This window comes from Squalius cephalus (assembly GCF_949319135.1).
Source record: "Squalius cephalus genome assembly, chromosome: 1".
In the NCBI taxonomy this organism is placed as follows: domain Eukaryota; kingdom Metazoa; phylum Chordata; class Actinopteri; order Cypriniformes; family Leuciscidae; genus Squalius; species Squalius cephalus.
In genome coordinates, this window is record NC_137122.1 from 43,409,188 (window position 1) to 43,697,545 (window position 288,358).

Below are 288,358 nucleotides of genomic sequence, written 5' to 3' on the forward strand. Positions count from 1 at the left end.
TAGCTGTGTCCCAATTCAGGGGCTGCATCCTGGTCGGACCGAGCGTTGTTAAATGGGACGGACTATAGCCTACGGAGGACTGTTCTTGTCGCGACAGGCTCTATGCCATAGACAGTAAAAGAAATGGACAAAGCGACCCCATAGACTTCAACGGAGAAAAGTGAAGTCACTTAGAAGCACTCACTTCCTGATGGCTGACCGTACTGCGCAGACTCAAACTGAACTTGACGACGTAGATGTGAAGTGAGCAACCTGTCTGACAGTTGTAAGTCTTCTAGTAGCTGTGCCAAGAGAAATCTGAATCATTCCCTTCCGAAACTTGCAGAGACGGAGAGTGTGAGTAGGAGCTGTCCATGAGCTAGGAGCAGGAGCAACTTTTGGTAAGTATTCTGATGAATTATTTTGTCATTTTTCCTCCACGTCCCCCCGATTGCCTGCGAGCTTCTCCTCCTGTCTACACGGTAATGTCTCTACTGTGCGACAGAGAGTCACATGGTTATGAGGCAATTGTTTGCCTATTTTTACAAAAACGGCTTCTACAGGGCCATAACGGAAGATACAAGGTAATGGAGCCTTTTATACATTGTCGTGTTTCTTTAGAAATAAATAATGGACAAATGGAGTCTTTAAACGCCTTAGATGTGGTTATTCGCCAAAATGAATGGGAGTCAATGGAATGCTAACAGCGGGTGATGGCTTTGTAAGGCCCGATATATTGGTCCAATCTGCCGGTCCGCCAATACACGGGGAAGGTTATCACGTGCTCTGTCCTAACTCTTGCAGAGTATTGGTTGGTTAAATTTACAATACATTTAGTTATGTATAGTTAAATTTACAATACATTTAGTTATGTATTCTCTCGTTAATTCATCTGACTCCATAAATGAAAAGGTTTTAATGATATCTGTGGATCATTAATCATGAGCGAATGTTTGACTATTCCTTTTAACCATTAAATGAACAATGTCAAAATCAGTTGGAATAATCACGTAACAATTTATTATGTCAGGTAAATGTATCATGCCAATTTCATAATCAATTCAAAGATAATCGATACAAAACATCAAATTCTCCGGAATAAAGAAAAGATGCAAACCCAACATTAAGAAATACATGAGGCTGAGAGATCTCGGTCTCTCAGCCTCACGGGCCATTTCAAGTACAGAAAAGGGCCCCGAACTCTCTGCTGTACTCCATTAAATAGTCAGACCTCTTTCACATGTAAACATGTGCTAACAATAGTCAATTTGCATTCGGAGGTACACTGTAGCACCTCTTGGGGGGGTGTGACCATTTGCTTGAGAGACCAACCCCTCCTTGTATGCTAGTTATCCATAAACCTTCAAAACCCTTATTACCTTGTGTTTTACTTATTCTGAGATGAGAGAATTGTACCAGTCGCACTGTGACATTTTAAACGATACCAAACATGAATATACTCTGTGATAATCATTCACATTAAACTATACATTTTCCTGGGTGAAATCAGGTAGTCACCTGAGCATGAGAGAGAGGGGGTGAAGAGAGAGGGAAGGAGATGTAGATTAGATGACTCGGGGGTGAGACTTTCGTCTCGATGGTGCATGAGAGCCAGTTCAAATGCTAATCTCCAGAGAGGTCCTTTTGTTCTCTCAGGGCCTGGTCACCCCCAAAACAGACTGTCTGGAATTTCCTAATCTATCAATTCTTACAGCTTGCTAGCCAATGGTTGCCCCCATGGAAGGTACGCTTTCCGGGTGCTGGCTTACCCCCTTGCTCTATACACGATCGCTTCCGCGTTTTGTCTCAACCCGCCCAGTTACATCTGGTGCTGCGTCGGGAGCCGTTTTTGCATTTGGTGGAAATAATGGCAAATTATACTCGCTGTTTACAAGAACTTCCAGCGGTTAACGTGAATGATGTTAACAATACTGTGAGGCATTTAGCTGTCACACCTAAGAGTAAGAAAGAGAAGGGCTTTCGAGCTATCGACAACTTTGAGGGTGAGTATTCTCTCATATCATGCGAAATCCTAGCCTGGCAAGCCAGACCTACATCAAGATGTTAGGTCTGGCAACTCACCATTGGCACGGCTCAATCCGAGGGGCGGGATAAACGGTTGTCTTTCAAATTCTCTCTGCACGCAGTAGGATAGCGCTACAACCAACCAGAGCGTTTTCCCACCAGCGGAGCTAGTAGATTAAACTTTTGCCATATCTGGTCGGCAAAACTACGAACACATCTTTTTTAAGAATGACTTTAGTGCCGTTCTTTGTTCTTTTCTCAAAGAAAAGCTTAACTCCAAGTCCTCCAGAGTCGCGTCCAAAGCCGATTCGAAAGACCGCTGTTCGCCCGCAGCAGCCGCCATTCTTTGTTTTCAAGTAGCAGGGAATTCACACGGAACCGTCACAACTCTGTCATCATTATGTTAAGCCCGCCCACCGACTCTATACACGATTTGATTGGCCTGGCCTGGCCTGTTTGGTTTTTCCAGCTCGAAAGTCAACGGAGAGTTGCTAGACTACCCTGGCTGCAAACATTTTTTTGCTGCCGCTAGGGTGCGTCTAGATTTCTAGGCTAGCGAAATCCGACTAGCGAATCGGTTTCTAAAATCGTTGTGTCCGTTTCTGAGAAAATGAATTTTATGAAAGTTTTGCCGCTAGTACACTTCGCTATAGAAGGCGCTATGCGGAAGTTAAGACGATGGCTGAGATTCTACCAGAAATATGTCAGCAGCGTTCGTGCATAAAGCCAAAAAAAGAGAGACTTTTTTTAAAGTTATTAAACGGTCTGAAAACAAAACAGGGTTCAACTGTCTAAATATGTTCACCATGGTTCATTTCTGTACATAATAAAGAGTATAAACTATATAAGCGCAATAAATGTCACTATTGCTTTGTCTGATACAGATCATTTGATATGTGCGCACTTTACTTTTATGATGATAGATGAATATAAGAATGAACAATGGTCATTCATAATTAGTTACACGAAACACTCTAAGTTATCCTGTCAACTATAACTGCATTAACTACAAGTTATTTGCCGATAAAAAGCTTAGGCTATGTAATGTGCATTAATGTATCAGTAGGCAAATGTTTCAACTATGTAACGAGATAAACACTTTGCAAACGTCTTTGTTTCAACACTAATATAATGTAATAAAATACAATACTACCTTACAAATCCACAATAACAAACAACTATAAATACAGATAACTAATCCTTGGTGTGTAGAGGATCGTTTTCTTCTGATTTGGGTTCAAACTCACTGATTGCCATTTTTTAGCGTCGGAAGTTGTGTAATGGTGGGGATGTTGAAATACCCAATCATAGCAGTGAGCGTTGCAGCACGCCTATCAAAACTGAGTGTTTCAAAGGACGAGGTCAAAAATAGGATAGAAAATAGCCTATTACTTCTAAATTAGGATGTTTTTTGTGTAAACATCTTGCTACCATTATAAGTGGACCTCAAAGAACATTATAAAACCTTTTTAAAAAAATGCAATTCATGACCCCTTTAAAGCACATTAATACAGCAGCTGACTCATATATGAATGGAAATTCATAACACTGGGCACCGGAGCATTTGCTTGCTGTCAATAATTGACAATAAAATTGTGAATCATTAAAGCAGCTGATTAGTAAAGCAGAGACATATGAAACCATTCAGAAAGACTCAGCTACTGGATCTAAAAAATCATGAAGACCTTGATAAACATATTCAAACATTAATATTAGAAGCAGATGCCACTGATGGGGAGCAGGTGCTGGTCCATCATGCCTACCAGGCCCGAACAGCAATAATAAAAGATGACAGTGCTGTACATCTGAAGACTGAAGGGTTCAAGCTCTTCCGTCTGTATGTGGTGTGTAGTGGTGTAGTTATTAGATGTAATCTGAATCCAACTCTCGCTACTTGTTAAAAGTAGACATCTTATGAGTAATTCAAGTCATATGGGCCTATTGTCTGCATAATTTTGCAACCTAAGCCCAGATCAGTATTTCTATTTCAATACAGTATCCGTATTTCTATTTCAATAGATACAGTATGATATAAAGGTATACTGCACATAATCTCATTGTTATTGGAGTCTCACAAAAACCCACGATGGGCTCAAATCTAATATACTGTATGTACAACATGTGTGTCCCATTTTGAAAGACACATTCTTTAACCTCAGGAACCCTATTTTAATAAATAAAATAAAAAGCTTTTGATCTGGGCAGTAACATATTTTCAGTTGGTCTTGTGTCCTAAAGAAATGGTTACCAAGTCTCAATATATCACATTCTCAGTTGTTTTTAATGCATATTTCTATAAATAATGACAATCACTTTTTAATTTTCAATTTTTATTACACTGGATTATTAACATCTTTCAAATATGATGACATTTTAAAAGAGTGATTTACACTATTGTTCAAAAGTTTGGGGTCACTAAGATTTTGTATTAATTCTCTTCTGCTCACCAATCCTGCATTTATTTGATCAAAAACACTGTAAAAACAGCAATATTGTGAAATATTATAACACTTTAAATTATAAATACTTTACTATATTTAAAAAAGCACACACCCACATTATTCCTGTAATGTCAGTGCTGTATTTCCAGCATCATTACTCCAGTCTTCAGTGTCACATGATCCTTCAGAAATCAGTCTAATATGCTGATTTTTTCCCCCTGACGTTCTTCTTTTTTTCTTTTTCATCAACGTTGAAAGCAGTTGTTCTGCTTTTTGGGGGAAACCGTGAGACTTCTTTCTGAATACATTTTTGGATGAATATCAAGTTCAAAAGAACACCATTTATTTGAAATAGAAATCTTTTGTAACATCATATAAGTCTTTACTGTCACGTTCTCTCTATATTTGGTTGTTTTTTATTAGATTTTTTGATACAGAAACATGAATAAAAACAACAAAAAAAGAAAAACCGGTGTGATAACTAGGTATGTAATTTTAACCCTGTTATTCATAATTGTGTTACAGCCTGGTGTTAAGTGTCAGTGACTCCTCATATCTGCTCTGCCTGTTGGGCAGAGACTTGAGATACTCAAGGTGGCGAATTGCATCTTCTTGGTTGTGCCTTACATAGCAAACTAAATAGGATATAACCATTGTAAACCAGCCAAACATTGTTATCAGCATAGCCACATCAGTGGTCCTCTGGATTGCTGTGCAGAAGTCAAAATCAGTCGCCACCAGAATGAAGGGCATACCTTGAGCCTCCAGCGCTTCAGGTTCAGAAGTGTTGCACACCACCTCAGTGAAGGAGGATGGATCCAAGAGCAGCTGTGGCATAGCCAGCTGCAGACGACAGTCACACAGCCAGGGGTTATGAGAGAGGTTAGTCTGGGCTCGGAGGTCGCCGAACGCCTTGGGGTCCAGGGTCTCCAGCTGGTTAGAAGAAAGATCCAGGCTGCTCAACGAGTCTGCAAGGTCTTGAAAGGCTCCAGGCTCCAGGTAGGCCAACCTGTTGTGGGAAAGATCTAATTTGAACAGTAGTGGGAGCCCTATAAAGGCATCAGATGGTATGGTAAGCAGCAGGTTGTTGTCTAGGTATAGATGCTGTGTAGTGTTCGGAAGGTCACGTGGCACTGCAATCAGGTGCATGTCACTACAACGGACCACCAGCCCGCCGTCGACACTCTCCGAGCAGACACAGCCCTCTGGGCATCCGTTTTCTGCTTGGTGGCACAGGCACACATCCAAGATGTGGAGGAGGAGGAGGGTGAAAGTGAGAGAAAGGCAGCTGGCCACAGCTTGACAGCTCATAGGCATACTGACATCAGGAGGAGGAAGAGCACATCAGCTCAAAACAAACAGGAAACAGGAAGAAAATAACAAGTCATTACAACTGATACCCTGCTATCATTATGCTTGCTGATTGTGGAGTTATTTTGAGGATGAATGGACACTTGTTAGGTTAATTACCACCAAGAAACTGCTAGTTTGTTAGGGCATAAACTTAGCTGTGTTCTTCAGATGTAGAGGAATATATATAACAGAAAACGGTTGATATAGATATAATTTATGCCTTCCCTATTTTTGGGGGGTTTCAGTTAATATTTTTTTTAAATACAGCTCATGAATGTTCACTAATCGCTCCTCAAGTCCGTTAATGTATACCTATAACAATCCAGAAAATCAATAAAAATGGTTTGGATTAGCTTGGGAACTTAATGGGGAAAACATGTAAAATAGGCTATTTACCTGAGAGAATAGATGAGAATTCGTAACTCGCGTTACGGATGTTGTTGTCTTTAGCGCATAAACACGGCGTGTTTCCCGTTTGGGGCTTATTTCTTCAAACTTTCCATTCATAATTTGCCTATCTGACTAATTTCGACTGATAGCCTCTTTCCCTCGGAATGTGAACGTCTCTTCGTCACCAAAACAACGCATGTGATGATTCCATCGGCATTATTCACAAATGAAAAGCGGATGCGAGTTCATTCCTGTCTTGAAGAGCAACTTGATCGTAGAAAAGCCTCTCTGTTCCCATCTCTCCTCAGTTCTGGTGTGTGTGTGTGGTTTTGGAATACCGAAGCTTTCCTCAAGTGAAGATAACCGACAGATGGCACTATAAGTGAACGAGGAACATCTGATGTCTGATGATGTTTGACCTTACTTGACGCAGCACATAATAGATTAGTGTCAAATCACTGCAGTTCACTTTACAAGTTATTTATTTATTAATACTATTATGAAATAAATTTTAGCCTAATAAGATCCTAAATGTTCAGTTTACTGAAATACATTTTAGCCTAATAAGATCCTAAATGTTCAGTTTACTGTTTATATTATATAATAAGTAAAATATATTCAATAAAAGTATTAATAAATAACTTGTAAAGTGAACTGCAGTGATTTGACACTAATCTATTGTGTGCTGCGTCAAGTAAGGTCAAAAATCATCGACAGATGTTCCCCGTTCACTTATAGCGCCATCTGTCGGTTATCATGTGTGAGAAAAAGAAAAAAAAATCTCTTTTAAAAACTATTAACAATTAGCCTAATAATAGCTGAATTAAAAAAAAATCTAGTATGTCTCACTATTGCTTTCATTTTATTTTAAAAGTGGTCTCAGGTCCCATTGTATGCCACGAAAGTAAGTTATAAAACACAAAAGTATTCCATGAGATTTTAATCTGCCTACTGATATTTTCATTACATAAAAAAAAAATGTAATTTTTTTTACATTTGTCTTTTGCCAGCAACTAGACAACAAAAGTTTCATGAATGAGTCAATAAATACATATCTGTGACACACTGTGACATCACCTCCTTTATTTTCTGTTTAAGTAGGCTATCACAAACTCATCTCTGCTCTAGAAATAGCATAATTTCAATGTGGAGCATCTGAGCATAAATATTTGTGTTGTTGGACAAAATAATACTTGATTTAATACATTTAAATTTAATCAGTCTGTTGTGAGGAGTTTACATCTGCTGCAGTGAAACTAGAAGTAAGTCTCAGCTGTTAGGTAGACTGTGTAATATTTCAGATATTTAGGGCAAGTCATGTCCACACACAATAGTTGTGGATTTACTGCGAAACAGACACAGGTTTATTCAAATAGGTCCCATTTTATACCGTAATCAACCCTTTTCAGTGATGATGATACACAAAGTAGTGTTTGTGTGGCATCACTGAACCAATACCCTGAGTTCACAGCAGTTTTATGATCTCTTCCACTTGTGGATATCATCAGCATCCTCCTCCAGCACTGCCTTCACATCACCCAGCGCAATCATCAGCTGTGCCAGGTAGTATGTTGTCATAATAATGTGCCTTTCATTTTCTATATCAAAGACATTGAACTTTGTCAGGGCAATTGTGAGGTCAGAAGCCATGAAGACCAGGCTCCCCAGCAGGACGAGCGGCCGCCGCGTACGAACAGCCAGTGTAGCCATGATGACAATGAGCAGCACGTAACCCCCTATGGCTGGGACGAGGACGTCAGCTTCTGGATCAAGCCGTAGGAAGGGCACCAGGTAAACATAAAGGCCACCGCCGATCAACCACAGTGGGAGGTAGAAGATATAGAATGAGAAAGACGAAGATGTTGTAGAATATCGTGATGACAGGAAGGAGAAAGAGTAAAGCAAGTGGGCCAGAGCAAAACAGCTCATTCCTGAAAAAGAAAACAGAAAGAGATTGGACTGTGAAGCAGGGTTATTATAATAATTAACTAAAACAATAATAATAATAAAAAAAAAGAATTATGTTACTTGAAGTAAAATAAATATCAATCAAAATCAAATTAAATATTTGTTGCCAAGGAAAGATTTCTAATTTTCCTTTACCTGATATAGGCTATTTAAATCATTAAAAATGAAATAAAAAATGAATAAAAGATATAGACTTATTTTTTTTAATAATAATAATAAAAAGACAAAATCACAGAACAAAATTACAAAAACTACAAAAACACAAATTCAAACCATTAATAAAAACTGATGTTAAAATAACACTGCTGTGGAGAATTGTGATTAATTCTATATTTAAATGGAAATAAATTTAAAGTAATTAAAAACATTTGTATTAAAAAATTTTGCAAGTTCCATAATTCTGAATGGTAATTCTCATTTTATTCTCATTACTGTGATTACAGTACTTACAAATACGGTGTATATATCAAGTTAAAATAAAGACTGAACAAATTAGTATCATGTTGTATTATTAGTTTACAATTTAAAAAATGTAATATTTTAGTACTATTTTGCATTGTGGTGATGACAGTTTTTATGAAGAAATTGTGCCTAACTGCCATGAAAATAATATCCGTAATATCCCAATGTATGTATGTATATATATATATATATATATATATATATATATATATATATATATATATATATATATATATATATATATATATATATATTAGGGTGAAATATGGCCTGGGCAAGTTCTTGGTAAATTTTGTGTCATTAACCCTGATAGTCTTAAGTTAAGATATGGGACAAAAAGAAATAACTTTTACCATGAATAAAAAGTTCTGGCCAAATAAGGCAACAGTCTCCGCCCGCTGAGAGCAGCAAGCCCCCAGCCACACCCATTAGACTCCGCCCCCCATTATAGCTGAACACCAGGAGGACCAACGAGAGGATGGGAGCAGCCTTAATTCCAGCAGCCAGAAGAGAGGGGGCGGAGTCTGGGATCCACAAATAGAAGTATATTGTGCAGGATGCAAAAAAAGGCAGGAGGTAGAGAAACAGTACACAGCACTGGAAAAGAATCGAAACAGTACAGGCATCAGTTATAAAAACACACAGTCTGCACATTCTACTCTAAAAAGATTTCTAACAGTCTCACTTTTTTTTTTTAATTAAACATTAAATGCAAATATCTTTGTTATGAGGAAATGAAAACATGATATGAGTGAGAAGCCATAATACTAGAACAATAATTGTGACTAAATGGGAATCTAAATATTTAAACTGGATGTTTGTGAATCCCACAAAAGCACAAAGCAGGTGTCTGTATTTGTGTGCAGGTGTGTGTGTCTGTGTGTGTATTTTTTGTGATTACCGTGTTTCTGCGTTGTCTGCGGTCAAAGGCACTTGTCTCCAGGATGTCCATCTCTCTCTTCTGGCCTAAACAGTCACACACACACACACACCGTTCTCAGATGTGGGCCACGTATTCCACAACTGGGAGATCTGTAATGTCTCTGTGAACTATGTATACCAGTGTGTTTCATTGGCTGGGGTAGGTCTGGACTTTGGACCATTATGAGGGATGTGTTATCTGTCAGATTGTTCTGTCATAGACAAAGTACACCCCTCACTCTCTCTCCTTCTTTCTGTGCCTGTCTCTCCCTCTTCTCTCTGCATTATGGCCTATTACCCTGTAGTGACATCATCAGTAAGAGCAAAGGTTTGATGATTGAGACACAAGTTCAGGAAGATCATTTTTTATTATTATTATTAGAAAATTATCTTTCTCACTTTGATTTCTGTCTTTTCAGCTTATTTTATTCATTTTATCAGCTTTTCTGTTGTGTTTGTAAATGTCAGAGTAAGGAGAAACACAAGAAACTTTTTATTTACATTTTTATATATTTAGGTTGGTATAAACAATTAACAAGTATTGTAATTATTTTAAATAATCATTGTAATTCTAATTCTTTTTCGTTATTATTATTAGCTTCTCTGATGGTAGTGGTTTTAACTGCATAGCCTAATCAAAACTCCTGGAGATATTTCAATTTTTCCACATGGTCACCCATATGAGGGCGCCACGGAGCCGCAGAGTTATTTATCTAAAAAAGAAAAAGAAAAATTATATATATATATATATAAAATGTTTTATATTTTGGGAGTCTAAGAACATTTTTGTCTTACACTTGTTAAAAAAGAAAAAGGGGAAAAAATGATATATATATATATATATATATATATATATATATATATATATATATATATATATATATATATTCTAAATAAATTAAATGTTTTATATTTTGGGAGTCTAAGAACATTTTTGTCTTACACTTGTTAAAAAAGAAAAAAGGGGGGGGGGGGAATATATAGGCTATATATATTCTAAATACATTAAATGTTTTATATTTTGAGAGTCTAAGAACATTTTTGTCTTACACTTGTTAATAAGGTGTTTTAAGACCTGTAGATATCCTATAGACAGATGGCATGGCAACTTAATGAAGTTTCTTCGGTTTGGGTTCAGGATCCCCTTTTCTACCATAAATAATATTACAGTGCTCCTTTAAAATATCCAAACGCCAATGGATTCACACACTAAGTCTAATCATTAACATGAACTTTAACCAGCTCTATCCAGCAATCTCTCAAGTTTAAACAGCGAAACAAAAGAGATACACGAACACCGAGAAGAAAGAGAGAGTGAAAATAGAGAAAAGGTAAGGATTAAGCAGGTAAGTGAAGGTTGAGAGGAGCGATTGAGATCAGTGTGTTAGAGATAAAGGAGAATATAGTTGGACGGTGACATTGGAGAAAATGAAAAGGGGGAGGGGCCAAAGTTTTAATCAAGAGCATGTGTGGGGAATATACATGCAATATAAGCAAATCTTCTTGGCCTACATGCTGTTTCCATGTTTCAGAAGTTACAAAATAGACTACACTGTTGTTATACAGTTGTGGGTAATAATTAGCTCCCTTAAACGACGTTAAGCAGACAAACCCTGGAGATTAAACATATAGAAATGCTATTATGGTTCTGAATCTCTTTTCTCACTTTGTAGATATGGCTGATAGATCCTTAAAGGTTGGAATTGTGGGATATGGACATTTAGGTGAGTTCTCCAGTGAAAACTTCTGTGTCAACTTTCCCTACAGTGTATTACACATTGATTTATTTAATTTGCACTTAAAATATTGCATATTACCTGACAAAATAAACATTTTTATAGTCTATACTTCCTTTTATATTTTTAAATATACCATTTTCTCAGTTAATCAGCATATAACCATATATTTTGTCATCGAAAAGTATATCAGACTTTTGATTCATTTGTGAATCTGTCCATACCACAAACCACTAAAATATCATGATATTGGTCAAGAAGTGTGGAAGAGCTGCGATTACTCATGTTCAATATCAGTTGATGTTCTGTCAAACCATGAAGGTTGTATTTCATCTTTCTCTCTACATTCAGGACAGTTTCTTGTTGAGAAGATCCAAAGGGAAGGGCCTAAAGTGGGGCTGCAATTAGCATTCGTTTGGAACCGAAATCCAGACAAACTTAAAGATTCATTGCCCAAAGAGCTCATTCTACATGATCTCTCAGATTTCACACGCAGGTAAACATTGCAAATATGTTTGTATGCACGTGTATGTTGCATAGGGGCACTTTTCCCCAGTCATATCAATGGCAAAAAGTGTCCCAATCGACCTGAATTCACCTTATTTGTTTAAATGTAAACGGGAGAGCAAAACATAGCACTTATAAGTGTTTTTGTGTGTGTTTGGTTTGTTTCAGAGTAACTGATGTAATAGTGGAGGTGTGCCATCCACAGATAGTTAAAGAGTTTGGGGTCAGATTTCTGTCACACGCTCATTTCCTGGTAACTTTACTGTTTACCTCTATATTATCACCTGAAATCTTGCTTTCCATATTATTTACATGTATTTCATGATGATTACAAGCTGTGTTGGTTATGTAATTGTTCCCTGATCAAGTTTTTCCCTCCCTCAGGTGGGCAGCCCTTCGGCCCTCTCCGACACCCAGCTTGAGCACGAGCTCCGCACTGCTGCAAAACAACATGGGAAAACACTTTATGTGCCCAGTGGTGCATTATGGGGTGGCCAAGATATTCAAAAAATGAACGACAACGGAACATTGCGGGTGAGGCCATTTTATTATAATTATTTACTGTACAAATTTGAATATGATTGCTCATAAAAAAAATAGTTATATTCAACAGGTGGTGAGCAAAGTTAACAGCTAAAGTTCAACTTAAGTTTTATTGTCCCTCCCACATAAAAAAATATATTAAGTAGTTTTCAAATGTCTCTCTCGTAGGCTCTTTCCATCCGAATGTCTAAACATCCCTCTTGCTTTCGACTGACTGGTGGCCTGCTCTCTGATTGGACGGAGGGAGAGGGGAGGCGGGTCTTGTACCATGGCTCAGTAGCAGAGCTCTGCCCCATAGCCCCCAACAATGTGAACACGATGGCAGCTGCGGCCATAGCCGCATCAAAGTTGGGCTTCCATGGGGTTACTGGAGAAATTGTTTCAGACACCGCGTGAGTTGCCAACTGGTCCTCAAAATGTTTCATTCCTCATAAAACACAATAAAACTGCATCCATACCTAGACTTTTCAGCATGTTGCTAAGTAGTTGTCCACTGGCAAAAGTAAAAAAACAAAACACTATACTTCAGGTTTGGGTTTTGTTCAAATCCCTAAACTTGAGTATGAGCTTCTCTTCTTGCCCTTCTCTCCAGATTAGCAGACTACCATATTGTGGAGGTTGAGGTAATAGGTCCAGATGGGTTCTCAGTGAAAACGGTAAGACAGAACCCCGCCAAACTGGGAGCTGTAACAGGAAATGCCACATACAATTCCTTCTGGAGCAGCTTACTGGGTATGTTTGCATAAGAAAGACAGATGGAGTGTATATAGCCAAAAACCACAGTATGTTCTGAAGATCCTGAGCCAAATCTGGTTTACACAGATAATATAGCCATTAAAAACAATTCCATCATAAACTTTTGCATTCTTTTGTAACCATCTTTTCTTTCTGTCCAGCTTAAGTTTGAAAATGAATGAAAAGATACATTAATATAACATCTCTTATCTCATATTTCTGTTATTATCTCTTGTCTTATTATATATTACATTATATCTGAATTATGTTGTCTTTTTTTCCAGTCTGCAAGGGTCATGGAGGGAGGGTATATCTGTGTTGACAACAGTGGATTACTGCAGAAAGTGTACAAGTTTATCGAAGAATAACAGTTGCACATGATGAAATAAATAAAAAAAACTGTCGTCATGTCAATAATGTTGTAGACTTTAATCTCAGTTGTACAGCCGTGACAGACATGACAAATTTAAACAGTGCTCGTGTGTATTTGTATTACAGTATCAATGATCTTCCAGTGCATTCGTTTGGCAGGTTAGCTTTTGCCACATTACTTGCTTGTGATTCTTTAATATGTTCTTTAATAATAATAATGATAATGATAATAGCTGGATACTCACTATGTTTTTGAGAGTACATAATACTGCAAAGGGAAATCTGGCCGTGAGTAAAGAATTGCAAGAATGTTTTCGGATAACGGTACATTGTCATAATTTACTCAAACTCAAGTCTTCTGAAACATGTATGAATTTCTTGCTTTCATGAAACACAAATGGAGAAGTTTAACTCTTTGAAATTATCACAATGAAAGTGAATAGTAATAATGACTGTCAAAGCATGATTTTCAGTAAATAACAGATTCAATTTGGGTCTTTTCTTAATACAAAGATCTTGTATGACTTTAGAAGACAGTGAGCCATATGGACTATATTTATGTTTATATATTGAACCTTGACTCGTTCATTTTCTATATAAAAGAGCAGCGTGAACATTCTTCATTTGTGGTCCACAGAAGAAAGTCGTACAGGTTTGGAACAGTGTATAAATAATGCATTTTTTTAACCTTTCCTTTAAAGAATTGATGAGGCTCTCATTACTTATAAAGGTCTCTTTAAAATAAATGCTTGTAACAAATATGTTCTTCATTTCAATTAGTTTATCATGGGAAGACGACTCATCTTCTTAACTTTTCACAGTGGCCATTAGAATGTCCGTTTAAAGGGTTAGTTCACACAAAAATGAAAATTACCCCACGATTTACTCACCCTCGAGTCATCTTGGTGTATATGACATTCTTCTTTCAGACGAACACAATCTGAGTTATATAAAAAAAAAATACTGGCTCTTCCAAGCTTTATAATGGCAGTGAATGGCCGTTTATGTTTTGAAGTCCATAAATGTGCATCTATCCATCATAAAAGTGCTCCAAATCGCTGAGGTGAAGCAATGTGTTCGTGTCAGAAAAATATCCATATTTAAAACTTTATCGACTAAAATAACTAGCTTCCGGCAGACAGCCGTACGCATCGATTTACGGTGGAAGACTAACCGACTTGCGTAGTTTTTTTTGGGTGAACTATCCCTTTAAGACCGGCATCACAGACACACAGCTGGAGGTCAGTTTGGTATGAATCCATAGGAATTGTCATCTGAATAACTCTAGCTCCTACTAAATCTTTGCTCACAGTTGTTTTTCTAATAGGCCTTGTATAAAAGACACCAGTGAAATCTTCACAAACTATGGCTCACCATATACTTAAATATCATATTTATTTCTCTTCAGAAAACCAACATGCAAAAACACTGTTTGCAGGCATTACGTTCACTTTTAGGGGAGTGTTATTGTGTTTAAAGTGTGTGTGTGTGTTTGTGTGTGTGTGTGTGTGTTTATATATATAAATATATATAAGTGCCTCACAGTATAAGCTACAGTTTGTGTATGTATGCATGTAGGGCTGTGTTTTAGTTTTTCTCAGGGAGACCGACTGTATGATTCTTGTTTCGGTTCGGTACGTTAAGCGGTTGGCGGATGTTGACCCGGTCTTTCTCTGCTTCTAGATCTTCGTCATACGGTTCCTCCTCATCCTCACCCTCACTGTGATGAGGAGACGAGTGAAGCGAGTGGGCAGGAGAAGGGGGCACAGAGGCAGGTCGCGGGTAACGGAACCCTGTGGCCTGGATTACGTGAATAAAAGAATAAATGTCAACAAATATTTACGTCTTAGCTCATAGACATTAACCAGATCTGTCTAGAGCAGTCAGTGGTTTTCAACCTTTTTGACTCCAAGGCCCCCATTGTCCACAACAGTATTCAAAAGCCCCATGACTTGTCTAGTTGTTTGTGACTAGCTTGAAAAGCATTATAAAAAATATTTTTTACACTCAATTTCTGCCAAAGTCCCCCTTGGACGTCTGCTGAGGTTGAGACGTCCGGGTTGAGAGTTCAGGTTGAGAACCACTAGTCTAGATAATTAAATTTAAGACTTATAAACTTAAATCATTGTTTTAACTTACTGAAGTGGGTTCTTGAGGCTCATACATGTATGTGTCCGGGAAAGCTTTCGCTAAAGCCATATGACGGGCAGAAATGTAATACTAAGAAATAAAAACATATTATATTAGTTCAAGAACAATAACCTGTTAGCTTTATTGTTTTGATGCATATACAGTTATTTGGACACATCTTGTGGCTGACAGTCCTGGGTGGTATGAACTTGGGAAAAGCAATTCATTGAGTGCACGTGTGTGCGTGTGTGTGTGTGTGTGTGTGTGTGGGTGGTGTCTTACCCTGCCCAGATATCTCCAGTCTAGCAGGTCACTGAGGCGCTCGGTTCGGTTCCTTTGAATGATCCTCTGCCTGCGGCTCTGCTGACAGAACTGAAACAGGAAAGACGTCAGCTGATTACAGGACTCATCCACCCCACGATACCGCCGATCCAGAATATAGATACCTGAGAGAAAGGGAATTAAGAACCAAATAAAACTGATTCAAACAAAAATGAGACTTTGAAAGAAAAAATGAAGATCTTGTAGCTGCTGTTTATCTTTTCCACCATAAATGTACAGCTCTCACCATAAGCTGATGGGTCAGCAATGTGCTCTTCCATGAAACAGCCAAACCCAGACAGATTAGTGGAGATCGATGGGATACCCATCACTGTACACTCAGCTGGGAGAGAGATGTGTTCAGTGTTGAGTGGCAGTTATTAATACACATTTAATTAGTTCATACACTACCGTTAAAATGATTGGGGTCAATGAGATTTTTTCATGTTTTTGAAAGAAGTCTCTTTTCCTTACCAAGGCTGCATTTATTTGATCAAAAATAGAGTAAAAACAATAATACAGTGAAATATTATTTTATTTAAAATGTTGATTTTTAAAATTCATTCTAATATGCTGATCTGCTGTTCAAGAAACATTTCTTTACCATTTTTTTTTTGTAAAGTAACACTTTTTCAGGATTCTTTGATGAATAAAAAGATCAAAAGAACAGCATTTATTTGAAAAAAAGTATTTTGTAAAATTCTAAAAATGTCCTCAGTATCACTTTAGATCATATCGAGGGCTTGGAGCCAGAGGGGCGTAAGTGGCTTTTGACAAACTTTACAGGAGAGACAAAACAAAATTTTGACCACACTTCAATCAACTGTATTATTGACCTTAAACCACAAACATAGCAACCACAGGCATACTTACATGAATAAGTATTTAAGTAATAAACGTATGGCATATTAACACAATGAACATGTTCTAAAACATTTTAAAATCTAAAAAATATGGCAATAACGTCAGATACGCCTTTTTGGCACCAAACATTTCCAAGTCTTCTACGGACATATTGGGCGTATCTGCTGAACAATGCAGAAAATAATTGGTCAAAAGGGGAATTGATTGAATAATTAACACTTGAACAATTAATTAATTTTCATTTAACTCATTCATTCAATTTTTGTTGTTAATTTTTTTCTCATTTCACTTTTCCATTCTGGGCATCTGCTGAACAGTACAGACTGTAATAAAAGTCACTGAATTTGCTAAACACACTTCTGATTGGCAATTCATGAGTTGTTCAATTTATTTCATTACATTCTTTCAATACTCTATAGTCTATACAATTGACAGTTATCTTGTGTTCTTTTTACTCATTTCACTTTTCTTTTTTGTTCAACCATTTCAATTACTCTGAGTCTATTCATTGACCACATCCAAAGAATCATGTCGCGTCTTATATGCTTTTCTGTTCACTAGTTTGTTTAGTTTTACTCACTGTACTCACTGTTCTACTCAAGAACTCTGCGTATCTTGAGAGGAAATGCATTCAAAAACAACTCTGACTCATCTTCAACTTCTTCAATATAGGATTCATCAGTTTGTTTCATAATATTCATCAAAATCTTTTCTGCCTCAGACAGTTCCATGTGTGCAGTTGTGTCAGCCATTTTGAAAGCTGTTTTAGGGCACCAACTACACTTACGCCCTTCTGGCTCTGAACAAAAATGTGGGTCTTACATGTATTTTTCAGAGCCAGAAGGGCGTAAGTGGACTTATGCCCTTCTGGCTCCAAACATTACTCACACTTTTGTGTTAGGTCTTTATTGTTTTGTTGCTTTATTCAATACAGTTTGATCTCAGATAGGTCTTTTTGGCACCATTGGATAGAGCTCATCGAGACCTTTATTTTGATATTAAGAACTCATATTCGTCCATAATGCCACTTTCGCCCCTCTGGCTCCAAGCCCTCGTTATTAAAGTATTAATTTATTTCAAAAAATAAAATGTTGACCCCAAACCTTTGACCAGTAGTGTACATATAGGAGTGTGTAGTTATACCTGGTGTGTATCCCCAGGGCTCATAGTAAGATGGAAATACTCCAAGGTGGCAGCCTCTCACAAACTCCTCGTAGTCCATCGGCAGGAGAGGAGAAGTTGAGGAGAGAAACTCTGGATGGAAAATCACCTAGCAGAAGAATAGGAGTCTTTAAAAGTGTATTCAGTATTTTTCCCACAGAAAAACAAATCAATTAGTGAGCCTTTAATTATATACAGTGTGTCTGTGTACCTTGACTCGGTCCTGAGAGGTGTTGAAGAGGCCAATGCGGCGGATGCAGTTGAGGATGGGGTCACTGCTGTCCTCCAGCATGTTGTGAGTGCAGACGGGGGGCAGACACTGTCGTTGGGTGGCGAAGATGGCCCGCTTCATTATGGTGAAGTCCTCTTTATCTAACATCTTAGACACATCAGGCAACTGCCCTCTGAGAACAAAAAAGAGAGCAATGTCACTCCGAAGAAGAGATTCGCACACATTTTTGATGCAGTCGAAGAGGCAACTCACACTAAAAGTGATTCGTAGAGTTTCTTCCCAAAGCGCTCCTTCACAGTTTGTGCAGTGTCCCTAACAATACAACAAAGATGCAATATCACAACAAAATCCATTCACCGTTCCAACAGACCCCCCGAGTCCCTGAAATTAAGGGTGCTTTCACACTAGCACTTTTGGTGCGCACCCGTGTTCGATTGACGTCAGAGTTCAGTTCGTGTTCGATTGACGTCAGAGTTCAGTTCGTTTGGACGATGCGAACACTGTTTTCCGTGAACTGTACCTGAATCCGCATTAAAAAAAGTTGGTCGGTGGTACACAATTCTGGAAGTGAACCGCTATTGATGACGTATGACCCGATAAATCTGTGTTTGTGTGGGTTTCACTCACCTTCCTGACAAGCTGATGCACTGCAAGCAGAGAAAATGTACATTTAATTTCTGTTCGCCTTCTGCAGTAAAGGACTCCCGCCTTCTTTAGAACATTTGCGGCAAGTGTTATGTGCTGATGCTTTGAAAATGTAACCAAAGGTACAAAAAACAAAATATAAAAGTGAGGTGAGCAACGCTATGCATGTTGCCGCTATCTCCTGTGTCGTCGTCATCAAGCAATAGGGGTAAACAGCTGCTGCTTTGATGTCGCAAACGCATTGCGGTTCAGACACAAATAATAGAATTATTTGTATAGTCAGGGGAAGGGGGAGAGGACCAGGCAATCGAAACAAGCGTGAAAGCACCTTAAAACGCCGAGAGAGAAAAAAAACTGTATATGCGTTTTTGAGCAAAATGATAACGAGTAAATAATTATATATATGTAAAATAATTAATTTGAACTATTCCTTTCAATTAGGTGACATTATGACTGCATTTAGTTATTCTTAAAATAAACAGTAATTCTTTCTACATCATCATACATCCTTCACTGCAGAATGGCAGCTGTGTTGGGACGCTCTAGACCAGTATTGCGATTGTTAACTAAAACTATTTTTTTTAAAAAATGAAATTAAGCTGAAATAAAATTAAAAATAAATATTAGATGAAAATTTTAAACCAAGGAAAATTTAAATGTTGCATTAGCAACTTACTGATGTAAAAGTTTAAGTATTAAAACTGCTAAAATTAAAACTGAAATAAACTATAGATAAATAGAAATAAAAACAAACTTATAAAAAAAACAAAAGCAAATAACAAAATTACTAAAACTAAAATGAAAATTGAAAATATAAAAACAAAAGCGAATTCAAAATACAGTATAAATAATATTACATTAGCACTGCTTTCAGGACATTCTAGGCGATCTTGGGAGTTTATATGAAGTAAGTAGGTTGAGCTACACAGTGTCATTCACAATAGTAGTCCTCACAGTGCAGCTGTCATGGTTACCAGAGCTGTTTCCGTACGGCTTGGCCCTTCAGGGTCTCCACGTTGAAGTTGTTGGTACGAGCAGGCATGATGAAGAATGCTATTACAGTCACCTCACTGTGATTCACCTAGAACCACAAGAATAATGTTTAAAATCAAGGTCACATTTAAATCTTTCCAAACAAAGATTCTTCATCCTTATAACATTTTATGTGTTTGTACTATGACATATAAAATGCACATAGTGTACACTAATGATACGCGGATCGCGCTTATATCCACAGGTTGGGTGGGCCAAGTAATACAAAATAACATTCCAATTAATTGTGGGTGAATGAGATAAATCATTATATTGTGTTGATTTTATTAAAGACGCAGAACTCACATTTCACGGTAAAACGCAATGAACGCACAGCACTCTTTTACTTTTGTTTTCAACAACAACGTGCATTTCTTCAGGGAAAACCAATCAAGGAAAAAATATGCCTAGAGCATCTTCTTAGTGGTCATTATATAAAACACAAAAGAAAAAACTTACATGAGATATCGCTTAATAACTTGACAGTTTTAACTAATATACACAAGCTTAAAGGGGTGGTATAATGCCCCTTTTTACAATCTGTAAAATAAGTTTCTGATGTCCCCAAAGTGTGTTTTAGCTCAAAATACCCCACAGATAATTTTATACAGCATGTTAAAACTGTCACTTTTTGAGGGTCAGTAAAAACACGTCATTTCATGTGCAGATATTATATATGCCAACACTACTGCCTCTTGTCTACACTCTCTTGACTTGTCTACACTCTCTTGATGTGGTATACAACAGCCTGTGCCGTTTTGTTCTACGCTGCCCCTATAGGACACATCATTGTGTGATGTATGAACAGCTGTCCTGGCTTGCACCCTCAGCCAGAAGACAATATCATTGGCTTCAGCTCATTTTTAAATGTATTTACTTTCAATATCCATATTATTTATCACAATATTTAGTGCCTTACAGTTCACATTATAGCCTTCGTCACAACGAACAGATCTTCTTTACTGTCCCTAGAGTTAAGAGAGAAATTGGGAAATATGCTTTCTGTTTTAGAGCCCCTCGTGACTGGAACAGCCTTCCTGCATCCATTCGTTCGCTTACTTCTTTTCCTATGTTCCGAACTGCTTTGTTAACACATCTTCAGAATATTTGTCTATGTTTCTAGCATTTCAGATTTAGCATTGATATTGTCATGTTATGTATGTTTTTATTCAGTATATGAATGTCTATCTGTGATGGGTGGGGATAGTGAGAGCTTGTGTGTGTGTGAGTGCGGGCGGGCGTGTGTGTCCGTGTGGTGCGTGTGAAAGTGTGTGAGTGCGTGTGTTTATTTATTTATTTATTTTATTTATTTTTATTGTTGTATTATTATTTTATTATTGTTATGACTTTTTTGTCTTATTTGATTGTATCTACTCTGTTGTTTTGCTGTTTTTTGTTGTTTGGACATGATCCTGAGGACCCCCATGAAAACGAGATGTTTCATCTCATGGGGTTGATCCTCTAATAAATGTACATAAATAAATAAATAAATGTGCGTCCCTTTAAATGCAAATGAGCTGCTGCTCCCAGCACAGACGGCGCAGCTTCAAGAGCTTGTGTGTCAATTTTGACAAAGAACAACTTTTATTTTAAAATTAATGTTCATTTAAAAGCAGCCTACTTCATTGTAATATGTTACCATAACATCACGCTTAACACAGAGAATTAGAATAGGCTAATTCCTAATGTGACGATCGGGTGCAGGTCAGGTGATGATATCTGAATCAGAGAAAAATTCATAGGTATGGGTGGGTGGCGGGTGAATTATTTATTTTTAACAGCGGATTCAGGTTACGTTAGAGCTGATCCGCGCATCTCTAGTGTACACCCTAAAAAACAAATACTTGCCCTCAGAAGGTAATTAAGTCTGGCCAATGCTTCAAGAAAGATATCAGCTCCTTTATTTGAGAATTCATAGCGTCCAGCAATAAAAAGAAACACTGTCTTGTCAAGGTTAAAATCTAAATGCCTGCAGGGAACACAAAACAACAAGAAAACATATGTATCACAGAGTGTTATCGTATACGGACATGTGAATATGATTGTGTGCATTATGAACCCTGACCCATAGAAATGGCCTCTGACAAACTCCTGGATGCGCGCTTTACTCTGAGCGTGGAGGTTCTGGAACTCATGCATGGCTGAGAACTTCTTCACATTCAAACCGTTAGGAGTCACAATATCTGACAGAGTAAAGTGAAAGTTGATATCGTAAGCAAATGGTTAAAAATAGGTTAACAAAACAGCAGCTTCCTAGACAAAATTCCATTTCTGAACTAAATCAAGAAGCCTCCTGAATGAAAATGAGGTCAGAATCTCTTCTAATACCAGATCAATCTGCCCATAATGGCATTTTTAAATGGTATCATCTGACAGTGCCATTACACCGTTAGAAATGTAGTGTAACAGTCTAAAAAACTAAAGTCACCTGGTTTCCGCTTTAGTAAGTACTCGGCCTCAATGGCGGTGATCTGAGAGACGGTGGTGAAAACGTGAGTACAGCGGGCTGCTGCACGCTCCAGACAGTACCGGTGATAGATCTGCCTGTCACCTGCCTCTTTATCCACATTAAACTACACATGGAGAAATAACGAGAGACACTTCAGAACACTTTCTTAAAAGGTAAAGAATTTCTTTTTACGTTAAAATACTTTCTCTTAATCCAGTTTTTTGTTTACTGACTAGTATTAGTATGCTATTCATGGGTTTATCTCACCAAAAAGTGTCAACACTGAGCCTCCCAGGCACCATCAAAACACTTACACCCAGTGCAGATACATTGGATGGGTATATTAAAAAGTATATTAAAGACGCTCGCGTTTGCTCTAGACAAAGTGTTAATCTACTCAATTGCTTACTCATGACACATTGCAACACAGCTAAAAGTATTCCTAATAAGTTTGATCTTTTATTGAAAGTACGCTACTTTTAATTTTACCTTTTGAGACATGCCTACAAGCAGCCGTAACAGCTGTTTGGGTTTGGGGAGGCATGACACACAAAGGGACATTTGCAAGGTTGTTTGAAAATATGCTTAACTTTTGTAATTCCCCTAGGTGCCACTAGTCTCACAGAAACTATGCATTTCACCTTTATTAAATTAGGGATACTAGCTGAATTACAGTTGCTGTTTTTGATTCCAGAAAATATTCTTGGTGTCAAACTGTTATTTGCTTGAAACAGGGAATGTTTTCTTAAGAAAACCGAATCTATCTGGAGTTAGATTAATAATTATTAACAGTATTATTAATTATTAACAGTAATGGGGAAGTATCACATATTCACAAATACACAATCTCTTGCACAAACGAACCTCTGCAAGGTTGTTGTAGAAGTCGACGCTCCCGGCACACAGGTATCGGCCGAGCAGAGTGGCGTGTGTGGTGAAGATTGTTGCTATGGGTAACTGGCGCTGCCTGCATAAGACAAGCCCCAAACCTGCCAGCCACTCGTGAAAATGTGCCACGATGTGAGGAGGGTCGTCACACTGAGCTGCGTACTGAAACACACATAACCATAATCATAATAAATGAGAATTAAACATCTTTTTTTATGTACATGTTCCAAATAAAAAGATAAGATGATGTATCTTTTACAAATATATTTTTAATTCACTGGGTTACCAAAAACTATAGGTTATTTAATATCTTAAATAATATTTTGTTGAATTTCCTGACCAAAAAAAAAAAAAAAAAGTACTTTACACTAACAAAATTAATATTCATATAGATATTGTAAAAAAGGAATGACACACACCAGTGTAGTTAGTTAACTAAAACTATTAAAATATAATAATACAATAATACAATATAAATGATTAAATACTGAAATTAAAAACTTAAATGAAAGTTAAAAAATTTCCTAAAACTGAATTAAAAATAAGTTAAAGCTAAATAGAAACTTAATAAATGACAAAAGCAAAATTTCTAAAACTTAAACTGAAAATACAAAATAAAAGCTACCAGTAATTAAAAATATTAATAAATACACAAAAACACCACTGCACACCTCTCCCAGCAGCCATGCGGTGAGGAAGCCAAAGAGAACAGCGTCGTTGGCCTCTCTGTCGAACCAGGGCACACCAATACCACATTTCTCCCACAATTCACTCTTCCAGCGGTCCAGAGACCAGGCCGTGAAGCCCACGTCAAGCAGAATCACATAAGGAGAGCCTTCAATCAGCCATCGACCAAAATATACCTAGAGAAAGCGGCAGAGGAAGGAATGAAGTCAAAAACTTTGTCACTTTGCTAAAGATTTGAAACGATTCATTAAAACATTCATGGAAACAGTATTTTGATAACAAAGATTACCACACTTGCTGATATTGTCTTCATACAGTTTTGCCAAATTTATTCAAAGATCACAATTTTTAGTTAATACTTTCTCTGAGAAACCTGGATGATAGTAAACTGACCTAGCAATAATACTAGTAACCAATTCACAACCAAGTCTCTCTCAGGGGGAAATTTTCTCAAAGAACTGAAATAGACCTTAGTCTGGCTGTAGGACACAGATATAGCCTTTTAACCTTTAAAACACACACACACACACACACACACACACACACACACACACAAACACTTTCCAGAATGAAGGTTTAGGGTTTCACTGAGGATAAGAGCAGATTAAAATGGGCTGTGTGATGTGCGCACATATTAGTGTGGCTAAACAGGAGGTGAACAAACCCAGAGCTAGAAATTGTCTTTTTTTTTTTCTATGTATTACGTCATCTAGCCAGCAAGGATGTGTGTGCATTTGTATACCTTGCACCCACTGCTGTTCATTTTATCAATGGTTCTTCTGAGTGCTGCATTACAGGGTTCGATCAGCTCCACTTGCGTCCTGACATTCGACTCCATATACGGGCCAACTAGAAAGTAGTTCTCACCCCATTCCTCGCAGGTCAGACGCGCCTTGGTCTGGATCACCGTGTAAATGCCACCAACTGCCACAAAACGAGAGTGGTTAGATAACCTTCAACAGATGTTTAGGTCCAGCAAAGAGAAGGCCACCCAACCCTTTAAACTTGACGTTGTCGACGGCTATCGCAATGTCTCCTTGACCTTTATCTAATCTAGCGGTCAATAGTATATGATATTCACAGAGTGCAGAAAATACCAACACTAGAGTCACATGATGGTATGTGGATGGATACAGTGTCTGTGAACGCTTGGCGCTTGAGTCATGTGGCATATAGGTTTTTGTGGTGTGACAACAACAACAGTATCTGGTTTCTCCTTTTCAAAACTGTAGATTATTGTAGACTACCTAATAACTCTCTTCAAAACAATTGGTTATTGGTTAATTCATTGTATTGTATGGCATCAAAATCCTCTTTGTGTTAACCAAATATATTGACACTTTCTATGGAAAATGCAATAGGCTATGTAAAGTACAGTATGATTTGTTTACCAGTCCAGCTCTGGTTAATGGAGATTAAAAACCTTTATTCAGTTTATCTTTTATTAAGGTTACACTCAAATATTACAGAATTTTGGGGTATTTTTTTTTTTTTAAAGTAATTTATAATTGTATTCAGAAGGATGCATTAAATTGTTCAAAAGTGACAGTAAAGACACATCATATTATAATGTTACAAAAGATTATTTTCAAAGAAACCTGAAAAATAAATCAGTTTTATTTTCAACACTGGTAATATTAATCAGAAGACTTTGTTTCTTGAGCACCAAATCATCATATTAGAATGATTTCTGAAGGATCATGTGACACTGAAGTTTGGAGTAACGATGCTGCAATATTTCACAATATTACTGTTTTACTGTATTTTTGATAAAAAAAATGCAGCCTTGGTGAGTTCTTTCAAAAACATTAAATCTACTGACCACAAACTTAAATGGAAGTGTACATTTATGAGGATATGATTTGAAATGTCTAATGATGATACATTAGCAACGAAACATCATATCCAAGAAAAGAAACATGCACACCTTTATTAGAGACCTCCCATGCGATCTCGAACAGAACTGCATCCTCCCGATCAAACTCTTCGTCCCAGTCCTCCAGGCCAGACAGGGAGGTGACCGACAAACTGCGCGACAGTGGCATGCTGGGTAATGGAAAACAATGAAAATATCAATCCAATTATCCATGTTTTTAGTCTCATCTACATTGAACTCCTGACATTTAAACTAATGCGTCACTTATATCCATCATACAGTGACACATATAGCCTTATGTGACACACAAGAGCTGTCTACATCAGTATATGACCTTCAAGCATGCACCACACACACTTCCTCACTTTCCCCAAATTACAACAATTTATATCCACAGCATTTCATTATATTAATGACTCATCTTCCAGCATGGCTCACTGGCTCTTCCTCTCTCAGATTTGCACATGGAAACACATTTGAAAAAGCCTCTTATGAGCAAGAACTATGAGCAAGTGCATGTTCAGATCAGGAGAGAGGTCTACAAATACACTGTGACATTATGCCTTCATCTCAAGTCTAGGCATGATCTTTCATACATCACAACACTATGTAATACCGGGACAGTCAATCACACCATCACTTACACACCCTCTAATTACAACATACATTGAGCAATATGAGGCCTGTTTTACGAGAAGGACAGAAAGTAATTGAGAGAAGTCCCTATAAACCCAGCCAGGATTCATTAATTAAATAACGGTACTTAAAGGTCCTCCAAACATCATAAACACACCTTCACGCAATGGCTACTTGGATTATGAAACCCCAATATAGTATATTGAAGTGTTGGTGAAGTGTCATTTATGACTGGGATTTTACCACCGAGTCTCTTTCGGATGCATATGGTTTGAGTGCGTGCGCGCGCGCCCTGACATAGTACGTGCGCTTTGACCACACAGGAACAGTCAAACGCAGAACGTCACTGTCACCATAAGAAAACAACGTATAAAGTGTTTCGTGGGCATAAAAGTGAGAATGCATAGAATAAACAGGTGGACACGATCAAAAAAGTCGCAAGTTGCGGAATTTCGTCTTGCACATTAGAGGAAGGACAGACTGGCCAGGCGAGAGCAGGCTGCAAAAGTGGGTTAGACACGGGTAAACGAAGAGCACTGCGCGTGACAGTAATCACGGGCTTTGCAGATAGAAGATAATTTCCCTCTTCGGGTTTTAAAACGCACGGACATTTAATTTCAAACTGATAACACACAAAAGCTGTTATGCACTCACCCTGCGGTAGCGTCTTTTCCTCGCTCAGCGGCGCAAGCTTCGCATCTGCTGAAATCAATCACCAGGAGGATGATTTGACAGTGGGCGGAGTCTCCTGCGCAAATTCACCTTGTCTGTTGGACAATTTGGCTGTCCGTCAGCGTGACAGCCCGCACGCAACCAGTCACGTCATAGAAATGTGGGCGTGTCTTATCTGACGCCGTCTCCGCCTCCTTGATGCCTGGGTGAATGAAGAGAACTAGGCGTTTACCTGAATGATCATTTTGATTGGCTAAACAATTTCCTTAGACAACTCATAAGGAAGTTAAGCTGTTGAGTTTTTATGTTTTTTTGTGCGCATTTTCAGAAACATCCTCAGAAACCAACTACTGCCTTGATCAATATAATCAAAGACCCATGTACATAAATGACAAAAAATATAATAAAATAGTATTAAAAAAGGTGTAATAAATATGTATACGGACATATATATATATATATATATATATATATATATATATATATGTATATATATATATATATATGTATATATATATATATATGTATATATATATATATATATGTATATATATATATATATATATATATGTATATATATATATATGTGTGTGTGTGTGTGTGTGTGTGTGTGTGTGTGTGTGTGTGTGTGTGTGTGTGTGTGTGTGTGTGTGAGTGAGTGTGTATACATGTTATTGTAATATTGTATCCTTTACTTGTCATTACTTGTTTTGTGTATAATGCTTTGGCAATATTGTATTTAAACACAATCATACCAATAAAGTGCTTAAAAGCTGAAACTGAAAGGGCAGTGTAGTTCTTAACAGCAAGGATGTTGCAGATAATGCAACACTAGATCACAAATACACACAACACCGGCAGTCCTGTTTTTGTAGAGGACTTGCCACAAATATAACTGTTCATAAAATAAATATTTGTATTATTATTATATTTTATGTTTTTGTTGTTATTATTTTTATTAACATGACTGTGATACCCCCCTTTTTTTTTTCTTTTTTTTTTTGTGACTGCTTTTAATGCTTTTAATTCGTATTGATGCTTTGGCAAAATTGTATTTAAAACAATCATGCCAAATTAAGCCCTTTGGCTCCGTGATCTCTATCTATCTATCTATCTATCTATCTATCTATCTATCTATCTATCTATCTATCTATCTATCTAAACTGTTTTTAATCACTTTTCTTAATCCCGACCCTCTCAACATGGCAGTTATCGTCGTCCATGAAGGCGAATCACTTCCTTCTCTTTGACCAATTGCAGTCCTCCGTGGACCCTACGCAATTATACCGGGAAAACGGATGTTGCTCATGTCCGGTGGAAACTGACATTCAACACTGAAGTGGCGGGAGATTTATCTAGTGCATATATGGAGTAATACAGCTCGAGCTGGAATAAAAGGTGAAAGATTATTGTATTTGTTTCGTGGCTAGAGTTCACCTCTATGTCTGATGTAGCTCATTTTGCGATGTTGCATGAATTAGCTGACTCTCTTTATTGTTTGTATATTGCTAACATGTTTTGCTATGTTTCTTGTTTGTCCAGGTCGCCTAGTATATTATTTAAAACGCAATAATACGCCATGTGAAAATAAACAGCATGAGCCTGAATCATGTTTATACGATCTTATTGTTGCTGTATAAGTATGTTTCTTTTGATTGCTGAATTACCAGTTTCGATTAATTATAGGTAAAATAATAAGCGTGTGAAAAAGTTATACAATGGGCCTATAACTTGCGTACAATGCTTGGTAAACCCCTGTGAAAATATGTTTATGCACATTGATTTTCAGTAACTATGTTGACTCAACCTAAAGACCCTCAGATCATCAGAAATTGGTTCTAAATGTTTTATAAGTAACGATAACATGTCTGTCTAACTCTCGAACCGCATGAACAAACACATAGTAAGCAGGTTGTTGAATTACTGTCATCTTCACAAGTTTGTGCGTCTGTTTCATTAGCCCCGCCCCTTTTATGTAAATGATGTAGTCAGGCGCTCCATTTTAATGTTATTGTTCTACGTTTTGATGTTATTCTTTAGCTTTGAGAAGTTGAGCTAAGACGTTTAATTATGTAGCGTGTACTTTATCTTTATTATAATCCTTTATACTCTATAAATAATTTGTTATAGCCTACATATTCTATATTCCGTTTACAAGATCGAATAGAAGTGATCGTTTGTAAGTGTTTTGTTGTTGTTGCTTTTTTTGGTTTCAACTAGTTGAAAACATTTGAAAGATTCATCTCAGGACGTTCATAAGTGTTTTTGAGTGTTTAATTTGCTCATCAAGAGTTGAAATTGTTTTTGCAAGGCTGCTTCAGAATGGACTTTAAAAGGCGCAATGGAGGTCCTGGAATGGGCGGGGCTTCACAGGCCAAGAAGGGGAAAATTAGCACAGAATGGGAGGATAGTCCCTCCCAGTTTGAAGAGGAACTGGCTCTATTCGATGAAATGGAAATGGAGGTGGAGTCAGGGGAGGGTCAAGCTGGCCATGATGTCATTCCAGTGGGTAAGTGTTTTGTCTGTTTTTTTTTAATGAATTAAATGTAATTAATTCTTATCTACAAAATATTCAAAACAACATACCAACCGATGCATACAATTACAGTAAAACCAAAAAGCCAATTCCATAATACTAATCTTAGAACAGTAAATGCATGAACTATATATATATATATATCTATATCTATATATATATATATATATATATATATATATATATATATATATATATATTTGAGGTGTAATGATACCCTCATGTCACGATTTGATACATATCACGATACTGAATTCACGATACGGTATTATTGCGATACGATACTCCAAGTCATATGGTAAAAACCAGGTTAACAAAAAAATGTACTGTTGATTAAAATGCTACATTTGTATTACGTTGGGAGTGGAAATGAATAGGCTTGGACTTGGTGCTGGTTCTGAAGCTGAAAATACAGAATTATTTTAGACGAATATGCTTGCTCTCTGTCACTGACTAGATATATTTAAAATAATGTAGGCCACTTTTTACTAGTAACATGAGACATTTGGCATTATCAGGACCCACAAATATTCCCCCATTGCATTATTATACATTATATTCAACATTATACATAGTTTAATGTACAGTAGTCCTGACACTAAAACTCTAAACTTAAAATTTTTCCTCAAAGAAATTTTCATTTTGGGTGATCTATACACAATTCAGATTGTCTCTATCGACGATACATATTGTTGCACTATTGTATTGTGATATATTGTGACACCCCTATATATATATTCATAAACTAATTAACAAAACAAAAAAATATATTTAATTAATTTTCGCGCAAGGTTCCCACATCTCGTTAAAAGCTTCTACTCATAGTATTGCACCTTGGATCATATGGTTAGATTATATGGTTAATTTCCTTATATTTCCAGTTTTGGAGAATAATTCTTTTCACAGACTGTTTTTGTCTTATTTATTAAATTTTGTTTTTTATATGCAAGGACAAACATTACTCTAACTTTGTGACCCTTGACCTTGACATGATCTACCCTCTTTTACTCAGGTGAGTTATTCTCTGCTGATCTTAATCCACGTTGGAAACGACCTCATGCATCGCCTCTTCAACCAAACTCAGACACACTCATTTTTCAGCAGATAGACTTGGATTACTACCTGGGTGAGACACACATGCTCTCTCACAGATGCGCACACACAAATTCATGATTTCATCCAGACCTCTCCCTCAATGTGCTGTCGTCTGGTGTTTAGGATCTGCGGTAGCAGGTATGCCTGGGCAGGTACAGGGCAAAGTGCCCATAGTACGCATGTTTGGCGTGACGGACAGTGGAAATAGCGTGTGCTGCCACATTCATGGATTCGCCCCGTATTTCTATGTTCCTGCCCCCAACGGTGAGCCGCCAATTACAGGATGCTGCTCAGTGTCATTGCGATGTTGTAAGCACATCGTTCATGATTTCTCACTGTGTCTGTGTCTCTCTCAGGTTTTACAAATGCACACTTGGCTGAGTTTCAGAGAGAGCTGAATTCTGCTGTATTGAAGGACATGCGCTCCAATAAAGACAACATAGCTGTCACTGTGCTGGCAGTGGACATCACCACAAAAGAAAGTAAGTCATTTTAATGTAAATGTGGTGTATATACACTACAATTCAAATGTTTTTTTTTTATATTTTTAAAATGTTTTTCAGAGAAGTCTTTTCTGCTCACCAGTGCTGCATTTATTTGATCAAAATACAGGAACATAGTAATATTGTGAAATATTATGACAATTTAAAGTAACTTTTTTCTGTTTTTTATATATTTTCAAAGTGTAATTTATTCCTGTGATGGTAAAGCTGAATTTTTAGCATAATTGCTCCAGTCTTTAGTGTCACATGATCCTTCAGAAATCATTCTAATATGATGATTTGCTGCTTAGAAAACAATATATTATTATTATTATTATATGTTGTAACAGTAATATTTATGTGCAAACCATGGTGCATTTTGTCATTCTTAACTGTCACTTTTGATCAATTTAACGTGTCCTTGCTGAATAAAAGTATTGTTTTTTTTCTTTTTTTCAAAAAAAAAAGTCCCCCCAAACATTTAAAGGTAGTGTAAATGGAAAATGGAAGTGTTTGTTTGACTTGTTTGTAGCTGACTGACTTTTCCATATTTGCACTAAGGTATGTATCATTACCATGGAAACCGACCTCATGACTTTCTGCGCATTACCATGGCGATGCCACGTCTGGTTGCCCCAGCGAAGCGTCTCCTGGAGCAGGGCTTTAAATTTGCCAGTTTTGCCACCCAGAGCTACCAGGCTTTTGAAGCCAACATTGACTTTGAGATCAGGTGTGTGTTTGTGTGTACTTGAAAGTTTATGAAACTGGTGATTAGAGCTGCCCAATTAATCCTCAAAAGATCGCAATCTCGATTCAAACACCCATGCAATCTTATTCCTTAATGACAACAATTCGGCCTTTGACAAGTACGATCGCAGCAAACATTGAAACCTGCGTTGGCGCAGCCGTTGACCCAGAGAGAACAGTTGTATTGTAGGCTATAGGTATTAAACAGCTTCACAAGGCCATGTTCACACAGCAGCAGAATACGGTTGTCAGTCCTGTATTCGAGTCCTTAATACGGTTACGTTCACACACAGTTCAGTTATTAGCGGGAGCGACGACTGCATTCTAGAACCAAACTCGCAAACCTAAATTTTCAGGACTCACAACCACATTCTCAGAAAACATGCGCTGTTTGAACGGAACAAGACTGGACTAATAGTCTGCCACGTCATACAGTGCGAGAGAGCCACTTTGTCATTGAATAAAAAAAAAATGGTTTAATTCAAATTAGTAAATAATACTTTAATAGACTGCAGCAATTAATGCTTTGTCAGAACCTCAAGTACAATTTTTTTTTTTTATTTAGTTGTCTGTTCAAAATCGTAGGACACGATCTCTATTTTAAATAAAAAATCGTAATTCTCAATTTATCCACGATTGTGCGGCTCTACTGGTGATGTGTGGTTGACATGGATTGCTTGACCTGATAAAACACGTAAGGTCTGATGTATGTGCATGTGACGGCAGGTTCATGGTGGACAGTGATGTTGTCGGTTGCTGCTGGATTGAGCTTCCAAAAGGGAAGTACAGGGTGAGGGAAGAGAGAAGTGAAGGACAGACCGATTCAAAATATCCAGGAAAGGTAAAAAGAAAAACAACAACTACAGTCACTTAAGGTATTAGAGTGATCCATTGAATTGTCTTTAACTGATTTCTCTCTCAGGTTTCCCTGTGTCAGTATGAGGTGGATGTGGCATGGAATGATCTGGTCAGTCATCCAGCTGAAGGAGAATGGCAGAGGATCGCTCCACTCAGAGTCCTGAGCTTTGATATTGAGTGTGCTGGCAGAAAAGGTGTTTGTTTAGGCATTATACCTTCTGTTTAAGCTTAGCTTATTCTAATTTAGCTGCATTGGATTGTTTGACTTCCCATAAAACCATTTGGTAGAAAGTTGTGATTTGCCACACTGATAGCAATATTTCATTTGGAAATTTTGGGATCAATCAAACTCTTTAGCGCCCCCACAAGTTAAACTTTTCATTGTTTTTAGTTAATATATATATAATATATATATATATATAATAACTAACTGAACTGTTTGTGTGTGTGTGACAGGTGTGTTTCCAGAGCCGGAGATCGACCCTGTGATTCAGATCGCCTCTATGGTGCAGCGTCAGGGAGAGAAGGAGCCGTTCATCCGGACAGTCTTCACCTTACAGAGCTGTGCCAGTATAGTGGGTTCCCAGATTCTCTGCTTTACTCAGGAGAGGCAGCTACTGCAGGTACGTCCTCTCAGATTCTCCAACTATACTTAAATGGAAATGTTTACATGTGTATTTTCTCTAAAAATGTAAATGTACATTGTGCCACTTCAGGGCTGCCCCCTAAAAGTCGACTAAATTTTAATCAGTCGGTTAGTCGCAGAAAAAAAAAAAAACTGGTCCTTGCGGTAATATGTCGGGTAGAAAATCCAAAGTGTGGCAACATTTTGAGATGGACCACAAAAAGGTGACATGCGACCTTAAACATGACAAAACATACATAGCAGCCTAACGTTAGCCACTTTACATTATACTTTACATGGCCGCTCACTCTGTTGTTAACGTTATTGTTAACCTACAATTGTGCTCTAATTTTTGGCACGGCAAATGGAGCTCACTTTATTTTCCCCTACATCATTGTCAAACTTGTATTTGACCTTTTTCTTAAAATGCTAAGAAATTGCAACTGTGAGTCAGGTATAGCCTAATTGGCCACATTGTTGTAGCGTTTCAGTTACGTGTTTTTATGTAATGCCTATTTATTTTGTTTGTGTTCGGACCTTTTCATTCAATGTTAAAGCTGCTTGTGCTTCGGCCTGATTTTGTTTGGACTCTTAAGTGTTTTGGTTTTCTGTATATTTATTTACTTGGTTAGAATTATAATTATGTCTTACATTTTGTAAAAAAAAAAAAATATATATATATATATTAGTGCTGCACGATTAATCGTATCGCAATCGCAATCGCGATGTCAAGCCTACGCGATTATATGACGCAAAATGCTGCGATTTTATATTAAATAAACAAATTAGCGCTGTCAACGCACTTATTAATGCAAATGCTTTTAAACCATTCATGCGCGATAAGACATAAAAGAACGAGCCGCCTGTGAATGTCCTCCTGACACACACACACACACACACACACACACACACACAGATGCGCGCCAGTATCAAGTTCTCTTTCGCGGTAGAACGAACAACACACATGTATGCCAAAATGAACGCGCTGCCTGTGAATGTCCTGACTCAGACAGAAAGACTCGCGCTAATATCGTGCGTGCGCACAAAACAGCATGACAGAATACAGTTCTCTTTCGAGCTTGAACGAACAATAACACACATAATTATGCCAAAATGTCTTTTTGTCGAGTGTCTTCATAACATAAGAGCAGTCTTATGATGAACACGAAGAGTTGTGATGACTCGTGAAAGAATGAGGCGCGTGTGAGATCCGCGTCTCTGACAGCGGCTGGTCTTAAAGGGACAGTACACAGGTCGCTAAAGTTATTCTTTTTTTCATTTTTTTTTTTCAATTTTTTTATTATTATTATTTTTCTTTACCCCTGACATGTATGGTTATATGTACTCTTGTATGTAAATTATGTTTTGTTCTTGTTAAAATGCAAAAAAAAAAAAAAAATCTGTCGCTAAAGTTAATCAAAGAACAAAGGGAACAGAGAAAAACACTCACTGCTCTTGACTAAAGAACTTTTTTCTTTAGGCTGATTATCACTAATCTGTGTGTGCATTTATTTTCCTTGAGAACCAAGCAAGTTGACTCATGAAACCATTTGTTTATTATATCGCAATCGTAATCGCAATATTGACCTCAATTATCGCAATATGACATTTTCCCCAAATCGTGCAGCCCTAATATATATATATATATACACTCACCTAAAGGATTATTAGGAACACCTGTTCAATTTCTCATTAATGCAATTATCTAATCAATCAATCACATGGCAGTTGCTTCAATGCATTTAGGGGTGTGGTCCTGGTCAAGACAATCTCCTGAACTCCAAACTGAATGTCAGAATGGGAAAGAAAGGTGATTTAAGCAATTTTGAGCGTGGCATGGTTGTTGGTGCCAGACGGGCCGGGCTGAGTATTTCACAATCTGCTCAGTTACTGGGATTTTCACGCACAACCATTTCTAGGGTTTACAAAGAATGGTGTGAAAAGGGAAAAACATCCAGTATGCGGCAGTCCTGTGGGCGAAAATGCCTTGTTGATGCTAGAGGTCAGAGGAGAATGGGCCGACTGATTCAAGCTGATAGAAGAGCAACTTTGACTGAAATAACCACTCGTTACAACCGAGGTATGCAGCAAAGCATTTGTGAAGCCACAACACACACAACCTTGAGGCGGATGGGCTACAACAGCAGAAGACCCCACCGGGTACCACTCATCTCCACTACAAATAGGAAAAAGAGGCTACAATTTGCACAAGCTCACCAAAATTGGACAGTTGAAGACTGGAAAAATGTTGCCTGGTCTGATGAGTCTCGATTTCTGTTGAGACATTCAGATGGTAGAGTCAGCATTTGGCGTAAACAGAACATGGATCCATCATGCCTTGTTACCACTGTGCAGGCTGGTGGTGGTGGTGTAATGGTGTGGGGGATGTTTTCTTGGCACACTTTAGGCCCCTTAGTGCCAATTGGGCATCGTTTAAATGCCACGGCCTACCTGAGCATTGTTTCTGACCATGTCCATCCCTTTATGACCACCATGAACCCATCCTCTGATGGCTACTTCCAGCAGGATAATGCACCATGTCACAAAGCTCGAATCATTTCAGATTGGTTTCTTGAACATGACAATGAGTTCACTGTACTAAAACGGCCCCCACAGTCACCAGATCTCAACCCAATAGAGCATCTTTGGGATGTGGTGGAACGGGAGCTTCGTGCCCTGGATGTGCATCCCACAAATCTCCATTAACTGCAAGATGCTATCCTATCAATATGGGCCAACATTTCTAAAGAATGCTTTCAGCACCTTGTTGAATCAATGCCACGTAGAATTAAGGCAGTTCTGAAGGCGAAAGGGGGTCAAACACAGTATTAGTATGGTGTTCCTAATAATCCTTTAGGTGAGTGTATATTATACACCCACATATACTCACAAATATGTAAATAAATGTATATGTGTGATTATATCAGAGTTGGGGTGAGTTTATGAGGACAGTGGATCCTGACATCATCACTGGCTACAATATCCAGAACTTTGACTTTCCGTACCTCCTCAACAGAGCTGCCACCTTAAAGGTACAGTGTTTTTATATGTTTTAAAACAAAAAAAAAATTTTTTTTAATTTGTTTTGGTGGAAAGTGAACAAACCTAGTAATGGCACATGTCAGAAAGGCTTTTTATTATAATTCAGGCAGGGGATGATGATTTGAGTCACTTGTCTTTCTGTCTCCGTAGGTGAATATGTTCCCATATCTGGGTCGTGTGTGGGGCATCAAATCAGTTCTGAAAGACTCCAACTTCCAGAGCAAACAGATGGGTCGCAGAGAGAACAAAACTGTGAATATGGAAGGACGTGTGCAGCTTGATTTATTACAGGTATGCACACTTAAACTCACTCTCACATTGTTCCATCAGATTGATTCATGCTGTGACTCACCAAGTTTTTTTTCTCTGTTCTAGGTGTTGCTGAGAGATTATAAACTGCGCTCTTACACACTAAACGCCGTCAGTTTCCATTTTCTGCAGGAGCAGAAGGAGGATGTGCAGCATTCTATCATCACAGATCTACAGGTGCAGCCAATCAGATCTCTGTTATACTCTTATAGCCAATCAGATCCCTCAACACCATCTAAGACAACCCTCAGAAAACTTGTCTTTCCTCTCTCCTTATTTTTGATTAGAATGGGAATGAGCAGACCCGCAGGCGTTTGGCTGTATACTGTCTGAAGGATGCGTATCTGCCCCTTCGTTTGCTGCAGAAGTTGATGTGCGTCATTAATTACATGGAAATGGCCAGAGTAACAGGGGTGCCCCTGACTTACCTGCTCTCTCGCGGACAGCAGATTAAAGTGGTTTCGCAGCTGCTCAGACAGGTCTGCGCATGTCTATCTGTAAAATATATTAATGTAACAAACCTAGCCAACATGTAATGTGTATGTCTTTATGATGTTTTATTGTGTAGGCTATGAAGCAGGATCTGGTGATGCCAGTGGTGAGGGCAGAGGGAGGGGAGGACTACACTGGAGCCACTGTCATAGAACCAGAGAAAGGGTTTGTATTCTCATTACATATATATGTATACCAACTTCTCATTCTCAAATCAGAGTATAAGTAAATTGCATATCTTGAGTTCTATAAAAAAAAAAAAAGAAGCAATCATCAAAAAGTACTTAAACACGCTTCTGTTCACAAGTTTGGGGTCAGCAAGAGTTTTGTTGAGAAACTTTCATTCAGCGAGGATGTATTAAATAGATCAAACGTTACAGACAAAAAAAGAAATTTATACTGTTACAAAAGATTTCTATTTGAAATAAATGCTGCTCTTTTAAACTTTCTATTCATCAAAGAATCCCGAACATTTGTATTATGTTTCCACAAACATTGAGCAGCATAACTGTTTTCAACATTGATAATGGTAAGAAATGTTTCTGGAGCATCAAATCATCATATTATAATGATTTCTGAAGGATCATGTGACACTGAAGACTGGAGTAATGATGCTGAAAAACATCACAGGAATATATTACATAAAAAAATATTAAAACAGATATATTAAATTGTACACAATACTTCAAATTATTAAATTTTTACTGTAATTTTTATCAAATAAATGCAGCCTTGGTGAACATAAGAGACTACTTTCAAAAACATTTGAAAAATCTTACTAACTTTTTAATAGTAGTGTAAATAAATAAATGTACTTAATAAAGAGCTTTATTTATTAAAAAAAACTTTCTATTGAATGACAACAGATTCTTGCCGTTTTTTCTTCTTCTGATAGTTAAAAACAAATTTGACATTAACTCGGATGTTAGTACTATGTAATGTTGTTAATTTGAAGCAACATTTAGGTTTTGTAGATGATTCACAAATGCAAAAGCTGTATGTGTTTACAGGTATTACAGTGTTCCTATAACAACTCTGGATTTCTCCTCACTGTATCCCTCCATCATGATGGCTCACAATTTATGTTACACTACTCTCCTGCAGAAGGGCCAGGTGGACAAACTGGGGTGAGAGGAGTGTGTTTGTGTGTATCATGTGATTTTTCTTTGATTTGCATGAATTTTAATTGTGTTGTTCTCCATTTTGTGACTAATTGAAGCTATACTACTATTTTGTGTGGATACGTTTTTAGTCTGGCTCCAGAGGATTTCATCAAGACCCCCACTGGTGATATGTTCGTGAAGAGCTCTGTGAGGAAGGGCCTTCTCCCTGAGATCCTGGAAAACCTGCTGGGCGCCAGGAAAAGGTGATCATTTCAAAAACAAAAAAATGAAGATTAAATAAACGTCTTATATTCAATACCCAAATAGTTCAGTGTAATAAAAAATTTGTGCTGTCAGTTGATTAAAAAAATGAACTACTTAATTGCAAATTATTCTGTAATTAAGCGTGATCAATCGCATCTAACATTAAAGTTTTTATATATATTTTTTTATATTGTAATAATTTCAAATGCCTATATTTTAAATATTTGTTTAATGGCATCTTTTTATGAAAGAAGGCCAGTATCACTGATACCAATACTGCTTCTGATGTCTCTATGAAATGTTTTGTTTTTTTTTACTCAATTTTAGCCGTAATAGCCATTCAGCATTACAGTAAAATGAAAAGCTATCAATTTTAACATTTAAAAAAAAAATATATAACAACATTTAATTTAAGTGAACTTAAAACAACCTTCACATAAACCCATGAACTTATATGAGTTCACATGAACTTATGCTGTGTTAATTGCGTTAAATATTTTTAATGCGTTAAACTGAAAAAATGACAGCCCTATTAAAAGGTATTGTTGTACCCATTATTTGTTGTGCCTCTAGGGCAAAGGCAGAGCTGAAGAAAGAGACGGACCCCTTTAAAAAGCAGGTGCTGGACGGAAGGCAGTTGGCTTTGAAGATCAGTGCGAACTCAGTATACGGGTTCACTGGGGCTCAGGTGGGCAAACTGCCCTGTTTGGAAATCTCACAGGTCAGTTTCAGCACTCACACATGGGTAAATACTGTCAGCTTTAGACAGAGATGCTTTAAGTTCCTCTCTTTCATCTGTAGAGCGTCACAGGCTTTGGTAGGCAGATGATTGAACAGACCAAACAGCTTGTGGAATCAAGATACACAGTCTCTAATGGTTACCAGGCAGATGCGAAGGTATTTAATGGCATAAATGTTGTTGTTTTTTTGCCTTTGTTTCAATGCACTGAAAATATGTAGTGATGCAAATCTAATGTGTTTCAGGTTATCTACGGAGACACAGACTCTGTGATGGTGAAACTAGGTGTGGCCACTGTGCAGGAAGCAATGAATCTGGGAAAGGATGCAGCTGAATGGGTCTCCTCCCACTTCGTTCCACCAATCAAATTAGAGTTTGAAAAGGTACAGGAAGCAGGCCAAGATTTCGTAACAGATGCCATCTAATGTTATTATGGTAACACTTTATAATAAGGTTCCATTAGTTAACTACATCTGTTAAAGGTGGGGTAAGCGATATTTCAAAAACGCTGCTGGACATTGTTGATATTTGAAATCAATCTAAACAAACACACCCCTCTCTTCATTGCTCCGCCTCCAAAACTCACACTCCAATCCTAACCGCCCTGCTTCGAGTCAGTCTCGAATCCCGATCCCCCGGGATGCCAGGCGGGTACACTAACAATAACGCTAAACACAGTATTCTTGAGCAGTCGTCAGTGTGACTCTAGTCTCAGCCTCGGACATAACGCCCACGGACCGTTGGCTGAACGTCTGATGCATATGGCACACTTTTCTGGAAACACTTCAGGAGTTTCGAAGTCGCGACCTGATTGGTTGAATTCTACAGGATGTCCGCGAGACGTGTGTGTCGCGTTCTATAACGGTCCGTCTGGAAACAAATGCCGTGACGCCAAAACCCCTCGTGGAAGAAGAAAGCCGTTGTGTTTACAACTGAGACAAATGAGCGCTTACCAGGATCAACTAAACGCTGGATTTTCAAAAGTATGTGAAGTTTGCGGCTCCATTGTTGCAGTAAACTTGCACAACGTTCTTGAATGAATAATTTATTAGATGCACGCCGGTCTGTTATTGTAGGGACATCGACATTATATTGGCACGTCCTTAAACATGAACCGGAACAAAACGAACTGTGATTGGTTGCGTTATATGTCAGCCAAACGTCCTCTTGGCCAAGAAAAGCTGCGATAGAGTCCAGACCTTCTGCCGTCAGTCTGAAGGTCTGGCTACGCGAGACTAGCACAAAAAAATAGTAATTACAAACGAGAGTTGGTTGTTAGTTGCCAACAGCACAGCAGCTCCAGACAAAGATACTTAAACCCAGTGTTACCCACGTGTGGAGCCGAATCAAAGCAACATCCGTGTTTGTTTTCAGGCCTTTCCACTTAGCTCTCTAGACAGCGTTTCTAATATCAACGTGGGTCCTAAAGCTCTTGCCCAGACATGACCCTTTATTTTCCAGTGATTTCTTCTGAGTTTTTCTCTTTTTGTATTGTCTCATCTCTCTTTCTGCAGTCTTTCTTCAAATCTCCCTCTTGCCCGTTCTCTCTCCTGCACCATCATACGCCCCCTAATGCTGATTGGCTACACGTTTGTTGTCGTTTGTTCGTGTGTCGGTCTGACTAATTACCAAACACTGTTTTTCATATATCGCTAACCCCACCTTTAACATGAGCTAACTATGAAAAATGCAATTATTAATCTTAGTTAATGTTAAGTTCAGTATTTACTAAAACAGTATTAAAATCTGAAGTTGTATCTGTTAGTATTATTTTATGTACCTGAGCTAACATGAACTAACAATGAACAGTTGTATTTTTATCAACGATTAAATACTGTAACATGCATTGCTCGTTGTTAATCAATGCTAGTTAATGCATTAACTAATGGGACCTTATTGTAAAGTTAATTATTCTTAATAACTTCTGTCTCATTCACATTTTTCAGGTTTATTACCCATATCTGTTGATCAATAAAAAGAGGTATGCCGGGCTGTATTTCTCTTCGGATGCTGAACATCATGATAAGATGGATTGCAAAGGAATAGAGACTGTCAGACGAGACAACTGCCCTCTAGTGGCCAACCTTATCAATACATGTCTCCAAAACATCCTCATTGACAGGTACAAACATTGCCACACTCAGAAAACCACCATGCGCTCGTATACGCAACAGTGACGCACATACTAGCATGCGTAATAGTGAAGACATGACTCTACAAGCCTTACTACAAGCCTTTTTTGTTAGTGTTCAATGGGCAACACCATTCATATACCAACATGCACATTAATTCACAAGAATAATAATGTGTGTTGTGTTTCAGAGACCCCGATGGAGCAGTAGCCCATGCTAAAGAGGTGATCTCTGACCTTCTGTGTAACCGCATTGACATCAGTCAGCTGGTCATAACCAAAGAGCTGACACGCACCGCACAGGAGTATGCCGGCAGACAGGCCCACGTCGAACTAGCTGAGAGGTGTGTGTTCTTAATATCTTGACTGTTAATTCATACCTGCAATTCATATAAAATTAGCCATTCTGACATTGAAATAGGCTATTCTCATGATACATGTTTGTATTTGGTGTGGGGGAGGGTGATATGAATGTATATCTGAACGGGACTGTCTTCAGAAAATTTTTGATGGCTTTTTTTTCATCGTGCCTCTGTATGATGCTTTATAAAGTAGTGTTTATAAGCGAAGCACTGTTTTGTTTCTGCTTTTCCATAAGCACCACCTACATTCAGAGAGTGAATTTGCATTTTCATTCAGCCTGTTTTTGTTCAAACCAATTATACATAACATACAGGGGCGCCTTCAGATAACCAGAATTAATGCGCATTTAACCAATTTCCACCAACATGGGTTTTAGGATGCGGAAGCGTGATGCCGGTAGCGCTCCAAACCTCGGAGATCGAGTTCCGTACGTCATCACCAAAGCAGCAAAGGGAGTGGCGGCGTATATGAAATCAGAGGTCAGTATTGTGTATTGTCGGTTTTGATGTGGCTGATTTTCTGTACTGTAGTTATAACTGCTGAGTTCTGTATCTCAGGACCCCATCTATGTGCTGGAGAACAACATCCCTATAGACACGCAGTACTACCTGGAGCAGCAGCTTTCCAAGCCTTTACTGCGCATCTTTGAGCCCATACTGGGAGAGAGCAAAGCTGAGAGTGTGTTACTGAGTGAGTATCATCTAGTAAGCCTACAAAACCTGGATGTTTAAAGTCGCTTCGAAATGAAAATGATTTGCGAAACTACTGTTTTTAGTGCAGTCAGACATTTCTATTGTTTTGTGGTATATAGCATTTTTATCTCATCACATTCAAATAAAACTGCAAACTGGTAAAATTTTGCTGTTGTTTCAGAGGGAGATCACACGCGCTGTAAGACGGTCTTGACATCCAGGGTCGGCGGTCTCATGGCTTTCGCTCAGAAAAGAAGCACTTGCATTGGCTGCAGAGCTGTGCTCAAAACTGATGGTATGTATCAAGTGTGTGTGTTAGGCTAAACTGGAGCTTCAGTAGTACCACAAATCACAAAACTCTACATCTGATGGTTTTCCTCTTCAGCGGCCGTATGCGACTTCTGCAAAAAGAGAGAGTCTGAGCTTTATCAGAAAGAGGTGTGTTTTGGTTTTTTATATATACAAATCCTGGCAAAATTATCTTCGTACGTGGGGCAAAAGATGTTCTTACTGTTGCTGAAGATTGTCCATGTGTGTCTTTTAGATTGCTCATCTGTCAACACTAGAGGAGAAATTCTCTCGCCTGTGGACTCAGTGTCAACGCTGTCAGGGTTCACTCCATGAAGACGTGCTTTGTACCAGGTGTTTACACATGTGCACGTTAGGCCTACGCAATATATTGAATGTTCACTATATATTTTGTAGGTACAGTTGATATACCAGTGGTTCTAAATAATAAATTCTCTCTTTTTCAGTCGAGACTGCCCCATCTTTTACATGAGAAAGAAAGTGCAGAAAGATTTAGACGATCAGGAGAAGCTCGTTTCCCGTTTTGGCTGGTGATGGACGGGGATTTTTTTTCTTTTTGCCTTCAGCTTTCTCAACATTCATTCATCCTCTTACCTCAGTGAAGGAGTCTGTCACACTCCAGATTGTAAAGAATCTTCATTTTTTTTAGTGGTTGAATAAATAAAATGCATTTTTGTAAAATTGTTTTCTTTTGTCTGATTCAACATTATACTTACAAGATGTAATTCAAATTCAGATTTTAAATGTCATAGTTATAAAAAAAACTAATTAAAATCATAATATCACTTCAAGTCATGGACATTTCTATTGTCAATATTATTCTTTATAATGCTTTGCTCTAAAATATTTCATCAGATAGAATAGTGATCCTTTACCATGAAGCTACTATTGTAAAGAAAAAAACTACAAACAGAGCAGAGAACAAAAAATGTAAATATCCCTAGCCAATATTTAATATAGCATTCATGCATGTTTGGGTTTTAGTCATTATAAGTCTAAGATATATTAAGGGTAACATACAAGTCTTTGAAATATCACACAGATCATACCAGAACAAAAATCTTTCTCAGGCAACCTAGATCATATGGATAAATTAAATTAGGAATTAAAAGACAAAAAAAATAAATAAAAGGATATTTCTTGCTCACAGTTCCTTGTTGTTTTAACTTCACGTCATACCAGGGCAGTTGCATCAGCTTTTCTGAATATTCTCAGAAATGCTGATGCAACGGCCCTTGTATGACCACAATAGTTGTAACACGACATACCTGTTGTAACACTTTGCAAATATAATAACTGAGAAGTTATAATTTCTACTACAATTGGATGTTTGAATATTAAGGAAATCACACTGTCATCTAGCCAAAAGTCTCTTTATTCACAAAACATATAACTACAGATGTCAATGTGGCAAAGGGAATGCATCAATCACAAGTTTTGGTCGCATGTTTAATCTGAACCAAAACTATTACTGTTTCCTGTCAAACTAAAGAAATGTGAGAAACGGGGGGGGGAAACCTTTCTCACCTTCCTCAACCAAGCCTCTTCACTGGTGGGAACATCTCTGGCATTTTACACACTTCATCATAATACATGAAATGGTAATGTCCAATATAATGCCAGTATGTGTAATGAAAAACAAAATCAAAACTTTTACAAAAATACAGAACTTTACCATGAAATACTGCTGGTAAAAAAAAAAAAAAATTAAAGAAGAGAGCTTGATTTATTTGAATTTCATAATTATAGAAGGGCTACATTAAGTGAAGGACAGCTAAGTTTTAGTCCAAGCCATGACAACAACAAAAACCTGGGGGGAAATGGATTCTGGGAAGGTGATGAATGTATGAAATGTAAACTCCCCAAAAGGACAAAGCAAAAACTATGGAAATCCCCTTTTGATGATGAAATTACAGCAAGTACTGAAGATTTTTGCTGGATAAACCCCACAATGCGTGAGGTGGAAACACTTTTTAAGGTGTGCAATACATTATGCTAGTGGTTTTGAATGTGGCGACCACTTGCTCTAATGTGCTTTCCCACAGGCCACAGAAACTTTAGGGGACTTCTTAGCTTCCTCATTCCCGACCACCGCTAACAAAAGCACGCGGCTTACACAGTTGGAGATGAGACATAAGGCTTACTTAAAAATAGTTACCCATTACCGACTTAAAGTATATCCCTTCACCACCTTATTCATTTGTTATAAGGGTCAAAGTTCCTTGCTGTCGTGGTTCTAAAGTACGACTGTAAAACTACGACATACGTCAGATCTTTTTAGCACAGAAGAGGAAGCAGCAGCGCAAGGTTGTCGAGTCCACTTAAGACTGAATTATCCAGCCGAATATGATAATGCGAGGTCAATATATGTCTTTTCCAAAACAATTCCACAGTTGCATGGTTCTCATTGAGGTCTCATGCGCACATACATACATACATACAAACAAACACATACAGCAGCCAATCAGGTTCCTATTCCTCAAAGGCTGGTTGGTGTAAGACACAGGGAGTGGTAAGAAAAGGAAATAGGATGTGTGTGTGTGTGTGTGTGTGTATGTGTGATGCTACAGTAGTGTATGCGTGTATGTGAGTATGTGTGACCTTGAGTGCATTGCTATCACAGGGGGGTGCAGTGCGAGGCTGTGCGCGTGTATCGCTATAAAAGAGTGCAACGTCTCTGTGTGTGCTTTTTGCTCTTCTTATTGCTGCGGTTCGTCTCCTTGTATCTTCGGATCTCCCGCACAAGAGAGTAAAATGCCTCCTCAACTCCCTGTAAAAAAGAAAACCAGATAGATTTCGAATTAATGGCGCTTTATAGCAACAAGCTGATTCATGTCGATCAGTCTGAGAAGAAATCACAAAAGTGTTGGTTTTATGTCAAAAAGTTTGTTGCACGAGTACTCAGGTACTCAAGTACTTGGACGTGACAGCGACGATAGATAATGAAAAACGATTTCTGGTTGGTTATTGCGGCATTTTGGGCGGTTCCTGAGGTCTGATTGGTTAACGTTAGACAGCATGCCGTCCATGAAAGCACACAGTAATGGCCTGGAATCACTCTGATCATGAAAATACAGTTACAGTAAGTGCAAGATGTGCAGCGCCAATCTGCCATATACGTAACATTATAATGTGAATACTATAGAATGTTGTGAATTCCTTGTGCTTTAGTTGCCCAACGGGAGTAGTTCTGGCTAGCATGTCACTTATTTCAAGTTCACTTGCGTTTGCGTTCTTTTGTGGAGATACAAGCTGTAATGCTACATTTATATTGTGTATCTTGTATACATTGGATGTGTCATACAGAACAGGCTTCAGTTTACTGGTGTCCATTTAGCTTCACCTCTTGTTGCTATTCTATTTATATTGATGTTTCTTTTTCGAAAACACTGATGCATTATTGATAATCTAGCAGTGTTATTTTTCTAGTCATATTTTCATGTTTTGATAGACATATTTTTATTTGTCAACATAAATTTTCGCAACAGTGTTTTAACTAAAATTTTTCATCACCACCATGACGGACACAGCCCGCCCCCCAAGTACTCGTTTTTTTTAAAAACCCATTAGTATTAGTAACACTAGTCCTGTCATCACTATCATTGTGTGACTTCAGGTTTGCTGACATATTTCTGGTGGGTTGGGTTATGGTGAGCCTTTTATAACCTCTAAATTTAACTAACTGCTGTGAATTATTGTGCTTGATTAGTGTGCCATATTTCTCCACCACTAATAACTAATGCAGCATTCATTCATTCATTCATTCATTCAACCGTACTGCTTTTCCATTATTTTTCTAAATAAAATGCACTACACGGATGTGTTTGTATGTTGTGCTCACATCTTTTGCAGTGTCTCGCGCATAAAGTGTTATAAAAATGTGGTAAAACAGGGTAGTTCAACTTTGTCAGTAATTACTCACCCTCATGTTGTTCCAACCCCGTAAGACATTCGTTCATCTTCGGAACACAAATTAAGATATTTTTGATTAAATCTGAGAGTTGTCTAACTCCTCCATAGGCTTCTAGGGGACTGAAACTTGCTGGCCAAGAAAATGTATTAAAGACATCGTTAATATAGTCCAAGTGACTCCAGTGGCTCAATCTTAAGTTTATAAAGCGACGAGAATACTTTTTGTGCGCAAAAACAAACAAAAATAACGACTTTATTCCACTTTTCATTTCCTTCTCTCTGGGCCTCGGGTCTTTTCACGTAGTGTTTAAGCGTAGCGCGTCTGTGTTGCACGTCACCACGTAGGCTCACTATTGGCCGACGCTGGTCATGTGTGATACGTGGTGACGTGCAACACAGACGCGCTACGCTTAAACACTACGTGAAAAGACCCGAGGCCCAGAGAGAAGGAAATGAAAAGTGGAATAAAGTCATTATTTTTGTTTGTTTTTGCGCACAAAAAGTATTCTCGTCGCTTTATAAACTTAAGATTGAGCCACTGGAGTCACTTGGACTATATTAACGATGTCTTTAATACATTTTCTGGGCCAGCAAGTTTCAGTCCCTTAGAAGCCTATGGAGGAGTTAGACAACTCTCAGATTTAATCAAAAATATCTTAATTTGTGTTCCGAAGATGAACGAATGTCTTACGGGGTTGGAACAACATGAGGGTGAGTAATTACTGACAGAATTTTCATTTTTGGGTGAACTATCCCTTTAAAAAAACAAAAAAGCGTCTCTAGGTTTTTGCGTTCGGTGTGAATCCCTCATAATATTGCTGTTGTTCTGAATGATATGATGGTGTTCAGATCAACAGCACGTTCCGTGAGTGTGATATTGATTTTATACACCAGTTCAATAAACAAAAGTTAATACTGAGTAACTTATAAAGGCACACTATTGGCAGTGATCTCATTTTAGCTCCGACGACAAAAGCACACATCCATCAAAAATGTCTGTCTTGCACATGATTGCATATAAGAACAGTGGAAAAGCAGCGCAGTGGAATGCATTTAAACGTCCCTTGAACTTTAAAATCGGCTTCACCCACCTGTCGCGTCTTTGCGGACGTTTCAACAAACGGGACCCCGTAACTTCTGGCGAGCTCTTGAGCTTGACGTGACTCTACAGTACGTGAAGCCAGGTCACTTTTGTTCCCCACCAGCACCATTGGGACATTGTCGCTGTCTTTGACACGGTTTATTTGCTCCCTGCACAGACAACACAAAACAAGGTTAATATTTTTTTTTCACACAGCCTGATTTTTGAAACTAGGCCCTTCTCTAATGCCACACTGGTTTCCTTACTCAACTTCAAGGGACAAAAAAGGAAGTCAGTACATTAATGCAGTGTAGTGACTTCCTGCTGAATCGACATCTCTGACCTGGAATTTTTAGCTCAAAAATCAGTCGTGCAACTTTTCCATTTGATCATATTTTAAGTTTTCAGGAAGCAAGAAGCTTTATTGGTAGTTAGATGACACAGACCCACCCAATTCCTCTTGAGCATGCGGTCCACAAATCTCAAATATAATATGAGAGAGTATTAAGTCTGAAAGACTATTTGATGGTAACCGATATACTTGATGTTAATTAGTTTGTCCATATGTGTTTGACTATGTACCTGTAAAGGTGTACGTCCTCAAAGGACTTGGCGTTGTTGATGGCAAAAACACAGAGAAAGCCCTCTCCTGTCCTCATATACTGGTCTCTCATGGCACTGTACTCCTCCTGACCTGCAGTGTCCAGGATGTCCAGCAAACACGTCTCCCCGTCAATCACAACCTGCTTTCTGTATGAATCCTGCATGGAATAGATTATGGCCCAATGAAATCCGTTTTATTTTATCTCAAATTCCATTTGAATTTTTCTGCACTCTGATTCAGTGGTCAAATTAAACGTTAGTAATAGAAAAATTCATGAAACGTACACAATTTTTTAAAAGGTTTATAAAAAAATATATTTTAGGGTCCTATGAAATACGTTTTATTTTTTCTCAAATTCCATTTTATTTTCCCCAAATTCAATGTTATCTGTTTTAATTTTCCTGGATTCCATTGTAATGGTTTAAATATTTTTTTTAATAATCAAAAAAGGTTCTAATCAACTAATCAATTTAATTCAAAAAACGTTATACAAATTTATATTATTGTTATTATTTAATTTTTTTTACAAAAATAGGACCATATGAAATGCTTTATTTTATTTCAGAAATTCTGTGTTGTGCGTTGTTTTATTATATAATTTATTATTAAAAACATTTAGTAATCAAATGAAGGCATACAATATTACCAATTTATGTAATCAACTGAAAATTAAGCAATTCCTTTTATTTTTGGCAAACAAAGTGCTGCACAACAACAGAGGTTTACTGTTAAAATTAGAACAAATATTGTGTGATTATTCCTTAAAGGTTTCATAATTGTATTATTATTACATAGGTACATTCTACTGTACAATAGTATCAATATGTGTCAATTTCTTTTTGCCCAAAAAAAGAGATAATCTTAAAGAAGGTGAACTCTTACCTCAATAGTGGGGTCATACTCATCTACAAAGTGATTCTGAATGAGCTGGATGGTCAGTGCACTTTTCCCAACGCCACCAGCACCGACAACTACCAGCTTGTATTCTGTCATTCTGGATGGAAGAGAGAGAAGGTGAATGGGAAGGGGGTTAGAAACTGGGGGGTACAAAAAAATATTCTGACTGGATTTATTCAGCAGCAGCTTGTGAAAAGCATAACCTTTAGTGATACAAGCTAACTACTCTGACTGGTACACTTATATACATCATGGCAGAGTTAAAGGGCTGAACACAAAAGAAGATCTGCCACTATTCACTTTCATTGTATGGAAAACAACTGCAGTGAAAGTGAATGGGGACTTAGGCTGTCATTCTTCCTTTTGTGTTCCACGGAAGAAAGAAAAGTCATACTGGTTTGGATCAACATGAGGGTGGGTAAATGATGACACAATTTTCATTTCTGGGTGAACTGTCCCTTTAAAAAGCGGAAAAGAACATACATACACATTACATAAGATGGTTAACTGAGATTTTGAAGTCGGTGCATTATGTCAACAAATCATATTCAAAAATATTTAAGACTGAGGTTGAAGATAACGTTTACTCAGTTCTTATCTAATTTACTTAGCCGGCAAGTAGCAGCCTGAAACAACAGCAGTTTTTACCTTTATCTCAAGTGCTATCAACAGGTAAGAAGTTATTTATCGGCTTATTTGTGTATTTTACCTCGCGTGTGGTTGTTAGATCAGTTCGGCTCGCCCAAACGAAGCGCTTCGAGATGAATTAGTATTGAATGAAGTCCAAGGATTAGCCCCTGAGCCTCATTACGATCGACCAGACAAACTAAACTCTCCCGAGAGTCGAAGACAGGACGGAATTATTCGGGCTGATGGCACTTCAACCGTGAAAAAAAAACCCTATGAAGCTTCGTATTTTAACTATGTTTCTCCACTCTAATCAAATTTTACGATAACCCAAATAAATCCGCCCGTAGAGTCATTAGCTCCTCTCGGCTAAGACTCTCCCAGATTCATTGAGGGCGAGGAGCGAGGTGGGATCAGCGGAGGAGATGACCAATGAGATTTACCCGGCCCGTAGGGTTTTTAAATCCTATTGGCCGAGAAATAAACGGAAGTAAGGATTGACCAATGTCAGTGCAATGCCTCTTTCCAATTTCTCCATCATGTCCCGCCCCGTAAGTATGGACCAATCAGGTTCGTTTAATATATTAAAAGGCCAGAGATGAACGTCAAACCATCAAAGGCCTCAGTAATCTATATGGATCCGTTAATACAGTTACAATGTTATCGCTGAACGTTTCACTTAGCTCTTAAAAGAACATACAATATATAGTTAGTGCTATTTTTGACTGTCAATGCATTTATAAATAATGCATTTCACAAATAATAAAAATTGTATTATCTTTTAGTTGTTACTCAATGCCTTCCTCAATGATTAAGGTATTAACCACCAAGGGTTAACGTAGTCAATTTGTAAAATCTAATAAATAATAAAAAAATAATCTAAGTAAAAAAAAATCATTGTGTACAGTAATAAAACAAATCATTGTATACTGTTTTTCTGTGTATGTCCCTTTTATTGTTATATCATCGAACTTTTTTTAATGTGTATAAATGTGTGTATGTCTGTAACTATGCTTTGGCGATGTAAAGCCTTTTGCCAACAATTAAGCTACTTGAATCTGAATCTGATAAAATCTAAAGCTCTCTTATTTATCTAGAGTTGACTCATTCTAACCGCTAGATGTCACTGTCAACACGACACGAATCCCTCTTGTGCTTCCTATCGGAATGACAGATGGATAGAGGGATTATCTTGGTGATTTTAGACAAAGATTAGAGGACAGCAGATGCCCTCTGTGGATGGAGAAGAGCATGAGGGGAGAAAGGAGAGATGAATAAAGGTATAAGCAGAAAACCTGATGAGTGTGTTTGTGGGCAAGTAATCAGAGTGGTGCTGATGGAAGAAAAAAATAAGGAATTTTCATATTTTACAAAGCAGTTTTATACAAATTGCCCAGTCTGCTGTCTAGAGCAGTGTGTTGTATCTTTTTGGATCAGTTATTAGTGCAATGAAAAAAATAGTACAGTTTATACATTTAATTAGTTTTATTGTACACAGGGAATTTTCACATATACAATTTGTACACATTTTTTTACAATTATATATATTTTTCTAACATTTTTTTCTTTTTGTTGTTTGATGACAAGTCAAGTAACATTTAGGCAGACAAAATAAGAGAGAAACAAATCAAATGTTAAGGAAAGAAGCGCAAAAACAAAATACAAACACAGGAAGTAAAATAACATCCGATTATGTGTCAGATTCAGAGAGTCACTAATTTACCATCATCCTCTCTCCATTCCCTAATGCTGTTCTCTGATTGGTTCCCTAAGCTCATACTGCACTCTGATTGAATAGCCTCTAAATGGATATACATGATGAGGAAAAATCTGCACATGCTGAGATTACATCTCCATTCATTTCTCACACAGATCTAGAAACTCAGAAATTCGGCACTCTCACCTTGAAATTCACCTGACATTTTGTGTATTTCTGGGTTTGTGCGTGTCTATATATTTGGACTCTTGGCATTCCTGTAGCTGAAACAGCAGAACATGACAACAGCAATGCCAAAATCATGGGTTCCCATGTGTACATCTTGGATAAAAGCGTCTGCCAAATGCATAAATGTAAATGTAATGTATAAATGATATCCTGGCAGTTATACAAGTAAACCTTCAACGTGCAAAAAACAGACTCATCCACAGATTTATTGAAAGTGTGTGTGCATGTAAGCTTGTGAAAATGTGTGTATGTGAGTAATATAGTACGCAAGAGGACAAAATCACTTGTGCACTGACCCATTGATGAGGATCTGGGTCGTTTAAACTCGCACACACATTCAGTCAGGGTTTAAAGGAACAGCTCACCCTGAAATTGTATATATAGGCCTATATAGAAACAACATATAAAACACATGACATGTGAAAGAGTAATTAATGACAGAATTCACATTTTTTGGGTGACTGTCCCTTTAAGAATATTGTGTATTTGTGCACAAACCAAAGATCAAATAAATGTCTACACATCCATAGATTTGCTTGAACCCTTTTACCATATTTAAAGCACTGGATAAAACAAAAGGAAGTGAGCACAGTAAGGAAACACACATACACACTCACCATGAGCACACACACAGAAGCTGATTTACTCTTACACGACAACCATGAACATGTCTAATATCGCTGTGTCATTTTAAGTGCATTACAGTGATTTTGGCAGGAAGCCTAAAATACTGAACATATAATTAACAGAGCACCACTGTATTCTCAATCTGACTCACAAAAAACTTACATCTACATACACACTTTAGTGTGTATGTTTATAGAACAATCATCACATAGTCTTATTATCAGTTTGGAAACGCATTTGTTCTTTTACTCACTTGTTCACTCACTCACTCACTCACTCACTCACTCACTCACTCATTTACTCACTCACACACACACACACACTCACTCACTCACTCACTCACTCACTCACTCACTCAATCACTCAATCACTCAATCACTCACTCACTCACTCACTCACTCACTCACTCACTCACTCACTCACTCACAAACACACACACACACTCACTCACTCGCTTACACACACACTCACTCACACACGCTCACCCACACACACGCTCACTCACCCACTCACTCGCTCACTCTCACACACACACACACACACACGCACACACACACACACGCTCACACACACTCGCTCACTCACTCGCTTTATTTATTCTGTATTGATATTTATTCCATCAACTCTTATATGTCTTCCCACTATGTGAGCTCTCTCTCTCCCTCTCCACCATATAAATAACTATTTGTCCCAACCGGTTGAACATATTCTTCTGTTTTATCCCAATCCGATACCCATCCTGCCCCAGCGCCAGCTCCTCCCCCATTCGGACCACCAGCATGCGGATTGTTTATCGCTCCGTACTGCCCGCCAGTCCTGTACAGCTCTTCCGTTTCATTGGCCAGCTCGTCCTCTCCCAGAATGCCACACTTCTCCTCACTAGTATTCTCAGCATCCGCCCATGGCTGCTTCTCACCTGATGCAAAGATCCCTGGGAACATGTTCAAATGAACTATGCGTCATTTTATGAAAGATATGACAAAAGTCATTTAGAATATCCATTATTTGTGAACTGAAAAAGAGATATTGACTTGTTTGCATTATGTAACTTTAATTGAACACAACATACCATAAAATATCACACCCCCATAATGCACCAGTGATGCAATGAGGAAGACATATTGCCACTCGTCACGTGTCTACAGGCAAATAAACAATGAATAAAAAATGAATAAATTCAACAGTACAAATCGTTTTTTGGCATGTGAAGGTTGTGTGATATTATTTGTATGTACCTTATGTTTGGTCATTGCTCCAACTATGAGAGGACACACCATTCCTGACAAAGTTCCCACTCCATTGGAGATTCCCATCAGGATACTGGCGTAACGTGGAGCAATGTCAAGATGATTCACGTTAAACCCTGAGACGGAAAGAATGTATTTGTCATACATCTATCTTAACAAGTTTTTAAAATTGTGAATTTATATCTTACAATTGCAACTTGATTTCTCATAATTGCGACTTTGTATATTTCAATGTAACTTTCTTTCTTGTAATATAACTTTAAATTTTGTAAATGTGACTTTATATCTCATAATGTGGCTTTTATTTTTGTTAACTTCTTACAATTGCCTTTTTACTTTTTTAAGTCAGGCAGAAAAAGGCTACCATAAGATCCCCGACACCTAGGGTTCAAGTTTGGCCTCAATGGATGTGGCACAAAAATAGAAAAGAAAAAAGAAATGAATACTTTTATTCAACAAGGATGTATTAAATTGATCAAAATGGAAAGTAAAGACATCTATGTTACAAAATAATTATATTTAAATAAATATTAAATATTCCTATTACTGTAATAAAAGAATCCTGAAAAAATATATATCAAGAATCCTACAAAAATAATAAGCAGCACAAATGTTTTCAACATTGACACAAATAATAAGAAATGTTTCTTGAGCAGCGAATCAGCCTATTTCGATTTCTGAAGGATCACTGAAGACTGGAGTAATGATGCTGAAAATTCAGCTCTGTCATCACAGGAATAAGATACATTTAAAATGTACTACAATAGTTATTTTAAACTGTAATATTATTGCACAATATGACTGTTTTTACTGTACATTTAATTGAATAAATGCAGCCTTGGTGAGCATAAGAGACTTCTTTCAAAAAAAAAATTAAAAATCGTACTGAGCCCAAACTTCTGAACGAATTATTTTGTTTGGTTTGTCTTTGTTCTTTTCTGTTACTAACCTGAAATTGCAAATCCACTGAAGCCAACAGCCAATACAAGGAAAGTAATGGCAATCACTTTGGTATGTGAGAAACCAACAACCAGGAGTAGAGTGGCTTCCATGCCAAACCCTAAAACACACAGACACACACAACAGTTTTGTCTACTGAATAAGGAAGCGTCTCTCTGTCATTTAAAGAGAACATGCGCGGTCTACTGTGGCTCATGGTCTACCTGTGTATACCTGAGCTCGGGATGCTGTAGTGCATCTGTCCCTGTGTGTTTATATGTTGTTGTAACGGTCACCGGCTGGAGTGTCCAATGAGAGCCACCAGAGGGCACTCCACATCAGACTATTGTCATTCCCTCACAAACTACATTTCCCATAACTCACTGCCCGGACTCTTCATCCATTATCACATTCACCTGTCTCTCATTATCTTGTTTCCTGGTTTTCTCATTCATTATCTGCGAAGTCTTGTTTAGTGTTGCACTGCAATTCGCGTTCTCCCTGGTTTCATGTCTCTTGGGTTTGGATTTCTTGCCTGTTCCGCGGATTACTCTTTTGCCCGTGTTCCCTGCTTTGTTGTGTTTGTATGGACTGCCTGCCTGTGTTTGACCTTGCCTGTGCTTTGGATTATGTCTTTGGATTACCCTGTTCAATAAATACTGCATTTGGATCCTCAACCTTCTTGTCTCGGAGCAGTTCGTGACAGTTGTGTGTACAGATGATTGTGAGAGAGTGAGTGTGTCATGCATTGATGCCTCATTGATTATTGGCCCAGCTGCCATTGCTGGACCAGACAGAGCAAAATAGGCAACTCACACACAAATAGTTTCTACTTTGTGTAGCAAACCTACTTTGTATATATTTTTGTCCTTTTATAAAGGGGAAGTTTACTAAAAAATATAAATTCTAAAATTCAAATAATAGAAAATAATAGAAAATATGGGTATTTATTCAGGGTCGTGTCATGCTGTTATGCGGCCCTATAATACTGCTAAAAAAACTGCAGGTTTGGGACAACATGAAGTTGAGTAAACAATTTAATGTTTGAGTGAAATTTAATTTGTTGTTATTATTGTCTTTATCATTTTGCCTATATCTTACCTCCACAGTTCATGAGTTTACGGACATTTGTTGTGGTCATTAAATTATGTGTTCTCAGGTAATCAGCCAGCTGTCCTCCGATTGGCACAATAATGGTCATCACTAAATGAGGAAGTGCAGACACCATCCCCACCTGAGCCACAGAAGGAACAAAGAGTAGCTATTGAACAAAACATTTTAATCCAGATGCGTCACACTGCATAGTATCTGTGTGTACTTAAATTTCCCCTGTTCTTGAGCAGTGTTTTTATTATTTGTTACTTGTCTTTCAAAACCAAACAGTTACTCTGTTTCAATAGTCCACTTTAGATATTCTACTCACTATAAGTAACTTTGCAACTTAAAGGGATAGTTCAGGATTTTAGACATGAATCTCTATAGCTTCCCCATAAGCAGTGTGGTGCATTGACCATGACTTACCCCCGACAGCGTCCTGTGAGCCGAGCTCCGGTCCAGTTTTGGTCAAGATGAAATTAGTCCGGCAAGATTGCTGGGGTCACGGCAATAAAGCTTTTTTCTTCTCAAATCAATATGTGTTCAAAAGAGTGATATATTTGCGTCACTAAAACGTTGTCTATGGAGAGGTCAGACCTCGTAATGGCTTGGCACTATTTTCTCCCCTGTCATATCACTGCGCGCTGCCGCTACCTACAGCCAGCTGCGAGCTGCGCAGGCGCACACCACTTTTTCAGTTGTTCGGCAGTGTTTACAGCAGTGTTTACGTGCTCAGAACAGCTACACAAACGAGCTAACATAGCTACTCACCAAGAGCGATCAGTTTGTACAAGCTTTGTAGAAAATGGTGCGGACTTGTCGAAGTAATGTTGTCATCGTCGCTGCTGTAGTCAGACATGTTATCGTTCTCTTTACGAGCTGTAAACAAAGTGACACGTGCGCGGCTCCCAGCTGGCTGTAGGTAGCGGCAGCGCGCAGTGATATGACGGGGAAGAAAATAGTGCCAAGCCATTACGAGGTCTGACCTCTCCATAGACAGCGGTTTTGTGCTGCAAATATATCACTCTTTTGAACACATATTGATTTGAGAAGAAAAAAGCTTTATTGCCGTGACCCCAGCAAACTTGCCGGACTAATTTCATCTTGACCAAAACTGGACCGGAGCTCGGCTCACAGGACGCTGTCGGGGGTAAGTCATGGTCAATGCACCACACTGCTTATGGGGAAGCTATAGAGATTCATGTCTAAAATCCTGAACTATCCCTTTAATGTCAACTTAGAGTATTAGTAGACTGTTAGGTTAGGGTTAGAATAAGTTGACATTTACTTGCAAAGTTGAGGGACCATCAAAGTGAAGTGTTAGCAGATATTAAAGGAACACTCCACCGTTTTTTCATATTAAACTATGTTATTCCCTTAACTAAGACGAGTTGAAGTCGAAGTGCTCCAGTCCTATTCCGCCATACATTATAGTTATCCTTTTTACCCGCTTAGAAAAGCGCCACGTTTTATTTTGTGTCACCATACTTGGTCGTGTAACTACTCGAGTAAGTGTATTTAAATAGGGAAAACGTGGAGGTGTTTGGTCGCTTCTAGCTTCATCTCTGTTTGGTACCATTGAATGAACTGGGCTAAGCTAAGTGCTATCAAAGTGTCGCCGCGCCAGAGCGATTGAGTGCACGCACTGAGACGAGAGAGGTATGTATCAACTCGTCTTAGTTAAGGGAATAACATAGTTTAATAGTCTACTAATACTCTAATGACTGCTAGTTGACATGTTCTGTAGTTGCAAAGTTACTTATAGTTTGTAGAATATCTGTTGAGGGACCATCAAAATAGTGTTACCGATCAGACATTGAAATCCATTAATATTACCTGCATGGGTCCAACAATACGCTAAATTATCAACATGACAATTCAACCATTCTACAGTTTTGGCTTCTAAATTTCTCAACAGCACAAACGCATGGTTGGCAAAAACCATTTCAACCTTTATTTAGTGTAGTCTAGGTTGTTTTCTTATATATTTATTGATTATATTTGGCATTATTTTTTCCTGTTTTCCGCAAGTCTTCAGAACAGATCTGATTTATTTTGTGGTTGCAACCTGTCAGTTGATTCATTAATTTGAGTGTGTGTGTTTCACCTTGCTGATTTCAAAGCCGAACACCTCCTCGAAGTAAGCAGGCTGGCTGATGAGGAGCAGGTAGAAGGTCCAGCTTCTGCAGAAGTTAGCCACGATGATGGCATACACTGGCATGGAGGTAAAGAAGTGCCGCCAGGGAGTCTTAAATTTCTGCAGGGTAGTGAAAAACCAGAGGTCGAACATATCCAGAAAAGAGCAGCACGCAGCAGTCAGAGATGAGAAATGAGAGCGGATTTAGAGTGTCTGTGTATGAAGGAAGGGAAGGGGAGGGGTGGACGAGTGATTAAGAGAGAAAAATAATGTCCGTGTTCGTACCTGCAGGGGGTTGACCAGGCCGGCGCTTTCCCCAATGGCATCCTCAATGTACTTCCTCTCCTCTGGTGTGATGGTTGGGTGAGCAGCTGGACTCTCATAGGACACTAAAATCCAGAAGAGATACCAGAATATCCCAACACTTCCTGTGAGATGAAGAGAATTATTAAGAATTCTTATGAATAAGAATTATTATATAGTACAATGAAAATTATATATACACACTATACTGTTCAAAGGTTCGGTGTCGGTATGTTTTTGAAAAAAGCTTCTGAAAGTCATTATGCTCACCAAGGCTGTATTTGTTTGATCGAAAATAAAGTACAAACAGTAATATTGTGATATATGTAGTGTCTGGACCAATCAGACACACAATTATTCATTATATTTAATGAATAATCCAGCAAGCCCCCTCACCTAACCACAAAACAAGGTGCCAAGGTGTCTGCGAAAACCAATCAAAAGGATAGAACAAGCCCCTGGTTACCATGGCAGCAAAGGCACGCCAGCGAGATAAGACTGGTTTACAACCAAAAGAAATGTGGAAAGTTAACTCTCACTCCATTTCCCTAATAAAAATCCATAATGCCCATAAAGAAGGATTCTCCCCCATTCATTCATAGAAAACCTTCTATGAATGAACATGCATATCTCCAGGACATTGTGTGTATGATTATTACAGTCCTGTAGTGTCTTTTGTATTGCATACTGTTTTATGCATGCTTTATGATAGAACCACTAACCTCACCTATACCATTTTTGGTGTCTATTTGTATTTGATCATCTAAATGATCATTTTGATACCTATGCAACATATTAGTTTTACAAGAATCTTTAATAGTTTCTGCATCAACACCAATCCAGTTACATATGCAAAATACCATGCTCGAAGACAAAGGGTCGTAAACTTTCCCTCCAAAAGTTTAAGTTACCATTGGCTCACTGACCTCCACAGAAGTTGAAGACCACTGTCCCGGCTCAAGCCATGTGTAACCTCCCCGGCCTGGAGAGAGGACTCTCCCAACAGAAACAGTCAGACTAACATCCCTGAAGTTTCGAAAATCCTTCTCTCAACCCGGGAAGAATTGCAACTTCTTCACCATCGAACCATTAAAAGCTATCAAGACTTTCTCCTGAGATTATGCGGAAGCTTGTTCAACAGCTAAGGCAGTGCAAGTACTGTACATTTAACTAACTAAACAGAGGTTTAGTATAAGCTGTAGACCACTCTTGTGTAACCAAAGTGCAGAACTAAGAAAACTGATGGTTATTTTAGGATGGTTAAACTGACATTTCTTCCCGTTTCCCTTTGGTTTCATTCAGTCATTTTCACTTTTCCATTTCCCATGAATGCATGATTTGTGTGTATGTGTTTGTTTGGACTAGTTATGTGTTTGTGAGTGATTTAGTTAAATAAAACTTTTGCGTACATTCATTGAGTTTTGATTCACTGCTTGCAGACAAAGTCCCTTTAAGGATGCTATCACCGCTACACGTTAAGAAAGACTTATTTTACACTTGGTTTATTAAATAAACAAAAATTGTATATTAAATAGTATTATATATAATTAAAATGGCATGTGTATGCTACTTACCGTACACATAAAACACTGAGGACCACCCGGTGTACTGGACCAAGACTCCAGCCAAAGGCATTGCAACAACAGCACCAGCATATGAACCTAGAACATACAGACATCAACATACAGTTCTTATGCATCTTCTTATTAGCACTATTCATTAACATTAACATTAATCTCAGCTTTTTCCACAGTCCTCAATAATCCTCAAATAATCACAAACTAAATTCTACTGATAATATCAGAAGATATATTTCATGGATTCAAATGACTGACATCTCACCACAGAACGCTGTTGTTGCCAATCGACTTCTTTCAAGGGGCGGAGCCCATTTGGCCCAGATCCCGTGACATGCGGGATATGACACGCCCTTTCAGTAGAGAAATAAGATGAATTAATGGCTGCATCCGAAAACTTGAAACAGGCGTTAGACGGCTGACTTGTTGCCTCGCTGCCTTATAGGCAGCTTTGCGCATGAAGGCACCTCACGAAATGTTTTTATTAACAAATTTCGGGAGGAGCACGTTCAGATAATTAACACGAGTGGAGAGCACTCAGCAGTCAACAATAAGAGATCTCGGAGCCCTCCCCCCGGACAGCACGCCAAATAGGCCTACGCATTAAACTTTGTAAGTGTAAATGTAAGTGTGAACTCATGAAACTGATTTCGGATAGACTTCTGAGGTAATGTAACAGTTTAATGATCTACAGCAAAATAGAGAGTACATTGGTAAGAACCAAACAAATATTTAATTACTACAATAGTAATTTCTCGCTAGAGGTGACGTACATTTACACACAAACTGACCACCAACTGCAACTTTCAGATGCCATCTTTCTTTTTCTAGCTCAACTGACACCGAATGGAATGCACAGGATTGTGGGTTATCAAAGGCAATGAAGGATCCATCTATGCTGCCTTCAAAAATCATTCAGATGAAGGTATCTCAGGAGACAGGAAGTGATGCTAACATTGGATTCGGACGTGCCTTGATGCCTTCATACCTTAAAAATGCGTCCTCCGATGCATTTTTTAGTTTTCGGATGCAGCCAATATGTATGTAACCATAATGGTAACAAAACCTTCCTTAGCATGATGCAATGCTTTTAGATAAATAATACACTAATATTACAGACTACATCAGATTCACACAAATCCATGCATGCACACAGATGGCATACCTCCACAAGGCCCTGGCAGATCCTGACCATGATAACACACCCGTAGTGAACTCTAGCTGCTGATGGGATCAGCATATTCAGTGTCGACGTGGCCACAATGGCGAAGCCAAACACCCTGAGACCAAACACACATGCAACACAATAAAATATCATGCTAAAATCTCAGTGGACCAGTCACTTGTCATTCCACTGAATATTTCTCAGAGTTTTTTTTTTTTTTTTTTAAAGTCAATCTCTGTATATACCATAAGTTAAAATCTTTACTACAAAATAGCTTTTAATAATTTACACCAGGGTCAAAACAAAATTCATTTTCGAATTTCAATTAACACAAACTGGTCTTTTGCCAATATATATGGGAAAAGATGTCACAACAGTCAATGTAAGAGACAACTCACAATTGTGTAACTGGACTTTTGACTCAAACCCCTCAAAGCCAATTGTGACAATCTGACTCCTCCCACCAAAATAGCACAATTTTCATTCATAAAACTCCAGAACGCTTGAAAAAAACATGTCAATTCGCTGATCACATTACCGGTTAGCAGCAAACTTTTGACAGATGAATCCTCCGGGGATTTGCGTGACAATGTAACCCCAGAAGAACGAGCCGTGAATCATCCCAACTGTCTCTGGGTCCCATGTGAACTGAGCAGCCTGGGAGGAAAAAGAGAAAGTCAAACTCCTCTCATCCAACGTTCATTCGACAGCATTCTGTGCAAAAAGCTGAGAATATTGCAGTCAAAGTGCACTGCTTGTATATTAGAAAATGATTACACATCATTCTTTAAGGCATCGCATAACCTGAACCATCTCTTTTTCTGTGTTACATTTGCAAAAACAAGTATGTAGGGAATGTGAGAAAGGAGAGAAATAAGTAATAAAGTAGTAAAATCAATCACTAAAAGTAAAAGATAAAGTAGCCTAATATAATAAAATAAAAATATTTTATAATAATAATAGTAAAAAAAATAATTGATCATAAAATAATTAATAATTATTATTTCACAGACAAAGCTTAAGCCTAGTCCCAGATTAAAATACAAGTTTGAGAAGTTTTAACTGAAAGCAACTTGCACTGGCATATCTTAAAATATGTCAGTATCATTGTTTTTTCTCAAGATGCACACCAATAATGTTTGTTTTTTTTCTAAGGGAAGTTTATAAAAGCTACTTAAATGCCCTATTGAACTAAGGCCTAATCCTGGCTTAATCTAAGCCTTGTCTGTGAAACCGGAAATCTCTGTGCAGTTTCTGAAACAAATCCCTGTGTGGGGGTAAATTGCTTGAATTGCTTTGCTGGGTGAATCCCTGCACTATCTGATGAAATACTACAGGGAATTAAGCAAAGTGGATCCCCTCTCACAATGCAAACTGGGTTAAGATGCAAAACTAACTGGCTAATGATGGTAAACTGGAATTTGAGGGGGCCCAACTGATATGAATTTAGTTATGTATGAATGTATTTAGATATTGACATTATACTTTCTATTCTAAAAGCTAGAAATCTTTCATCGCATTATCAAACTAGCTGTAGGCTATTTGTGACCCTGGACCACAAAACCAGTCACAAGGGTAAATTTTTTGAAATTGATAAGCTTTCCATTGATAAATCAACTTTCCATTGATGTATGGTTTGTTAGGATAGGGCAATGTTTGGCCGAGAAGATACAACCATTTAGAAATCTGGAAACTGAGGGTGCAAAAAAATCGAAACATTGAGAAAATCTCCTTTAAAGTTCTACATTCATGTTCGCGATTGTGCTGCATTCACTCACAAAAATATTTTTTATATATATTTACGGTAGGAAATTTACAAAATATCTTCATGGAACATGGTCTTTACTTAATATCCTAATGATTTTTGGCATAAAAGAAAAATCGATAATTTTGACCCATACAATGTATTGTTGGCTATTGCCACAAATATACCCGTGCAACTTGTGACTGGTTTTGTGGTCCAGGGTCAAATTTGTTGTTTTTCTTATAAATCTGTGTTGTATTTATCCATGCTAAATGCACCTTATTTGTATGCTAAATAAAACAACAACATAAAATGCCTAAAATATGAACAATGAATAAACCCCAAAGATTTCGTCATTCGGATTTCAAATAATGTCTAACTCCTGCCCTCTCTTCATGTAAATTTTCTTATACTCGAGTGGATGCTCTTTATTTGTTAAGTTGAATTCCAGCACTGATACGGACCACTATGACAGGTTTCTTTCCGGAGTAAATCGTGTGGTCGTTGACCATGCTGACGATGGCTACACCCAGGTTACAGCGGATGCCGAATGAGATGCAGAAGCCCAGGCCTGACAGGATGGCGATGATGTAACGGCGAGGTAACCCAAAACACGTGCAGTCCACGACGGGAAGCTCCTTCTCCTCCACCAGCTCCGGGCGACCTTCTGCTGACAGCTCGATCGTCTCGCCATTCTGCTGACGTTTCTCGAGGAGTCTGGATGTGGATACAGAAAGTATAAGGCCAATATAAGTTGAGTAAAAGTAACAGTGTGCAAAGATTTTCTCGATTTATATAAAAACATTAAAAAACATATTCAAATTAACTGTCTCTGATTAGTGATAATATTTATACCCCTGATTTCACAGATCAGGCTTTAACCCTTTATCTGCTTGCTCGACCAAATGGTTGAGCACATTTTGAGTCACTATATTTTATTGAGAGGAGTACCTAACTTAACTCAAGCTGATTGAGCCATCTCTACCATCTGGTTGAGGTATGTTATTCCAAAAAAAAATCCTCTAGATGTCACAGTGTCAATCAACAGCACTTGTCACAACACTTCCTCAAACATGGATTTCAGAAACAAAAAAATCACTCCTGCCATGTGAACTGTTTTTGGTGAAATTTTTAAACTTTAAGAGCGCTAACTTTACAAAATTATGTTACTTGGTGTCATGAAAAAACTTTAGCATGTTTTTAATAATTGTTCAAAAATATGCTCAACCAAATTGGTTGATTTTTCACATAATGGTTAACTGTCACCCCCCATTTTGAGAATGGACATTAAAATGCACTATAACAACATCTGTAAAGTTACAACGCTCAAAATTCAATGCAGAGGGAGATATTTTCTTTTACAGAAATAGCTTTTTAAGGACTACAACAAACGGTTGGTAGGGACTACAACGAGCTTCGTCCTGGGTTGGGGACATCACAAACCCTAAAAATGTACATTAACCCCGCTCCAGGGAACACACAACAAAGGGGGTGAGGCCATGATGGGCTGCTTTAGAGAAGAGGAAGAGTTGTTGTCTCTGTTTTTTACACCCCAGAAAAAGTTTGTCCTAAGGCTGACGAATGTTTTTAACACTGTTCCTGAACATTATAACTTCAACGTATGTCTGTGCGCTGCACATTTTACGGATAACAGCTTCCAGAAGATAGTACAATGCAGGCTATACGCACAAAAGCTTCTCCTGAAAGACGTAGCCATTCCCATTTTATCGGGACAATCTGTTGTTTATGGATCCCAACTTGTAAGTATGTCTTATTATTTGTAGTTGTGTTTTCTATTAACAGTTCCAATTATAAGCTTTATATGATAGCTATGATATTAATGAAGGGCAAAGCTTTGCCTCCGCTAGCCTGCTAACTTACATTACAGTATTGATGTAGTGTTTACTTTAGCTTTTGTAAGCTCTTGCTTTTGTAACCCTGTTCACCGCCCCTTAGGAAAATTATCCATGATTTTGTGATCGATTACTGTTAGTATTACCATAGTTTTCCAACAAATATGATTAAATGGTTGATAACATCGTATCTATAAGAAAAGTACAAAAAAAAAACACACCACTCTGAAACGTCCTGTGAAATCCGTGCTTGTAAAGTCCATGCTTGAAATCTGTTCAGCACAATCCTCTTGTTCATTAACATTGTCAGGGTCTGAATCGGGCTCAAATTGATTTGAAATTGACGCCATTGTTCATATTTACATTTGAGTAGAGCTTGTGATTATGAAGGGGTGTGACATTTCCCAAACACGCGCTAGGCGTTTCCAGTCACAACACACTGGCCCAGCTAACCAATCACAGCACATTTTGTATTTTGGAAAGAGGGGCTTCATCGAAAACGATGTATTTAAACATACTGGGGAGGATGTAAAATATGTGAAAAATATTGTGTTTTTTGAACAATCAAGCATGAAAACATATTCTAGTACAGACCAAAAACAAAATCAAGACTTCGTAAAAGGGCATAATAGTACCCCTTTCAGCTAGTCTCAGACTTAAATGCATATTTGATCTTTTTGACTGAAAGAAACTTGCACTGACATATATCTTAAAATACCGGGCCTTAGAGGGCCAAAAGGTCAAAAATGCTTTTATCCAAAGCAACTTTCAGGCCACATATTACGAGGAGTCTTGTATTAATCTGAGGTTAAGTGTCTTACTCAAGGACACAATGATAATAGTTCATGTCTCTTTAAAGGGTCAAACCAGGTCCTGAGCTCTACCCACTACAGCTCAAGCCAAAAGATACTGATAGGGAAAATGTCATCTACTGCAGCTGTTTAAAGGGGTCATTGGATGCCCATTTTCCACAAGTTGGTATGATTCTTTAGGGTCTTCATGTAAAGTGTGTAACATACTTTGGTTAAAATTCCTCAATGGTTGTGTAAAACAACACCCTTTTTACCTCCTCAAAAACAGCTCTGTTCACAGCGACCCGTTTCGGTGCATGTCTCTTTAAATGATAATGAGCAACTGCTCACCCCACCCCCCTCTTCCATGGGGCATATCAACACAAGACAAGAAAAGTGCTGCCTTGGCAGACAGAATACAAATGGCTAAGGGCAGAAATATGCGAATACGGGACAGTCCGTCAGCGGTCGTGGGCGGAGCATGAGCAATATGATATCATATTGCTCAGAAAATTCCCAACGGCTTGATTATTGAGAGTGTTTAGGCTTTTTGAGGATTAAAAAAAAAAAGGAGTAAATTGATTTTTTTCATTATATGGTGGTTGTGTCCACACACTGCAAAGACACATTTATATGCAAACAGCATATAAAAGTGAATTTTGCATCCGATGACCCCTTTAAGTGTTAAGACACCATATTATTGACTTTCGACTTTTGAATATTAAAATATTTTATAAGCCAGATCAGAACTGTATGTTTTATTACACTCAAAGTCACCATAAAATCAAAATCGACGATTCTTGCAGTTTGCATTTATTCTAAATTTTTATTTTTATTTTTTAATTCATGTGCCCTCATAATCTTTAATCAAAATCACTTCAGCGACATCTCTTCTCTTCTCTTCTCTTCTCTGGTGAAGTGTTTACTGGCACGGGGGCGATACAACCTGTTACTTACAACAAAGCAAACAACAACCATCCAATCATTTCCCAAATGCCCTGCATTTTTCTTCTTTGAGAAGTTGTTTCACCCGTATAATAGGGAATAGGGAAGAAAAGACTATCGTAACTTCCGTTTCATGCCAACTTTAAAAGGCATGAGCTAGGATATGAAGTCACATACACTAGGGAACCCTCATAGGTCACAAAACTACATCACATACACACCTGAAACCAGGTGGGATGCAGAGGGAAGACACAGAGGGAGAGAGGACATGGAACAAGAATGAAGTATCTCACTGGATAGCAGTACATGGGAGTCCAGCAGAGACCATCTGCGTATGCAACCTGTCTGCAATGTCTACAGCCAGTAAAAACACGCATACATACAAGCACACAAGCAAACACTTTCACAGACATATGCTCTGAAACTTACAATAAATATATGAATTTAATGTGCAGATAAAATGAATGCAAGATTATCTGATGCTCACCATTAAATCTGTCCTTTACATAGACACTCAGTGTGGCTGTATTTAATGTGCAAATATGTAATTCTCACAAATCATGCCAAGAAAAATTATATATTTATATATGTGTGTGTGTATGTATAAAAAATACTATGTACTATTACTATTTACTATCAAATGTATCAGAGTTTCCAACATAATAAGTAGATGTTTCTTGAGTCACAAATCAGTTATTTCTAAAGGTTCATGTGTGACTGAAGACTGGAGTAATGAAGCTGAAGATTCAGCTTTGCCATCATCACAGGAAATAATAACATTGGTCTGCTTTATCAGTACATTGTCATCATCAGTACTGATTTGTTTAAATAAATGCAGCCTTAGTAAGCAAAATATACTTCTTTCAAAAAAAAAAAAGTTTTTCTGACCCACCCCACACTTTTGAATGGTACCGGTATATACACTCACTGGCCACTTTATAAGGTACACGTACACCTTGCTAGTACTTAGCTGGACCTTTCTTGAGCATGCCACGAAGAATTAAGGCAGTTCTGAAACTTTTGCCTTCGAACTGCCTTCATTTTTCATGGCATTCAACAAGGTGCTAGAAACATTCCTCAGATATTTTGGTCCATATTGACATGATCGCATCAGACAGTTGCTGCAGGTTTGTGGGATGCACATCCATGATGCAAATCTCCATTCCACCACATCCCCAAAGGTGCTCTATTGGATTGAGATCTGGTGACTGTGGAGACCATTTGAGTATAGTGATCTCATTGGCATGTTCAAGAAACCAGTTTGAGATGACTTGAGCTTTGGAACATGGCGTATTATCCTGCAAGTAGCCATCAGATGATGTGTACACTGTGGTCAAAGGGATGGATATGATCAGCAACAATACTCAGGTAGGTGTTTAAACGATGCTCAATTGGTATTAGGGACCCAAAGTGTGCCAAGAAATATCCCTCCCACATTACACCAGCACCAGTCTGAACCGTTGTAACAAGGCAGGATGGATCCATGCTGTCATGTTGTTTACGCCAAATTCTGACACTACCATCTGAATGTTGCAGTAGAAATCAAGACTCATCAGACCAGGCAATGTTTTTCCAATCCTCTATTGTCTAATTTTGGTGAGACAAATTTTAGCCTCAGTTTCCTATTCTTAGCTGACACAGGAGTGCGTCTTCTGCTGCTGCTTCTTCTGCTTCGAGGTTTGCTGTGTATGCATTCACAGACGCTCTTCTGCAGATCTCGGTTGTAATGAGTGGTTATTTGAGTTACTGTTGCCTTTCTATCAACTGGAATCAGTCTGGCCATTCTCCTCTGACCTCTGCCATCAACAAGGCATCATTTGCACTCACAGATCTGTCGCTCACTGGATATTTTCTCTTTTTCAGACCGTTCTCTGTGAACCCTGATGGTTGCGCGTGAAAATCCCAGCAGATCAGCAGTTTCTGAAACACTCAGGCCAGCCCATCTGGCACCAACAACCACGCAACACTCAAAGTTTGAACTTCAGCAGATCGTCTTGACCAATGGTGCCTAAACGCATTAAGTTGCTACCATGTGATTAGTTGATAGATATTTGTGTTAACGAGCAGTTGAACAGATGTACCTATAAAGTAAAGTTTATATAATATCTATCTATCTATCTATCTATCTATCTATCTATCTATCTATCTATCTATCTATCTATCTATCTATCTATCTATCTATATCTTTTTTTTAAACCCACAACAGTTGTATAAAATTAAATAGCACAGAGAACTATTTCTGAGATCCACAAATCTCATACACGTATCACAATATTAATCTCTGTCTCTCTCCCTCTGTACGTCTTTCTCTCTATTTCACTCATTCTGTCACTGTTCCTACAAAAGCAGATCCCTTATAATCCCCTCAACCTCAAACAACATACAATCAGAAAGTGAAGTGAAATGAGTGGGAGATGACTGCATATGTCTGTTTACATGTTAGGGAGCAGATTCATTCTGCAGCCATATAATGTGTTTTAATGTGAAACTAAAAAGGGTGTCTCATGGATAATAGGAATGTGTTTCAATTATAACTAAAACCTCTCACACCCGTGACTCATGGACGTCCCTCCCCTTCAATTGCCCCCTTCCATCTCTTAGCCACTGATAATCTGTAGCCCCACCCTCAGATTAGGATTACAGAAATTATAGACTTCCGGAGATAAATATGAGCAAGAAAAAAAAAGAGTGACTGAGTGGAACGAGAAAGAGAGTTGGAAAAAGAGAAAGAGAGGGGAGGAGTGTGTTTGTCCACATTTAATGCACACACATTCACTCAGGAAGATGTGTAATTAAGGTTAAACCTAGTTAAAAACAGATTGCTGCCAACAGCGGCACATATGCTACCTACTAATGAGAATGACTGTTGGCTGTAATTAATATTTATTTCACGGTGTATTTGAGCTCTTTCTCTTTATCTGCATCTTACCATGTGACCATTGCACATAAAAAAAACAGGATTACAGATCATGCACTCCTCTGCATCTTGTTCCACGGTTCATGACACACCAGCTGACCTGTATGTGTGTGTGTGTGTGTGTGTGCGTGCGTGTGTGTGTGTGTTTGCGTGCGTGTGTTTAGGCCATCTAAGAGACAGGTGTACCGCAGAAGGGGGTGTACAAGGACTTTGCTAAACACTTTATATGGGTAAAACACAAACACGCACACAGAATCCTGTCCAGTAGAATTTACTTCTATGTCAGCATAAATATCTTACATGGGTGCCAACTACCAAGTTTTATCATAACCTCTAAAACATACACATTTGCATACCCATCATAACAGCACAATCTCAGCAAATGTTAAATAGTTTTTATTGATCTCATATCCATATTATACACCTAACCTCTCCACATAAATGACTTTATCAAGGTCATCATGCTCTGATTCTCTGAGTATACACACATCACGTTCACTTTCAGCACTGCCGCTTACACGTTTTTTTTATTTGATTTTACTTTTTGATCGTTTATAAAGTATATTCTATCCAGAGGTTTTATAATTAATTAAAACTAAAATTAAAACCATTAAAAAAGCATTTTTGTTACTTGAAATAAACGTTAACCAAAATCAAATTAAATATGAAAAACCTTAAACTTATTTTATTTCAGCTAGTTGCCAATTAAGTCAGCATTTCTCATTCAACTTAAAGTAGGCTACTAAAATTACTAAAACTAAAAACTAACAAAATTACTCTAACTAAAATTAAAATGAAAATATAAAATATAAAGATAAAATCTAATAAAAATAAAAAAATAAAAAAAAGCTGAATACAACAACTCACCTGTGGCCTCCTTAAAATGACCTTCAGAATCTTGGCGAAAGTAGTTGAAAAACAGTAGGCTATATGAAAAGAGTATGTATTCATATAAAACAGTAGGCGAAAAGTCCCCGGATAAGAAAAGTTATTACTTCCGACGAGATTCTGAAGTGCTGATGGACACTTTGCTATCCCATGAGGCCACAGGAGAGAAGTTTTGAGTTTTGACAAGATTCATGATGAATGTACATCTAGACTATACATTCATTCTACACGCAAACATGGAGCATACTGTTTTAACGGCCACAAAGTGCTTATTCAAAATGAGTAACGATATCAGACTAGCCTGAATACTGATTTAAACATTTCTTTGTTAAATATTTTAAATTATATCACATGTAATAATCTTAATGGGTTACCTATAATTATAATTATTTAAATAAATATTTTAATGATTTTTTTAATATATATATTTAAAAAATCTTAAAATAAAAATTATTTAAAAAATAGAAATCAAATTAAAGTTTTATTTTGACGTAAAACAGACTTTCATATTTAACTTTTTTGCAGCATGTACACCTTTCAACAATGTCGCAGGACAGCAATATCATTATTTACGATGAATGTGACGATGAATCACAGACTTAAAAATTAAAATTAAAAATCATGCACTCGTACCATGGTGCAAGTTTACATTCCAAGAGTTCATTACAGTTGCAAATTTGTATTTAAGTTCAGAGGTGAGATGTGTGGATTTCTGCTGACACTAAACGCACACAAACATACATTGACATACATGCACTTTTCCCATTTAATCTTGCTGTAAGAGGATAAAGGCACAACAGTTAAAAAAAATTACATAATCCTACCCAGTTCTCTCTAGCACCCTCCCTCTCTCTCCTTCTCTCTCTTCTATGTTCTGTTCATCCTTTTAACATCTTGGCTCACTATTCTACTGGCGTTTCATGTATGGAGAGGTGTTCTGAATCTAGTTGCCTCTCTGATCTTTGGTTAATTTTATGAAAAATTCAGATGACATTGTACAAAAGGTAACAGATTAAAACTGATCCACAAATCTCCTCCCCTCCCCCTCTTCACATTTGTTTCTGTTCTACCATCAGTGTGTTGTTATATGATTTTTATGCCAAATTCCTCTGACCCTCCCCTGCGTCTATTGAACAGATTGGGTCTCTGTGGGACCGTGTCACCTGGGGAGATACTTCCCCCCTCCTGACACACACACACACACACACACACACATACTTATACATCCTAGCAGCCTGACCTTCACATGATTTCAGATAAGCAGCCTAGTGAACATGCAAAATACAAACGACAAACAAGAATAAAAATCTGTGAGTGAAAAAATGGTACAGGAGAAATTACCACACCACCATTAGCTGAACACGTCATATTTTTGTTAAGTTTTACCTAAATGTTTCTCTTGGAATCAGAATGAGCCAGAAATCCCAATAGAAATATTAACAATGTCCAACAGCAAATATATATAGCCTACCGGCTGTTGAACATTGCTCATGGGCAAGTAAACAGTGAGATGTGTGTTTTAATAGAATTTACTTTATAAAAAATAAAAATTCCACAGGGCTGAAATAGCATCTTTTCTTCAGTGAGCAGAATGAGAAGAGTTGAGGTGGAGAGATGGAGTAGGGATGACAGAGGGAAAACTGCAGGTGTGAGGTGTATTGCTTGCTGGCCTGTGAGGCTGAAACTGTCACAGTGTCTGGTTTATGTTCCTTGGGTCACCACTAGATGTCCTCCTTCCTCACGGTGTCCAGCACACTCTTGCACTACATTCCCCATGATCCTTGTCTGTTCATTGCACTCAGCTGTCCCTCATCACTGATCATTGCACTCAGCCTGTTTCCCATTATCATTGTCATTTCCCTGTGTATAAATACCCTGCCTGTTTTGTGTTTGTTACGGATTCCTTGTTTTTCATCACGCCACTTGTGAGGTCTGTTCTACTTGTTGTTCCTGTTTATTGTTTTATGTTTTGGACTGCCTTTTGTATTATTGACCCCTGCCTGGACTTGTTTCTGATTTCTGATTTCCCTATTAAATATCCCATTTTGCACTATTGGATCTTTTTGTGTTTCCCTGAGTGTGGATCGTGACAGAAGGAATCCGTCACTTATAAAGATCCAGCAGTATGGGGTTTCGTATCCTTCCCCCCAAGTCGGGGAGTGAGAGGAGGGGAAGGGTCCAAAACTTAATGGACCTACGCCAGCAGGGCCAGCCGGTGGGATGTCTGGCCCAAATGTTTTGGACCCTCTCTAGAGGGTTGGGATACAACGACTCGGCGTTAAAGGATTTCTTCAATGGCTGTCTGGATGACCCATTGCCTGGGTGGGAGATGAAGGGGCTAGAGGTCCTGGACTTTTGGGGTTTCACCAATTACCTCAGTCATCGGAGCCAGTGGGACACACCAGTCACGCCAACCATCAAGTCAGCCACCGGATCTGTCTATTGCTGTCCAGGACTGGTTTCCAGCGTGGCCGATTCTCCGCTGATGTCAGCGCGTGTTGCCAGGAGGGCCATCGTGTCCAAGTCTCGTCCCACCAAGACCATCCTGCCTGAGTATCTTCCCACCGAGCCTGCACTTCACGTCACGTCTGACCAGCCAGAGACTGTTCACGTCACGTCTGCCCAGCCAGAGTCTGTTCACGTCACGTCTGCCCAGCCAGAGACTGTTCACGTCACGTCTGCTGAGCCGGTGTCTTCGGACAAGATGGCCGCCGCCAAGAGTGTTTCCTTCACGTCTGCCGAGCCTGTGTCTTCGGACAAGATGGCCGCCGCCGAGAGTGTTCCCGTCACGTCTGCCGAGCCTGTGTCTTCGGACAAGATGGCCGCCGCCGAACCTGTTCACGTCACGCCTGCCGAGCCTGTGTCTTCGGACAAGATGGCCACTGCCGAGCTTGGGTCTTTGGACAAGATGGCCGCTGCCGAGCCGGAGCCAGTGTCGGTTCCTGAGCCGGAGCCAGTGTCGGTTCCTGAGCCGGAGCCAGTGTCTGTTCCTGAGCCGGAGCCAGTGTCTGTTCCTGAGCCGGAGCCAGTGTCTGTTCCTGAGCCGGAGCCAGTGTCTGTTCCTGAGCCGGAGCCAGTGTCTGTTCCTGAGCCGGAGCCAGTGTCTGTTCCTGAGCCGGAGCCAGTGTCTGTTCCTGAGCCGGAGCCAGTGTCTGTTCCTGAGCCGGAGCCAGTGTCTGTTCCTGAGCCGGAGCCAGTGTCTGTTCCTGAGCCGGAGCCAGTGTCTGTTCCTGAGCCGGAGCCAGTGTCTGTTCCTGAGCCGGAGCCAGTGTCTGTTCCTGAGCCGGAGCCAGTGTCTGTTCCTGAGCCGGAGCCAGTGTCTGTTCCTGAGCCGGAGCCAGTGTCTGTTCCTGAGCCGGAGCCAGTGTCTGTTCCTGAGCCGGAGCCAGTGTCTGTTCCTGAGCCGGAGCCAGTGTCTGTTCCTGAGCCGGAGCCAGTGTCTGTTCCTGAGCCGGAGCCAGTGTCTGTTCCTGAGCCGGAGCCAGTGTCTGTTCCTGAGCCGGAGCCAGTGTCTGTTCCTGAGCCGGAGCCAGTGTCTGTTCCTGAGCCGGAGCCAGTGTCTGTTCCTGAGCCGGAGCCAGTGTCTGTTCCTGAGCCGGAGCCAGTGTCTGTTCCTGAGCCGGAGCCAGTGTCTGTTCCTGAGCCGGAGCCAGTGTCTGTTCCTGAGCCGGAGCCAGTGTCTGTTCCTGAGCCGGAGCCAGTGTCTGTTCCTGAGCCGGAGCCAGTGTCTGTTCCTGAGCCGGAGCCAGTGTCTGTTCCTGAGCCGGAGCCAGTGTCTGTTCCTGAGCCGGAGCCAGTGTCTGTTCCTGAGCCGGAGCCAGTGTCTGTTCCTGAGCCGGAGCCAGTGTCTGTTCCTGAGCCGGAGCCAGTGTCTGTTCCTGAGCCGGAGCCAGTGTCTGTTCCTGAGCCGGAGCCAGTGTCTGTTCCTGAGCCGGAGCCAGTGTCTGTTCCTGAGCCGGAGCCAGTGTCTGTTCCTGAGCCGGAGCCAGTGTCTGTTCCTGAGCCGGAGCCAGTGTCTGTTCCTGAGCCGGAGCCAGTGTCTGTTCCTGAGCCGGAGCCAGTGTCTGTTCCTGTGTCTGTTCCTGTACCTATGTCTGTTCCTGAGCCGGTGACTGAGTCGGTGGTGCAAGTTCCAGTGCCTGAGCCGGTGGTGCCAGTTCCAGTGCCTGAGCCGGTGGTGCCAGTTCCAGTGGTGCCAGTTCCAGTGCCTGAGCCGGTGGTGCCAGTTCCAGTGCCTGAGCCGGTGGTGCCAGTTCCAGTGCCTGAGCCGGTGGTGCCAGTTCCAGTGCCTGAGCCGGTGGTGCCAGTTCCAGTGCCTGAGCCGGTGGTGCCAGTTCCAGTGCCTGAGCCGGTGGTGCCAGTTCCTGGGCCTGAGCCCTGGCCGCCCGAGGGGTCGTCTCCGCCCTGGCCGCCCGAGGGGTCGTCTCCGCCCTGGCCGCCCGAGGGGTCGTCTCCGCCCTGGCCGCCCGAGGGGTCGTCTCCGCCCTGGCCGCCCGAGGGGTCGTCTCCGCCCTGGCCGCCCGAGGGGTCGTCTCCGCCCTGGCCGCCCGAGGGGTCTTCTCCGCCCTGGCCGCCCGAGGGGTCTTCTCCGCCCTGGCCGCCCGAGGGGTCTTCTCCGCCCTGGCCGCCCGAGGGGTCTTCTCCGCCCTGGCCGCCCGAGGGAGAGTCTCCGCCCTGGCCGCCCGAGGGAGAGTCTCCGCCCTGGCCGCCCGAGGGAGAGTCTCCGTCCTGGCCGCCCGATGGACTCTCTGCTCCGCCCTGGCCGCCCGATGGACTCTCTGCTCCGCCCTGGCCGCCCGATGGACTCTCTGCTCCGCCCTGGCCGCCCGATGGACTGTCGTCCCCGTCCTGGCCGCCAGATGAACTGTCACCCCCTGTTTCTGTTCCCCTCCATGGACCTGGCCCCCCATCCCTCCCCCTGATCCTCCACCGTTCCACCTCCCGCCTGGACTCTTGTTTTGTTTGTTTCTATGTCTTGGAGCGTCTGGTAGCCGCTCCGTAGAGGGGGGGTCATGTCACAGTGTCTGGTTTATGTTCCTTGGGTCACCACTAGATGTCCTCCTTCCTCACGGTGTCCAGCACACTCTTGCACTACATTCCCCATGATCCTTGTCTGTTCATTGCACTCAGCTGTCCCTCATCACTGATCATTGCACTCAGCCTGTTTCCCATTATCATTGTCATTTCCCTGTGTATAAATACCCTGCCTGTTTTGTGTTTGTTACGGATTCCTTGTTTTTCATCACGCCACTTGTGAGGTCTGTTCTACTTGTTGTTCCTGTTTATTGTTTTATGTTTTGGACTGCCTTTTGTATTATTGACCCCTGCCTGGACTTGTTTCTGATTTCTGATTTCCCTATTAAATATCCCATTTTGCACTATTGGATCTTTTTGTGTTTCCCTGAGTGTGGATCGTGACAGAAACAGTAGGAGAAGTAGATGCATTGCTGAGCTTTAAATGATTAATCAGCTGCTGATGCTCTCTCTAAAATATTATCAGGGACACAGCCTCACAACTAAAGTAGAGAGTCAGAAATCCAAATCAGCAGTTTACTTTTAACACTAACTTTTGCACAAAAACCATACCTTTAGTTTCACACTACACTTAAAGGAATGGATTATTTTAAAATAAAAAAGCATGTTGTATTCAAAAAGTTCCATTAAATTCACCTCCAGAGGGAAATTACCTCGCACATGCAGCATCGCGAAAAAAGTCGGGAGTCGCGTGCTGCCCTTCATTTAATCCCGCGATCTCGCGCGCTGAGGACGGACAGAGCTGACTGGTGAGCGCGAGAGACGAGGAAGTGATGGGAGGGGGCGTTCAGGGATTTGTTGGGCCGACAGCTGTGTGTGGGTGTGTATATATGTGTGTGTTTCTGATGGGCTATTTCGGAGCTGGGTTTTAATGTTTAGTTGCAACCTAAAATCTCATGAAAGAGTATGCGTTAACACTAAACTAAACATGAAACTTTAACACTAAAACTTATTTCACCAGTGAATGACTGTGTTTACATCGCAAAGAATCTAGGCTACAAAATATGCTATTTATTTTATAGAATATAAAACCTTTAAAAAATACATCCAATCCAAATTTTCAGAAGGCTATTAGTAAACGCTGATGTTATAGTGGTTACCAAACATTTTTCCAAGAAGACAAACTTGTTTGAAAGGGATGTACTTTGACCTTTGGGAGAGTCCATCCTGTCTGAATTTGGGCCTAAGACAGATATCGAATTAACAAGATTTAACAAGGTATTTAAAATGCTCCACCGCCAGCAAAATGTGTTCAACAACAAATCTGCCATGACAAAATAGGCTACTTCCTGTCTTAATTAGGTTTAAAATAATACATTTCAGTTGTTAAAATAAATTCAACTTTATTATTAAATAAATTCAACTTTATGTTTAAATGTAATTTATTTTTATTTTTTTACAGTGCAGGCTATTCAATTTAAATTTATTTTTTTACAATTTAGTTGAATAATTCAATAACCGATGACAGACAAAGCAGAATCCAGTAAAAGAGAAAAGAGATTTATCTGAAAGGTAAAATTATTCTATGACTTATATAGCCCAAAGGCATATGAATATTTACATATTGAATAATTGACCATAGCCTATTTTAATTGAAGATATGTCATAATATATTGGAAAACGATATGAATGCAAATTAAATGATTTCACTCAACAAACATGTAGGTTTTAATGAAAGCGAAGATGTCTGAAATGTAGCCTATAGCCTACATCTGAAAAGTCATCTTATCCCGACTTGCCATATAGCCTATTGTTCTTTTTTGTATGGAACTTTTGTATCGAATACGCTTAGCCTACGAAGTAGTACTCATGGCGTATATGAAGACCAAATTTGGTCAACGATTCCTGTTCTCTGAGCGCGGTCCGCTTTATCAACTAGGGCGTGGAATCAGAACTTGTGTGTGTCCCGGGACGCGCGAGCTGTGCAGTGATGCGCGCGACTACCTGACGCTCAGGTGGAAGAATGACTGAACTCGCTCACGCGCACAGACACTAAAGTGAGAGAGAAAGCGACCAACGCCACGCGTCGGACGTCTGTGGCACCGGGTTAGCCGCGAACTAATCTGATCCATCTGGACAATCTTCTCAATCGTACAGAGTGGATGCATTACGTGCAAACCGATTACATAAGAACACATTTGACTCAGATTCAGTCACGACAAGGGTTTGCACCTGACATCTTGAAGAAGGATAGGCTACACACGCACAGAGAAGGGGAACACAATCACTTCTTGGCTATACTCTCCACTAGCAATTTTTTCCTCACTAAACGTGTCAGATGCAATCACAGACATAAACTTTACGCACTTTAATTCTCATGTTTTTCAACACCTCAGCTTCTACAAAAATCACCTCTGGGCAATATTTATTATTTATTAACCAAGAGAGAAATGTAAAACAAGTAACGGAAAAGTTCTTTTTACAAACGCTACTTTGAGGATAATAAGATGGTACCTCACCTGTGTATTTTCCCCAAAGTTTTTCCAGCCTGAGCCTTAAAGCGGTCCGGACGGATCTCCATCCTCGCGACTTCCGAGTCCGACCGGTGTGCTCCTGTCCCGTGTGCCTGCCTGACTCTCTCTCTCTCTCTCTCTCTCTCTCTCTCTCTCTCTCTCTCTCTCTCTCTCTCTCACACTCTCTCTCTCTCTCTCTATCTATCTGGTTATCCCTCTAGCATCCCCCTCCCTGCTCTTTCTTTCTCTCTCTGTCCATGGTCCTGATGAATATATAGGATATAATCATTTAAATGAAATAACCTTGATGGTTTTTGTAATACAATTTATTGTGAATAGACCATTACACAATTCATTTCACACAACTACACATTACAGAAAATAAGTAAAATAAATCAAACTATAGCCTATGAGTCTGGTCTATTGACATATTTGTACATAATCAATAAAATATATTCATAGCTTAGCCTATAGTATAGCCTACACTGATCATGTAACTAATGTTTTACACCTGTAAATCAAAGTAGTTTCTCATCATGAAAGTTTATGAGCAGTCTATCGCCACCTTGCGTTTACTACGAGATGTTTGCAAATTTGAGTAGTGTAAATGTTTTACCAGATAGCTTCATATAGCCTACCAGCCAAATCAACCAGTTTTATTCAAGTCGAATTCTTATTTTCATAATAACAACATACTAACACACTGAATCAGACTTTCTATGTGGTCTGTAAGGTTACACCAACAAACGTAATTTTTTGGATAAGATTAAGGATTATATCAGGTAAAAATAGCTCAGCTGCACGGTTTCACTTTGTACAGGTGAGTTATATATATATATATATATATATATATATATATATATATATATATATATATATATATATATATATATATATATATATATTCCACATATTACATATTTCACATTGGCTATTGAGTCCAAGGAAAATGTTAGAGCTGTCGCAGTTTATACATTTTCCCCTTAACATTGTTTATGGTTGTTCTTAGAAACACTGATCTGAGACCAGTTCTCTGTATATTGTTCCATTGGATCAACGTTTACTGTGAAAACTGTTGAAAAGTATTTGAATTGAACTTAAAACTTTATCTTCAATTTTATACTCTATTATTATATGCTGTCAAACTAAATCAATATAATAATGTGCTTTCACATCTATGACCAAAGAACTTTTTATTTGGCATAGAATAGATATACAGTGATTCTTCAGCATGGCACAATTGCAATGGTAATTACAAAATCTTTGTTCTCTCTCTCTCTCTCTCACACACTCTCTCTCTCACACACATAATCCAAACTGTACTGTATATACTGTCATATCACAACAGAAGTGAACACACAGAGAATACTCACAAAGGAAGTGAACATGCAAACATCCCTTGCTGTATATCCAAGCATCAACAGCATAACAGTTTGTTTTTATTTTAAAAAAGCTGTAGTCTAATGAGTAAAACCTCTCTTGTGGATCAGTCTAAAATATAGACTAAAATCTTTCTGGTCAGCATGAAACAGACCAAATGTATTCTGAGCTTTCCCACCAAAAAAAAAAAAAAATTTCAAAGGAACATGAAATGAAGCTGCCTTCTATATTTGTGTTCACACTACTGATTTAACCTGAGGCTACATATAACAGTCATTTATTTTTATCTGTTCTACATTGATCTTCTAATATCACAGTACAATTCAATGTTATTGAATATGAATGCAAACCCCTGTGCAGTCATAGTTTGGCATTGTAGAGTCATGGCTAAAATTGCATGTATTGAGTGTTATGTTTTAAATTGCAGCATGTGTGGCAGTAATTTAGCAAATGTCTCATTCCTTATCTTAAAGACACAATCGTTTTTTACTATTTATGTGGTGATGGACTAGTTTACCTGCTGGGTAAAAACCTAAAAAAAATGAAACCGTAAATATTTGGAGCCAATGGTTGGATGATGCTGAATTGTGCTTCCTCCTTGACAAAGTAGCTTTAACCAATATTTGTGCAATCTGCGGCATTTGATAGTCAGTTTGTTTATGCTATGACGTGGATTTACAAAAAAAAAAAAAAAAAATATATATATGACATTTTACTGTCACTGAATACAAGAATCATTCATTTACCTAATTCGTGTCAGAAATAATTTGACATTTACCAATAGAGACAACTCTAACAATATACAATACGATTTTCTTTTGATATTATAACCAATTTCCGGCTAAAAGTAACTTATTAATAAGGTTAATGGCTAACAGTTTCATACTCAAAGAAACATTTTTAACCTCTATGTACCATTTCTTTGGAGAAAATTATTTAAAAATATTAGTATTCTAGTAATAGGGATAATAGTGATATTTTTTAAAACATCTAACAGTCTTCCACCATTTATTTTTAGTAACACTTTACAATAAGGTTTCATTTGTTAACATTAGGTAACTACATTAGTTAACATGAACTACTAATGAACAATACATCTACAGCATTTACTAATCTTAGTTAATGTTAATCTCAACATATACTAAGATCAAATGTTGCATCTGTTAACATTAGTTAATGCACTGTGAGGTAGCATAAATATAAACAGTTCACTTTTGAAGTGGAACTTCAACACTGCATCTTGGATTGGCGCTATCGGAACGGCATCAGCGTAACCTGCGTCTGAAGCACGTCCATGACGTCATTAGCGGAGCACCCGTGAGTATAAGAGCCCGACTGTAATACTTGGCTTTCAGCTTAAGTCGTGGGGATCGCAGGCCGAGCTGGCTGAGGTATGGCCCTTTCGCATTCTTCAGTCACAGGTTCGAGCAGTCTGTTAGATCAAGATGTGCTATCTATAACATCATCTGATCCAGCAGATAGCATGTTGCTGGCACCATCCAGCCAGAAAGAGACAGATGTGGTTGAGGAGGGTGAGGAAAGTTTTTTGTATTGAGCCCTCTTACGCTGCCAGTCCCGCATAAGGGTTGCATTCTCCCCCCAGAAGTCGTGGTAATACCCAAGGTAGTATTTGGGAAAATATTCTCCCTTGGCGAATACTCCCTAGGGGCTGTGGCAAGCAAAAAGAGGCTGTCATAGATGAGCCATTTTTGGGGCTGAATTGGCCTGCGAGGGAGGGAGGAAGGTTGTAAAGGCCGGGACTTCCCTTGTTATAAAAGCACAGAAGCATGGATATCTTCTATTATTGGGAGATAGTGGGTTAGGGAGTGGTACCACTAGACAGTCTATGTGAGTCTTTGGTGAGCACGCCCTTGATTGATGCTATAACTCTGGCTAAGTAATCCACTGAGTCAATTTATGCTATGCCCATTCCCTCAAAATGGCAGAGTGGGTATTTGTTCCCCATAGCATCATCCAAGACACAGTGTTGAAGTTCCATTTCGAAAGGGAATTATACTGTCTTATACTACGCCCTAAAAGTATGTACTCTTTTTGTGAAGGAAAAGTACATACTTTTGAGTGTGTAGCAAAAGGCAAGCTTTGGGACATACTACTTGGTCATCTTAACGGGCAGATCTGTCGCGTGCATCCTGTCACGTAAACTGCCCTGTCAATCATCTTGTCACAGTTAAAATCCTCCATTCAATCTAATTTAATTTCCAACTGTTTCGGAAAGAAATGTAGTTGCACGTTCATCTGCCAGTCGTGGGTCTTTCATGCGGAGCTCTACTCATGTGTTTGCAATTTGAATATAATGATGCATTTAAAAGATAATGGCTAAACGTATCTTTACAAAAGTTCACAATGCTGCTGCAGATGCAATATAATGTTGTAGACAACATTGAATAAATACATTTTCGTCAGGTTAGATACTGATAATTAATCACTCAAACCCCTTTATCTAAACCTCTCTACATAACCACCAGACTCACGGGTCCTCCATGTCTGTAGTTATTTAATACTTTTCACTCGTATTTGTAGTTCTAACCGAATCCTTGTCCAAAGCGCGATGGGTTGTGGGCAATATTAGCCGTTAAAGTGTGCATCGATCTCCACTTCGGATTCTGACCGGAAATAGTAGACCATCCGGGTGTCTTTGGAACACTCATTTCAACATACTACGATTCACGGTGTACTAATTATATTTTCGAATACTATTTAGGACAGATAGTATGCGAATTGGGACGCACCGAATGTCTCAGGTTACAACTGTAACCATGGTTCCCTGAGAAAGGGAACGAGACACTGCGCCTCATTGTCATGCCTTGGGCTTGCCTACATCTCTTCTTCAGACAAAAAAGTTGATGACTTGTATTACGGTACCTTCTTATATTCACGGGCTCTCCACTAATGATGTAAGGGACTTTGGTTGGCCAATGAAATTTGGTGTGTGTTCACCAGTTATGCTGATGATGTCCCCATAGCGTCAATCCAAGATGCAGTGCCTCGTTCCCCTTCTCAGAGAACCATTGTTACAGTCGCAACCTAAAACATTTTATTAACTAACATTAACAAAGGATAATAAATGCTGTAAAAATATATTGCTCATTGTAAATGTTATCTGAGGCATTAACTAATGTTAACAAATTGGACCTTATTGTAAAGTGCCAACCTATTTTACTTAAGAAACTGTAGTAAAAACAAATGTTTTATTCTAGATGACGAATGTAATTGCTGTGTTTTGGAGAAAATGTGATCTTATAATTAAGTATAATTAATTAATATAATTAAGTGTGGATATTCATTATATTCAGGCACTTATGGTACAGGCCACTTCACTTAGGCTAAGTACATGTAGGGATTCAAGAACAAAGTAATTCAATGATTGGTACACTCGCAAAAAGTATCCCTCTTAAATAGTGCCGCAGTTGACAAATATTTTTCATTGAATGTTCATTAGCATAATGAGAATAAATGGAGTCGGTCTCCCTCCACTCCATTAAAGAACTCCAACACCGATGAATAAATAGTCTTGTCGTTTTCTGCTCAAACACCCGTTTATCTCCATTTTTTCCCTTACACCTCAGTGTCTTCTTCTTCCTCTACATCTTCCTGTTGCGAGAGTAACCTGTAGTGTTCAGCACCCAGTGGAAGGAAGGTGGACCGGGGTCGATTCCTGTCTTCGTCCACTGAGGAGTGATGGTTATTTGGCTCTGGCTCATCAGAATTGCATTTGGAGTATCGCTCTCTCGGAGGCTCAACTTCACCCTCCTCCACTGGTAGGCTCCGCCCCCCTCTGAGGAAGGAGAGCACATAGCCAATGGGCACCGGGAGAGATGCTGTGATGATCAGCAAGGACAGCATGATCAGAGCCCATCCAGGATACTCGAGGCTAGCTTCAGAACCCTGACAGAGAGAAATACTTTATTTTTTTTCAGTAAAGACACATTACATTGATCAAAAGTGGCAGTAAAGACATTTATAATGCTACCAAAAAATTCTTCTTCAAATAAAATGCTGTTCTTTTGAACTTTCTATTCATCAAAGAATCCTGAAAAAAAAAAGATCAAGAGTTCCACTAAAACATTAAACTGTTTTCAACATTAATAAGGATAAATGTCTCCTGAGCAGCAAATCATCATATTAGAATGATTTCTGAAGGATCATGTGACACTGAAGACTGGAGAAATGGCTGCTGAAAATTCATTTTAGAATATATTCAAATAAAAACATTTGAATAATATTTCACAATATTACTGTTTCTACTGTATAATTGATTAAATAAATGCAGCATTGATGAGCATGTGAGACGAGACTTCTTTAAAAAGCATGAAAAAAACACCAAGACATTTTTAAAAATATGTAGTCATAGTCATACAGGTTTTTAACGACAAGAGTAAATGATGACAGAACTTTTTTTGCATGTTTGTGCCTACTATCCCTTTAAGTTATCTACAGTCATCATTCTTTTTTTTACACACAAGTTAGTTCATATCATCCAAACTTATTTTGCACTCAGTTTGTATAATACCGTGGTGTGGTTCCAGGCTGTGTAAGTGGGCCGTTTGAAGACCATGCGGAGAAGACTAGCAGCCAGCAGTCCCACCATGCCGAGCAGGCATACATACTTCCACAAATAGCGATAAACCACCGGAGGGCGCCAGTGTAGCATCACCTCCACATCATCCAAGAAACTGCAGAACAGCAAATACAATGAGGATAAAAAAAAACTACACACAGCTGATCCCACAACTTAATCAGCATATAAATAAATGATTTCACACGTCATCTCACCGATCAGCACCGTAAACCCATGCCACGCTGAAAGTTTCAAAGATGACCACGACAATCAATGGCAATGTTGCAGAATAATCGTCAAACATGGTCACAAAATAGTTGCCACTTCTTTGAGTGAAGAGCAGGCCAAAGAGGAAGCCCAGGATACAGCAACACACTGCATGTTATACAATGATACAGCCAAGTTACGTAACAGCTAGGGCACAATATCCTTTAGTATTAGCACGTCTATTTGAGTGTACCCGTCAATATGGTCTTGTGGCGCCCCAGCACTCTGAAGTTGTCCATGAGTGGGGTAAGAATCCCCTGCATGGTGCCAAACATGGTGGAGAGGCCCAAATTCAGCAGCATGAGAAAGAACAAAGTTGACCAAAATGGACTTGCAGGAAACAACGACATCGCTTCTGTAAATGCTATAAATGCCAAACCTGTGCCCTCCACTCCCTGAGAGAAAGAGAAACAGCATAGATGGATGGATGGACTCTCACAACCAGAAATAATTTCACTATGACAGTGAGATACATTTAACTAATGTGATAGAATATACACTGGAGCGCACACATATATGTTAACCCTACCTTGCTCATTTCTCTTTCCAGGTCACAGTCAGTGATATTTGACCCTAGCAGGCTTCCATAGTGGCTGTACCATTCTCTGTAGTCATGAAGAGACACTGATTTGGGGTCAGAAATGTTGAACCATGGCCACCAATGCTGCGATGAACCTGTTGTTGCCATTTCTGCCATCCTGGCCACATTACTGCAAAGTGACATTAATTGAAATACAAATATAAAGAAATTATAAAAATGTTAGTTTGATACAGAATAATTCATAGTAACATTTAGATGGATTTATTATATGCAGTTTAGTTTGAGAGGACAATTGTTTTCAACATTGATTATAATAATAAATGTTTCTTGAGCACTAATCATCATTTTAGAACTGAAGACTGGAGTAATGATGCTGAAAATTCAGCTTTGACATCACAGGAATAAGTTACATTTCAAAACATATACAAAAATAAAAATAAAATATTTTAAATTGTAATATTTCACCTTTTTACTGTATTTTTGATCAAAGAAAGGCAGCCTTGGTGAGCATAAGAGAAAATACAATACAATCGTATTTCAAGCAAAAACAAAAGAAAGCGAACACAGATTCTTACTTACGATGCAACACATTCCAGAGCAATGTTCTTGGCTCTGAAACCAAGGACCACAAAGACAACCAGAGAGGCCAATACTGAGGTCATGAAGTTGATGGCAGAGACCATGATGGCGTCCCGGTGGCAGTTGTTATGCACAGGGTTGTAGGATGAATAAGCGATCACAGAGCCGTAACCCAGACCCAGTGCAAAAAACACCTGTGTGGCAGCCTGACGCCACACCTGCACTTCCCCCCAAATCTCCAGCTAATCCAAACAGAGAAATACCGTATGATTACAAAATTTTAATATAGCATGATTTCACATGCCTTTAAATTGCACTTTATGGGAGTCGTGTGAGCTCTTGTTGTCACCTTAGGATAAAACATATATTTGATGCCATCTAAAGCCCCGTCCAACATGAGCCCTCTGATGAGAAAACAGATCAGCACAACGTAAGGGAACACGGAGGAGAAATACATCACCTGGAGAAAAGAAATAGACAGATCATAAATTGGAAGAACTTTTTTTTTAATTTATTGATTTCACTAAGAACATCTGTTGATTCATTTTTTTAAAAAAACATTTTGGAAACAATTTTATGTCCCTTAAAGAATTGTAAAACCTCACAAGGATAGTGAAACTAGCGGAAAATGGCTTAATAAACGATAAAAATATTTATTTTTGACTATGTAGAAATGCTAAAAGTTTTGTGAGTGTTAGGGGATGGAAAACATCATTAGCTCAGTAACAAACATAGATGTACCAGAAACATCTCTACCATGATTGAAAAACAAACGTGTTTGTATTTTGTACCTTGGCAGAAGACTTGATGCCCTTGATCATTGCGAGACACACTATAGCCCAGGCGGCAAGGAGGCAACCGGTCATGATAGGGTTAAACTCTCCTGACTCATCTATGGAGTCTGAGATATCCAGAGCCTTTCTGAACCAGAAATAGGAGGTAGGAGAGCTTGCAGCACATTCCTTCACTAAGACAGGAAGATTAGATCAAAACAACTCTACATACTGTAAATCTCAAAGACACAAAATATGCAAAGCGTGTAATAATTAGGGATGTGCGTGAGTAACTGACTAGTGGACTGCTCATTCTGAACTATTTATATGACACTAGTAAAAAACATTTTGAAAAGAAGGATCATTTTCCTTTCTGCATCTGTCTGACTTAAGCAACAACTAAATGTTCTCTTCCATTGAATCCCTCACCTAACGTTTGAATGCAACGGGTTTTACTGTTGTTTTTAAAGCTTGATGTTTTCATTAATGTATTTTGTTCCTTTAATAAAAAAAAAAATTTCGTTCAAAAGTTTGGGGTCGTTAAGATTTATTTATGTTTTTAAAAGAACCATTAACAAGGCTACATTTATTTGATCAAAGTAAAAACAGTAATACTGTGAAATATTATTACAATTTAAAATAATTGTTTTTTATTTGAATATAGTTTTAAAGTAATATAGTCCTGTGATATTAAAGCTGAATTTTCAGCATCATTACTCTAATCTTCAGTGTCACATGATCCTTCAGAAATCATTCTGATATGATGATTTGCTGCTCAAGAAATATTTCTTATTATTATAAATGTTGATGATAGTTGTGCTGCTTCATATTTTTGTGGAAATCTTGGTGAATAAAAGTATTCATTTCTTTACCAAATTGATTTTGTGTATGTAAACAACATACCTGTTTGGTTTGAGATCATATCTACAGGACAATGTTCCCATGGCAATGGATACTGGAATGAATTCCCCATATAGAACAGAGACCAGGCAATGATCACATTATAGTACAGGGCCACAAAGAAACAAACCTGAGAGAGAAAAAGAGTACAATGACATCTCATGTCTGTATACTATAGGTGTATGATTAAAAACCAAAAAGAGAGAAAGCCTAAAAATACACACTGTTAAGATCTTTGATTGCTCCATTACTGTGTAAAGCAATAAATATATAAATAAATCCTCTCATATTGTGTAAGATGCCAACAACATTATAGAACTTCTGCTATCTGATCTTACTGACGAGCTGATAATGTTATCATACAAGCACACACATACGAATGCTCACAGGAAATCATCTTATACTCAAACAGAGAGGAACTACTCGTCCTTACATACAAACACAGAATATACGTGTACATGTATGTATGGATTGTAGCCATTTTTCAAACACTTCTCACAACAGTCTGGCTGCATTCTTTAAGGCAGTCTCAGAATAAAACTGACGCTTCTGTTTTGACAACTCTAACCAGCATGATACAAATATTTTCTCAAAAAATTCAAATTTTATTACGAGTCAGCCACAAAATATTTGTGGCTTTTTTTGCCTATGGCATTACAGAAGCTGAAGCTCATAAATCCCGTGCTATGTAACCACCAGACGAAACATGATACCTTTCAGCTCATTTTAAATATAAACTCACCAATAATATCTCTGAAAAAATGTTAACACACTATTTTTGTCCATCTTTGTTATAATGTCTAGTATATGCACCAGAAGAAAAAAACAAACGGGCAATAAAAATAACGATGTGAGCCAGGTTTACACCTCATAATGCTACTTCATAATGTTAAATTATGTCTGATATGCTGAATAATGATTCATTGTAAAACAAATATACTGAACTGTCATCAATTAGTATTTTTTACTATATAAATTCAGTTAAATTACCTTGAAGACTGACATATACTTTCTTCACTAACAAACTCGAAACATTAATATTTTTTATAAATAGATTCTTTGATGAATAAAAAGTTTTTAAAAAAAGAACAGCATTTATTTAAAATAAAAATCTTTTGAAACAATATACACTACCGTTCAAAAGATTGGGGTCAGTAATTTCATTTATTACTTTTATTGAAAGAAATTAATACTTTTATTCAGCAAGAACGTATTAAATTGATAAAAAGTGATAGTAAAGATATATATTGTTAGAATTTCTATTTTGAATAAATGATGTTCTTATTCAAAGAACAGTTAAGTTTTTTAACAATTAAGTTTTTATTCATCAATGAATCCTAAAGAAAGTATCACAGGTTCCAGCAAAAATATGCTGTTTCCAACATTGATAATAAATCAGCATATTAGACTGATTTCTGAAGGATCATGTGACACTGAAGACTGGAGTAATGATGCTGGAAAATAAGCTTTGCATCACAGAAATAAATGATATTTGAAAGTACATTAAAATAGAAAATCATTCATTTTAATTGTAATAATATTTTACCACAATGTTACTGTTTTTTTCTGTATTTTTTATCAAATAAATACAGGCTTGGGGAGCATAAGAGACTTTCAAAAAACATAAAAAATAGAGAGTGTATATGTGTGTTGTACCATGCAGCTGGAGTAGCCGATGCCTGCGAGGCGAGGTGAGATGTGTTTCCAGACCCCGATGCTGCCCTGACGGATGCTCTGGCCAGCGGCCAGCTCCATAAAGAACAGAGGAACCCCGATAATGAGCAACAGCATCACGTACAATAACATAAAGGCACCTGAAGAAAGAGAGTGTGTGATTACATTACAAATCATTCAGTTTCACAAACACACACACATACAATGTTTAGTTTAGTTTAGTTTTTTATAAAGCACATTTCTACTGCCTCAAGGGCAGCTTAAAGTGCTGTACAAAGCAATCAAGGAAACCAAACAAAGAAAATACAAACACAACAACATAAAATTAATATTTAGTTCTCTCCTGGGTCAGAGTCAGATGTCAAGATATAAAAGTGCTTCTCCAAAGCCGTTTTAAAAGCACTCAAAGTGGGGACAGAGCGGATGGCAAGCGGTAAGTTATTCCATAACCTAGGACTGGTTATCGAAAAGGCACGGTTGTTGTAGTGGAGCACATATGTGAGTCTACTCAAGCTCTCACATCCGTCTTTTCACATTTATTGCAATACAGTTGGCTACGTAACAAAAAGGCAATAGCATGCCACTCTGTAGGCATCTTACAACAGTTCCCACACAAGGGATTTTATTGGTTATCATGACAGAATGCTAATCAATGACTTGAAGATAGATAACTCCACGTCAGCTACATAAATTCATCAACTATTCAGAAACGTCCTGTTGCATTCTACATGTTGTCACTTGTCTTGAGTCTCTCCATTGTCCAACTCCGGTTTAAACATAAAAGGCATTTTACTGTGTGTCTGTGTGAGGTAATCTGAGCTGCTAATACACACACACACACACACACACACACACAAGCTCTTGAAGCTCCGCCCTCTGTGCAGGGAGCAGCAGCTCATTTGTATTTAAAGGGACACACACAAAACAATGCGTTTTTGCTCACCCTCAAAAACTGACAATTTTAACATGCTATAAAACAAGTAATAAAAACTCAGTGAGTGTTTTAGCGCAATTTTCTGACGTCATGGGATCACAACACTAAGAGATAGTAAATCTTTTCCTGGATTTTTTTTGTGCGTTCCCGAGATTAGACCTTCCTTAACATAATGCCGAAAACCCGAAGTCTCTAGGTGGTCTGGTTGAGGAGGAGATAGAAGTGCAAGATTGGTGCGCACAGACAGAACAGAAATCATGAGTTAACAATCGCAATTTTGTCCGGTGGAAAATTGCGCTAAAAATATGTGTGGGGTATTTTGAGCTAAATCTTCATATACACACTCTGGGGACTGTAAAAAGGGGCATTATACCACCCCTTTAATATCAATGTTACATACTGAAAGGCCAGAAGATAGAACAAGATCAATGGTATGTCAGTGTTCTGCTGATTAATAGGACCATTAATATGTTGAAGGAGGTCAAATGAGTCAATGAGTTGTAAAAGTTCCTGGATTAGTTCACCCTGCATTAGTAATTTATCCACAGTAGGGACTATATTAGACAGAAGAGTCCCGAATTCATGAATAAAGTTCTTATTATATTTTGGTGGTCTATAAATAAGGGCACAAGTCACTGGGCTGGATAGTTGAATTGTCAATAATTGCAACTCAAATGTACGGTATTGAGTGGAAGGCAAGAGTCTACATTTATAAAGTTTTTAAAAACTGTAAATGAATAATAAAAGTACCCACCTCCTCCATTTTGGTGGCAGAGGTAGGGAAACCTCCAGACATTTCCCAGGCCAACGCTAAAGCCCACCTGGGCGAGCACATACTGTAGTTTACTGTCCCAAGCTGGCCTGTCGTCCTCCTGCCCAGCAGCACCTGCAGACCCGACTTCATCATCTGCCGACACCAAAGCCATGTCTGATCGGCTCTCGGCCAACACACTCCCGTTCTCATTGGTCAATGGTGGCTTCTCCATCTAGAAAGGGCACAATATTTGTCCAGTTTTCGTTTTAATTTTAGCTTAAGTTAATAGTAATTTTGCAATGTGATTGTCATTTTTATTAGTTTTTTATTTTTCTATTTATTTTTATTCCAGTTTTAGTATTTTAGTACTTAAACTTATTTTATTTCAGTTCGTTTTCAAGGCAACATTTCTCATTTTTAAGTTTAAATCTGATATTTATATTTTATTTCAGATTTAACAACACTGCTTCCACTAGCGCCTTGTTTTATCCATCATGGGTAAATGGTGAATCGATTCATTTTTAGAACTTTTCTTTACAGGTTCTCAGCAATTATTATGTCAACATAAGATCTAAAACAGTGACATACAATAGAAAAGTACCTGTGTTCAACATGTTTCGGAGTTAACAACGTGCACAGTGTGTGAAGACACTTTCTTGGACAAGTACACCCATTTCACAGAAAACCACGGGGATCCACTAACCCCTTATCTAGCTCTTCGCTTCCCTGTATTTACTTCTCTCGTTTCCCTCTAACTCTCTCCGTCTTCCCTGGAGAGAAGTGAATAGTTTCATTGTGTTCTTTATGTAAGTTGGAGCTAGTAAAGTCAATAAGTCAAGTACACCTTGCCATCTCCCTCCTTCATTCCAGCTATCACTTTTCTTCTCACTTCAATGTAAACAGAAGATTGTGGTGTAGAATGTACAACACGGAGAGCAGAAAAGTGAAGAGAATGTAGATAAATAAATGAGCTGTCATATATTATTACCATGTATAAGTCCACATACTTTTTTTATCCAACATCAAGATGTTACAGTAGGTAAAAATAAAAATCTAAATCTGTTTTACTTATTTTTCTTTGCATTTTTAAAAACTTTTTAATTAACATATTGTCTTTTATTAGTATAAAACAAGTTATTTTAGAATTTATGTTTTATTTAATTTTTTGTGCAAACTTTCACTCCTTATTTGTCACTGAACTGTACAGTAAATCTAAATCTCTTTATCTTAGAAATAATCCAGACATTCACCAGTGGAGATAAAAAGCTCAGCTGAACACAGACAAAAGACAAACATGGAAGTGTGCATTTCAAAATCGGTCTTGTTAATTTAGCTTTAGCAAATAATAAATGTTTGCAAATTTGCACACAGTTCAAGACAAATATTTAACAGCAAACAGAGGGCAACCACAACTACAGCACCAGAGTCCCATTGGTTCAAAACTAATTTTGATTCTAATTTTTTCAACATACAGAGGATCTCCTTATGATTGTGAAACACAACCAGGCCAGTACAAGAATCTTTAGGCCATTGCTGGAAATTAACAGACATGTCTTTATAATTCAATGCTTTACACAAAAAGTATAATGGGTCTGTATACATGAAAATATATAGGTGCCTTTATTTCATGAAAGGGGATAATCTTATTTGCAAGTATTAAAAGGCTAAAAGGTTGAAAACCCCTGAATTGTGGCATGAAATAAAGTCATGTGTCTGCATTTAGTTTCACAGCTATAGTCCAGTCATTTTAAGCCAAAATGGGGGTCAATTTCATAAAATGACTGGACTACTAAAAAGGCCGTGTGGGTAAATGCAGACTTGAAACATTCGGGTCCAGCAGTATTTGCCCACCATCTGAGGAAGGGCCCAGCTCAGGGGTCTATGTGCTCTCCACTGTAAGAGTGGAAAAGTACAGAAGTCCAGAGCCCTCTCTAGCAAAAAAAGAGAGTGAGAGAGCATGTGAGAGAAGGAGAAAGAGGTGTGTTACTGCGTCAGAGCTGGAGCGGCTAGTCATTCTTAGTTGCCTGACAGGCGGACATTGTGAGGTGGAAAGTTTCCAAGGTATCCGATGCCTCTATGACGATCTTGTGACAGGTGAAAAATAAACATGTTTCTTATCTCTCTCATCTCTGTGCCCTCTCATGTCTAGGAAGTTGTTTATAACGGCAATATACTGTCAAATTACACAAAGACAAAAAGCCAACTGAAAGTAGTGGGTGGAGTGAACAGATTTTCTTTGCCTCTGTTATTCTACAAATGCCTTTTCTACGAGTGCCAATGACCTTCCCACTCAACCTGTTATTTGATTGGCTGTGCTATTTCTCTATATCAGTCCCATTTGATTTCACTTGTGCCACACTAAGCATGAGAACACATGACTATAGGCCTACATGCAGACAGAATCTAGTGTCAAAGCCACTGATTATTTCATTGAAATATCTCTCTCGCTTTCCTTGGCCCGGAGTGGCCATAAGGAGAATCGCGAGTATTCCCGGTGGGCCGCTCATAAATTGGGCCGGTAGTAGTCCTACCACCTCAACATAAAGGTAGTTTCAACTGCGAAGCATCTAATTTGTAAACAAAATGATTTACGCACTAAATCCAGCATAAACCGGCACAATTTGCATATTTTCATACTCTCAAGACAGACGTCACATCCTGAAGCTCACAGCAATTGGCTGCCGACCTCGTTTTTCTCTTGATATTTGCATAATAGAGATAGATTATTTGCAGAATAATCACATGACGTCTGTCTTGATAGTTTAAAAATATGCTAATTTTCCAGAGTTGGTCTTGGCCATTAAAATCCCGGGCTGAAAATTGGTCCCACTCCGGCCCTTAAGCTATAGCCTATTCATGTCACCTTGAAAGAAGCAGAGGTTTACTTGTGTTTCATATCTCTAACTTACCCTGAAACACTTTACTACATATTCCCAAACTACACAAGTACAATGTTATGATAAAACAAAATGTTGAAATATAATGCATTATGTTTGTTGCTCATTATCTATCTATCTATCTATCTATCTATCTATCTATCTATATATATATATAATATATATAGATAGATATAATATATATATATATATATATATATATATATATATATATATATAGTGCTATATAAATAGGTTTTGACACTTTATTACGTTTAATACGTTTTGACACTTGATTGTTTGACAATGTAACAAGCTTTAATTGTAAACTAATACCCAGCGAATATTTTTGGCTGAAATTTATGCAACATCACCCGCTTGGTGTAAATTTGGCAGCTGACGGTATTTTAGGAACATGCCATGCCAATCAACAATGGATATATTTCACACACCACCACATGTATTTACATTCATTGATCCAACTGTAAATAAACAGTAAAACCTGATTAAACTAAAGGAAATTGATCAGATAAACAAACATGTGGCCAATTGATTAAGGACAAAATGCATTGACCAATTTAAAACTTTTATGCCAAGGCAAGTATAAACTGCAATAGGACAGAATTTGCTAGTTTATTGTTGTTGTTGTTGTTTTCTGATAGAAACAAACCAGAACCTCTAAAGCTCGTGCATTATGTAAAAGTAACTCCTGAAACTCAGTTGAAAAGTTTTCGGTTGCAGCTCAAGAGAGAAGAAAACTTTCAGCCAGCAACAAATTCTTCGAGTCTTACCTTGGCAGCCCGTTTCAGGGGGGAGTTGCCCTGTTGTAGTTTTGTGTTTAAACCGTTAATCTTAAACTGACAGGCTCTGCGTTATCGGTTCTGCTATTATTCCAGTCATTCAGACCCACTGCAATATGTATCGCACTCTTCGGGTGGTTAGAAGATCGCCACGTTGGAGGGCTCCGAGTGCACAACTTTGGTAAAAAGGCAAATGTAACGCCAGACCCTGCAGTTAAGCGCGCTGTCATTGGAGACCAACTCTCGAGCTCTTTTACCAAAGCGTGAACGAGGCCCCTCCCCCTTCTTGACAGCTCTTTGACACATTACAGAACACGCGGAGCTCTCCTTTTGGGGTCTCTGCACTCGTCCCTTTAATATCTGGTTTATAAAATAATTATTGATGTGTATAAAGCCTCCTAAACTATTATTATATCACGTAGGGAGCTTATCTGGGCAGCAAAACGAGAGTTATGGTGATGCATTACTCTGCTAGGCTCCTCCTCGCGCCCCGCCTCCTGTTTATATTTTGCGAAAGCGCACTGCTCTTCACGTGCGTTGAGAGCTCACTGGCCTATAGAAAAGGCTGTGGGTAAGTAAATATAGTGCATTTGCTACAATAGTAGAAGAGCAATGACAAATGGTTCTAGACATGACAGTTACATAACATGACTCATTTCTGTCAAGAAGACCCATTGCACTCTCTTAACACACGAGGGCGCCATCGCCTGAGGACCATAATGTCATTTTGATCATCAGTGTAATAGCATATAATATTGCTAAAGGCATTGTTATTTGGTGCTGAAGAAATTCCTTTGTCAGAAAATAAAAGGAAACATTTCCATAATAAACTTTTTGGAGCCAATGGGATTCCTATCGAAATTGTCTTATAAGACAAGACATATCCTGTAGGACCACTTCTGCAGGACTTGAATGGGATCCATTTGGGTTCTTATTCAGGTCTAAGGGAATTGAATGTGATATTTTTAAGAATAATAAATGTGCACTTCTCCACTGTATTTCTTCCACTAAACAATAAAATGTCCTTTACTAAAGTACTTTTTGATTGTGTCTTGCAGTTTGCTGAAACTAACCTCAATGTACACATCGATCAGAAAATATCAACTTGTGTTGCGTACTGGCCAACTAGTCAGGGGGGCAATTCTGAAAAGGGCTTCTGTTAAGACTTTTGCGGACATGTTTTGGTACAAGCTGTCACCCTATTTTTTTAGTTAGAAGACACCCATAGGTATATTAGGGTGGTTGTCAAGCTGAAATTTTTTTTTTGTGACTTGTACAAGCAATTTCAGGCCAATTTTTTGGTTTCCTGCTCAACACGACATGCCAACAGTAAATGTTGAATATCTCCACAACCACAAGTACCATATTCATAATAATGGTATCAAATGAAAGCCAACAATCATGGGATGTCTGCTGAAGTGTCAGAATGAACATTTATTGTACAGTGTAAGAGACAACAGAACTAGAACATGAAAAAAACAATCTCTGCCTAAAGAGAACCAGTTTTCAAAGTGAATATCAGCTTGGAAACATAGTATCCCAAAACCTCTATCAATCAGTACCCATATCTATGGGAATGAGTCAAGCCAAGTTTAAAGCTTGTAGGGAGAGACAGTGCAATGCTGCACAAGTTATAATACTTTAATGTCAAGGCGGAAATTTAGAACTGTAGATGATGGTCTATGGTGCTATTTGACTTAATTAGTGTACCAGGTTGTAACACAAATTATATTTAATTCACACATCACTATAGTTATTAATTCCATCCTAACAAAACTGCTCTCTCACTTCTTTAGGGTTAGGGGTTAGTAACTAGTTAGTAGTAATAACTATGTAATAGTCGTATGGCAAAGGTATGTTTTTCCCCATCAAAGCAGTGGCTCTCAGGTTGGCAGAGGTTGGCTCTCAGGTTGTCAGTCTCATCCCTTTGAGACTGAATGGATTGAATAAGCAAGGTCAAGCTAAGCGCAATGCAAATAATGGTGTGTGTCTATTATATTGCAAAAATATTGCACAATATTATAGTACAATAATCTCCAGAAAGAGCACAAAGACACCACTTCCTGAAAAATCACTTCAATCAAAGGGCTTTATCTTGGCTGTATTTTCCATATTTGTCTTGACAAATGAAACATTTTTCCCAATCAACATCTCTTCCTATTTGTTTTTCTTTGGACGCTAGGCTTACAGCTCCCTCTGGATCCATGTTATCTCATCTGAAGGCAAAGAAATTTTTCACTACACTAGTCTGATTGGTTTCTGAGTGGATCACTACAATGTCCTCTGACATAAGCTGAGGGCTTTGCTATCTAACAAACTTATTAACACTTTTAGCTATAGCAGACTGTAAAATAGGCTGCTGTGCAGCAAATAAATTAAAAACATAATATTTCCATTACACATCTGCACAAAACTTAATTTACCTATTAGTAAGTAAGCTAGTAATTATGAAAGTAAATTAGCCTAGCTATACACTCACCTAAAGGATTATTAGGAACACCTGTTCAATTTCTTATTAATGCAATAATCTTGAGGTAAATGTTTGTGTAGACAAATAGATCAAGTTAATCTGTTGTGTGATTGTGTGATTCACTCCTTTATAAAGTTTTGTTCAGACTGTACTGTTGACACCTGCTGTGATCATCTTCTCTGGATCTGCTGCCTCAATCTGCTGCCAAATCACAGCTGTGCTGACACAACAGTGCCCCTTGTGGTGTGATACTCTTGTGGTATTTATTGATTATTATTTTTTAATGATCATGCTTGCACATAAGTTGGATTATATTGCACATTTGCCCAAAATTACAATAGGTAACATGGAAGAAAATGGAAGAACTTTGGGAAAAAAATCCGCTTTTACCACTTTTAAGAATATAGTGTTAAAATGGACAAAAAAACATTTTCTAAGCTGACAACCTGCACTGTAAAAAATCCAACTTGCAAATTGTTAACTCAGTTTAAAATTTTAAGTTGAGTGGGCAAATTTTTGACTGCAATGTTGAGTTTACTTATAAAATCTATTTAACTGCAAGTGTACTACTATTTTGTCCAATGAACACAAACAATTAAGTTGAGAAAACTTAATATTTTGATTTCATAGTCCGAACGTTTAACTTCCCGTCATCGCGCATGCGCAGTCTGTCTCGCTGTACGTTACTCGGGGTTTCCTCCTTCAACCACGCTATCGAAGGGACTGGATTTCATCTGATTGCGGTAAGTTTTCTTTAAGCTTTATGAATGAAAATAGGCTATAAAGTGCACACATATGTTGATAAAATATAGTATTATGTTAAAAGATATATTTCGTGGTGACGATAAGTTTCTATTGTTAGAGATTATCCACGTAGCACATTGCTAACTTACTTAACGTGCTAACTTTACCCAGACTAACGTTAGAGTGAGGAAACATGCTTGAATGAGAAAAGAAGGACAAGGACGTGCATGGTGTTTAAAATATGTTAAAAATGTTAAGCAGTAAGTCGTGAATAAAGACTTAAATGCGGTGCTTGCGCTGATTGAGAGACAGAAAGCTGCTTCTCTCGGACTCGGACAGACAGAATCTGAGTGCGAATTCTGCTCTTTCGTGGCGTATTGCGATTTAATAGTGACATACATACAATTATGTCAATAACAAAAAACAAAACAAAAAAAGTATTCAAGTAAACACAGTCGGCAATGTCTTAAGTGAACATAACCAATTTGGTGAAACCTAGATGTTTCAGTATTAGATCCATGAGCTCTTAAAGTGACCGCAGTCCGTTCAATTTAATTTCAAGTTTATTTGTCACGCAAGTTATACAAATTTCAGTTACAATTTGTACATGCTTAGGTTGAGGCTCAGTCATTCTACAGTAGTGCAATATAATTAAATACAATACAATTTAGAGGAAAAATGTAATAATATTGGCCTATATATGCAAAACTAATGTGTTATGTTAAAAATATGTATGTTAGCTTTGCATATTAAATAATAGAATGGGTAGTATGTGTGCGGTATGTTTTAAAGTGAATAGGATAAAAAATATTGTGTATCCTTAAATATTAGGCTAAATACTTAATGTTAATAAATTAACAAAAGACAAAATTACAAAAAAGACTTTTGTATCTTTAATATCTGTAATATTTAATAAATACAGTGAAAACTATGCATTGATTCTTTTTCACATTTGATTATTCAATTTCTGTATTTTACTACATGTTAAATTAACCTACTGTAACTGATTTTTTTTGTTGTTGTTTTGTTTAATAACATTATGTATCTTTGTTCTGTTGTATTTGTCCTTTTTAGACTAAAGAACATCAGTACAGTGACAAGATCCTTGGATGTGCTAAAACAGTGGCCTTTATTTTTTTAAAGATCAGGTGAGTTGAACTGAATTTACTTGTGTTGGTCTACACTTAATTCTTACTGTTTCAACAATGTTTTATTGTTTTTCAGGGTCTCTGCTGAGTATTACAGGATCACACAAACTGATCCGAAGAGCACCTTTTTCTCTTAGTTAGATGAATACACATCTAGTTGTACAGAGCAAGTGGTGGAGCGTATGGAGATGAGATGAAGATCCTCCTAGACCAACTTGATCATCAAGTAATTATTTTGCATGTGATCATATCTCTCTGGTTAAAGGCTGAATGGTGCCATCTCTTTTTCAAGGTAATTCCCATGCTTCTCTTTGGATATAACTTGTTCCGTATTTGTTTTTCTGTCTTTCAGACACAGAAACTCCAATGTGCTTCCTCAAAGAAAGTCTACAACTCTTAAAGATATACAAAACTTATTTATTTACTCTTTGATATACAAAACTTATCATCAACAGACAAAGTCATGGTAAAAATTACTATATTAAATAATCGTAGTTGAAACTTTCTCAGTGATCAGTTTGACTTCACCTGATAGCACAAATTCAACAAGTTGTTATTTTACCAAAGCAAAGACAGTGGAAAATTACTGCTTCACAACACTGTCCGGAGACATTCCCTCTGATATCTAACCTGTTAAAACAATACAGTGCACAATCATAAGGTTAAACAGTAATGTAGCAATAGCAGAGTAAATAAAATTAATATAATATGAAAGAATATGAATATAGGAGATATAAACAAGAAAAGGCAGCATGAAAGTAATCCATGTGACTCTAGTGATTTAAACCAATCTTCACTGATGCAATATAACCAGTTTTGGGTGACGAAAAGAATGTGTGCCTTAATACATGTACGATTTTGGGTGACCTAAAATAAAAAGCATTAAATCAGAATGGCCGTGGAATCTGCTGTGGACGAGTGCCACAGGCAGTCACATCAATGCTGATATGGCATTGTTTGTAGTTGGGAAATGTTTTCCGTTTATCAGTTTTAGCTCTATGGCTGAATTTGAACATGCTTAAAAAACATGACCACCTTTACTTTTCAAGTGAAGTTACATGAGCAGACCTTTAGGAACACTCTGTGGTCTAACATAATTCAATAAAATAAAAAAAATGACCCTAATTTTATGCTGATTTATTTTCTACTGCAGGACTCAGAGCCAGAAGACATTCACAAGGGGAGAAGATGAGGATCTTAACTATCGTTGAAGATGATGTTGCCACTATCCACACAAACCCAAATATAAGGTGCCTCTCTGTAGTACTATAAGAGCAGATTGGGCCAGATAATGTGCAAGATCTTTGCCACAGTTGTTACTCTCCTCTTTGGCTTGATTTATGGCCCCAATGTTAACTATTCTAAAGTATTAAAATACACCAGTAGTAACTGAAAAAATTTGTAAGAAAAATTTTTAGTTTGTTTAGAAAAATAAACGTTTATTTATCTTTACCTAAAGTGCTCCGCAAGGCTGATTTATTTTGCATAGTCCTTCAAAAGATTGTCCAAGTAGCTGCAATCCATATGGATAATTGTATGGTTGAGCATTTATTTATTCCAGTTTGTACTCTAATTTTGTGCATAGTCTTTTTTTATAAATAAATTTTGAAGAGTGGAATAGAACTTCATCACCTTAAAATATGTGTACCTAATGCAAATAGAAAATGTGTTGTTTTGCAGAATATTTGTCAATAAATAAGTTCTGTAATGATAGCAATGTCTTTTGTATTGTGTTGTATTTACAGTATGGTTTACTCCCTGCATTTGGATTCTTAATGTGAAGGCTATACAAGTATCTGGGTGAGATATTTGAAAAAGTTGAATCAACTTAAAAAAGTAAAAAAGTTGAATCAACTTAAAAAAGTAAAGCAACCAGCTGCAAAGCTTTTTTGAGTTTACTGAACTTCAGGACCTCTGTAGTTGTGCTTACTCGTTTCTTTGAGTTGGACTGGTAGTTGGATGAACTTCGACCACTGAAGTTGAGTAAACTCAAAAATGCTTTGCAGCTGGTTGCTTTATTTTTTTAAGTTTACTCAACTTTTTATTTTTTACAGTGTGGCTAGAACACATGTTGAGGGGTTAAATATTAATACTGGATAGGTTGTATACTTGTACCAAAAAGTGTCCAACAAAGTTTTAATATCAGTTTTGGCCCCTGACTAAACCTTCAGTAACATTAAACAACTAGGCTGCTCTAGAACTGGTGGGGGAAACAGAAAAATTACTCATATTTTGAACACAGCATTAGTGCGCCACTTGCTAAGACACTGTAATGGACTGATGAAAAAAATGGGAGATGGGAGAGAGTGGTTTAAATCTAGACATGGGATTAAATTGAGAAGGGTGACAGTGTTGGAGATTTTAATTGAATCCAGTGAGTCAAATCTTTTGAACCCTTCACTGAATCGTTCAGTAACATTTTCTGCAGGCATTGCATTTGCACTGACTTCCATTCATTTGCAATCGTGTGCGGCAGGATCCGGGAGACAAAAAATGCAAGCTCATATGGTTCGTTTGGTTAAGTTGTATGCAGTCTCATTACAATTAGTTACTCTATACTTTTTTGTTAATAAAAAGTTTGATGAATCCTGACCTGCAAATTTATATGAAGAGAAGACGATGTCACAGATTGACTGATTTAAAGCTTAATTTATAGAACACAAACAAAGATGCAGGTTTGCAGTGTTGTTGAAAATGGTAGATGGAAGACTAAATATATTTGCACAATCTGGATTTATGAATTTGCTCTCTATTTATTATTAAAACTAAAAGGCATAGAGCTTAACATTACATCCTCACTTCAGAGCCAAATGACGTCCAGCTCCCCCTCTCTGGGCGTAATGGGTGGAGTTATGGGTGGGGTCAGGGTGTGGTTGGACCTCTCGCTGGATGTAATGAGTAAAGCTAGACGTCAAACTCCACCCATTGGCTTGGCAGTCAGCAGCCTCATGAATTTTGCATATGACTGTGGTAGGTGGTGACAAGCGAGTCTTTTAGAGTGAATCATTGAATCATCTACTTAACCTGTTCGCTAAACACACAAGTCGTTCACGAACGAAACATCTTATTTTACTTTATTAAAGGTTGCGTGAATAAAAAAATTATTCGTTCGCTTAAAATATTAAGATAGTGTACCTTTGTGAATGAGAGGAAAAAGAAATGCAATTACTGTAGGTGTCACGTGAAATTTGATTCACAGTTCCTGGAAGGATGAACAGTATTTGTGCTCTTCTTGGCAAGGTGTACAAGGCAATAGACAGAATCCTTATCAAAATAACACAATCACTGCAAGTGAGAGGTTACGTAAGTGTGGGAAGTGTATGAAATTCTTCCCAACTAATGATAGCTGTTTCCTGATTATGTTTAACTGAAATAATAAATTGATAGTTTTGCAGAATTTACAACAATTGAACAAGCCACATTTACAGAATTTCAGAAGTATAACAAATATTTCATAACATAGAAAGTTTCTTTTTTTGAAAAGCAAAACAACAACACCATTACATCAGTAATACAAACTGTGCAGCAAGTACTTTGTTGTGAGATATTATCGGTAATTGTATTGGGTGATGACAGCACACACTGCACTACCGATAAAGACAGACAAAAATATATGGCAAACACTGAGGTAACAGCATTTCTACCAGAAAGACTCGGAATGCGAGATGATATAACAATGACATTTATTAATCCAAAATATTGGATGGTAAAGTTCTTTGGCGCAGGGCGTCAACGGGGCGTTCGAAGTTTACATTCGGAGGGTAGCGGACTCTGAATATCCTGAAGATGAAGGCAGCGCAGCCGACCTCCTGGGAGGTATGGACAGGGGCCATTCTGGTGGTGGTGGGGAGGATGGAGGTGAATGTTTGCGACATCATCTGCAAACTCAAACAAGTGTAAGTAACGATATTTTATACTCCAGGTATTAGATAGTGATTGGATAGGCCAGAAAGTAATGAGTGACGTAACATTGAGTCTTCCTGGCAGAGCTTTACACTAAAGCTTTCATTTCTTAACACCTGTATGTGACAGAGGAACATTGGACTAGGAAGAAAAAAAAAAGAGAGATAGGCAGGGTGAGAGGAGAATGACAGATCTAGACAAACAAGCCTAGCCTGAACACTCTGAACTGAAGCAGCAACAACGCAGTTCTTCACCAAAGACAGTTTGTGGCACTGTGAGTATTAACTAATATTTTTCACTTGTCTTTATGTGTGAATACATGTGCTACTTTTAATATTTTCCTATTTTATAATCTATTTTGGGCCCATCAATGTTTCTTATTAAACTCTCATAAAAATCTATCTGAAGATATTGCGTTTACTGCCTCTCAGAGGAATGCAGTCACCGGAATGCAGAACACAGTTCCACCTAGATTTCTATGTTCTTCATATCCTGAAACTCAGGCGAGAGAAAGAGCGAAAGAGAGAGAGAGAGAGACGAAGTCCAGATTTTCTTCAAGTTAAACAGATAAACTAGTTTTTCTTGTTCTTGCATTTCTCTATTAGGTGTAAACAGAATATGTGACAGAAGGAGGTGTACACATTCAACACACGGTAAGACTGTTTTAAACCAAACATTTAAAGAAATTGAGATTTTACATTAATATTAGCAATTAGGCAACTATATTAACTATATTATATTAGCTAGTTGTGATGCACATTGGTCATAAATCAATGCTTTCCCTCAAGGATTAAAAGCGATTCACTGAACTACAGCAAAGTTCAGTGTGCTGTAATCTCCTATCTTGTTGTATTTTGTGTCTGGTTCCTAATATTTGGCGATACAATGACATGACAGTGTGAATGCAAACAAATTGCAAACAAATTAGAATTTTTGAATGCAAAAAAATAGATCTCTGCTAATAATAGCAGCTGTGTTAGAAATCCTGATGCTGCCACACCTCCTAAACAGCAGAAGAGTGTTCAGTCAATGCAGTGATTTTGACATAGTGATTGTGTTGGGCTTTTAATGGAGTTCTTGAAGTTTTCAGGAATACAGTGGAGGTTCAAATTTGAAATATAAACTAAGCCTTGAAATAAAAAGGAAGGTGTATGATTTTGAGATGTTTTAAACAAAGAATTATAACATTAAATGGGAGAACAACTGTTTTAGATTCTGCACTAGGTCACTAATCAAATAAGTACATTTGTAAAATTGGTCATGTGAACTCTTTTGTACAGACAGTAAGATGTTCTTGCTTCCACTGAAGCACAAGATGCTCATTAGATCATTTCAAATCATGCTGGAGAACAGGATCATTTATTTTTGCACAAACTGGTGAAGACTCAAATTGTTATGTGGTCTAGTGGCTATATCATTTAATTAGATTTTTTCCCAATCATCCATACATTTTTGTATGCTTGTCCTAGGGCTGCAGGGATGCTGAAGGAAACAGAAAAATACACAAGACAACAACATTTTTACGAGTCCCCTCAGACATTTAAATCCAGCTGTAAAAGTTATAATGAAAAACGTTTTGGAAATCGTTCCTTGTAAACTGTGATAATGTATTTTTTAACAGTTTCCTCAGAAAAAGAGTTTTTTTTTTTTTACTTTATTACATTAGTTACAGGACTAAACATGATATTTTATCATAAAAAGAAATGTCCAGTGACTCTGTAAAAGCCCACGACCAAAAAGCTCATTGATCACAAAGATCTGAGAATCTTTTATGGCTTCCTGTTAGTCAGATGCCATGTGACTGAATGAGAAGTTAATGTGGACTAATGTGTTGATTATGTGTGGAATGTCAACCCTCTTTATCCCAGAGTATTAAACAATGAATGAGTGAAACTCTCAAGCAATCTTGCCAAGACCAGATTTACAAAAAAAGCCATTCATTCTGTTTGTTTGGCAAAAAAAAAGAAAAAAATCTGAACAGACGTGTTTTAATTATAGGGAGTTGCGGTATCTTCAAGAGTTGGGAGTCCAAGTCTTAAGGATTATTTTATTAAACCATATAAAGAGATTCTCTCAAGCTTCTTGCCACTTCTTCTCGCTTTGTGTCTACTTGCCAGCTCAACTGAATGAAATTCTGTCTTCAGCGTCTAATGTTTTCTTTCCAATAGTCCATTGCCTAATAATCCTCTTTGATATGGGCCATGTAATGCTGTTTGACTAAAAGTTTGACGTTTTGTCTCACATAAAGTGACCAAGGAACTGGAGATATCATTTAATTAGATAAAAAAAAGATTTGTTCTCATTTGTGTTAGCAGGTGACTAGGAAAAGCTTTGAATTGGATGACAGATACAGTACTTTAAATACTTTCTATATAACCTTCGTTTATCTTTTTTCCCATTCTTTCAATCTCTAAGATGGCTGCTCCTCAAATTATTCCCAGGAGATTGTCAAAGTCGATCAAAGTACCAAACGACACAGCTTCTAACCCCGGTCCCACAGGTATATATGCAAGTGTATATGTTTATGCATTTATATCTGTATTTCTGTTTGATTAAAAATCTACAGCAATACTTTTGACAATATATGTACATTTTATATATATTTCATTGCTCATTTTAGTAAACGGAGGAGTGAAAACGGATATACATCTGATCCACGCACAGAGAGAAGTTGTAAGTTTGACTGTTGCATAAATCATTGCCTGTTTGATAGACCCCAAAAATCCATCAGTATTTTAGTTTTGTTTAACAGAGACCCTTACTATAGTTGTCAGACTTTTTGCTGAATATTTCTAAGGATTATTTATTTATTTAATCATTCAGTCATTTATTTAAAAAAGAGTTTCTGTATAAACTTACTTTCACCACTGCCCAGAAAAAAGTACAGTTCATTTAACGCACGTTGTAACAAACCCTGTTATTTTTGGGGTATTTATGGGGTAAGCTGTCACTATGGATGCTACCATTAAACATCCTATTATAGGTCTTTTTTTAGCAAAACAACACATATAAAAAGATAAGACAATTCAGGAAAATATGTAAAAGATATCATACAAAAATATGATACTATTTTGAACAGCAAAATTATGGTTAATAAACTGTATGAAATCACAATCTGTAAAACACATGACAACTTACCTCAATAAAAATTGTGACAAGTTGCCCCAACCTGAAAAATATGATGTTACTTGGATTTTAGTTTTAGAAGGAAGAGTAATGAAAGTGGAAAACATAGAAAGCCACTGTATTTGTGTAAGTGTATTTATCGCTTAAAACCTTACAGCTTACTCCTTTTTATCTCCCTTCTGTTAGGAGTTGGTGAATCACTGTTTTGCTGATGTGGAGCGTTTCATGGCCCGTCTGCAGGTGATAGCAGTGGCTAAGAATGATCTGGAGCAACAGAGCATGAAAAAGAGTCGCAAAAAGAACAGCAAGAAGAATAAAAAGCAGGATGGTGAGAGAGCTCCATAATTCACAAGCCTATCCAAGACCTTCAGAAACATCATAAATCAGAAATATTAAACATCTATGTTTTTAGATGGCCTTCTCACGCAAACAGCGACCCCGCCATCAGAACAGGAGTTTGTGGATATTTTTCAGAAGATTAAATATTCTTTCTGTCTATTGGTAAGAGAACATATTGATAAATCGTTTTAAATCCTGCTTTTTTTGTGTGTTTGCGTGTGTATGCAATGTTTGGCTAATTGTGCAGAAATCACAGCTTTAAGAACTTAAAGAACTACGCTTGCGCGATGCGTATATCTGTGTGTTTGTTGTAGGACCGCCTAAAGACGAAAATCTCAGAGCCAACCTCAGAAGAACTCTTGCACCACGTCTTCATCCCTTTGCACTTGGTAATAGAATTACACACACAGCAGACATACAGAGACACACAAACACTAAAATTCACATGCTTAATTCAAAAACTACAGCTAACATATGTGACCCTGGATCACAAAACCAGTCACAAGTCGCACGGGTATATTTGTGGCAATAGCCAACATTAAAAGGGTCAAAATTATTTTCTTTCATGCCAAAAATAGGCTATTAAGTGAAGATCATGTTCCATGAAGATATTTTGTAAATTTCCTACCATAAATATATAAAACATTTATTTTTGTGAGTGAATGCAGCACAATCGCGAACATAAATGGACAACTTTAAAGGCGATTTTCTCAATGTTTCGATTTTTTGCAGCTTCAGTTTTCAGATTTTCAAATAGTATATCTCGGACAAATATTGTCCTATCTTAACAAACCATACATCGATGGAAAGCTTATTTAGTCAGCTTTCATATTATGTATACATCTTAATTTAAAAAAAATACCCATGTGACTGGTTTTGTGGTCCAGGGTCACATATGAAGTTTTTCCACAAAATAAGGAAAGGATTTGTAATCACCATATTATATGGTATATATTATATGGTTTGTTGTTATATGTTCACCAGATGGCGAAGACCACAGGTGGTCCTAAGTTGGCAGCAACGGTCTCCAGCCCCGCTCTGACCAGTGGAGCGATCTCTCTCCTACAGAAGAATCTAAATGAGCAAGAGAAACAACTGTGGATGTCACTCGGGCCAAACTGGACCCTGCCAATGTCTGTAACAAAACTGTAGAATTTAAACTTGAATGGGAATAATACCACTAGAATTTCTGCTTTGAGTTTGAACCCCGCTTAAATGGATAGTTCACCCAAAAATGTTCATTCTTGGACACTGCGTTCATTCAATGTTCATTGTTTACTCACCCTCATGTTGTTCCACTACCTTTATAACTTTCTTTCTTCTGTGGAACATAAAAGAACAACAAATAAGTGCTAGTTGCTACATTGAATGTATGATTTTACATTTAATGAATGAGGATGGTAGTGTTTGACCTTCAAAAAAGGCATAAAACCACATCATAAAAGGGTAAATTCTCCCTTAGTTAAGATTGGTTGACCATCTCCAATGTGTGTTTGTCAGCTCTCAACTCAGTGAGACTGTGTCTCCATACAAACCTGTCTTTCTGGATGGTTGGCAGCCTATGGTCATAGACGCGCATGGACAACCAATTGAGGACCCCATAGAGTCCCAGCACAAACATGAAGCTCTTATGCAGACTCAGCAGGTATGAGACCTTACACTCCCTGATATAAGCACAACCACAATATGAACCACATTCATCACCTTCCCTTCTCTTTCCACAGGCACGTCTACCTGCACACCAGGAACATGATGGGTTAGTATGGACCAGTCAGCTGTGTGTGTGTGGTGTCTTTGTAGTGGCACTTTGTCTTACTGTGTGTATGATTATGGTCTAGGATGGAAGACTCTCTGCCTCCTAATGAAGAAAGGATGTATCGCTGCAGTTATGACTTTGTGGCACGAAACAGTAGTGAGCTCTCAGTCTTACCGGGAGATACTCTGGAGGTACCTTGCATAGACATACACAACAGCAATGCTTCCTACAACTTCCATTTCCATTTATATTTTTTGACAATTTATATTCCTATACACTATATTGCACTACCGTCCAAAAGTTTGGGTTCAGTACGATTTTCTTTTAAAGAAATTAATACTTTTATTAAGCAAGGATGGATTAAATTTTTACAAAAAGTAAAAATGTCTATTTCAAATAAATGCTGGTCTTTCGAACTTTCTATTCATGTAAATGTAAAAAAAAAAACATGTAACGGTTTCCACAAAAATATTAAGCAGCACAACTATTTTCAACATTGGTAATGATAAGGAATGTTTTTTTGAGCAGCAAATCATCATATTAGAATGATTTCTGAAGAATCATGTGACACTAAAGACTGGAGTAATGTTTTCTTTTCTTTTTTTTATAATAGTAATTGTAAATATTATAATGTTAAATAATCTTACCCAAACTTTGGGTAAAAACTGTATTTTTTATTACATATATTTTATAATATAAAATTCGTATTATATATTATATAAAATATAACAGCTAAAGTATATCATATATAAAAAGAAAAGTTTCAAACAACATGATGGTGGGTTTTTATCCACCTTACATTTTTTATGTATTTTATTATATACAATTATGTATTAGGCTATATTATGTAAAATATCAATTATATAAAATATCAATTTATCTCTTGCATATCTTTTGCCTACTAGCATTTAAAATAGTCCTGAGTTTGGTTAATTATTTCCGTAATTGCTGACCAAAATTATTTTTATTATTTTTATTTTAAAAGAGTTCTTAGCACACATTTTACCTAGATGATCTGTATAGCAATCTGTGCTTCCTCTTGGAAATCACCACTGACACATGCTCCCAGTTCACTCCGTTTCCCCTCATTTTCAATCACTTTGTCTCTCTGTCTCTCTTATCTTCTCTGTCTCAGGTGTTAGAGTCATCAAAGCGATGGTGGAAATGTAAGAATGATTACGGTCAGATTGGCTTTGTTCCACACAATATCCTCGAGCCGATCAATCACGCAGAAGTTGACACTTCAAACGTAGTAATGCGCAACCAGTCCATGGTAAAGGAATCATGCACGCACGCAGACAAGCAATCAGCAACGCATAACACACTCACATGCTCAGTCACAAACTAATTCCTATCATATTTTTATAGAAAGCTCCTATCTCTCCACCGAGAGCAACCTCTTTTTACGCTGCACCCCATTTCTCAGGCGAAAAAGCAGTCCGCCCTGATCTACGCCCCCAAAGTATGCCACCAATTGGAGGCGACGGAGAGAAAGGTAATGTCTCTTACCACAGTATACTTGGAAATTAGTCACTTCTAACCAGTCACTACAGTCTCACGAATGCCTTTTTCTCAAAGTAGGCCTATGATTTAAAAAGTGAAATACTTTGAGGTTATAGAGGATGGTCAAGTCATTATCTCTCAGTATTGCAAACAAGAAAATGAACAAACCTGCTTTGTGTCATTTAAAATTCATTTTATTCATAAAATAGTTCACAACTCTCAGGAATACTTGATTCTGATAAGTCAATCGTTACATTCTTCAATCAAAAATGTTTGTATAATGGCCGCTAAACTGTATGATTGGTCATTTTCTTTGGCAGCAGTGTTTCATGAAGCACTCTGGGGTTTCTTTTTTCCTCACATAATTAAATAATAATTCAATTCAAATCAGTGTTGATTATATTAATTATTGTATTCATTTATTTGGTTAGTTGTTTTACAAGCTGGATAAGTAGAGTAATGGTCAGTATCACAAAATAAACCCCCTTCAGAATAATATAAATATTTTTTTGTATTATTTATATACTATTCGTTGTTAGTTATATATTATTAATAATATTATTACATTTTAGTTTAATTTAATTTTATATTTAATTTGATGTGCTTCTGTTATTTATATTAGTTTTTTATTTATATTATTTCTATCTTTAATAATTTTTTATTCCAGTTTGAGTCATTTTAGTAGGGTTAGGGTTAGACTTCAACATAAACTTATTAATTTCAGTTAGGTAACTTTTTAAAATCAAGTTTAAGTTTCATCTAATATATGGTTTCTTTTATTTCAGCTTTATCTCAATTAATTTATTTTTAATAGCTTTAGTTTTAGTTAACAGTAACAGCACACTGAATGATACAAGATTTCTCCTGATGACACTCTCTGCGATTTCTTTATATTGACCGACTGACTTTACATTGCCCCCTACGTTATATTCATCAGAGAATTTCATAAATTTCCAAATATCACAAATGTATATTTATTTTATTTTATTTCTTACTGTAATATTTATATGTGTTAACAGCAATGTTGATGAATGATGAGCTCTTGCAGCGACTGGCCAATGGTAGAGCAGCATCAGTACGGCCAGTGGTAATCAATAAAGCGAATGACACAACAGCACCGCTGGACTATCACTCTCCCACAGCTGAGGTTCAGGAGTGGCTCAAGGCCAAAGGCTTCAAAGATTAGTGAGTAAAACACACACATCTGGACATGATGATCTAGAGCTAAAACTGGTCTAAGACCTCTGAAATTCTCATGTTGTGATCTCTATCTCTGTCTCAGCACTGTACGGAGTCTGGGTGTCCTAACGGGAGCCCAGCTCTTCTCTCTGAATAAGGAGGAGCTGCGTCACGTTTGTCCAGAAGAGGGCATCAGAGTCTACAGCCAGATCATGGTGCAGAAAGCACTGCTGGAGGTACATCGCTCACTCCCAGAGGCATTCTCACAGAATACCTCTCATACCTTCTAATGTTTCCCTTTGGCAGTTTCAGAAAAAAAAAGAAAAAAAAAACACTTCCCCTCCCTCTAGCAACAACTTCTCTTTTCTGAAGATGTGTTGTTCACTGATGCGAGATCAAGACAACTTGTCACCTACATAAGATCACAGCAATAGCAAATCACAACCATCCAATTATTTCCAGATGGACAAAATCAAGTCCCACCCTACAGTCCTGGGCAAAATAAAATGGGCCAAGCCCAAAAGGGGCCGAACACTATAAGCTTTTAATTGACTTAACCACAAATGAATGGTCAGGAAAGTAGCCAAATTTAAGCAAATGCACTACTTAAAAAGCCATTGCTGTCTCAGAAAAACATCAGAGACAGAATGAAGTTTTTGGCAGAATATGGGAAGTTGTGTGGGGAGTGATGAATCACAATGAAACACCAGATGCATGGTGATGCTCCAGAACGGTGTCTTCAAAAATCTGCTGAGAAATATAATGAAAAATATATCTCGACCTCAGGGAAGTATGGAGGAAGAGACTGTGTCATTGTGTGGGGAGCCTTTTTAGCTGCTGGTACTGGGGAGCTACTTCACGGTGAAAAGTCATTTAATGCTTTGGAGCACAGTTAAAAGTTTTACTTGTTATCTAAAGTGGAATGATCAGATGTTATCTTTCAACAAGACAATGCTCGAACGAACTGGGAGACTTTTTCAACTACTTATGAACTGTTTGAAGCCATCAACATTGAGTGGAACAACACTGACTCTTCTTCCTGTAAAAAGATGACTGCAGGTTTAAAGAAAACAAAGGGGAAGGCTATTCCGTGCTGAGTTACTTTATCTACAGTAATTTCCTGACCAGTGATTTGTGATTAAAATGGTTAAGATCATTCAAATACCACTAAATATTGTGCCATTTTTGGCTTGGCCCATTTTTTTCCCAGGAGTGTACATTTCCTCTCATTCGAGAAGCTGTTTCACTCGGATATATGTCACAATAGGGGAGATAGACTATCACAGCTTTCATTTCATGCTGACTTTAAACAAAGAAACATTAAACAACGTAAATAAATATTCAATTTAAATTAAATATTTAACTAGGTAATTCGACCAAAAGCAAAATGTAGTGAAATAGCATTTTCACTAGTATAAAAGTTGAATAGTCTTTAGTATAAAGTAATTTGTCAGAACTTCTCAATCTTGATTTCTCTCAGTGAATGTTTAAAGTGTCTGGAAATAAACCGAACAAACCAAAAAAGAGAGAGAAATTATAAGAATTGAAAGATGATTATCCTCATATCTGTATCACTCGTTTGCAGGATGTGCGGAAGGCTACTGAGTTGGAGGCCATAATGAAGAAACAGAAGATGAAAGTTGATCTGAAAGCAGAGGATGGAGAATTTTAATGGATATCACTTTCACTCACACATTCAGACAAGCATTTATGCCAATGCTTTAACAGACAAGTGTGGCATGAATCAAGATCTAGGCTATTTAACCATAATGATCTCTGTTATTTTTATGTTATATATATTTCACCATTACTGCTTAACTCAACATATATAAATTCAACCCTGTATATTCATTTAAATATTGTATATTAATGATAAATAAAATGAATGAAAAAAGAAAGTATTCTTCTTCTCTTTTTTTTTTTTTTAAATCATATTCATTTTTGACAACAATGTGCAGTATACAACCAGAGCACACTGCACTGGGTATTGTATTCCAGAATGCAATGTACCCAACTTGACCTTTCCATCGCTAGTTTAATGAATTGAAAGATGTACAAATTCAGGGTATTTTACTCAAAATTAGGAAAAAAATTAATAAAAGTTTTAATTTGAAACCGATAGTTGGATGTCACTTGCTGTATTAAATATAGTGACGTCATATGCACATGTAGCAGTATTCAACACTGTAAAAATTTAAACCATTAAAAACCTTCCCCTAAATCTGGCTTGAACCCCCATAGGACGTCCAAGTTGAAAAAAAAAAAAGTACACTTAGGCTATAAGTAGGCCTATACCTACATATTATTTTGACATAAAAGTATGTGTTTCTTAAACTTATACACAAAATTTAGAATTACAGTTTTTACAATCTGCAGAAATTGTCAGTATGGGGCTTCCACAGGTCCGTGAATGAATGTAAATAAATCTTTCTGGTGAACGAAGTCAAAAGATTCGAATCATTGGGATGACTCAATATCCCCGCCTCTGAATCTGAAGGATAACAGCTGTGACTTTGTCGCTGTTTGGCGGTGAAAGCTGTCTCTAGGTTGCGAGCGACATTATCAGCAACCACGCTTGTGTTGTGGTTTGTTTGAGCTTCTAATGTAAGTTCTGTGGATCAAAACGTTTCTAGAAGAGTTGAACTCTCCACCCAATGTTTATATTGGGTTTACATCGGTGTATCACTGTGGTATCAATCCACAAATTATCAGTTAAGTGACTGAAAGGCCTTTTGCTCGTGGGGCAGGAAGACAAAACATGATCGACACCATTAATAAATGAAGACAACGTGAACCCCTTACTTGCTTTAAATAAAAGAAAATCCACCGTCGTCACTTTAGTTTAGTAACCTCATTAGTTTTTTCCCCTGTGATTTTACTTTTATAAAAAAGTACATTTTGTCGTCACCTGCAAAACGCGATGTTTTCACGCGAGAATCGGTGTCATCGCTTTCAGGCCAACATCTTTAATAAAAGTAAATGTCAAAACTGCTTTAAAACCGTGGATTCGCACAAACTCAGCGAAGCAGATCTGTATCAGGTGAGGATATACTTTACTTTTTTTAAATGCTGGAGAAATTAAACTATCTTTTTATGTTATTTTATTAAAAGAATAAATGATAAAGCCTCTCTCTCTCTCTCCCTCTCCCCATACTAAGCCTGTTCATGTGGGGTGGCTCCTCTTGGCCCCAGAGGACACTGACTTCAGTAGTTCTGTCCACAGGAAACATCAGGTGATGGCACTGGCAGTTCTAGAGATTACTTCCATCAGATACAGGCCCTTTATATTTATATATCGTTATGTTGTAAGTGTAGCATTGCTCTTTCTTGCCCGTTTCTGTTATAGAAATGGCAGAGGAGATATTTTGTGCTTTACGAGCATGGGCTTCTACGCTACTCTCTGGATGAGATGGTGAGGTTTAACTTGTTTTTCATCCAGTGTTTTCAAACTGTTTATCTTATTTTCCCCACTATATCAAGCTTATGAAACCCCTGATACCAGACCAGAAATGTTCATTTTGATGTTATACATACTGATGTTATACATAGCCTACTGAATGCCATTTAGCATTATCTTTAATAGAGAGCTGTGGTGATGTATTTTTGTAGGCCAACCTGGAAGTTAGCATCACCCTGGTTCCCTCGACAAAAACCCAATAGGCTTTTTTCCACTGGCTTTTGGCTTATTGCAGAAAATAGGTTCTGTGCCCCCAACAAATGGTGGGGTGTAACAATATATCAGGTCACAATATATCGCAATATAAAAATGCAACAATATGTATCGTGGATAGTGACTATATATTGTGTATAGTTCACCCAAAATGAAAATAACTGTGAGAAAAAGTTTTAGTGTCAGTAGATTAAACTACTATAATGTTGAATATAACGGATAATAATGCAATAGGGGAATATTTGTGGGTCCTGATAATGCCAAATATCTTATGTTACAAGCAAAAAGTGGCCTACATTATTTTAAATAAATCTAGTCAGTGAAAGAGTGCAAGCACATTCATTTAAAATAATTCTGGATTTTAAGCTTGAGTATCATGGAATTTTTTTATTCTAGTGTCACCATTGTCTGGTGCATTGGGTTACGAGCACTAAGTCCAAGCCTATTCCTTTACACCCCCAATGTAATACCATATTTTACATTTTAATCAACAGTACATTTTTTGTTAACCTTTTACCATGTCTTGGATGGTGTATCGCAATAATATCGTATCGTGAGTTCAGTATCGTGAGATATATATATATATATCGAATCGTGACTTGAGGGTAACGTTACACCCCTAACTTTCATGAATTTTGAAACCTAAATGCAATCACCAGAAGTAAAAAGCTATTTATCACATTAGTAAAAATAAAAGCTCAACATTTATGAAAATCACCTTCTAGCAAATAACACAGTCATTGTCTTTAACAAGAAGATAAGGCTTACAATTGTCCCAAAAAAATAAAGTTAGTATGAAACTGATGAAGCACTAGTCTTTTCTTTCCTATTGTATATCAAAGTGTAACGGACGGTTTCTCGAACAAGAAAAAATGGGACTTGATTTTGCCCATTGGAAATTGATTGGATAGTTGTGGTTTGCTATTGCTGTGATCTCATGTGAGTGACAGGTTGTCTCGCCCTCGTGCCAGTAAACACGTCATCAGAGAAGAGAAGAGAAGGGATGTTTCTGCAAGAGGGAGGGAAAGTTATTTTGAGTAAATATTATAAGGGTGCATGAATAAAAAAAAAAGAATGATGTGCACAGATAAATAAACATTTATAATAAATAAAGTAAAATTCCATAAAAAGCAAGAATTGTCCAATTTCATGGTGACTTTAAAATGTTTCCTGCAATGCTTTATCTAGCCAGGTACATTGCCTCAAGGAAGTGTGAATATGATCCAGTGTTGTGAGATTCTTGACGCTTCATCTCAAACTGGCTTCCAGAACTGTCTGAGGTTGTGCTTCACTGACACAGACTACTACATCCGAACAGAGAACACAGACAGCTTGGGCATTAGTAGGTAATACACTCACTGGCCTGTAGTGGGAACTAAGCCGCACGTAACAGTTACTTTGTCATTAGTTAATTTTGATCCCACTTGATATATACATCCATTAACATTTATGGTATGCAATCATATATGTTGTGATGTAATGGAACAAAAGACGCTAAAGAAGTCAGGCTGTTAAATATCCTGTTTTTGTGTCACAATCTCAGCTCTGTTCACTAGTTCAATTGAAAGCATCTCTCTCTTTCTGTCTGATCCCTCTGTTTCTGCTTAAGTGTTATAAGTCAGTAAATCTCAGCCAGGCTGACCTAATCCCTTAAGAGTGTAAAAGAAGGTGTCAAGGAGTCTCGGATTAGAGTGTGTGCATGTGTTTCTGTGTTGAGAACACCAGCTTTAGAACTGTTTCTTTTGGGATTGTTCAGGCTTGTTCTTTTATTGCTCGTAATTCTCTACTTCTTTGCAACCGGAGGTTTTTAGTCTAGAAGAGTGATGTCCAAAAAGCAGAAGTAAGAGAAATCGGAATGCTTGTTTGAGTTTGCATATTAGTGTGATTTCCAGTCTGGGTCCTTTTTTGGGGTCTGTCCTGTATATGAATTTGACAGTATTTGTTTTATTTAGGTGGCAGGAAAATCTGTTTGTTTATCCCAAAGCTGCTAAATCAAATCAGAGGAAGAAGGGGAAGGATAAAGTCCACCCACCACAAGTGAGTCTTGTTCATATTTCATAAAAACATGTTATGTGACATGCAATGCATGTATCATATCTAATATCTTTTCAATATACCATCTAGTTATTTGCTTTGGTAAAATATGAAAATGACCAGAAACATTCAATGGCGGGTATTTAAAAAAATAAAAATGCGCACTGAAATTTATTTGACTGTTTTTAGATGTTTTAGTTTTGTCAACAAATTTCCAGTTATTTTGTTGTTGTTGTTGTTTTCTATACCTTGTCAGCATTTCATTTGAGATCTACATGGTGTAGCAGGATTTAGTACTGTTGTTCAGTTTTTTTATAAATATTCAGAAAGTAATTACAAACCAAATTCTTCTTAAACTAGAGGTGGATTAGATATCCAGATGATTATAATATCTGAAATCACACTTAAAGGCATTTTAAGTCATTGTAATTGACATTGTTCTATAAAAATGGACTTTAAAATATTTTTAACAGATCAAGAGATGACACAGATTCCATGTTTTGTATACCTTGAAGCTCATTCCATGCATGATTGGAAAAGGCAGATGTGCCAAAATGGTATCTTGAGTAAATGTTTTTCTGTTACAGTACAGTAAAGTCCACTCTATTTCATCTAAATTATAAGTGTGTATGGACACTTGCACCATTATTTGTTACACCAGATAAGTACACTTCAATAAGTGTAAAAGGGATATTCAAGTGCTCCTGGAACAGGTTTGTTTTTAGATGATCACAGTAATGTTGATAGAATAATGCTGTTTTGGAGTACTGCTCCTTTAAATGCCCTCCTCCTCTGTTCTTTACTTTAATTACATTTCTAAGTGCTGTGCCCGTCTTTCTGTCCAGTTGATTTACTAATCCCTCTCTACCTTCTGCATATCCTTTCTGCTGACAGCAGACCAAATTGATCTAGTGTGTGAAAGTGCCATTCCACCGTGCTGCAACAATTAACAGCATGTAGTTGAAATGCTGTGTTCCTGTATTTTGTGTGTGTGTGCTTTTTGTTTTTGTGTAATTTGAAGCGCTAGTCAGATGGAAGTTTAATAGAATTAACTTAAGTGATCTGGACAGGATTATTGAGCATCACCCCGGGGAGGGTAAAGAGTTTGCAAAGTGGGAGCAGAGAGCAAAAGACGTGTGTGCTTGTTTATCAAGCAGGTTGTATATAGAAAGAGAGGCTTTTCCTTCACCATCCATGCCAATTGGATTTTGCTGTCCGAGCGCTTGTGTGCAACCTGTCAGTCTCTGATTTACTCAACTATATTCTTTGTCTCTGTCTTTCTCTCTCAGCAGACAGCAGAAAACAAAACCTCTAGCAGTTGCAGTGGTGGTGCTAAAAAAACTTGCACTTCTGGAAGTAGTTTCACCAGCAGCATTAATAGGCAAGGCAGCATCACTTCTAGTAATAATAGTGGTGGTAAAGTGTCCATCAGTGACAATGCTGGCACGAGTACGAGCAGTGCCACTAATGGCAGCAGCAGAAATGGCAGTAATAAAGGGGCCACCAAAAAAGACAGAACAACTAGCATGTTGAGCACGGTGGAGGAGGTCTCGTTGCTTTCATCGGAGAAAGAGCTGGAGGAGGAGTCACTCAATGGTAGAGTTGGGGTTCCTTCCAGCAGTGGTAATGCTTCTTCACTCAATACCAATCTTGGCTCCTGTCTCACCTCGTCACTCGATCAGCTCTCGAGCTGCTCCGGCGCAGACGGTACGACCTCTCTTTTGTGTGTGGGCTTATGACATTAACTGGATGTACTTGTTTATGGTTTTAGTGCTTACTGATTTGTCGGCTTAAGAAATAAAGGTGGGTAGTAGGGATGGGACGATTACCGGTTTCACTATAAACCACGATAAATGTACTGACGGTTAGTATTATCGTTTAAAATTAAATTATCATTAAAACCGTGTTTGATTATCGCGATTTTAATAACTCACTGTAAATCCTGTCCAGCCAGCAACAGTCTGATGCAGGCGCAACGCGTGATGTTGTTGTTTTTTTATTCGAGAAGGAATGGCGGAAGGCAGATTAATGTTTTAAATCTTACATGATCACAAAAATATTATCAAACTCAGTAAACAATAAATCAACTCTGATTTAATTTTCAATACAATCGAAAACGGAGACGCAAGATGGCAAGTTGTATTTGAATGAAACGCGAGAGCGCGCGCGCGCGTCCGTTGTCGTGATACATGTGCGCTGTGTTATAATGCGTTGTTATTGACAACGGTCATTTTAAGAAAGGAAATGCCACAGAATATAATCTTGCTTTAAAAAGTGCATAGAGCTGCTTGTTTCATTTGTTGTTTGTTGATTTTCAAATATAAAACTTGTTGAAGTGTTTTCAGTGTGAGCATCAGTTATTTTTGAACACTTTCATCTCGTTTTAACAAAACCGTGATAATATTGATAATCGCGATAATTTTGGTCACTATTATCGTGATATGAAATTTTCATACCGTCCCATCCCTAGTGGGTAGTAGCTAAAACCATTGTTAATTTTTCTAGTAAAGAATTTGAATAGTTTGCAGAAAAATGTTACTTTGGTTTGGACCACTTTTATGATAATTTTGTGGTACTTTTCTGTCCTTTTTTAAACTTGAAGGCTCCAGTATTTATTATTCATTGTAATTGCATGCATCTTATCTGAATTGAATATTCTTTAGAAACTCTGCTTTTGTGTTCCATGGAAGAAAGAAAGCCATACAGGTTTGGAAAGACATGAGGGTGAATGATTTATGCCAGATTTAAATTTTTGGGTGAACTATGAAACTAATGGTACTTTTATCTGCCATGATACAAATATGGTACTCTTCAAGTTTTTATTCCTTGTAAACTCATGTCAGTGCACTGGCTAAGTAAGAATTGGAAATACAGATTAGTTCTGGACTGAGTTTGCTTCGCTTTCATTTGCTCTCTCAGGTACTAAGAGTCGATTGGGCACTGAAAGCGGCTATTCCTCTCTGGAGAAGACAAGTCCTCGTGTTGCAGATGAACAAACACACACTGACTCCAGGTGTGACTGTGATTCTGTTTGTTCACCTGCCTCACATCCTTGTATGTTTCCTACCTTAAAGCCCCTTAGCCCCTGCCCCTTTCCTCCACCAACCAATCACAGTTCACAGGGGGCTTGTGAGGGTGATCCTGAAGATGTGGTTGGTTGCTCTTGGGAGAAAAGTTTGGAGTCCAATGGGAAGAGAATATCACACACATCCACGACACACACACTCAGACATGAAGCACATCAAGCACCCAGCCCAAGAAGAAAAGCACACCGGCTGTTTGGAAATCGGAGGAGGTAAGACTGTGCATTTCACTCTTGATTCCCTCATTACACCAACTGCACAGAGTTGGTTTTTATGTATAATGTTTGTGGCTCCCTCTAGTGTTCATCATTTTATTGCAATTCTTTCAAAAGCATTTTTCTGTTTATCTTTCAGGAGACCTCATCCCATCTCCATCAGTCAAATCAAACCAGATCTGCTTGCTTTCCCATTTGCCATTTTACTACAAACATATTCTTCAAGCCACAATTCTCAATGTGTTTAAATGTTAAATCGCTTTGCAGCACTGCGTTGCTGTTCCTCAAACTTTCTGCTTTTGCTTTTTGATTTCCTCAACAAATGTCTGCAGTTTGTTCAAATTGTTGTCATTTCAGTTTTAGGTGTTCATTGTATTTTCTATGTACATTTACATTACATTTACATTTATTCATTTAGCTGACGCTTTTATCCAAAGCGACTTACAATTGCTATATATGTCAGAGGTCGCACGCCTCTGGAGCAACTAGGGGTTAAGTGTCTTGCTCAGGGACACATTGGTGTCTCACAGTGGATTCGAACCCGGGTCTCTCACACCAAAGGCATGTGTCTTATCCATTGCGCCACACCACCCCTATGTATATCTTAACTTTAATGTTACCATTATAATATGTACATACTGAATTCCAGTTGGTCTATACTACAAATTACAATCCATCTCTGTTTTGTCTTCTCAATGTCTATTTTTTTTGTATATTAGGCTCAGAATATTTTTTTTGAGAATTTGTATAGCTTAAAGTCGAATATGAAATTGATATCCACTGTTTTAGAATATCTTTTATATGTTTGCATGTTTGCTTCTAGGAGATATCAGGATGCTGATCAACAGGAGGGTTCATTTCTAGATAACGAACTTCCCCCATCAACCTTCACTTCCTCATCTTCTGCACAAAATGACCATAAGACAACTGTCAGTACATCTCAGGTGAAAACTCATTCTGGATTAATTGAACCAAGTACACTAAAAATCAAAAGTTTGAGGTTTGTAAGAATTTTTAAGTCACTTGTTGCATTCAGTGCACTTAGTAGTGGGTTTTTAATATGCTGATTTGGAGCTCAAGAAACATTTCTTATTGTTATCAATGTTGAAAACAGTTGTGCTGCTTAATATTTTTGTGAAAAACCTTGATTATATTCATCAAAGAACCCTGAAAATAATTAAGTAGAAATACCTAAATAGAAATAATAATTAAATAGAATTATGTTGTAACATCATGCCTTTACTGTGACAATCAATTTAATGCATCCTTGTTGAATAAAAGTAAAATTACTGTCCCCAAACTTTTGAATGGTAGTCTAAATGGATCATTATTGAAATAAGGTAAAATTACATTTAATAGTAATACTCTTTAATGTGAATTTTTTTCTCATTCTGTTTTGGCTCTAAGTAGGATTCCTCCCCTAATGATGACATTCCTGATCACTCGCGACCCTTCACATCATGCAGCTTCCGTTCCAAATCGCTGGAAAGCAGACATCTTGATCCCACGCCCACAGTAAGTACAACCAATCAGAATGACCCTAATGTGTATTTTTATTATGCCAGTAAATAAATTTAAGCAAATGACTTATGGGATGTAGCGACTAATTGATCTAGTTAATCATAATTAACCATGCATTATCACATATGACATTGCTAATGCTCTTTTCCTCTCAGCCTGACCTCCTTAATTTCAAAAAGGGATGGATGTCTAGATTGGGAGAAGACGGAAAGGTGATTTTGAAGTTTTTAGTGTCTCAGGGCACATATATTTGAATGATGTCAATCGATTTGTTAATGTTTTTACTACGTAAAGTGGTCTGATGTTCTCTTTTGTCTAGTGGAAGAAACATTGGTTTGTTCTTACTAACCAGACTCTGAGATTCTACCGTGACTCTGTAGCAGAAGAGGTAAATTGATTTATAAAGAATCATCATAATAACTGATTTGCCTTTTGCAGTTAAGAGAAATGAACTGGTCTTTCTCTGTTTTGTCATCTAGGCAGCTGATGTGGATGGTGAGATCAATTTGTCTACTTGTTACGATGTTACAGATTTCCCTGTACAAAGAAACTATGGCTTTCAGATTCACGTGAGTGTATATTAGCTATATTTAAGCTTATGTGTTAGTGTCTATTTCATTGAATTTTTTTCATCCCTCTTTTCATACAGACAAAGGAGGGGGTCTTCACCCTCTGTGCAATGACTTATGGGATACGACGGAACTGGGTCCAGGCAGTAATGAAAAATGTTCATCCCAGCACTGCCCCTGATGTCACATGGTAACAGCTTGAAAGCTAGCTGCATCTCTCAGGAGTGCATTAATCCAGTTGTTACAAATATTTTGTCAAAACCCTGCTCTATTTTGCTCACAAAACAATCCCATGTTAGGGGATTGACTTTACAATCAGCCATTTTTCTTTTTCTCCAATGCTATACAAGGAAAAATCATACTATAAAATCCAGGTTTGAATGTGTTTTTGCTGTAACCATAAGTGTTTTTTCATTTAAATAAAGTGTATATATGGTAAACGCATAAAAATATATTTTAATTGAAATAACTAAATCATAGTTTGCTACATCTTTTCTTTCCTCAGTTCTATTCCTCAAAAGGTGCCATTGACTGGTGCACAGGCTCGTACAGGCTCCTCCCAATACAATACAGTTCCCCAGGAGGAGGAGAAAAAGAGTCGCATCCGTGAGCGCCGTAGAGAGGGACGTTACAGAACCTTTGATTGGGCAGAATTAAGTTGTAAATCGCACAAGGAGGAGTTGTCAAATGATCTGTCAGGAAGGCAATGGAACTATAACAGTGAGCGCTCGGTGCCTCCTGCCCCTGCATCATCCCCTGAAGAGGCGATCATACGTTCTGTCTCTGAGGCATCAGAGAGCGAATATCTTCAGAAGACCAGACTCTTTCAAGGGCGAAGCTTGAACATCATGTCTGCTGATATACCATCACACTTATCACTGATGACAGTGTCACGTCGCACCTCCCCAGAATCAATCAGCCCAGACAGCTTAGAGGTTGATGCAGGGGCAGTACGTGTCCACTGTGACAGCCCTGGTGAACTACTCAAAGATAAACCCAAAGAAGAAAAGCAGGTAACGTAACAAGCAAATATGATTGTATCCAGGGTTTGAAATTAACACCCACCAACCCGGCAAATTCAGGTGAAAATCCACTGTGGCGGGTAACGCTTATCAACACTAGCCAATTTGGCTGGTTATGATTCACAAATTATGTTCTATCACTTTGCATGGCATCACTATCAGAGCCCCTCCCATAAAAGGAGCCTCAAACATTAGCAAAACAACACGTAAAGAGAGAGATTGTTTTCTATGACCGTAGTACGCACACCTGTGACGCCCAACTACGACTTCGGCTGTTCAAAATCATGTTGCACCACAGCGTCACTCACATTAAAAATACATAGATTTAGGACAAATATATGTATGTACAATTAAGAGGCCACTTTTTCCAACCCCTTCTCATAAATGCTGCATGTCTAAGACTTTTGGGCAAAAAGTGCCCAAGCGTCTATATTTAATGGTAGGCCTTTCTGCAAACAGTGGATGAATGTCATAAAGCTGAAAGCAATACAGTAATTCAGAATCAGATTTAATAATAATTATATTTAAATCTAAGATGTGACTTTGATAATCTGGTTTATTTCTGATATTTTAGTTTTGGCTGAACTTAACTTTTAACTTTTTTAGTAGCCAAATTGGCTGATGAGTGAAAAGGTTCATTTCAAACCCTGGTTGTATCATTACATATAATTTGTCATAGTTGAAATAAAGTCTTGCAATTCATTACAGGTTGATCGCTCCACTTCTCCATTGCCAGTCACCTTTTCTTCATCCTCAACCCAGACAGAATGGCAGTGGGATGTGGAGCTTCAAAGCCTGCGCAGAGAGTTGAAGGCTGAGCATGAGAAGAATCAGACTCAAGAAAGGGAGTTACGACATACTGAGGCCCGACTACAAGCTGAGCTTAACGATAGCCAGGGATGTCTTCAGAGGGCAGAATTAAAGATTCAAGAGGCAGAAACTTTTCTGAAGGAACGCGAGGAGGTGCTGGAGAGTCTGCATGGACGGTTAGAGGAGGTAACGGGCCGTCTAAAAGCAACCGAAGAAGCGCAAGCCTTAAAGGAGGTCCGGCTACAGAGGCACCTGCGCCTCCTGCAAGAGAGCCAGGAACGAGAAAGGAGGAGCTTCAGTGACAGCCTCGACCAATCGGAACAGCGATCGAAGGAACTAGAGGAGCATTTAAGGCAGAAAGAGGCTGAGCTGCAGAAGAAGCCAACAGGTGAAGTTAATGATGACCTTGTACGAAGGTGCCAGGAGCTACAAAACCAGCTGGAGGAGTCCGACAGTGAGGTCAGTCGTCTGCAGGCACGCCTCCAAAATGAAGAGACTCTTTATTACGACATGGAGCATGATTATGAAAGAGCATGTGAGGAAATACAGAGTTTGCGAGGTGCTCTGCTGGACTGTGAGAGAGTAAGTGAGGAGCGCTTCCAAACCCAGCTGATGGAGCAACAGCAAGAGCTGCACAGGAAGGAACGTGAACTCCAGGAAGTGCTTGTTAAGATGGCAGTCTTGGGCAGTAGTCTAGAGGAGACTGAATTAAGGCTCAAGGAAGCCCAAAACCATCCTTATGAAACTAATATTTTATGTGAGACACTGATTGAGCCGCAACAAAACAGACAGAAAGGGAAAAAATATTTGGAAACACAACCTACTACTCAGGCAGATGAGTCACACAGAGTGATCTCTGTGATCCAGGCACTAGAGCGCAAGTTGTGTGACACCGAAGAGCGACTCCGGGAGCTTACCATGCATCTTCAACAACAACAACAACTCAACACTGGACCACACACACTCAATGATTCTTGGTGCTCCCACAGATCCCTCCATAATCCAGAAGGCCGACTCTCCATGGATGCTCTGCCGAGTTATACTGGAACTTTGCATAGCCTGCAGGGAACCACTTTAGACAGAACTTCGGACAAAGCTAATATCTCCCTTTTTGATGATGGAAGTCCAGGGAGAAGTCAAGCTCTGGACATGGCCAGCAGAGTGTTGTCGCTGGAGGCTCTGGTTGTCCAAAGGATTGCCTCTGCACTTGAGAATCCCAGTACAAAGTTGCTTAATAGATTGTCAGAGGTGCATATCCAAGTGCTTAGGATGGCTAAAGGAGGCAGTCATAATGGGGCTGTGAAACCTAGTTACTCTCAGATCTTCTTGGACCCTCTCGAACAAGATCTGCTAGACAATACGCTGAGTGAAAATGTGATCCATAGACTGTGTGTAAGAGCAGAGATGGCATACCTCCTACATAGTCTGTCTACTCATCCCTCAAAGGAACAACAGGAATTGAAGCCCTTTTATGTGTTGCCTTGGCCAGTATCTGACAGTTCCTCGTCTGGAACCAAAATGGAAAACGGTTCCAAGCAGGGGTCCAAACTTGCTGACATTAGCCCACCAGAACTTGCACCTTACAGTGAACAGATGGAGGACGAGCTGGCGACTGATGTACTCCTTGAGGACTCTGAGGTACAGCTTGCTTGCAGAAAGAGTCTGGTAGTAGAGCTCCGAGCTCAGGCCAAGTCACTGCACAACCTCTCAACACAGCTACAGTCTGAGTATAGAGAGACTGACCTTCCTGGTGAAACTCCTACTGCCATCCTGAGGGCTGCAATGTGTCAGGCCACTTTGGCATACATGGCTTGTCGTCTGCGTTCGGCCCTGCAGCAAGAGATGAGTGCCCTACGCAAGCAGAGAGAGCAGACTCAGTGTGAGTGTCGTGCCATGTGTCGTAGTATGGAGACTCTTTTCCAGGAACAGACGGATTGTTATGAAGAGAGGCTGCGTGAGGAGCGCATTGTTGTCAAAAAGGCAGAACAGGAACGTGTTTCAGCTGAGACCAATGCTCAATTGAAGACAGAAGAAGCAGAAAGATTGCAGGTGGAGTTTGATGAGAAGCTGCAGGTGCTCCAGAAAATCCACGAGGAGGAGATGAGCCGACTTCATGAATACTACATTCAGAACGTGTCAAAGCCAAAAGCTGCAACCCCTTCCGAATTAGACGAGAGTGACAAGACTGATCAGGTTTCTGTGACTTCTCTGCAAGACCGAATCAGAGAGCTTGAGACTGAGGTCACTTGTTTAAGGGCAGACCTCAGCAACAAGGATGTCAAAGCCTTCCAGCTTGACCTGGAAACCATCAAGGTGCCCACAGCCTTCTTGTTACAGCATGAGATTAACATGTAATTATACCTAAAATTAAGGTACACTATATTTTTGTCTTAGGCCACATATGAGCATGGTTTCAGCATTATGGAGGATAGCCATCAGCGAGTGATTGAGGAGATGCAGAGGCAGCATCAGAGAGAGGTGGAAAGGCTGACAGAGGAAAGAGAAAGAGTGCTGCAGGAAGAGACGAACGCCACCATTGCAGGTGCTCCTCTCAGCATTAGCTCTTATTCATTCAGCTCACATAACGTAACACAGGGCTGTCCAGTCCTGCTCCTGGAGGGCCACTGTCCTGCAGATTTTAGCTCCCCACCCCAATTAAACACCTGAATCAGCTAATAAAGGTCTTACAAGGCATACTGGAAACTTCAAGGCAGATGTGTTAAAGCAAGTTGGAGCCAAACTCTGCAGGACAGTGGCCCTCCAGTAGCAGGTTTGGACTCCCCTGTCATAACAACAGACCAGACAAGTACTTTTGGCTTACAGCAAAGACTACAATACAGTACATAGCACTATGCACTAAGCTGAACAGAGTTAAAGGCATAGTTTACCTAAAAATTGAATGTCTGTCATTTACTATTCCTCATTTCATTGCAAATAGGGCTGTGCCGGTAAACTTGACAACCGCACCACCGCGGTTGTAAAGCGCCACCGCGGTGGCTGAGTAGTACCGGCGGTTGTTCGCCTAAAAAGAAATTTTGTATATGAATGCTGTTTTACATTAATATTATGACACACAAAGCTTTGTTTACAAAATAAATAATAGGTTAGCAATTAAATGTTATATCGCAGCCATGGAAAAGTTTTAATTCATGACGAATGAGAGAGTTGTACGTGAGCCCGTAAACTTAAGCTTTGTCGGCTTTGAATTCTGGTTTGCGATCTGGTCACCCGATTATCATCGAATTAAAAAATATTCCATTAGTTATTCCTTATAGAAAGCTTGAATTGTCTACTTTTAAACAAAACAATTCAAAATGGAAAATAAACCGACTAGCATATGCTTCTATTCCGTATTGAAGTGTGCATTTCTCTCTCGCGTTCACTGCGAAGAGTGAGCATCGTCATCTTTGCAGCCCGACACTGACACACACACACACACACACACACACACACACACACACACACACACACACACACACACACACACACACAAAACACTTTATTAATAAACAATTCAAATGTCTCCTTGCTATATTTGACACGTTCATAATCATTACTTTTGCCGGTTCTTTGTGACAGCTGTTATGTGCGTTATTGGCAGCGTCACCCTCCGGTTACGAACGCGTCACCGCCGCATCAGCACCAGAACATGGAGATTTTATTTTAGAGAATGATCGCACAACAGACATTAGAACATTAGATATTCTATAATTAAATCAACTAATCGAATATTCAAAAATCGCGACTCATCCCTGCATGGAATCTCTTTTTTCTTTTTCACTCGCGTCTCACCCAAAGACGCGTTAAACGTTTCTTCCTTCGCTTTTAGGTCGATTATTTTCGTATTCTTTTCTGTGGTAAAGTAGCCTAGAAAAACGCTGTAGGTCAGATAGCCTACATTTTTACTTGTACGTCAAATTCTTTTTAACACAGTTTGTGCTTGTTATTAGACATATGGTAAAACGCAGGGAATTTTAGTTTTGCTTTCTCTGGCAGCGCGCAAACAGCCTAAATGCCTTGCCCTTGTAGAAGATAAATTCGCTCTTCACACCTTTTACAAGTAGAAAACATGAAGATATCAGAAAAGAGATCGATGGTATCTTTCCTGCTCGTGTCCCACATCCCTCTCAAAGCGCAGAGCGGTAGGCTTTATCACGCGCCTTTGTGTGGAAATATTAAACGAAATTAAAAAAAATAAAAATAGATTCAACTTTATTATATTATGTAAGTTACCAGTATTTACTGATATTTATTTCAATGCTTTACAGCAGGGTTCACCAATCTCGGTCCTGGAGGGCCGCTGTCCCTGCAGAGTTTAGCTCCAACCAGCTCCAACACACCTGTTTGAAAGTTTCTAGTATGCCTAATGAGACCTTGATTAGCTGGTTCAGGTGTGTTTAATTGGGGTTGGAGCTAAACTCTGCAGGACAGCGGCCCTCCAGGACCGAGATTGGTGAACCCTGCTTTACAGGCTTTAGTGTGTTGTTTCTTTCTTTCTTTTTTTTTCTTCAAAACACCCCCCCCCCCCCCCAAACACCGCAACACCGCCGGTATTTGGGTCCATTACTACCGCGGTGGTAAAAAACTGCCACCGTCACAGCCCTAATTGCAAACCTTCATAATGTTCACTCTGCTCTTTTGCAATACTGTGAAATTGGATGGGAAACAGCTGGTGTCACCATCGACTTTTATTGTGAGAAAAAGAGCAACTTGGACATTCTGCTAAATAACTCATTTTGTGTTTCTTGTAAGAAAGTAAGTCAAAACAAATTTGAAACATAAGTTTGAGACCATTTTCATTTTTGGGTGAACTGTCCCTTTTAACACTCATGCACAATACAAAAAAAAAAAAGAGCAGAAACATGCATAAGGAAACTACAGAGCTAAATACATGGGGTTTGTTCTAAATTTGTACTACTCTCTTGTATTTAAAGCTGCAGTCCGTAACTTTTGGCGCTCTAGCGGTTAATAAACAGAACTGTATGCATCTTGCAGAAGAACATTGTAGCTGGAGCTACTTCTCTGTTCTCTGTTTATGGCCATGACAAGTCACGCTGGTACTGGGCTACTCTACGACCCATACCAGTCTAAAATAGTCAGAATATAAACACTTATTATAGGTGTACCGTAGTGATTCAGGATAAGACAAAAACACGGTTTGGAAAATGGATTTGTGATGTTCTCGCTTATGTAAATTTTGAACACAAAAAAAAGTTACGGACTGCAACTTTACCTATGGACAAAAGCATGTGTTAAATGAATAAATGTACATTTGTGCTCTGCATGCTTAGAAATACAAAGCGTGATCTAGCATCTATGCTGCTTTGTCTCTGTTCTGTTCTGTTCTGTTCTGCTCTGTCTGACTTTTTTTTTATAATATTTGTTATTGTTCAGCCATTGAGGCCATGAGGAAAGCTCATAAAGAGGAAATGGACAAGACTCAGAAAGCCCTGCAAAATGGAGCCAATGTGGACATCCGCCAGCTTCGTGCACAATATAAGTGCGTGTGTGATGTCTATTATTAATCTGACAACTGTCAGCCACACCATCAAATGTTAATTTAGGGTTGCAGAACTATATAATAACCATATGCCTTATCCACTCATTATTGGGATAATTGCTTTTTTTTCTGTCCACTGAGAAGTGCATGTGTCTTGGTGCATTTTCTGCAGTGAGGAGCTAGAAACGTTGCACAGGGAGCTGGAGGTGTTGTCAGAGCAGTATTCTCAGAAATGTCTGGAAAATACTCATTTGACCCGGACTATAGAAACAGAAAGAGAGGCATTGAGTTCAACACACAGAGAGAACCAGGAGCTTCGCACTCACAACCAGGTAAATGCTCATGCACACAAAAAAAATGCATATTTATACAGTCATTACTTTGCTGCTTGCCTCACATATGTTTTTTTTAAGGAATTAAATGAGTGTTTGGCTGCTGAATTATCCCTAATGCATTCACGCATGAATGGGGAGGTGAAGCACTCCCAGTCTTCTCAGGAGATAGACATGTATCAGTTGGAGGTACAACTTGACACCCTTCACGTTGCGAAGTGCACAAATTTCACAGATTTGCAGTGACTTGTACTACTAAAATTAGCAGGGGATGGTTGACTGAACACCGATTAAAATTGCACTCTGAGTTCACTACATTTAATCGGCTTCCATAAAATAATCCTTCATGGGTTATATTACCACTCAGATGAGATTATGTTAGAGAATATTCCATCAAAGGTGCTATGAAGTCTATATGTGTAAAAACAGATGTGCTCTGTCTCGTTCTTTGACGCTGTAGGTAAACCTCAGAGTGAAGGAATCAGAGATTAAGTGTCTGAAACAGGAGATCAACTCACTTAAATTGGAACTGCTGGCAGGAAATATGGTAACATCTGTTTAATTTAAAACATATAAATAGTTTTGGGTTATTATACTATATTATACTATACTAGGACATTATACTGGGCATGAATATTGAGTACGTTTTTAGGCAAGCAACACAAACACATGATTATGACACATTTGTGAAAGTTATTTTGTTTTATTCGCAGTTTTTACCCATAACAGTTTCCTAATAAGATAACTTTTAAATAGGTAAGCACATTTTAAATAGTGTTTTCTCTGTTTTTATTTACTCTGTGTTTCTATTTTATGTTTTTTAAGCATTTTAAAGAGCTAGACTCTGAGTTGAGCCTTTTAGAAGTCAAAACTCAAAGTGACTTCAATGAACTGAGGATGGTGCCAGCTCAACAGCAGTGTTTAAAATATGGTAAGCAAATCTTCAATAACGGACATGTTACTGTGAAGGCATACAGATAAGTGCATAAATATGCACTTATTCACAATTTGTAAATGCTTGTTGCAGATCTGATGAAATCCAGAAGCAACCCAGACTTCGTGAAGGACTGTTCAACACTAACACAGCCGGCCAGATCCAAGGTGGGATTATCTGTGCACTTACATGGTACAAAATACTGATGTTCCCTAAAAATGAAACATTCTCTCTTATTTTCTTCTCAGAGTATTAAGGATGGACTCACTGTTCTGGAGAGGATGAAGCTCTTTGAATTAACTAGCACGCAAAAGATCTGAGAGAGAGTGAAAGAGAATGTGTGTGTGTGTGTGTGTGTGAGAGAGAGAGGCATTTTAGTATATTATGTGGGTTAAATTATTAAATTAATTGTATATCTTTATTACACAATGAATTATAACTATACCTTTAGTCACAGGTGTGTGTGTACATCAGTCATTTTAATTTTTGTTTCGTTACTACTTTAGACAATATAACACATTTTTGAGGATGAGGATGTCTCTCTAAATCTTAAACTGTTTATATTTACATGTTTATGCCTGATTGAGCATCGTTTGATTTTCTTTATCTCTAATTATAAATAAAGTCAAGTTTTCCTGTCTTGAACTTCTTGTTTAAGTATTGTGAACTTTTCGGCTCATAGGTGCAGATATTGTGTAGAAAATACTGCAAAGGATAAGCTATTTTATCATTATTTTTATTTCAGATTATTGTTGTTAATCTTTAAGCTTTCTGATAAACAGTCCTCCTCATACTGTAAATGTCACGGTGTCTTCCTTTACCAAACGTTGATGTTTTAAGCGAAAGATAAGGTTAACTATTCATGGCATATAGTTTTAATAAGGTCATACTTTGTTTTTTGTTTTTTCTCAGTCTGACTTAAAAGTGCTAATATTACTTTGGGATTGCTTTAATTTCAGTCACGACTCTCGGTAATATCTTTTTCAACCACTAGATGTCGTGCTTTGCCTGGATTTTGGAAAACTTTAGCACAAGTCAGGGCAAAGATCCTTTACTTGCTAACTGAATGTTAATAGTCAAATCCCTTTGTTTGTATTTTAGCATGTATTGTCGGAGATGTCAAAAGTCACTTGTGACCCAGGTATTTGATGTGTTTCATAATACTGAGTGCGAGCGTGAAAGCATTTAGCCAAAAACCAATTAACCGATAGTATCTGAACATGCGGTCGGGGCCTCGGGCTGCTCTATTTCCCTCATTTAATACGAATAGGCCTACGCTTGATATCGTTTCACATCACTTATGGGTCTTCATTTTTTGCTTGCTTATAAGTCTCAGCAAAGCTGTGTTTTCATGTCTGTTGTAAAGCTGTACAGAGAGGAAGAGAGAGGAGCGCGGCAGGTGTGTGCGCTTTCTAATTAAATTTCTGACTGCTTCTTTGTCAGTAATTACTTATGAATAATGCATGTTGCTTTGAAACGATGATCTCTTCATTATGTTACATTTTCACAACACTGATTAATTTTAAAATGGCAATCCCTTAAATCTCTCTATCTTTTCTCTCTAACCAAAAGTGTGTACAAAACGTCCATGATCCTATTCAGCTCGTTTTTGCATGTCACTCACCGACTGCCTCTTCAAGTTTCTCTGTCTCAGCACCTCCACCTGAAATATTTTTATAGTTTTACAGGAATGGTGAGTAAAGTTCAGTTTTTGTAACCGGTAAATTGACATTTTAATTTAAATTTTAAACACGGTCTACATCTCTCTGACAAAATCGTCTATTAAGCTCATGTTATGGATGCAAAGCTTATAGCCTACCTTTGAGGCTTAGCCTATATTCTGTGCATTTTGTTTGTGAAACCACTTCAATTTTGTCTAGACCAGATCTTGGGTTAAAGAAAGAAAGAAAACAGGTTTAAAACTGACTGACAGCTTCTCAGCCGGAGAGGCCAGCACTTTAAAAGTAGTTAGTGGGTAATTATCTTATTATTGTCTGGCTATTAGAAAATATACAGTTGGCCATTACAAACATAACATGCATTCAACTTTGTAGAGAATGAATATATGCAGTAAAATACTAGTGTATCTGGTCATGTAATATCACAATGCAGTATCAGAATATATCCACCAGCCTACAGTACAGGGAACACCACTTAATATGCATACTAAAGCAGGTGTTTCTCAATCAGGGGCCCATGGCCCTCTAGATGGCCTCAGCAATCTCTTAAATTATTGATTTAAATTATATAAAAATAATCTAATGCTAAAGAAAACAAAATCAAGGTGTACTTTTTTTATTTAAAACTATTTGATTTTAGTTTATCAATATAAACTATATTAGTTTATATTTGTATAGTTTATCAAGTATTAATATTAGCAAATATTTAACAGCTTTATCATAGTTAAAACCAATCTTCTATGCGGGCCCTATGAATATTGTGTTGGACATTGGGGGGCCTTCATGTCAAAAAGGTTGAGAACCACTAAATCATGTCTTTAATGTAAATGTAAAAAATAGGAGGGAGAATTGTACAGTGGAGAATTTGGTTTATCTATCAGTAACACGGCAGTAAACGTCACATGACACGTGTACACACAGAAAGAGAGAGAGTACTGGAATCACAATTTAATACTTCATGCAGTTGAAGGTGAGATTTGATACAGATTTAATGGACCCGTTTTCCTAGTATCCTCATCTTTTGCACTCTCTTACATCCAGCTACACAAAGTGACATCATACTCAGGTTTAATACTTTTTCCTCTTTAATTGTAGAATATAAACTCCCTGATTGTGCAGTTCCGATTCATTAAGGTACACTTCTGGATCCTATTGCTGAGATGAAATCTTGTCAATGTCATGGCGTGCTGTTTTGCTGTAATAAGCATTGATTGATTGTTTTGTCTTTCCAAAAGTCTTGAGCTCAATATCAAAACGTAATGTTCACATTAAATTGTTTTAAAATGTTAATGTTGAGCCTTCAGTACTCTGATCTATATTTTAAGTCCTAGCATCGTTGGCATTTTTATGAATTATGTAAGGAGTGCTTGCGTAGACGTGCGGTTTCTCTCCTGGCTTTGTGTTATATTTGGCGTTAATTACCCGCCTTCTCAGAAGGCAAATGTACATGATCTCTTTGACCTTTGTATGTGACAAGTATTCTCAAAGCTTTTAGGCTTGAACCTATAGGGCACACATGCTTCTAGTTCCCATAGTTATTATGTACTGAATGAGAGATGGCAATTAGAGACATTAGAGACAGAGTATGTAGCCCATATGTTGTCTTAATTAATTCTCAGATTTTAAAGTTACAATCCATTCTTATTTTGTTATGCTTAGAATTAGAATAATTACAGATTTGAAAAACTTTGATTGTCAAGTGGCAATGGAAGTTTTTTAAATCTGTAATCTGAACGTTGCATTATAATTAATAAACGGTGGATTTGAAAGGTGCGTGGTGGTGCAACAGTGGAACAAGAAAGAAACAAATCTATAGATAGTCCTATACATCCAATAATTATATATAGACTGTTACCATGGTTACATTTGTCACCATGGCTATCTGTGTTATGATTCTCTTCTGATGACAGACAGCGGGATGCTCATATAGCGCTTAGATTTGTTATATAACAGCATTTGAATAATTTACAATAGTTGCAAAGTGATAGATGAACTTCTCCTATTACGCAAATTAAGTTTCAGTCTTATTTCTTTCTTTATTTTGTGCTTAAATAAGTTACATTAGAGTGCCGAGTGTGGATAGATAATAATCAGTGAACCCACAATTCACTCCCTCGTATTGCAATGACATTTGTTTCATGCTAGATTGCACTGCTTCTGACAGAAAATGATTCACCTATTTGTTATGTGCTTAATCAGTTTAATCAGTTATATCCTCATGTCATGGCAGTGTTGAATCTGTTTGAATGATGTCATTTAATAACTTTTGACATTTGATGCAGATTTAATGGGAATAAAATGCATCTTTTTAGGAACTCATTGGTGTAAATATCCTCTGCTTGCTTTCAATCTCATGTCACCTCCAGCTGCCCAAAGTTACACATCATCACTCAGGCTATACTTATTTCTGTTTAATATTAGAATGCAAATCCTGTATTTTATGCACGTAGTTCTGATTCATTAAAGGAACACGCTGACTTTTTGGGACTTAAGCTTATTCACTTTATCCCCCAGAGTTAGATAAGTCCATACATACCCTTTTCATCTCTATGTGTGCCATAACTCTGTCTGACGCACCCACCGCTAGCCTAGCTTAGCACAAAGACTGGAGGTAAACGGCTCCAGCTAGCATACTGCTCCCAATAAGTGACAAAATAACAGCAACATTTTCCTATTTACATGTTGTGATTTGTATAGTCATAGCGTGTACAAATAACAAGATCACATGAGACACAATCTTCTAACCGTATACATACTGGGAACTATATTCTCAGAAGGCGAAGCACTGCTACTTCTGCGGAGTGATTTGCTCGCAGCTCCTGAGAAGCCCCGTGGCGAGTAGCAGAGAGTTCGCTCTGAGTTGGAGTAAATCACTCCGCAGAAGTAGCAGTGCTTCGCCTTCTGAGTATATAGTTCCCAGTATGTATACGATCAGAAGATGGCTGTCTCTCATGTGACCATATTTATGTTATTTTGTCACTTATTGGGAGCAGTATGCTAGCTGGAGCTGTTTACCACCAGTCTTTGTGCTAAGCTAGGCTAGCGGTGGGTGCGTCAGACAGAGTTACGGCACGCACGGAGATGAAAAGGGAATGTATGGACTCAGGGCCTGAAGTTAACTTTTTTGACCACCAGCCACTGTGGCAGGTGGATTTAAAAATCCACCCGCCACAGTGACTTTTTACCAGCCAGTTTTTTTTGTTTTTGTTTTTTTGCCTCATAAAAGGTGAAAAAAAATTAACTGCACAAACATTTGTTCTTTAACTTGTAAGAATACACATTTAAGTGCTGTCAAGTTATTAACGTGATCCATACAAGTAATAATAACTTAGAATACAGATATAGACCTAGTGCAGCTCGTAAACAAATCACACGCGGCTGTGTTGATCGCTGGACAGCTGTTAGTTACAGCGTTCAGGAACCGTTATGGTGCGTTCACACCGCGGACGCGAATAGCGCGTCAGGCGCGAATTTAGACGTAGGCTATATTCGCGTTTGGTGCGTTATGGCTGACTTCGTTTAAATGTCAAAGAACAAAAAAAAACAAAAAAAAAACGCAAAGACCCAGCCGCTTTAGTTACTGTTGCTATGTCCGACAAGCTACACCGCGCTCACGCCAAACCATGATCTCACGCAATGAAAAACACATCGCGCAGCAGAGAGGACACTGACAACACGCTGGCAGACAAGACAGTCCAGGTTACTTTTGATTTTAAACAAAGTATCAACGTTAAAATTTGGTCATTTTTAAAGAAATTTAGACAATACCGTTTTGTGGCTCTGTATGTGTCTTGACAGATCGCTGTGGTGCCTCAGTTAAAGCTGCTCGTGAACCGATCATCTCTTCCTTCTATAGTTAATTTATAGCATCAAATAAACATGAATGAACATAAGAAGGAATGAAGTTATAACTGCGGAAAGATGTCAGTAGGTCTACTCAGTACACTCCTTTTTTTCAAGTTCAAATCATCCAACGTTGAACTCTCCTGACTGCTTTGTCGGACAAAAAAAAAAAAGGCGGATTCGGCGGATTATGATTGGCCAGATCGCCGTCAATCAAACTCCCCGCGAAGGGTCGATTCTCATTGGCTACCTGCCAATGTGGCAGGTACATTGACAGTGTTACCCGCCAATGCAATTGCAGAATTCACCCGCATTTGGCGTGTGGTCGGGTGTTAATTTCAGGCCCTGTATGGACTTATCCAACTCTGGGGGATACGGTGAATAAGCTAAAGTCCCAAAAAGTCGGCGTGTTCCTTTAAGGTACACTTCTGGATCTTATTGCTGGGAAGACATTTGTATTGCGTATTTCTGTGTTGTCTTTAGTTGTATCCCTGCTTATTTTCTCTCTCTCTGTTGGAAAATCCATATATGGTCAGGTATATGGATGGTTTTACATGGTTGTGGGTCCAAGGTGATCATTAATGGTCTTTAAGCTGGTTGGTTGAACAGCTGGAAGACCTGCTGGTAGACTTGGTTTTGACCTGTAGACCAAATTGGTTAAGCAGGAGGTTAGAGCTGGTATACATTTTTGTTCCAGACAAAAAAATCAGCTTGAGCTGGTATGACCTGTTTTTTCCTTGCTAAGTACATCACTATTTTATATCTATCTTGCCTTCATTTCTGAAGAGCTGATATCAGCATCAGCATCACTTTCACTCTCAGAAAGCCAACTGAAGAGGTTATGAGGACGTGACCTGAAATCAGCCAAGCTGCTGCATAACATAGTGTGAATAATGACTCCATTTTCTTTTCATGACCAAACAGCATTTTAAAAACAATCAACTTTGAGGGTTTGGGTTATATGATGGTTTCATGACGTAGTATAGTGTAATACTGTATTTTTGGAGAGTGAATGATGTTGAGGGGATCATCTCTTTTTCCTCTCTTCCTCTGGGAGAGTGGATGACTTTGGCTATAATCTAACTTGATGAAACGTTTAATTTATTTAAATCATTTAAATCATCTTATTTTATGCCTTCTTTATTTAATCAGGTACTCTTATTTGCCCCCACAGAGCAAAGTGATGGATGAGGTGAGTGGGTGAACGCTCTCTCTTTTGTTCCTTTTTTGTCTCCGGCTCTCGTTCTCACCTCTCCAATTCTCTTTGCTCTGATTTTGAAAAAGAGAGAGAATGTCGTGATCTCTAATTATCATGTAAGATATACCCAAGGTGGGTGGTTAGTGTTCGTCTGTTGACAGTTTTTTGTTGAAATTCATTTTGACCTCTTAGATTAGTTTGTGAGTTGAAATCTACTTGAGTAATTAAATGGACTTCTTGTATTATGCTGAATGTTGACAATTTAGTTTCACCCTGAAATATTGCATGGCATTGCAACCTAAATTGCAAAATCATTTTATTAATCAGTTTTTTTTGTTTATTTATATTTATTTTTAAGCAAAATTGTACAAGATATAAGGTCTTTTAGATATAAAAATTATTTATCTTATATTTAAATCAACAGAAAGCAATTCACCAATTGGGTAAGCAAATGAAACTTTGGAATTGTTTTAAGGGTCAACAAGTTTTTTTCTGGAAAGCAAGTTTTTTTGCTGTGTGCCTTTAATCCGATACTGACTTTTTATTCTTTAGCATCTACCATAGAAGTAGCTTTTAGTATTGATCATTTCCTTTCACATTTGCAAGTGGGCAGCTGTTTTGATACTGAGGACAAAAACTCAATAAAGAAAGGTCATATTGAAGGTCATAGCTCATAAAACACACACTAGCTAAATGTAGCTGTTGCTATAGCAAAACATGTAACGTTGTAAATATCCTGTTTTATAGCTTCAAAATTTGTGAAAGGCTACAACACAAAACCAGGACTTGTGGGTTTAATATATCACTAAACATTAAACCTGTTGTTCCTCTGGCTGTCATTGTGAGTAAGTGGTTTTATACAAGGGTGTTTGTCCTGAGCATGAATGTAAATGGTGGTATGTTGCGGGAAAAAAAGCGTTTAACTGTATCCCATCTTTCACTCATCCGCTCACATACTTGTATATTTATCTACTCACTTTCTAATACTGAATAAATAGTTTTGTGTCTTTGCTGTTTGCTAGCCTGGGAGCCATTATAGTCATTGTCAGTTAGCAGTGTCTATTTAGGTGTTAATTATCTTCCACACACCTCTATAGTAGTACCTCATTACATGGTAAAAATAAAGCTATCTGACAATACAGTCTTTGCTCTGACGTAGTGGGGGAAAAAATCAGTAGAATATGGAGAGCATGGATAAAGTCTTCAAGTCACTTTATTGCTGTAAATCACACCAAACAAGAGTTTATCAGGTTCTACTCAATATCCAAGCAAACACACTAGTGGTTAACATCCTATTTTGTGCAAATTGTGTGTACAAGAGAAAGATTTAGTCAAAATGGCACCCAGGCTAGCTTAGTATTGCATAATGATACTACTTAAAGCTATCACTTCAAACTACAGTATAGAAACAGATAATCAGATTTCAAGTTTTCCTACAGGAAGGCCTCACATTTCCGACAACTACAAAAAGCACTTTCTTTTCCTGACCTGCCCTCGACTACAGCATGGCTCTAGGACAGTGGGTCAAGGTTTCATATGGCACTTGCATTGCTCTGTATCTGTTCGTTACAACCGACACTAAAAGAATAGGCTGATTCTACAATAAAGCAAAGTCTTTGAAGGTGACAATCAGTGGTCAGATTTCAGATTCTTTGTGATACGACCTCTGATCGAAGTTTAGATTGACTGAAAGGGTCTCTAGCTCAGTCCCCCTCTCACCCCTGTCCTCCTCCTGCTCCTCTTCATCCCTACTAATGAAGGCTAACTCATTTTCATAGCAGAAGTTGGCGCCAGATTCCAAGGATTTGTTCTCCTCCATGTCTTTGGCGCTGCAACGAGGCGTTGAGGGAACCTCGTAGGTCTTATGAAAGTGCGAGTAGTCCACCTTATACTGGTTGCGTTCCTCAAACACCACAGGCTCAAAGCGATGGCCCCATAAGATCTCGCTGGCCAGGTATGAGCTGCGCACTTGAGCCGTCATTGCAGTCGCCTCGACCATCCCTTCCAGTATGACCACTATCTCAAAATCTGATGTTTCCAGCTCCTGCTTGCTGATTCCAAACAACGGACTCTCCTCGCTTATCTCATGTAGGATGGTGAGGGGAGCAACCAGGAAGATGCGGTCAAGACCTTGGTCGTAACCCACATTGATGTCGATCTGGTCGAGAGGTATGTACTCCCCCTCCTCTGTGATTCGGGGCTTAATTAGCTGCGCCCGTACGTGAGCCTCAACAATGTGACTTTTCCTCAAGTTCCCGACCCGCCACATGAGGCACAGCTTCCCGTCACGCATAGCGATGACAGCGTTTTGCGAGAACAGTATCGTTTCTGCCCGTTTCTTAGGCCGTGCCATTTTGGCCATGATGGCACCGATCATGAAAGAGTCAATGATGCAGCCCACAATGGACTGGAAGACGACCATGAACACCGCTAAAGGACACTCCTCAGTCACGCAGCGGAATCCGTAGCCAATCGTCGTTTGCGTCTCAACCGAGAACAAGAATGCTGCGACAAAGCTGTTCACCTGCATGACGCACGGTGTGAAGTCGTCTTGAGAGGGCCGGTCTAAGTCACCATGGACAAGAGCAATAAGCCAGAAGGCGAACCCGAATGCGAGCCAGGACAGGACAAATGCAAGGGAGAAAAGGACGAACATCCACCGCCAGCGAATGTCCACACAGGTGGTAAAGATGTCGGCGAGGTAGCGCTGGGATTGCTCGTCCATATGAGAGAAACTGACGTTGCACTGGCCTGTCTTGTTTACAAAGCGACTTCGCACCTTCCGGCGTGTCTGGATCTTGCCATTACCAAAGCCATTGCCGAGGGCGGGCATGTTGCCGTGGCGGAACACGTCCTCCTCCTCCGATGACACGATGTTGTAGCGGTGGGGCTTGCCCACACTCATGCCACTCTGCCTGGCCAGAACTAATCCGTAAGTGGGAGAGAGTACCAAAGCAGCTCTCGATCAGTTTGTGTTGCCTGAAGATGAAGCAATAAAATGATATCAGTTATGTAGTCTTTGTTCATTGTACATTGTTTGTCTCATACAGTTGTGCTCATACATTAACAAACTCCTTGTAAAATGTTTAGCACACAAATTAAAAGACAAACATATTTTCACAAATTATCCTGTTCAAAAGTTTCCACACCATTTGTTCTCAATATTGTGTGTGATTGTAACCTTTTGTGTTTGTGATAGTGACAAACCTGTATCTCAACAACATAAAGCTACTGTGAAGAAGTATTCAGATGTGCAGGGCATGCTGGGATTCTGAAGAACTTACCTGGAGGAAATTTGTCAAGAACAGTCACAAAGGCGAACAGTCAATGATTCTCAGGGAGGTAACACGCAATATTGAACCAAAGGTATGTAAACTTTTAAACAGTATAACTTGTGTAAATTGAGTTATTTTGTTTTGGCCTATATTGTTGATATGCACTACCATTCATTTGGGATCAGTACTTTTATAATAGTACTGTACAGTTATAATACATTATAATTTGTATCTATTCACTGTTACACCTTTATAATCTATAATGCATTAAAACACATGACAGACAACCAATTTCAGACATAACTGGCAATCTGCGAATATTATAATGCATTTTACAATAATTTATTAAAAGATATAAGGAATTATGACGTACATTATTAATACTTTTATAATACATTATACATATGTTACCCAACAAACTTTTTTCAACATTGATAATAAGAAATGTTTCTTGATTTCTGAAGATCATGTGACACTGAAGACTGCTAAAATATACTAAAATAGAAAACCGTTATTAGGGGCCAAGCACCGAAGGAGCAAATTTGGAGTCTCTTACTCAATCCCTCTAGTGCCACCAACTGTCCAAAGTTTCACTCACATTTATGCTATAATAACTTTTGAACCATAAGGGCCAAAAAAACAAAATGATTTTTCCTCTGATTCCTTAGCTCAAGCCGATTCGATTGCATTTTCAAATTTGTACGCCATTTTGAATTCTCTGAAAAACCTACTTTTTCAAACTCGTCCTAGGCGGTTGCTCTGATTTTCATGAAAATGTAACCAGACCATCTTCAGACCATGCCGACAAAAAGTTATGGAATTCATGTCGATTGGTCAAACCGTTCTCGAATACCGCGCAAACTAGTTTTACGTAGCGCTTGTGAAAACAGACGTAAAGCTTTACGTATAAATGTATTCAGACCAAACTTGGTAGATGTCATCACAAGCATGACCTAAGGCTACATGCAGCATTTCGGCGCAACGCCACCTACTGGTCTGGAGATATGAAAAATGGCTATTTTTGTTTTATAACTTCTGAACTGTTTGTCCAAAAATCATAAAAGTCTCATTAAATTCAGGGCATCATGCCGAGTCGACTGATATCCAATTGTTCCATATCGACCATTTTAGACGTTGGCCTAAATGCTGTATTTTATGAACGTATCGTTACGAAACTCGGTATGGGTCATCAGTAGTGTAATTTAGCGCTTAAAAGACATTTGCCAATATCTTCGACACTGGTCGAGATGAAACCACCGTGGGAAGTTCGGAAACATAGGTTGTTGGCTAAATGCTTATGCCCAAATGTCAAAATATTAATAGAAAGTGGCAAGAAAATGCAAACAAATTCAGGTGTGGGTCATTTTTAATGTGTTTATACGTATAAATGTATATAACTCCAAAACAAAATGAGATATTTTCACCAAATTTGACAGACACATGTATGGGCTCACTCTGAGGACACATTAAAAAAAAAAGTGGGATTGTGCCTCGTGTTGGAGCTATAACAGAACAAAACATGAAATTGCAATTGACTTCAATACAGTATTGTGATATAAAATGCTATACTTTATGAAAATATTAGCGTATCGTTATGAAACTCGGTATGAGTCACCGGCACCATGCCTTGAAGATACTCAAAAAGTTTTGGGGCAGCGCCACCTTGTGGTAAAAAGTTATAAGAAGATTTCCAAAAATGCTAATAACTTTTGAATAAATTTTTTCATTTGCCTATTGTAATAACACTGGTCTTGATAGATTCCTTGGGTTATGCCGAAAACATAGGTACTAGTTTTGCCATAGTCAGCCAAACTTCCTGTCCGCCATCTTTATTTTCTTTTAAAACCTACTTTTTCCGAACTTCTCCTAGATCGTTTGTCCGATTTTCACCAAAATTTAATCGTATCATCCCCAGACCGTACCAACAAAATGTTATGGAATTTCATATACCGCAGCAGCAAAGTTGAGGCATGATGCCAAAATGACATTCAGGCTTTATCTCTGCAATGCCTTGACATATTGACACCTAACTTTGTATGTTTCATTGTCACCTCACTCTGACCACACCACATCAATTTAGTAAATGCGCCAAGTCAAAAGTGACAAACCATTCAATCATATTATTAATGACTGTATATATGATTTTTTTTTTCACCCATTTTGTGTAAAATCATCTTAAATTATCTTTAATTGCTCTTTGTTGCAGTTGGTCTGATACTCCCAGACATGTTGGCATGGTTTGTTTTTGTCTTTGCGCTTGGCCCTGATAATGGCTGCTTGCAGCTATATTTGTGATAGATTTGTAATACTATTTTACAATATTACTGTTTTACTGTATTTTTTTTATAAATGCACCCTTGGTGAGCATAAGAAACGTCTTTCAAAAACATTTAAAAAATTTACATACTGCAGTATGTATGAGCATAACCATGCAATTATTTAATAAATTATTTAATAAACTAAAGCAATATGACAGGCAGTTAGACGCAAAGCCACTTAAACATGGTAAAATCACAGTAACACATAGCCTCTATTGGCTTAATACTTTTAGAAAATGGTAACAGCAGTATGATAAAAATAATAAAATGTTAACAAATATCTGGATTTATTAAAAAGTCCAAACTATTAATTATATATATATATATATATATATATATATATATACAGTATATATATATACAGTATATATATATATACAGTATATATATATACAGTATATATATATATAGTATTAGAATACTGAAAATGTCAATGAAAGGTAAACCTGTGTGATGCAGGCCAAAGTAGTCCCAAAATGAATCTTATGAGTCTTCATTGCAGCTAAAAAAGTGTGTTACTCCTCTGTGAGAGTGTGTGTGTGAAAGTGCTGTTCTGTGAGTGTGAGTAAGGAGAGAGCAGATGAGCAGAACTGTCGTCTGGTTGTTTCACAGCAGATGTAGCTAATTAAAGTAATTTCGCACTTTTCCTGTGAAACTCCGCACATTCGTACAGTGAAGTGCTGAAGTGCGCACACCTCAGAGCCTGAGAGGAGCTGGAGTGCGGTCCTTATTCTTATCGTTATCATCATCATTATCATTATTCAGATTTTCTCACTACTGTTTTTTTTTTTTTTGACAGAGCTCTGAGCCGGGAGCTGCCGGTGGGGTCCAGATTTAGGCGTCTAGCCAGTGCCTGAGTCAAGTGATCTGTCTTTCTAATAATAGATGCCTGTCTCAGTCAGGCTACTGCATGCACGCACACACTTGCAAGAATCTGCGCTCCAAGACATACTGTACTGACAGAGAGACATGAAAACACACAGACTCCACATGTGTGCACACACACACACACTCACACACTGGGGGCTGGGTAGTGTCAGGTGCTATATTGGTGAGTGCGAATAGCTAAGAAGCCTCAGATTCGGCGAGAGTGATAATGAGAAAAACATATAATTTCCTTCATGTGTACCCATTAAAGCAAAGAAATGCAGCATAGTTCTTACAATTCTCAAAAATAAAAGAATCACAAAAAAAACTAGAGGGATATAGAGGTTTCCATGGAAACCTGTCTGGTAGAAATTTTGCGTGTGTGTGTGTGTAGGTGTGTGTGTTTGTTTGAGGGGCGACTGTCGGCTTCATGCGGTGTTATTTTAGTCATCATCCAGGTGGCCAATCACTCAAAACTGAGAGAAGAGACGTGAAACGAGAGAGACAGTTGAGCACTTAATAAGTTTTTCAATGATAGCCGTGAGAATACAAAGTAGATTTCCAGTTGAGGGGAGACAGTGGGGTCAGTATCTTCACTGCGTCCTGATGTGATGTCAGATAATTCCTTTCTAAATGTCAGCAGATCCTCTGATCATGTAGTGGTTACATAGTGGCGCTATGATGAGTAAAGATAAGCTAATCAATGTTCTGTGGTAGCTAAATTTATATAACATATAATATAAAATATAAAGTGATATAAGAGATATAAGTGTTGTGCAGTAAAATAAAATAAAAAATTGTTTTTAAATGATCTCTGCTTTGATCTCTCAAATATGCACTGCATGTTTTGCACTAAAATAAGATTAAATAAAACTATAAATTAGGTTTCTTTAAACCAAAAAACATGATTGGGAAAAGGTTTTGCACTGAGGCAGTTCTTAGTAGCATTAAGAAAGAATTGTGGGAGAAGATAATCTCGGTTATGAGAGTCTGACGTAAATACCTGCACCCTATGGTGGTTGGTCGATGGAAACTTAGTCTGCAGAGAACATTCTGTGTCCTTTTTTGCTTTTCATGCACACTTAGAATCAAACCAGACAGCTGTCATTTTAAATTCTCAGACATAATTAACATTCTACCCATCCAACAGCTCCTCCAGTCCCAAAATGGCAAATATGATGAGAAATTAACGTGATGGCAGTTTGTGAGGACTTTGACAGACAGTTGACAGACTTCAGATATTACTCCACAATGCTCCTCCCAACAAACATTTCCAATACAGCCCAGAGCTGCATCGGTCTCCTTTAACAAACTTTACGAACTTAGACTCGTATCACCCTCGCCATTTGTGCAGTGCCGAAAAGGATCCGCAGAGTTGCATATCTGATGACTTTTCTTTTTGCCAATGACATTCAGCCTGGTTTTCAAAAACCATAAATTTTTTATGATTTTGTCATGATATATTAATCCAAACAGGTGTCTGAGTGTTGAACGTACAGCGTTTACACAATCCCGATTTGGATTACATCTGACCAAATCTAAATTTAGACTTCATTTGAATTTACATTTCAGATGTTTTAGATGATGCTCATAGATTTTTAAAAACAAAGATATTCTCAACATATATATCTGTCATTGTGGGAATGCTGTATTGGGTGTGACAGCCCCCTCATTGATTTGATAACACACAGTGAAGGTACAGGACATGCAGTGTTGATGACCATCACCTACTCTATATGACTCTATTCATGTGCGGCACATTAAAGGCACCAAAACACTCGCAGACATCAAAAACGCAAACCGCCTACAGGTTGCAGAAAATACCTGTAGACTGTCCATGTGAGTGAGACAGAGCCGATAGAAGCTGAAGGAATATGTGCAGTCAACAGGCACTTAAAATATCAACAAAACATATTCTGCTTACCTTTTTTCTTCCCTTTGTGTGCATGGAAATATGTAAGAGAGAGATCTGAAGTTGAGCTAAAGCATGATTCCATTGAATTTCTTACAGTTCCCCTACAGGAAAAAACACCCTTTTAAAGAAAAAAAGGGATCCTGACTGTTCAACGAGGTCCTCATCTTTAGCGTCACCTACACAGAAGGAAACTCGCACACATGTACGCATGTATTCGAAGGAGGTTCTTATCTAAAGCCTGCAGATTATATGCTAACAACCTCAGAATGTTCCATCAACGAGTGTTGTTCTGACGTTTCAGTAATCTTCAGCACTGCCGCGGTCATCCTCACGTGTCCAGAGATTCCCTAATGTTCCAGTGCGCCACCTCGTCTCTTTGAACATTTAAAAAACTGCTCTCTCTTTCTCTCTCCTTTTTTTCCCCTCTCTCTCACCCTTGTCTGCTATCTGATCTTTGCTGCAGTTTTTCACACCCTCTCTCTCTCTCTCATTTGCTCCCTCTCTCTCTGAAGTTGGCATTTGCAGGGACCACAGTCTCACCGATGCTCTTGAAAAGCAGCCTGGTGGTCATGCACAAAACCAAAATAAGAACATTTTACTGCCCTCTACGTTGGCTGAATAGATTACAGACTGACAAATGTGTTCCCGTGAGTCTGTGAAATTAGCAAATCCTAAAGATCTTTTTGTTTGAATGGTTTTGTGCTGTTTTCTCTTAGTTGTGAACTGGGATTTGTGGACACTGTTTTTCATAAGTGTTTGCATAAGGTTAGTGTGTGTGCGTGTGAGTGTGAGAACATGTTCTCAGATGAATAATCGTTTTAAAGAGGCTGGCTCTTTGATTTGGGTTGCACACACAAGGATGATGACAGAACCAGGACATTTGCCTCTACAAATAAGCACAAATGAACACATATATGCTCATCTGTCATGCATGGTCATGCTGACTAATTAATCTGACTCCTACCTGTGTGTGTGTGTGTGTGTGTGTGTGTGTGTGTGTGTGTGTGTGTGTGTGTGTGTGTGTGTGTGTGTGTGTGTGTGTGTGTGTGTGTGTGTGTGTGTGTGTGTGGTGGTAGAAGTGTATGTGTGACCGTTTCGATAGATAGATAGATAGATAGATAGATAGACCTCTCATTGTAAACATACTAAGGCGCTCGCTGTGATTGGGTTGCAGTGGCTTGACCTGATACTGTTTCATGTTGTGCATTGCTTGCTATGTTTGGAACTGATCTACAAGGACTGCTATTGATCTGCTATTGAACGAAGGGCTGAGAAGTTTACTGTAAACAACAAATGGTTCAAGTGAATCCATGTTGATTTATCAATGGAATGTAAAGAAACTATTTTAAGCCATGCTTTATACACTACTGTTCAAAAGTTTGGGGTCGGTTAGATTTTGTTTAACATGTTTTTGAAAGAAGTCTCTTGCTCACCAAGGGTTTGTTTTAGAATTAAAAACCAAAGGAATATTATATATTGTGTTGTATTATTACAATTTAAAATAACTTATTGTTTGAATATTATTGGAACATTATTTGATATTATAACAAGAGTTTTGCAAACACAAAGGTTCTGACAAAAATGTATCTGTCTGATTTAACCAGCCAATCAGGTCTAATATTCTGTGATCGTACTATTTGCATGCTGCCTAATTGAGTCTAAGTACCATTTGTTTAGAGTATCTGCCTCTTAATTACTTCTTTACGTTTAATTGAATCCTTAATCATAACTAATGGTCCTCCTGTTCCCCAAACACCAATTAACACACTAGAATTGTTTTTTAATTTTTTTTTATCTTTTATCAGACTTTGGCTCAGAGTTTCTCACGTTTGGCTTAGAGCATGTGTGATTAATGAGAAATAGTGTCATTGTTTACTCATCCTTGTGTCGTTCTTAACCCATGAAACTGTCTTTCTTCTGTGGAACACAAAAGTTAAATAGAGGAATATCTAGGCTGCTCTTTTTCTAAACAATAAAAGGTAATGACGACTGAAGATATCACACTTCAAAATAGCATCATAAAAGTATTATAAAAATTGTTCTAACATCCTGTGCACTATAATCGAAGTCATTAAAATTTACACAACCAGACTTTTAAATGGCTGTCAAAGAAAAAGCTCTCATAGAGAATGAATTATAAATGCAAATGTATTACAGCACACCGAATTAGGACTAATTCAGCCATTACATAATTGCTCATTTATTCTGCACAAAGCTATGAAGACTTTTGTCATTCCAGGGTGTCAAGTGTTTGTGTGCATGTGATTTTGTTGTAATATTTATTAGGAAATATGTCTGTGTTGGCCCTGAGGCAGAGGAACAGATGTCTGTTGTGGAAATTCAAGGGTCCATATGGACTAGAGTTAAATTATTACTGTAGAGACTCTCTCTCTCTCTCACACACACATACACAAACACACACACACACTTAGACTCAATTATGTCATTGTGCCCTTTTTATCAATGAAGTAACAGTGTGAATGTTTTCTCCACTGAAGACAATCTTGGCTCTCTGCAGATATAGAGGAAGTTCCACTTTTATATGCTGTCCTCCTTAAGCTCTGTGCAACGTAACACTGACAGATTATTAATCGAAGTGAGTGAGTGTGTGTGTGTGAACGTGCGTGCACGTGTGTCCCTTTTTCTAACTTCACGCCATATGGAGCATGAAAATAACATGAGTAGAAAATAGGCTGTTTGAAAGAGTAGAGCGATATGAGCAAAAGTGACAGTAAGTACAAAAGTACATTTATGGATTCAGTAAAACTATACAAATGATATTGCACTAAGCCCTGCCTCTTTTATAATGTAAATCTATAAGTTCTTTGTGTTTGGATAGTTTTAAAGGCATAGTTCATCCAAAAATGAAAAATTATTTCACTCATGTCGTTCCAAACCCCGTAAGACTTTTGTTCATCTTCGGACCACAAATTAAGATCTTTTTTTATTAAATAGGAGAGATTTCTGTCCCTCCATTGACAGCTATGCAATGCTTTGATGTTTCAAAAAGTTCATAAAGAGATCGTAAAACTGATCTATATAAATTGAGCAAATGTTTAGTCCAAATGTTCTGAAGAGATTCGATTGCTTTATATGATGAACAGATTTAATTTAGGCTTTCTTTCACATATAAGCGTGCCCATCTCGGGACTTGGCTGTGTGGCCAGTGCTGTAGCAGTCTCCTATGCATCAATCTGAGCAGCATGACAGCAGCTGCCGATACAATATGCCCCTGGAGCCTCTGAAATTGTTTCAGTGGAACCGCTGTCTTCCCCCTGAACATATTCAGGCAGTTCAGCACTGACTGTGTGCGCTCATTCATGAGACGTCATGTTGACCGAGTCCAACTCCATACCAAGAAAAGAGATGATCTGCATGGGGGAGAGCTTGCTTTTTTTCAGTTGACCTGAAGCCCCAGCTGGGTGAGGTGCCTGAGCACCAGGTCCCTGTGTTACACAACAGATCTCGAGAGAGAGCGCTAGAATGAGCCAGTCTTCGATATAGAATGTGAATGCCCACTTCCCTTAGCGGGGCAAGGGCAGCTTCTGTGACTTAAGTAAAAATACAGGGAGACGGGGACAGCCAAGGGGAGGATCTTGTAGAATTTTTAAATGCGTTTCTGCATCAGCTTCTTGAATGGGAGCTTGTGAAGGGCCCAATTCAAGATTCGCAGATCCAAGATCTGCCGTAACCCTCCGCCTTTCTTAGGTACGATGAAGTAAAAGCTGTAAAACCCCTGAGCTCATCTCAGCTTGAGGGACAGGCTCCATTGCATCCTTCACCAGTAGGACCGCAATCTCTGCGTGCAGTACAGGGGCTTCTTTGCCTGCCACCGAGGTAAAAAGGACTCAGCTTAACCTGGGGGGATGCCTGGCGAACTGAATCTCGTAGCCAAGTCTGATTGTCCGCAAGAGCCAGCAGGATGGGCTGGGAAGCGCTAGCCAGGCTCCGTACAAGTTGCACCAAGGGGACAACCAATGTACCCACGGAAGAGCGCTGGCTGGGGCCCAACCTGGGAAGTGTAGCATCCCAAAGTATAGGCAGTGAATGTAGCGTGACACTTACCTGTCTCCAAGGATCCTGCAAAGGGGGTGGCCAGAGATGCGTGAAAAGTCAACGTGTCCTTGAAGCGCGACCTCGTGGCAAATGTGGAAAGGGGGGATGGAAATGAGGAAGAAAAGCAAAGCATCGCTCACTGCCAGACTGTGCCCTTTATGGCCCAGAGATTGAGGAAACTGCTCTCTTATTGAAAAAGTGGGTACCACCATTGAGCCAGCAGTGGAACAGAAATAAACTCTTTTAAAGGAAACAAAGGATTCTCCATCTGGAGAGGAGCGGTGCCTTAACCCCCTCCTGACGCAGAGCTGCTCTCTTCATCTCTGGGCTATATCAGGGCCACTTTGATGGGCGTTTGGAGGGTTTAGTGGCAGCCTGAGGGACGGGTTGCGTCGCCTTCCTGTGGGGAGCTCGAGTTTGCAGCCGAGTTGTTGCCTGGTGGTGGAGGTATCTCACCGGGGCAGGATGTGCTTAATGGCCTCCGTCTGCTTCTGGACTTCAGAGAACTGAAGAGGCCACCTTGCAAGATGGGGGTGTCGAGAAAGTGTACTTTGTCGACATTCCACGTCTCAGCAAGGTTTAGACAGAGATGGAGTTCCTGGGCCTCCAAGATGGACATCGTCTGGCTGAGGCATCAACCCCGGCTCAGAACTAACCTTGTGCAGTTCTTTTCAGTGCTTTGGCCTGGTGTACTTGCAGGATGGCATGCATCACATGCAAGGCGGAGGCAGCTGCCGTCGTCTTACAGGCCTTGGACGGGATATGTGTACGCTTCCGCTAGGTGGCGGCACTTTGTGGGCACTGCAATTGCATGCTCCACCTGGGGAATCTTCACGAGCCCCCTGGCGGCCCCACCATCAAGGGTAGTGAGATTGGAGGAGGCTGCGAAGAGGCTTTAGTCAGTAAAAGGTGCCTTCCATGACTTCTGAACCTCCTCATGCACTTCTGAGAAGAAAGGCACTGGGGCAGAATGGATGCCCACAGTGGCCCAGACAAGCATGGCCGTCAATTCTGAATCCGACTCATGAATCTGGCATGAGTGACCACGCCCGAAAGGGGAAGCTCAGCCTCATCTTCCTCTCCAGAGGACAATAGCCCACTCTCTCCGATGCAGCTATCGACATCTAATCCAGGAGTTCAGAAGGACACGCTGGGTCACCCATGAGAAGGACCCACACCATCCGGCAGCTCAAGAGCACACGACACCACAGAGGAGGTGCCCACTGAAACGCTCCCACTGTAACCCTCAGGTCTCCCAGAGTGTTAACCATATGGCTCTGCTTTGTGCAGAGGCAGCGGGCTGGGTAACATCAAACGGGACTCTAGCCTTCACAAGAAAGGCGAGTCACGACTGCAGTGTCGACATGGTCATGTTCTCGCAGTGAGGACATGAACCATCCACGAACGCCGCATGTGAGACAGCAATGGCGGCCGTCAGATGAAGACAGGAAACAAAGGCATCCAGAAACACACTTTAAAAAGATGCTCGACGTCCGTTTTGCTCTTTTAGGGAAATTCTCTTTTATACTGAAGCGCCCAGTGGGAATCGCTGCACTTATCCGCTGGTGAAACACCGCTGAATTCGCCTTAGATCTTCCATCCATGAGAGATCCATTCTTCAACTCTTTTAGTAGGTGATTGGAAAGAGTGATTGCTGTGTGCAACCACTCAGCTCTGAAGCAAAAATCTGAATGAGTGGATGCCTGCTGCCAACTTATATACCTGTATGTACAGGGGAGTGGCTCAGCATGCAAATTCCACTCACCAATTCCATTAGCCATTGTTATAAAACTCAAAGGTAATTGGGGCTTCCAACTTTGACCATATTTGACCAACATAACGTTGTAGTGACTGACAGATGGGGGAGGTTCTTTATTGTAGAAAAGGGTTCTTTAGGTTATTAAAAGGTTCTTCAAGAAAAAATGGTTATTTTAAGAACTTTTCACTGAAAGATTCTTTTGGGAACCAAAAATGGTTATTCTATGACATCACTGCAAAAACAAAATTTTGGAAACTTTAGTTTTTAAGAGTGATACAGACATGTTGATTTTTCCATTTGATTCCCACATGCATCAATACAAATTCACATAGGACAAAAAATGTCATGTTTGGTATTTAGGCCACAGGCTCTCTTATGTGTTGCCACTTAGGCTAATTTTTGTTTGCTGTGTGTTTAATCACTGCAACCCTGTTTGAAAAGTTCTCACACGTTTCTTTTTAAAGATAAATGGTGTACAGTAGGCATGCATCACACAGGGGATGATACCAAATTTAAAGAGCACACAGACCCATTTATACAATGTGAGTTTGATAAATATCACACACACACACACACATGCTCACACACACAGTGGCACACTGAGCATGATCTACTTAGAGTAGAGAAGTGTGTGACCCCAAATGTGCTGTGCTGTTTCTCTACCTTCTTATAAACTAGTTTCTCACCTTGTTTGCCATGCATCTTTCTCTCCATCTTTCTGACAGACCTGCATTCATCCTGCTTAATCAGAAGTAAAAAAAATTCACCTGCAGGAATAACAACCAAAAATGTGCAACATAAACATAAAGTGCAACAAAGTATCTAACTGTATTTGTTTCTGTCTCTTTTTCTCTACTAAAAGTGAAGGTCATTGTTTTATTGCTACTGTTTTAATACATGTATACACTGGTGTTCAAAAGTTTGGGCTCACCAAGGCTACATTTATTGTGAAATATTATTGCGATGTTTAATCATTTTAATATATTTTAAAATGTAATTTTATTCCTGTAATGGCAAAGCTGAATTTTCAGCATCATTAATCCATTCTGCAGGGTCACTTCAGAAATAATTATAATATGCTGAATTCTAAAATGTGAATTAATATGTATTCTAATAGCCTATGTACTATATAGGCCTGTATAGTAATATTTAGTAATTTGTGTGCTAGTTACAAAGAAAAAAAGCTAAAATATCAAGATACACAAAATAGCTTTACGTAACACCTCAGTTTCACAAAAGATTTTAATTACGAGCATTAATTGAGCCTCTTGTTGTGTTTCCATTATGTAAATGGGGTTGATGAGCTCTTCTGCTATTTTCACTGTAGACAATCAAGAGTCTCATCAACTACATCACAAGGACCAACTGCTGATTAACAGGTGTGTGCGTGTCCAGTAATGGAGTAGAGTCAAGATACAGCACAGACACAAGTAATCAATCAGGATACAGCAGATGTAGTGAGACCTAATTATAGCCTATATGCATAATGTTAGAGATGAGACTGTATCAACAACACAGACAGAAGCAACAGAAAATGAACATGCGGCTGTAATGGAACAGACATTATTTGATACAGAAAAGAAGAGAGGGATTGTACATGGGGGAAAGTGTGTCATTTATTTTCACCGCTGCCCAGGTGTGCTGATCAAAATGAGTAATGAGAGAGTTAGTGGAGCAGCACCTTAGAGAATACACTCACACACCATGCACATGCAATCACAAAAAGAGAATTATGGAACAAAATACAAGCATTCTACTCAGAAGGAAAGAGCATTCAAGAGTACATGCAAGATACTTTGCATGTTTCATGGGAATTGAACCATGCTGTTGGAGCACCATGCTCTACAAGTTGATCTATGGTAACCCCGTTTGTCCGCTACAGTATTTCTACAGTGCAAAACATTTTCTTCTTTATGCCAGAGTATTTACACTCATGGTACATGGTGTGTGCATTTGGCAGCGTCCTGTTTGAGTTTGTGACATTTGGCATCAAGCCCCTGGAAAACAGATCTCTCACACCCAAGAGGTCTTGAGGTCTCCTCGCCATTTCCTCAGATAGATTTTAGATGGTACACATAAGCCCTGCAGCAAACAAACAGGGAAGCTCCCTTTCTTACACACGTTCCTGTACCGTCCCGTTCCAGCACCTCTGCACGAACAGATCGGGATGGTGGAAAACATCATCTGTTATTTCACCCGTGCCCTCAGAATGATTTATTTCAACTAGGGATCTATTTGTGATAATATGAGGATTTACATGCAATCACGTAGACACAATATTATATTGCATATATGATGTCATCACATAACAATAGCTTTATTAAATACACTTTTGATGTGCAGTTGTTTTTAAAGGGATACTCCACCGTATTTCGTATTAAACTATGTTATTAGTAGATATATACATGTCTCAGTGTGTGCACTCAATCGCTCTGGCGCGCGGCGACACTTTGATAGCACTTAGCTTAGCCCAGTTCATTCATTAGGATCCAAACAGAGATGAAGTTAGAAGCGACCAAACACCTCCACGTTTTCCCTATTTAAATACAGTTACACAAGTAGTTATACGACCAAGTATGGTGACACAAAATAAAACGTGGCGCTTTTCTAAGCGGGTTAAAAAGGATAACTATAATGTATGGCGGAATAGCACTTTTGGGAGCACTTCGACTCGGCGCAGTAAAAAGTCACGCCTGAAAAATCCTCTCCCTCTCACTTCTGTCATTAGAAGTAGAACCAACGTGACTTTTTACTGCGCCGAGTCGAACTACTCCCAAAAGTGCTATTAATGTTAATTCAGCCAGCGCACATACCTGTATTTACTTCCTGTTTTCGGTCATTGTCCAGTTCACGCGCGTGATCATAGGTAACTAAACCTATGCGCGTGAACTCGACAATCGACTACTATGGACTTCGACCGAAAACAGGAAGAAAATACAGGTATGTGCGCTGGCTGAATTAACATCACTTTTATTAATATCTTTCACATCTACTGCAGTCAGATTCACCCATGTTAACTCTAAAGGAATCACTCACATGGCTGGGCACTTGTAATGACACATCAAGGATGTTAAGAGGCAAAAAGCAGGTTTAAAACTTGCCCCATTGAAGTCAACAGGGTGCAGATTTTAAAAAGAGGATAACAAGGTGTAGGCAACACCGATTTTTGTTGTTGTTCTCTGTACTGACAGCACTCCAGATTTACAAAAAAATGAGCTCAATGTTGAATATTCTGAGAATAGCGATGACTAGTGTAAAAACATTTATGCATATTTAACATGTTGTGTCGCGTAATGTTGATGACTACACATTATTACAAGGTCTGTTAGATGCATTAGTTGCTGCACATGCTGATTCATAAAGACACTACAGAAGTATGTTCAGTTAATTCCTTTTTTCTTTGTGGCTTTTTGTAAGTGAGGCAACAAGTTGGATGAGATGATGTTCAGTTTGATCTCATAGAAAACAACAACATGGACCGTAAGGTATTTTATACCTCACTGAGACGAGACCAACTGCTATCATTAGAAACACGTTGGGCCTCATTCATGAAACACGAGCAGAACTCATTTCTGTGTAGGCTTCTCTCTCTCTCTCTCTCTCCTCTCTCTCTCTCTCTCTCTCTCTCTCTCTCTCTCTCTCTCATTTATTTGATGCAAAATACAATTATTACAATCTTAAATAACCTTTTTCAATTTTGATATGTTTATATGTTAATGTCTTTTTCTCTGATTATCCTCATCTCATTCCTCTTCTTCTTCATTTTATTAACTAAATAAATTAAACTCTATTGATATAAAGTTCTTCTCGGCAATTGTTTAATTGTTTGCTTTGCAGGATCATGTTTGACTTCCCTTTTGTTTTTCTTTCTTCCGCCATGTTCTCTTTGGTTTTTTCTCTTGCACACATGAAAGATCACATTAAATTTTCTTTCAAGGAAAGATTATCATGACTGTTGATATTATGATTGGACAGATCAATAAAATTCTCTTCTCCTCAAAGAGCTTTTGAGGCAACCATTCCAAAAGCACAGGCATGTGTGTGTGTGTGTGTGTGTGTGTGTGTGTGTGTACTTCCCCATCGTCTTGTCAGACCTTTGAATATAAAGTGTTAGCAGTGTGATTATGACACTATTGTGTATTTCAGTTGTATTAAATTGGACATTAATGTTTACCTGTATCTGGTCTGGTGTATTTTTTGTGTGTTTTTTTTTTACAATTGGAAAGTCACAGACCTCTGCAGTCCTGCCAATGTTGAAGTGTCATTTGAGATCCCTGCATTAGCAAATAGAACTTTGTTAATACTTTGTCTACTTGACATCGTAAAGTATGTGGGACTGAAAATATCAGAGATACCCAATGAGTGAAACCCATAAAAGACCTAAGAAATTCTGTTCACAGATGCGTACCTGTGATATGGTGCCATCTTCTGTCAGTAGGCTACATTTTATTATTTGACATGTTGGATAGTCTTGAGGGGATATTGTCTTAATTGCGAAGATAATTATGAAGGGTTTTTGTTTATTTGTTTTTGCTGTTTTTGTTCTTTGTTTTGTTTTTTTTAAAGACAAATAGGCTATTTAGTTGTCTTTACTGTTAAAATACTGTTGAAATTTTTTTTAAAAAACGTCTCTAATACAATAACTTAAGTTGGGATTTGTATTAGTTAATTTGCAAATATACAAACGAAATTTAATCAAAATTATGATGTAAATTAAATTAGTTCATTATTTTTTTTTTTGCTCAAAATTAAGGTGGGTATTGAACGCTGAATATTCTAATTAATTTCTGTATTTCAACCCAGGATTTCAACATGTAAAAAGAGTGAATTTAATGATAAAATAAATGGTTCAGAATACTAACTTGTGCGACGCAAGCCGTGTTTTTCAAACGGGCAATGTGTATGGCGACTGTTGATGACGTCACCAACGTACGACGTACGTTGGACTGTGTGAGGACCTCGCGGTGCATGGTTTGGAAACAGTACGAGGATTTCTTTGAAACAACAATAAAATCACCACAGGCATAAAGACTCGTATACAGGTAAAACACTATTATACATTGTGCATTTACATGCGATAGACAGAAATGAAATATTAATTAAATGAGCAATCCCTTCATTTGTTGTCTTAGGGTTGTTGCGCGTTCAATTGCGTTAACAGCTTCTTTTAAGTCTGTTCTCAACTTTTTGATATACTGTGACTGTCAGTAAATTACTAAATTGTTTTATTGTCTTACACATGCATAATGCATGTTTAATATACACTAATATGACCAGATTTCTCTAATGGAAACCGGGGACATTTCCTAGTTCAGTGTTCAAAATCCCATTGAAATCTCACTTGTGATTATCTATGAATTTAACAACAGGGACAATACATTTTTGTGAAAATTATTACTAATTATTATTCTAATTAATAATTATTATGATGCCTGTAAGAAAACCGTTAATGGTTTTAATACAATTCACCAAAAATCACATTATGAAAAACCATAAGTTTACGTTAGTTAGTTTAACCATAAGTTCATAAACCATTCAAATGTTATTTTATGTTTGTGCTTTAGGAAATTGATCTTTGCTATCCCTAATTACGGTTATCATTTTGAATTTTTGGCTCATTTTCAGCAGAAAGTATGTGAATTCTGCAAATATAATTGTTGCAAGTGTAATTGTTTAGTTGATCATTGTTTTATTATTTGTACATCGGGGTATACTTTCACACATGTGGTATAGTTAAGATGTGTGTGTGGGAATTACCTCGGAGTGTGTTGTGATTATGAAACTTTCGGATAAGTTTACAATGGTGTGTAAAACAATCCTTCACACTGTTTAGATCCTGTTATATAGTGCCTACACAATAGTTTTACTTTAATTTAGCATGAATAAGTTAGCATGAGACTACTTTGAATGTTGTTTGTCAGCTCTAGTCAAGGACAAGACACCAAAAACAGGGAAAATATTTGTAAAGGAGTAACTTCAAGCCTATGAAACAACATAAAATAGAATTATAGAAATAAAATTGTTTTGCTTTTATATTTATGCATCTTGAAAGTAGCCACAGGTTTCCTAGATTACAGCTGTGTACATTTTTCATGAGCAGTATTGAGTTCCCATGCATGCTGAATAGTTCTCTGCACAACTGTAGTACGGGTGGTTGGAAAATGCCATTCCAATCTGTTATGTCCCATCAGCGCTCGTCAGCATGGAGACGGATCTTTATGATGAGTTCGGAAACTATATAGGACCGGAGCTGGACTCTGATGAAGATGAGGAACTAGATGCAGAGGACCGGGAGGCTGATGAGGTGTGTCTAAACTACTTAAAATCCACAAAAACAACTGCCAAAAATGATGTTTTATGTGTTAGTTGCAAGACAGTGTATGGTGGGATATAAGAATCGTTTTTCTTATTACAGGCAGATGAGGAGGATGATGATGAAGACCAGGCTGAGGTTGATGAGGAGGGTGGTGGTATGGAGGTGGTTTTGCATGAGGATAAAAAGTATTATCCCACAGCTGAGGAGGTTTATGGTCCTGAGGTGGAGACCATCGTCCAAGAAGAAGATACACAACCATTGACAGGTAACAGGCATGCTGATGGAGTTTATGCACTACATGCACACCCAGTGCAAAATCCAATTTCTCTGATTTGATTTTCTCCTCAGAGCCCATCATAAAACCTGTAAAGTTGAAGCAGTTTACTCTGATGGAGCAGGAGCTTCCAGCCACAGTCTATGACATGGAGTGAGTTCAGTATTGTGTTGATTCTCTCTCTCCCCCATATGTTTGAATTGCATATTCTTACATGCGTGTCTGTCCGCAGGTTCCTTGCTGATTTAATGGACAGCTCAGAACTGATTCGAAATGTCACTTTGTGTGGACACTTACACCATGGCAAGGTAAAAGACAATTATCATGCTTATTAGACAAAAGTGACAGATCTAATGTTCATTATGATGATTTCGTTCATTTTTTTCAAAATGCATTTATCTCCTCATCCCAGACATGCTTTGTGGACTGCCTCATTGAACAGACTCATCCTGAAATCCGCAAGAGAGATGACTCTGATGTAAGTATATAGATAATGAATATAAATGTTTTGGTAACACTTTACAATGTTCATTAGTTAACATTAGTTAATGTATTAACTAACATGAACTAACCATGAGCAATACGTTTGTTAATCTTTGTTAACGTTAGTTAATAAAAAATACAGCTGTTCATGTTAGTTCACGGTGCATTTACTAATGTTAACAAGATTTTAATATTGAAATTAACATTAACAAAGATTATTAAATGCTAACTAATGTAGTTAACTAATGAACCTTATTGTAAAGTGTTACCAATGTTTCTTTGCACATGCAGACAGAGGCGTCCTGTTTTTAAGATGGCATGCCATATTTGTTTAGCACTACAGTCATGCAAAGGATATACTGAAATATTTATCTTTTATTTTTTGCAGCTACGATACACAGATATCCTCTTCACAGAGCAAGAGGTAAGAAATGACTTGTAATAAGATTACAAGCAAGCATTTATCTTGTGTTCTCATGGTATTCATAGTTTCATTAAATCATCTTTTTGTGTTTCCTCATAGAGGGGAGTTGGCATCAAGAGTGCTCCTGTAACCATGGTTCTACCTGACTCACGGGGCAAATCCTACCTCTTCAACATCATGGACACGCCAGGTACTTCCTGCCCTCTCTCCCTCTTCCCTGTGAAGTAGCTAACATCCACAGAGGTGTAAAGAGTACCCGAAAACCATACTTAATTAAAAGTAGAGATACCTCACAGCGAAAATGACTACATTACAAGCTACAAATCACCAATACTACTAGTAAAAGTATTTGAGTATCTGATTTTACAATACTTAAGTATTTTACTTGTACTGAATGTAGGCTTAAAGATGCACTAGTCAACACCTAAGGCTTGGCATACACTGTACGATTTTCGTCCGATTTTGAGCTGAACTTCGGCAATCGGATGGTCTGATGAATTTCTGGCATGCCAGAAATTTTGGTCGCCCCTCTTGAGGGTATCGCACAGTTGAAGCAGAGCTACAAACCGATTGCCCTAAACTCTGTGTTTTTCCCTCACTGCGCCTGCGCAACAATAGAAATTAAATCATTTCATCTTTAATTCTGCAAGAAAGAAAGTGAAAAGAGGGAGACCTTTAAGTTCTGTAGCTATCAAACTAGCTGCAATTTAGCAAACTGTTGCTTACCTTCAGTTCGTGTTGCAAAATGGATAAACCATATTACCCACGTCTTCCTAGCCACCTGCGTGGACACATACACCGGCGCCTTGACATGATTAATGATTTACATGATCATTAATTTACTTGTTTCACTTTCACTTTATTTACTAATTTATTTAATATTTACTTAATTTTATTATCACAGGAAATCTGAACCGTTTGTCCATCATTTGGCAATTGGTGATAAAAAAAAAGTGTCACATCGCAATATTGGAATTTTTTCCATTTTAAACCATGAAGGCGAGTCAGCGCATATCACACAAGCAATGTGCAAACTTTACGCGAAAGTTATGCAGGTGAAGAAATCTCAAACCCCAGTCAATTATTCACTACAGAAAATAAAATAATTTCTCTCAGAGACAACAAGATATAAATCCTAGATCAAAATGCTGATAACATTATATTACTAGGCCTATCTTAATAACATTTCTCTTGTGGCCCATATACATAGTGAAAAAATCAGAAGAGAAGTATTTCGTGTTAAGTTGTTTTTGAAATAAAGCTGCTCTTAATTTTCATTGATGACTGAATATTGCAGTGTTTGGACATATAATATACTGTTAATAATTTTAATTATAGGCCTCTAATTCATTGTATAATAGACCTAAATGTTTTTAAATCATTTTCAATGAGGAGTAAGCTAATCTGTCTGATCTTTTTTTACTGCGCGTCATTTATGATGTGATGCGCGACAAATTAATTGTAATATCAATTTAATAATAAATGTAGGCCTATACTCTAATTATAATATTTATAATTAAATAGGCCTACATAAATTGAAAATGCTATATCCTCTTTATATCGATAGCTAATGCTTTTGACTATATCTCTGGATACATATCTATACATATAGGCCTATGGTCTGTCTGCGCTACCCGGCACGGGGGGTTATCATGCATATTTCACACGTATAGTGTGACCAGACAACTCGCAGCTCGACGATCGGACCGTTTAGTGTGAGCACATAAATCTTGAGCTTTGGCTTTACATCCCATGAGATCTACTAAATTGTGAGTTGGTAACCTTGCTGAAATTGCACAGAAATCACACCGTGTATGCCCGCCTTAAGAGACATGCCATTGAAAAACAAGCAATAGCTGGACGTGCTGGTTTTAGCCTCATCACTGGCTACAGCCACATCCTCATCTCATATATGAAAAACTGCGATACACAATTACCTGCTAATGTGCTCACATTCGTGTAAAGTAGACTTGAAATGCACAAGATATAGTACCTTCATTGCTTTGTAGATGGCGGTATCGCTTCTTTTGTAACAAAGTGCTGCAGAAAAAGTTAGGTGCCTTGCAAAATGTAATGAGTAGTTGCATTACTCATTACAAATGTATTGGAGTAAAGAGTAAAAGTTGTTAATGTCTTTGATACTCAATGTACCGTAAAGTACAGTAACTAATTACATTATCTCTTTACGCCACTGCTTATCTGTTTAAAATTCCACTTAGTACACTTAAAGGAGAAGTTCACTTTTAAAATGAAAATTCTGTCATCATATACTCACCCTCATGTTGTTTCAAACCTGTATGAATTTCTTTCTTCTGCTGAACAGAAAGGAAGATATTTAGAAGAATGTCAGTAACCAGACAGATTTTGGGTCCCATTGACTTCCGTAGTAGGAAAAAAATATACTATGAAAGTCAATGGGACCCAAAAACTGTCTGGTTACTGATATTCTTATAAATATCTTCCTTTCTGTTCAGCAGAAGAAAGAAATTCATACAGCTTTGAAACAACATGAGGGTGAGTATATGATGACAGAATTTTCATTTTAAAAGTGAACTTCTCCTTTAAGTACACAATATATTTGCACACTACTGTGCAAAAGCAAGTGACTTATATCTTATACGCCTCTTCAGGTCATGTGAATTTCTCTGATGAAGTGACATCTGCAGTCAGACTGTCCGACGGCATTGTGCTTTTTATCGATGCTGCCGAGGGGGTGAGTTCACATACATGGTTTACTGCTGATGTCAAGATTTTCACTTCAAGACTGTCATTAGTTTGTCTTTGTTATTGAAATTCAAGAAATAAATCATTTTCTAGGCTTAATATTATATTGTATTTTTCAAATGAAACTAGCTGTTATAAAAAGTATAAACTTTTTAGTGTGTTTTTAACAGTCTGTTTGCATGTGTTCAGGTGATGCTGAACACTGAGCGACTGATCAAGCACGCAGTGCAGGAGAGGTTGGCCATCACTATCTGTATTAATAAAGTAGATCGTCTGATCGTGGAGCTCAAGCTGCCCCCTACTGATGCCTACTACAAACTTCGCCACATTGTGGATGAGGTCAACGGCTTGCTGAGGTACTCTACAATACTTAAAAGAAAAAAAAATTGTAGATAAGACATGCTGTTTGAGACCAATCCTAGAGCTAGAAGCCTAGAACTATTTGTATTTCATCTGCTCATATTTTAGCTTATAGCTGTTGAGCCTCATGAGTTGAATTTTTTTAGCGAGCAGTTTTGTCTGAAATACTAGAGATTATATCTCTGTTTCTCTCTTTGGCAGCACATACTCCACAGATGAATCGGTGATTGTGTCTCCCCTGTTGGGAAACGTGTGTTTCGCTTCCTCGCAATACAGCATCTGCTTCACTCTTGGCTCCTTCGCCAAAATCTATTCAGACACCTACGGTGAGACATACAGAAACTTATAGTTCAAATGCATACTTAATGATTTTGTCTGAAAACATAAACTTTTTTTTACTCTTTTGTTTTACAGGTGATATCAATTACATGGAGTTTTCTAAAAGGCTGTGGGGAGACATTTACTTCAACCCTAAAACGTGAGACAAAAAAGACATTTTGAGTAATGGCAGCATTTTTTTTTTTTTGTCTTTCTTTTTTTTTTTTTTTAACTGGTTGTGTTCTATGCCTATCAGGAGGAAATTCACAAAGAAAGCCCCCAACAGCAACTCTCAGCGCAGCTTTGTTGAGTTTGTGCTGGAGCCGCTGTACAAGATTCTTTCTCAGGTAAGATGTACACTCAAATTTATTCATGCATCTTTAACTTGGGCAATATTTCTACACATTCAGACAGATGCAGTCAAACACGCACACATATCCAGGCTCTGCAACTGTGTTGTGTCTGTAGGTGGTGGGGGATGTGGATACGTCTCTCCCTCGTGTCTTGGATGAGCTTGGCATTCATCTGACCAAAGAGGAGTTAAAGCTCAACATTAGACCTCTGCTACGTCTCGTCTGTAACCGCTTCTTTGGAGAGTTTACAGGTGAGAGTCATTTTGTGCTGCTGTGCTATTGCGTTGAATTATAGTACTTGACCATGTGGGGTGTGTTCGGTCTATTAATGTGTGCAAATTCAACAGGCTTTGTGGACATGTGTGTGCAACACATACCTTCTCCTCAGGGGGGAGCCAAAGCCAAGATAGAGCACAGCTACACAGGGGGACTGGATTCAGACCTCGGAGAGACAATGTCTGAGTGTGACCCTGATGTAAGTGTGGGATCTACAGAGGTTGTTATCAGTGTTTTGATGTTGAACTTGTAAGAGTTTCCATCCCTTGTGTTTAAGACCACAAAATCATCCCGTTATATACTACTGTTCAAAAGTTTGGGCTTGTAAGATTTTTGTAATGTTTTTTAAAGAAGCCTCTTATGCTCAACAAGGCTGCATTTATTTGATCAGAAATACAGGAAGAACAATAATATTGCAAAATATTATTAAAACTTTTAAATGTTTTCTGTTTTTATATTTTAAAGTGTAATTTATTCCTGTGATGTCAAAGCTGAATTTTCAGCATCATTACTCCATTCATCAGTGTCACATGATCCTTCAGAAATCATTATAATATACCAGTTTGAAGCTCAAAAAGCATTTCTTAAAATGATCAATGTTGAGAACAGTTGTGCTGGTTCCCCCCTTTTTTTCAGGATTATTTGAATAGAAAGTTCAAAAGAACATAATTTATTTTGAAATAGAAATAGAAAATCTTTTGTAACTTTGTAAACTTCTTTACTTTAATTTTTAACAATTTACTGCATCCTTGCTGAATAAAAGTAACAATCATACTGCCCCCAAACTTTTGATTGGTAGTGTATGTGAATATGAATTAGCACAAAATATAAATGGAAATGGAAGTCATTGCTTTTAGGGAAGCAACTATAGATCTTCTATTAGATAAATAATAAATAGCTTGTGGTTTAGAGCACACAGACAAAACGCTGTGGCTGATGCTTTATGTCTAGGAGCGACAGCTTGTCAGGCAGTTCTGGAGTAACCAATCATTTTGATGACAAGCTAAGGCTCCAGCATTTCAGAATGACCAGTCCAAAATGTTGTATTTTCTTCTCTGAGTCAATTACTCAGTCACATGACTTTTTTTGATGGCCGTTTCTTGAATTTTATCCAGTAAATGTACTTAACGCATATATCATCTTACTGAATAAAAAATAAAAATGTATCCACCTCAAGCAAGCCTACAAAAAAATCACTAAGTACTAAGTCAAACTTGTTTTCCTCTCTAAGGGTCCACTGATGTGCCACACCACTAAGATGTTCAGCACAGACGACGGCGTTCAGTTCCACGCCTTTGGTCGAGTCCTGAGTGGAACCCTGCAGGCGGGCCAGCCGGTGAAGGTTCTGGGAGAAAACTACAGCCTGGAGGATGAGGAGGACTCACAGATCTGCACTATTGGACGGCTTTGGATTTCTGTCGCTAGGTGACTGTCACACTCGGACATTCTGATAATAAGCTCATTTTTTGCTCGCATCATTATACAGCAGTGATTCTCAATGCTTTTTGACTCCATGTCCACAACAATATTTGAAGGCTCTATGACCTTTCCAGTTGTTAATTATTTACTGGATAAGTATTAAGGATAAGGATTTTTTTTAAAATATTTGCGCTCAATTTCTACCCCATAAATTATTTTAGAGCTTGGCATAACTAGAAAAATGTACATTCATTCTAAAAATGCCCTTGCGGTTGTATGATTTTATGAATTTACATGACATATCCAGGTCTAGAAATCGCACTTTAAAAATTAGGCTTCTCCTTATATTCAGGTTTTTCAAGACAAGGTTTTTGTTGACAGAGGTGAATTAAATTAGGAAATATCTTGATTTTTAGTTTTGGCTTGTTTTAAATATTTTAAGTCATCTTGAGGCCCCCGGTTGAGAAACGCTGTTATATACACTGTAAAAAAAAAAATTACGAAGTTCTGATTAAAACAAAGATTACTGTAACTGTTTCTTGTTTTACAAGAAAATACTATCAGTCTTTCACATTTAATTCATTGTGTTATCTGCCGTTCCTTTGTGAATGTTGTTTCAAAGTTTGGGAATATTGTTGACTTGACTCAAAGTAAATTCTACACCAAAAGTAATGTTTGTAAATGTTATGTTTAATGTGTTTATGCAAGGTACCAGATTGAAGTGAATCGTGTTCCTGCTGGTAACTGGGTGCTGATCGAGGGCTGCGACCAGCCTATCGTTAAAACGGCCACAATCACAGAGCCCCGTGGAAATGAAGAGGTGGGAGAGAGAGAGAGAGATATCTATTTGAATCTAAGCAGTGATAATTTATGAGGGATTGGATGTTGAATGTGCTTTGCATTGTGAATAGGCTCAGATCTTCAGGCCGTTGAAGTTTAACACTGCGTCAGTGATAAAAATAGCTGTGGAACCAGTCAATCCCTCAGAACTGCCCAAGATGTTGGATGGACTCAGAAAAGTCAACAAGAGTTATCCTTCACTTACAACAAAGGTAACACACTTTAGAACAACTCACGCTACCAATATTGTTTTAAAGCCATGTTTCTTTCATGTGTTAAACCTTGAGACAAACTAGATGCCGCATATACTTGAGTGGCAATGAGCAGGGTTACTTGATAACATTTCGGCTCTTTGTTTAGTGTACAGAGATGTATTGCAACCGTTTTACTGACTTGTTTCGTATTAATCTGTGCTGGTTTCTTTGTGTGTTCAGGTGGAAGAGTCAGGTGAACACGTGATTCTTGGCACAGGTGAGCTGTACCTGGACTGTGTAATGCACGACCTGCGGAAGATGTACTCTGAGATTGATATCAAGGTGCTTTTTTGCTCTCATACAATCTTCCTTTTACTCTCATCCCTTCTTGCCCTCTTCACTTCATTTACATGTGATTTATCTTTGACTTCTCAATAGGTAGCTGACCCTGTGGTGACTTTCTGCGAGACTGTGGTGGAGACATCCTCCCTGAAGTGTTTTGCTGAAACACCCAATAAAAAGTGAGGAACAAACTTTCTGTATCTCAACACCACCTTTTAGAAATCCAGTTTTGTTGAAATGTGACCTGTAAAAGTTTTGCCAGGATAACAAATTGGTTCAGATATGTTTGTCTCATTTGTTTCTCTGTGTGTGTGTGTGTGATTGTCAGGAATAAGATCACCATGATTGCCGAGCCGTTGGAGAAGGGTCTAGCCGAAGACATTGAGAACGAGGTGGTGCAGATCACATGGAACAGGTAGAATAACATCTCAGAACTATAGAAAACGTATTGGTTATATATAACACAAATGTGTCTCTCTTAGCCAAGTACAAAAAAGTTGGAATTTAATGTGAACATTTTTATTTGCCTATCATGCAAACATCATGTTTGTATTGCTCTGGTGTGAGGCCCTTAAGGGTTAAAGGGTTAGTTCACCCAAAAATAAAAAATTCTGTCATTAATTACTCACCCTCCTGTCTGTTCATCGTATAAAGCAGTCGTGTCTCTTCAGACATTTTGAACTAAACTGGATCATATGGATTAGTTTTACGATCAACCTTTTTGAAGTGTCAGTTGTGTAGCTATCAATGGAGGGACAGAAAGCTCTAAGATTTCATCAAAAAGATCTTCATTTGTGTTTCGAAGATGAACGAAAGGCTTACAGGTTTGAAATGACATGATGTTGAGTAAATGATGAAAGAATGTTAATTTTTGGGTGAACTAACCATTTAAAATTCCAAAATTAACTACCATTCAAAATGTTGTGGTCGGTAAGATTTCGGTTTCAGACAAATGCTGTTCTTCTGAACTTTCTGTTCATAAAAAAATCCTGAAAAATCACAGTTTCCACAAAAATATTGAGCAACTGTTTTTAACATAAAATATATTAAAGTATTTAAAATTGTAATAATGTTTCACAATATTACTGTTTATACTGTATTTTTGATCAAATAAATTCAGCCTTGGTAAGCATAAGAGACTTCTTTCAAAAACATTTAGTTAAAAACATTACCAATCCCAAACTTTTGAATGGTAGTGTATGTGGTGCTGTTTCACCTATAATCTGTTAACCAACTTAAAACATACCCCTCTTTCTCCCTATAGGAAAAAGTTGGGAGAGTTTTTCCAGACCAAGTATGACTGGGATTTGCTAGCAGCTCGTTCCATTTGGGCTTTTGGACCTGACACGACTGGTCCCAACATATTAGTAGATGATACTTTGCCCTCTGAGGTAATTTACACATCAGCTGACACTAATTGTGTTTGGCAAGGTTCATTTATTTTTCATTGACTCAATGATACAATTCTACTGTAATTGGATTGCAAATTAATGAAATTTAGGATAGATTTAACGTCATATCGCCGACGACGACTGTATTGACGTATACTTAGAAATAGTGCCTTTGGCCATTTGAATTTGCATATCTGTTGAATTCTTTTGGCATGGATGTGTTGGTGTTATTATCTGGTGTTTGTTTTGTCAGGCAAGCAGAGGGTGTGAAACATATTGTCGTGTGTGATTGCATGTGACACCATCTATCTATTTTTGTGAGAGGTCATGCAAGTTGTTGACCGTTGAATGACTCTAAATGATCTGTTCTCTTTTTCTGTGCGTGTTGTAGGTAGATAAAGCTCTCCTCGGCTCAGTGAAGGACAGCATTGTACAGGGCTTCCAGTGGGGCACACGTGAGGGTCCTTTATGTGATGAACGTAAGACATTGTAAAACACTTTATATGAGAGTTCTCTGTGATTTTGAAGGCAAAATAGGCGTAAAAAAAAACACCATGCTGTCAATAAAATACTCTTGAATGGCAAATGAATATTTAAATGCATATCTACTATATTTCATTAATGGTTGATTTTTCACTTATATCGGTCAGTACTGGACATTGCGCATGATCATTTTCCTTGCTTTAACGTTTAGATTAAACTTAATCTTTAAAAACACCAATGTAAAAACTAGGGATGCTCATAATTAACTTAACTGACAGTAAGAATTTTTTTCTGATTAATACGGTTTAAAAGGTAATTTAAAGTGTTTTTTCAGTGTGTTTTAAAAATGTTTGCTGCATGTTTAAAAAAAATGCTACACATGTCAAATTGTGTTTTTGAAGGGGGAAAAAATGTTATTCAGAATTCAGACTTATCAGAATGTTAATTCATATATATATATATATATATATATATATATATATATATATATATATATATATATATATATAATAGTCTATAACAAATATGTCTCTTTGACAATCCATATATATATATATATATATATATATATAATAGTCTATAACAAATATGTCTCTTTGACAATCCATATATATATATATATATATATATATATATATAACAAATATGTCTCTTTGTCAATCCTTGCATTCAGCAATCCGCAACGTGAAGTTTAAGATCCTAGATGCCGTGATTGCACAGGAACCGCTGCACAGAGGAGGAGGACAGGTCATCCCTACAGCTCGCAGAGTCGTCTACTCTGCCTTTCTCATGGTAATCTATCCTTTAATAGGTCTGTTTAGTCACCTCTCTTTCTTCCCATCTTCCTCTGTTTCCTTTTCTACTTAATCATTGTTTCCATTAGTCTTATTGGATGTTTCATTTAATTACGTGATCCATTAACTCGGTTCAGTAGATTAAGTTGATTATCGTAATTGGTTTCTCACTCACTCACCCTCTTTTTTTCCCTTACTTTGTGATTGGTTGTTTTCTGCAGGCCACGCCCAGGCTGATGGAGCCTTATTACTTTGTGGAGGTTCAGGCTCCTGCTGACTGCGTTTCTGCCGTGTACACGGTGCTGGCACGCAGGAGGTAAAATACACACACAGAATGAGGACATTGCTGACTTGTCAGTAAACACACACTCGCATTAAGCAGATTGTTGCTCAAGGCAGCAAAAGTCAGCAAGTCTCTAATAAAGACGGTCTCCTTTTAGAATGAGCCTCTGACTGATCTCTTGTCTCTGTGTCCCGTAGAGGTCATGTGACGCAGGATGCCCCAATCCCTGGCTCTCCTCTCTACACCATCAAGGCTTTCATACCAGCTATTGACTCGTTTGGTTTTGAAACCGATCTCCGCACGCACACGCAGGGCCAAGCATTTGCGCTCAGTGTGTTCCACCACTGGCAGGTACAATCGCACCAACGTTTTTTCCTTCTCTCTCTCTTTTGCGTGCGTTTTAATGAGTACAAGAGGGATTGTGTGTATGTAAAAAAAATCCTGTCAAAAACACACCCATTTCACCCAACAATGAAAATAAATCCTGGTTAAATTTTATAATATGAGAAATAAATTTAAATTGATCTTTGATAAATGATGATTTTTTGTTTTTTTGCGCTAATAGATTCATTGTACTATTGTTAAATTATTTAGCAGCTGCTGTTTTTTTTTTATTACACATTGTATTACAGTATTTTTACTACAAGAACCTAATGAGATTTACCATTTGAAATTAGTAATAGAAACTTTTTGATGCATTACTTTAATGAAAATTTGGAAGGAAATGTAGAAATATTTAAGAAACGGTAGTTTTTTTTTGTATGCTGATGTAAAAGTTTTATCACAGTACTTTAAACCGAGATAATTTAATTAGAACCGCTTTTAAGAATATTGGAAATGACAAAAAATATAGTAATGAGAATTTTTGAAAAATATGCAAAAAGTAGTCATTTAAAAAATTGTCTTAATTTTCTTTACGCAAAATACGATTTCTTTCCTTTTCATTTTGGGGTAAAATGTGACTTGGACATGTTTGCATAGGATTCTCCTGTGTGTGCGTGGGTCTGGTCTGTGTGTGTGAGTTGATGTGCTCTGATGTGTTTGATGTTGAGTAGCAGAAGTTCGAGTCAGCAGCAGCTTATCTCAGACTCCCTTTGCCTTTAACACTGTTTCTGTGTGTGTGTTTGTCACATGGTATTAGATTTTCATGACTGTCCTGAGTAATTATTGTCTCTGCCCCTCACTCTAGATTGTTCCCGGTGATCCTCTGGATAAGAGCATTGTGATTCGTCCTCTAGAGCCTCAGCCGGCCCCTCATCTAGCCAGAGAGTTTATGATCAAAACCCGCAGGCGCAAAGTAAGAAATGTTTGACGTCTCTGAAGTTTCAATCAACTTGTTTAGTTAGAATATGCATCATATATCATCATATATCAACATCATCTCTCTTCTTCCTCCAGGGTTTGAGTGAGGACGTTAGTATCAGCAAGTTCTTCGATGACCCTATGTTGTTGGAGCTGGCCAAACAGGATGTGGTGCTCAACTACCCGATGTGATGAGACAAATGAACTTAACTTATCCCATCATTCCCCTTCAGCTTCACCGGACTTGCCCCTATTACGAATCAATCCAGTTCTGTATGATGGAATATAAAAACAGTTTTTTTTATATGCAAAGTGCTAGAAACATCAACACTGATTTCTGTTGCTGTTACCCCAGACTCCCCTAAATTAACCTGTGACCTCCATGTGCATCCTTACAGTCTTGCCCTGTTTATTTTTATATTTGACAAGTGTTTTTGTAGTATAAGATGATGCGAGGACAGGCAAGTCTTTTTGGAATGTGTCTGAAATCTCTGTAAAATCTTACATAATTTTTGTAAGTGTGATTAAAAGGATTTGGCCTGTGGATCTGTGTTTGAGTTCATTATGGATGTATTCTTTATGATATCCATGAAGGTGATAGCCATTGTACTTCTCAAGGCTTGCAGACACTTTGATGTGAAGGAAAGGTGGTTTTGATATGCAGTATGAAAGCATGCTCAAACTTTGCAGGAGAATATTCAACACTGGAGATACTTGGAGATCATTCAGTGAATACAGAATAAAAGTGAAGTACATACAAAGGGCAGGAGATGTACATCTGCATACATACGTGTAAAAACAGATTGGTTTGTGTCTGTCACACTGCCAGATGCAGAAGCAGAACTGAGGAAGGTCGACATGAGTGAAGGCCATTCGACAGACCGAAGTCTGACATTTAAGTGAATGTCACAGATGTCTTTCTGTTTTTCATGATTACTCTGAGTTGTGAGAGTTGGTTATTTGCATTTATATTAAATGAAACTCAGTTCAGTTCTGCATTTAAACTAACCTAAACCAGAAACTAATAAAGCTATGAATAAAGCTTAAACAGGAAAATCATACAGAATGACATGAGAGTGAGTGAATGATTTAATTTACATGTTTTAGTACTATCCCGGTTACACTATAATAAGGTCTCATTTGTTAGCATTAGTTTACATTAACTAACAATGAAAAATACTTTCATTTATTAATCTTAGTGTTAATTTCAACATTTACTAGTACATTATTGAAATCAAAATTTGTATCGATTAATATTATTTAATGGACCTGAGTCAACATGAATTAACAATTAACAGTTGTATTTTTAATAACTAACCTTAACTAAGATTAATAAATACTGTAACAAATGTATTGCTCATTGTTAGTTATTGCATTAACCATAATGAATGAACCTTATAAAGTGTTATCGTTATCCCTATAAAAATAAAATAAAAAGTATATAAAGTTCAATTGAAAAGTTAATGAAAAGTAAGTAAACAGTATGTTAATATTTTGAACTTTACTGCCATATTTTTGGACATTCATCTAATCAGTCTGGCTGAAGAGAAGTTTCTGAATGTCAGAGGGAATCATAGATTTAATTCAGAGATGGCGAGTTTCAATGCATGTGTCATTGGGTAATATGATGATGAATAATCAGTTCGGACTACGTTGCTGCTGCCTTCATGAATGATGTGTGTTTGTGTGTGTGATGTAAATATGTGAGATGGTTCTGGCAGCATGAGTGACAGACTTTATAAGAGGCTCTCTCATGCACTGCACATACCACTTGCATAATAAAATATCTGTCAACACTTAAAGCCTTATAGTTGCCAGAAACATGTCAGAGAACACAGTGTTTCTTGATCTCACCACAAAGAAATACACAATGTTCCTGTGGAAAGTTTAAGGTTTTGATACTCCAGCCAGCAGTGAGGTGGTTTCATTAACACAGTTAACTTGCATGTCAAGGGGAAAAGATAAAGAGAGAAAAGGGAGAAAGGATTGAATACCAGGATCACTTTCTCACAAGATGAATGGTGAAATGAAATTCTGATTGAGTGTCTTCTCCTAAGGTTTTGGCTTACTGGTGTATTTTCTCTATATTTAGAAGCGATTTTCAAATTGTGCTCAAAGGTTCTGTGTGAATGTGAGCTTTGGCACGTTTCACATTCACTGCCATCAGAGCAGATGCCCTGGGCTCCACACAGTCACAATGCATGTACACACACATATTCTACCCCAGAGTCAGTAAACTGTCATAATACTTTCACAAACTTGTTAGACACACTTCATGATTGACACAACACAGAAATATGTACGGTTCATTTCTAAGTTCTAAGTCAAATATTTGCTTTATAGATTCATTCATTCACGTTGCTTTCAGTATAAGCTTTTGTATTTAAGGATGTTTACCTTTATCTCTGGCATCTTACCTTGTATCTCCAGACTTTTTCTTCCATCCAATGACATATACTTCCTCCATTCTATCTCAGCCAATCAAAAAAGATGGTGTTGTCAGTCTGGTATTGTTTCATAGTGCTTTGACAGGGCTTTGGTTCAATGTTCATGAATGAATGTTTCTATTTATTAGACTTTTATATCTTTAATATCCAAACATGAATGATTATACTGTATGACCTGTAGTGCAGTAGTTATATGGGCTAAATGTTATTGAACTTTTTATGTGATTTTATTTTTTTTGTCATTTTTGGAGCTTCAAAGACACTGGTCAACATTTAACTTTAATGAACATTAACTTTCTGCCTAATTCCTCCTTTCATGGTCAAGAAAATCATACAGGTTTGGAACAACGTAAATTATTGTTTTTGAGGGAACTAGGCTTTTAAGCCATGCCTCCCTGCATGGCCAGTTAAATTACTACTGCTTTTTTCTCCTCTATTTCTTTCAGGTCTCTTCTCCACTCACACCTTAACCTCTTCATGACCCTCTGTCATAAGAACTGCAGAGAACCCAGTCATGACACCACATGAGGGCAGCGTTTCTTACAGCAATATGAAAGACATATACAGCGCATAGGCTTTGTTTGGAATGCAACATATTTCTAACTGCATACTGCATTGTATACATATGCCTACTATTTTAACATTTACATTTAATCATTTATCAGATGCTTTTAACCAAAGCAACTTCCAATTGAGAAGGACAACAGAAGCAATCAAATCAACAGCATAGATAAAATAGAAATAGAATAGAAAGTGTTAATATTAATGGGTCAAGTGTTGACAAAAAGATGCTATTCTATTTCTTGAAAATGGCTAAGGACTCAGCAGCTCAGATTGAGTTAATTAGGTCATTCCACCAGCAGGGAACAGTCCAGGTGAAGGTCTGTGAAAGTGATTTTGTGCCTCTTTGAGATGGCACCACAATGCGCTGTTCACTTGCAGAACGCAAGCTTCTGGAGGGCACATAAGTCTGAAGTAGTGAATTTAGGAATGGGTATGCAGAGCCAGTGGTCGTTCTGTAGGCAAACATCTGTGCCTTGAATTTGATGCGAGCAGCAATTGGCTACCAGTGTAAATTGATGAATAGAGGTGTGACGTGCGCTCTCTTCAGCTCATTTAAGACCACTCTTGCTGCTACATTTTGAATCAGTTGCAGAGGTTTAACATTACATGCTGGAAGGCCTGCCAAGAGAGCATTACTATAGTCCAGTCTGGATAAAACAAGAGCTTGGACAAGGAATTGTGTAGCATGCTCCAATAGGAAGGGCCTGATCTTCTTGTATAAGGCAAATCTGCAGCACTGGGCCATTCAAGCAATGTGGTCTGTGAAGTTTAACTGATTATCAATCACAACTCTGAGGTTTCTGGCTGTCCTGGATGGAGTTATGGTTGACAAACCCAGCTGAATGGAAGTTGTGATGAAATGTTGGGTTGGCAGAGATCACAAGCCGCTCTGTCTTTGCAAGGTTGAGTTGAAGGTGGTGTTCCTTCATCCAGTCCGAAAATGTCTGTCACACTGAGATGCGAGGAGCTACGGTCGTATTATTTGGCTGGATTGAGAGGTTGAGTTGTGTGATATCAGCATAGCAGTGATAGGAAAAACCATGTTTCTGAATGACAGATCCTAATGATGACATGTAGATGGAGAAGAGAAGTGGTCCAAGCACTGAGCCCTGAGGCACCCCAGATATTGCAACTTAGACACCTCACCCCTCCAAGACAGCCTGAAGGGGTATGCAGCAGCCAGTGTGCAACAATAAACTCTTCAAATAGTAGCTCACAGTACTCATGAAACCTCATTAGTTTAATTGTTTAATTCAGCAAGTGGTGCCCATTTATCATCTGAATAACAATTTTGTATTTTTGATCCAGTTTTGTATAAAATTGGAATATTTCTTTGGATACAATTTTTGGTCAATATTTGCATAAAATCTTATTGTTACAGTCCATGTTAGTGACATTAATGTTTAACAGAAATGATGAAGAAAGGAAAAGTCAATCCTAAATACAGTGGAAAGGAATTGCTAAACTTTATGAATTGCTAGCAATAGGTCTGATGAACAGTAGTGGACACAAGTGATGTCCGGTATTTGCACAATACTTGCTATTAAGGACACTTCATGTTCAATTAAACAATCAGAATATGAGGAATATGTTGAGAAGAAGAATACACTAAACTTGGTTAAGATATTAAGGGGAGACACTATACAGGCAAAAACAGTGTTTTTTCATGCATCTGTCAATTTTGAGATTATGGGCTTTTTGGCTTCTGAGTGTTTTTTTTCAGACTTGTGGACAAAAAACATCCAAAATACAGTTTCAACTGTATCTTTTAGAGCACTTTATCTATTTGCATCTGTAGATTTCAATTACAGTATATATCTTTAAAGGCCGTTTTCGCAAAATGAGTTTTTCCTCCTACACTGAGCCAGAAATCTCCACTTCAGTAACGCTTACACACACCAAATTTGAGTTTTATTCTTATATCAATATTATGAAGGTTTTTAAGGGGTTTGTTCATATATAATTTTCCTGATTTTATACAACATTTTATTCCTAAAAAATGCGAAAATTTTATTCTTTTTGGCTGTTGACAGTATTTGTTCTGATTTGTGGAGTGATACATAGAGATATCCTAAATCCCCTCTGTAAAAACGTTGGCTCTAATATATCAAATAAATGAAACAATCATTTTTAAACTGACTTCATCCAATGTTCAGATTTTTGTTCTAGAAATGTATGCAATTTAGTGCATATTTAATTAGACAATGCCTCATTTGCATATTTAAACATAACATTTCAGAAAACTTGTAATACAAATTTTTTTTTTTTTGTTGTTGCTATTATTAATGTAATCAATCAACCGGTGAAGTATGGTGATATTTATTAGTTTTTTTTTTCCCCTACCTGAGGTGTCTCGCCTTAAAATGACAAAAATCTGGATTTTATTGTATTATGCAAAAAAAAAAAAAAAAAAAAAAAAAAAAAGCATAAAAAAAAAAGCTTACAAAATAAAGAATACATTGACTACAATGTAATCAGTTATTAATATTTTGTTGTTTCTCCCTTGTTTTTGATTACAGCAGCCATTCTCCTGGACATTGACTCACTAAACTTTGTACATGTTTCATGCTTAACTTCTTTCCAATCTTCCATAAGTTCTTCTCAAATCTGAGCTTCATTTAAAGACCTGCATGGCTTATCACATGGCTTATTTAAAAATTCCCAAAGGTTTTCAATGGCTCTAGGTCAGGGGACTAAGGAGGCCACTTAAGACTTCAAAATACTAAGCATGAACACTTTTATTGAGCACAGCTTTGTTGCATGCGCTGTGTTTTTGGGATCGTTATCATGTTGAAAAATACACATTTGATTTCAAAACAGATCCTCCACACTTGGTTACATTGTGTTCAACAGGATTCCCATGTATTGGTCCATTTTCAAAGCGCCAGCAGTTTTGTCATTTGGCATGTTTCATTGCATAACAAATGATACAATTGAAACATGGAATGCATACATTAGTTTTACACTCCAGGCACAGCACAACATGCATACAAAATATTTATTTAATTCATATTTCATAAAAAAGTATAAATATAATAAATATGTAATAAAGTGTCACTATACTGTATGTTGAGGCATTACAAGAAAATGTGATGCTGTCAAAATATGAGTTATGATGACTGTAATGTCATGATAATTAATGGAATTTCAATGTGAATATTCTAAAATTATATTTTAGTGGTTGAAGAAAGTTTTGGAACAAACTCTGGCATTTCGACTTTACACAATGGTAGAAAAATACAACTCTGAAATGAGCTGTGGTTGTCTGATCATTTGTTCAATCACATTGAGTGACAGATTAATGGAGTGATTTGATGTGACAGTGTCACCATCTTGATCCAACGTCTCAGTGATGCCTCTACTACTCTTCTCCTTTCCCACAAGTCAGAGTGGGAGATTCATGTTAAACAGGGCGCCAGGGAATTTCTGGCAGACACCACAAGATAATGTGACAAAGAGATGTACTGGAGCCCTCCGTGTCACTTCAGGCTGTTTTTGAGCACCATATGCCGAAAACCCTTCTGTTCATCAAAACCACCCAGAGTACACAAACTTTTGGAAGCCTGATTTCACCCTACCTCCCAGTCACAACTATGTGAACAGTTTGATCATATCTATGCCATCCTAGCATCAATAATTATTTCATGCCCTGGACTCTTACCAACCTAAGCCCTGCCATCATTTGACAAGTGAGAAAGAGAGAGAGACAGAACACAAAGAAAACAGAGGGAGAGAGAGATGCCTCTGGTTTGGAGGAAACCCCATTTCCAATGTCACCGTCTGTATAAGATGTCAGCCAATGCACCTGAACCAGTCAGCCTGTCAAAGTTCCTGTCAGAGTGCCTGAATGTCAGAGAAGCAGATGGAGAGGTTACAAAGGCTCGTTTAGACTTGAGACTGATGGAACACGGTTTCAGGGTAAGAACTATCAACTCAAATTCTGACTGAGGATATAGGGCTGGGCAGGTTTTAGAAGTCTAAATTAAGCTGAAGAAATGGACTAAGAGTACAATAACAGTATGTTAGTAGGAATCATAAAAAGAGAAAATTATATTTTTCTGTTTAAAAGTTAAAAAACCTATCCAATGTTCCAGGTTTTGCTTTATTTTCTCTGATAATTTACAATAGAACAAATTATTAAATGTATTAAAACAATTTATTACAAATGTCTAACATTTATAGTCTAATTTGTATCGAAACAGATAACAAAATAATTGAATAAACAGCTTAAATTGAAGTTAAAACACACTGGCTTTTTATGTCAAAAGGAAATCATGCATGAAAGCGGGCGCGCGCATCGTGCTTGCGCGCAAGTCAATCATCCTTCGACTTTTGTGAACGTCAGAAATGCCTCTCGTCAGTGTGCAACCATCCGTCATGCTTCCCCTTCAGTTTTATACGCCGTAGCATCCCTCAGACAAGGTCGTGCACTTTTGCCTTTCCCTGCGAGAAACATCCGAAAAAGTGGCGTGGGTAAAATCCGTGCAAGCAGTCATTGTGTCCCAGCCTCCCCGCGAGGACGGAGAGGAGATGCGGACACCGCTTGAAATCGTAGTCATTTATTTTTGACAGTTAGTAGGATGGATAGGTCGCACGTGTGCAATGAAGTGAGTGACTTTAGGCGCGCGATTAAAAATGACACTTCAAGTGCGAGAGAATAATTCGCCAGGTAAATACGGGCACGAGCTCTCGCTAGACGCGCGAAAATGAACTCAACGGTGAGCGAGTATCGGCTGTGATTTCTTCGAAATGACTGAATTCATCCAACTGAATTTATGAACAGAACGACAGATGGCAAATGAATATTAACAACACTCACAATACGTCGTAAAATAGCGCTTGTTACCGAACAGCATGTTAAAATCGGGTAATTTCAGTCACGCTCTGAGGTCGCGTGAAGGGTTCAACGGTGACAAGACACAAGCGAAGGCGAGTTCAACAACGGAGGACTTGGGCAGCGATTAAAATACTGGGACCTTCCGTCATTTCGGCATCCTTCTCCATAAAATAATCATCACAGACTCGCAGAGCGGTAAGAATCATATTTCAGCCATATTTGAATTTTAATAGCAAGATAATGTGTGTGGAGAAACAGCACGTGCGCGTGAATGCGCTTCAGTTCTGTGACAGAACTGAAGCGCGTTACTACATTTTGACGAGGTTATGATGAATATCAATACTATATACTTTAATGAAGGACAATTAAAAATGTACTTTTGTGTGAAACGCAGCGCATTGATAGTGTGGTTACCACTGTAAAAAAAAAAAAAAAAATCGCCAATAATGACACTATTACCCACGGGTTTGGTTTAAGGTTTTGTTGCTGACAGAATCAAAACGGCATTACAGACTTCACAGTTTCTGTTTTGCACTGGTTTTGCTTGGTCTTAAGAGAGTGAAAGCTGAAATTGTGGATTTAGTTGAGATTTTAGTAGGCTAAATGTTTTATCTGGTGCCGTTGTGCACAGTAAAGTGTAGGCTACGCGAGGAGATGGTCATGTTTCTACTTTATATAGCCTTCATAATTTATGTATTTAATATGTAGCCTATTGATGACTGAGCTTAAAGTAGTTAAACTCTTATACTAACTTGTTAATGAGACAACAACATCATATATTTTCTCTTCTACCTTTCTCTTGTTCATTATTTTTGTTTTTTATTCCTTTAATAAACAAGCACAACAAAAGCTGAATTAAAAATAAAAGAAGTTATGATTGAAGAAAGAGGAAGATACTTGTTAAAGTTACCCTCAATAAAGCAGAGATTTCCAGGAAAGTCCCTCCCTCATGTCTGTGCTTTTCAGAATATATTTTGGGAATAAAAACATCTTTGGGTCACACTTTAGTTTAGGGTCTAATTCTCTATTAACTATTAACTATTAACAACGACTTTTGCCTCAAATAAACCCCTAATTACTGCAAATAAATATTTAGTAAGATAGTTAAGTTTAGGCATTGGGTAGGATTTAAGGATGTTGATTATGGTCATGCAGAATAAGGCATTAATATTTGCTTATTAGTTCTAATAAACAGCCAATATAGTGAGGATTGGACCCTAACCTAAAGTGTTATCCGTCTTTGTTTTGGAGAGGATTGCATTTTTTTTAGTGACCAGCTAGTTTTATTCATTGTTTGGTCCGGGTCTGTCTGTTTAACGTCTTTAAGAGGACACCATGTTTTTCAGTTAAATGTTCACTGTACAGTGCTGTTGCTCCACAGCAACAAGCCTTGCAGGTATTTGTCACAGTTATGCACCAAAACATCTGATTAAAGCAATTAGCTGATATTAGAGCATGAAAAGTATTTAATTAGCAGAGGTGGAGTGGTGGTGCGTAAAGTCACAAAATACCTCTAGCATTTATTTAATATAATTTTTCTACTATATTATTTTAAAACAGCTGTTAATAGTATTTAGTGCAGCTGTTTATTCAATTGTATAAATTCACATCAGGCAGATTGTAATGTGTCATAGACAATCCATCTTTAACTGTCGGTCATCTTAAAACCATCAAAAACACATGTTTTTATCTGATACTGAAGTAGCCAATATAGATAGGTGATTTTTAATCATTCACTTCACTCTAAAATTGCCTCCCTCTCTCTCTCTCTCTCTCTCTCTCTCTCTCTCTCTCTCTCTCTCTCTCTTTCTCTCTCTCTCTCTCTTTCTTTGCATTTCAAGTTGCTTTGTTTTTGTAGGCACCTTATACGTCTGGATTGCTCACACATTTTATTTCAAATTACAATGACCACTTGCTTAAACAGTCGTGAGTTGTGAGAAGCTGGACAAGTTGATTTGCCCAGTGATGGATTTATGGCTCTGAAAAGCTTGCATACTTTGATAATGCCGTGTTAAAGGTGTCCGTGAGTTTTGAAAAATCATATCCAAAAATAATATATTTATATATTCTTATTTTAAATTTTTTAATTGATAAAGGTCAGATTCAAATGAAACTCTTTTTACCATGCCTTAAATTAATAATTTATGTTTGTTACTTTAAAATATCTTTTATGTATAGATTTTACTTTCCACCTGTAACAGACCTACATTTTTAATCTTAAACAATGAAAATCTCTCATAAAAATACTTTAATTGCAAGATTAAAACTAATCAAAGAGTGCTATAAACAAACAATTTTGCTCCTAATAACAAAAAAAGTGCCAATAGTTTAAGAAACGCCTGTTTATTAAATATATTGTATAAGATTTCCATTTAAAGATTGTATCTAATAAATAATATAGCCTAATGAATAATTAGCATTTTTAAATTCAAACATTTCTGCATTTTTGTGTGTTCTGCGTACAGACACAATGCCTTTATGCCATGTCAAGACACCCTCTCCCACGTACACACCCATCATATTTTATGTTCTTTGTTTTCTATTTTTCTCTTTTTCATCCCAAGTCTACCAGGATGACCTGGGTGTGAGACAACCGTGTTTCTATGTGACTTATTACACGCATACACAGAGTAGACGTTTGAACTTTATTGTAGAAAGAAAAATAGTAAAGAAAGGGATGGAAATTGCACTTTGCCTGGGTAAAAGAGTGATGAGGAGCACATTCTGTCTGGCATGCAATTACACACACGCTCATGCACACTCTAGTCCAGGAGTCTGATCTGAGGAACCTGGCCTGTGTACAGCTTTCTAATGTGAACATACACACGCATAAAGAGACAAAACAGACTGCTTCGTTCCGGCTGGTCAAGGCCAGTTTTGACCACCCAGATCGAGGCGGCATCAGATATATGGGGAGGCTCTGAAGCCTCTCAGCAAGTCTGTTACAAAGTCAGTGTCAATCTATCATCCATATGGAGATTAAAATGAACGATGGCGAACCGATAAGTAGTATGGTTATCAGGCCCTCTTCTTGTAACATTTGATCACCACAGTCTAAGCAAAACCTGACCCATCCACACACTATAAAGAAAATCTGTAATGTATTATGTGAGTTTTTGTGTGCACACTGTTTTCTACATAGGAGTGCTGTACTTATCATCATGGTGATTCATAATGACTCCATCATTCTGTCTGATGCACACACACACCATAGACGCAGAATGTTTTTTTGTGTGTGTGTGTAGTTATAGATCCTCTGTGACATTCCCAGTGGGAAGGAGTCTCATGTGATTCTTTTCTTCCACTCAGCTCAGTGCCGAAGTGAACCTTTGCCATCCAAAACACACACAGACACACACGTGAGTGTGCATTCTCAGCTTCTGTGGCTGAGTGAGTAAATCTGCAGTCAGTATTAATGCTATGTGACAGCAAGGGATGACTGCAAAGACAGGACACACTGAGACAACCGAGGCCACGTAAAACACACACACACACACACACACACACACAAACACAAGCCATCCTGATTTACAGCTTTCCCTCCCATGGCCTGCCCAATATCATCTCTTTCAAATCTTTCTCTTTCTCATACACAAGTCTCTGTGGTGACACAACCTGTTTCAAAGACAAGTACATGTGCTCTGTTGACCCAGCCAGGTCTGGGTCCTGTCAAAAAGAGATTGTAGAAAAAAGTAAGAAGTAAGAAAAAGCATACTGAACCAGTGTTAAATTTTTTCACTGACTTATTAAACATAAATAAACAAAAACTATGATGAAAATCTAGTGACATTTTTGTCAACTAATAAAAATGAGGCAATAATGTTAGGGAGGGACGATTTGGGAAGTGATCCAGTCAGAACTGATGTCCTGCGTTGTAGATGCGCACATTTGAATTGTAAACCCATGTACTCAGCGGGACATAAGTTGGCATACACTCAAAAATGTAAACGTCTGGGAGAAAGAGAAGAGCAGACATATGGATAAATCTGAAAAAGCGTGATGATGTGACAGAAAGCCGCCTCTCAGCGCACGAGTTTACAATTGAGCTCTCGTTCGCGTCTTTTCACGCTTGAACAGACAAATACGCAGAAAATGATGTCAAAATGTCTATTTTGGCGAGTATTCACTTAAACGCAGTCGGTTATGTCTTAAGGAAACGTGAACATCAGATATGTATCAGTGTATTGGATCCTTGCATTCAGCCTTAAAGCAGTCTAATAAACCTGCTGCTGTCATTGATGTTAATCAAATAACAAAAGAAAAAGAAAAGGATTAATCTATATTTAATTTATATAAATAAACATGTACTACTAAATAAATATCTTCTTTAAAGAATAAACTATTTTGTATGCAAGTTGTTATAAAGAATGCATATATCATTAGTAATTGAAAAGACAAATTAATACATTTTAAGATAAATAAAGTCATGTTATATGCCAGCAGTTAAATCTATGTCTGCATTGCATGTTCAAACCTTAATATCGTTCATATTAGATGTTTTCTCCAGTAGTAGCCTATATCATGAGTTTGGACATTTTAGAGAAATGCTTAATTGATGCATAGCAGTTTAACTAAACCCTTTAGAATTTAGTCAACTAAATCTACTGTAGATTTAGTTGACTAAAATCATGTGATATTTAGTCAACTAAAATTAGACTAAAACAATTCAGATGGCTATAAAATGACTAAAACTAAAAAGCATTTTAGTCAAAAGACCATGACTAAAACTAAATCAAAATTTCCTGTCAAAATTAACACTGTACTTAAGAAATATAATAGGTTGCAGACTCTTTTCTCCATTTCTTCCTCTCTGTCTCTCTTGCTTGGGTGATATAAGTGTAGAGCAGAGGCGTAGATCACATGTCCAACTGGAGAAGAAACAACCAGGACATTTTACGATACTGACAGTTATAGTGAGTTTGATATATTCCCAAAATGTTCCCCCAGGATATGCACCCTATTAGTGAGTTATTTAAATTCCATCTGAAGTGTTTGCAGTGCTTCTGTAAGTACAGTACCATAGTGAATTCATTTATTTAAAAATTACAGTTATTTAATGTATTTATTTATCTATTTATTGTTATAATAATTAAAACAATGTTTGAGAGTTTGTCATCTGATTTGAATGTGATGGGGAAAATGTTCCATTCGAAAAAGTACATAAGGACTTGACAAGAAGGATGGGTGCTATTTAAAAAAATAATAATAATTTACATGCATTTAATTTATTTAAAAAAAAAAACTAAATAGTAAAATATTAATTAATTGTTAATATCATACTCATATAAAATGTGAAGTTTAATATTAGAAATGCAAATCTAAAATTATACTCTTTTTGTTGGGTTGTCTTTGCTGGCTGCAAGTAACAACAAAAAAAAGAAGAAAAACATGAGGAGTGTATCCGATTCATGTTTAAATGACTTGTTTGTTCTGGTCCTGTTGCTAAATCAGACAAAAAATCACAGTCATTGACTCAAATCAGTCAAACAAATTACTTGCTGAATCCGTCAGTTGAATCAACATCCGACTCTGACTGGATGTTTATGACAACATATTAAAGGTACACATTCATTTGAACAAAAAATAAATATAAAAAGCCTTATGTTTAAAATAATAATATTGTTTTTAGTATGTACTTAACTGGGGCTGTATCACTCAGTTAAGCAAATATAATGTGGGTAGTGCCAAAATGAAGATACACGTGGATGTCTGGCTCTTCTAAGTGAATACTTCCTTAGAAGTGTTATGATAGTTGTGCTTTTACAACAGGAGTAAATTAACAAGGAAGTACAAGGAAGAAAAACAAGGCGTTCTTGCACTTTTTATTTCTTTTTATTTCATTTCCATGTGATCTGTTTCTCCTCTCTGTTCACCTCTAACTCCCCCTCAGTGATCCTGCCATGAGCACAGTGACAGACCCCTTGGTTGCATAATCAACATAAAACATGAGTCCTCCAACACAGGTCAAAAAGTATTAGACAGGGTGTGTATGTGTGTGCGAAAGAGTGATGTCCTTGTTTCCTGTCTTTTCCCCAAGTCATGTTCAGAGGGGGTATCGTTCACCCATGGCTGGGTTTCCATGGCCACAAGGCCCGAGCCAATCAGAGCGCAGGGCCACCATGTGCTCCAGACGAGGAAAAAGCCCGGCGGCGACACATATGCTAGCGTGCTAACGCTAACCCAGCATCTTTGCATTTGCTCTGCGGCTCTTCCTCCCTGGCCTTCTCGCTCATTTTGATCCCCTGTCCTTGAACCTTAAATCTCTCTTTAGTTTTAAATAGCTTGATGTATTTATAACAGTTATGGGTAGAAGTAGAGGTAAGGGGAAGGAGAGACAAGTGCCCCTCAGATAAACAAGCTTTAAATCAACCTTTAAAAATAGAAAAGGAGGTGAGATGCATTCCATGGAGTTTCTCCTACTTACAAACTTTGTTGATTTATATTGTCTGACGGGGTGTTTATACTGTAATGGTGCGTAAGGTAGAGAGGAAAGAGAGAAAAAGAAAACATTTGCTGGAGGATTTATTGCAACGTAGAGGGCAATTCTGAAAATATTTTTCTTGAGGCCGACAACTGAATTTTCCTATGGTTTAATGCACTCTAAACTGTAATGGAATTTCATTGTTTGACTTTGGAAATGATTGTGTCCATGGAAATGGAATTCCATTGTTAGAGTCTAATCTCCGTTTTTATGCAGCATGCTTTTCATTTATTATGGAATCATCTGCAGGTATGGGATTATGAGTCGTCAATGGAGGAACACATTGCTGCTGCTGCTGCTGCTGCTCTCTCTCTCTCTCTCTCTAAAAACGCACACACAGACACACATTCTCGCACATACCTTGATCAAAGGCCTAAAGCTCAGATTTTGGAGAAATCCCCTCTATGGCAAGTCATCGTTTCCATGGAGACTGAAATATTTCCTATACTCATTCTAAGCTGTGCCTCGCTTCATGGTACTATTGTGTGTTTCTTCTCTTCCTTTCACTGCCAAAAAAGGATTTTCTTACTCAGTATTTTTTTCTTGTTTTACAGTACAAATATCTAAACATTCTTAATCAAGATACATTTACTTGAGAAGCAAAATTACTTATTTGATCAGAAATCAATACTTAATATCTTATCAAATGAGTTTATGCTTAAAACAGTAACTAAAAAAAAAATTATGCCATATGAGGTAAGAAAAACTGGCTTTCCCTTAGACTTAAGTTGCCTCTTTCCTCATGGACAGAAACATGTTTAGATTTTTGTACTGAAAAACCAGACAAAATACAGAGTAAGATTTTTTTTGCAGTCTTCTTGGAAGCTTTTACATCTTCAAAGAAAAAAATCTGACAGGTCAAAACAAGGTTCAAAAATGGATTATAAAAATGGATTTAAGCCATCCAAATATCACACACAGGTGAGAGATATTTTAGCATAAGAAGCTAAAAGTTTTAGGACACAATTATGGAGGCATAGAGAAAGGTACGGTAAAGCACACGCAGAATCATTAATATGTCACAAAAGCAGATGCAGCACTAATATGCTTCAGCTGTGGATTTGATTTAGCAGTCAAGGTGCATGATGGCACACTAAGTATATACATAATTCATGTTATTAAGAGTCAAACCTGTGAATGCTGGAGCCTATGAATTTGGGATTTGATGCGCTCTCATCTTTTACCTCCCAAAAGTGCAAAGAATAGTTTGAGACCTGAATTGCAGGTGTTATATTATGCAGTAAGTACAACGGTGGAAAGTAGCTGTAAATATTTTTGTCCTACTTCAACAGCTCCCAGTTAGCGTTCATGGCTTTGTGTTCAGTGGCATTCCACGTACTAGAAGATGATGACACCAGTAATGGTTCAGTGATTTCGAACAGTGACTACAGCTTGAGGTGAAGACAACAGCTAGTGTAGCTCCACTGTTTACAACTGTGTTAAAGATGTTCTAGGGCCAAGCTGTGTATATATATATATATTAATGTCGACGTGCGAGGGAAAGTATTTCCAACAATGTGTCTAGAATATCGGGTTTTTGACCATATGGCCTACCGGAGAATTTTTGTGTGTTGTGTGTGTGTATTTGTTTTTATTTTGTTTTTTATCTGCAGGGGAGAATTTGATGTCAAACCCAGTGCAGTCTTGCTGAATTTGCCTTCAAAGGAAAACCGTGATTGTGAACCTTCACTAAATCTTTATTTCACTGTGAAATGGCGAACACAACCCTGTTTATAGCTGTAGTGCCAATGTCAACATAGCACGTAATGCAATCATTGCTTCAAAAATGTTTTGTACTTAACTAGCTAGGTACAGCTGAACACAAATTTTGATGTATTAATCAAAGACACATTTGAGATTCATGGTGTTTCAAGTGTAAGTGATATCTTCCCACTTGTGATCTGATCAACTGAGACAGATGTTAATACCAGGAACCATAGAAAACAAGAAAGATCAGAATGAAGAAATGCATGGGTGATAAGTAGAGGTCAGACCAAGAAAGAAGAGAGGGAGCGAGTCCATAAGGAGAGTAAAAGAGAGATAATGAGGTGAGCTGAGGTAATGTTGACAGTTCCCCTGAGTTATTTTACTCACTGATGAATTATGTGTGTATGTGTGTGTACAGCATTGTTTTCTGCATCGCTGTTTAGCGGCAGTGCTGCTTCACAACAGCGAAAATATATTACCAAGGTTGTTTGTTTGCAGTTGAATGTGATGAAATTTTAAGACTAGCTGAAGAAAAAATTATGCCAAGACAATAAGTAAACAACACTTCCTCATGTCTTTACTGGCTGCACACAAAAATACAGTGCTCAAACACAGTCTGATTCACACACGAATTACTCTTATCAGCCTTTTCTTTTACTGAATCATTCAAAAAGACCAATGACATGTTGGTTTGTCAATCAGTCAAATGAATTACTTATACAATTGTAAAAGACTAGTAGTATTATTTTCTCTGCTGTTCACGCATGGTTTTATTGTTACATTTGAAATTATATAGAAATAGTATAACAAATATATAATGACTTGAGTAACTTGTTGATTGACTACAACAGCAACATTTTTTTTCTCCATTCTGTCTCATCAGCCTCGTTGGTCAAAAATTCACGGAGTGACAGAAATGGCTTCTCAGGTCAGTAGCCATTGTACAGTGCAGTTCTTGATAAACTTCCTCATTTATACTTGCAAATCAAAAGCTCAATTTGTTTTTACGGATCATTTGTTTACGTCATTCTGTATGCAAAATATAAAGGCATAATGTTGTAATCCAAAAAAACAGCTAATGATCTCATCATTTGAGAGAACACTGAGCTGTAGGGATTTAATCCTGTGGCTCTGAGCATAGATATTTGGTCATTATAACAAGCAATTTAAACTAAATCTGTTATTAGGAGGTGATGGATCTTAAACAATGTCTAATGCTTGCTTGTGTATCATTACAAGAAGATTATATTCTATTAATTATTATATTTATCATATTAGTACCTTCAGACAACAACGTGGTTTCCACATTCTAGCTTGTGTGTGTATGTAAGTGTGTTTGTGTAACCGGTAACGATTATCGCTTTGATTCTCATCAATTTAACAGCAGTCTAATAAAGACAAGAGCTCCAGAAATGACAGAAATCAATACCATAATCTCTCTAAGTGTTTGTGTGTCTGTGTGTATATTTTGATATTGCACAGTCATGACTCATGAGGCATTTTTACTTTTCTTTTTAGCAGCGTATACTCCACCACATCATTAGCAGGACCTGTGTGTTAGTGTAAGCATTTAATGAGTACATGCATGTTTTAGAATTAATATTACATTCCACACATAATGAACCAATTTTTACATTGCAGGGCAAGCTAACACTGTCAGAGTCTCATAGACTCATAAGAGTACACTACCTGTCTATGGTGGCTGAATAATGATCAGAGAGGCAGAATGGAGGTCAGGGTGAAGCAGCAGATGATAATGGACATCTAGTGAGATAGGGATGATGAAGGCAAAGGACGTGAGCAGAGTGACAAATGCAGGTAAAAATTGTCTTTGGCAATGAAGTACAATAGTGACTTTTCACCTCAGCAGGCTCCAATCATAAATTTACATGGTGGAGGTCATATTGTAAGAATCATAAGAATTACAAGTGTCAGTTAAGACATTTATGATGTTACGAAAGATTTGTATTTTTTTTTTTTTTTTAAAGCCGTTCTTTTGAACTTTCTATTCATCGAAAAATCCTAAAAAGTTGTTTTTTTCATGGTTTCCACAAAACATTAATCAGCACAACTGTTTTCAATATTGATAATAATAAGAAATGTTTCTTGAGCATAAAATCAGCATATTAATGAAGGGCCGTGTGTAATGTCTACTGAATATTCAGCTTTGCCAAAACAAGAATAAATTATATTTTAAAATATATTCAAATGGAAAATAGTTATTTTAAACAGCAATATTGTTAAATATTATTACAGTTTCATCAACTTAATGTAGCCTTGTTGAGCGTAAGAGACTTCAGAAACATTAAAATACCTTTCCGACCCCAAACTTTTGAACGTTAGTGTTTATAAACCTGCCAATGATAAATGAATTATGTTTCACCGGGTGTAAAGGGGTGTGCGATTTTGAGTAGATTTTGTCTGAACTTTTGTTTTGCTGCACATCTCAGCTCTTTTTTTATTCATTTCATTCATCAATTCATTTTTTTTTGCTGAACTGCACACCTTCTTGAGATGTGCTTACACTGGTCATTCACTGTATCATCAATAGGTGCCTGTCATGAAACTGGAAAAAGTGGGTGAAGGGCTCTTTATCAGAGTTTTGGAGAAAGTGTGTCTAATTTGATTTACACAGTTCTGCTGTGAAGTTACCAATCCTGCAAACATGCTTTGCATAACCCCAAAAAATCCTCTTAGATGGAAAAGATGGTGAAGGCGAGAGGAAGAGGATGGATGAAGTTAACAGTGACACACAGGCGCAGATGAACAGATGAATAAGGGACGAGGGAGAGCTGAGAGAAAGAAGAGATTGGGGGAAGGGTTGCTGGGGAGATTAATCCCGTTCACCCTTTTACATAGACACATACAGTACATACAGTCTGTGATCCATTTTTCTAACAGTTCTCTTTTAAGATGAAGCATAAATGTGTGCATGCATGGTGCACATGTGTGTGTGTGAGGATTATAGATGTAAAATAATGGCCTTTTCTGTGAAACGTACATGAATGTGAGCAGTATTGTGCATGTAAATGGCTGTAGCGTGTGTCTATTCAGAGCAGTCTGTCTCTCTTCCCCCAAGTCATTTACAATTTCTGCATGGTTTGATGAATAAGCTCCAGTGTTTGTGTGGACGTGTGTGTTTATATAGATAGATGAGAGAGAGAGAGAGCTTTGGGTTGACCTCTGTTTTAAATATACACCGTTATCTTCAACCATGCTCTGTCCTCTCTGTGTTTAAAAATGACATCTCTGCAGGCCACTTTTTTTTTTTTCATCACAGTACATTACCATTCATAGAAATGCTGGGCAATATTATTATTGCATTCATTTATAAAATGCTTCTCTGGAGCACTTGTGCTGGCATTCTCTTCTTGCCTCTGGATTCCCTCTGTCACCTCACTGCTGTCTTACAAATGGACTCAGCTGAAGGAGAGAGCTACAAAAACTGCCTGGATGCATTGTGTGTGTGTGTGTGTGTGTGTGTGTGTGTGTGTGTGTGTGTGTGTGTGTTTTCTGTTAAATAATGTGAATTATGCCATTTAAATCTTCTGCCTGAAGGAGCTCAACTGTAAAGAGCACACTGCCTTAGCTAGGCTTTCCAAAAACACACTTATTCACACACATCACACGTGTACACACTTGCACTTTCTAGTGTAATAGTTGTGAAGCTTGTTATTTTGAACCACAAGCCCAGTACTGCTCTCATTGCTTTGCTGTACAGATTTGTTGTTGGATTGTTGTGGTTCCCAATGGACCCATTGCTTTGAGACAGGAAGTACTGTGGAAAAAAATGGACCCTTTGCTGTGTGAGAAAAGTAAATACACGACCGTTCAAAATAATGTTTTGTAATAATTTAGTTTGTTAATGTTTTGAAAAAATATATCATCTATGTTTAAAACAGTTGTGTGGCTTAATATTTTTGTGAAAACCTGATTTGATTTGATGAATTACTGCCACTTTTTAATTGAATGCATCCTTGCTGAATAAAATAATTTCTTCTGACTCAAACATTTTAACAGTAGTTTAGGTCAAATTTAAAATGACAAACTGAAATAGGAAAATATTTATGTATGTCACATTTTTATTGTTACTTTTTGAAAGAAACAGTCCTAATTTTAAGTTAGATATAATATCTCGTGCACTGAGTGAGTCAGCTGTCAACTCACTGAGTTAATTATGATTCAGACCAGTGAGACTCTTGAGTTTAGATTCAGGCAAATTTCTTACGAAGAACCGGCCTCAAATCACTATGCACTCGTATGTTTATTTATCTTGCACTTAGCCAGAACAAAGTGATAGAAGGATGTGTTGATTTCTTTTTATTACTTTGTGGCTCCTTCTTTCTCTGATGTCACATCCTGTCTCTGCAAATTCTCAGCACAGCTTTATGCCCCATGTGTGATTTTCATCTAGCATCTCTTTCCAGGTAACGGCACTCCATTCACATAGTTGTGCAATGATACATTATACACTTCCAGCTTCCCCCAGAGCTTCAGCAGGACATGCCAGTCTGTCTGTTTAATTAACAGTGTCTCTGAGGGGATTCAGCATATTAGACATACAGCAGTTGAACACAAACGCACCAGAAATGTGTAAACGCTGGTGTGTGTGTGACTCCCGTAGGGGATCACTAATCACTTTACCCTAACATTAGCTAAAACTGAGCAGATGTTCCCCCAACAAAAGATCTTGAGTTATCCTTAATGAGAGCATCCACTGCAACACCTCTCACTTCTTATCTGCGTCCCTCTCTTTAATGAAAAAATTTACAGATAGTCGCAAATGAACATCTTCACCCAAACAGGCAGATTAATGAGTCACTAAATTTATAGATATAGGTATATTTTCTTCAAGTGTGACTCTAAATTTGGACCACACAGCCTCAAGCATCACAGAATCTCTATCTTCCTCGACATGCGTTCTTCTACATCTTTTTTCTCTTCATTTAGTGCATTGTACCCTCCTGCCAGTTCTCTTTATCTCACCTTTTCAGCCTGCCTACCCCTCCCTTCACACTTGTGCTCAATATATCTCTCCTTTCATTCTCTCACTCCCTCTCCCGATAACACCTTTATAATTTCATCTCCTATATGTATATTTTTTGCCTAAAAGCCTATCAGTAATCAAAGTTGTCAGGGTGTCAGTATGAAAAACATACTTTAAAAAAACACATTTAGCTGACTCAAATTTTGCCATTTATGAGATGTTTTCATGATGTAATCAACAGCTATTTTTCCCCTTAAGGTGTTTTGATTAATCTTCTTCCTGCTATAGCAGGGTTCTCAAGTTTTATCAAAATCTTGGAGTGAGATCACATGCGGTTGGGGGAGGAGCCCTAATGGAGCCCCGCCCCCCAATTTTACCCATTGTTCATAATTAACCAGCACAAATTGAAATTATAACAATTGGTAAATCTGATAAATGACAGAGCAATTAATCACATCAAATATACTCTTTAATGTTATATTTCAAAATTACAATTAAGTTACAAAAATTACAAAAATATAACAAATTGCTCCAAACAGTTTGGAAAAACAAATATTTTTGCATTTTGAATGTGTCTAGTCGAAATGGTATAATGATTTATTGTGTGGTGGGACATTGAGAACAAATGACATATTAGAGTATTATTAAGGTATGTGTGTGTGTTTGTGTGTGTGTGTGTGTGTGTGTGTGTGTGTGTGTGTGTGTGTGTGTGTGTGTGTGTGTACACAAGAGTACACACTCCAGCTTATGAAATGTGTTTTGTGTTGCAAGTGTTTGAAAAATACAAATGCAATGGCAATCAATGATTAATGTAACATTATGTTTTGACAGGATATAAAATATTACCCAGAGCACTCTGCTTTAATACGTATGTAGCCTTAATGTAACTAGAAATACTATTAATACAGTATAATATATTGTATAATTTAAAATAAAATAAATACATTTAATTTATTTAAAATAAAATGAAGAAATACATCTTCATTCCTTCCCATACCCACTAGCATTTCCCTTAGTTTCAGATAACGTAAGCTAGCCAAACTGAGCCAAAGCTTCTGGCCTGGTTGCAAAGTAGTTGTAGAGTTTTTGACTGCATCAATAATAATGTATATGATGGGCTATATATTAAATGTTCTAGCCTTAAAATGTTAGACGAGCTTTCTTCCAACTTACCTTCTCCATCATCACGACTGTGTTCGCGCGATGTTGTTGGTTACCTAGTAACAAACGTACGGTGGCCGAGAATGTTCCGTCAACTTCCGTGTGTTCGCGCATCTATGTTGCCTATTAACGAACACAATCTGGCCGAGATACGTGCTGGCGGCAGGAAACTTCACTTTTTGTGCCCGCGCCTCATATACAACGTTATATATAAAGCTTGTAGGACAACTTGGTTGGCATTGCCTTTTCAGCGTGAGAAATACACGGTGTGGCGTGTGAGCGTGTGAATTGGTTGAATTGCGTGTGTCTCACGGCAAATGCGTGAGACTTGAGAACCCTGTTATAGTCAACATGTACCTAATATCTCACCTCATTTCATATTGGTAGGGAAGGCAATTTTCAGAGCGTCTAGCAATAGCAAGTTAGCTTTGAAAGCATGAGATCCCACCCTCCCTTCAGAGTGTCTCCAAAGCAACGCCTTCTTCAAAACACATGAACGCACACAGCAGAGTCTGCAAAGCGTCACGAGACGAGAGACGCTAATTAAACTTCCTCATGTCTCAAAGCACATAACATTACAATAATAATGAACATAACTTAAAGAGCACTGACCTGTACCACCTGACTGCTGCAGATTCATTTCGGCATTGATAGTGTTGACATAGAAACGCATAAATTCGAGTCACGAACCGCTTCAGGTACAGTATAACGTTATGGGTTTCCATCTCTTCCAAATTACAGTAGTGAATGCAGTCACTACTGCGTTGAGGAGGAATCTGACTGGTTCAAGAGGAACCTGACTGGTTGCAGTGTTCTTCTTCTGACCCCAATATATGGATCGCAAAGCCAGGAGAAACATTTGCAGAAAGACGCTGTAGTCCGCCATTGTAATTGTTATGCTTGAAGTTGGCGCAAGCGTTTCTGGGAAAGCTAAGATGTATGGCAATGTACACAGTGACGTAACGACGCCGTTCGCTGGGCTCTCTAGTCAATGGAAAAATAAACAGGTTCTGAGAAGGTTCGCAAGTTGAACCAACTTTGAACCAGCACCAGTTCTGAACCAGTTCTTTTTTTGGTGGAAAAGGGGTAAGCATGAAACGCGATGGCGACGTGAGATGTCTGCGCGAGCAGGGTGTGCGGAGGTATGAAAATTCATATGTTGACTGGCAGGTAGGACATTGTACCATTGCATTCAGACTGAATGCAATGATTGGACGAACATTTTATGGTTCTACGCCTTCCACAGACGATATATATATATATATATATATAGATATAAATACATTTAGACCACTTAACTTTGTAATTGCGATCAGGATGTGAAGAGACCAGTATAACAAAAATGTTTCTGGAACAAATTAACTTTTTTACCATTTACTTCTTTTGAATTCATAAATAAATGTTGAGATGGCATGGCATCTTTGGCTTTTTAGAGTCATTTTTTGATGAGTTTCTACAGGTTTAAAGATGACTGTGGTATATGACAAAGATTACTGCTTGCAACTGTGTGTTAGAGAGAGACCAAGAAAGGAAGCTAGAGAGAATGTGTCTGTGACTGTGTTTACTCTCGAGTTAAGGCCCTGATATACTTAGTCAATGATTTATACATGCAAATCTTTGTAATCCGTGTAATCTTTAATCAAAATAAGTTCCATTTCTATAACGGCATCTCTTCACTTTTCTGACATGTTCACCAGTGTGAGGGCGGTACAACCTGTCACTCACGTGAGTTCACAGCAATAGTAAACCGCAACAAAATCAAGTCCCAGACTACAATTTCTAAAAGAGTCTTGAAATTCAAAGTTTTTAAATCTTGGGGATTAATCATTTGTGAATGCAACTCAACATAACAATGTGGGCCCTTGAAGAAATGAATGGGAGTTTTTTTTTTTTTTTGTGAATGCGTTGAAAAAATTTGAGTTAGTGGGAAGAATCAAAGAGCCCATGTTAATGCCTCAAAAAAGGAATATAAAATAAATAATGGAAAGATGAATCGCCTCTTGCAGATATAAAAGAGAAAGTCTGTAGTGTGTTTTTGCATCTTGTTACTAAACTTGAATGTTTTAATTAAATTAATATGTGATGATTTAATACACTGATGGCCTATAATTAACCGCTAAAGTTTGATTAAGGGCTGTGTGCTGTTGGTTTTATCAGGGATTATAGACATAATAGGTAGTGCATTGTAATGAACTCCAGCAATAAACTCCAGCTAGTTTTTATGTCCCTTAATAAACATACCACGCTAGCAAGCAAGCACACCAAATGTTGGTAAATATTTGCTGCTGTTTGTGCAAAATTTGTGGGAAAATTTGTGTAAAACTCACCGCAACCACCCCAAGATGAGTTTTACATTGAAGGTATGACACGACATTAAGATGTAAACGTTTTTTTTACATTTTATTCATGTTTTGCCTCTGTAGGAAGTATATAAGGCTTTCCTTCAGAATACTTCCATGAAAAACTATAATCCCAAAATAGATGCCGCATTTATCTCATATCGTAACAGCAAAAATTTTAATCCTACACACCTCCCAATTTGTTCTTCACAGCGCTGTCTGCCTTCTTAACACTAATTAAATATCTGGCCTCCCACCACTAATTAAAAAGTGTTAGGTACACAGGCGGGTGCTGGGATGCCTGGGGAGGTGGAGGTATGACAACCTTTCTCTCTCTCTCTTAGTTATGTATTTAGCAGGGTTTATGTGTGAGTAACTGTGTATTCATGACGCTTACAAACGCCTCAAGCTGTGCTCCAACACATTATGTTTACACTCCAGTACACCTCCCCTCTATACATACGGAATCATATACAAAGTATTTCCTAAGTGTAGAATTGGCCTATACTGATCACCGATACGATCACCAAAATAAATAATACTACATGATAAAAGAAGGCTTCGAATAGACCCACTGGGGTTATTTAGATACTCTTAACAACAATGAACTTTAAGTATAAAAAACATGTGCAACATAGCATTCCTGTGAAATAAATAGTAAAAATAAAAAACAGAGAAGTCTTCTTTATCAACATAAAGTTATCAAATGTAAAATCAGTGCATATAGGGATGGGTATTGTTCAAAAATTTTCGTTATCGAGACCTATACGATACCTTGATTTTTCGATACCGGTTCCTGAATGATACTTTTTTCTAAACTATTTATGAAATACGTTTTAACAAGATTATATTATACATTACGTCAAAAAAACGGTGGTTTTATTTTTTCAGTTTGTTGACTTTTTTACAGACTTGGGGGGGGCGGAATATATGCCTCGCGCTCAAGCACACGCATAAAGCTTGCCGCAAAGCACTTGCAAAAGTAACCTAATGATTATGAATGTGTGGGGAAAAAATAGCAAGGAGACATTTTGATTGTTTATTAATAAACTAGTGTTTTCTGAGTCGGTGTTGGCTGCAAAGATGTTGACGATGCTGACTCGTCATCTCTGCAGTCTAATGAACACACACGCACCTATAGAGAGAAATTAACATTTAATTTGTATTACATAATCAGAGAGTATTTGTTTTCGATTCGAATTGGTTAGTTTAAAAGTAGACATTTCAAGCTTTCTATAGGCCTGTCTTGTCTGTGAGGCAAGTAGTTCTACGGCAAGTTAATTTATGTGACGCGCTCCAGTTCTTCTTGAAGTCGAAGACGGAGCAACTTTCTGCTCTTAAGTTTATTCCGTGCACTGTCAAGTGCTTCATCAGATTTGTCGTGTCTTGGCAGCAATTATCTTGTCGCAGATATTGCATTGCACGCTGTTGGCATCGAGCCTGCGTGTGAGCCACGTCTCTGGGTGTAACTGGCATAAACTAGTGTTTTTCCTTGATGCCTAGCCACAGCCAATCATGCAGCATGCTTTTTCGCTCACTGACGTTAACGAGATTTGGTACCGAACGACAAGACATTTTTGATACTCTATGGTATTGAGGCAATTCGATCAGTGCCTAAATAGTATTAAACTCGATACCCAGCACTAACTGCATAGTCTTCACTCTATAAATTAAATATAGATTAAACTATATTTATACACAGATTTATTAGGCTGCTGTCACTTTAAGAGCTAATACATGGATACAATATACCGTTTCCACATGCAACTTATTTCCAAACTGTTTATGTTCACTTAAGACATAACCAAGCTTGGCATTTTCAGATATTTCTGTGTGTATTTGACCGTTTAGGTGCGAAGCTCAAAGAACACTTTGCTTGTCCGTGTTCCACTCCGCCTTGTACTGCTCTCACACAGAATGGCACTTGGGGAACAGTATCTCTTTCATGGTTTGATGCAGTTTTAAGAACTCTTTTTATAAACATGCAAGTACTGCAGTTTATCAACAGAAGACTGCATTTTACGACAATCGCTGTTCTACAGTTGTGGTAAGAATTAATGGCACCCCTGGTAAATATGATCAAAAATGGCTGTAAAAAATAAATCTGCATTGTTTATCCTTTTGATCTTTCATTCAAAAAAGTCCATTTCATTTAAGTAAAATAATTGAAAGTGGGGGGGAATCACATTATGAAATAAATCTCCAAAACACGTTGGCCACAATTATTGGCACACCTAGAATTTTTTACGAGTAAAATATCTCTGAAGTATATTCCCATTAATATTTACCTTTTTTTTAGCACACCAGGGTGACTAGGAACATGAAATTGTCTAGCTATGACTTCTTGTTTCACAGTAGTTTAAATATGAGGAAACACAAAGGCCAAATTCCCTTAATCATCCATCACAATGAGTAAAACCAAAGAATACACTTCTGATGTGCATCAAAAGATTGTTGAGCATCACAAAATAGAAAGTGGCTGTAAGAAAATAGCTAAAGAACTGGAGGTCCTGGACTTTTTGTTCAGAGAATCTTCAGAGAATTTGTATCATGGATTCTAGCAAATACCAATAGATAAAAATTCAAAACTTTACGGCCTCTGCTAGAAATCTTATAATGGGCCATTGTTGGACAACAATCCAAAACAAACTTCAAAATCAACACAAAAATGTGTTACGGAGCACAAAATGAAGCTTCTGCCTTGACCGTTTCTGACCTGATGAGTGGAGTGAACTGAAGAGAAGAAGCACCAACATGGATCTGGGAATCTGAAGGATCTGGAGAGATTCTGTATGGAGGAATGGTCTCTGATCTCTTGTCAGGTGTTCTCCATGCTCATTAGGCATTACAGGAGAAAACTCAGAGCTGTTATCTTGGCAAAAGGAGATTGCAAAAAGTATTTAATAAAAGGGTGCCAATATTTTTGGCCAGCGTGTTTTGGAGAAAAAACATTTATTTAATAATGTGATTCCCCCCGTGCTTTCAATTATTTTACTTCAATGAAAGGTTAGATTTTTGCACATTTTTTTTAATGAAAGATCAAAAGGATAAACAATGCAGATTTATTTTTTACAGCCATGTTTGATCATATTTACCAGGGGTGCCATTAATTCTGACCACAACTGTAGCTGATTTGGACATTAAGTTTAGGCTTTTAGGGAGGAATGAAAGTGCCCTGCTGTTAAGGAAAGAGTTTCTTGCTGTCATTGCTAGTTGTTGTCTTTGCAATGTCCCCGCTCTCCACAAAGACATTTAACGATCAGCGCCTGATCACACACTACAAGATATTCTTAAGTTTATTGTGCCAGATTTAGCACCTCACGTGATCTCACGGGGAAGATGATGTAACCAAAATGGATAATGTGTATCAGTACATTGCTGTAGTGTGATGAAATAACAGGAGGATGCAAATTGCAAGTAAAACTCAGTTTATTAAGATGGTCAGAAAAAGACACAGGCCGGGGACAAACACTCAGGTGGTGATGAAGCAGGGACGAGATGGCGATCCGGTGGTGGTGCGGTGAACTGCGTGCTCGAGTGAAGACAACCAGGAACCGTGGAACATCAAACGACACGAAGAACTGACGAAATCCAGAACGAAGAATCTTAGCAGACGAGGCACAGGAACAGGACACACACCGAGGAACAACCACAACGATCTGACAACATGAGAGGGAAATTACTGGGCATATAAAGGGAACTGAGATTGATGACAGCTGGAGACACTAATCAACACAACGAGTAACCACACCCACACAATTACATTCACACAGACACATCAGCATGAGACAGCCGATTCATGAACCGTGACAGTACCCCCTCTCCTAGGAACGCCGCCTGGCGTTCCCAGACACCCTTACCTGTCGATTGTAATCATCGATAAGGGAGTGATCCAGAATGTCTCTAGCAGGTACCCAACTTCTCTCCTCCGGACCGTAACCCTCCCAGTCCACCAAGTACTGAAATCCGCGTCCCCTCCGTCTCGAGTCCAGAATGCGATGTACCGAATAAGTTGGTTCCCCATCTACGAGTCGCGGCGGGGGGGGAACCGGGGCAGGCGGATTAAAGTGAGAATAAAACACAGGCTTGATTTTGGATACATGGAAGGCGGGATGAATTCTCCTGTACGCAGGAGGGAGTTTGAGTCGGACTGTCACCGGACTAATAATTTTGGTGACAGGAAACGGGCCAATGAATTTGGGAGCTAACTTGTTAGACACGGAGCGGAGCGGAATATTCTTTGTAGAAAGCCACACTTTTTGACCCACGACGTAAACGGGAGGCTTTGACCGGTGGCGATCGGCCTTGGCCTTCATGCGCCCCCCTGCTTGGAGTAGAGTCTCACGGGCTCTAGTCCAAGTATGGCGACACCTCTGGACGAATGCGTGAGCGGAGGGGACCGCGACCTCGGATTCCAGACTAGGAAAAATTGGTGGCTGGTAACCTAAACTACACTTAAAAGGCGAGAGGCCCGTGGATGACACTGGTAACGAATTGTGGGCGTACTCCACCATAGAAAGCTGTTGGCTCCAGGACGACGGATTCTTGGCAACCAAACATCGCAACATTCTCTCGAGGTCCTGGTTGGCTCGTTCAGACTGACCATTGCTCTGGGGGTGATAGCCCGAGGACAGACTGACCGTGGCCCCCAGTAACTTACAAAATTCTCGCCAAAATTTGGATACGAATTGGGAACCTCTGTCAGAGACCACGTCCATCGGGAGGCCATGTAACCGAAAGACGTGATCTATGACTGTGACCGCTGTCTCCTTGGCTGAAGGTAATTTGGGCAAGGGGATGAAATGTGCCGCCTTCGAGAACCGGTCCACTACGGTTAAAACAACCGTCATGCCCTTGGAGGGCGGGAGGGCGGTGACAAAATCTAGAGCGATATGGGACCAGGGTCTTGAAGGGACAGACAGAGGTCGAAGTAGCCCATCTGGGGGTTGGTTAGATGTCTTACCAGTGGCACAGACTGAACAAGCCAATACAAAATCGTGAATGTCGCGAGCCATTAATGGCCACCAGAATCGTTGTTTAACTAAAAAACTGGTTCGCGTCACTCCTGGATGACAAGCCACGTTGGAGCAATGACCCCATCGAATAACGTCGGACCGTAACCCCTCCGGAACAAACAAACGACCCGGTGGGCAACCAGGCGGAGGCGTTACCCCTTCTAGGGCTGTCTTGACCCTCGATTCGACCTCCCATACTAGAGTGGAGACGACAATCTTCTCAGGTAAAATACACTCGGGAGTCACCGGGCGTTCGGAAGGATCAAAAATACGAGATAAAGAATCGGGTTTGATGTTTTTGGAACCCGGGCGGTACGAGAGAACAAAATCAAAACGTCCGAAAAAAAGAGCCCACCGAGCCTGCCTGGAGTTGAGTCTTTTAGCAGATCTGATGTATTCAAGATTCTTATGATCGGTCCAAACGATAAAGGGTACCCCCGAACCCTCTAACCAATGACGCCACTCCTCCAACGCTAACTTGACCGCCAACAACTCTCTGTTACCAATGTCATAATTACGTTCGGCAGGCGACAGTCGATGAGAAAAAAACGCGCAGGGATGCATCTTGTCGTCTGAGGAAGCGCGTTGTGAAAGAACTGCTCCTACTCCCACCTCTGACGCGTCGACCTCCACCACGAACTGACGTGTGGGATCAGGGGTGACAAGAATGGGAGCCGAAACGAAGCGACTCTTAAGTTTGGTGAACACTGCCTCGGCAGTGTTCGACCACCTGAACGTCGTTCGGGGGGAGGTCAAGGCGGTCAGAGGTGCGACTAGTTGGCTGAAATTGCGAATAAAACGCCGGTAAAAATTGGCGAATCCCAGAAACCGCTGTAGGGCCTTACGGGAATCTGGACTTGGCCAATCTACCACAGCCTTAACCTTGTCAGGATCCATGCGCACTCCCTCAGAAGAGATGATGTACCCTAGGAAGGGAACAGACTGTGCATGAAACGCGCATTTCTCCGCCTTGACAAAAAGCCCATTCTCTAACAATCTCTGGAGCACTCGTCTGACGTGTTGAACGTGTTCCTGGAGAGACGAAGAAAAAATCAATATGTCATCCAGGTAAACATATATGAACCGATCAACCATGTCTCTCAACACGTCATTAACGAGTGCCTGGAAAACCGCTGGACTGTTGGAAAGCCCGAAAGGCATAACCAAATATTCAAAGTGTCCTCTAGGGGTATTAAAAGCGGTTTTCCATTCATCCCCCTTCCTGATGCGAACCAAATGATATGCATTACGTAAGTCCAGTTTCGTGAAAATAGATGCTCCCTGCAACCTCTCAAAAGCTGAAGACATCAACGGCAAAGGATAAGAATTCTTTACCGTGATGTTGTTCAGCTCTCGGTAATCAATGCAAGGTCGCAGAGAACCATCCTTCTTCCCAACGAAAAAGAACCCCGCCCCCGCAGGAGAAGAGGAAGGTTGGATGAACCCAGAGGCTAGAGAATCAGAAATATATTTCTCCATGGCCTCCCTCTCGGGAACAGAAAGAGAGTAAAGTTTGCCCTTAGGCGGAGATTTACCTGGCAGTAGATCTATCGCACAGTCATAGGAACGATGCGGAGGAAGAGAAGCAGCACGAGACTTACTGAACACCTCCTTCAGGTCGAGGTACTCCGCGGGCACGTTTGACAAATCCGCTGCCTCACTCTGAAACACAGAACCAGACACAGAAGGACAGGCAGACAGTAAACAAGACTCATGACAGTGGTTACTCCAAGTGGAAACAGTGTTAGTGCTCCAGTCGACACGGGGATTGTGTTTGGACAGCCACGGGTGTCCCAAAACCACTGGTGCAAGTGGTGAGTCCATGAGGTGAAATGAAATGAGTTCCGTATGATTGCCCGAAGTGATGAGGGTGATGTCTTCAGTAGAATGAGTAATCCGGGGGAGTTCTTGACCATTGAGTGCGTTGACAGTAATGTGACGTGAGAGAGGAGTGATGGGAATCTGAAGCTTCAGTGCAAGTTTAAAGTCCATGAAATTACCCTCTGCTCCCGAATCCAGTAGTGCGCTGGTGCTGTGCGTCGATGTTCGCCATCTCAGTCTTACCGGGAGGAGGGTCGATGATGGTGATGAGGTCTTCTCGGCGGAGATCCCACCCGATAGTAGCCTCATACTTACTATCGGGCTTGCCCTTTTACCGGGCAGGCATGGATGTAATGGCCCGCCCGGCCACAGTAAAGACAGAGTCCTTGGGATCTCCGCCTTTCCCTCTCCTCCCGGGAAAGCCGAGCTCTCCCCACCTGCATGGGCTCATGGTCGAATGTGGGGCTGACCGCGCTCGCGCCGCCGGGTTGATGGTCCTCCGTGCTGGGCTGTGGGCGACTGGTACGCGTTAATCTGGTCACACGATTCAGACGAGCGTCAACTCTTAAAGCCAGTTCCACCAATCCATTGAGGGTCTCGGGTAAGTCCAGGGCATAAATCTCCTGTTGAACGCGGTCAGCCAGCCCATGCAGGAACATATCCCACTGCGCCTCCTCGTTCCAACGGCACTCTGCGGCCAGGGTGCGGAACCGGATAGAAAAGTCCGCCACCGAGCCTTCTCCCTGTCGCAGTTCGGCGAGTAATCTGGCCGCCTCCTTACCCGCCACTGCACGATCGAATACTCTCCTCATCTCCTCGGAGAGTGCCAGGAACGAGGTGCAGCAGTTGTCTCCGTTCTCCCACACCGCCGTTCCCCAAAGCGCTGCTCTCCCTGACAGCAGGGTCAACACAAATGCCACCTTAGCCTGTTCGCTCCGGAACGTCCGTGGCTGTAGAGCGAAATGCATGGAACATCTCGTGAGGAACGCTCTGCAAAATTCCGGCTCGCCGGAATAACCCTCGGGTGTGGGTAGGCGTGGCTCTGGGCTGTCTGCTGCAGCAGGCGCTGGTGGTGGGGGAACGGACGGCGTGGGGGGCGCAGTGGGAGTCCGTAGAAGTTGTACCTGTTGGGTGAGCTCGGACACCTGCTTCACGAGTGCTTGCACCGCCCGACCTGTGCCCGAGATGCTCTCCTCTTGCTGGTCCATACGTGAGATACTGTGAGCGATGAAATCGTTGATCTGGGACGGGCTTGCTGCATCCATGATCTGGTCAGATCGTTCTGTGATGAAATAACAGGAGGATGCAAATTGCAAGTAAAACTCAGTTTATTAAGATGGTCAGAAAAAGACACAGGCCGGGGACAAACACTCAGGTGGTGATGAAGCAGGGACGAGATGGCGATCCGGTGGTGGTGCGGTGAACTGCGTGCTCGAGTGAAGACAACCAGGAACCGTGGAACATCAAACGACACGAAGAACTGACGAAATCCAGAACGAAGAATCTTAGCAGACGAGGCACAGGAACAGGACACACACCGAGGAACAACCACAACGATCTGACAACATGAGAGGGAAATTACTGGGCATATAAAGGGAACTGAGATTGATGACAGCTGGAGACACTAATCAACACAACGAGTAACCACACCCACACAATTACATTCACACAGACACATCAGCATGAGACAGCCGATTCATGAACCGTGACATGTAGACATTATATGAGGACACATTATTCGTCCTTCAGGTCGATCGCTGCAAACCAATCTCGGGGACGGATGCATTCGAAGATGCGTTTCTGCATGAGCATTTTGAACGGTAGCTTGTGGAGACTCGCAGGTCCAATATCGGTCGTAACCCACCACTTTTCTTGGGTACAATGAAGTAGGGGCTGTAAAACCCTAACCTCATATCAGCTGGAGGGACCGGTTCTACTGCGTCCTTCACCAGTAAGACTGCGATCTCCGCTGGCAAGACATGGGCATCAGCTGCTCTCACTGAAGTGGAGTGGATGGCCCGAAACTTGGGGGGACGCCAGGCGAACTGAATCGCATAGCCGGGCCTGAAGGTCGCAAGACGGACTGGGGAGCACTAGTCATATAGGTTCTTCCACAAAACATTCGTAGAGCCATCAAAATCTTGTTTTATTGACTGCAAAATTCATTATAATGTACTGGTTACAAAACGGTGCAAAAGAAGAGAAAAAAAAAAAAGAACTAATGAATGGGAATCCAGGAAATTACTTTTTACTTTTTATATACATATATAATCACTGAAAAGACACTGTTTTAACACGGTTCTATGTTTGTTTTAAATTTTAATCTTAGCAAATGAATTTAAAGTCTTTTTGCAGTCTTTTTGTTTTTAGGAACTTCTTGTTGGTGATTTAAATGGATAATTCACCCAAAAAGTTAAAAGCACAGAACAAGGGTCTATAGAGCAAAATATAAAATCTTTATTGTGCGGCCATTATCAGATTCTGTCATGAATTAATCACATTTCATGTTGTCTGAGAAGTCTTTCGTATTGATTCCCGAGCCAAAATCTACAACAAACGTCTTCCATAACAAATCATAATTACTGGGGAAATGTTTTCATTAAACATTCCAACGCAGGAACGCCTCACTGTCTACAAACTAATGTACTCACATTAAATGACTGTTTCCTTATCACACTTGGGGAATGTGTCGAATTTTAATGAGATTTTTCCCACTAACTGTCTGTGGAAGTAGCTGTGAAATCCTACGATTGTAATCTCGCCTCACTCTTTACTGTGAGAGAAACGCATAAAGAGAGAGTGGGAGAGATAAGAACGAGGGGGAAAACAGGGTTTGGATAAGAATGCGAGCGCTGGAGATCGCTGGAAGCTCTAATTTAAGCCATGACCAAAGATGGTCAGATGAATAGAAGAGCAAGCATTAAGAAGTTCCCTTCCTTCCAGCAGTGTGCTGTGAAAGTGCTAGAGAGAGAGAGAGAGGTTTTAGAGAGGAAGAAGAGGGGGTAGATGATAAGGTTATGGGAGAGATATTGCTTACTCGCTTATCTGTGACAAGTGTGCATGTCTTTGTGTTTGTGTGTGTAGAGGAAGGAGGTTGCAGCAATCTTGGTTTCTTGTTACAGGCTGAACATCACCCTTGATTTTGGCTTTCTTCTCTTGTTCTCCCCTCATCATTGTCTGTTCCCCTGCCGTCAGGGATATTAACCCACCCAGCCTCCCACATCAAAACCATAACACTCCCCCCTCAAACCACAACCCTCTCTGACCCAGTTTTTTGGGGTAAAGGGCTATTGTGCACTTTTGAGAGTCTCCCCCTCGCGCATTCTTCATTGCGACACATGCTCGTGTACACGCATACAGTATGTGTGTGTAGGTCTCTTGTGTTGCTGTAAGGTCAGTTGTCTCTGATCTCCAAGACTGCTCTTCAAAAAAGAAGCATGCAGAAATGAGAAGAGGGAAAGCAGACAAGGAAAGGCACGAAAGACAGAATGTCGAGTATGTGTGAGTACAACTTTCACAGCGTGTGCTTGTGTGACTTAACAGACGAATACATCAGTGCTGTTTGACCTGACTTGACTTGAAGTCAGTATTTCTGTGAACAGGATGGGACTTTTGCCTTGTGTCTCTCAGTAGATATGGCATGTGTTCTATTATGTGCCACTGCTGTGAACCAGGGAATCCCAACCCCCTATTCATTTAGCCTTTACAAATTAATAAAACAATATTATTAAAATGACAGTTTTAATAATATTAGAGCTATCAAAGCGTTTTTCTCTATTCATTTATATATTTATGAATGAATGAATGAATGAACTATTCCTGTAAAAATACTAATGAAAACGCTAAATAATATCCACTATATTATGAGGTAGGAGCATATTTCTGGTGTAATGTTTGGGATTCATTTTGCTTTGCTAAACCTATCAAACAATGTTATTAAAAGTATAGTTTAAATAATATTAGGACTGTGTGTGTCAACAAATAAAAAAACGTTTTTTTATTTATTTAATTGTTTTTTTGTTTTTGTTTATTCGTTTATTTATATGATCTGTATGTGCAATAATACTAATACAATGCTAAATGATATCCACTATATTATAAGGTAGGAGCACATAGTTTAATTTTTGTTAAGGGGGTAATGCAGCTCTGGGGGTACATAAGACAAAAAAGGACACAGTCTGTAAATGAGATGGCAGACTGTGAGGCGGGGGGAGTGTGGATGGATGGATGAAGGGTATAGATTGGCTTTGACATGGGCACAGGGGCATTTTGCTGAATCTGAACACTGTCTGTCCCTGCCAAGGGGCAGGGCATGAGAACTGTGTGTGTGTGTGTGTGTGTGTGTGTGTGTGTGTGTGTGTGTGTGTGTGTGTGTGTGTGTGTGTGTGTGTGTGTGTGGATATAGAGACCCGCAAGAGCAGCAGGGGACTCAGGAGCAAGTCTCATATGCTCATCAATTGATCATCAATTTGGTCATTTAGTTGATCAAAAAATACAGTAAAAACAGTCATTTTGTAAAATAGTATTACAAATTAAAATGACTGTTTTCTATTGTAATTTTTTTAATAGCAAAGCTGAATTTCCATCAGCCATTACTCAAGTTTTCAGTTTTACACGAGCCATCAGAAATCATCCTAAGCTGATTTGCTGAATCATTTCTTATTATTATCAATGTTCAAAACAGTTGTTCTGCTAGCGGCTTAATGCCATGATACTCTTTGATGAATAGAAAGTTCAAAGTGACAGCATTTGTTTGCAATTTTAACGATTCAAAAGTCTTTGTCACTTTTGATTTAATGCATCCTTGATGAATAAAAGTAAATCAAGTTAAGTAAGTTAATTTCTTACTGAGCCAAACTTTTGAATGTTTTGAATGTTGTATATGGAAAATTATGAAAGGAGGATATCACAAAACTATTAGTTATGAGATATCCTATCTCAATGATGTTGTTAATTGTTTTGTTGTTGTTGTTTTAAATTAAATAACTCTTATCTCTCATTAAGTAATTTTATTATCATCACAAACAGATGCATGGCAAACAGATTCAATTATTTTTTAACTTGGCATGAAACCATAGAGGATGTCTTGTCCCTTGACATAAATATAACACAATACTAATGCTGAGTCACAATTTATTTTGTACGAGCATGTCTAATACTGACACAGGAAGTAATTGTATATTATTTAATTGTTGTTAGTTGTCTCCCTGTGACTCCACAGCCTTTGTGTGAGCGAGCGTGTGTGTGCCTGTTTGTGCTCAACAGTCACAGATACAAAACAAAGTCCTTTATTCCCTTTGGGAGTGAGGGCTATTTCAACCTTGTTTGTGTGTGCCTACATATGAGCCACATTCTAAGTCTATGTTCCTTACCCCTAGTGCCTCTACCAGCATAGTGAGATGCAGATTAAAGGTGAAGGGCTTGTACACATCAGCGCATGCCCTCCGCTAAGGTCCGGTCCTCTTCTGGGCAGGAGGAACAGGAAAGGCCTGGACCCTCTGGTTCTGTTGAACCATGTCAGGTCCTGTTTTCAAAGTGACCTGTGAAAAGAAATAAATTAGTCTATTCTCTTTTCTCTCTGTCTCTTTCTCTTTCTCAAACATATACTGTATACTATATACTTGGATTTATACTAAGATATTTTCTGAGATATTATAATATTACATGTCTCCCTTGTGTTTGACTGCTCAGATGCAACCTTATATGGTCATAACAATCAATACCTCATATGCTTTATTGGATGGAGAAATCCAAACATTCATTAAAAAAAAAAGCAAAACAAGAACATGCAGAGACAAACCAGAGAGGTCACACACTCACCCGCTCACCACAGCTGTTCTCCCTCAGGGAAGATTTGTGTGGTTCAGGCTCACTGCTCAAGGTAATTGTGTCTGCGTATGTGTGTGTGAAAGAGAGTTCCGTTCATTGAGTCTATTAACACTAGGTTGACCTTTTATCAAGCAATATATCTAGCAGAATCCACAATGAACTATATATGGATGAACTATGCATTGGTACAATATTGGTTATTGCCTGTTGTCGTTTTTATTTTTTCAGTTTTTATTAAATTATTGGATATTTAATAGTGCTAATTTCCTCAATTTTTTTATTTAGATTAAATTTTCCTTCATCTAACATTCACTAGAAATTAATTTACTTATAAAAACACTTATAATTTAATAACACTGTTAAATATAATCTATTAAATATAACAAATATCTTAAAACAATTTTTTTAGACAAATAGTATAATTGTAGTAAAGGCCTTTTTTTTTTGGTTTTCAGCCATAACATGAAAATAATTATAGCCACATCCATGACATAAGTGCTGTTCGATTTCACATATTATAATGAAGTTTGCATAAAACTTTATACTTAGTCTAAAACTTAGACTGTATTTAGTTATTTTTTTTATTTTTACTTTGATTTACAGTATTTCTAATTATGCAAATATAATTATCTACTTCAATAATGAAAGACCTGAATATCCAAAACACTGTCAATAACATCATATCATGAATAAAATATGACAATGGTTGTATCATTTTGCGTTCATAGCGCGTATAACACTAAATAACCCTGCTTTTTTGGTCTTGTTTCTGTTGTAAAAAAAAAAATTCACTTTTCATTATTATGCACTTATATTTGAAACTCTCTGTGTTTGTTCACAGAGTCTGTGAGCTGTGCAGTGTGGGACGCTGTCTGCCCCGTTGTCATCAGACGTCATGAGCTGGAGCTTCCTGACGCGTCTGCTGGAGGAGATCCAGCACCACTCCACGTCGGTGGGGAAACTCTGGCTCACTACGCTAGTTGTCTTCCGCATTGTGCTGACTGCAGTGGGCGGCGAATCCATATACTACGATGAGCAAAGCAAGTTTGTCTGTAACTCGGGCCAGCCGGGATGTGAGAATGTCTGCTACGATGCTTTCGCACCACTCTCGCATGTGCGATTCTGGGTTTTTCAGATCATCCTGTCCGCCATGCCCTCTCTGCTCTACATGGGCTACGCTGCCAATAAGATTTCCCACAACGAGAACTTGCGGGGTGGCACAGGGGCCGGTGATCCAGCTGCAGGTGACTCGGCAGGGAGCGGATACACCCAGCGTAGACCAAGAAAGATGTACTTTGGGGCACGGCAGCATCGACCAGGACACGAGGATGGGGAAGAACAACGTGAAGACGACCCCATGATTTACGAAGTGCCTGAGATAAGCAACACACGTCGGGAGTTGGTGCCACCACGACCCAAACCCAAAGTGCGTCACGACGGGCGTCGGCGTATCCGAGATGATGGCCTGATGCGAGTATATGTGTTACAGCTTCTGACGCGTTCCGCACTGGAGGCTGGCTTTCTGGCGGGACAGTACCTGTTGTACGGTTTTCGTGTGGAACCGATCTTTGTGTGCTCGGATAAGCCCTGCCCGCACCATGTGGACTGCTTCATCTCACGCCCCACCGAAAAGACCATCTTCCTACGAATCATGTACGGCGTCAGCTGCCTTTGCCTGCTGCTAAACCTGTGGGAAATGATTCATCTCGGAGTTGGAACCATCGGCGATGTACTGCACAAGCGAAACGCAGCATCCACTGATGATGAGTACCAGCTTGGCCTGCTTGCGACGGGTGGCGTGTCCGTCGGAGTAGGCGGGCCTTCGCTCAGCGAGGGGGAACCAGGAGGTGGGGTTGGGGTTGGTGCTAGAGAAGCGGACTATGTTGGTTATCCCTTTTCCTGGAACACTCCTTCTGCACCACCAGGCTACAACATTGTGGTGAAGCCCGAGACGATGCCGTACACAGACCTGAGCAATGCCAAGATGGCGTGCAAGCAGAACCGTGCCAACATTGCACAGGAAGAGCAGCAGCAGTACGGCTCCAATGAGGACAACTTTCCATCTGCAGGTGAGGCGCGGCCGCCACCCATCAACAAAGACGTGATACAGTTAGAGGCGGCGATTCAAGCCTATACCTTGCAGCACAATGCTAGCAATAACCACGACGAGCTCAACGACACTAATGACATCGATGAGAAGCCTCAGAGTAACATCACCACAGTACCTCAGAAGGAGCGAAAGCAACGGTCCAAGCATGGGAAATCTGGGAGCGCTGGGAGCAGCAGCAGCAGCAAGTCAGGAGAAGGCAAACCATCTGTCTGGATCTGACATTTGCACGCACACCTGAACATTACACTCAGTGGGCAACCTCTTATCCATTTCTACACATTCTAGACACAAAATATTGTGTGTATCCCACAGATTACAAAGACTGCGCATTCGCAATTGGAAAATATGCTGTATATATATTTTTAAATGCTTTCAGTGCCTTAAAGGAACTTGATCTTCCTAAAATAATCTTGTGTTCTCAAGATTATGTTAAGCTCTAAGAACATTCCCTCATAATCCTGAAAAAAAACTCATCCGTTTTCAAAATTTGGAACTATTCATTGAGGTACTCAGTGAGAGAAAGTCTTCCTATCGGATCCCTTTGGCAGAGTGATGACACTACAATCCGATTCCAAGCCAGCTGTCTTCTTATTTCCAGTGTTAAACAATAACTTTTACATTACAATGCTATAACAATGCAATGATGCACCAATGTAGTGGTGGTACTCTGTGGTCTTCAAGACCCAACAAAACAGTCCTGTGAAATAAGCTGATAAACTGTAATCTACATAAACAAACACACAAACACATTCAGTGCAATTTTTGGTTACACTCAGAGCTATGAGTGTTAGAAGCATCAGTGCAATACCTTTTAGTTCTTGAAATTCTAGATCTCTGTAGCCACCAAGACTTGGGATATTTAGTTGATGGATCCTTATCCTACTCTGTTCTTGTACTATCCCCTACTGGTGAAGAAAGCAGTTGCAGTCTAATCTTATCAGCCATATAAATATATACAGGGTTCCCACAGTCTTAGAAACCTGGAAATAACAAGTTATTTTAAAAGTGTGATTTCCAGACCTGAAAAAAATTCATGGAAATTATTTTTTAAAACTTAAAAGGAATAGAAAATTATTATTATTATTATTATTTAAATCTGTATGCAGTAATTGAATATTGAATGGAAAAGTTAAGGGAAAATATCATGGATATTCATTGGTTATAAAGTGTGGGAACCCTGTACATTTAGTTGCATATGAAAATTATTTTTCATTAAGATTGACTTGACAGAAGCTCACTGTGTATTGTTGCTATTGCTCCAGTGAACATGTATTTGTGGGAACATCCACTGGCTCTAAGAGACTTGATATAGCAGATCCAAGTAGCAGGTCTAACTTGGTCCAAATGGAGGTTGAGAGTTTAACAGTGCAATGTAGATATCCAAGATACACACAAAAACATTCACATGCACACTGTGTTGAGTCTTCCATTTTCTCTCTTACTGCCACATTCCAACTTGCGAGACTTTTGCCTTTATGTGGGATGTTTCAATTTGTGACAATTGCCATGGGAGACCAAATACTGTTTGTCACAATAAAGACATCAAGCTACTATGCAGTCATGCGGACTGAGGAAAACACGCCATAGAACACCATTGTGTGTGCCTGCGTGTGCGCGCTTGCGTGTAGCTGAGGATGAGAAGGTGGGGGAGTGATTGCATGAGTGCATGTGAGAAATTTTTGATTAACGATTAAAAAAATAAAAGATAATCCCTTTACATATCAGCATTTCAGCAGTATTTATTGATGCTGAAGATTGTGGCATTAGATTTGTGGTTTCTATAAGCGAGACTTGACTTGTTTGTATTTTTAAACATCAATTAGGTTTCTTTTTTTATTAGCTTTTTTAATACATGGAACTCAGCAGTGCCCATATGATTTGATTATTACAAAATACGTTTTGTAGGATTTTTTTTATAATTTTGTTGCCTTTACTTGTAGCAAAAACAAAACAACTTGATGTATGTACTTTGTAGTCAGCCAGTTTGCTCCGTGAATCCTTTTTCCATAGTCATAATCGATCCCTTCAAATATGATTTTGCATGGGAGGGAAAATAGGAATGTTTTTGGGGAAATTCCACAGTACTCTTTTCAGTGGAAAACTCTACACAAAAAGGATTCTTCAGTTTAACTACTTTGACCTTTTATGTGTGGAGTTGAGTAGCTGTATATTCGAGCGCTCCAGATGGAGTGAGTATAAGAGACCCCTCTGTCCCACATCTGAGCACCACTGCGTGTGTTTACGTTTGTGTTTTTTAATACGGGAGTGTGAGTGGAGTTTGAGTTAGCCGAGGTAATCCTCAAGAAAAACCTCTCTCGTACTTTTGTCAGCTGTCTGAGAAAGAGAAACTGAAGTCGTAAGCTATTTTACTTCAGAGTTTGACACATCGCTTTGAAAGCAAGTCTTCTCAGCTGCTCCAAATGAAGTATGATGGCATTCTTCTTACAGATGAGTATGTGTGAGTGTGAAAGCATGCGTTTCAATTTATTGTCTTTTCCTGGTTATCATCAAGCCAGTAATGTGTTTGATAAGACCTTTGTTTGTCCTGACTGGTATGTGATTCAATAAATGTTGTCACTGTGTTTGAAAATGAGGGAGAAAAAATGCATTTAATGTGCCAAGCTGGATTGTTCAGCGATTTCCAATTTTTGAAAACCCTCTCTTTGGATTTTGAAATGCATGTTCAGAGCTATTTTGTTAATAAAATGAAATGAATGGGAATTGTGTGCGTGTCTGAGAGCGAATATGCATTTGGCATTAAAGGCACCCGTGTCAATGGAATATTTTTTATGGTTCGTGAAGGGGTCAGCCTATTATTCATCCCTATCTTTGACAGATGATGTATTTGTGCGGGGGCGAGCCACGTTTGTCGCTCTAACTCATGTCCAGAACATCAACTGTTTCTCCATATTTGTCAAAGCAGGTTTCTCTCAGAATGGATTCCATAAGGCATCAGATTGGCCTGTGAACCATTAACAGATCATGGGGTTGGGGGGGGGGGGGGGGGGGGGGGTGGCACAGAAGTGTCAAATGAGGTTCCCAATGGGAATGTCTTTCCCTTAAAAGGGTGTAACACAGATGCAGAAAAATCCTCTCGCTAGGCCAACATGAGCGGAATCCCCTGAGTGTGTGTGGAACAGCTTGCGGAACATTTAGAACAACAAAAGTGTACTCCCCGGCCATCCATCCATCCATTCCACAAACCACTGTCCTCTGTAGGGTCGCGGGACTCCCCAGCCAACTGACTGCAAATTGAAAATACGGACAACAGAGCAAGCGTCAGGAAGAGAGATAATATTGGAAGGAGGAAGGAGACAGATCTTACCCTTGCCCTAACAGTAACATTTACACACCAGATGTACAGAAGCAGGTTTTCCATAGTTTCCATAGACATACATTCATGGCAGCGCTGCTCAGTGAGAGGTCTTGAGGGGTCAGGACACAGATCCAAATATTAAAGGGATAGTTTTCCCAAAAATGACTTTCTTCTGTGAAACATAAAAAGTTTAAAAAGTGTTGTTTTGGACTCACAGAATAAAGAATGTCATACAGGTTTGGAAAGACGAGGGGAAGTATAACAATATTTTAATTTTCAGATGAACTATCACTTTAAACATTTTGTTAATGATTATTTTTGATAGTTTTGTGCATAATGTACATTTGCATGTATTCATTTAACAAATAAGGAAAACCAAGAGATTTATCAGCAGCCAACAGTATATGGTACTGATTGTTTTCATGAAAACATATAGTTCATTGTCTTTTGAGTCAGCCACTCTCATTTCCTTCAAAAACAGATGTAGATAACTAACAGTACCAACCTTTTCAAGAGAATGGACTTTGTAGTTTGTACAATTATAGGGGCCCATCTGGCAACACCTACTTTTTATTCACATGCAGAGGAATTTCAGAAGGAACAAATTGCCAAGCTGTCCTATCAGAAGAAGCTCCAGTGAGAACAAGTCTTTCTACTGGCCAACTCACTGTCATCAGACTGCCCCTGAATGGAGTTTGAAGTCAGCAGGAGTTTACTTTGTACTATAATTTGACTGAAGCCAATAAAAACTAAACCAAATGAACTGACTCTAATAAATCTGCATTTGAAAGGTGTCTGTGCTAAAGAAGTTCACCTAAAAATGTACTCATGTCTGAACTCTTTTTGATAATGTACTGGTTGCTTCTTTCCTTGTAATTACAATGCCTCTTCTGAGCGTCCTGTTGTATGGCGTTGAATGCTGGAATACCTACAGGCATCAAGGGAGTCGGCTAAGTGCCTTCCATAGATGCCTCAGGTTTATAATCGGTATAAGATCTGTTCAAAGTGACCAAAAGTAAACCACTGTCTTCCACCTAAAATTCATTCGTCTCAGATGGGCTGGGCATGTCACCAGAATGCACCCCTGTCGCATACCCCATGCAATTGACCTATCGGTAAGCCCTGTCCGCCTTATGCCCTATTCGCACAGGATAAGTATTACCTGTTGACCTCTAGTAATTTGTAATAATTGCAGAGGTTGTCTGTGATCTTAATCCCGTGCGAATCGGCCATGTCTGTAATTTGTAAAGTAAAAATTCCCCCGCAAATGACCTACCATATTTCGTTGAACACCGAGGTCCTGTGATAATATTAGTCCCATGCGAATCGGCATCTCTGTGATTTGGCGTGGTTGTTTATAATTTTTTCAAGGTTTTTGTTTCCTGTGCGCTTTTTTATCCATCTTTCGCGAAGAATGGAGGCTGTGTTGGAGTGTTTTGATAGTATTTTGGGTGCTGGGTCATATACACCATGATACGATACAACTATACAATTTGCAGAAAGAGAAAGCTGAAAACAATCAGAAGAGCAAAAACAAAAAGAATGATTAGATGTAGATGGATGATATGTATAGCAGCATGTGGTAAGGAACATTCTTCTGTTTATGATATATCATACAGCTAGACCTAATAACAACAAGACATTTCCGAGCAATAGCCTATTGACATCATATCCGGGAGATAAGTCAGTAAATTCGAGTAAAATCACAGGCTTCGCTTATCCCATGCGAATGCGCCACAACGAAATTCAGATGTGGGTGGGTAATTTCTAAATCATACGAGGTCCCCAGATAATACTAATCCAGTGCGAATAGGGCTTTAGTTACTGTTGCTAACTCGGACAAACAAACAGAGTTGCTAACTGTCTTACAATGACAGCCGTCAGTGTGAAAACCTTGTCCCAAGATGTTTTTGATAAATTCTGGACATAGAAGGACATCCTCTCACCGAGGAGCATTCAAGTGGGACTTAAATATGCCAAGGAGGGATATATAAATGATTTAAAAATAAATGTGGTGGGTAACAAGATTAATTTGGAAGCGAGGGTTTACAGATCACAATGCAAGCGGGAGAAGCCTCATGTTACGGTCGTCACGATCGCAGGTGACAACATTCAGGATCAACACTGTTCATGTACTGCAGGGTAATTAATTTACATTTAACCAGTTTAATATGGAGAGGCACTGAAATGTAGACCTTCGTTTATGTGTTTTTGACCTACACTGTGCATGATGTGAGAACAGTTAACTATATGGTTTGAATGGACTCACTAACTTTAATTGTAACTTAAAAAATGAATTTAATTGTAACTTCTAAAAAACTTTTTCCAAAATTTGTTTAAACTGTCTTTATATACCAATACATAATTAAAATGTAAGTACTCTGAAAAGGAGAGTATAAAAATCGAGTGTCTGTAGTCCTCTCAGGGCTGCAATATACACAGCTACTTATTTCCATTCGGAACGAATGAAATGATTAGCTGGGCGACTGTCATTCTCCCTCGCTACCATGGCTGCTGCTACAGGAGCTGCCCACATGAGCGCACCTGTTTGACTCGAGGAGGCGAAGGGGCACGGAAGCTAGGAAGAATCACAATTATGGCAGAGAAAGAGCAGTCAAAATTCCCAGTACCTGCATATACAGTCAGCGAAGGCAAACAACAAAAAAAGGAAGACAGTATTCAAAAAGGCTATGACCAAAAAGTCTTTGGATAAAGCAAGAAGTCAGACAAGAGTCAATATCGGCCAACAGTGCTTTCATAGTGGAAGCTCTTACATGCAAAACATCGTATATGTTATGAATCTTACACGAAATTCACCTTCATCACAGTGTAACTGATGGTAATGGGAAAACGTGTATCAGTGCAACCTGTTTTTAGCTTTGCCTTATGTTTCTAGCTCGTTACCGAATCAAACTCACCAATTTTAACCTTTACCAGTATCGATATGCTAGCTTGATAGTGAGTACTAACAGCCATGTTAGTTGTTTATATTCATAATGATAAAGTTAGGTATTTTATTACATGTGATTCTGACATGATGTCACTACATGCAATGCGCTCCTCTCCGCTCAGCGCCGGCAAACGCGTCCTCCAGCTGAAGATAGGTTGAGCAGTCGGCATCGCGCGTTCATGTGTTTTGGGGGCGTGGCTTTGGAAGGCGCCCAGAAGGGAGGGGGTGGGAGTGAATGGAATAAGTAGCTGTGTTTATTGCAGTCCTGAGAGGAGACACTCGATTTTTATACTCTCTTTTTCAGAGTACTTACATTTTAATTATGTATTGGTATATAAAGACAGTTTAAACAAATTTGGGAAAAGGTTTTTTAGAAAAAACCTGCCTACCCTGCCTTTAATGTATGACAACCAGAAAATGAACATTTTTGTCTTCATTGGGATTGGGGTTGAATCCTAGGGAACCAGGTTACTGCGCCTACATCAAATGATAAATTGATAAATAAAACGGGCTTCAGTCGAAATGCGAAAATAATTGGTCCGTTCGCACAAATCTTATCACACCTTTAAAACGCGCTGGTGAACGCACAGTACGGTGATTCAATACATGAATACCCATGCCCACACAGTATGGTGATTTAATACATGAATACCCATGCCGATCCTCTCAGGATACCTGGAATCAGTGTTACAAGTACCCCATGTACATAATTTTACCATTTTTGTAGCATACACACCATCAAACCGATGAGAGCTTCGAATCTTCCAATGTTTCTTAATGGCGCTGAAACCTAAAGTTGTCCGAGTCCTGGTCCTCATGCAACTGATACTTAACTGCCACTGGCTCATCTGCGTTCGGGGGGAGGGGCTTACCAATTCAGCATAGTGTGCTCAAGGAGGGTGCTTCTAACTCCTGGACCAAGGCAGTACAAAACCGAGCTGAATGGAGGGCTGATCTATAGAGGTAAGGCTAAAGACCATACCAACAACCTCCAGGGGCTAAAAGAACGTAGGCTGGAATCCAACCAACAAACATGAACTTTATGCTAGCAAATATATGTCTATGGTCTATTGTTATCTGGATTGTCTTTTGCAACAGAAGCATGTCAAACATTGTTGCTTGTGACAGAAGCTCATGCACCAGCCTATATGTTGTTCTTGTAAGACATAGCTTTGAGTGACAAACAGACATTTAAGCTGTTCACTTAAACTTTTCTCACCAGTGAGCTTTTAAAGGGACTGCTGGCAAAATGCGCTTTAAATAAAACTTGGCTGCCTATACAGTAGAAAGGTGATTTTTTTTTTATCTTGCTGTACCTGACTAGAGAAAACAGAGAAAAGAGGCTGTTGTCTTCCCTTTTGCCAAATAGGTAGGCCTATAGGAAAACTTCAAAACCCATAATGCACTAGGCATGTTGCCATCCAAGGCCTCTCCCACCAGTTATGCTATGGATACGCTTAGAGTCAAACACTGCCTTGCTTTAGTAGGAAATACTATTTAGCAAACTTTTAGTCAAAATAATGTCGACTACAAGTTTTATGCCGAATGTCACATGAACAAACAGGAAAACAAGTCTCATTGTATCTGCTTGTCAGAGAAAGTGTTTACAGCAGTATGAACTGATGGTGATATCAATGGAATTTTGAGGTAATCAGCTAACTGCTATATAACTCGGCACCATATAAAGAACCAGCATTTAGTCCCGCAATGAACACCGGTGCAGGCACTACTGCAGCACAAGGTTATACAATCGAGCAAAGGTGTTTTGTGAAGACCATCCTGCTGCTAAACAAATGTCCTAAATATGCATACCTTTAGACCAAGCCCAAGACACAGCCAATCCCCTTATGGAGTGGGCATGAGCATCTATAGGACAGTCCACTTCCTGGGAGACATAAGCCAGGCATATCGCTTCCACTGTCCAGTGTGAAAGCTTCTGCTCCAAAGCCTTCAAAGTAGACGAACAGCTTCTTTGACAGGCAAAAATGGCTGGTTCTGTCCACATAAGCATGCAGCGCACGAACAGGGCACAGCAAACTCTTGTCAGATCCTTCGCCAAAGGTCATTTCGGGAGAATCAAATGCTTGAAGTGTTATCACCTGAGCTCTGAACGGTGTTGAGAGCAATTTAAGTGCATAACCACGTCTAGGTGTGAGTCTTACTATACAGTCGTTTGCCCTGAACTCCATGCAAGCAGCGTAAATAGAAATGCTATTCCCACATGCTAACATGAGCAGCAGCACCGTCTTAGACGAGAGCACTCTTAACTCACTCACATGAAGCTGCTCGAAGGCCGGGCTTGACAGCACTCTGAGTAAGTCCCAGACTGACCTCAAATGAGGGTGGGGAGGATTCAATCATCTCACGCCCATAGAAAGCCCGTTATTAAGGTGTGCTTGCCAACCATGCGCCCCTCAATAGCGGTATGAAAAGTAGCTATAGCAGCTACATATACCTTCAATGTAGAGGGTGAACTTCCAGCATCCAACCGGTCCTGCAGAAATGCCAGGATCACAGATTAAGCACAGGCCTCTGGGTTCTCATTCCTGGCTGCACACCAGGCTAAGAACACATTCCACTTGAGAGCGAACAAACGCCTCATTGAAGGAGCCCTCGGCTCTGCTATCGTGTTCAGCACTCGCTGCAAAACATCTAGCGAGTATTCAGCATGCTGACCTGCCACACATGCAAGTCCCACAGCTCTGGCACTAGCGGCATTATCTTCACCAGAAGGAAAGCCTATTTTCTCCTCCTGGGCCAGCGGCTCGACAGCGCATCCCCGGCCAAGCGTCAACCTGTCCTGCCCTGCACATGAATTGCCCGCATCGAGAGAAATCGCTCAGCCGCCCATAGGAGGAAGCGTTCTGTCAGCCTCTACAACACGCGTGAACGCACACCTCCCTGGCGATTGGTGTACGCCACCACCACCGTATTGTCTGTTCGAATGAGAACATGCCCTTGATAAGGCTATGCTATATGCTATCTAAATCGTTATCGCTAGCACAACACGGTAGTATCTCGCTAGCCTGTTAACCTGTCATCCGTGCTTGCCGTCTTTTTTTTCTTTCTTTTTTTACAAGTCTATCAAACAACTGTGGTAAGTAGGATCAGTCAACAAACACGGTGAGTAATGTCTTCTCCTGTTATTGTCACTTACACTTCGTGTCACATGTATAGCATAGCCTTCTCTGTCAGCACAGAGGGCTTTTCATGTGATAAATGCAGAGAGATAGTCAGGCTGACGGTGAAGATTTCAGAACTAGAGACACGCATCCAAACTTTAATCGAGGATAGTAAGAATGCAAGGGCTTTAGATACTGCTTTGGATGCGACTAGATTAGTGAACTCTGTACATTGTTTGGTTCCGGCTGTAGAGCCCGTGCAGCAGGGCAACTGGGTGGCCGTGAGACACTGTAGTAGCGGGACAAAACGCGCTCTTCCGTTCCGATTACCATAACATTCTCCTCACTCAGTGAAACACCCACTGAGAATCCTGTTGAAAGTGTCCTGCTCTTTACTTACAAGATTGATAATATCAAGGAGAAAATTATAACTATGCAACTGTCTACTACAGTATCGCATCAGGGAGTGCTTTGTAGTCTCCCTGAGGAAAAATTAGATTCATTCATTGCTATAGGAGAGGAAGAAATTTCTAAACTCGTTAAATCATCTAAATCAACAACATGTATGTTAGACCCTATACCGACTAAGCTACTGAAAGAGATGGTTCCAGAGGTCATAGATCCTCTTCTTAATATCATTAATTCATCTTCGTCATTAGGATACATACCAAAAACTTTTAAGCTGGCTATGATTAAACCGCTTGTCAAAAAAACGCAACTTGATCCTACAGAATTAGTCAATTACAGGCTGATCTCGACCTTTTCTGTCTGAAAAGGCAGTATCTTCACAACTATGTTTCTTTTTAGAAAGAAATTATATCTATGAGGATTTTCAGTCAGGATTTAGACCGTACCATAGTACTGAGACTGCTCTCATTAGAGTCACAAATGATTTGCTCTTATCATCCGATCATGGTTGTATCTCGCTATTAGTGTTACTCGATCTTAGTGCTGCATTTGATACTATTGACCACAACATTCTTTTAAATAGACTCGAAAATTATGTTGGCATTAGTGGAATTGCATTAGCATGGTTTAAATCATACTTATCTGACCGTTATCAGTTTGTAGCAGTAAATGAAGAGATGTCTTATCGATCACAAGTTCAGTATGGAGTACCACAAGGCTCAGTACTAGGACCGTTGCTGTTCACTCTGTACATGCAACCCTTGGGAGATATCATTAGGAAGCATGGCATTAGTTTTCACTGTTATGCTGATGATACAAAGCTCTATATTTCTTCACGCCCTGACGAAATTTACCAATTCACAAAATTAACGGAATGTATAGCTGATATAAAAATATTGATGACTAGTAATTTCCTACTACTTAACTCTGAAAAAAAATATTACTTTCCTACTACTTAACTCTGAGATTCTAATTATTGGACAAAAAACTTCCACACGTAATAATCTAGAATACTGTCGTCTAATTCTTGATGGCTGCTCTGTCAAGTCTTCGTCGTCGGGTTAGGAACCTGGGTGTGCTCTTTGATACCAATCTTTCATTTGAAAGTCACATTTCTAGTATCTGTAAAAACGCATTCTTCCATCTTAAAAATATATCTAAATTACGTTGTATGCTCTCAATGAAAAATGCAGAACAGTTAGTTCATGCGTTCATGACATCAAGGCTAGATTATTGTAATGCTATTATGGGTGGTTGCCCTGCACGCTTAATAAATAAACTACAGCTGGTCCAAAACGCAGCAGCTAGAGTTCTTACTAGAACCAGGAAATATGACCATATTAGCCAGGTTCTATCAACACTGCATTGGCTCCCCCTATTAAACATCGTATACATTTTTAAATATTGTTGATTACTTACAAAGAACTAAATGGTTTAGCTCCCCAGTACTTGAGCAAGCTCTTAACACATTATAGTCCTTCATGTCTTTTGCGATCTCAAAATTCCGGCCAGTTGATATTACCCCTAATTAATATTAAATCAAATGTCAAGGAGGAAAAATTTGTTTTCTCAACAGTGGGCTAGGGCTAGGGCTAGGGCCGGGCTGGGCGCGTTCGGTATGCCATGAGAGTATCGGGTGGGTGGTATATCACGTTTTTTTGGTTCAGTTTGAATATCGTTTCACCCCTACATAAAAGAAACAGTGAAATCAAATTAAATGATTTCACTCAATTAACCTATATGTTTTAATGAAAGCAAAGATGTCTGAAATGTACATCTAATTCATGGAAAGTTTACATTAATTTTAAATTTTAAATTAATTACAATATGTATTACATTTAAAAATGTAATAACACAAGTCACAATATGTCACTTGGGTCCTTCTGTGCCAATTCTGGGGGGGGGGGGGGGGGTATTCAATAATACGATGTCATAGAAAGCGTCAAAATTGTTAAAATAGCATAGCCATTCATTAAAAGTGCTGAGATGAGATTTTGTGCCATCTATGGTCAGGAAAAAAAATTAAAGTGGGGGTAAAATTAAAAATTTAAATTAAATTTTACCCCATGTTACCCTACACTTTAACTGCTGAAAATTAATCAGTGAGTTTGTGAGATAAACATGTGAACTGAATCAGTTTGATTTATGAATGATTCAAACAGTTTTGTGAACTGGATCAACTGGCTGACTGACAAAACAATTTTAGAATCTAGAATCTAACTAAAAATTATAATTCGTTCATAAATTAGATATTTTCACATTTCTCATGAATCCATCAAGACGAGTTTTCAGTGAACAAAAAGAACATTTGTGGTCTGTAATTCACACAAACCTACAGGCTGAAATAATTCTGAGATAAGGGTTTTAAAGCGGGGCTCAGTAACTTCGGGATTTCTTCGCTGTATTCTCGCTTTTTGCTCGCAGGTTTCTCTCTAGAGCTCCCCCCACAGCTTCGGAATAGATATTTGACAACACTGTTGTAAAAACTCGTAGGCGATTCTCGGACACCAGAGGCTAGTAGATCAACGACATCAAAGCAGATGGGACATTCTTTAAAACGTCTTCTTCATTCGGGTTCGAACAGCGTGAGGGAGCGCAATAATGACAGCATTTTAGCAGATTTCTTTTGGCCGTAAAGCAATTGTTTACATCGCGAGACCTGATATCACGCGAGACTTCCTGACGCGGCGGCCGGTGGCCCGCCGGCTCAAAGTTGCAAGTGCGTATTTTCCGCTCACGGGCACCAGGGGGGTGCGAAACGACCACCATTCAACCCGAAATAAGTAATATAACCATTCCAATGACTCTGAAGCTGTTCAGTTAAGGTAAAAAAAGTTACTTAGTTCAAAGAAAGGAAAGAAAATCACACAAGTTTTGAACATGAGGGTGAGTAAAAAAAAACACTTCATTTTAGGCAAACAATCCTTTTAATTACTGATGGTTACTTTCTCATTTGTCAATTAAATAATTCATAGAAACAGATCAATCTTATGTCTACGCATAAACTGCACCAATAATTTGCATTTGAACTGAAATTGACATTTTTAATTAATTATTTATTTACATTACAGTGATTGCTGTAAGAGTAATGTCATACTCAGATGGGGCATTTAGAATTGGCACATTGAAATTTGCCCCTATTTTCAGCTTTTACACCTCTAGTTTCTTACTCTGAGTTACACTAACCACATCCATGCTTCTTATTGTTTCACACTTTGATAGTGACATGACATCATCCTTCCAAACAACCAGACATTTCTGCAATCTCTTAGCTGAGATCTTAGTCCTGGAATCAAAGTCTAGAGTCAAATACAGAGCTGCTTTTACAGCTATTTCTCCACACCTGAGATCAAATTCACATTCACTGTTAATAAATGCTAAAGAGGAAAGACTGGCACTTGTGATGAATGCAACAGAGCTGGAGAAGCACCGATAGCGAGCACATTAAAGGCTGAATAAGGCAAGACCACTTAAGGAGTGTTTAGGGGTGCTGCTGTAGGAGTCATTTTCCTAATTCAGTTCTTTCACAGTATACCAAGGCTAATCAGTACATTCGTTTTCAGCTATTTTTGTGTGCAAGATTATCTCAAATTAACTTAAAAAAAAATGAATTTGTTGTGTCATGGCTTCTTCTTTGAGCAAGTGCACACAGCATTATAAGCAATATGATTCAGTGCACAATTACATTCACAGCTGTGTCTTTCCAGACACTCATCCAGGTGGCCTGTTGTAGTTCTTAATCAAATGGAGAAGTATTCTGTAGGGGTTTACACCAATACACCAATGTACATTACAGGCAAGGCCTTAGTGCAGCCAGTCTCGTGTTTTACCTGTGTGTGGGTTGACAATCCCCCAGGTGTATGCGAACCACACCTTGCTTGTGGAGTTTCAATAAATGTTCGAACTCGGCCGGCATGGAATGTACATTCTTCTTGCTCTGCCGATCATCATAGTAATGGTTGGTGATCCGTCGACTGTCATCTGGATGTTTACTGGAAGGCCAAAAACCGTACAAATGGACGTTAGCACAGATTTCTAGTGCTAAGCTGGCCATGATTAGTCCTGTGCTGGGACGAACCGAGTTAAGGCCTCGCTCATGCCAAAACTTTGACAAACTTCTCAAATATTCTGGATTCAGGAAAGCAGGCAGCGGGCCATTGCTGCCAAAGTCCTCCAGTGTGTAAAAGGCACGCAGGGATACAGCCGTGTTGTGAGTGTAGGAGAACGCTGGCAGCAGCATTAAGGCTTGTCCATAAGGACGAAGGCTTTCAACAAATGGACGACGACGCTCCATCAGACCACTGTACCTGTAACAGATGAGGATAAAGAAAAGCCTGAGTGTGTTTCACTTAAATATTCCACTCAATAATACCACTTCCATTAGCAATACTTTTAGTATTTTTCTAGAATAAATATTTGTGGGGGAAAAAATGCATTCCACTGAAAAATTATAAAACAATTTCAATAATAGGCCTAAATACTTTTTGAATTATTCTTGCAAAATGTTTTTTACAGAGATTTTTAACTACTTTCTCAGTCTTTCTGGAGGCAACATAAATTCAATCTGATAATTGGCCTTTACTATATCACAACCACACTAAACAAGCAATCCCGGCTGTCATGATCCTGGTTTTGTGTCTTGTGTTTTTGTAAGGACTTTAATGTTGAAGTGTATACTCAGATCCCACTGTTTCCTTGCTCCCTTCCTGTGTTTGGTTCCTGTTTCCCTTGTTGTCTTGCCAGCCTTGTTTGTCACCATAGTCACCCTCATTAGTTCCCATGACTAATCCCCGAAACCTGTCCCTCGTCAGCCCCTTTTTAACAAGTCTATTTGAACCTCTGTGCTTCAGTTGTTGTTTGTCAGTTGTTGCTCTTGCATGTGTGTTCCTGTTTTTGCTCTCCTTTCTTTGCTGTGTGGATTATACTCTTGTTCTTGGATTATTCTGCATTTACCTGTATGTTTCTCTAATAAACTTGTGCTTGCATCTGAAGTTCCTCTCTCTCTCTGCCTCGTCCCTGCTCCCACGTTACATCAGTGAACTATGTGGGCCCCACATTGGATTTATCTGAGTTATATGGGCATCATCTGGGCATGAGGTCAGAGTGGGCACTTTGAGGGGCTCAATGTGGGCAAGTTAGGATGCCCATGTTGGGGAAAGGTTCTTTTAAAAGAAATGTGTAACAATATTGCATCACTCGCTAAAAAAGTAACTAATTATGTTAGTTATGTTTTTTGGAAAGAAATGTATGTAATGAAAGTAATTACATTACTTTTGCGGTACTTTTCTCACCAGTAACACTGATCTCAAAGTTGTAGTCTGTGTTTGACTGACTAATGAAAACCAACTAATTTGAGTCATTTGTCCGACTACATTCGAACACATTTGTAAATTACTTTCCTTGAACCCATTGTGCGAGTTCACTTTAATACCGCGTGCTTTATATACATGTTGCTGCTGATTGGACTGCAGTTCTGACACACCCACCAAACAAGAGAAAACGTATCTCAAACCCCGTTGCACACCGGTACACGCCGTTTCCAGGAAACATGACGTTCAACCCGGAAACCGTAGCAAAACGTTGCGCACCGTTTTGAACTTGAACGTGCCCCAGGTAAAACCAGAGAATGTCTAATAGGAAGAGAATTGGCACTCTCTGCTTACTTCCGGTTTCTGGACTGGCTGCAGTAACACGTCTCTGTCCATGCGGGGGCACTCGCAGGCGAGTGCAGAATGAATGGAGGTCTATGGCGAAATACCCATCAAAATCCACTTTTCTCAGGATATAATTTTTTGTCTAGTAATTTGAATATTGTATTCGAAAGGAGATGCAAAGAAATTACACACTGCTGGGTGTTAGATCCTTCAGTCGCTTTGGTGCTTTCGCGCTCTGCACTTTCTTTTCTCTCGAGGCATCGACAACACAGCTGACACAGGTAAACAGACGTGCTAGAAGAGTTTTTGTTCTGTTTGTTTCTGGTCCCGCTTCGGATACCACGATGCCATTAAGCGGTATCTCTGGTCGTAATCAGTCCTTCACTGACCAATCAGCGTTCATTAGCAGAATGCTAGCGTGTTATGGGCAACAACAACTCAACCTGTAAGAAATCGAAAGGACATAAGTACTCGTTCATTCAACTTTCGACCTATAACCCATGTTGAACTTGCAAAACCTACAATAAAATCTGAGATTTCTCAACGGCAATCGGGTGAAAGAGACACATTTAGCCGTCTAGCCCCATAGACTCCCATTCAGTCTGCACTCGCCCGCGATCACCTCCAGTGGAATTATAATGGAACTGCAACCAAGATTGATACAATGGGGCTAATAGGAAGTGCCAAGGCTCTCCGTAGACGGGCTCTGGTAAAACCCACAGACACTTGTTCATTGGTTCTCAGTGACTCCTCATGATTCATGGGTTGACAGAGCTCATCGCCCCCAGTGGTGAACCATTTAAATTTCGAAGTGTTTTGAGTGTTTTGAAACAGTTATGACGTAATGAAGCCTCGTTAACTGAAATCCCATGTCTCTGGCAGTTGGATACACGCTCCGAACCACTGATTCAGAACAAAAGATTCGTAACGGCTTTGAAGCTTCATGAAACAGTGTTTTGAAATTGCCATTACTAATAGAGACGGCTCCTCATGCTTTTGAATCGCCCTCGCGGTACTTTGATGTCATAAACCGATCGGTCTGTGCAGCACCGGTGTTGTGCCGAATTTCAACCCCTGCCAAATTATTACCCCCCTAGTATTGGTAGGGTTAGTTGTGGGGGAGGGGTTAGGATTAGGCAATCAGGTACTGACTTCAACGAGGGGGGTAATAATTAGGCAGGGGGTCGAAATTCGGCAAAACACCTGTTCAAGTCGAACAAGCCTATTGTGTATATGTAGCCCCCATGTTTCCATTGTCTCTTGTGTAGTTTTGTTCCCAGTACTGCAAGTTTATATTTAGTTCATGTTTATTGTCAATCCAAGTCATTGTTAATTGGTTCGTGTTTATTTTGAATAAAGCTGCACGTGGGTTCCTAAAAACTTGCCTGCAATGGACATTTATAACTCACTTCTCATGGAGGATGCTGGGATTTGCAGTCACCAGGTTGGTTTTGTTGCCTACATCTTTCTCATATCTGTTATCCAGTGGTGGAAGGTTGCATCTATAATACAGGGGTGGACAGAGGTTAATTAGGCCATTGTTCTGATAGGAAATAAAAGTTTTGGCCTACATCAAATACAGTGTTAAGGCTACACTTAGGAGCTTAAAAAGCATAGATAGCCTAATTATTGTTCCACCAACATTACAGACTGATGCGAATGTGGATTGAGATTCTGATAATTTTGTTAATCTTGAAAATTCATTTTGATAATTAATTAATCTAGGCAATAGGTCACATGATTTGATCTGATACAGACCTAATGACAAACTGGGCAGAATTAATTTCTTTTCCACAGCTGCTATTGGTCAAAATACCACCATTCCCCACCACGGCACATGACTCCCATGTAGCATTTCCAAAGGGCTGCTCCTACAAACAGACCCGCACACAATGTAACTGCAAAATCATCAGAGAAACTGTAATTCACCCAATGTTTGAATGCTTATACACTACCTTAGCCAAGATGTTGAACAGGGCTTGTGTCACCTGTATTGGCTTTCTCTTCTCTCCATCATAGATAACATTTGACCCAAGTGGGGTGTTATTCTGTGTGACAACAGCCTTTGACACAGCATGGCATTTGCCACTCAGCAATGACCTGGAAGGAAAAAGACACTGAGTCTGATGTAAAACATAAAATCTAACCCTAAAGGAATAGATCCTTTGTTAATAGTTCATTTTTAAGTGAACTATATGCCTTGAAGTAAGCATTTTTTGTAGTGTATTTGTTTATTTAAAAACTGGTTTATATATGATCCATAATCAACAGAACAGTACTTTTATTTTCATCCAATAACAATAAGCTTTGCCACAGATGTCTAAGTTTAACCTTTATGAGAACAGCTCATGGTCTGCTCTGGGCTACTGTTTTACCTGAATCTTTTAAAGTTTTCCTCATGTTTTTTCCATCTGTTAGAGTAGCTCCCCAGTGCTTTGGAAATGAATACATTCTCTCTGAAAATTAAATACACATACAAACATCTTAAAATATATTATCTGGTTTAATTTAAGTATGGAACATATAAACATGAACAGTCAATAAATATGAAATTATAAAATATTAAAATAAAAATGATAAAACATGAAAGATCTCATTTGAAGGTGTTTACTTTTGGTGGTTGCCATGTAAAAAGATGTTATGTGCTGTAATGTGTAATAAACAGGTTTGCATACTTACTTGCATCCCTTGCAAGACTGTGTATCTGAGACTTTTTGAGGAATCTTAGATGAAGATTTAGGGTTTACATTACTGCGAAAAAAATAGCAGAAAATTGGCTCATTAAAAGCAGAAAATTAACAAACAAAACCACTGAAATATTTAAGTGGGAATTCAAAGTATTGTCGTATAATAATAACCGCAAATGTCACTCATAATTGGAATTGCAGGAATACATTTACATACATGTAGGCATGCTTGCAGCTCACAAAACAGCAGATAAAATGCCAAATACTATTGGCTTTATTGGGAGAGTATTAACCATACATCAGTTAGTTCTTGTGTCCTCGATATTTGGGATTTTCAGTGACTCTTTCTGCATGATGCATCATTTAGCCAGTTGGTGGCGTTTATGAGTTTGTCATTCATTCATTCACTGAACTGGGGTGCGTTTCCCCAAAAACATCAAACTATGGCCACAAGTTCCGTCGTTATCTAAGTTTTTATTAGTGGTCGACCCCAAAAAACGAGTGTTTAAGGACACAAAAGAGGATACAGGCAATTGAGACCGAGCGCAACGTGTCATATTGAATTACGCCCACTGGAGGGGAACGCAATCGGCGATAGGAATAGCTTAGTTTACAGAAATGTATCTAATATATATAACTGACATTTTGATATTTGACTAACCAGTGACAATGTTTACTGCACATGTAATGTATTTTTAATGCAAACTGTGTGTCTGAGTATCAGGATCCCACAATTTACCCATTCTTCCTGTTGGTGCTTCAGATCTTATTGCCTGAATCCACTTGTGTCTCCTCAAAGGCTGGTTTTTACGTTTCGGTAGCTTATATAAACTTAGTTCTGGGTTTTTTAGCTCATTTGCAGTACACCCTGTCGCATAGGAGCTTTCAGACACCGTTTTAGACACGGTGTGGGCATGGCCTAAATGCGCCCTGTCTCTGAATCTGGAAAAAAACTGAGAAAAATGAGAATGAATCCTCAGTTGCCATGTCCGTAATTTTCAGCAAAAAGTCTAGCATTAATTCGATCTCAAACGATTTATTAAAAGAAGTTATTCCAAGTTCATGATCGAAGTTCATTAACCAACATGGTTGAATGACAAAGTTTCGACAATATGGTTTCGGAAAACAGTCGTGGTTGATTTCTTCAACGATGCATCGTAGCCTACTATGGTCACAGAAAGCAGTTGTACAATATCTGAAAAATATAGGGATATATAATAGGATTTAGTTGTTGTCGTTTTTTTTTTTTTTTTTTTTTTTTTTTTATATAAAGTAGTCCCACGGACATAGCTCATGTTACATACTCTGATACAGTATGCACCTTCAAGTCATGGTTGCAATCTGCCATAAATCGAAAAAGAAGAAGAAGAAACCTACTATGGTAGTTATTTAAGCAGCGAGTTACATCGTTGTACTGGAAACGCACCCGTGATTAGTTCAAAAACACTTATTTAATTAAGAACAAAACAATAGGCTACTGGATTCATGCCTACCCCTTCAATTTAAGCTATTGAATTCTTGTACAATACATTATTACTGCCATCTTCAGTTGTTTTCATTTTGCAGGCAAGTTGAAACAACTCATCAGCAAACTAAAGCAGTTTGTTAGCTAACAATCTACCCTTCCTTATGATAATGTTCATCACTGTATGAACCCCTGTACAAATTAGGTTAGTAAAATTCAATTTTATAAAACATCAACTGCTAACAGTTCATGATACCCTTATGGCTCACTGGGAGCATTTTGTCTTCTTTTGCTGCATCTTCCCATTTATTAGCCTTGCATTGTTATGGTTACACACAATGTCAAATTTGTAACTAATACACAGCAGTCAACCAAGACATGTTGTACCACAGGTGTGTAAAAACACCACTGTAAAAAAAAAAAAAAAAAATAGAATTAGTAAATAAAACCAATATTATTAGAGTACATTTTACACAAATACTGTCAGTGTTTCTACTTAAGAATTTCACATTGCTGCTTTCCATTTCTTTGTAATTCTTTGTTAAATTTACTAGCAATTTCTGAGTAAAAATTGTAGTACAAATGTACAATATTTACATTTAATTTAATTTAATTATCAGTGTAGGCCTACTGTAAACAGACAATCAATCTAAAAAAAAAAAAAAGAAAACAAGTCATCTGTTCATTAACGTTACAAAAAGAAGGCCTGTATCTTTCCTGTTTCTTTCCCTCCCTATCTGTCTTACTATATATTTCTCCCTCTGTCTCCCTATCACTCTCTGTCCCTCCCTTCTTGTCTGTTACTCCATTTCATCCACGCCCACACTATCGGTCTCCCTTATGCATTGTTTGCTAAATAGAGCGAGACCAGACGTCTTTGAGAATAAATAAACTAGACTAAAATAAGTGAATTAAATTCACTTAAAAGACACTATTGGTATCGGATTATTTGCCAGCATGGATAAGTGAAAAGTGGTAATTTTCATTTATTTTAGTAGCGTAGTAAGGTTAATTTATTTGAATGAATTAGAAGGAATTAACAAGAGAGAGAGAGGTTTACTTCTGTGTGTCTGAATGTAATAGTGAAGCTCGTTAGTTTATTTACAATAACAGCGAAGTTATGACCTCATTGCTGAGAAATAGCCTATAGCTTTCAGTAGTGAAGATGTTTTATTAAAAAAATTCACGGGGCAGAGGTTGAAAACCAGTTTCTATGTTTCTGGATGTTTCTGTGTGTGTGGAATTTAACTATAAAAGTTTCCACTTCAGTAAAAAAAACAAAGCTGTGAGGTTTAGTGCAAGCGCATAGGCTACAGGCACGTCTGCTTTATAATACGACATTAAAAGCTTTGTGGCCAAACATGTTGCCAAGCCTTGTGGTGGTTTGGAATTCCAAGGGAAATCGGATATATGTGTTTAGACGTAGGTCAGATGTCCAGATATCGGATATGTATCTGATTTAAAACCACATTTGGAAGTGGCTCAGAATGGATTTTTTTTTTGTGCCAGTGTAAACGCAGCCTGGCGTAAAGGTACTGTGAAAAGGTACAAATGAAAGGTATCTTTCATTTGTTTAAAGTTCTCAATTTTTCAAGCAAGGTGTTGTAATGTTAATGTTAAATTTAATGATAGATAGGTTACTGTTCCTCTGAGCAGTTCACACATGGATCAAAACCAAAGGCCCATTTCTAAACTTCAACCAGAGCTGATTTCCCCTAGATGAGCAATTATACAAACAGCCTTGGTGAAACAAAGCTTAAAATGATCTTTATACTACTGTGAGATATTTGTAGGCCACACAAGTGACCTTTGACCTTCCAAACTCTGGCTAGAGTCTATTTGTAGGTTTACTCTTTTTGAGGCACATGTAGCAATGTAGAAAGTTACAGATGTGATTCACTTTAATCATTAAACTTATCTTCAAGTAAATATTAAAGACTTAAGTTTGTTTCCTGTAATTTGGCATCTAAATAGAAACCTAATTCACATTACCTATGGTGGAGCACAGCACCCAGTGATTCTGTGTCACTGTGAAGTTCTCAGGGAGTTTAATCTCCCACATGCCTTGTTGTGATTAAAGGCTGCTGTTGCCAGTGAAACAGCACATAATAAGGGAAAGGTCACAGCCATGGCAGCAAACACCCAACATTATTAATGCAATCAATGGCTAAACATTTGTATATTTCCTCTTGATTTCAGTAATGCACACAATTATAAAGCATGCAATATAACTGGCGATGAATACAGTTTACAAAAACAAATAGACACACACAATTTAATACAACACTAGAAACCACATTTTAAAATGTCATTTCAATTTGACTGTCAAATATATTTGTGCTATACATATTATATACAGTAAATGTACAACTATAATATTAGACACGTGGCGGTATTCTGCAAGATGAAAGTCGGTAATTATCACCATAATTAATATGCATGATATTATTACCGTTGACACTTCACAATTCAGTAAATAATTCCATATAACACATTAACATATTTTGTTGACATTTGTCTGAATACACAGTATCGTCTCAGTTACGTATGGTAACCCTCGGAGGCATACGTTGTGACCGACGAATAGGAATCTCGCTAGAGAGGCCAATCTACTTCGAGTGAAACTAAACGAGCCAATGCACATTGGCAAGCAATCATTTGCATTAGCTGTTCAGCCACGCAGCGCGGGTATATAATGAGCAGAAGGTGCGATTGCACTTTTTTTTTTTTGCTGAGGAGCCGAGCCGATTAGCTGGCTGCCCTGGCGGGTCGCAGGAGATGTGGCGACAGGACGTACGTCTCCGTTCCCTCCTTCAGGGAACGAGGGTTACCATACGTAACCGAGACATTCCCTATCAGTCAGTCACTCTCTACGTACGTCGTGACCGACGAATAGGAATCCCTACCAACGTGCCACAGCTGCTGACCCCATCCAGTGCCCTGTGCGAGCCTCTTGCCCCTTCTTGCCTGGAAGGAGGATAGGAGAGGGCTTGCACAGAGTGTATCTGTCACTGTTGTTCCGTGATAACCCATTCAGTGAGATTATTGGATAACACTGGGAAAGCGTGCCCTTTCTGTAGGAAGGAGAACACTGCGGAACCCACATTCTTCCCCAAAGGAGTTATGTGGAGATATACATATGGACTAACCCGAAGGTTGTACTGCATATGAAATACTAGGTGACTTAGCCCAAGGGAAAGACACAGGCTTCCGTTTAGGAGCAGCCGTAGAAGAAATACACATATGGGATCCCCGCATGGTCACACATATGGGACCCAGCCTAGACCCGGTTCTCAAGGATTCAACGGATAAAGGCCTGGGGCCGGACACTCCGCCACGTCCGGGCCGAGGGTGTTGGAGGACTCAACAGGTTTTTCACTCTGGAGCAATAAGGGTGCACAGTAGGGTGCAGCAAGCCGACAGAGCTGGGCCTCTTAGTGCTTCTACCCATTTAGGGTGAGAACACGGGAGGAGGCCGGCTCTACACGCAGGCTAATATCTAGCGAACGTGTTAGGTGTCACCCAGCCCGCAGCTCTACAGATATCTGTTAGCGAGGAGCCACGTGCCAGTAGGGTGCAACACCTCTCGTGGAGTGAGCATGCAACCTGAGCGGGCAGGGTACGTTTTGTGCTTGGTAAGCCAAGGCGATGGCATCCACTATCCAGTGGGCCATCCTCTGCTTGGAGACAGCCTTTCCCTTCTGCTGGCCTCCGTAACAGACAAAGAGCTGGTCTGAGGTCCTGAGACTTTGGGTTCTGTCCATGTACAAACGCAGAGCACGGACGGGACAGAGCAAAGCCAGGGCTGGGTCTGCCTCCTCCAGGGGCAGCGCTTGCAGGTTCACCACCTGGTCCCTGAAGGGAGTGGTAGGAACCTTGGGCACATAGCCAGGCCGGGGTCTCAGTACAACATGGTTGTCACCCAGCCTAAACTCTAGGCACGATTCATCGACCGAAAATGCCTGATAGATAGAGAAACCCTCTTGATAGAGGCCAGTGCATCCAGCAGCAAAGTCTTCATGGAGAGAAGCTTTAAGTCTGCTGACTGCAAAGGCTCAAAGGTAGCATCCTGGAGTGCTCGAAGCACCAGGGAAAGGTCCCAAGAGGGTATGGAGGGGGGTTGAGGAGGGTTTAACCGTCTCGCCCCCCTAAGGAACCTGACGACCAGGTCGTGATTTCCTACTGTTATGCCATCTATGTGGTCGTGATAAGCTGAAATAGCGGAAGCATGTACTTTGAGGGTGGAGGGATACAGCCTTCGCTTCAATCCTTGCTGCAAAAAGGAAAGCACGGACCCTATCGAGCATCTTCGGGGGTCCTCTCTGCGAGAAGAACACCACTCAACGAACAGGTTCCACTTCAATGCGTACGCACGTCTCGTAAATGGCGCCCGTGCTGAAGTGATGGTGTTAAGTACCTCTGGTGGTAAGTCACCTAGAACCTCCAAATCCCATCCAGGGACCACACATGGAGTTTCCAGAGGTCCAGACGCGGGTGCCATAGGGTGCCCTGTCTCTGAGTCAGACGGTCCTTCCTCAGAGGAATGGGCCAGGGAGGGACTGTTATGAGGAGCATGAGTTCTGGGAACCAAGTCCGGGTGGGCCAATAGGGAGACACCAGAAGGACCTGCTCATTGTTCTCCCTGACTTTGCACAGGGTCTGTGCAAATAGGCTCACTGGGGGAAATATATATTTGCGGAGGCCCCGGGGCCAGCTGTGTGCCAGTGCGTCCGTGCTGAGTGTTCCCTCAGTCAGGGAGTAAAACAGCTGGCAGTGGGAGGTCTCTGAGGAGGCAAACAGGTCTACCTGAGCCTCCCTGAACTCTCTTCAGATCAGCTGAACCGCCTGGGGGTGGAGTCACCATTCTCCCAGGAGCACAGCTCGTGATAGCTCGTCGGCCACACGGTTGAGCACACCGGGGACATACATGGCGCGAAGCGACCTCAGATGCTTCTGACTCCAGAGGAGATGGCGGGCGAGTTGCGACATGCAACGGGAGCGTAGACCACCTTGTCGGTTGATGTACGCAACGGTCGCAGTGTTGTCCGTAAGGACCAGTACGTCCCTGCCCTGTAGCGGCCTTTGTAAGCGGCTCAAAGAGAGACGTACTGCTAACAGCTCGAGGCACTTGATGTGCCAATGCAGTTGGGGGCCCGTCTACACCCCTGAGACTGCAAGTCTGTTGTACGTGGCACCCCAGCCAGTGGCAGAGGCACCACGGGCTGAAGGTCTGGCAGCATGCTGGTGTGATTGTCACCCGGTGAGTGCCGTGATGCCATTCCCATCTCGGGACTCGGCCGTGAAGCCAGTGCTAAAGCGGTTTCATATGGAGCAGCCCTGCTGCTGCTGCCATATGCCCCAGGAACGTGTTCAAGCAGTTCAGCACCGACTGAGGCACGCTGTCTATGCGACTGAATCCAACTCCATACCGAGAAAAGACATCCTCTGCACGGGGAAGAGTTTGCTCTTTTCCCAGTTGACCTGAAGACCCAACTGGCTAAGGTGCATGAGTACGAGGTCCCTGTGTTCGCATAACTGATCTCGAGAGTGTGCTAGAATGAGCCAGTTGTCGAGATAGTTGAGGATGCGAACGCCCTGTTCTCTCATGGGAACAAGGTGGCAACATGACTTTCGTGAAGACACGGGGAGACAGGGACAGCCCGGAGGGCAGGACCTTGTACTGATATGATCGACCCTCAAACGCAAAGTGCAGAAATGGCCTGTGTCGACGAAGAATCGAGACATGAAAGTACGCGTCCTTCAGGTCGATCGCTGCAAACCAATCTCAGGGACGGAAGCATTCGAAAATGCGTTTCTGCGTGAGAATTTTGAACGGTAGCTTGTGGAGACTCCGATTCAAAACTCGCAGGTCCAAGATCGGTCGTAACCCACCGCCTTTCTTGGGTACAATGAAGTAGGGACTGTAGTACCCTGACCTCATATCGGCTGGAGGGACCGGCTCTATCGCGTCCTTCGCCAGTAGGACTCCGATCTCCGCCTGCAAGACATGGGCATCGACTGCTCTCACTGTAGTGGAGTGGATGGCCCAAAACTTGGGAGGATGACGGGTGAACTGAATCACATAGCCGAGCCTGATGTTCCAAATGAGCCAGCGAGGCGGACTGGGGAGCGCTAACCAGGCTCACAGAGACCGTACAAGTGGGACCAAAGGGACCGTAGGCGTACCCGCAGTGGAGCAGCATGGTGGAACGCAAGGACGCAGCTCTGGACGCTCTCTCTGGGAGGCGACCATAGACAGACGATACAGCGCTCATGACCATCCCGTGAACCCAGGTAACGACCGCATCCAGAAACACACAGGTAGATTGACATCTTTAAAAAGACGTGCTCTACCCATGTAAGCTCTTTTAGGGACTGCTCTCCTTGGTGCAGGAACGGTCACAGCGAACACAGACAGGATCGTGCATTGTCTTTCTCGCTGGCGATCTTACGAGCTGTAAGAACAGCCTTTCAGCACTCTCAAGGCGCACCTTACCAGCTGTAAAAACAGCTTTTTTGTTTTGCTCAAATTTGAAAACAAAAAAGACAGAAAAGTGAGAGAGAGAGAGAGATCGCCCATGCTGCCGTGCTGTATCGCCCACACCAGACTGGAGAGGTCCCGTTGAAAGCTTGCTCGTAACACTCTTAGTAGAAAAAACAGCATTGAAGTGCTCGGCTCCGAAGCAAAAACCTGAAGTGCACTCGCACATGTTGCTTATTATATACCCGCGCTGCGTGGCTGAACAGCTGATGCAAATGATTGCACGCCAATCTGCGGCTATGTAGGGAAAAAATTATGATGAAAGTGCATTGTGTAATTTGATAATCTAATATGATGACTGTGATAAGAGGCCGTCTCAGAGTATGCATAGCCACAACAAATGTGAAGCATGGAAGATTGAGGAAACAAGTACTTTAAATTAAGAAATATCCTGATGACTTTGAATTTCTGCTTTATCTAAAAATGTGTGTGTTAAAGGAATAGTTCACCCAAAAATGAAAATTACTCCATAATTCACTCACCCTCAAGCCATCCTAAGTGTATATGGCTTTCTTCTTTCAGCCAAACACAATCTGAGTTATATTAAATAATATCCTGGATCTTTACAACTTTGTAATGGCACAAAATCATTTTTGAAGCTCCAAAAAGTGCATCCATCCATCATAAAAGTAATTCATATGAATCCAGTGGGTTAAAAAATGCCTTCTAAGCTAAGCAATGTGCCATCAGAGAGTTCTGAATATGTAAATTTTATTGCTGCGTCAGGCAAGGCTGCTTTTCTCCATATACGATGAAAAGAGGAAATTGGCTCTGTTCCTCTAAGTTAACTGCTTAAAAAGAAGATAGATTTCTGCATAAGTCAGTCCATCATTTGGACTCAGACCTGGCTCTTTTGCAACCTGTCTTTTCAAAGAGAGATCTCTCAACAACTTTATTTTCCTTTAGGTAAGAATATTATACTCAGAGTGTGACTTATATTTTATTCAGAAATATTAGAAGGGATTTTAAATGTTCATGTTATGTTTCCTTATTAAATGTTTAACCCTGATTATGATGAAATAATATTATTTCTCATTTATTATTTGATCATCTGCTTCTAATAAATAAAAATAGATTTTATCATCTGACTGGATCTCCTCCTTGCATCATTGAAGTTATTCCTCTCTTGCCGATTGAAAGAGTTTGTTTAATCCATAATTCCAGCTTCAAAAGTCAATTTGTTGTCAAGTGACAGATGACAAATGCGACTTTGCCATTTTGGGAGAAAAAAGGTATTTTAACTTATATGTTTAATATAGCCTACTAGTATTTAACCGAAGCTATAGATTGTGAAATTAAACATTTCTCGTTGTTAGTGTGTTTTTTATAATAAATAAAAAACATATTTGAGCTTCTCGACTGAGGACTCGATTGTTCACCACACCGGTTCAAGTCGAACAAGCCTAAAGTAAGAAAGTGCAACCAGAGAATGTCTGGTGCAACGCGCGGTTTGGCGGAATAAGTCCCGCCTTCTGAATAAAAGAGCCAATCGTCAATTGGTAAAGTCACCGTGTCGAAACGACTCTGATCACCGGCGGGTGTTCTCCTATCGACTCCGAAATTAGGCTACACACTCTGGCTGCATCTGAAAACGTAGGCAGTTGACTTGTTGCCTCGCTGCCCTATCAGGCAATGACTTTGCAGGCAGCGTTTGCGCACGAAGGTTCCTCACAAAACTGATTTCGGACAGACTTCTGAGGCAGCGTAATGGTTTAATAATCTACAGCAAAATAGAGCGAGCTTCGATGAAAACTAATTGAATTAATGACTACAATAGTGATTTCTCACTAGAAATGACATCATAAGTGGAAAACATTGAACAAAAATGTACATTTACACACCAATTGATGACCAGCCGCAACTTTCAGACACCATCTTTATTTTTGTAGCTCAACTGTCACAGAATGGAAAGCATAGGATTGTGGGTTATCAAAGGCAGCAAAGGATACATGTATGCTTCAAAAATCATTCAGATGAAGGTATCTCAGGAGACAGGAAGTGAAGCTACATTGCATTCGGACCTGTCTTGATCATACTGTCTATGGTCTTGATGCCTTCCGACCTTGGAATGCGTCCTCCGAAGGCAGCATTTATCAGTTTTCGGACGCAGCCAATGTTAAACAGACCTGTATAAATTGGGACCTGACCCGGCCGAACATTTAAAATAAAGCCGAACCCGTACGGGTCTCGGGTCCTCTGTGAAGACCTCTAATTGAGTGCGAGTGAATTATGGGATCATTTCTGGGTGAACTATTCCCTTAGGTTAATTTTTGCTATGTAAGATTGAAATGTGTAATCAGCAGGTTACTGTCACAGAATAAACCCTATACAGGATGCAACAATATTACATTAATATTAATATTGAACTGAAGTTTTCTGATAGCCTAGATCTTTTTTTCAGTGCAATCAATAAATGAAAAGATGCCGGCAATGAATGAATTAATTAATGACTAAATGCAGATTGACAATTTAGAATCACATTTTTATAGAGAACCATGTAGGCCTAATAAATGCCATTTGGTATTTAAGCATTGTGCTTAATATGAAGTTTTTTTATTCCCCTACAATATAGACTTAATTTGTATTTTAATCAGTTTATGTTCTGTCAAATGAAAGTTAATATATATTGTCACCTATATTCTACAAATCATAGTGATTTAGATTCATTCATTTAGTTTCTAAAATGTTTTAAAGGTCAGTTGGTGTTTAAAAAGATAACTAAAACATCACTGAAAAAAAACTTTTATAAAAAAAATTATAAATTTGCATCAAAAGGCATTCATCACATGACTGCATTACATATGCTATAATATTGATACATTATGCAATATGAGTGAATATTATTTGTCTATATAGGCTACAAAGGATGGATGGATGGATGGATGTCTCTGCCTGAAATAATTAATAAAGCTTTTTTGTAGAGCTATCTATCTTTTTGCTTTAAAATGTAAAAAGTTTACTGACATCATAATCATTTGAATGTAAGAGATAAGCGTTCAAACAAAAAAATAAAACTTTCAATTATTTACTAATGTGAAATGTGATACGAAACTTTACTGAAACAAAGCAAACAATGAACTTCTAAAGTCCATCGTTAGACCTTTCAGGATTTTTAAACATTGAACCATTTTCCAAAATGTGAGAATCATCTTCTTGTTTTGCTTCAATGAAAATTCCTCTGTAATGATGTAATACTCTTTTACGAATCAGATGTCTGTGGGGAAACCGTTATTTGACAGTGCAAAGATTAGAGAGGTTTTTTACTTACAAAAATGTATTGCTAACTTGACAGAAACAAAGACTTAATTTCAGTCTAGGCTGCCAGCAAACCGGAACGATATTTTTTAACACTCAGGTCTTTTAAAGTTCACTCTCCAAATAGAAGGATAGACACACACAGGCTGAAACTGATATACTCACTTGTTAGAAAGGAATATCCAGAAGGCCAAACTGCAGAAGGAGCACAGAAGGATAACAGGAAGGATCCAGAGCATAAGAGTCTTCATAACGTGCATCCACTCTCACACACGAGCGCACACATAGCCGCTGACATGCATGTGTTCTCGTAAACTCTCTTTCAAAAGCAGATGCTGCTGCTTCCAACGACTTCCTCTCTCGCTCTGCTGTCCTCTCCTTATTTTATTCCTGTGCTTTTTCTTGACAACTACACCCTTTTCTTTACTCTCTCTCTCCTCTCAGTCTGTTAATTTCTTCAGTCTCCCTCCCTCCTCTAAATGTAACTGCCCCTTTCTCTCTTTTTCTCTCTCTTTCTCTTTTCTCCTCTGACAGGCCTGGCTTTTTGTCACTGCTCGGCTGCTTTGCTTTTCCCCTTAATCCATCAGCCCACTTTCTTCTCATATGTCTTCTTGGCTCACACAAGAAAACATTCCTCCGCTCCTCTCTTGTCCCCTATGTTCTGTGTTGAGGCATCTTTCCCTTTTTCCTCATACTTCTCCACCTCATCCTGTTTCCTCAGTGCTTTCTTGTCTTAGAATCTGCTCAGACTTTCCTTCCGTCCGCTTCCCTAGAAATCTGTTGCTTCTCCTGCATTCTCAAGCCCTCCCCCTCTCCCTCACCCTAGGCACAACTTGCTTGCCCCTCCCTCCTTATCTCACTCAACACACACAGTCACTCTCTCTCTCTCTCTCTCTCTCTCTCTCTCTCTCTCGTTCTCCCAGGGTAACACGAGTGTCGAGTACAGAATTAGCCCATGGCAGCACCTCATGACTGGGAGGAAGGGTTATGTGAGCTAGAGAAGGGGTTTTCCCATTCATTTCAGTAGCCAATGATGGTCAAAGAATGCAAAAGGCAGCAGCCAATCAAATGCTCATCTGATGTGACCCCCTCTCATCCACCCCAGTTTCTCCTGGTAGTTTGAGAAGGGGAACATGCAGTAGTTGTGAGTGTATACATGTGCCGTTTTCTAGTAAGTGAAACTGTATAAATAACACACAAAGGGATAGACCACCCATAAATTAAAATTGTGTCTTCATTTACTTACCTCATTCCAAACATGTATTATTAGAATATAATTTGGAGAACTTTTTCTCCCATAAAGTCAATGGGGTCCAAAACAACACTGGACCTCTTTGACTAACATTTTCAGCCTGACAATATAGATAGCTAAATGTCTTAATGAAAAATTAAGAATGAATATAAATAAAATTCTTTATATTCTGAGCCACAGTGTCTTTCTCTCCATTACTCTAGTCTTCACTTGTATGCATGTGCTGAAGAAGATCTCATGAAACACTGTGAGACACTACTGCTCTTCCTGATCTTCATGTGATCCTGACTGATGATAATATGTAAAAGAAAACAAACCATTACAGTACAAACATTGTACTGCAACATATTTTGCTGAAGTTGAGTTGTTGACATTTTAAGCAGTGTAAAACGCTTAACTAAATCTAAAACTATTTTCTTGTATAGTTTCTATACATGTCTTGATTATAAACATTGTTTTTATTATACAATATATTTAAAATACATGCCATCCTGCTACATCATTTAAGTACATTTAAATGTAACCTAAAATCTTAATGTTAATCTTAACTATCTGTCAACTGCTCAGTTACTGTTTACCACATTCAGACTTCATTCAAACAGTTACTGATTTGTAGTCTGGTTAAAAGCCAACTGTTGCATCACAATACAAATATTATGCAATCCTCATTGTGATTCCAAACTATGTTCCTATTATATGAAACATCACTAAATATTTTAAGTGCTTTAAATTTAGCTTGACGACACCTATTATAGTCTTTCCAAGCTGTTTGCTACTGATGTGATCTTGATCTAGGTTATAGTACTGTGGCAAGCAGTATGGATCTGAGAGCCACGAGAATGGCAATAATAACCAACTGCAGAACTGCAGTGTCTCAGAACGGTGTTTGGCATTAGAGCTTATAGTTACAGTGAAGAGTTGGGTTACTGGTTGAGGGGTGATACACAATCGTCATCACCACATTCTGGTCTGAGCCTGCTGGCCTGGTATGGCAGGCTGAATTTACATATAGAACGATGGTTTGACTATCCATAAATGCATTTTAGATTGTCACAATTGTATTTCGACTAGTCTCAGTTATATTTTGAGATATCTGCAATTATAATTGCACTAGTTAGAAATTGAATTTGAGATATCTCTAAACACGTTTTGACTATTCTATTTAATATATCTGTAATGACGTCATATATATCTTCAATCACACATATATAAAGGTAATTAGAGATATCTCTAATACAATTTCAACTTTAATTGATCTTTAAAGATATCTAAAATACATTTTTAGATACCTGAAAGTAATGTAATTGAAGATAACTTAAATTTGAATTATGACTATAGTCGAACACCATTTCGAGATATCTTGAATGATGGTTTTTACTTGTGGTAATTCAATTAGAGATATCTCAAATTTAATTATCACTAGTATTTGTAATTTGAGAAATCTCTAATTAGAATTATGCCTGGTACAAAATCAATTATAGACATTTTTAATTACAATTTCTACCAGTCAAAACTCATATGTAGATATTAGAAAATATTTTCCAAAAGAAGTCAATGGGAGAATATGACTATAGTCAAAATAGCATTTTAGATATCTTCAATGCATATTATGAATAGTCATAATCACTGTCACAGTTTGTTTTCATTAGTCACATGTTTTCCTTTGTTCAGTTTTCCCGCCACTGCTTTGTTACCATGGTCACCATCATTATGAGTTAATTTGGTTCTGCTGTGTTTCATTAATCATCCTCATTTGTGTTTGCTATATTAAGATGGTCCCTCACATCCATTCTCTGTCTGATCACTGTTATGGTAAGTGTGTGTGGATCAACCTGTTTGCCGGTCTTCTAGATTGTCATTAAAACTTTGTATTTGAAATTATCGTCTTCGTCTGCCTTCCTGCAACCCACCATGACAGATGATCGGACCGCCCAATATGGACGAACGGGCAAAGTTTATAGTCCTGGCTCAGGAGAGCCATAATTTCTTTTCTTTTTTCAAAGATTTTGTTTGTTTGGCTGTCACCAGCTCCCTGGATGACGAGACCCTAAAGAACCTGTTCTGGATCAGGGCGAACTTCCACAACACCATTAGCATTCTAGACACCACCGGACTGAGTTGGAGGGAAGCTGTTGTGAGGTGTCTGGAGAACGTTGCGCCCCGATCCAGAGCACTGCCAGATCCAGAGCCCGTTTTACCACCATCAACCACGGAGAAGTCATGTGAGCCCCCCGCAGACCGAGCAGCACCACCCGTAACGAGTGAGACAGAGCCCGAGGATAAGAGGACAGAGCTTGCCATCACCCCGGAAGCAGTGCCCCAGCGTGGATCTGACCAGGAGTGTGAGCCCGAGACACCAGTGGCCGATGGAACTGAGACGGAGGACTGGCTGATAGACTTCGATGGGGTAATGTCAACTCCCACCCTATCCCACCCGCTATCTGAATCAGCTATATTACTCAAAGAGAGCATTGAGAACTGGGAACTTTTTTTTTTGCTCCATCCTGTGTGAACTGTCATGATTACCTTTGTCATCTCAAGTCTCATTTTATCACCACCACTACAGAGCTCAGCCAGTTCTCCAATCCCATCGCTGCAGGATGCTTGCAGCCCTGCGCCGTCTCTGGGGAGTCCCTGCATTGACGTTGAGCAACCACCAGCAGCGCCTATGCAGGAGGATCCTTCAGCTCCGCTTCCGGCCTCGGATCTCTTCGCTCCATCTCGGCCCATAGACCTGTCGGCTCCGTCTTGGCTGCTCCCACTTTCGGCTCCACCTGAGACCCTCAGTCTACTGGCTCCTCCGGATTCCCTCGTCCCACCGGCTCCCCCTTGGTCAGTCGTCTTACCACTTCCGCCACAGACTTTCTGGCCATCCACTGCGCTCCGTCCCTCTACCCCTTCAGCTGCAGCAGGTTCCGTCGCCATCGCCTCTGTCCTTGCTCACACCATCGGGTACTCTGGCTCCACCTCAACGCTCGTCACCACGACATCGCCTGGGTCTCCTGCACCAGCAATGTCACTCAGCTCCCTCAAATCCACCGGCTCTGTCTCCGTCGGTCATCCCCCAGTTGCCATCAGCCTTGTCACCATCTGGACTCGCTCTCTTGACTCCGCCGTGGTCTGTCGGCACTGGGGAGCTCTGGGTCTGTGCTTGCAGACCATCTCCATCACCGCCAAGGGATCGTCGTCCTGCCATCACCTGCACTTCTCCAGCTCCTCACCCACCTCAAACCTCCTCCCTCATCTGTTTATGTTCTTATGGCATGAGGTCATATACGTAATACGTAATACGTAAATTCTGCCATACGTTCCTTTTCAAGAAAATGAAGTAGCAGTTTGCTAGCTGGCTAGTTCACCCCTACGACGCTAGCCTAGGCTACTGTGTGACTGAACAAACAATCTAAAAAAAGATATTAAACTCGACGGAGGAAATGTGGGAATTAGGTTAAACTGAAATAAGGAATGTGGTGTATAATTGTGTGAAATGTATGAGGAAAATTGGCTAGCAAATACCAAGAAATAGGTTGCAGCAGTTTGTCTTTCAATTACACTTGCAAAAACTGCAATGGACTGAGCTCAAATAGCTTCAGCGTCAGCAACTTTTTATAGTACAAAATCACTGTCAATCAAAAGGAGATGTAGTCTTTTGACAGACCCTCGATCCAATCATCATGCAGAAGCCCAGAGTCCAGGCCAGCCCACTCCTCCATTCAACCCCAGAGACACTGAGCGTCCATGGGCGGGACATAATCGCAGCATTTATCCAATGATCGTTTAGTTTCGAAGCACTGAAAGAAACTGTTCAAAGGAGCCCCATTGAAGTCAATGGACCCAAGGCTTCAACAGGGAAATACACTGTGACGCTACGGGAATGTATGAGAAGGAAATCGAGTCAGCCGACCTGCTATATGTAGCTGATTCTGAACGAATTCGTCTTCGAGATGAACGTGTTCTAAAGCATTTAATTACATATTTGACCATTAATTTTTTGACATTATAGGGGAAGCCGAGCTTCCCTTGCAGTCTTAAATAAATCCCCACTGTTCTTCACACGTAGTAACAGTTCTATTTAGTACCGTATTGTACTGAAGAACCCTTTATGGTTCTTTGTGTTAGAGTTTAGGGTTCTTTATTCCCGCCTTTATGTTTTTCAAATCAGAATCTGTCAAAGCTATAATTGAATGCATCTGTAATTGAATTCCAAACATTACTCCTGGTCTGAGGCTTTCCTAAACTAAGTTTATACATTGATTTAAGCTTAAAGGCATACAACAGTCAAATATTTAATAGTGTGTGTCACCAGAATGGAGGTGCAGCAGACGCAAGACACAAGTTATTATATTTAATGTACACTGAGAGAATAGACACAAGAGAATAAAGGAGAAAAACAAATGCTAACCATATTTCAAACAAAGATGACAACCAACATTGAACTAAACAGAACCAGGATTATAAATACACAGGAGTTAACAAGGGAACTAAACGAGACACAGACTGTGACTATAATCAGTAACTAAGGAAACCAATGAAGAAGGCTAAACACACAATAAACAGACACATGAACAAAAACACAATGAAACTAATAATAACCCTGACGATGTGTCCATATTCAGTGCCAATTTTTTCCCAGTGAAAAGGAATATTGAACAGAGGGCAGGGTTTTACTCTAGCGCTCCTCCTCTCCATCTCTGCTCATAACAGACTAACGGTTTGAGGGGAGTGGTTAAGCATTTCCCAACCCAAGCCGTCAAACCTACATTATCAGAGAAGGAACGCCATTCCAGACCGGAAGTAACTTTTCAGACTTTGATTAAAGATTACGACAGCAAACAAATTTTTTCTGTGTGTTAACTTGAACGGATTAATTTTTCACCATAAGACTAGTAATATGCGCTAACTAAGTAAATAGGGTCAATTTTGATTTCAGTTGGACTTTAAATTACCAATGTGTTTTCGGCAGTGTTTCTCAGGGGAACGCAAAACAAGTGCGAGAGAACGCAAAATCATTGACAAATTTTTTCCTCCAATCTTAGATTTTTTCCATCACTATGTCCCTTTAGTGACTCCGTAGTCTTCTGTCTTTGCTTTAGGTTCGCAAGAATAAAAAAGAGATATTTGTGTTTATGAAAAAAAAATATATTTTATCCAGCTGAATGATGGGGACAAATACATTTTTTTAGAGGTGCATGAAAAAATAGGCCTACTTCACTATGGCAGACATAACACCAGCAAGAGAGTATATACCATGTTTGGTGATTATGTCAACGTGTGATCGTCAACGAGTGAATCTCTGAGCTAGTGTGAGTGGAGGCGGGGCAAATTTGCATATTAATAGAACCACATATACTAAATGAAGCAAGGATGAGGAGTTACGTTCAAGCTATATTAAAGCTGCAGTCGGCAAGTCTAGCAGATTGGGTCGACTTAGCCAAATCGACTTAGCCAGATATTTGTGTTTATGAAAAAAAATTATATTTTATCCAGCTGAATGATGGGGACAAATAAATTTTTTTAAAGGTGCATGAAAAAATAGGCCTAATTCACTATGGCAGACATAACACCAGCAAGAGAGTATACCATGTTTGGTGATTACGTCAACGTGTGATCATCGACAAGTGAATCTCTGAGCAAGTGTGAGTGAGTGGAGGCGGGGCAAATTTGCATATTAATAGAACCACATATACTAAATGAAGCAAGGGTGAGGAGTTACGTTCAAGCTATATTAAAGCTGCAGTCGGCAATTCTGGCAGATTGGGTCGACTTAGCCAAAATTTTTAATGTTTACAACTCCCATGACCCTCCCCACTACCAGCGAGCACCTCCCATCGTGGTCGTGCTCGTCAGTGCATGTGTAGGCCTACCTGATTTTCTGTGAACGCGTCCATCTCTTCAGCATCGATTAACACCATGGACTCGGAGGTAGGCTGCCCTGGCTAATCTACCCATAGATAGCAATAACCGAGAAATTGGAAGCTTGTTAGTAGATTTTCTCTCCGCCATCAGCTTCATACAATCTTCAGGCGAACTTCAGGCGTGTCGTGTGCATGTGATATTGTAACGTGCGCGAGCCGCGAGGGAGGGGGGATCTGTGGCGTGTGCACAAACTGTGATTGACAGTCAGATCGCAGCCCCCCCCCCCCCCCCCCCCCCCTGCGCTGATTGGACCCGATGATCCGGAGCGGTGGATTTTTGCAAAACAAATAACACGCTCCAGGTGGAGTTAGAAGCTCGGGTTTTTTTCTAAAACCACCTTATTTATGTTGTTCTGTCGGATTATAGATTTCACTGAATATGATAAAAAAAATGTTGCCGACGGCAGCTTTAAGGCATGAAGAAAATTAATTCTAGGAATAAATGCTTAAATATGTCATTTTGGTGATCAAAGATGAGTTTTAATGGATAAAATGATTAACTACAGGGGCACTTTAACCTACCACACTTTATTTTAAGGTGTTACCAATAAACTTAAGGCACATAATTAATAGATGAAAGATGCCTCCATCTTGAAGCAAGTAAAGTTTGGACCCATCATCCACTCCCATGATTCCAGATACGAGTAATACTGACATGAGTCCAGTAGATGGCACTGTGTTTATATTATATTATGTGCTCTTACATTTGTCATGTCCGGTCATGACTGATTCACAGTGGAACCCTTTCTTTTACTGTCTATGGTGGAACCACATATCATGTGAATTATGTGTTTGCTATTGAAATACTTAAAGTAACTCTAACACTGACCCTATGTGTCACTGTAGTTGAGAGATTCACACACAATACTATGCAGTCCCAGGTCAATCTCATTTTGGTAGCACTTTACAATAAGGTTTCATTTGATAACAATAACATTAGGCCATGTATCAACTAACATGAACTAATGTACATTAACTAATGTTAACAAATACTACTTTTGATTTGAATAATGTATTAGTAAATGTTGAAATGAACATTACCAAAGATTAATAAATGCTGCAGAAGTGCAGTTCATCAGGGTATTATTCATTAGGCTATTATTCATGTTAACTTGTTAACTAATGAAACCTTGTTGTAAAGTGTTATCCTAACTTTGATGAAGTTCAAGAGACAAGCTGAGATTGTAGGTTTAGAAGGTACATGTTGATAGTTTTCAGTGTGTAAAAAGTTTGTTGTTTCATAATAGCATTCAAATGTTTTTCTTCTCACAGAACATGATCTCACAAACCTGTATATTATAAGGAACCAATTTCTAAAGCTGTTTCTTTAAAAAATAGAAGAACACATGGAACTCTATAGTAGATCTAACTTTAATGGCACTGGAGAGGTTGAGATCAACAAACAAACAAAAAATAAAACAAATAAATAAATCATAAAAATGAAATGGTGAGTAGGCTACATATGCAGACATTTTTCAACTTTTGAATCAGTTCAGACTGTGAAACACTGTTCTTACAAATCATTACAGGAAGTTGCTGTCTTTTCAGCAGGAGTGGTGTCTGGTCCTGGTTTGTGTTCTGTATGATATGTATGGTATTGCTCAATAATGCATAGTTTTGGATATCGCACTGACAATAGCACAATATTATTATTTATTATTAGTTATGATTTAATTAATTATTTAATCTGACTTGACTGCATTATTTCTTCATTAAAAAATTAAGTGACTAGTGCAATAAACTGTTTGGTATTTACAGTATATTTCAGTTTGTTGTATTATTATATAATTTTTTAATATTTAAATTATTTTCTAATTTAATGACTCAAATTTAATTTTAATGTTGTTGTTTTTTTAGTGTGTACATAATTGAATCTTCTGCAAAAACCTTCTTCTGTCTTTATTTTCTCTAGCAAAAGTGGATCTAACTCCAAGCGTTTACTCCAAGGTCCTTGTATCCAGAGATGAGACTTTTTTTAAACTCCAGCCTTTCAAAGCATTGCCCTGGTACTGATCCAAAAATAACACGGAAAGGGCTCAGCTCAAAACAAGTATTAACCCACAAATCTAAAGTAAATGCATGAATAATTCAGGATATTCTGAACAGCCCCTTTATACGCCTGTCCCTGAGGATCACCAAGTATAGAGATCACTTGTGAAGTTGTTTAGGAGCGCAAGTGCTACAATGACTTTGATGGTTATGTGAGTGCAGTTTTATTTTACATCCAAATCCAGTTATTACACTGAAAAGCCATTGCTAACTCTCTCGTATGTTGCAGCTCACCCTCAAGTACTGATCAGCTCTGCATGCATTTTTTTTTTCTTTTTTTTTTTTTAGCACTGGTGGTTGATATAATAATTTGAAGATCTGACATAGCACAAGCAATAATTTTTTATTATATGATGTGGCCACTTTACCCTTAAGTTCTTAAACTTTTATTTAGAACCTATTAAGTCTTTCAATATTACTGAGTAAAACACATTAGTATTTCATTAAGTATTTTACTTTTTTTTTTTTTTGTACTTTACTTTTTTTAAAGTACTTTACTTCTAAGTTTTTTACTGTACAGTGCTTAAGATGGCTTGATCTGTTTTTATCTTTTTCATTTGCATCTTTGGTCACATAGGTCTCAGGCAAAGAAGACAGATGGACAATCAAAGGCCTGGTGATTGCATTATTCATTATACTGACATTCTGTGTAATGTGTATTTGGCAAGTTGTCTTCATCAATCTGCTTACAGTTCACCAGATTGTTTTAATGTCATACAGCACTGACATCAACCATCAACAGGAGACATTTATTGAATGCATTTTACCTTACCCAAATCTAACTGCCCACAGAATCATCAATCATGTATGGCTCTTTCTGCAGGATGAGAGCTAAATACCAAAGACTAACAGAGGTTCCCTAGAGCTAACAGGAAGATATGAGGGGACTGAGCAGGATGCTGTAAACTACATAAAACACCATGAAGCAACAGTATACTGGTTTCCTTGTGCTTGCATTACTATTTTGCAGCTCAAACCAATACTTTTAGATCTACTTGACTCATACCAAGTGGCAATTAAATTCTTACGTTTTGACGGTTGTTTTAGTTCTGTAAATCAAAAGAGCTTACCTTCTCTTAAATGACTAATGCCATTCTGTTGACATTCAGACGAATGCAGAGTCATTTCTTACACTGGCTGTTTGCAATTGTTAAATTTAATTATTCCCAAAAAATCAGTTGAATTCTGATTGAGCTGTGAGAAATGTGGTTAAATAAGTATTGTGATCATTTAGCATTTCAAAATAGTTTTTTACAGTGTTGTAAGAGTGCTCTTTTCTAAAGCATCTGTATCCTATGTTTAGATAAACTTGGGTAGAGCTCACACACACACTCTGGAGACCAAAGAGCTGTAACAAACTGTATTTATTTTAAATCACAGTTGAAGAACATTTGGGGCAAGGCAATAAGAATCTTATTTCTTGGACTCGTCCTCTTTGGAAAGAGTTTTCATGATCTCCTCTTTCTTAGCCTGCAGTCTCTCTTCGCGGCGCTTCCGTGCCTCCCGGGTCTTTGAGCGACGAGCCTCCGCCTGATCACTGCAAGGTAAAAGACGACACAGATTAACACTGTTCTTTACAGCAGAGTAAGAATGTTTAATCATATTTAAAACTGCCATGGAATATTTCAGGTATTTTCATCTCAATTCAGAAAAAGATGTATCTGATAGTTCACAGCAACTGAGAGGTGTAATGATGCTGAGCATCATTGTTGTGTTATTGTGGTTTGCACACTTACGACAAGAGCTTCTTGCGGGCCTTGTCTGCTTTGAGCTTGTGTATGTGCTCCATCAAGATGCGTTTGTTCTTGAACACGTTACCCTTTGCCCTCAGATACAAACTGTGGTACCTGAAGGGGAGACAAACATTAAACATTCATTTTTGTATCCAAAACTCAAGACTGTACATTCACCAAACTTTTCTTAAGGAGAATGGATCTTGCCAAATCTGCAATATTCACAATAGCAGTCCTAAAATGCTGCAATATGGTCCAGCATCATTGCATTAAATTAAATAAAAGAACAAACTTCTGTGTAAAATCAATTTGCAAGCAATTAAAATGAATCTCTCTTTAACATGGACTCACATATGCCTGTCGATCTTCTTAGCCTCTCGGTAACGTCGCAGAAGGCGTCGCAGAATACGCATCCGTCTCATCCAGCACAGCTTCTCTGGCATACGTGCATTTGCTGTACCCTTTCTCTTACCTGCATGCAAACATAACCAATCACAACACACCCAGAATAGAGCTCAACTACAACTGCCTACTTATAGTGCCCTGGATTACAGAATTATTATATACCAATAGTTTCTAGATACAATAGAACACAATGTGTTCATAGCACAAAAATTGTGATGCATAACTGAAAGTTGCAAAAAGACATAATTGGAAGCCCCACAAGACTGCCAAATTGCCAATTCCCGTTGCCATGATAACAGCAACTTCTTTGGATTCAGTCTAAATGGTGCAAATTATAACCAAATGTCGTTAAACTGGTACACACCAACACCCATGTGACGGCCCTTCCGTCTTGCCAGCGTATTCTTGCGGCATCGGGCACGAGAGTGCACCGTTACAGGCTTCTTGATGATCAAACCATCCTTCACCAACTTACGAATCTGCTGCCCTAAGTAAAGGTAGAAAGGCAGATGATTAAGTCATTGCACCAATGCAGAGAAAAGTATTCCAGGAGATCTGAACTGCTTACGGGAATTGGCATTGGCAATTTCATTGGTTTCATTTGGGTCCAGCCACACCTTCTTCTTGCCACAGCGCAAAACGCTGGACGCCAACCTCTTCTGAAGCCTAAGCATGCTGGAGGAAAAAAGGACTGGTTTAGATCACCCCCAGAAATTCTTGACATTTAGTACAAAGCTATACAATTTCATTAACTTAATTGGATAATTTGAATTAATATTCAGCCATGGACTACAGCAAAATATGCTCCCCAGTATCTTGATGCAGTTTTAGGTTCACACAAGTACATAATTGTAATTCCCATATATATATATATATATATATATATATATATATATATATATATATATATATATATATATATATATTTATATATATTATTTTTATTATTATTATTATTATTATTTATATATATATATATATATATATATATATATATATATATATATATATATATATATATATATATACATATAATCCAGCAAAATATAAAAAAAAGTGTTTATTTCTAACTGTCCTTGCTTTTAGGACAAGAAGAACGTCAAAGTAACCCTAATCTATATATGGGGCATGTATGGACATGTTTGATAAGCAGGCCGCATTCACCACTTAATCTCCGGAAAAAAGAAAAAAAAACAATCTACGTTGGCCAAACGTTTTACTGCGTACAGTGAATTTAAACTAAATTGTAAATATAACGTGTAAAGTTACTACAGCTTCTAAGCGTTGCGTCAACACGTTTGCCAGTCTGAAGACATAACATGGCGACTATACACATTTAGCAACATTTCATCGTACATCGTCTATTTATCTGTTTTAAAACCAGCAAGCAGTGTATATCTTAATATATATATAAAAATCATCCGAATTAGATATATAAATGAGATAAATAAAACAGAGTAAATCACGACTTAAGACGTACCTCATGGCTGCTAGTCAGCGGAAGTCGAATGCCACCGACAAAAAGGGAGATTGCTCTTCTTCTTTGGGGTTTTACGACAACTTGCTTCCAATTTGTAGCATTACTGCCACCTACTGTACTAAATTCCCTTTACACTATATTCTCAGTTTCTTTTAAAAAACCTACTAAATATTCCCTGCCTTTCTGTTTCTCTGCACATTCTAAAATTCTTTTAATACTTTTTTAACATTATTATTTAGTAGGATTATTACAGAGATAATTTAGATTACAATTTTTTAAGGCATTTAATGTAATTATTCGATGCACATTCAGCGCTTTAAACAATTACATTATAACTTAATCACGTACGAGCTTTAATATATATTTAAAGCATGATATGCCTACCTCGACAATGGGAATGTTGTATGGGAGTCGTATTTGTAGGCTAGCTTTGAACTGCTGTTTAATAAAATGGCCACACGGGGGCAGTGTTTCGCCTGCTGAGAGATGAGAACCTGGGGTGTCTTTAGTAGCCTACCCTAATGTAGTAGTGAAATAATAGTTGGTTAGTGTGTTGGTGCAGTAAAAAATGCAAAGTTCCGTTTTAGTACGACACCCCAAATGTTACCAAAGTACTTAAAAATTTAGTGGGGTGGTCACTCTGGGGGCATGTAACGCCTGTGAACAATTTTTTGACAAAATAGCACCAAAACATTAAATTCTGGTGACTTTGGGAGTCATATTTATTTACTCTTTTTTTTATCGTTTGAGGTAACAAACATTAATGTAAGTATGTGCTGTAGATCATTTCATTAGTTCCATTTTGACATTTAAATTTACTGTAAAAGGTCTTGCTTAAATTCCCTGGGTGAACTTTTTAGGTAGCAAAACTAGTTACTGTTTGGATGATGACAATGACAAACCCCAAAATGACAAGCTTAAATTAATCTGACAAAAAAATTAATTACCCCCCAAAATGTCTTTTAAAGTCATTATTGTGTAAGATGAGAAACACATTGAATAGACATGATAAAAAATTGCTTTAGAAAGAAATATTTTGATTCAACATATCATTTACTACACAAACTTGTAAGGCTACAATGTGGCCATATTACATTTCATTTTCCGAAGCTGCATCTGAAGTGGCATATTTACAGTCTGTTTAATGCAGCTCAGAGGTCACATGATTTGAAAAATAAAATGATACACTAAATATGGAACCATAACCGCCAGTAGTTGGCGGCAAGTCACTGTCTTAATGAATGAGTCGTTCAGTTATTCATTCGACTGATCCTTCCTCATCAATCAGTCAGATAGGAACGACGCGCAGCTTGTTGACTTTTTTGTTGTTGTTGCTATTTTTATATTTACTGTATTATTTTGTTAACAATCTTCATCTCTGACAATAAAATAGATTCTGAATAATTTTTACAAGATTGGGTCATTGAAAAACTGCATTCCTGTTTGCTAAAATGACTCGGATCCTATGAGCCATTATAGTAGTAGTAGTAGTAAAAAAATGGCATATTGCACATTATATGTGCATATTGCACATATTGCGAAACACTGCACATTATGTAGAATCAATGGGTGTGGTCATCTCGCGTTCATCTGGAGCAGTAGAGTGAGGAGGAGTAGAACAACAGGCGTCATCCATCTCATAATGATATTCATTCGATCAGCCAATCAGTGCGAGGAGAGTCAACCAGCCACGCCCTGTTCCTACCCGACTGGTTGATGAGGAAGGAGGGCGGGGCTTGGTTCCTCCGCTGAACAGCTGGAGACTGAGCTCGTTGTATTTGCAAAGGGAAGGGAGAGGGTTTCTGCTGAACGCCACCAGGGCTGGGGGCGCAACAGCGCAGTGGCAAGCCATCTGTAAGACACAGGAAAGAGCCAAATCGTCTGCTTTATTTTATCTTTAATTATTTTACAATGCATAATAAACTGAAAGCAGGATCTAAATGAAACATTAAAACCGAATTTAAAGTTTAAATCAATGGTACAGGAGGGTATTATGTCCAGGACGCCTTCCACCTCAACCCAGGAAATCCAGATGGACATGTTCGACCACCACGGCTCGCACGCTCAGGTAAGAGAGAGAGAGAGAGAGACCCTGCTCAGCTTATACGCAAGTGCAAGCAACGAATGACAAAATACAACCTGCTGCCCGCTATCTAAGAATGGCTGAGTGAAAACACAGATTTTGTTTATGGCGAAGATTAGTCGTTATAAACCGTATCTCAGATTGTGGTTACTTGGCAACAAGGCGGCATCTTTGCGCTCGCGCTCGGCACAGTGTCTTTTAGAAGTGATTCTGCGAGGAAAGACACAGAAAGTTGTTTATGTATGAGCTACGTTGTTTTGAATATTGACATTTGTTTAGAAAAAAAAAAAAGCATTTTCTCCGGTAATTAATGGGAAAACATTATTTCATCACCTAGTCCCTGTTCACTCTGTCTCTCTAGACAGCTGGCCTACTAGAGTCTTGCATTTTTTATGATAGTCTATTCTGTTGATAAGTTACGAACCATCACTGTTAATTAAACAAGAGATCGCTTTTTTGTTCAGTTAAAACGTAGGCTACATCTGGTACTAGTTAAAGGCTCGTCGCATGAGCCGTTCAGTTAAAGTTAATTAAAAGAGGTGTCTGACACACTGTGAGTGCCTGAAAGATGATGACAACATATGCTATAAAGTATGTGATGTCATCTCATAGCGCTTTGACCGTGGGGGTTTTTCTTACCCCAAACCACGCCCACACCGGACCTCCACTGGCTTATTATATTGATATTTTATCTATCTATCTATCTATCTATCTATCTATCTATCTATCTATCTATCTATCTATCTATCTATCCTAACTGTGATTGCAATGTTTGTTTTCCTAAGTAGACTAAAATTGAAAAGGAATTAAAAGATAATCTACTTTTTATTTTGTTTTAAAAAGTGGCTTTTGGCCCACTTGTGATGGAGTCTTGGTCCACTTAATCGTCTTTTCTTTGCTCTGACCTCTTACTTCAGCAAGTTTGCAAACTTACCCTCTACTGCCACAAAAAAGTACCAAAATCTGCCCAAAAAGTAATTGCCCACCCTGGTGATAACATGACCTTGTAAAAGCTGAACAAACAGCTACCCGATCACTCTCTTCTTTCTTCTTTCTTTTTCTGTCTACATTTTAGGTTTGTCACTTTCTATTTGTGAGGAGACAAGACAGTTTAACTTCAGTTTTTTTGAATACATTTCTCACCTCTCCTCTCACTGGCTCTGTGGTTTATTTCAGAGGATGGTTGATGTATGAACGTGCACCTGTTCCATAAAGGCCACTCGTCGTCATCATCCTGTTCAGCACGGCTTATTAGTTTGGTGTGTGGATGGATGTTTCAGTAGTGTTTCTGATTGTTAGGGCTGTGTTTATATAATGGTCTTTATATAATGCAGTAGCGTGAATGTGCTGTGCTGTGTAGATGTGCTCTATCTGAATCATGTCTATACATAGCTGTGAGGAGGCGGAGTGTAGAGAAGCGAGTGAATGTGTGTGAACAAGGTGGTTGAGTACAGAAAAAGTGTGTTTCCTAGTTTTGTTAAGCATAGGACCATGCCTCAGAATTTAATGTAGATATTAATATCATTAGCCACACATGGTCATTTGAGGACATTAAATTTAAACTTTATTAAGCCTTCTCTTCTCTTTGTTTTCTGTGATAAACTAGTGGTGACAGTGTGTAACTCAAAAATCCTTTCCCCTGCCCCCGTGGCACAGCTTTTCTCCCTTAATTACCCAATTAGCCTCAGAGGCTGTTTGTCAACAGGAAACCTCTCATCACCATAGCAATACATCCCTCCTCCCTCCCTTGACATTTTGCTGGCCTTTCTCAGATCTGGTTTTGCTGTATATGAGCATTTCCTGCCTCTCACAATCCTTCCACATTAAACAGTTTATGGTCTGTAAAGATGGTTGTTGGATTAAAATATTTTATGTGTATTGTATTGTGTACTGCATTGCGCTCTGATATCCTGCTTGGTCTTTGGATACAAAAATTTTGGATGAGAATTTCGGACTCAGTGTGCAAGGACCTTTAAAATAGCTTGAAAGTAACTCCCCTTGCTTCATTTAATATGCACGGAACCATGAATATGCTAATTAGCCCCGCCTCCACTCACTCCACTCAGACTATCTGATCCACTCGATCAACTTTACTGTAGTAAATGCTGCACAATAGTATCGCTCTTTACAACGTCGGACACGTAACGGTAATTAATATGATTAGCCTTTTGCTTGACTACGTTATAAAACGTCTAATAATGTGCTGCTAATGTTACACAAACCATTTTCCCGTTCCCCACCTCAGACAGTCGCCTTCTGGCAGTCAGCATCCAGAAACGCTTTGAACAACTCAGAACGTCAGTGGAGAAAGAAATATAGTTCATCATAACATCGTAATACACATCAGATACATAATTCACCCGCTATATTGCTAAATGTACCGGATTTTTCATATAAACAGAAAAATATACCAGGATAACCTGGCCCCTCTTGAGACACCTCAGCTTTAGAGCAGTCATAGTTACTGATATGTTAAAGCCCACCGGCACGTTGACGTGTTTGGCTACAAGGTAGTTTGTGACGTGTGAAGAAACACAGTCAATTTGCACATGGTTTGTCTTAAAGCATATTAAAAATACCACATAGACATATAAACAACATTCAAAACTTGATTTTCACCACAGGGCGTCTTTAATCTAATATTTATTTATTTATTTTATTTTAGCTTAATTACAATCATTCCTTTACTTGAGTGAAGCAAATCAGGTGATTTATGCACACCAAGTCCACGATTGGGTAAACGTTTATTTTTATTTTGACTTTAATAATATTGAAATTCATCATCTATGGCGCTAAATAAGTTTTTAGAGTGTCTAGTATATACCACAATAATTTATGCTAAATTATGCTTTTTTGCGACTTTCAAAGACTATTATGCAGCAGCAATGCAGACAGTGGGGTTCTGTCCTTCTGTTTGGTTTTAAATGAATGTTATGTTATTTCATCTGCACTGCACAGATAGAGGCAAGTTCTTTGGATGTTTACTAGTATTGGTAAAGATATGGCATTGTGGTTTGATTTATGTAAAAGTTTCCAGTAAGCTTGCAATTAGTCTGTGCCTGTAATCATAATATTGTGTAGTTAGAGTAACCAATGCTGAAAACCATTGTTGTTGAGGCTTGCTTTTTTTCTGTGTTGTTCCCAGAATCAACTATAGAGCAAATGTGTCAGACTTTGCACTAGTTTGCATAAGACCTTATAGTAGGGGTGTAACGATACCCTCATGTCACGATTTGATACCACAATACTGAATTCACGATACAATATGATTCCGATGCTTCAAGACAAATGGTAAGAGCCAGGTTAACAAAAAATGTACTGTTGATTAAAATGGTGAATTTGGTATTGCATTGGGGGTGGAAATGAACAGTCTTAGACTTAGAGCTGGAAACCCAATGCACAGGACAATGGTGACACCAGAATAAAAAATATTCATGATTCTGAAGTTGAAAACAGAATTATTTTTGATCACTTTAAGCCACTTTTTACTGGTAGAAGACATACCAAAAAAAGACATTTGGCATTATCAGGACCCGCAAATATTCCCCCATTGCATTATTGTCCATTATATTCAACATTATATATAGTAGTTTAATGTAGTACTGACATGAACATTGTTTCTCACACAGTAATTTTTATTTTGTGTGAACTCACAATACATATTGTCACTATCCATAATCCACGATGTTGCATTTTTGTATTGCGATATATTGTTACACCCCTACCTTATAGAGCTGACTACAGAGATTTTATTTCTTAAACCACAAAAAGAGCGCATATTTGTATATTTGAGAAGATTTTTATTCAAGCACAAAAATATTAACACAGCAACTTTCAGATGTTCTTTACCATGAAGGAATTATGACAGCGTTAACTGTGTGAACCTTGTATGAACCCTATATGATAACTTTCCAATTGAGATTTGTCATTTTCTTTGGTGTTAAAGTGCTTTTGTTTTTGCAAGCATTTGTGTCAGAAAGCTTGTGTGCATCGCTGTTAATGTGGGTTTTGAACATGTCACAGTATTGCCTGATCTATCAGGGTCTTTTAATGCCACCAAACCCAATATAGCCTCCTTCTGGTCTCGATGGCAACGGAGTCTGGCGCCTATGAATGCCACATAGAGGGCCCTGCCAAGGGCAGCCAGGCCATTGGCTAGTGTTAAGGCCAATCAGATTACTGATTCCCAGAGAACACTGGAGGACATAAGTAATTATGCTTAATCATATCTGGACACAGGGACAGGATGTGGAATCTACAGTTTGTGTTTGTGTGAGTGGGCATGCATACAAAAAAGTGTCCATTATTTCTAATTTCCTTTCATTTTTTTCTCTCTCTCTCTCTCTCTCTCTCTCTCTCTCTCTCTCTCTCTCTCTCTCTCTCTCTCTCTCTCTCTCTCTCTCTCTCTCTCTCTCTCTCTCTCTCTCTCTCTAATGTTCCCTCTTTCAGGGGAAGTGTGCAAAGAGGAAGAGCCGTTTCAAACGCTCAGATGGCAGCACCTCCTCAGACACAACCTCCAACAGCTTCGTCCGACAGGTAAGACGGCCAGTTCCTTATGAAATGCCTTGTGTCTTTCACTCTTGAGTCATCATAAGGTATAATTCCCCCTTTTGAACCATCATACACCATGTAATCAGGTTCTCAGCATTCATTTTATAACAGCAATTTTATAGCTGAATATAGTTGTTGCAGTCTTTACTATACCAAGCCTTCCTGTGCTTACAGTCTGAGGTCAAAGGCTCTGACCTGTAGTTTGTGCTGTTGGTCTGTGGGTGTTTTTGCAGTTCTTCTCCTTTTTACAGGAAGATTTCTGCTCTTCAATCCTGCAGGATGCAGTTTTTAATATTGGAACAAACAAATATGTTGTTTAGATACATGAGCAGCACACATATATTTGGAATAGTACACTACAATTATTTGATAATGCTTTGTCTCCAAATTACATTTTTATATGGATAATGTTTTTAAAACACTTGCTCACATTCAGTAGCGAGGGTGCGTCAACATTTTTTCCTATGCAATGACGTTAGCCAATCATAACAGTGGCCGTTTTCAATTTCTTCCACATATATATTTGTTTTTTGTGCAAAAAATTTTAATGACATTATAAGGGAAACTTAAGGAACATACTAAAATAATTTCATGACTCCTAATAATTTGTTACGTTTATATAGTGCCTTTCTCTGCATTTAAAGCACTTAACATGGAACTGGGAATCTCCTCAACCACCACCAATGTGCAGCATCCACCTGCATATGAGCCATTTATCTTGGGGGCATTTAGTTTTTATAGGGGGCACACTTTTTTATGATCTGAGAAACATGCGTTAACCAAAACAATAACATCCCGTATTTATTTAGCATAATATAACTGAAATAAACCAAGTTCTATATTAAAACAACACCAAAACACAAAATATGAATTTTCTGATCAGTGGAGGGTGAACCAACATCATGAGGATATGCACTTCCCATTTAAAAACATTTAGATTTAGATTATTCTTTGAAATAGTTTCAAGTTTCGTGTCATGCACAACCTACACATCCCAGTATAAACGATAAATGATTTGTTATTAAACCGTCTACGTTCACAAACCACTGTTAATGTTAACAGAAAAGCAAGCATAGCCTACTACAGTTGTGGTCAGAATTATTGGCACCCCTCGTAAATATGATCAAAGATGGCTTTTGATCTTTTATTCAAAAAGTAAACAAATTGAAAGTTGGGGGGGGGGGGGGGGTCACATTATGAAATAAATGTTTTTCTCCAAAACACGTTTGCCACAATTATTGGCACCCCTAGAATTCTAGTAACACATCTCTGAAGTATATTCCCATTAATTTTTACATTTTTAAGAAACACACGGGTAACTAGGAAGAACATGAAATTGTCCAGCCGTGACTTCCTGTTCCACAGGAGTGCAAATATGAGGAAACACAAAGGCCAAATTCCCTTGATCATCCATCACAATGAGAAAAACCCAAGAAAAGATGGTTGAGCTTCACAAAATAGAAAGTGGCTGTAAGAAAATAGCTAAAGCATTGAAAAAAATAAGTTCCAATCAACTAAAGATGTTCCGAATCTGCCTAGAAGGAGGACATGTGTCTATATTGTCTGAATGTTCGGCGAGGAGGAAAGTTTTAGTGGCAAGGATCATAGATGGAGAATTGCAGAGATTAATGAAGTCTTGGTGTCAGAAAGCCTAAAAAAATCAAACTCCTACATCACATGTTATTTGGGAGGGTTTCGAGAAAAATCCTCCTTGTTCATCCAAAAAACTCCAGCATATTCAGTTGTCAGACACGACTGGAACTTCAAAAGGACCTGGTTCTATGGTCCAATAAAACTTGTTTTTGGCAGCAAACCACCAGATGGTTTTGGTGCAAATAGGGATAACAAGTACCCCATATCCACGGTTAAATATACTGCTCTATCTTTAATGTTGTGGGCCTATTTTTTTGCTAGAGGCAAACTTGCTGGACATCTTGTTCAGATACATGGCATCATGGATTCTATCAAATACCAAGAGATAAAAAATCAAAACCTGACTACCTCTGCTAGAAATCTTATAATGTGGCGTGGTTGGATCTTCCATCAGGACAACGATCCAAAACAAACATCAAAATCAACACAAAAATCTGTCACTGAGCACAAAATGAAGCTTCTGCCATGACCATCCCAGTCCCCTGACATGGACCCTAAAATGAGTGGACTGAACTGAAGAGGAGAAGCACCAACATGAAATTGAAGGATCTCCATCAGGCATTATAGGAGAAAACTCAGAGCTGTTATCTTGGCAAAAGGAGGTTGAAAAAAATATTAAACAAAAGGGTGCCAATAATTGTGGCCAACGTGTTTTCGAGAAAAACAGAGATTTTCCACTCAGTTTCAATTCTTTTACTTTAATGAAAGGTTAGATTTTTGTGCATTTTTTTAAATAAAAGATTAAAAGGATTAACAATGCAGATTTATTTTACAGGCTTCTTTGTTTATATTTACCAAGGGTGCCAATCATTCTGACCACAACTTTATATGGAGGATTTGGTGCTCCATTTATAATAGAGTGCTTCTTTTATAATCATTAAAAAGCTGTTATTCATCTTCATTACGATCTCACAAAGTTCTGTTATAATCAGTGAAGCTGACTACACAATGCAAAACAGGATTTGCATGCACCGCTCAAAACACCGGAGTTTCACCGAATATTATTTTTTTACGGAGAAAAAGTTATCCTTGACCAGCAGTTATGGGCAGGTTTTTCCCTCTATAGAAGCTTGTTTACCACTACAAAATAAAAAAAATGAAAAGATAATTGCGCCTTTTTATCTCACAATTCTGACTTCATAACTTATAATTGTCAGTTTATATCACGCAATTCTGAGAAAAAAAAGTCACAATTACCTTTTATTATTTTTATTCAGTGGCGGAAACAAGCTTTCATAGTAGCAGCATCAGGCAATTGAATGAGAAAATTCAACACTATAAAATCTGTGGCCAGGGTAAAGTAAGCCTTGCCCAGCCTTAAATACGCTCCGACTAATTTTTCTTTGATTCTATTTCATTGTAGAGATTAGTGTGAGCTAAATGTGAATTGCTTTCAATAATAAGTTCGCTGAATGACCATGCGATTAGGGGGGCCTGCATTAATCAGCTATGAAAATAATAATTATCAGCTTATTATTTTGTGCAGAATTTTAATATCGGTGCTAAATGTAATGATAACAATGTAGCATGTTACAATTTTAAATGTTTATCATTTGTATAACCAAAAAAATAGTAGATTTGTTGTTTGTTAGTAAGTTATTAATTTTAGCTACTAGCATTCTGTTCTTTTTTTCCCCGTCACATACACCTAACATTTTAAGGAAGGTTCCTGTGTCACGCTTAAATGTGTCCTCCTCTCCTAAAGTCCTCCTCACAGCCCCTGCTGAACGACATTTACCCATCCACAGGGGGCGTCAGTCTAAATACCTACTTCTCTCCTGGGATCTTTATACAGACTGGAAAGGTGGACTCACACCTATTCTCACATATAGCTGTCCATAAATTTGATTCATATTACATGTGCTCAGAAACTTGTGTAACTTCAAAGATGTTTAGTGCTCTTTTCAAGATTTTCCTTCTACCATACAATGCTCTTAGAAGATTTATGAATATTTATGACCATATAGTACGTTTCTGTGTGTGTCTGCCCCCTCTTTGGCAGCAGAAAGTATGAAAACCTGTGTAGGCCTTGGTCTCATACACACCCACGCGTATACACATATGAACAAATACACACACACACACACACACATACGTGGTTGTGCTCTTATACTGGCCAGGTTTCCATGGTGACAGGGTCCCGAATCTCCCCGCAGCATGCTGCACAGTCGGAAGAGGAGGAGGCAAATAGATTAGTGTGCTTGTGTATATATGTGCGTGTGTGTGTGTGTGTGTTTGGAAGCGTATAGGCCGATGTGTTGATTGCTGACAAAAATGTGTGGTCGCAAACAGCTGGGGTCATATATCAGTCCCACTGTCAGACAGACACACACACACATGATTTTATCGTTGTGATGTAATGGGTGTGGCTCTCAAGCCAGTGTTTCTTAGGATGAAGCCCCTGAATAATTGATCCTGTATCCCCATGGGCTCTCTTGATGGATCACTTTCTAATTTTCCCATTAGTTTGGGTGCCATTAGATCAGAACTGAGGTTGAGTGCTTCTTGGCTCTCTGAGGAGCGGCTGGTGTGTTTGATCATGGCTTCAAATGGCAGCTGCACAACAGAACATCCCCTCGCATTTCCCTTTATGCCACGGTCGGTCACACCTGATGCCACACAAAAGCTGCTGCGTGCTAGCCGCTTCAGTACGTGTTTGCATGAGTTGTTTACTGTGTTTGTTTGTCTGGGTTACATCTATTTTGTCTAGAGTGGAATTTCATATTTATCTCTATGGTTTTATTGCTAGATTTAAAAATCCAGCATGCAGAGAGTATATGAAGGAGGATAAGGAGGGTTTATATTTTTGTGTCTTCAAACAGGTTAAAGGGGCCATATTATGCATTGTATTATATATTTTTCCAGAGGTTTAAGTTTTTTTGTTGTTTTGTCTTTGTTTTCATAGGCTATTTCATTTTTATTACCATTTTCCAGCTGTTCTCTGTATATGTCCAAATGTATGTTGTATCTCAATATTTGGCTTTAATGTCTTATAGCATTATCCCTTGTAGCATTTAAAACAATTGATTTTAGTTTTTTATTTATTCATTTATTTAGACAAAAAAGTGTAGAATTTTATTATGAGCCATTTATCAATTATTAGCCATGAAAATGTTTATCGGCTTATGATTTTGGCCAGAAATGTAATATCTGTTAGCCTGGTTAAAACCAGACCTTTCTCAGTAGTAACTGAGTTATGGTCTGGCAAAGCTCCATAGACAAATCATTTCCAAAGAGGCATCACCAACGGACGTCGCTCTAATGCCTCTGGGCGCAGTTGGATAGACCTAAAACCAATCAGAGCGATCGGCATCGTGTAAAGCCATATGCTGCGTCCCAATTCGCATGTTACACTACGCCATAAAAGGATGTACTCTTTTTGTGAAGAAAAGGTATTTACTTTTGAATGTGTAGCAAAAAAGTAGGCAAGCATCTTTATCGGACGGATCTGTCGCGTGCATCCTGTCACTTAAACTGCCCTGTCAATCATCGTGTCACAGTTCAAATCCTCTATTAAATCTAATTTAATTTCCTACCGTTTCGGAGAGAAATGTAGTAGCATGTTCATCTGCCAGTGGGTCTTTCATGGAGACTGTCCTCATGTGTTTGCAATTTGAATATAATAATGCATTTAAAAGTTGAACGGACGTCGCTCAAATGCCTCTGGGCGCAATTGGATAGACCTAAAACCAATCAGAGCGATCGTCATTGTGTAAAGCCCGCCTCAACGTTTCTGATTGGTGCCGTGATTTCTAGGCCATGGAAATGGGCTTGAATGAGCTCTTTGCCAGACTACTTCTCGAGCAAATCTGAATTTGCCGGAAGTTGTCTGGGTTTTCCCAGGCTAAATATCTGTGCAACGCTAAATGGAATGAGCTCCTGGTATAACAATGTAGAGTGCTACAATTTTAAATGTATATCATTTGTATAACTTAATTTTTGTATGCTTTTTTATTGCTTTTATTTAGCAGTAGGCTATATAGTGTATACGCATAGAGTAAGAAGTTGGCTAGTATTCTGTTTAGCTTTGTGTTAGTAAATGTTCTTTTTGAACTGGAGAAAAAGTTTTAAGTGTTTTCATTTTATATCAAGTTTTTCTGTGTGTATGTGTGTCAAAACAAACTCCTCATTATATGGCATTTTTAATAATGGCATAAACATGCATATCCACAGAAAATTAAGTGTTCCAAATGAGCTATAAAGGTGCATTTAAAAAGGGAGAGAGAACATGGCAAAGATGATGAGTGGTGACGGACAGAGTGTTAGTGAGGTGATGATGGGTGAGTGGCTGTTCCTGAGGGTCAAAGGTCGCCCTATAGTGTTTTTAACAAACAGATACCACTTGTGGATGCCAGCATATATGCCAATGTCTGGGACTCCAAAAGTCAAAGTTTATGTTGTATCTCTTTATTTAGTTTTTTTTATTAATATTATTATACTTTAGTTTTTATTCTATTTACAGGTGTTGATATTTGTATTGATTCATTGAGCAGATACTTAAATTCAAAGTGACATGCAAGTGTTTGTCCAGCTTACAAACACTAAATTTATTACAAGGCAGAAGATGGTACACATTTGCAGGAAATTTGGATATGTGGTGTGGATTTACCATAGATTTCTGCATAAATTGGACTTACAATTTGGTCTGATTTTCAACTCAACAATAGACAGACTGCTTTAGCAAAAAGAAGACCAACAATGCATTTTTTGCATAAAAAGTTCATATAGGGGTTTTTTTCGAAAAAAAAAATGGATCACTGTGTCAACAAAAATATTAAGCAGCACAAGTGTGATAATAATTAGAAATGTTTCTTGAGCAGCAAATCAGCTTTGCTATCAATAGAATAAATTACATTTCAAAGTGTATTTGAAAAAAAATAAATAAATCAATATTACTATTTTTACTGTTTTAAATGCATCCTTGGTGCATTGATATTTTTTTTCTCTCCAAAAAAAACAGAAAAAAGCAAACTACTGACCCCAAACTTATGAACAGTAGTGTATATGCTGAAAATAAACTTCTTCTTTTTTTAAATTTAGCATAAACTTTTGAAAACAGAAACTGTCCATTAGCCACTGACTGACCTGCCTGTTGGTAGATTTTGGAAATGACACAAGGACAAACAAACTGTTCATTAATTGGCCGGGCAGGGACAGTTATTGTCCAATAATCTCAAAATGTTCAAATACTGGCAGGTTTATCTGCCTGACCAATACATATCAGTCTATTACTAAGGTCACATGCAGGTGATTTTAAACTAAATGAAGCTGTTCTACTTGAGTGAGTCAACCTCAGGTGGAGTGACTGACTAAACGGATGTGTGGGATCTACAGGTAACAGACACAATGAGTCAGGTGCCCTTCTGTCATGTAGAGGATTGTTAAAGAGGGTCTCTCACTAACCCCTCCTTGCTCTTTCTTTCTTTCTTTCTTTCTTTCTTTCTTTCTTTCTTTCTTTCTTTCTTTCTTTCTTTCTTTCTTTCTTTCTTTCTTTCTTTCTGTTGGGCTGACGTTTACATTCCCACTCTTTTTGGCACGCTCCACTCCATACCAGAGCTAAACACGGAAGAGATGAGTGAGAGAGAGAGAGAGAGAGAGCTGCCCCTGCCTGTCACAGCTAAATTTAACCCCTCAGTCTGCAAATGTAGCACAAGTCCTGCAATTTGACCCCTCCCCCCTCCCCCCAATTCTTTCTCTCTCTCTCTCTCTCTCTCTCTCTCTCTCTCTCTCTCTCTCTCCCTCTCTCTCGTTTTACCCCCTTCACTGACTTAACTTAGAAACTGAGTACAGGTTTCAACTGTGTGTGTGTGTGTGTGTGTGTGTGTGTGTTTGTCAGAATGAGTCAGGAGGGGGTGTTGAGGTTAGCAGAGCAATTGGTCACTCTCTGACACACGTAAAGTCCCCTGCCTAACTTTTGAAACACACTCCCATCACAGCTACACACACATTAATATACCCTTGTGTTACACACACACATCGTGTTCGGTGTGGACTCGGATCTTTGGGTGTGACTCTGTGTTACCGTTGCAAGGAGCGAGTGCCATGGAGACCAACACGCGGATTCAAAGGCCCGCAATGGTAAGAAACACCTGGAAACGTGAGTTTATGTGGGGGTTAATTAGGTTTACTAACGACTACGTAAAAAAACTGCCTCGGACACATGGATCTTTGCAATAAGTCTTATTTGGACCTTCTCTCTACCTCTCTCTCTCTCTCTCTCTCATGTTGCTGTCTGATTCCATTTTGGGCTGGGCAGCTGCTTAGGCCTGCTGGGTTTAAATTAGACCTCCAGCACTGCTCAGAGACCTTGCTGGTGCTGGCTGCCCTGTCACAAGGCCCTTAGCCTGGGTTTCTGCACCCATGGAGCGTGATTATATAACAAAACCATATGTACCAAGTTTCATCGAGTCATTAACGAACTGCATCAGGTGTGATTAAATATGTTTCACCAATGATAATTTTAAAGGAGATTTTTGGGGAGGCAGAACAATAAATAAGGCTGAAAACATTTCTATGCAGGTGGTTTTTCAGACAACATTCAGTCAAATCACTAGCTGAGCCTTGTTGTGTGCTTTTGCAATGCTAAAGTGCTGTGATGTAATGTAAAAAAGCAGGTGAAATGCAGAAGGGAAAACTGCTCTGTATTTGAGAAAAATCAGGGTCACAGTGACTAAAGCTTGACTGAGTCTCATGTGGCTCAGTAAATTTGTGTTGTTTGTTGGGATGTTTAAATTTGAAGACTGCTGATTGGAGATTTGTTTAGTTAGAAATTAATTTCTGATTTGAAAGTAATACATTTTTACGTAGTTAGTGAAAAGTGAAAATATGAAAAATAAATAGTATGCATGCTTAGTAGGTTATGCAGAGAAAATGTAAAAAAGAAAAAAGTCATCATCTTTTGTGTCATCAACAGGTTTGGTCTAACAGCTGGGTATTTGGCTTGTCAAATTTATAGCTGTATAAGAAACGCATATCTAAATGTGATCTGTCATTAAATTTGTCTTTTTAGGTTTGACGGTCAGATTATAGCATAATAAAGATTTATTGGTTTAGTGGCTTGAAGACATCTGAGAGTCTAGGATCAGATTTATGCAGATTGTGAGGATGGTATCATCAGATGTTTATATGAGCAAACATATGTTAGAAGTATCTTAATCCTTGCTGTAGCTGTAGGGGTCAATGTATTCATACATTAATATTATCTGCTTGTGAATTCTGCGTACAAGTGCTCACTGTTGTTTGTCATGCTATGTTCACTTAATACCCTGAAAATTCAGCTGTCCTAAGAACAAATTAATTCAGAAGCATATGGGTTTGTTGCATAGTTCTAGAAGCGACGTGCATTTGTGACTATTTCACGTTTCACGCATTGAACATTTTCAAACACTATGATATATGAACCCAGATATAATGATACACTTGCAAAGGGACCCCCTTCCTAAATTGTAAAAGGCAGCCATACATTTTCTTGTAGAAAGACTCAATATTAATGTGAAAAATACAAATAATATAACTATGTGAAATATTATTTGGAAACTAGGCTATATTTCTATTTAAGTTTGTTTACACTGTATATTTTTCTGAATATTTTATCATTAGAGTACTGTTTGATGTGTAAACCTCAAGAAAAACATAAAGCTATGGCAGTAAATAGATACAAATAATTGTGATTAATCTCATGATTTTAGACATTTAGTCTTAAGAAAGTTAAGAAAGAAGCCGTGATAAATCGATTATTTATTTTTTGTGCTATTTTTTAAAAAAAAAATCAAAATTTGAATAACATTTTTTTAATAACAGAAATATAAAGCTTGTATAATGTGGCTGTAAGTTTGTAATGTATTTAAATATGTTTTGCTTGTTCCTGAATACTTCCATTTTTGAGAGAAAATCATGACTGAGAGAATTTATTTGATGTAATCTGAATTTTGCCACAAATGCTGCTGATAGAGCTTAATGTACATAAATAGCATTACTTTTTTAACCAAAATCATATTTCTTATAGAATCTGGGGAACAATTATAAAAGAAAAAACATCAGAAAAATCTTCCAGTCATTTATTGTTCATTTCATATAGAGAGGCCTAGTTGTTACAGTTGATCATCCCACAATGTCTGTGTGGGAGAAAATGTTTTCAGAGCTAGTACTAATCCTTCCTCTCCACCTCTCCCACACACTCCTTTTCATTTCGTCCCATTTCTCGCTTTTTTTCTCTCTCGGTCAGCCGTCATCTTTTGGCATGTCTTTTGTTTCTTTCCCCGCTCCATGTTCCTGTCTTGTCGCCGCTGATGTCATGACTAGCGCGAGTCTGACAGTGTTATTGATGTACAGTGTTTGTGGGCTGCTTTCTACACGGCCTAGAAAACTTTACACACTGGAAGACGGAAAATGTCAACTTTGTTTACGAGCTCAGCAGAGCCTAAGCTAATATTATTGTTAAAACGTTGCTACTACAATGGAGCCAACTTCATAACATTTAGGCCTGGGATATTACTGTGAATTTCTCTGTGCTGTTTGAGAATGGATGTCGTAGACCTTTACTGAGGTGACCTGGGACCGACCTTGAAAACTGCCAAGCGCATACATGGCTGACAGTTACACAAAACAGGACAGAATTGCAAATACCAGAATTAAAAGTCTGTGAGAGATCATACAAAGCATCTTGTGTGCACAAAAAGGAGCCAATGAATGAAAATTATTTCAATTGTGATTAAGTTGTGTTGTCAAACATTGGAATTAAAATGAAGATTGGTTCACCCAAAATCAAGATGCGAGTAATGTGTACACTCCTCTGAAAAAAAAAAAGGCAAAATATTTATTTAGTGGTCTTTTAATGGTCTTAACCATTTTAATCACAAATCATTGGTCAGGAAATTAGAAAGAATTGCACAAATACTGTAGATAAAGTAACTTGGCACAGAATAGCCTTCCCCAACTAGCAGTCAGCTTTTTGCAAGAAGAAGAGTCGGTGTTGTTCCACTCAATGTTGATGGCTTTTTTTGAATAGTTGAAAAATGTCTCCCAGTTCATTTGAGTTTAATGTGAGACCAAAGATTCCCTATAGGGTAAAAATCTGGAGGCCAGGCCAAACATGAGCCTGATGGACTTGTTCTCAGGCCATTTCTTGGTTGTCTTTGCAATTTGGGCAGCATTGTCTTGTTGAAAAATAACATCTGATCATTCCACCTTAGATAACAAGTAAAACTTTTTATTTGTGGGAAGCAAGCCAATATGCTCCTGTGCTCCAAAGCATTAAATGACTTTTCACCGTGAAGTAGCTCCCCAGTACCAGCAGCTAAAAAGGTTCCCCACACAATGACACAGTCTCTTCCTCCATACTTGGAGATGCATTTTTCATTATATTTCTCAGCAGATTTATGAAGACACCGTTCTGGAGCATCACCATGCAACTGGTGTTTCATTGTGATTCATCACTCCCCACACAACTTCCCATATTCTGCCAAAAACACTTCATTCTGTCTCTGATGTTTTTCTGAGACAGCAATGGCTTTTTAAGTAGTGCATTTGCTTAAATTTGTTTACTTTCCTGACCATTAATTTGTGGTGAAGTCAATCAAAAGCTTAGTATTTGGCCATTTTGGTCTTGGCCCATTTTTTTGCCCATGTGTACATCTCCTTTAGTGTTCCACATAAGATATAAAGCTTTAATGGTTTGGAACGACATGAGTGAATAAAAATTGCATACGTTTTCCTTTAGCTATATAGTTACCATAACGAAAAATAAGTTTATTCAAGTGTTCTATTAGTATACTTCTTTTAAACTAAAAAATTAAACAAATATACTTTCAGTCTACATTTTATACTTCTCAAAAATATACTTAAAATTACACTTAAGTGTACTTGACTTACTGAGAGAAAAGTCCAAGTGTATTTGGCCTGTAAATGTACTCAATATTTTGATCGAGATATACTTAAAAGTATAATTAAGTATTCAAAGTATACTTGGCTTGTAGTTCTGTTAACTCTTTTGATCAAATACTTTTTTTTTACATAGTTTTTCATATAGTCTTATGAAACTTACATTGTTTGAAAATATTGATTAGAATATTGATATAAAACAGATTTTTTTCTAATTCTGCGTATCTGAATTTTTGTGTAGGCTAGTCCACTGGTAGTGTACATAGGAATTTACTTTAATTCTACTTTATTCTTTCCCCACCATTGACTGAATTTTCCAGCTATCCATGTTTTCACTGTTACACGGTACGGGGCGCTATGACACATCTTCTAGTACAGAATCTCCGGATCAAAACACAGGAGAAGAAGAAGCTGAAACAATCGATAGAAGATTACTCACTCAAATATAAAATAACGTAATCATCAAACATTAAACAGCGTGTCAAATCAAAACTGCTTAATGTTACCAAATGAAATGAAGCGTAACCCATGAAGAGAAAACGACTATGAAGCTTTGTGGGTGTTGGACTCGATCTACTCCATCTGTGGGTGCTTCTCATTTCTTATTTGTGCATCCTCGTTTCCTTTCCTCACTTCCTTTCCTCGCGGCTCAGCTCCACCCCCCGTAGGATGCGAGGGTAGGCTATAAGGAAAGAAAAGGAGGACGAAGGAATCAAATGAAAGCTTTTTTATACATTGGAATACTTGATCACTCAAGCGTCACTTCACAGCATCATCAGCAGCGCTCAAAGGACCTTATGTTGTATTAGTTTGGTTATTTAAGAAATTCATAATAAATATTTAAAAAGCAAGATCCCCTGTTGAAATATGTGAGATGCGTGGTTTATTTAAACTAAACTGCAAAGGTAAAGTATAAATTAAAATTATTGTGACAGATGTGAAGGGGGAGGAGAATTTAAACTTGCGTCACGTTTAGTCGATAAAACACTTCCGCAAAGGATCCACCTGTGTATCCTCACTTCCTCACTCCTCGAACCTTGCCTCCTCACGGTGCAATTTACTAATTGAGATGTCCTTCAAGATTGCTGGACTCGAAGCGGTTTGCGGGTCATAGGATGGAGGACGGAGAAGTGAGGAAATGAGGAGGGATATTGAGAAGCACCCTGTGTTTTGATCATCTTTCTGAATCTATCAAGGCGTAGTCTTTGACAAAAATGTGATTTTGTCAACTTTTTTGTTTAAAATGTTGCCTTTCTTTATGAAACTTACCGAAATTCAAGTGTTGATAAAAAATGATGCATGAAGCTAATAAAATGTTTTCAAAATTAGTTAAAGTGCAGTTAAAGGTATTTTTCAAGTATAAAAAAGAATATCTACATTTGAACATAGTAGTATACTGCAAGTGCAAAAATAATATATAAATAGTAAACTATAAGTACAATGTTATGTTCACTTACAAGTATACTTGCAGTATAGTCAAGTCAAGTCAAGTCATCTTCATTTATATAGCGCTTTTAACAATGTAGATTGTTCCAAAGCGGCTTTACATTGATAATAGGAAATTAAAGTAACAGAGATTGTTTTGGCTTTATATCAGCTCTAGAATACAGTTATTGTCCAGCTAAAGTTAGTTTTGATTGATTCAATTCTGTCGCACCGATCATTAGTTATTAACTTAACTGTTAGGGCTGCTAACATGACACAGTTTTAACAGAAAACTCTTCTTTCTGCGCAAACTTCAAAAACGCGAACCTGTGAGAACGCTGATGGCGTGCACATGCGTATTACGAGTTCAGTCTATAGGTATGCACGTTTGAATATATGTGCGCAGGCGTGTAGTCTTTCCCTACAAATCAGCCCTCAACAAACTACTAAAACTAGTAGTTTACTGAGAGTACACTTCAGTGTGTACTTTCATAAACTAAAAAATGTACTACTTGTATTAAAATAGTAAACTAGTATACAATAGTAAACTACTAGTATACTTATAAGTTCACTTGTAGTATAGATGCATTATGTGTAATGAATTTCCTCTCTATGTAGTCACAATGGAGCCTTAAAGAAGATATGATATCAGACTTAAGTGACATTTTGATTTGCTTTTTTTTTTTATTAATTGTTGCTTTTAGCCTTCCCAATTGAAGTTGAGGTCTGATGAAAAAAAGGCCTGAATTTGAATAGTCGAGCTACTAGTGGAAAATATAATTTGGAAAATGTTAGGCCTGTGAAGTCAGCTTTTATTTTTCAAAACTGAAATTGTGTCTGGCTTTTTTTTTATCATTCTGGTATGTGTGTTCCTACTTAACCATATTCAAATAGTGTGTGTGTGTGTGTGTGTGTGTGTGTGTGTGTGTGTGTGTGTGTGTGTGTGTGTGTGTGTGTGTGTGTGTTTGCGCGTGTGTGTAATCTGTTGCTGCCTAGTGAAGCTTGTGATAGTTAATGTGTGTGCGCCAGGTTTCTTTGACCCTCTGTTTCACAATGAATAATTTAGCATCATTGCATATAGCATATGTCAGCCTGACACATTCTCATTTCTATTTAAAACACTCACAGGCACAAACACACATACTCACAAATATGTGACAAACCTAATGCACTCATGTACATGCAAGCGCATCCATCCAATGAGTCATTCTTGCAGCTGTCCGCACGCCCGTCCACTCCTCCCACGAATAAGAGTCCGCTCGACACCTGAAACAGACAGAAAAAAGAGAGGAAAGTGGGAAAAAAGAGATGAGAGAAGTGGGAGGCTTATATAAAGGTTCTGACACTGTACTGTACTGTGAAAGTCAATGCCACGACGATTTGTGTGTGTGTCTGATTTTAGTATGTTCATGAACTTACCCAGACTCTAAAGCAAGTACAAATCAATACCGGCATATGCGTGTTTCTTCAACTGGCCCTGTGGACTTAAACTCTCGTAACGCTTTTTACATTGTAATTTGTTTATTTAATGTATTCACTAACAACCTTCAGCAGTGTATTTGCATTTAAATCATAATTTCAAATTATACATTCATTGTGTTTTTATTCTGTTCATCACATGTCATAGCTCTTCACTGAGATTTTAGTTAAAAAATATTGATTGCTAAATTGTTTGGCATGATGGAATTTGTGTAAAAGTTATTAATAATTTTATATAAGAAGAGTATTGAAGTTTATGAACATAATAGTCCTTGTTTAAATGATTGTATTTTTTTAATGATTCATTACATTTTTCATATTTTATGATTTTTATGAAAACAGTACAAATCTATACTTGAAAAGCAAAAAGAATTTGAAAAGTACCATAAATGCATGATGAATATCATGAAGACAAAGTTTTCATTATAGCTTTAATGTGATTTTATCAATACAACAAAACAAATGAAATCAGTTAATTTAATTAAAAATTGGATATATGAGTACATGTATAAGAAAACACCAGTGTCTTAAATAGTTGTTTACATCATTGCACATACACAAACTGTAAGAATCATAGGAAGCTCATCTCCTTTGATTCAGCTGCTTTAAGTATTAAAGTATTCTTTCTGTTTTCCTTCTCTCATATTCTTTGAAACTCTTTTCTCATGCTTGTACTGTACCTTCTGCTCTCTTTCACTTCCTCCCACACTGTTCCTGCCCTTTCCGTCAACCTGTTTTTCATTCACAAATAGTTTGCATATCAAATCATTGTTGTATGTGATCATTTATGCTATCTCTCTTTTGGCCTGGTAGAAGAAGAGATGTAAAATTGTAACTGTGTTTGATTTTAGATAAGGAATACTAATTAAAAAAGAGCTTTTTCAAACACTGTGCCAAAGGCTGTTAACACGGATTCACCCTCCCTCTCACTGCCTCTCTCTGTTCTCTGGCAGGGCTCAGCAGACTCCTACACCAGTCGTCCTTCAGACTCTGACGTGTCTCTGGAGGAGGACCCTGAGGCTCTCAGGAAAGAAGCCGATAGACAAGCTCTTGCCACCCTAGAGAAGGCTAAGGTGTCTTATTTTTTCATCTTCTTTCTTGTTCCAGTTTCTCTCTTTTCATTTATCATGGGTCTATTATTCTGACTCTGCCCTGAGTGATGATAATAAACTTGATTGATTGTAGAAAAAACATATTTTTGAGAGGCTCAACTCCTCATAACCACCTGTATCATTAACTAGATTTGAATTTCCTGACTTAGATATTAGTGCTCGCAGGTCTTGCTGCACAATGCAACAAAAAAGTGTTAAAGTATATGTTAAAGTTAAGTTTTTGTTTAAGCTGCGTTCATGCTGCATCACAATTCAATATGCAAATTAGGAGTGTTGTTATATAATGGTATTGACAATAACCGTAATATTTAAATTCACACATATGATAATATGATCCAGCGCCAGTATCTGGTTCACATCCCAATGTACAGTAGGTGTCGATATTGCACCTTAACGCTGGTTGGCATCTGTTATAAAACACAAGCAGACACAGCGTGCAGCTGGTGCTGCTGCGTAAAATCATGTCATCAGAAATTAAGAGACACTCTACCCCGCACTCCAAGAAATTTAGCTCGCTAGTAAGTTTTTTGGATACCTTGAAAATTACTCGTTAATCACCCCAGTCTGCAGGACTTGCCGATCAACTGTGAGCGTAAATGGCAAAAAAAAAAAGGGCAAAGCCGCCCTCCAACCTGTTAAACCACCTCTGCCTGTGTTATCTTGCAGATTTGGCCACTATACAAGGAGTAAGTTGCAATTGTTTTGCTAGTCCTGAAACGGGATATGTTACATTAACCTAACCTGTTAACTGCTGACATCTTGTGGTTTTTTTATATTTACATCCCTCGGGGCTTTTAGTGCAAAACTGTTAGATTATCAAGATTATCATGTGTTTACTTCAAACATCTTTAGAGACCCAAAATAGGGTGATGTGAGCATTATGAAGCACTAAACTCTCACATGTAATGTCTATTTCATTCATACTAAACGCCGTAGGGCGGCCTCGCACAGAAAGTCAGCAAGTGAGACTGGTAGGAGTAATAAAACTTATGACATTCCAGGAAATCCCTAATATGGACAAAGACATCCAGATAGCGCATGCTGTAGCTGAATAAAATGCAGATAGAGACATTTTGACTAATTAAACATGAAGTGAATTAACACACCATTGCGACAGTATAATGGTTTATCTGTGTTCTTCAAGCCATCTTGGTTTTTATTTTTTTATAAGGATAATGTATATTTAAAATGCAAGTAATATAACATTATTTATATTAAAATAATATACTTTTTGCCTCATTCTGTGAAATGAAGCCACATCATTTCACTGAAGGAAGTTGTTTAAAACTGGCTGCTATTAAGTGTTATTCCTTTTGTATGCAATGGTGTGATTTTTCAAAAAAAAAGAAAAGTAAAAAAACACAATATGAACCAAGTAAAGCTTAATTTGACATTATTTATTTATTTTATTTTATTAGTCAAGATTTCTAAAGAAATCGTGATATATCGTTATCATGAATTCTTTTGGCCATGATAATTGTGTATAATGTAATGTAAGTCAATGGGGCATTTTTTAACTGAATTTAAAGTCGGCATGAAGTAGGAGTTGCTATAGTTTTTTTTAGGCTACGTTCACACTGTCAGTTTTTGGGAATGACAACCGCATTTACTTGCTGATGTGAGTCTCGAAATGTCCCGTTCACTCAGCAATTTACAGGTGTCTCGAATACTGTGAACGTGCAATCAAGACCGTATTCATATTCTCTTACCAGTAACCATAGAGACAGTGACCCAAAGTAATATCAAAGATGCCGACGTCCATAAAACTGAAAAGTCTCATCACTTTTGACACAACAATTCCACAGTCCAATTGAGTCGTGAGTTCATACATCAAATTTTCCAACAAAAATGTAGGGCAAGACTTTATTTTGTCCATCGGTAATTGGTTGGATGGTTATGGTTTGCTATTGCTATGATCTCAAGTTGAATTGTAGATGATTTCATGGTGACTTTAATTTTATTTTTTAAACTGTAAGGTTGAACATTTAAGGTTGAAAAATATACAAAAAAAGTTTGTACATTAAGTGGTTTGGACTGAATTCATTGCAAAATTTAAATATTTAGGGGTTCAGAATCAGAACCTTTGAGAAATATCAATGCAGGCATAATTATTTGGATAGAGCACAGATTTTATTGTTAAAATAATATTTTAAATACACACTTTCTTTAAAAGCAGTTACTGATAAGACTGCTTTTTTGGGTTGAAAAAAAATGGAACATAAACTCATTAAAAATGGCTGTTTTGTGGTCCCACACCAATATGTTTCCACCCCAGTCGCGGAGACACCTGGGTGAATTATTATTTTTTTTTGTAATGATTTAACACACTTAATCAGAGTGTTAATTGAGGCTTGCTACACAAAACTTGTTGCTTGCTGTTCCACCAGGATATGAGTTTGGAAGCCCTATACTGTTCTGCAGTATTATTCCATCCTCTTCACTGTATATATGATCACTTCCATATGTCAGCTGTAAATCCAGTCGCATGACTTGTGTCCTTCCTTCCGCTCTGGATTGTTTGACTCTGTGTTTTAATTCTCTATTTCACCTCAATTTATCTCTCTCTCTCTCTCATCCACTTTCTCTCTTAAGACCAAGCCTGTAGCGTTTGCGGTGAGGACTAATGTCGGCTATAACCCAGGCCCAAATGATGATGTGCCGGTTCAGGGTATGGCCATCTCTTTCGAACCCAAAGACTTCCTGCACATCAAAGAGGTCAGACAAACACATTTCCCTTTAAAGGTGTTGTAAGCTATTTAACTTCCACTAGTAAAATGACAGACATCATAGACATAAAATTTCGGAAATATCAAAATATCTGAAATTGCTTACAACACCTTTAATCTGATTTATTATTCAAGCGTAGATCTTCAATATATTTATAGGTATATGTAATCATACACTGTTGGAAAGAAAAGGTTCAATAGGGTTTAATATAGAACTCTAGGGTTCTTGAATACATTTGAAAGAAAAAGCCACAAAGGTTCTATTTAAGGAGAAATGTCTTGAATGATTGCATAATACTTTAACAGGTTATTTAAATTGTTCCTACTGATAAAGTATGTTTATGAGCTGTTTAATTCATGTAATATAATGAAAATTAAAAAAACATTTTTTTTAATAATAATTACAACTAAATCCATAAAATCATTCCGTGATGGGAACCCCTCAAATGTTCTATATATGAGGCGCCTTACAGAACCGTTTAAGGTTTTATAGAACCTTTTCTTCTGAGAGTGATATGGACAGAACTGTATCTGTAACGTACACACAATTCAGAGGCTGTGTGTTCACTTGTGTATTTTTGTACGTTTGTGTGTTTTTCTGTTAACAGAAGTATAATAATGACTGGTGGATCGGACGTTTGGTGAAGGAAGGATGTGAGGTGGGGTTTATCCCCAGTCCAGTGAAGCTTGAGAGCACCCGTCAATTACAAGAACAGAGAATGAGACAAAACCGCCTTAGCTCCAGGTAACAGCCAATCACAGTGAGCCTTGTATCTGCTGCTGCAGTTATACTGCTTATATGGGCTGTTTGAAACAGGCTTATTGCATTACTAGCTACACTACCATTAGAACGTGTGTTTTTTTTAAAGAAAAGTAATACTTTGATTCAGCAAGGATGCATTAAATTGATTAAAAGTGACAGTAAAGACATTTATAATGTTACAAACGATTTCTATTTCAAATAAATGCTGTTTTTCAACTTTCTATTGATGAACGAATGATGAATATGAATATATGAATATGTTATCAACAGTTGATAACAATTGATAATAATAATAGTAATAATAGGACATGTTACTTGAGCAGCAAATCATCATATTAGAATGATTTCTGAAGGATCATGTGACACTGAAGACTGGAGTAATGATGCTGAAAATTCAGCTTTACCATCACATGAATAAATTACACTTTAAAATATATAAAAATAGAAAACAGTTCTTTTAATTTGTAATAATATTTCACAGTATTACTGTTTTTACTGTATATTTGATTAAATAAATGCTGCCTTGGTGAGCATAAGAGACTTCTTTCAAAAACATTCAAATATTGTAATGTTTCCAAACGTTTGACAGGTACCGTATGTTTTAACTACTTTCCATTGATCTCTCTATCTATTTACCAGTAAGTCCGGTGGAAGCTCTAGTCTGGATGTTGCCACAGGTGCCCGGAGGCCCACTCCACCTGGAACAGGTATGATCAGACAGTAATGCTGTGAGTTTTTTGGTTCTGTTGTGATGGAGATATGACATCCCTGTCCTTCTAAACACACACACACACAGAACATCGACTCATTACATTCACACTGGGCTCACACTGAATACAATGACAGTTAGCTAGAACGTCCGGTTAGGATCCCTTCTGCCCTCTTCTCTTCCCTCTTATCATTCATTCTTCTAGTCTGTTGTTTTTCTTTCTTCCTTTTCTCTTTATTGTCATCATCACCTGTAATTGTAGTTCGAAATCTTTGAACTACCTGTAGTTTATGTGATCTGTCATGGCTGTGTCAGCTCTGGGAGTTTGATTCATTTGTAATCGGGCATTTTCTCAGAGGAGGCAGGTGAAGCAATGCATCCTCGAAGTAATTGAATGAAAAATAATAAACAGAACAAAAACAAAACAAAAATAATATAATGTTAATATACCAATCTACTTGAACCATAATAATACAGGTGGTTAAACAAAAAAACATATGATGAGTCTGAGTTCATCGTAAATGGCCTGTCCATAAACTTTTACATTTTTTACTTTAATTTTACAGGTTTTTACTATAGCATTTATTATAGTTAATTATTGTTGTTATTGTTTTGGAATCAATGTAAAATAATAAATAAAATAAAAATCTTGATGAGACTGTCATGTGACTTAGTTTAATAAACAGTATGTCGATTTAAACATCAAATGTAATACAATATTATTTGTTTGTTGTTAGTTCGGTAAATTATGTTCCCATAGTCCTTTAACCCATTAACTGTAAACATCAAATGAAACTGGAACATGAATTTTTAAACTCAGAGAAAGGACTTCACAACACATGCCACTGTTTGTACTTCTTTAAAAGGTTGTTTCTTTTTTTTTTACTTTAAAACACCTTCTGTATTCTTTCATCGCCTTTCTGACTTAGCAAAGTCTGTACATCATGCTGCTGTTCTTCCTCTCTTCCTCATCTCTCATTTTCTGTCCGTTACCCTTGTTTCCCTCTTCTTTCACTCTCGTTTCCTTCTCTATTTCTCTTTCTCCTCCCCTCTCTTGTTCTATCCCTTCATTAAAACCCGCCCACCTCCCAATCGGTCCCCTAGCTGACTTGTCCTCTGGGCTTTATGACGATGCTTTGGATTCGGATGTTGAGGAGGTGGAGCCTGCCGACACCCGTGACCATAAGGGTGTGGGCGGAAGTGTCACCTCCCCTCAAGGCAACCTACCCCGCCTCCCTTTCTTTAAGAAGGTAACCCCTGGTGATAACCCCAGAATGCATCAATAGACAGCCTCCATCACATGTGACTAATAATCAGACTCGTTCCTAACCGAGCACCTTCTGTGTCTCTGAAATATGTGAGAAATCTTTGCTGTTCGTGTGTTTGTTTGTGTTCAAATTCACATTAAAGGGACAGAGTGAATGCATTATTAAAAGTATAGTTTTGCCAAATATGAAAATTCTTTCATCATGTACTCACCCTGTATGAACCAGGTTATAAATGTATATGTGTGTACAAAACAAAATATTAGGAAGAATGTTCAGATTGCTCCAAAAATAACAAGAACAACACAAAAGTACTATAGCCGTTGTCCATATGATTCATGTACAATATTCCAAGTCTTTTGAAGCCATATAATGTTGTGTAAAGAACACAGAGTAAGATGTAAGTTGTCACTGAAAAACGTACCCTCGATTTTAGATGTGATTTGAATATGTGCATTCACATTTGTTGCGCTGTGATCAGTAACAAAATATGAAATCCAATCATGTTTGGCATCATAGATGTAAAACCAGGCCCGACTCATCCTGACCTATTTGAATGTACGTTGACATAATGTTCTGAGAACTGCACCAGATAAGACTTTTATCAAAAAATAACAATGTATATTTTAGTCTTTCCACATACAAAGCTATCATTTGGTTTCAGAAGACTTAGGGATAGTTCACCCAAAAATGAAAATGCTGTCATCATTTACTCACCCTCAAGTTGTTCCAAACCTGTATGAGTTTCTTCTATTGAACACAAAATAAGATATTTTGAAGAATGTTGGTAACCAGACAGTTGATGGTAGCCATTGAGTATTTTTTTCCTACTATGGAAGTCAATGGCTACCGTCAACTGTTTGATTACCAACATTCTTCAAAATATCTTATTTTGTGTTCAATAGAAGAAACTCATACAGGTTTGGAACAACTTGAGGGTGAGTAAATGATGACAGAATTTTCATTTTTGGGTGAACTATCCTTTAATATATTGTGCAGTCAGACTTTTATGTTACTTTATTGGTGCTGTTTATCATTTCTTCACATCCCTTTGTGTTCCACTGAAGAAAGTAAGTCATGCAGGTTTGAAACAACATGTGGGTGAGTAAATGATGACAGAATGTGCATTTCTGGGTGAATCTAGATAGAAGACTCACAAATCCAGTAATTTGAGTTAAGACTTGTGAGACTGTGTGTATGCTGGGAGAATTTTACTTCAGATCAACCTGAATGATTATCTAATTCTTTAGAAGTTCCCTCTTTTCTTCATTTGGCCACATCTTAATTTTTTTATTAATTTACTCCAAGCATCCTAAATGTATTAACAATTTGTCACTAACAAGCTTCTGTTTGTGTGCTTGCTTGCCCTCTCTCTCTTGCTGTGTGTGTGTGTGTGTGTGTGAAATGATAGGTGGGCCTGCCAAACAGAAACAGAAATCGGTGAGTCATAGCAACAACAAACTTTTGCTTTTGTGTTTCTGTCTTTGCACTTGTTTTGACGATATCTGAGTCTTAGAGCTATTGTCATAGTGTCCCTGCATCAGCTCAGCAAATACTGTGAATGTATTTCAGAAAAGGTCAGAAAAGACAAATTCTTCTATGCTAGTTTGCTTCTCTAAAGACTTAAATGTGATTTGTTGTGGCATATTGACACAGGGTTTCTGTACCAGTCCTGTTCAGAAAGGGCAAAAAATGTCAGGTTGTATTAGTCCTAGAGCTCTACAGGACATATTCATCTCATTCAGATTGAATCAAGAAATGAATGAATCTGGCCCATGTGTCCACCCACATTTGTGGACATAATGCCATCCTCTTGCACATGTACACAAGATGAGGCAAAAACACCCTGACAGGTTTCCACGGTTTCTGTTTCCATTACTGGTGTGTGAAATAGAGCGTAGCCCACGCATGTGACTGCTGTCACAATGGCTACTAACACACAATCACACATGCACAGATGCCCGACTGGGGGAATTAGAGTATTCAAAATGATGACATTATATTGTAGTTGTTCCGGTTGTTTTTAGATATTCCGGTTGTTCATAACTCTAACTAGCGCATTGAAACTTTTGGTCAGTCATATATTATATAACAGGGGAAAAGGAGTGGGAGGAGCAACGGCAAATGGGGATCAGTTGAGCAACGGATCTCTGTCTCTGTTTTTCTCACACACACTTCATGTAGTGAAGGACCCTCAGCAGGTTAGATTAAAGTGATGATCTGTCAGAGGAGGGAAGGGGAGCTGGGCATCCTAAAAGTGGTTCTTTATAATTCAGATTTATACACTGAATGTCACTGAAGAGGCTTTTTTGTTTGTGTGTGTGTGTGTGTGTGTGTGTGTGTGTGTGTGTGTGTGTGTGTGTGTGTGTGTGTGTGTGTGTGTGTGTGTGTGTGTGTGTGTGTGTGTGTGAACTTTCAGATGGAACATGTTCCTCCTTATGATGTGGTGCCTTCCATGAGACCCATTATTTTGGTGGGGCCATCCCTTAAAGGCTACGAGGCAAGACAATATCTCTCTCTCAAAAACTGTCTATTTTTAATTTTAGTCATTTAGTTCATGTTGTTCAGTTCTGTGTTTGTTACTTTGCAGGTGACAGATATGATGCAGAAAGCACTCTTTGACTTTCTAAAACACAAATTTGAAGGCAGGTTGGTATTAAAATATGCATGTCATGGTCATAATGAAGACATGAAATATAAAAAATGAAATTTGGCAAGATTATGTTATCAAAGAAACTGTTCATATAGATGGCAAAGTTCTGTGTGGGTTGTTAATGATGGAAATACTGTACCACAATACACTTGTTACATGGTATGTAATTGGCATACCATGGTTATGGGTTGTTGTTTGTTCCAGAATATCTATCACCAGGGTGACAGCAGACATCTCACTCGCCAAACGTTCCGTCCTAAACAACCCCAGCAAACACACGATCATCGAGCGCTCCAGCACCAGATCCAGTCTGGGTATGAAACACACCTGCACACAAATGTGAAACTGTATCTGAAAGAGCTCCATCATTTGGTCGTAAAGCCTGAACAGACTGAACATTTGGTTTAGCAGCGGGCTGAATGACTACAATTAACAAATATGTTGGACTCATGTTAGTCCGAAGCACTTAAGAGCAAACAAAAAAGTGAAGCAAATTTCAAAGTGCAAAGCTATTCACATTGAGAGCAAAACAAACAGTCTGTTTGTTGAGATGAATGAAATGCATTCATTCTGGTATTACGGTGTAGTTGGTATAGAGAAAAGAAGAAAGTCACACACTATATTTAAGTGTTTTCAATGGGAAAATGTCAGACAAAGAAATAAATTGACTTTTTTGGTGAATATGTGCTCTCTATGAGAATAGATATTTAGAGTACTTTCTTTAGAGTACTTTTTTTTTCACTAGTGTACACTAGTACACATTCTCTCTGTTTCCTAAACATTTTTCTTAGTGTTTCATCTTCTTGCTCTGTTACGTCATGTCTGATCTGGCTTTTTCTCTTTTTCATTCTGTTCTCTCCCGCCACACCTTCTCACCACACTTTTCTTACCTCTCTTTCTCTTCACGTCAGACGTACTGGGTACGTATCCAATCATCCCACCCTTTTCCCCTTCATGCCCATCCATCTGTCGATTCATTCACCTCTCCATCCATTTATCTAACTCTACGTCCATCTGTCCTTTTACTTAACCCTCTACCTTGAGTTTGGTGTGAACAGTCTTAACTTGTCGGTTGTGGTGTTATTAACTAAAAGTAACCACACTAATAACTTAAATCCATAAGTTCTGTCATTAAACTCTAGATGATGCAGGCTGATATGTCCTTAACTCAATCTGTTTGCAATCACTGTTTGCAGTCTTAAAAGGACACAGCTGATTGGTTCCTGTTGCATCAGCAACTAATGTGTTTGCTGCTCAACTTTCAAATACTTGGTCAGTGTTTGCTGTAGCAGTTTGCAGCACACTTTCAGAAACCCTCTACCTTCCCCAGCTCCATCTGTATAGATTTGGTACGGGTAATTCATGTATGCTATATTGTGCAGCATCAGTACACTCTCAGAAAAAAAGGTACAAAAGCTGTCACTGTGACGGTACCTTTTCAAAAGGTACACTTTTGTACCTAAAGAGTGCATATTAGTCCCTCAAAGGTAAATATTGTGTACATATTAGAGTGTACCTCAAAGTGTACATATTAGTTCCAAAAGTGTACATATTAGTACCTAAATGGTACATTTTAGAACCTTTTTGAAGGGTACTGTCCCAGTGACAGCTTTTGTACCTTTTTTCTGAGTGTATTCTTACATGCTCACAGTAGCGTGTTGTGTATGTATTGGCAGTAGCAAGTCTCATACTTGCTCTGTAGCAGCAGCAATAACAGCAGCAGCGTAACAGATCTATTCCGCCAAGAACAAATACATTAACATCGTCATATCCATTACCATGCCAAACACTCTGAGAGTTGTCATGAGTCATGACAGCACTACATTTTTCAGTAGCTCAAGTGTTTTGAAAGTGTAGCTAAATTTATTAGGGGCTTTGGCACCGGAAGAACCTTTTCATTGTTCCTAGAACTAATTGTGGGTTTTTTTTGGCGTGTTCGCACACAGGAACTGAACAATTTTAGTTAAATTAGCTCTTACGTTAGAGTAGGGCCTAACCCAGCACAATAGGAACTACCAGTGACGTAAGTGTACGTTGATTGGCTGAACGCACGTGAAACACCAGCACCCGCCATTTAATAAAAAGCAGTGTACACACACAGTTTAAAACCTATATATTTACTCCACGAACTAACTCTACGAACTTGGAAAACAATGATAGATGGACCTCTTAACCTTTACGCTGAGGAGAAAATCCAACTTGACTTTGAGGGGACCAAGCGAAACATGATTATGTATTTCTGCTCAGCCAGCGACATTGAGCATCAACCACACGGCAAACACTAATTATTTTTCATACACTGTCTACTTTGAATAACAGTTCTATCTAATAACGTATTAGACAGGATTGTTAAACAGATGGTAAACTAATGAAGATGGAGAATGGGAGCGTTGTGTGCTCAGGTGTTCCTCTGTGCCGTCAAAATAAAAGTTCCAACAACAAGCGTGGCTTACCTTACGCCACTTCAGACTTCCTACTGGCGGTGCGAATGCAACCAGGAAAACGGCCCTAGAGGAACATTTAGTTTTCGGGGAACTACCCTGGTAGCTAGTTCCTAGAACTAAGTTCCTAGAACTACCCGGTGCAAAAGCCCCTATTGTTGCCAACACAGCGTGTAGTGGAGTTTTTTGTCATATTGTATTGTGCATCTAGACGTAAAATTTAACAACCTGAGACAACAATCACAATAAAACATTCCTAGTAACTTTTTCAAGTCATATTCATTAATTTAGACCCCAGTAACATGCATCTTGTGTTACATCAAGTGACAATGGGCTAAGAAAATGGGGTATGCTTGCTGGTATTATTTACATGACTAAAATTAGGAATCCTACATAATATCTTAAGATATTAAACAGATATTTTTTATTTAATATTTTTGCTGTAATAGTTTCAATGGTTTGACTTTTTTTTTTTTTTTGGAAGGATGTAAAAAGTACCTCCACTATAGTTCAAAAGTTTGAGGTTGGTAAGATTTAAAAAATAATAATAATAATTTATCATTAAATAGATCAAAAGTAACAGTAAATGCAATGGTTACAAAATATTTCTATTTAAAAAAAATGCTGTTCTTTTTAACTTTCTAGGAATCCTAATATATATATAATGTTTCATATATACTGAATGTTGATAATAATAAGAAATGTTTCTTGAGCAGCAAATCATCATATTAGAATGATTTCTGAATGGTCATGTGACACTGAAGACTGGAGTAATGATGCTGAACATTCCGCTTTGCATCACAGGAATAAATTACATTTAAAAATGTCTTAAAATAGAAAACAGCTATTTTAAATTGTAATAATATTTCACAATATTGCTGTTTTGATCATATAAATGCAGCCTTAGTGAGCATAACAGACTTCTTTCAAAAACATTGGTAGTGTATATGTAAATTAAGTGATAGATTTTGGATAACAGTTGATAACAAGTGTTCTGATTTCATTATAATAAAATATTATTGTTTAAGAGACATTGCCCCTTAAATAGCACTACATTTGATTTAAAAAAATTAAATGGTAAATTGACTAAAAAAGTATGATGGCTTGCTGTTTTTTTTTACACTCTGAAAAAATGACTGAATGCATTGATTCTAACTCGCTGTAAAAAGTGTGATGCCACTTGCACTTCACACCCACACATATCCATACTCAAACACACATACTGATCTACAGCTAACTGCTGCTTTCTACAGACTGCCGTGGATCAATGCAGAAAGCTGCACATGGCATGCAACTGCTGTTCTGGAAACTGCTATCATACTGTTCAGCGTTCCATTTACTTAAAGATTAAAGGAACTAAACTAGCACATGCTCACACATGCATATATTCGAGCAGACCATATAAACCCCCACGTGCATGATATGTGCTAACATGGGTTTGAGTGTGAAATAAAAGGTTAGTCTTCCTGAAATTCATTGTATATTAAAATTTGAGGTGTGTTTGTGTGTGCTTTCAAGATTCTCTGATATACACTGCAAAAAAACAACCACATATTCCAGATCCATTATCTGAAAACATTTATTAATACCATAATGCTGTTTTTCCATTATTTTATGTTCTTTTAAGAATGTTTTGATTCTGCAGTGTATAGATGAAAGATGACATGTAGTTGTGTGTGTGTGTGTGTGTGTGTGTGTGTGTGTGTGTGTGTGTGTGTGTGTGTGTGTGTGTATAGTATATTAATAAATTATGCTATATTAATTTTTTTTCATCTGGCAGCTGAGGTACAAAGTGAAATCGAGAGAATCTTTGAGCTGGCTCGGACGCTCCAGTTAGTGGCTCTGGATGCTGACACAATCAACCACCCATCTCAGTTGGCCAAGACATCACTGGCACCTATTATAGTCTACATCAAGATCGCCTCTCCAAAGGTAAATATTAGCTACAATATATACACTACCGTTCATAGGTTTGGGGTCAGTACGATTTATGAAATGATTTTTATTATCACATTTTAAAATAACTGTTTTATATGTATATATATTTTAAAATGTAATTTATTCAAGTGATGGTAAAGCTGAATTTTCAGCATCATTACTCCAGTCTTCAGTGTCACATGTTCCTTCCTGATTATTTTTGTGGAACCCATTATAAATTTGTTTCAGAAGAACAGCATTTATTTTCAATAGAAATTTTGTTACAGTATAAATGTGTTTACTGTCACCTTTGATCAATTTAAAGCATCCTTGGTGAATAAAAATATGAATTTCTTTCACACAAAAAATCTAACTGACCACAAACTATTTGTGTTCATCACAATGTATTTGAACATGATTATTGGATGTATATTTGCTCATGTATATTTGCTCTTCTCTATCAGGTTTTGCAGAGGCTGATAAAGTCCAGGGGTAAATCTCAGGCCAAACATCTCAACGTCCAAATGGTGGCAGCTGATAAACTCGCTCAGTGTCCTCCTGTGAGAATATGACTTTTGATTTCTACTGATTTACATTTATGTACACTTTCAGGTCTTCCTTCATTCTTTGTTACTTAGACACATACAGCATTTTTAAAATGTGTGTACTCACAGATTCAGTCTTATCTAGTCATAATGCAAAGATAGCATAGATAACAGATAAAACTTCAACATGTAAACTGCACATTTGCTTTGCTCACTATTTTCTTTTGAAACGTCTCCTTTTCTCTCTTTCAGGAGCTTTTTGACATAATATTAGATGAGAATCAGCTGGAGGATGCATGTGAACACCTGGCTGAATACCTGGAGGCCTACTGGAAGGCTACACACCCTCCGAGCAGCAACCCACCCAACCCTCTGCTCAATCGCACCATGGCCACAGCCGCCCTGGCAGCCTCGCCCGAACCCGTCTCCAACCTGCAGGTACAGGTGCTCACTTCCCTGCGTCGCAACATGGAGCTCCTCGATGGCTCCCCCGCTACAGGGCAAGGGCAACAAGAAGAGGAACATGCCCTCTAAAGACGGGGCCGGGCTTACAATGCGATATTGAAGGGTCCAGAACCCATCTCCCAATCACTGAAAAGTAACGATGGCTGCTCAAGAGATAGAAATGCGCAACTGTAATTCTGTTGTCTGTCTCTGCTCCTCTCCTTTGACTGATCTCTCAATGATACAAATAATACAACATACACACGAACAAAACATGTAATAATCATAAGTCCACCACGTGCCACAGTTCACACAAACACACACACTTCACCCCTGCCCTCATTTGATTGCCTGCCGGACTTTCCAATGGCCTCTTGTCGTCTGGGAGACATAGTTCAGATCGCCACCCTCTTCCAGGTTGCCATGGCACCAGCCCTGAAAAACCCACTCATATCCATTATCCTATTAACACTGAGCTAAAATTCTAACAGGAGCTTGCACACATGCATTGACGCCCGTGTTGTTTACCCAAGTTAAATGAAAGTGTGTGTTTGTGTGTCTGCATGCAGAAGTGAGAGACAGCGAGTGAGAAAGTGAGTGAGCGAGACAGACAGAGGATGGATCAATGCCTGTGTGTCAGTGTGTGCGTTTTCAGAACTGTCTCACCACAATCTGAACAAGAAGAAATGAGCATTCATCTGCTCAGCCTTTACCGTTACGTAGTTGTCTAGGAGACCAAAGTTACACAGCTAATTTATTCACAGGGCACCTCAAATATAATTAAATACTGAAATAGCTTCATTTGATGAAATTATATATAATACGTCCTATGTTTATAAGGATTTGAAAATAGAAAGAAAATTAAAAACCTATATGATAAATTAAATGATAAAAGGTCAAATAAATTTTGTTCAATATTTTGAATTAATTTCATTTGATAATTTTATATAAATGTTCAATATATTTATTATATATATATATATATATATATATATATATATATATATATATATATATATATAATAGAAAAAAAATGTATGATAAAAAGAGAAAATAAATTTTGGTCAATATTTCTGTATATATTTTTTCAGGTTTCAATATCAGATAACTTTTGACTCCAAAGATGACCGATCTAGAAGCCCAATATTTGTGATGGGTTTGATATGGCCACTAGATGGCGCTAATTTTTTGTGTTTTTTTTTATATTATTGTGCATGGTGTGGCTTTTTGTCTGTTGTTTGTCAGATGCCTTTAACTTTCTTATGTTTTTGAAAACATAAAAGGTATTTCTGTTTTTTTTTTAAGTAAAGCAAGATCCTTTATTATTGCATAAATGTAAGGTTTAGCATTTTATGAAATTATCCTTTTGTAGCAATGTTGTAGAGGTTGCAATTAAAAATCAGAGGTAAATATCCATAGAAATGTTCATAGCTCTGTGCAACGACACAAAGCATAAGCTATATATCTTCTCTCTACCAGTTTTTTGTCTTTTTCCCATAAAAGCATGAGTAAGGAATGCATTTTTATGTATGGACATTGTTGCCTGGAATGTGTTGAAATATTTTATTTTAACTTGTAAGGTAAAAAGCTGACCTCTAACCTTTGTATTAACATGCCGCTCGCTCTATTTTTGTGTGTGTCTGCATGTGCCTGGCCTGTTGTGGTGTGTTTCGGGGGTGTGGCTTGCTGTAGGGGCCATTCCTGGTGCATGGAGAACAGAAGAGGGAAGGGCCTGAACGCGGCAGTCTCCAAGACTACCAGAGCGACCTGGGTGGGAAGCAGCCGCTGCGCTCTTCACGCAGCCAGTTGCAAACAGGAGGACGAGGTCTGTCGCGGCAGGACACGTTCGATTCCGAGACCCAGGGCAGCCGGGATTCCGCTTACACCGACGACATGGAGACCGATCCGTACGAGGAGCCGGACCCATGCCGCTCGTACCGCCTAAACCCTGCCCACCACACTCCTCGCCAGGCCTCCTGGGAGGACGAAGGGGCGGAGCCTGACCAGGAGAACCTCAACATGGTCCCACCACCAGCCAATCAGCACCAACGTGGACGAGGCAAGCTGAGGGAGCGCTACTGTCAGGACGCAGAGAGCGGCGGGGCGACCACGGGCCGTAACCATAGCCAGGAGGAGTGGAGCAGAGATGTGTACATTCGCTAGAGCAGGTTTACCCGAGAAGAGTTGTTTAG

The 288,358-nt window shown here is 38.6% G+C and overlaps 16 protein-coding genes across 32 annotated transcripts; 7 read left to right on the forward strand and 9 right to left on the reverse strand.

Moving 5' to 3' along the window:
- Window positions 1-4,328: 4,328 nt before the first annotated feature.
- Window positions 4,329-6,513, reverse strand: lrrc3cb (leucine rich repeat containing 3Cb). Of its 2 annotated transcripts, none has more exons than XM_079891888.1 (2): window positions 6,195-6,513; window positions 4,329-5,763 (listed from the first exon to the last, which is right to left on the reverse strand). In XM_079891888.1, exon 2 carries the CDS (start codon window positions 5,760-5,762, stop codon window positions 4,965-4,967), a length of 798 nt encoding a protein of 265 aa, XP_079748014.1. In that variant the 5' UTR covers window position 5,763; window positions 6,195-6,513; the 3' UTR covers window positions 4,329-4,964. The 2 variants fall into 2 exon arrangements, with proteins under 2 accessions (XP_079748014.1, XP_079748015.1); XM_079891889.1 differs by having other exon boundaries at window positions 4,329-5,793.
- A 519-nt stretch (window positions 6,514-7,032) lies between these two features.
- On the reverse strand, window positions 7,033-9,787 carry tmem86b (transmembrane protein 86B). Its single transcript, XM_079886072.1, has 3 exons — window positions 9,520-9,787; window positions 8,972-9,215; window positions 7,033-8,119 (listed from the first exon to the last, which is right to left on the reverse strand). The coding sequence occupies exons 1-3, from the start codon at window positions 9,568-9,570 to the stop codon at window positions 7,665-7,667; spliced, it is 750 nt and encodes a 249-aa protein (XP_079742198.1). The 5' UTR covers window positions 9,571-9,787; the 3' UTR covers window positions 7,033-7,664.
- Window positions 9,788-10,745: 958 nt separating this feature from the next.
- aspdh (aspartate dehydrogenase domain containing) lies at window positions 10,746-13,892 on the forward strand. 3 transcript variants are annotated; one of them, XM_079865658.1, is made up of 8 exons: window positions 10,746-10,870; window positions 11,213-11,263; window positions 11,627-11,771; window positions 11,951-12,035; window positions 12,167-12,316; window positions 12,494-12,717; window positions 12,918-13,057; window positions 13,345-13,892. In XM_079865658.1, the coding sequence occupies exons 2-8, from the start codon at window positions 11,215-11,217 to the stop codon at window positions 13,380-13,382; spliced, it is 831 nt and encodes a 276-aa protein (XP_079721784.1). In that variant the 5' UTR covers window positions 10,746-10,870; window positions 11,213-11,214; the 3' UTR covers window positions 13,383-13,892. The 3 variants fall into 3 exon arrangements, with proteins under 3 accessions (XP_079721784.1, XP_079721786.1, XP_079721785.1); XM_079865659.1 differs by having other exon boundaries at window positions 10,780-10,885; XM_079865660.1 differs by lacking the exon at window positions 13,345-13,892 and having other exon boundaries at window positions 12,918-13,191.
- Window positions 13,466-27,082, reverse strand: gys1 (glycogen synthase 1 (muscle)). The gene is made up of 16 exons (XM_079865648.1): window positions 27,008-27,082; window positions 25,769-25,887; window positions 24,584-24,765; window positions 23,826-24,017; window positions 23,131-23,316; window positions 22,246-22,390; window positions 21,883-22,000; window positions 21,666-21,786; window positions 19,760-19,866; window positions 18,393-18,452; window positions 18,120-18,312; window positions 17,891-18,017; window positions 16,131-16,226; window positions 15,845-16,008; window positions 15,572-15,652; window positions 13,466-15,232 (listed from the first exon to the last, which is right to left on the reverse strand). Exons 2-16 carry the CDS (start codon window positions 25,884-25,886, stop codon window positions 15,020-15,022), a joined length of 2,103 nt encoding a protein of 700 aa, XP_079721774.1. The 5' UTR covers window position 25,887; window positions 27,008-27,082; the 3' UTR covers window positions 13,466-15,019.
- A 1,232-nt stretch (window positions 27,083-28,314) lies between these two features.
- Window positions 28,315-43,612, forward strand: pold1 (polymerase (DNA directed), delta 1, catalytic subunit). 2 transcript variants are annotated; one of them, XM_079879254.1, is made up of 27 exons: window positions 28,315-28,423; window positions 29,337-29,534; window positions 30,574-30,687; window positions 30,780-30,920; window positions 31,013-31,138; window positions 31,700-31,868; window positions 32,612-32,726; window positions 32,808-32,937; window positions 33,200-33,366; window positions 36,296-36,400; window positions 36,561-36,701; window positions 36,786-36,896; window positions 37,007-37,198; window positions 37,288-37,376; window positions 38,222-38,338; window positions 38,464-38,577; window positions 39,152-39,299; window positions 39,380-39,475; window positions 39,563-39,700; window positions 41,264-41,439; window positions 41,640-41,792; window positions 42,188-42,290; window positions 42,369-42,501; window positions 42,685-42,798; window positions 42,889-42,941; window positions 43,048-43,145; window positions 43,259-43,612. In XM_079879254.1, exons 2-27 carry the CDS (start codon window positions 29,348-29,350, stop codon window positions 43,344-43,346), a joined length of 3,318 nt encoding a protein of 1,105 aa, XP_079735380.1. In that variant the 5' UTR covers window positions 28,315-28,423; window positions 29,337-29,347; the 3' UTR covers window positions 43,347-43,612. The 2 variants fall into 2 exon arrangements, with proteins under 2 accessions (XP_079735380.1, XP_079735381.1); XM_079879255.1 differs by lacking the exon at window positions 28,315-28,423 and adding an exon at window positions 29,007-29,204.
- A 1,412-nt stretch (window positions 43,613-45,024) lies between these two features.
- On the reverse strand, window positions 45,025-50,323 carry LOC307163399 (GTPase KRas). Its single transcript, XM_079879426.1, has 5 exons — window positions 50,016-50,323; window positions 49,292-49,403; window positions 48,388-48,566; window positions 47,816-47,975; window positions 45,025-45,582 (listed from the first exon to the last, which is right to left on the reverse strand). The coding sequence occupies exons 2-5, from the start codon at window positions 49,400-49,402 to the stop codon at window positions 45,469-45,471; spliced, it is 564 nt and encodes a 187-aa protein (XP_079735552.1). The 5' UTR covers window position 49,403; window positions 50,016-50,323; the 3' UTR covers window positions 45,025-45,468.
- A 1,081-nt stretch (window positions 50,324-51,404) lies between these two features.
- Window positions 51,405-77,717, reverse strand: slc17a7a (solute carrier family 17 member 7a). The gene is made up of 13 exons (XM_079865132.1): window positions 77,600-77,717; window positions 63,177-63,429; window positions 61,507-61,625; window positions 60,969-61,083; window positions 60,069-60,156; window positions 59,801-59,887; window positions 58,209-58,351; window positions 57,894-58,043; window positions 55,793-55,925; window positions 54,702-54,812; window positions 53,741-53,868; window positions 53,575-53,644; window positions 51,405-53,436 (listed from the first exon to the last, which is right to left on the reverse strand). Exons 1-13 carry the CDS (start codon window positions 77,659-77,661, stop codon window positions 53,147-53,149), a joined length of 1,749 nt encoding a protein of 582 aa, XP_079721258.1. The 5' UTR covers window positions 77,662-77,717; the 3' UTR covers window positions 51,405-53,146.
- A 4,290-nt stretch (window positions 77,718-82,007) lies between these two features.
- slc6a16a (solute carrier family 6 member 16a) lies at window positions 82,008-93,881 on the reverse strand. Its single transcript, XM_079891620.1, has 12 exons — window positions 93,642-93,881; window positions 89,975-90,206; window positions 88,269-88,426; window positions 86,616-86,742; window positions 85,731-85,906; window positions 85,289-85,399; window positions 84,940-85,181; window positions 84,349-84,529; window positions 84,013-84,214; window positions 83,768-83,927; window positions 83,505-83,667; window positions 82,008-82,879 (listed from the first exon to the last, which is right to left on the reverse strand). The coding sequence occupies exons 2-12, from the start codon at window positions 90,204-90,206 to the stop codon at window positions 82,550-82,552; spliced, it is 2,082 nt and encodes a 693-aa protein (XP_079747746.1). The 5' UTR covers window positions 93,642-93,881; the 3' UTR covers window positions 82,008-82,549.
- An 8,152-nt stretch (window positions 93,882-102,033) lies between these two features.
- Window positions 102,034-111,706, forward strand: eps8l1a (EPS8 signaling adaptor L1a). The gene is made up of 16 exons (XM_079862618.1): window positions 102,034-102,189; window positions 102,521-102,568; window positions 104,331-104,415; window positions 104,536-104,588; window positions 105,228-105,369; window positions 105,454-105,542; window positions 105,695-105,769; window positions 106,365-106,513; window positions 106,881-107,025; window positions 107,105-107,136; window positions 107,219-107,327; window positions 108,272-108,409; window positions 108,505-108,631; window positions 109,659-109,824; window positions 109,922-110,054; window positions 111,404-111,706. Exons 3-16 carry the CDS (start codon window positions 104,331-104,333, stop codon window positions 111,488-111,490), a joined length of 1,530 nt encoding a protein of 509 aa, XP_079718744.1. The 5' UTR covers window positions 102,034-102,189; window positions 102,521-102,568; the 3' UTR covers window positions 111,491-111,706.
- A 959-nt stretch (window positions 111,707-112,665) lies between these two features.
- LOC307170441 (uncharacterized protein) lies at window positions 112,666-130,305 on the forward strand. 4 transcript variants are annotated; one of them, XM_079891524.1, is made up of 24 exons: window positions 112,666-112,858; window positions 112,977-113,051; window positions 113,165-113,230; window positions 114,677-114,834; window positions 115,441-115,525; window positions 116,812-117,229; window positions 118,442-118,535; window positions 119,644-119,764; window positions 120,231-120,335; window positions 120,497-120,553; window positions 120,661-120,729; window positions 120,821-120,910; window positions 120,991-121,100; window positions 121,261-121,284; window positions 121,416-121,923; window positions 122,641-125,055; window positions 125,137-125,284; window positions 128,137-128,242; window positions 128,415-128,574; window positions 128,656-128,763; window positions 129,035-129,121; window positions 129,400-129,505; window positions 129,602-129,675; window positions 129,757-130,305. In XM_079891524.1, the coding sequence occupies exons 1-24, from the start codon at window positions 112,739-112,741 to the stop codon at window positions 129,826-129,828; spliced, it is 5,376 nt and encodes a 1,791-aa protein (XP_079747650.1). In that variant the 5' UTR covers window positions 112,666-112,738; the 3' UTR covers window positions 129,829-130,305. The 4 variants fall into 4 exon arrangements, with proteins under 4 accessions (XP_079747650.1, XP_079747651.1, XP_079747652.1 ...); XM_079891525.1 differs by lacking the exon at window positions 121,261-121,284; XM_079891526.1 differs by lacking the exons at window positions 112,666-112,858; window positions 112,977-113,051; window positions 113,165-113,230; window positions 114,677-114,834 and adding an exon at window positions 115,177-115,328.
- A 5,954-nt stretch (window positions 130,306-136,259) lies between these two features.
- On the reverse strand, window positions 136,260-145,145 carry kcnj12b (potassium inwardly rectifying channel subfamily J member 12b). Its single transcript, XM_079885041.1, has 2 exons — window positions 144,613-145,145; window positions 136,260-139,207 (listed from the first exon to the last, which is right to left on the reverse strand). The coding sequence occupies exon 2, from the start codon at window positions 139,131-139,133 to the stop codon at window positions 137,865-137,867; it is 1,269 nt and encodes a 422-aa protein (XP_079741167.1). The 5' UTR covers window positions 139,134-139,207; window positions 144,613-145,145; the 3' UTR covers window positions 136,260-137,864.
- A 10,196-nt stretch (window positions 145,146-155,341) lies between these two features.
- Window positions 155,342-170,058, forward strand: eftud2 (elongation factor Tu GTP binding domain containing 2). The gene is made up of 28 exons (XM_079885027.1): window positions 155,342-155,460; window positions 156,610-156,722; window positions 156,834-156,999; window positions 157,083-157,161; window positions 157,241-157,316; window positions 157,421-157,486; window positions 157,880-157,915; window positions 158,015-158,105; window positions 160,546-160,628; window positions 160,829-160,995; window positions 161,201-161,325; window positions 161,414-161,477; window positions 161,574-161,664; window positions 161,786-161,921; window positions 162,018-162,145; window positions 163,178-163,371; window positions 164,074-164,185; window positions 164,277-164,417; window positions 164,640-164,741; window positions 164,838-164,920; window positions 165,070-165,156; window positions 166,006-166,132; window positions 166,524-166,611; window positions 167,289-167,407; window positions 167,631-167,725; window positions 167,890-168,043; window positions 168,882-168,989; window positions 169,091-170,058. The coding sequence occupies exons 2-28, from the start codon at window positions 156,621-156,623 to the stop codon at window positions 169,184-169,186; spliced, it is 2,916 nt and encodes a 971-aa protein (XP_079741153.1). The 5' UTR covers window positions 155,342-155,460; window positions 156,610-156,620; the 3' UTR covers window positions 169,187-170,058.
- A 5,814-nt stretch (window positions 170,059-175,872) lies between these two features.
- gjc1 (gap junction protein gamma 1) lies at window positions 175,873-211,265 on the forward strand. 5 transcript variants are annotated; one of them, XM_079871278.1, is made up of 6 exons: window positions 176,369-177,037; window positions 185,914-185,958; window positions 186,549-186,592; window positions 186,672-186,848; window positions 205,732-206,234; window positions 207,024-211,265. In XM_079871278.1, the coding sequence occupies exon 6, from the start codon at window positions 207,078-207,080 to the stop codon at window positions 208,509-208,511; it is 1,434 nt and encodes a 477-aa protein (XP_079727404.1). In that variant the 5' UTR covers window positions 176,369-177,037; window positions 185,914-185,958; window positions 186,549-186,592; window positions 186,672-186,848; window positions 205,732-206,234; window positions 207,024-207,077; the 3' UTR covers window positions 208,512-211,265. The 5 variants fall into 5 exon arrangements, 4 of the variants coding, with proteins under 4 accessions (XP_079727406.1, XP_079727404.1, XP_079727405.1 ...); XM_079871280.1 differs by lacking the exons at window positions 176,369-177,037; window positions 185,914-185,958; window positions 186,549-186,592; window positions 186,672-186,848; window positions 205,732-206,234 and adding an exon at window positions 175,873-175,923; XM_079871279.1 differs by lacking the exons at window positions 185,914-185,958; window positions 186,549-186,592; window positions 186,672-186,848; window positions 205,732-206,234.
- Window positions 211,266-211,302: 37 nt separating this feature from the next.
- On the reverse strand, window positions 211,303-238,565 carry st8sia6 (ST8 alpha-N-acetyl-neuraminide alpha-2,8-sialyltransferase 6). Of its 4 annotated transcripts, none has more exons than XM_079871320.1 (8): window positions 237,856-238,565; window positions 226,422-226,493; window positions 226,118-226,198; window positions 225,731-225,842; window positions 225,501-225,613; window positions 225,152-225,244; window positions 221,919-222,395; window positions 211,303-211,537 (listed from the first exon to the last, which is right to left on the reverse strand). In XM_079871320.1, the coding sequence occupies exons 1-8, from the start codon at window positions 237,948-237,950 to the stop codon at window positions 211,390-211,392; spliced, it is 1,191 nt and encodes a 396-aa protein (XP_079727446.1). In that variant the 5' UTR covers window positions 237,951-238,565; the 3' UTR covers window positions 211,303-211,389. The 4 variants fall into 4 exon arrangements, 3 of the variants coding, with proteins under 3 accessions (XP_079727446.1, XP_079727445.1, XP_079727447.1); XM_079871319.1 differs by having other exon boundaries at window positions 211,306-211,537; window positions 225,698-225,842; window positions 237,856-238,564; XM_079871321.1 differs by lacking the exon at window positions 211,303-211,537 and adding an exon at window positions 211,715-211,780 and having other exon boundaries at window positions 225,698-225,842; window positions 237,856-238,562.
- Window positions 238,566-248,248: 9,683 nt separating this feature from the next.
- rpl19 (ribosomal protein L19) lies at window positions 248,249-250,638 on the reverse strand. Its single transcript, XM_079890948.1, has 6 exons — window positions 250,522-250,638; window positions 249,610-249,716; window positions 249,406-249,528; window positions 248,988-249,108; window positions 248,640-248,750; window positions 248,249-248,440 (listed from the first exon to the last, which is right to left on the reverse strand). The coding sequence occupies exons 1-6, from the start codon at window positions 250,524-250,526 to the stop codon at window positions 248,317-248,319; spliced, it is 591 nt and encodes a 196-aa protein (XP_079747074.1). The 5' UTR covers window positions 250,527-250,638; the 3' UTR covers window positions 248,249-248,316.
- A 1,657-nt stretch (window positions 250,639-252,295) lies between these two features.
- Window positions 252,296-287,012, forward strand: LOC307160627 (voltage-dependent L-type calcium channel subunit beta-1-like). Of its 3 annotated transcripts, none has more exons than XM_079874818.1 (13): window positions 252,296-252,589; window positions 257,054-257,140; window positions 272,545-272,664; window positions 275,296-275,418; window positions 276,038-276,174; window positions 276,832-276,899; window positions 278,006-278,151; window positions 280,586-280,666; window positions 280,757-280,815; window positions 281,024-281,133; window positions 285,041-285,192; window positions 285,642-285,737; window positions 285,975-287,012. In XM_079874818.1, the coding sequence occupies exons 1-13, from the start codon at window positions 252,497-252,499 to the stop codon at window positions 286,254-286,256; spliced, it is 1,554 nt and encodes a 517-aa protein (XP_079730944.1). In that variant the 5' UTR covers window positions 252,296-252,496; the 3' UTR covers window positions 286,257-287,012. The 3 variants fall into 3 exon arrangements, with proteins under 3 accessions (XP_079730944.1, XP_079730945.1, XP_079730946.1); XM_079874819.1 differs by lacking the exon at window positions 278,006-278,151 and adding an exon at window positions 279,578-279,606; XM_079874820.1 differs by lacking the exons at window positions 252,296-252,589; window positions 257,054-257,140 and adding an exon at window positions 264,624-264,886.
- The last annotated feature ends 1,346 nt before the right edge of the window (window positions 287,013-288,358 follow it).

Coding starts and splice junctions, on each gene's coding strand:
- lrrc3cb (XM_079891888.1), bottom strand. CDS start 5,762: ATGCCTATGAGCTGTCAAGCTGTGGCCAGCTGCCTTTCTCTCACTTTC.
- tmem86b (XM_079886072.1), bottom strand. CDS start 9,570: ATGGACATCCTGGAGACAAGTGCCTTTGACCGCAGACAACGCAGAAAC. Junction 9,216..9,519: donor GCAGACAACGCAGAAACACG/GTAATCACAAAA, acceptor ATTCTTTTCCAG/TGCTGTGTACTGTTTCTCTA. Junction 8,120..8,971: donor GCCAGAACTTTTTATTCATG/GTAAAAGTTATT, acceptor TTTCTTTTTCAG/GAATGAGCTGTTTTGCTCTG.
- aspdh (XM_079865658.1), top strand. CDS start 11,215: ATGGCTGATAGATCCTTAAAGGTTGGAATTGTGGGATATGGACATTTA. Junction 12,036..12,166: donor TGTCACACGCTCATTTCCTG/GTAACTTTACTG, acceptor TCCCTCCCTCAG/GTGGGCAGCCCTTCGGCCCT. Junction 13,058..13,344: donor CTTCTGGAGCAGCTTACTGG/GTATGTTTGCAT, acceptor CTTTTTTTCCAG/TCTGCAAGGGTCATGGAGGG.
- gys1 (XM_079865648.1), bottom strand. CDS start 25,886: ATGCCACTGTCGCGCAGTTTGTCGGTCACCTCCCTGTCTGGCCTGGAG. Junction 22,001..22,245: donor CTTACTAAAGCGGAAACCAG/GTGACTTTAGTT, acceptor TTACTCTGTCAG/ATATTGTGACTCCTAACGGT. Junction 18,313..18,392: donor CTCTACGAATCACTTTTAGT/GTGAGTTGCCTC, acceptor TTTTGTTCTCAG/AGGGCAGTTGCCTGATGTGT.
- pold1 (XM_079879254.1), top strand. CDS start 29,348: ATGGACTTTAAAAGGCGCAATGGAGGTCCTGGAATGGGCGGGGCTTCA. Junction 32,727..32,807: donor ATTCAAAATATCCAGGAAAG/GTAAAAAGAAAA, acceptor TTTCTCTCTCAG/GTTTCCCTGTGTCAGTATGA. Junction 39,701..41,263: donor TCAAATTAGAGTTTGAAAAG/GTACAGGAAGCA, acceptor CACATTTTTCAG/GTTTATTACCCATATCTGTT.
- LOC307163399 (XM_079879426.1), bottom strand. CDS start 49,402: ATGACAGAATACAAGCTGGTAGTTGTCGGTGCTGGTGGCGTTGGGAAA. Junction 47,976..48,387: donor GAGGACGTACACCTTTACAG/GTACATAGTCAA, acceptor TTGTCTGTGCAG/GGAGCAAATAAACCGTGTCA. Junction 45,583..47,815: donor CGTCCGCAAAGACGCGACAG/GTGGGTGAAGCC, acceptor TCTTTTTTACAG/GGAGTTGAGGAGGCATTTTA.
- slc17a7a (XM_079865132.1), bottom strand. CDS start 77,661: ATGGAGATCCGTCCGGACCGCTTTAAGGCTCAGGCTGGAAAAACTTTG. Junction 61,084..61,506: donor CAAAAGTTTGCTGCTAACCG/GTAATGTGATCA, acceptor GTTTGGTCTCAG/GGTGTTTGGCTTCGCCATTG. Junction 55,926..57,893: donor TCGGCTTTGAAATCAGCAAG/GTGAAACACACA, acceptor TCTGTGGCTCAG/GTGGGGATGGTGTCTGCACT.
- slc6a16a (XM_079891620.1), bottom strand. CDS start 90,206: ATGGAGAAGCCACCATTGACCAATGAGAACGGGAGTGTGTTGGCCGAG. Junction 85,907..86,615: donor TATGATCTCAAACCAAACAG/GTATGTTGTTTA, acceptor TTCCTGTCTTAG/TGAAGGAATGTGCTGCAAGC. Junction 82,880..83,504: donor CAGCCTGGAACCACACCACG/GTATTATACAAA, acceptor TCTCTCTGTCAG/GGTTCTGAAGCTAGCCTCGA.
- eps8l1a (XM_079862618.1), top strand. CDS start 104,331: ATGGCTGCTCCTCAAATTATTCCCAGGAGATTGTCAAAGTCGATCAAA. Junction 104,416..104,535: donor TTCTAACCCCGGTCCCACAG/GTATATATGCAA, acceptor TGCTCATTTTAG/TAAACGGAGGAGTGAAAACG. Junction 105,370..105,453: donor GAAGAATAAAAAGCAGGATG/GTGAGAGAGCTC, acceptor CTATGTTTTTAG/ATGGCCTTCTCACGCAAACA.
- LOC307170441 (XM_079891524.1), top strand. CDS start 112,739: ATGTTTTCACGCGAGAATCGGTGTCATCGCTTTCAGGCCAACATCTTT. Junction 117,230..118,441: donor GAGCTGCTCCGGCGCAGACG/GTACGACCTCTC, acceptor TTGCTCTCTCAG/GTACTAAGAGTCGATTGGGC. Junction 120,336..120,496: donor ATCTTGATCCCACGCCCACA/GTAAGTACAACC, acceptor TTTTCCTCTCAG/CCTGACCTCCTTAATTTCAA.
- kcnj12b (XM_079885041.1), bottom strand. CDS start 139,133: ATGAGTGTGGGCAAGCCCCACCGCTACAACATCGTGTCATCGGAGGAG.
- eftud2 (XM_079885027.1), top strand. CDS start 156,621: ATGGAGACGGATCTTTATGATGAGTTCGGAAACTATATAGGACCGGAG. Junction 161,478..161,573: donor ATTTACTTCAACCCTAAAAC/GTGAGACAAAAA, acceptor TATGCCTATCAG/GAGGAAATTCACAAAGAAAG. Junction 163,372..164,073: donor CTTTGGATTTCTGTCGCTAG/GTGACTGTCACA, acceptor TGTTTATGCAAG/GTACCAGATTGAAGTGAATC.
- gjc1 (XM_079871280.1), top strand. CDS start 207,078: ATGAGCTGGAGCTTCCTGACGCGTCTGCTGGAGGAGATCCAGCACCAC.
- st8sia6 (XM_079871319.1), bottom strand. CDS start 237,950: ATGCACGTTATGAAGACTCTTATGCTCTGGATCCTTCCTGTTATCCTT. Junction 225,843..226,117: donor GAAAACTTTAAAAGATTCAG/GTAAAACAGTAG, acceptor TTTTCCTTCCAG/GTCATTGCTGAGTGGCAAAT. Junction 225,614..225,697: donor TGTTCAACATCTTGGCTAAG/GTAGTGTATAAG, acceptor GTCTGTTTGTAG/GAGCAGCCCTTTGGAAATGC.
- rpl19 (XM_079890948.1), bottom strand. Junction 249,109..249,405: donor GGGCCGTCACATGGGTGTTG/GTGTGTACCAGT, acceptor GTTTGCATGCAG/GTAAGAGAAAGGGTACAGCA. Junction 248,751..248,987: donor AAGAAGATCGACAGGCATAT/GTGAGTCCATGT, acceptor TCTCCCCTTCAG/GTACCACAGTTTGTATCTGA.
- LOC307160627 (XM_079874818.1), top strand. CDS start 252,497: ATGGTACAGGAGGGTATTATGTCCAGGACGCCTTCCACCTCAACCCAG. Junction 252,590..257,053: donor ACCACGGCTCGCACGCTCAG/GTAAGAGAGAGA, acceptor TCCCTCTTTCAG/GGGAAGTGTGCAAAGAGGAA. Junction 280,667..280,756: donor CATCCCTTAAAGGCTACGAG/GCAAGACAATAT, acceptor GTTACTTTGCAG/GTGACAGATATGATGCAGAA.